At 47.4% G+C, this 280,811-nt stretch overlaps 11 protein-coding genes and 2 long non-coding RNA genes across 34 annotated transcripts in view; 9 read left to right on the forward strand and 4 right to left on the reverse strand.

The window, feature by feature from the left end:
* The first annotated feature begins 293 nt into the window (after positions 1–293).
* STAT3 (signal transducer and activator of transcription 3) lies at positions 294–75,452 on the forward strand. Of its 6 annotated transcripts, none has more exons than XM_038547288.1 (24): positions 294–513; positions 42,555–42,705; positions 44,127–44,271; positions 45,230–45,328; positions 52,541–52,636; positions 52,838–52,919; positions 53,153–53,247; positions 53,419–53,570; positions 57,080–57,238; positions 57,368–57,460; positions 58,513–58,572; positions 62,147–62,176; positions 62,276–62,369; positions 62,474–62,521; positions 65,569–65,652; positions 66,694–66,792; positions 66,892–67,027; positions 67,828–67,880; positions 68,097–68,191; positions 68,311–68,450; positions 68,951–69,163; positions 72,327–72,369; positions 72,653–72,765; positions 73,424–73,479. In XM_038547288.1, exons 2-24 carry the CDS (start codon positions 42,578–42,580, stop codon positions 73,477–73,479), a joined length of 2,313 nt encoding a protein of 770 aa, XP_038403216.1. In that variant the 5' UTR covers positions 294–513; positions 42,555–42,577. The 6 variants fall into 6 exon arrangements, with proteins under 6 accessions (XP_038403216.1, XP_038403217.1, XP_038403212.1 ...); XM_038547289.1 differs by having other exon boundaries at positions 42,577–42,705; XM_038547284.1 differs by lacking the exon at positions 294–513 and having other exon boundaries at positions 73,424–75,452.
* Positions 75,453–76,762: 1,310 nt separating this feature from the next.
* On the reverse strand, positions 76,763–99,197 carry STAT5A (signal transducer and activator of transcription 5A). 3 transcript variants are annotated; one of them, XM_038547291.1, is made up of 19 exons: positions 99,126–99,197; positions 97,698–97,835; positions 97,203–97,359; positions 95,926–96,015; positions 93,434–93,608; positions 86,804–86,934; positions 86,392–86,543; positions 85,574–85,729; positions 84,991–85,170; positions 83,224–83,311; positions 82,999–83,121; positions 82,540–82,632; positions 81,826–82,032; positions 81,138–81,232; positions 80,912–81,042; positions 80,307–80,462; positions 79,582–79,633; positions 79,163–79,270; positions 76,763–78,183 (listed from the first exon to the last, which is right to left on the reverse strand). In XM_038547291.1, exons 2-19 carry the CDS (start codon positions 97,823–97,825, stop codon positions 78,021–78,023), a joined length of 2,385 nt encoding a protein of 794 aa, XP_038403219.1. In that variant the 5' UTR covers positions 97,826–97,835; positions 99,126–99,197; the 3' UTR covers positions 76,763–78,020. The 3 variants fall into 3 exon arrangements, with proteins under 3 accessions (XP_038403219.1, XP_038403218.1, XP_038403220.1); XM_038547290.1 differs by lacking the exon at positions 99,126–99,197 and adding an exon at positions 98,672–98,773; XM_038547292.1 differs by lacking the exons at positions 97,203–97,359; positions 97,698–97,835; positions 99,126–99,197 and adding an exon at positions 93,935–94,084.
* Positions 99,198–100,143: 946 nt separating this feature from the next.
* LOC119873266 lies at positions 100,144–101,172 on the reverse strand. Its single transcript, XR_005364375.1, has 3 exons — positions 100,968–101,172; positions 100,538–100,604; positions 100,144–100,389 (listed from the first exon to the last, which is right to left on the reverse strand). It is a non-coding gene; the product is annotated as an uncharacterized LOC119873266 (long non-coding RNA).
* A 7,684-nt stretch (positions 101,173–108,856) lies between these two features.
* STAT5B (signal transducer and activator of transcription 5B) lies at positions 108,857–179,087 on the forward strand. Of its 5 annotated transcripts, none has more exons than XM_038547294.1 (19): positions 108,857–109,020; positions 152,346–152,483; positions 156,000–156,156; positions 157,811–157,900; positions 159,226–159,400; positions 161,217–161,347; positions 161,608–161,759; positions 162,208–162,363; positions 162,786–162,965; positions 163,337–163,424; positions 163,500–163,622; positions 164,792–164,884; positions 168,726–168,932; positions 170,005–170,099; positions 170,202–170,332; positions 171,275–171,445; positions 175,352–175,403; positions 175,714–175,821; positions 176,552–179,087. In XM_038547294.1, the coding sequence occupies exons 2-19, from the start codon at positions 152,356–152,358 to the stop codon at positions 176,676–176,678; spliced, it is 2,364 nt and encodes a 787-aa protein (XP_038403222.1). In that variant the 5' UTR covers positions 108,857–109,020; positions 152,346–152,355; the 3' UTR covers positions 176,679–179,087. The 5 variants fall into 5 exon arrangements, with proteins under 5 accessions (XP_038403222.1, XP_038403223.1, XP_038403221.1 ...); XM_038547293.1 differs by lacking the exon at positions 108,857–109,020 and adding an exon at positions 109,327–109,577; XM_038547295.1 differs by lacking the exons at positions 108,857–109,020; positions 176,552–179,087 and adding an exon at positions 109,326–109,577 and having other exon boundaries at positions 171,275–171,453.
* A 6,016-nt stretch (positions 179,088–185,103) lies between these two features.
* Positions 185,104–189,629, forward strand: GHDC (GH3 domain containing). The gene is given in 10 exon segments (XM_038547298.1): positions 185,104–185,492; positions 185,689–185,978; positions 186,460–186,581; positions 186,728–187,214; positions 187,601–187,701; positions 187,703–187,794; positions 187,883–187,954; positions 188,032–188,165; positions 188,535–188,620; positions 188,898–189,629. Coding segments are annotated over 10 exon segments (1,875 nt in total). The 5' UTR covers positions 185,104–185,220; the 3' UTR covers positions 189,117–189,629.
* A 1,773-nt stretch (positions 189,630–191,402) lies between these two features.
* Positions 191,403–192,652, forward strand: HCRT (hypocretin neuropeptide precursor). The gene is given in 2 exon segments (NM_001033994.1): positions 191,403–191,425; positions 192,229–192,652. Coding segments are annotated over 2 exon segments (393 nt in total). The 5' UTR covers positions 191,403–191,404; the 3' UTR covers positions 192,601–192,652.
* Positions 192,653–195,133: 2,481 nt separating this feature from the next.
* Positions 195,134–213,215, forward strand: KCNH4 (potassium voltage-gated channel subfamily H member 4). Of its 2 annotated transcripts, XM_038547299.1 has the most exons (17): positions 195,377–195,534; positions 197,392–197,625; positions 197,949–198,095; positions 198,220–198,347; positions 199,340–199,583; positions 199,937–200,094; positions 202,957–203,164; positions 204,240–204,434; positions 204,821–205,020; positions 206,894–207,143; positions 207,736–207,980; positions 208,618–208,656; positions 208,848–209,200; positions 209,486–209,592; positions 210,201–210,274; positions 211,520–212,228; positions 212,985–213,215. In XM_038547299.1, exons 1-16 carry the CDS (start codon positions 195,459–195,461, stop codon positions 211,913–211,915), a joined length of 3,054 nt encoding a protein of 1,017 aa, XP_038403227.1. In that variant the 5' UTR covers positions 195,377–195,458; the 3' UTR covers positions 211,916–212,228; positions 212,985–213,215. The 2 variants fall into 2 exon arrangements, with proteins under 2 accessions (XP_038403228.1, XP_038403227.1); XM_038547300.1 differs by lacking the exons at positions 207,736–207,980; positions 209,486–209,592; positions 210,201–210,274; positions 211,520–212,228; positions 212,985–213,215 and having other exon boundaries at positions 195,134–195,534; positions 208,848–209,048.
* Positions 213,216–215,105: 1,890 nt separating this feature from the next.
* On the forward strand, positions 215,106–236,636 carry RAB5C (RAB5C, member RAS oncogene family). The gene is given in 6 exon segments (NM_001003261.2): positions 215,106–215,118; positions 232,530–232,784; positions 234,336–234,487; positions 234,690–234,812; positions 235,729–235,822; positions 236,512–236,636. Coding segments are annotated over 5 exon segments (651 nt in total). The 5' UTR covers positions 215,106–215,118; positions 232,530–232,618; the 3' UTR covers positions 236,628–236,636.
* LOC119873267 lies at positions 229,432–234,487 on the reverse strand. The gene is made up of 3 exons (XR_005364376.1): positions 234,178–234,487; positions 233,322–233,436; positions 229,432–230,269 (listed from the first exon to the last, which is right to left on the reverse strand). It is a non-coding gene; the product is annotated as an uncharacterized LOC119873267 (long non-coding RNA).
* A 1,597-nt stretch (positions 236,637–238,233) lies between the features above and the next one.
* On the reverse strand, positions 238,234–238,802 carry HSPB9 (heat shock protein family B (small) member 9). The gene has a single exon (XM_038547301.1). The coding sequence runs from the start codon at positions 238,746–238,748 to the stop codon at positions 238,287–238,289; it is 462 nt and encodes a 153-aa protein (XP_038403229.1). The 5' UTR covers positions 238,749–238,802; the 3' UTR covers positions 238,234–238,286.
* Positions 238,803–238,945: 143 nt separating this feature from the next.
* Positions 238,946–247,572, forward strand: KAT2A (lysine acetyltransferase 2A). 3 transcript variants are annotated; one of them, XM_038547302.1, is made up of 18 exons: positions 238,954–240,200; positions 240,340–240,463; positions 240,800–240,945; positions 241,057–241,146; positions 241,429–241,610; positions 241,732–241,923; positions 242,770–242,876; positions 243,062–243,172; positions 243,261–243,400; positions 243,490–243,698; positions 243,894–244,020; positions 245,125–245,235; positions 245,683–245,826; positions 246,110–246,224; positions 246,316–246,352; positions 246,432–246,495; positions 246,630–246,714; positions 246,864–247,572. In XM_038547302.1, exons 1-18 carry the CDS (start codon positions 239,664–239,666, stop codon positions 247,055–247,057), a joined length of 2,715 nt encoding a protein of 904 aa, XP_038403230.1. In that variant the 5' UTR covers positions 238,954–239,663; the 3' UTR covers positions 247,058–247,572. The 3 variants fall into 3 exon arrangements, with proteins under 3 accessions (XP_038403232.1, XP_038403230.1, XP_038403231.1); XM_038547303.1 differs by having other exon boundaries at positions 238,955–240,200; positions 243,264–243,400; XM_038547304.1 differs by lacking the exons at positions 246,316–246,352; positions 246,432–246,495; positions 246,630–246,714; positions 246,864–247,572 and having other exon boundaries at positions 238,946–240,200; positions 246,000–246,142.
* A 434-nt stretch (positions 247,573–248,006) lies between these two features.
* On the forward strand, positions 248,007–256,427 carry DHX58 (DExH-box helicase 58). Of its 3 annotated transcripts, none has more exons than XM_038547306.1 (13): positions 248,007–248,159; positions 248,250–248,484; positions 248,709–248,910; positions 249,270–249,460; positions 250,194–250,310; positions 250,913–251,039; positions 251,195–251,386; positions 252,238–252,491; positions 253,004–253,153; positions 253,239–253,400; positions 254,045–254,235; positions 255,293–255,389; positions 255,690–256,427. In XM_038547306.1, exons 2-13 carry the CDS (start codon positions 248,317–248,319, stop codon positions 256,215–256,217), a joined length of 2,379 nt encoding a protein of 792 aa, XP_038403234.1. In that variant the 5' UTR covers positions 248,007–248,159; positions 248,250–248,316; the 3' UTR covers positions 256,218–256,427. The 3 variants fall into 3 exon arrangements, with proteins under 3 accessions (XP_038403234.1, XP_038403235.1, XP_038403233.1); XM_038547307.1 differs by having other exon boundaries at positions 248,010–248,159; positions 248,316–248,484; XM_038547305.1 differs by having other exon boundaries at positions 248,032–248,484.
* Positions 256,428–258,141: 1,714 nt separating this feature from the next.
* Positions 258,142–280,811, forward strand: part of LOC490972 (transmembrane protein C17orf113) — a 53,291-nt gene continuing 30,621 nt past the window's right edge. For 5 of the 6 annotated variants that reach the window (XM_038547313.1, XM_038547317.1, XM_038547315.1 and 2 more), the window contains exon 1: positions 276,141–276,271. In XM_038547313.1, the coding sequence (XP_038403241.1) occupies positions 276,238–276,271 (34 nt within the window). In that variant the 5' untranslated portion in view covers positions 276,141–276,237. Of the gene's footprint in view, positions 258,199–276,140; positions 276,272–280,811 lie in introns of those variants that run through there. The other variant, XM_038547319.1, reaches the window with a different exon arrangement.

Here is a 280,811-nt window from a genome sequence, read left to right on the forward strand (position 1 = left end):
CTCCCCCCGGGCTTCTGTGCCCAAGGCCGCCGCTCCTCTCCTGCTGTGGCGGAGGGAGGGGCACTAAGCGCTCGGAACAGCCAGCACTGGGGCGTTCCCAGCCCAATATTGGCCCCGCCCTTTCCCCCAGAGGCTCTCCTCATTGGCCGGTGGGTGGGGCCTCGGGTGTACAGTATATGCATCAGTGCCCTGGGTGGCCGGGAAACCTGGCCGTCTCATGAATTATGCAGAAGCGGCGTGTCCCTGCCAGGCTGGGGCTGGGCGGGGATTGGCTGGAGGGGCTGTAATTCAGCGGTTTCCGGAGCTGCCGCGGCGTAGACAGGGAGGGGGGAGTCTGGGGTTCCGACGTCGCCGCGGAGCGAGCGAGCCCGAACCGGATCCTTGACGAGCTCCCCTGCTCCGCGCTCTCTCTCCGCTTCTGCCCGGAGAGGCCCCGCGGCCTGAGGGAGCCCCGCGGCCCGCACCCCGGCGCAAGTGCAGCCCCGGCCTGTCGGGCCTGAGCCCGAGAAACAGGTGAAGGGGGTGAAGGGTGGGGCCGCCCCCCCCACCGGCCCCCAGGCCCGGGGACCCCGGGTGGGGGGTGCCAGAGGGTCCAGGAGCTTCTGCCTTGTGTGGGGGAGTTGTGGATGGAAACTTGAGTGGGGCAGGGGGGAGGAATACGTGGAGATGGGAGCGTCAATCAGGAGACAAGTCCCGGGATGACAGGAGCGGGCCTCTGAAGGGACAGGGGGCGCTGGAAGGAAGTTTCGTTCTTTGGAGAAAGGGCAGACTCCGAGGGAGAGGGAAAATGGGGTTAAGGAGGAGGACTATGGGGCGAGGACACTCTAGGGTGGGGGTGGCAGGAGTGAGGGACAGCCCCCCGACTTCCTGCTCCCTGAGGCTCTGGGGACGTTCCGGCCTCAGGAGCAACTGTCACGCCGGCGGAGATCACGGGGGATCAAGGGGTGGGGGTTTGGGAAAGAGCTTTCTCTGCGCTCCCCGGCGGCTGCCGGCTGAGCCAATTCCTCGGCCTTGCTCTGTGCCCTCTCCTTTAGGAGCCAGCCTGCCCCTCCAGAAGTAGGAATAGGTGTCTTCCCCCTACAGCCCCACAGGCTGGTTGGTTGTGGGTCGGATTATTGCATAAGAATCAAGTTTCCTGTAGGGAAATTGACAGTCTTGTACTCTTTAAATTCCTTCCCGGCTTTTTTTTTTTCTCCCTAGATTAAAAACCCTGCTTCCCTCCTCCCCTTCTGAAAACAAAGCAAAATACCAAAATACCCCCCCCCCCCCAAGCCAGTTCTAGGGAGAAATAAGCCTCTTTCTTCCTTGACATTGTTCTTTTATAGACACCTGGTAAACTTGGCCAGAAGATAAATAATTGAGTCCTTGCGTTTACTGGATTGTGGTGTTGCTTAATTGCATAGGACAGAATGAACCAATCGCGAGTGGGAGTTTTCTGTCTTGGAGCCAAGATCTTGGGTAAACGCAGAGGGAAACAAAGACAGGCTGGCCTTGGCAAAGCCATGTGTGCAAACTTTACCTGTGATTGGGGGGTGTGGTTGGGCTTAAGTTAGCAAAATTCAAACCCTCATCCAAGTTGCTTTTTTCTTATTTAGTGCATATCTTTCTCTGTTACATCAGGTGAGTGTGTGGTATGGACACACTTTTTTTTTAAGTTAAAAATGTACATAATGTGTCTCTGCTGGTTTTTATCGGGTGTGGATCTACAGGCTATGTTCTGTGTATGGGTTGTAACTTTTTGGCTGCTGTGCTGATAATGCTCTGGTTGGAATAAATCAGAACTATAAATCATCTCAATCTTTTTTTTTTTCATCTCAATCTTTTATATGTGAATTTAGACTGTGTTATGACTTGATTCAGCCAAATTTCTGTTTTATATTAAATATGTCTGTGTTCCTTGAGCCAACACATTTATTTCCTTGTTATATGTGCCAGACTGGAGTACTAGCAGAATTTTTGCTCAGACATTTATTTGCATAGTGAGATGGGGAAATCTGGAAAACCAAAAAAAAATAAAAATAAAAAAAAGTATATATTGGGAGGTTGATCTTGAAGTCTATATATTTGTTAGTGAATCTTCCACGGAAAACGACTAGCAAATTCACGATTTTTAAAATTTCTGTATATAGTACTTTTGGGAAGGATAACTATTTAGAAATATCCACAGCTATGACTTGCGGTACAAAGGGTAGGTAGTTCACATGACATTAACCCCATTTTATAGATAGGGGAACTGAGGCCCAAGGAACAAAGCACTTGCCCAAGGCAGTGGAGTGCCATAGTGTTAGAACTTGTACCTTTGGTGTAGTTTGTTATTTTGACCTAACTATATTAAGTATTAGGTATTGGTTTACAGTGAGTGAGTGTAGACCCTGCTGGGAAAAGCGTCACTGAAATTCTAACATATATCTGGACAGTGAAATATCACCAACAGGCTGCTAAGACTCCTACAGAGAGAGCCAATAAACAGATGCAAAAAGAAGTAGAAATAGGGTTTGCCTAGGTTATTTTTCCATCTTCTGTGTCTAACGTGGGAAGTCACAAACTTTTTAGTCCGCATGACTTTTCATCAGAATTTAGCTATTTGCTAATGGAGGGAGATAAAAATGCCCTTTAATCCAGAGTGCCTTGTGGCTTCACCAGTGATCATTTGTGTCTCAAGAAAGTTGCTTTCTCCTGCTTGCCTCTACTTGTCTTGACTTTCAGATGTGAGTTGGGGCAGAGGTAGTGACCATCGCAGATGCTGAGGCCAGCACCTTTCTACCTTACAGTTTCCTCAGAGATGGTGTACAGGTCAACAAATATTTACTTTTTGCAACGTTGTGAAAGTTGCCATGAAGAATCAGAGGCTTTGTTCACAGCACTTGCAGACCACTAAGGGGACTTGATAAATGCTTTATCCCTATAGTGCAACATGTCCTCAAAGAGATGGTGAGTCGTTAAGGCTGTGCTCTCCAACAAAGAAGCTATTATATATTAAAATATGGATAGCACAGCTATAGAACATTTCCGCTATCCTGAAAGTTCTATTGGATAGTGCTGCACTAAGTGCTACCGGTCTTCAGAGGAAGGAGAGGTTATGAGACCTGGAATGGTCTAGGAAGTCTTCTTGCCAAAGGTGAGATTTGATCTGAGTCCCAAATAATAGTTGGAATTTGATAGGTGTAAAGAGCTTGGGGTGAGGAGGTATGATGGTACAGTAGGAACAAAATCCTGGTAGATTAGGAAGGTGAGTAGGGGAGGAATGTTTGCTTGTTAGAGGCCTCATTGAATGCCAGATCACAGAATTCCAGATTCTGTCCTTTTAAAGATTTTTGAGGTCAAGTATTAGTGTTTAATTATGGAGTGCCTATTAGTGTAGGGCATGTTCCTGGCATTGGTTAATTTGTACAAAGTAGATCAGTGCACATGGCCTCTGCCCTAGGGGAGTTGTCTTTGGGGCTGAGCTTATAAATTGGGCCAGACCCAAAGAGAGGTGTTCTGACTTATTACCAGATTTGTGTGTTTAAGTGCAGAAATGCCTTTTAGGATTTTTAATTGGCTGTAAATAGCCACTTACATTTTATGTCTTCCATATTTGAACAGTTGTACTATAACTTTTGGGTCATTCATAAAACCACCAAAAGAGCAATTGAGGGACATCCCCAAATCTTGAAGGAGTCCTGGTGTTCTGGAGCAGCCTTGGTGAGATCCAGCAGGATGACACTGAATGGCTGTTTCAGTCTTTGTTGGCTATAGTGAAAAAAATTAATATCACCATTACACATTTGTTACTAGGAACCTTGGCTTACTATGGTGCACTTTAGTCAAGATGGCCAGATGGTACTTTGGTGGTCAGTTGTTAGAAATGTCTCTAGTTTTAAAAGGAATAGTGTGTGGAAGAATGAATTTCTGTTCTGCTTAGTTCTCACTTGTCATGTTAAGATTATTGTAACTCTTAAGTCAGATAAGGCAAACATTTCATTTTGTTTTGCTTTAATTTATTTATTTATTATCAGCAAACATTTTATGCTGAGAGCTGATTACTGTGCTAGGCAGTATCCAAGGATAATGAAATATGGTTCCTATTTTCACAGAACTAGAGGTGTTATGCGGACCAAGGTATGTGTTGCTTTACACAGGGCAGAGGAGGTGACAGGATAAATGGTTTGAATCTCTCTCTCTCTCTCTCTCTTTTTTTTTTTAAAGATTTTATTTATTTATTCATGAGAGACACAGAGAGAGAGAGAGAGAGAGAGGCAGAGACAAAGGCAGAAGGAGAAGCAGGCTCCATGCAGGAAGCCTGATGTGGGGCTCAATCCTGGGACTCCAGGATCATGCCCTGAGCCAAAGGCAGATGCTCAACTGCTGAGCCACTCAGGCATCCCAGTGGTTTAAATCTCATGCTCTGGAGTCAGACAGGTCTGGGATCAGATCCTGAATCTGCTACTTCCTCTTCAGAACCTGAATCTCAGTTTCTTATCTGTAAAAGTAGAGGATAACAGTGCCTATCTCTGAGGCCCATTAAAGATTCAATGAGATAAAAGAGGTAAAATGCTTAGCATAATGCATGGCACACAGGAAGAACTCAGTAAATCTAAGTTCTTATTAAATGCCCCAGGAAAAGAGATTAATTGTCTTCAGGAGTGAGAAAAAGGCTTTATTACAGAGGGCCTTTATTACTTCGAACACCTATGAACAGCATTTTGTAGGATGAATAGGAATTCTGACAAAGTTGAGTGGTGAACAGTTGCTTACAGGGCCAAGAAACATGAATGTGCAGAGGCTTAAAACAGCAGAGTGTGTCCAGGGAGCTACAAGTAGAAGTTTTTTTTTAAAGATTTTATTCATTTATTCATGAGAGACACACAGAGAGAGACAGAGACATAGGCAGAGGGAGAACTAGGTTCCCCACAGGGAGCCCAATGTGGGACTTGCTCCCAGGACCCCGGGATCACGCCCTGAGCTGAAGGCAGATGCTCAACCACTGAGGTGTCCCTAGAAGTGGAAGTTCTTAATTTAGGAGGACTGAACTGAGGGGAGAGGAAGCTGCTGAGCCATGGCTCTTACCTCTTCTCTTAATTATTCTTTTCACATATCATTAAAAGTAAGTTGTTTTGTCCTACTTACAAAAGAAATATTTGCTGTTACAAAAAATTTAAATTTGTAGAACATAAACTATGTGTATTTTATGTATATCTTGTTAATAGTTTGGTATGTATTTCTCCAGATTTTTTTGTACCCTTTTCTATTTACCAATTTATCTGGGACATATTTATTGCAAATTTCTTTTTAATAGCCTAATAAAAGAACAAGAAGAAAAGCAAATCTGCCCCCCTAGAATACAGTAAGTTTTGGATTATCTAGCTTTTCTTTCTGCTACCCTCATCTATAAGAATAATGACTCTTCTAATCAGTGAACTTTTGCCTGACCTGATTTTTTTTTTTTTTAACTACATTGGAAAAGGAACCTATTTTGAGCATTTATAAGGTAACATTGTAGCGTCGAAACTCTTAGGCTGTGTATTGGAGGGTTTCATGATCCAACATTGCTATAGGAGGTGAAAGATCAGGCTATGAGGTCAGACTCCTTGGACTTTAATCCCAAATCCAAGGACCCCTGGGTGGCTCAGTGGTTGAGTGCCTCCCTTCAGCCCAGGGTGTGATCCTGGAGTCCCAGGATCGAGTCCCACATCAGGCTCCCTGCATGGAGCCTACTTCTCCCTCTGCCTGTGTCTCTGCCTCTCTCATGAATAAATAAAATTAAAATAAAAATTAAAATAAAATAAAAAAAAACAAATCCAGTGCCTCTTAGACTTTGGGTCAGTTGCTTTAACTTCTCTGGGCTTCAGTTTCTCTAGCCATAAAACATAGATACCAGGTTTCATTGTAGGGAAGTTGTGAGGATTAAGCAAAACAATGTGTGTATATATATATGTGTATATGTTTGTTTCTTTATAGTATAGTAGGCTCTATGCCCAATATGGGGCTTGAACTCACAAACTGTAGATCAAGGGTCGCATGCTCTACTGGCTGAGCCAGTCAGGTGTCCCGCAAGATAATATATTTAAAGTACTTTACACAGTGCCTGGCAGATAGCTAAAATTTGAGTGCTAATAATTAATATCATTAAAATATCTACCTACAAAGGCAAGTTATGATTCATGGTAGCCATTAATGAACCAAAGGAAAGAAGGAGTAATTGGGAGATTCTAACTAATAGGAAAAAAAACTAAATGAATAGGGACCAGGGGGATTTACATTGTGGTGGAGGAGATGGAGGCTGTCACGTAAAAGGAATAGGCAAATCGTAAATTCCTGTCTACATGAAGGTCCCTGTGATAGGTCTCTTTGCATCTTCCAAAGCCTATGATTGTGGGCTATTTAAGTAATATTTAACACATTTTTAAAAAGATTTTATTTATTCATGAGACACACACACACACACACACAGAGAGAGAGAGAGAGAGAGAGAGGCAGAGACACAGGCAGAGGGAGAAGCAGGCTCAGTGCAGGGAGCCTGATGTGGGACTCGATCCCTGGACTCCAGCATCATGCCCTGGGCATGAAGGCAGACTCTAAACCACTGAGCCACCCAGGGATCCCTATTTCACACATTAAAAATGTATTACACTTAGGAATTTGAACAGTCCCTTAGAGGTCTTCATAACACTAAAACTGGAGGTGATGTTGAAGGTTTGAGGGGTAGAGGAGTCAGACACGGAAGGTGGGGGTGTGGCATATCCCAAGTAGAATGAATGACCTATCTGAGGCTAGGAGGTGGTTTGTCCCTTCACATCTGTGTGTGTGTGTGTGTGTGTGTGTGTGTGTGTGTGTATTTAAGTGCATCTGTTTTCACCAGAGGAGTAGAGCTTTATTTTCTTATCCTGTAACTTTCCTTTGCAAACGCATCTGTATTCAAAATAGCCTTGCGGTTAAGAAGAACCACTCAGCTTCTCCCTGAAACGGGTTTTCTCACACTGACTCTTCAGTTTGGGATCCGAGAAGCCAGGAAAGAAAGGCCCCCCAGTTGCATCTAGTCCGTATGTGGGGCAGGAGGAAGCCAGCAGAGCTTGAAAGAGAAAGTAAACCTTCTGGTAAATAAATGGCTTCCTTATTGTGGAGGAGGAGCACAAATTATTAGGGGGATGTTTGGGTAGTTTTTGTAAAAGCCATTTCTGAAAACTGATTTAGATTAGCGAAGGTGAGCTCAATTGAGGAAAACCCTGCCCAGTCTGGTGTTAACCACCTGTTTTCCCGCTTTGTTGATTGATTTTATTAGTTTTCGGTATCCTGACCACTCATTCTGGTTTTGAGAAATGGCAATTTGAGTCTGAATTTGAGCACCTGCTTAAGTGAAAGCTTCCTAAAATGCATATTTTTCACATCTTTTCTAATGTTAATTTTGTTTTGTAGTTTAGCAGACACTTTTTCTGGCAGAGTGAAAAACATTAGACTTTCCTTCTTTGTCCTCCCCTACTCTCCCCACTAGGGTAATCCTCAAAACCCCAAAGACCTATGTTAGCTGTGTAATTACCTCTCTAATAAACCAAACAGTGCAATATCGCATCGAGTTAGCATTAAAATAGTCAGCCTTTGAATTCTTTTCTACTTGTGGTTTAGACATGATAAATATTTAATCTCAGACTGATTTTGTCTGGCAAATCAGTTTGGAATTTGGGTTCCTTCTTAATCAATATGTTTAGGGAAAGCAAATTTATTGAAATGTTAACCAAAATAAAACATAATTAGGATGGTACCTGTCTTATGCATTGGGCCAAGTGGAATAATTGAAGCATTCTGGAGCCAAATAGCTAGCTAGCTAGCTAGCTTGCTTGCTTTCTTTCTTTCTTTCTTTCTTTCTTTCTTTTTTTCTTATTATTTTTAAAAGATTATTTATTTGAGAGAGAGAGAGAGAGAGAGAGGAGGAGCAGTAGAGGGAGAGGGACAAGCAGACTCAAGAGCCCTAGGTGGGTGGGGCTCCATCTCAGGACCCTGAGATTATGACCTGAGCCGAAACCGGCACCACACGGGTACCCTCCCCCTCTTTTATTTTTTTTTTTAACATGTATTCGCATTCTATTTAATTTGGAAACTCCTGGGTGTTTTTTTGTTTTTGGTCTTTTTTAAGAGAAGGAGAGAGAGAGAGAATCCCAAGCAGGCCCCTCACCCAGCACCGACCTCACAACCCTGAGATCATGACCCGAGCTGAAATCAAGAGTCAGACGCTCAACTGACTAAGCCACCCAGACGCCCCACAAATCTCAATATTTATTCTTAATTCTATGTGTTATTGTCCCTTTGCACTGAAGCGTGTAAATAAGAGTGGATTGTAAGGGAGCCAAAGCACGTGGGGACACTTTAAGGTCCACATAATTGTCTTGGAGAATATTGGGTTCATGGAACTGTCTGAAATTCCTGTTTCTCAGTGTACCGCTGTGGTGCCAAATGTTGATAGTGGACAAGGTTGTGCCTGTTGGGGGGGTAGAGGGATGGGGTGGTGTGTTTATGGGAACTCTGTACTTTCTGCTCAGTTGTGCTTTGAACCTAAAACTGCGGTAAAAAGTAAAGCCTATTAGTTAAAATCCTATTTCTGCAGAAAAATCCAAGGTGTCCTGTGTGATTCCATAGGCTTCTGCCTCAGTTTACCCTAAGCTTTCCAGTGAGAGTACCGTTCTTATATACCCAGTGAGAATATCTCCTGAGGAAGGGAGAATGAAGCTGGAGGTGGGAGTTAGAGACCCACACCATACAGCCTGGATTAAACTACTTCCCCTTTCCTGAGGAAAGATGAATGCTAGCTGGTCTCAACCACAGATTTGCTGCAAGAGTATATCAGTTTTGTTTTTCAGTTCCAGACTCCAGTTTTCTTTATGGTAAAAGCAATATTTTAGAAAAAAAAAAAAAAAAAGAAAGAAAGAAAGAAAAAGTTTAATCAGTACCAAAAGGTTTGTAGTAAATGGAGAGTTTTCTTTTCACCTTATTCTCTGAACTTTTCCCAGGGACAGCTAGTTATCCATTTCTTATTTTTTTTCAAAGTGATTTCATTTGTATACATGCAAATATACTATTTCTTTTTCCCTTCCCTAAAAATGTAGTACATTATACACATATCAAAAGGTATCTTACTTTTTGTCACTTTGTTTATCTTAGTAAACACTCCACGTGAATATGTTTATGTCTGTCTCATGTTTGTTTGTTTTTAAGATTTTATTTTTAAGTAATCTCTACATTCAATGTGGAGCTTGAACTCATTACCCGAGATCAAGAGTCGCACACTCTTCTGAGCCAGCCAGGCACACCTGTCTCGTGTTTTTAAGATGTACATAGTATTCTGGACTATGGATGCTATAATTTATTTTGATTTTTTTTTTTTTTTTAGATTTTTTTTTTAAGTACAGTCTACCCCTCCCCCATGTGGGACTCAAACTCATGATCCCAAGATCAAGAGTCACATGCTTTACTGGCTAAGTGAGCCAGGTGCCCCCCCCCTTTTTTAAAGATTATATGTATTTATTCATGAGAGACACACACACACACAGAGGTAGAGACACAGGCAGAGAGAGAAGCAGGCTCCATGCACGGAGCCCGATGTGGGACTCAATCCCAGGACTCCAGATCACGCCCTGGACCAAAGATAGGCCCTTAACCACTGAGCCACCCAGGGATCCCCCTCTTTTAAAAAAAATTAATAATTTATTTAATCTAATGATAGCCATAGACCATAGAATCTAAGACAGAAAACAATGTTGTGGTAAATATTCTCATATTTGTCTTTAGGCACATATGAATAAATCTGTACATCTATACTTTAAATGTTGTAACCATCAAATGCATACTGTTTAGAAATGTAGCTTTTCAGTTAACAGAGAACACATTCTTCTGAAACTTTAATTTTGGGGAGAAGTCTAGCTATGTCATTAAATGAAACTCCAATCTGTCACTTGGGCAGATAGGAATATTGCCTTTACTTCCTTACCTTTACCCTGTGCCTGCCCCCATTCAATTTTTTTGAAAGCTTGCTGTTCATATTACCTATGATGTTAGGGCCCAGTTTCCATTAATTTCAACTGTTCCAGTCCTAAAACAACATGCCATTTTGTGTCCTTGAGCAAGTGGGGCAGAAGCTGTGTTTTGATTTTTGTATTGTTCCCTTGGATGGGCTGCTCATTGATGCTTCAGTTTAAATTTATAGAAGCAGTTCTCAAGAGTATTGCCAACAGACCCCTCAGGGCCCTGAGACCTTTCACAGGGTGTCTTTGATATCAAAATTACTTCCATAATGTTATTTGTATCTTTTACTTAGTTGTCATTTACACTTAATGCTAGTTATTGTATGTAGTGTACTCACAGAAGGAAAAAATGACTTTACTTAAGAATGTCCATGACACAACAGTAAACAATATTAATTTCATTTCCCTTTCAACTCTGGAGGATGTGCCTTTTTTGATATCCTGTGATGAAATGGGAGGTAGGCATAAAGCACTTCTGCTGCACACAGAAGTATGATGGTTGTCTCAGGGAAGAGATCTTGTGGGAACATTTCAGTTACAATTTCAAACTAGCTGCCTTTTTTTTTTTTTTTTTTTAATGAAACACCATCTTTACTCTGAAAGAATGACAGACCAACTGGTATGCTGGTAGACATTTTCTCACAAATGAAAGAAGGGAAGCCATCTCTTCAAGGAAAACAACTGGCAATCTTTGTTGCCAATGATAAAATTTAAGCTTTTGAGGGAAAATAAATTTTGAGTTTGACAGTTTTTCCATATTAAACTTTTTAAATGATAAAACAAATGTTTTTTTTAATAGTTTATAATGAAATGTGTTGGTATTTGAAAGGTCTGTGTGTCTCTGAAGTAGTGTTTTCCAAATGATTAATGTACAACATTACTAAATCATGTTTGGGAAAACATTCTACTCAAAATGCAGGATAGGGGCACCTGAATAGCTCAGTCTGTTGAGTGTTTGCCTTCTACGCAGGTTGTGATCCCACAGTTCTGGGATAGAGCCCTGGGAGCCCTGTGTCAGGCTCCCTGCTTGACAGGAAGCCTGCTTCTCCCACTCGCTCTGCCCTTCTCCCTCTCCCTCTGCCATTCCCATCACTTCTACTCTCTGACTCTGTCAAATGGATTTAAAAAAAAAAAAACAAAATCCAAAACCCCAAAAGCAGAATAGACTAATGGATCTCAGTGCAGCTGAGTATGAAAAGTTAGTTGAGATCCAACAGCATGCAATCTACATTGCATCTAATCTTTAAGAAACTACCACTTGTTGAATTTTGGTGTGATGTTAAGGAATATCCAAAATTATCTGTAAAGGCTATTAAGATAACCTTCATTTTCCAATTGGTGTTAGATCAAGTTTTCTTCATTCACTTCTATCAAAGCTATATACTGCAACAGATTGAATGCAAAAGCAAATATGAGAATCCAGCTGTCTTCTATTAAGCTGGATATTAGAGAAATTTCCAAAACTTTTACAGTGTCACTCTCCACTAATTTTTTTGGTTTTGGAAAATAGTTATTTTTCCACAGAAATGTTATTTATGTTAATATATAACTGGTTTAGGGGTAGCCCCGGTGGCACAGCGGTTTAGCACCGCCTGCAGCCCAGGGCGTGATCCTGGAGACCCTGGATCAAGTCCCACATCAGGCTCTCTGCGTGGAGCCTGCTTCTCCCTCTGCCTGTGTCTCTGCCTCTCTCTCTGTGTGTCTCTATGAATAAATAAATAAAGTTTAAAAAAATATATATAACTGGTTTATTATTTTTAATGAATATTTTTTAAATTTCTATTTTAAATTCTAATATAATAAATATTAGTAGATATAACCTTCATAAACAAAAGTTCTTTAAGGTCCTTATTTTTAAAGATATAAAGGAGTCCTGAGACCAAAAAGTTTAAGAACTACTAGTCTAAAGATTTTAATACAAGAACCCCCAGGATAAAAAAAAAAAAAAAAAGAACCCCCAGGATACTTGTTTAAAACAAAAAGAAGATTCTATGGTTTTGACCCAGAGAGTCTGATTTTAGTAGATCTAGGGTCATTTTAACAAGCAATCAGGTATTCTCAAACAGATGATCCTTGGCTTGAGATATGCTGCTTTAAAGAACCATAAGCTATGAAGTCTTTTTTTCTTTTTTTCTTTTTTTAAAGATATTTATTTATTCATGAGAGACACAGAGAGAAAGAGAGAGAGAGAGTGAGAGAGAGAGGCAGAGACACAGGCAGAGGGAGAAGCAGGCTCCATGCAAGGAGCCCGATGCGGGAGTCGAACCTGGGAATCCGGGATCACACCCTGAGCCAAAGGCAGGCGCTCAAACACTGAGCCACTCAGGCATCCCAATATAAAGTCTTTTTTCGGATTAACAAAGTCATGTCTACAGGGTTCATAAATCGTTGTTGTTCTGGAGATAAAGGTAAATGGTAGGCATATAGTTTACTAAGGAAAAATGCTTTGGAGATCCTTCCTTCCTATTTATTTATCTTTTTAAAGATTTTAAGTAATCTCTACACCCAATGTGGGGTTTGAACTCACAACCCCAAGATCAAGAGTTGTATGCTCAGGTGCCTGGCATACAAGAGCAATATGCTCTTAATCTCAGGGCCCCTAGATATTTCTTTTTATTCTGTTTATTCTTCTTAGCATTTATGGACCTTAATATTAATCAGATGTGGATTATGACTATCAAAAGAATCATGATTTTACCAGATTAATATTCAGCCTTGTTTTATTGACAGATAATAAACGAACATATTAAGACAGTTTTTGACTGCTTTGATTAATTTCAGAGATATCTATTTCAGACATGACATGTCTTTTTAAAATATTACTTATTGAAGATTTTAACTTATTTAATTATTTTAGAGAGTGAGCACAAGCAAGGGGAAGGGCAGAGGGGGAGGGAGAGAGACAAGCAGACTCCAGAGCCCCACATGGGATAGGGCTCAGTCTCACGCCCCTGAGATCATGACCCGAGGCAAAATCAAGAGTTGAACACTTAACTTACTGAGCCACCCTTTCAAACTTGTCTTTATAATAAAGTTAGCTTTCATTTATTACATGTAACATAAGTAAAATTCTTATCTTCCTTTCTTTAAAAAAAATATTTTATTTATTTATTCATGAGAGATACAGAAGAGAGGCAGAGGGAGAAACAGGCTCCCCACAGGGAATCCAATGTGGGACTCGATCCTGGGACTCTGGGATCACGCCCTGAGCTGAAGGCAGATGCTAAACCACTGAGCCACCCAAGCATCCTTCCTTTCTTCTTATAATTGCTTATATAACCAATTCAAAGAGGAATTTACTTGTCAGAAATCACACAGTATAGGTAAGACTTAAAAAGATAATTTTTAAAAAAGATTTTATTTATTCATGAGAGATACAGAGAGAGAGAGGCAGGGACCTAGGCAGAGGGAGAAGCAGGCTCCATGTAGGGAACCCAATGTGGGACTTGATCCTGGGACCCCAGGATCACGCCATGAGCCGAAGGCAGACACTTAACTGCTGAGCCACCCAGGTGTCCCTGGAAAGGTAAATTGATTCTACTAGCCTGGGAATTTGAAGACTCCAAGTTTGTGTTCTGGCCATACCATTATCATTGTGATCACGTAACATTTCTGTCCTTATCTGTAAAATGGGAACAACAACCTATTGATAGAATTGTTACATACAGTATCTCAGCCCCCTCAGGGTTCTCTTTGGCTGAGTGATTAACTGGAAAACCCAATGTGAGTTCATGCTTCAGGCCGAAGCATGATGTGAGTCTAAGAATTTATTCTTTTTCTAAATCATGTCCACTACCTCACATTGTTGGATTATAATTTCATGAGTAGTTGTGCCTTTTCATAAGTTCTTTTATTTTTTTAAAGATTTATTTATTTATTTATTTATTTAGACAGAGAGAGAGAGAGAGAGAGAGAGAAGCAGAGACACAGGCAGAGGGAGAAGCAGGCTCCGTGCTGAGAGCCTGACTGGGACTCGATCCCGGGACTCCAGGATTGCACCCTGGGCCAAAGGCAGGCGCTAAACCACTGAGCCACCCAGGGATCCCCAAGTTCTTTTATTTTTTTAAAGATTTTATTTATTTATTCATGACAGAGAGAGAGAGAGAGGCAGAGACACAGGTATAGGGAGAAGCAGGCTCCATGCAGGGAGCCTGATGTGGGACTCTATCCCGAGTCTCCAGGATTACACCCCGGCTCAAGGCAGCGCTAAACCACTGGGCCACTGGGGCTGCCCAATAAATTCTTATTTGGACGCTAATGGATAAGATCAGCTCTTTTCTGAGTGCTTATATTACAAAACTATGATGTACATGAGGTGACTTATTTTTCCAAGTATTCATTTTGAGAAGACTTAATAGAAAAGCTTTTTTTTTTTTTTTAAGATTTTATGTATTTATTCATGAGAGACGCACACAGAGAGAGGCAGAGACACGGGCAGAGGGTGAAGCAGGCTCCATGCAGGGAGGTCGACGCGGGACTTGATCCCGGGTCCCCAGGATCAGGCCCTGGGTGGAAGGCAGCCCCAAACCACTTAGCCACCCGTGCTGCCCTAGAAAAGTTTTTTTTTTTTTTTAATTTTTATTTATTTATGATAGTCACAGAGACAGAGAGAGAGAGGCAGAGACACAGGCAGAGGGAGAAGCAGGCTCCATGCACCGGGAGCCCGACGTGGGATTCGATCCCGAGTCTCCAGGATCGCGCCCTGGGCCAAAGGCAGGCGCCAAACCGCTGCGCCACCCAGGGAACCCGAAAAGGTTTTTTTTAAATGGGGAGATAGCCTAAATAAAATTTAAGCTTTGTAGGTCAGATTTATCTTTAAAAATCCTTTTCATAAAGTTCAACTCATATATCTTAAAAATTAATGGATTATATACATTATATATACATTTTTTTTTTTTTAAAGAGAGAGAGCATGTACACAGGGGTGGAGGGGAGGAGCAGAAGGAGGGAGAGAGAGAATCTTAAGCAGACGCCATGCCCAGTGCAGAGGCCAACTCAGGGCTCAATCTCATGACCCTGAGATCATGACCTAAGCTGAAATCAAGAGATGCATATTAACTGACTGAACCACTCAGGCACCCCTATAGACTATATATATATTTTTAGAGCCATTTTAGGTTCATAGGAAAATTGAGCAGAAAGTATAGAGTTCCCATATACCCTCTCCTGTCTCTCCTCACAGTTTCTCCGATTATTAACATCTTGCTTTGGAATAATACATTTGTTACTATTGATAAGCCAGTATATATATTTTAAATCTCTACACCAGATGTGGGGCTCAAACTCATGACCCTGAGATCAAGAGTCACATGTTCCACTGACTGAGCCAGCCAGGTGTGCCATGAGCCAATATTAATACATTATTATTAACTAAAGCCCCCAGTTAATACTATAGTTCACCTTGTTGTATATTCTATGGATTTTGACAAATGTATGAGGACATATATCCACCATAAAATAGCAAAGAGCCTGATGCAACTCTAGGATCATGACCTGAGCCAAAGGCAGAAGCTTAACAGCTTGACTGACTGAGCCACCCAGGTGTCCCTCCCCCTAAATTTAATTTTCAGATTCTCCTGGGTCTAGATGGGGCTGGCCTGAGGACTATAGTCCAGAGTATGGATTTTTTTTTTAAAGATTTTATTTATTTATTTATGAGAGAGAGAGAGAAAAGGCTCCATGCAGGGAGCCCAACGCAGGACTCCTGGTCTCCAGGATCACACCCCGGGCTGAAGGCGGTGCTAAACCACTGGGCCACTGGGGCGGCCCCAGAGTATGGATTTAAATACTGATCTTTATTTTTAGAGTGATCTCTCTACCCTTACATATAATGTGCTAGATAGAGTGTTGATTCTTCTCTAAGACCTGAAAATTTCTGGGGATCCCTGGGTGGCTCAGTGGTTTAGCGCCTGCCTTTGGCCCAGGGTGTGATCCAGGAGTCCCAGGATCAAGTCCCACATCAGGCTCCCTGCATGGGGCCTGCTTCTCCCTCTGCCTGTGTCTCTGTGTCTCTCATGAATAAATAAATAAAATCCTAACATTTCTGACCCTAGGTAGATTGGGATAGTGGAGAAATACTGGAGGTTTCTAAATCTTTTTCAGGAGAAGAATCACTATTTTTGGAGGTCATTTTTTCTAGGGCCCTTTTTAATTGCCTTTTTTTTTTTTTTTTTGGTATATATCAGATTAAGGGATGAAAGTAAAAAGATACTATTCCAGGGGGTCTTTTCTTCTAAGGAGAAAAGTAACAAGAGCGGTTTGAGTGCTTTTGTGATCTCCTTGGTGGATTTGTCTTGGGGTTCAGAAACATTAACCCAATTTAAGTGGTATTGGATTCAGTTGAACGCCTTTTTTTCTTAAAAAACCCTCTTGGCTTCTGTGGCAACATATTCAGCCTGACTGGTCTTTCCTAGTTTCCTTTCCTGATTCATCCTCTACCTGAACACTAATGTTTGAAGGCCCTTAGGCTTCTAGGGCTTTCTTTTCCTTCCTTTTTCTAGATTCTATCCTCATTACCTGGCTTTAAACATCATTTCCATTCTGGTGATTATCAAGGGTGTGCCTCCAGCCCAGGCTTCTCCAGGCTCCCAATTCCTGTGTCCTGCTGCTTACTTGACATTTATTCTTGGGCAACTTTGTAGTTGTTTCCTGTTTGTCTTATCTAAAATGTAACTCTTAAACTTTCTCACCACAGGCTTGTGCCATTCCCCCCACCCAGTTTTCCCCATCTAAGTAAATGGCATCATCGTCTAACCAAACATCTGGAATAGCCCTCATTCACCTCTGCTTTTCTTCAAATCATCTTCACATACTTTTAGTGCTACCTCTAAAGTGTTCTTAAATTCCTGTTCCTGTCTCATTCTCACTTCTGTTCTAGCTCTGTGGTAGACTAGATACACTGAAAACCCTCTTCTGGAAAACACCAAGAAATGTTGTATAAACTGAGCTTTTAAGAAAGTTGGGGAAATCTTCAGAGCCAAAATCAAATGGCACCTCACCCAAAAGAAAGAGAAGACACCCACTTAGAATGCTGAGAGTGTGGCATTTACCTATCTTTTTGCCAAGGATTTTTAAAAAATAATTTATTTATTAGAGAGAGGGCACGTAAGCCAGGAAAGGAGAAGGAAAGGGAGAGGGAATCTCAAGCAGGTTCCACAGAGTATAGATCAACGCAGAGCTCGACCTCACCACCCCAAGATCATGATTTGATCAAGACTTGGATGCTCGGGATCCCTGGGTGGCGCAGTGGTTTAGCGCCTGCCTTTGGCCCAGGGCGCGATCCTGGAGACCCGGGATCGAATCCCACGTCAGGCTCCCGGTGCATGGAGCCTGCTTCTCCCTCTGCCTGTGTCTCTGCCTCTCTCTCTCTCTCTGTGTGACTATCATAAATAAATAAAAATTAAAAAAAAAAAAAAAAAAGACTTGGATGCTCAACTGGCTGAGCTACCCAACTGCCCCTTTACTAAAGGTCTTAAGTTTAAAGGACACTCTAGGCAGGAGTCCAGGCCTTTGGTCTTGGTGAGGAGTTGGAGCCGCCAATTCTCCTAAAGAATTCCTAGGTATAGGCCTGCCCATTTTAACATTTGAATTTGAATTTGCACTATCTTTTTGGTCCTGGAAACTACAAGCTGAGATTTTAACATCAAAAGGTCTGTTTTCCTTTATTTTTTAAAAATTATATTTAAATTCAGTTAATTAACATATCATGTATTATTGGTTTCAGAGGTAGAGGTCAGTGACTCATTAGTCATATAATACCCAGTGCTCATTATATCACATGCCCTCCTTAATGCCCATCACCCAGTTACCCCATATCCCCACGCCCCTCCCCTCCAGCGACCTCCAGTTTGTTTCCTGTGATTAAGAGTCTCTTATGATTTGTCTCCCTCTCTGATTTTGCCTTATTTTTTTCCCCTCTGTTTTCTTTTAGAAGCCAGGACAAATAGTTACTTCCTCCAAGATGACTTCCCTAACTATCTAAAGTTTGCCATCCTGATCTCAGTCACATACTATCCTGTCATCTTTACTGTTCTTATCATAAGCGGTAATTACTTCCTTATTTACTTGTCTGTTTTCCTCCCTGTCTCAAGGAGCCAGAGACCTGTCCTGTTCACCACTCCATAGCTTGCCCTTGGTTCCTGATGGAGTTTTTTTCTTTGCCCTTTTTTTTTTTTAAAGATTTTATTTATTTATTCATGAGAGACACGGGGGAGGGGGGGTGCAGAAACATAGGCAGAGGGAGACGCAGGCTCCATGCAGGGAGCCCGATATGGGACCCGATCCCAGGACTCCAGGATCATGCCCTGGGTCAAAGGCAGGCACCAAACCGCTGAGCCACCCAGGGAGCCCACTTTGCCTTTTTTTTTTTTTTTAAGATTTTATTTATTTATTTGAGAGAGAGAGAGAGCATGAGCAGGGGGAGGGGCAGAGGGAGGGGCAGACTAGCTACCAAGTAGGGAGCCTGTTGTGGGACCCCAGGATTGTGACCTGAGCCCAAGGCAGAAGTTTCACCGACTGAGCGACCCAGGCACCTCATATGTTTTTCTTTTCTGGATGAACAGATGGATGAGTGAGTCAAGTAAGGAGGTTCCTTCTGAGACAAGATAAAATGATGTGACCTAAATTTTCTATTGGTATTAGCCATTTCACTTAGAAAACACAATTAGGGATCCCTGGGTGGCGCAGCGGTTTAGCGCCTGCCTTTGGCCCAGGGTGCGATCCTGGAGATCCGGGATCGAATCCCACATCAGGCTCCCGGTGCATGGAGCCTGCTTCTCCCTCTGCCTGTGTCTCTGCCTCTCTCTCTCTCACTGTGTGCCTATCATGAATAAATAAAAATTAAAAAAAAAAAAAGAAAAAAAAAAAGAAAACACAATTATAGGGATCCCTGGGTAGTGCAGCGGTTTGGCGCCTGCCTTTGGCCCAGGGCGCGATCCTGGAGACCCGGGATCGAATCCCACGTCGGGCTCCCGGTGCATGGAGCCTGCTTCTCCCTCTGCCTGTGCCTCTGCCTCTCTCTCTCTCTCTGTGTGACTATCATAAATAAATAAAATTAAAAAAAAAAAAAAAAAGAAAACACAATTATAATTTTTATCCAAATAATGCATATAAACAATTTAGAAATTTAAGAATACTGAAAAACTTATATTGAAAACAACAGTCCTCTGTCTCACCCCTCCTTACTTCGAAGCATTGCTTCCCAGACTGCTACTTTTTGGCCACTGAGTTTTTTCTCTGGTCTTGACTTCCATGCTTCTCAGTAATATGTGCACACTGCTATTTTTGACCTCTTAGGATTGTAGAGACCATATAACTTCATGTTATCATTGGTGAGGATGTATTTCTTTCACCACCAGTTCCTTCCCATCCTTCACAATAGAGTAGTCATAAGTTTTAAGCCACTTTAGCTAAATACCAATCATGTATTTTATTTCAACAAAAGATTGTTCACTGGTAAGCCAAGAAGGGTACTATGGTTATGTTTCCTTTTATATACAAATACTTGTTTTTTTCCTGGAGTTAATACTTTTATTTTTAAAAACTTGTTTAGTTTTCTTATACCTATTGCCAACTTCCCCCAAGTATCCAGCAGGTTTCTCAAATGCCTGGCAGTTTCCTTCCAATGCTTAAAACACATTGGCAATCTAATGTTTATCTTCTCGACAGTCATCCCTACCCCCACTCCCTGTCCTGCTGCAGTCAAGGTCTCCTGTGTTGAATTTCCTCTTTCCCCCGATCTCATGTCTTCCTCTTTCTGGCTTTACTACATATGTTGAAGCACATATATCAGTAACATGTTATCAAGAAAAGGTGCATGGAAACTCAATTTTTTTGAATAGCTGAGTATCCGAATTATCTTTATTCTTTCTTCACACTTGAATGATCATTTGGGCATCGAATCATTTTTCATCATTTTGAAGGCATTTTGGCTCAATTATTGGCTTTAAATCCTTCAGTATTTGTATTGAAAGTCCAATGCTGGGACACCTAGGTGGCTCAGTGGGTTAAGTGTCCAACTCTTGATTTTGGCTCAGGTCATGCATGATCTCAGGGTCATGAGATGGAGCCCCGCATCGAGCTCCATGCTCAGTGTGGAGTCTGCTAGGGATTCTCTTCTTCTTCCCCTGCCTTCCACCTCACCCCCGATAAATAAGTAAATAAAATCTTTAAAAAAAAATCCAATGCCTTTCTGATTTCTGATCCTCTCCAAGAGACCTAATTCTTTTCTCTGGAAGCTTGTATAACTGTTAAAATTTCACAGGATGTGCCTTAGGATGAGTCAGTTTTCATTTATTGGATTGGGTAGATGGACCCCTTTCAGTCTGGAAAAGGAAGTTCTTATTCTTTGATAATTCCCACCTACTCTTTTTCCTTTCTCTTTTTCTGGAAATCTTCTTGGTCAGAAATTGGATCTTCTGGACATCAGAGTCTGCTTTCCTCTCTGCTTCTATTTTCCATCCTTTTTGTTCTGGAGTATATCCTAAAAGGCTTCCTTGACTCTTTTTTTTTTTTTAATTTTTATTTATTATTTATGATAGTCACACAGAGAGAGAGAGAGAGAGAGAGAGGCAGAGACACAGGCAGAGGGAGAAGCAGGCTCCATGCACCGGGAGCCCGACGTGGGATTCGATCCTGGGTCTCCAGGATCGCGCCCTGGGCCAAAGGCAGGCGCCAAACCGCTGCGCCACCCAGGGATCCCCTCCTTGACTCTTTTTTTAAAATATTTTATCTATTTATTCATAGAGACACAGAGAGAGAGAGAGAGAGAGAGAGAGAGAGAGAGAGAGGCAGAGGGAGAAGCAGGCTCCATGCAGGGAGCCTGACATGGGACTTGATCCCTGGTCTCCAGGATCACACCCCAGGCTGTAGGCAGCTCTAAACCGCTGCGCCACAAGGGCTGCCCTCTACTTAACTTTAAATTCTGGCTGCCATTTTCAATTTCAAGAGCGCTTTTTTACTTGTCATCTTCATCTTCATCTTCGTTTTTGTCCTAATCCTGTCTAATGCACGTAACTTGTTTCTCCGAGGATACTATTTATAGTTTTATGATATTTTTCTTTTCTTTTGTTTTGTTTTTTTAAGTAGGCTCCATGCCCAGCTTGGAGCCCAATCCTGGGCTTAAACTCATGACCCTGAGATCAAGACCTGAGCTGAGATCAAAAGTCAGTCTCTTGGGACTCTTGGGTGGTGTCTGCCTTTGGCTCAGGTTGTAATCCTGGGATGGGTCCTAGGACCGAGTTCTGCATCAGGCTCCCTGTAGGGAGCCTGCTTCTCCCTCTGCCTATGTCTCTGCCTCTCTGTATGTGTCTTTCATGAATAAATAAATACAATCTTAAAAAAAAAAAAGTCGATTTCTTAACTGACTGAGCCAATCAGACGCCCCTAGTATTGTGAATTTTTTTTTTTTTTTTTTTTAGTTTTTTGAAATTTTTATATGCTCCTAGTATTCTCTGATTCCAGGGTTCCTTTTCTAGTCTTTAGTCTCTCTAGTCTAGTCTCTCTTCCCTTCTCTCTCCCCTTCTCTCCCTGTCTCCCCCTCTCTCCCTTTCTCTCCCCTTCTCTCTCCCTGTCTCCACCTCTCTCCCTTTTCTCTCTCCTTCTCTCTCCCTCTCTCTCTCCCCTTCTCTTTCCCCTTCTCTTTCCCCTTCTCTCTCCCTTACTCTTCCCTTCCCTCTCCCCCTTTTTTCCCCTCTATGTTGGAGGTTTTCTTCCAAAGTGTAGTAATCCTTAGGAGCACCTGGCTGGCTTAGTTAGTAGAGCATGTGAGTCTTGATATGGGGGTTGTGAATTCAAGCCCCACATTGAGCTTAGAGCTTGCTTTAAAAAAAGAAAAGTGTAGTAGTTCTTATTTCTCAGTTCAAGTTGGTCTTTTGTGCTTGTTGGGCTTCACTGTGGGGTGTCTGGGGAAAGCCCTGGCTCCTGGGATTCTAGCATCTGATGTATGTAGCTTCTTTTTCTTCTTCTTCTTCTTTTTTTTTTTTTTTTTAAGATTTTATTTATTCATTCATAAGAGACACACAGAGACCTCAGGATCATGCCCCACCCCACCCCCCAAGCCAAAGGCAGCTGCCCAGGCATCCCTGTATGTAGCTTCTTATCTAATCTTTGTTGTTTTAGTTCACTGACTCTTGCTCTCAGCTGTGTTTGGTGTCCCCAAGTCTGTACTTGGCTTTCTCTAGACAATAGGTACTTTGTCTCCTACTAGGTTCAGAAAGAGATAGTTATCTGGGAAATCTCAATCATACAGATTTTTCAACAAGTTCTCTTATTTTCAGCCAAACCTTTCATCCCTGACCTCAACCATTCGTATTCCCTCCAACTTTGAGCTTTTTTGGGGGGGTGAGGGGTGGGGTGGGTGGGGCGGTCATCCAGCATTGTTCTGGCTGGAAATTCCTTCTGCAGGCACTTCCTATTCAGTTTTCTCAGCTGCGCTAGGTCAGTTACCATGTCTCCACTTGCTAGATTCCAGAATTCTATTGACATCTTTTGTCCATTGTCATCTCGTTTCCCATTCTTTGTCATCTGCTTTACTATCACTTTAGTAAGTTTTTTGTGTCATGGTTAACCAGGAGATCTATGTCGTGTTGTCTTGAGCTCTTCTTTGTTTGCATATGCTATTCCCTGTGTTGGGGCTGGCTACTCCTTCCTCTGTAGCATTACTACCAGTCTTGGAGAGCTGCTATACCTTGTAAAGGATCTGCCTTCTCATGTCACACCATCTATTTACATATAGTTATCTCATGACATGTCTGCTTTTCTTTCAAAACTGTATCTTCTTGGACAGGGACCTGACTGCACAACTCCCAGGAGCACCATTTGCCTAGTTATTTTGGAGTTGTGTTCTGGGTGGGGGTGCCCCTCTGAAGTTGTGAATTCCTCCTACTCTGGCAGGGACTGTGAGTTCTCTGGTTCAGGGTCCCTCACAGCTTGGTAAAACACCTGGTAAAGAGGCACTTAGGTGGTTAGTGAACCAATGTCACCCCTACATGTAACCTTCTAAATATCACAGGTGAACCAGAAAAGCTGTGAGATGAGGATGTTATAGATACCAGGGTGACCCTAGGTAATAATATTATGTTGTATATTTGAAAGTTGCTAAAAGAGAAGATCTCAAAAGTTCTCAAAACACACAACACATTTGTGAGTCTGTGAGGTAATAGACATTAGCTCAGCTTGTGATCATTTAATGATATATACATATATCAAACCATTATGTTGTATACCTAAAAATAATACAGTATTATATGTCAATTATATTCCAGTAACACTGAGAAATGAGGAAAGAAAACTTGAGAAATGATGTATTTGGTTCTTGTGCATTTTTATCTAGCTAGGTCGTAATTATGTGACCTCCTCTTTTTTTAGTCCCAACAACAAAATACTTCTTTGAGAGAATAACAACTATGACCCTGTTTTTCTGCCTGGAAATATTATTTTCTCTCTGCAGTTACATGTCTTTTCCCCCTCTAACCACATTTTTCCAGTTACAAAGTTTATGGCTCTATGTACGCCTTGCCTCTTAAGTCATAGTGTGGTGGAAAGAGCCATAAACTAAGTCAAGAGGCTGCCTGGTTGGATATTATTCCTGATGCTCAAGTCAGTGGTCTTTTTCCACATCTGTGAAGTGAGGAGGTTGGAAGGGTGCCTTGGTGGCTCAGTCAGTGGAGAGTCTGCCTTCAGCTTAGGCCCTGATCCCAGGGTCCTGGGATGGAGCCCCGTGTCAGGCATTTTATATATTTTAAGAAATCTTAAGCAACAACGATCACAAACATGTTTTTTGTTATTGAGTGAGAGCCCAAGTCTTGAGAGTAAAGCATTGAAAAGCAAGCAATTGATTTACTGTGTTAAGTTTATTATTGGCAGCCTTGGTGGCACAGCGGTTTAGTGCCGCCTGCAGCCCAGGGTGTGATCCTGAGACCCAGGATCAAGTCCCACGTCAGGCTCCCTGCATGGAGCCTGCTTCTCCCTCTGCCTGTGTCTCTGCCTCTCTCTGTGTGTCTCTCATGAATAAATAAATAATAAAACCTTAAAAAAAAAAAAAAAGAAGAAGCTTATTATTGACTCTAGGTTGGATCTTAGACTTTTTACTTTGGGAGTATCTCAAAATAAACTTACTCATCCAAGTGGTTTTGTTTTTTGAAATGCCTCATTTCAGTGTCTTCTGTCAGTATTAAGTTAGGGTATAATTTCTTAGATTCCCAAATACTACCAACGTCATGAAATATGTTTTTTTAGATGATGACTGGGTAATAAAGTCTCACTATTGCAAATTAAGGAGAAATGACTATATCAGTTTAGCTTTATATCTAATTTTTTAAGGTTTTGTTTTAAAATTTATTTCCTTAAGTCATTTCTCTTTCTCTCTCTCTTTCTCTCTCTCTCTCTTTTAAAGGGTTTATTTATTTACTCATGAGAGACAGAGAGAGAGAGAGAGGCAGAGACACAGGCAGAGGGAGAAGCAGGCTCCATGCAGGGAGCCTGATGTGGGACTCGATCCCAGATCTCCAGGATCACACCCTGGACTGAGGGCGGCGCTAAACTGCTGAGCCACCCGGGCTGCCCTCTCTCTCTTTTTTTAAAAAAAGATTTTATTTATTCATGAGAGACACACAGAGAGAAGTAGAGACATAGGCAGAGGGAGAAGCAGGCTCCATGCAGGGAGCCCAATCTGGGACTGGATCCCTGGACTGAGATCACACCCTGATTCAAAGGCAGACACTCAACTGCTGAGCCAGCCAGGTGTCCCTATTTCCTTAAGTAATCTCTAAGACCTACGTGGGTCTCGAATTCACAATCCTTTTTTTTCCCCCAAAGATTTATTTATTCATGAGAGACACAGAGACAGAGAGAGGCAGAGACACAGGCAGAGGGAGAAGCAGGCTCCATGCAGGGAGCCCAATGTGGGAGTCGATCCTGGGACTCCAGGATCACACCCTGGGCCAAAGGCAGGCACTAAACCGCTAAGCCACCCAGGGATCCCTCGAACTCACAATCCTGAGATTGAGTCACATGCTCCAAATGAGCCTACTAGGAGCCCCTAGCTTTATATTAAAATTTTTTTTTCTTGGGTTGCCTGAGTGGTTCAGTAGTTGAGTGTCTGCTTCGGCTCAGGTCATGATCCAGGAGGTATGGGATAGAGTCCAGCATCAGGCTTCCAGCATGGAGCCTGCTTCTCCCTCTGCTTGTGTCTCTGCCTCTCTCTCTCTCTGTCTCTCATGAATAAATAAATAAAATCTTTTTAGAAAAAAAAAACATATTTTTTTCTTTTGAAGCTTATATATTTTTAAAGATTTTATTTAATTATTTGCAAGAGACAGAGACCGTAGATTGGGGGGAGGGGCAGAGAGAGGGAGAAGCAGACTCCTTGCTGAACAGAAAGCCCTATACTGTTCAATCCAGGGACTCCAGGATCATGAGCTGAGCCAAAGGCAGATGCTTAACTGACTGAGCCACCCAGGTGCCCCAAGGCTTACATTTTTTATTTATTCATTTATTTTTAAAGATTCTATTTATCCATTCATAAGAGACAGAGAGAGAGAGAGGCACAGACACAGGCAGAGGGAGAAGCAGGCTCCATGCAGGGAGCCTGACATGCCACCTGATCCCTGTCTCCAGGATCACTCTGGGCCAAAGGTGGCGCTAAACTGCTGAACCACCGGGGCTGCCCATACATTTAAATAGAAATTCTTCTATTGGGAAATTTTATTTATTTGCTCATCACTTAGAGTAAATCTGCATGAATTATTGCAACTATTAGCAGATGCTGAAGGAAGACCAGTATGCCCTTCTGTGGAGTTAATTAGCTTTTTAAGATATTTCAGGCTTCTTTGCTAAAAAGAATGTTACAGATTTTTTACTATTTTAAAATTTTTATTATTATTATTTTTAATAATTGCTCCATGAGCATTTTTTAAAAAGATTTTATTTATTTGAGAGAGAGAGCATGAGCAGGAGAGTATGGGGTAACAGGCAAAGGAAGAAGGAGTAGTAGACTCCCTACTGAGCAGCTGAGCAGGGAGCCCTCTACCAGGGCTTCCTCCTAGGATCCTGGGATCATGTCCTGAGCCAAAGACAGACGCTTAACCGACTATGCCACCCAGGCTCCCCTTTTATTTTATTTATTTATTTTTTTAAGATTTTAATTTATTTATTCATGAGACACACACACACACACACAGAGGCAGAGACAGAGGCAGAGGGAGAAGCAGGCTCCATGCAGGGAGCCCGACATGGCACTCGATCCCAGGTCTCCAGGATCACGCCCTGGACTGAAGGCACCGCTAAACTGCCCAGCCACCAGAGCTGCCCTCCCCTTTTATTTTTATAAAAGATTTATTTATTTATTTGAGGGACAATGCCAGTGGGGTTGGGGAGGGACAGAGGGAGAGGTAGAGAATCTCAAGCAGACCCCGTGCTGAGCACGGAGCCCTTGTGGGGCTTGATCCCACAACCCTACATCATGACCTGAGCTGAAACTGAGAGCCAGGTACTAACTCACTGAGCCACCAGGAGTCCGTGTTACAGATAGGTTTTTTTTAAAAAAACCTTTATTTTCATTCATTTAGTCAACAAATATTTGAGCATCCTCTAGGCACTGGGGAAATAGCAGTGAATATAAGAAGGTCTTTGCTCTTCTGCAGCATACACCTGTAGCAGGTGGTGGTGAAAGGAGTTAAAAAAGAAATACATGGTGTATTGAAGGGTACTGAGTACTGTTAAATATTCAGCAGGGATAGATGTGCTGTCTTCTATGGAGTGATGTGAAGGGATGTTTGTGTGGAGGTCTGAAAAAAGTCAGAGTGTGAGCCATGCGATAGTCTAGGGAAGAGCTTTCTGGGGAGGCATGGTGTGTTCCAGAAGCAAAAAAGGGGACCAGCATGAGCAAAGGGGAAAGCAGGGGGAAAGGAGGTCAGAGAGGCCTCCAGAAGCAAAATGGGTTATCTGGGAGGCTAAAGTAGGAGTTTGCACTTTTTCCTGATTGGGTTTCGAACAAAAGAATGGAATGATGGGACTTCTGTTTTGAAAGGATCTGTAATGTGGAGATTAGACTGTGGAGGGACAAGAGTGAGGGCACCAAGACCAGTTAGGAACTTAGCACATTGATGGCAGCAGGGTAGAGGTGGGCTAGGTAAGAGGTGGCAATGGCTCAGGTTAAGATTGTAGCAGCAGCGGAGATGGTGAGAGGTGCTCTCATTCTAGATACATTTTGAAGGTAGAGCCAACAGGATTTGTTAATGGATTGGATGTTGGAGGGAAGAGGTGGAGAAGAGAGATTGGAGCCAAGGCTTATTTTAAAAATTTTTAGCCTGAGCCTGTGCAGAAATGGAGTTGCCATTTGCTTAAATGGGGAAGTTGGCCAGGAGAGGTCTTTAATGATGGGGTTGGTGTGGGGTACATAAAATTTGATCTCTTTGTTAGTCATCCAAGTGGAGATGCTGAATAGGCAGTCAGGTAGAAGATTGTGGAGCTCATGAGAGAGGATAAGTCAAGGGATGTAAATTTGGGGATTGTCAGTGTGTAGATGTCATTTTGAAGAAGTAGAATTGGATGACTAACTTAGAAAATGAGTGCGTAGAGGAAAGAAGAGGTTTACTATTCAAACCAGTTTTAACAGTGGCGACTCTTGATCTCAGGGCTGTGAGTTTGAGCCCCCATGCTGTGTGGGGCAGCAGGGTAGAGGTGTGTTATTTATTAAATAAATAAAGCTTAAAAAATAAAATAGTTTTAACAAAGCCTTTTCCTTTAAAACTGCAAATTCTTTTCTCATGGAAGTTAGACTCTCTATAAAGAATGATATTCTATCACTGTTTAGTAAAATAGTGTTTTTCTGCCACCAATGCAATAAGCCCCTTCAAACTGGGCACCCAAGTGGCTCAGTGGGTTAAGCGTCTGCCTTTCAACTCTAGTCATGATCCCAGGGTCCTGGGACCCACCCCCATGTTGGGCTCCCTGGCTCATCGGGGAGCCTGCTTCTCTCTTTCCTCTCTGCTCATGTGCGCTCTCTCTCTAGAAAATAATAAATAAATAAATAAACAAACCCCTCAAATTCAGTGGCACAAAGCTGTGGGCAGATAATCCAGAAAGACACAGCAGGAGTGGCTGCCTTTGCTGCACAGTTTTGGGAAGACTTGAACATCTGGGGCAGCCATCATCTAGAGGCTGCTTCACTCACATATTTGCTGCTGGGCTGGGATGATCTCAGCTGTGACTGCAGACCAAGTGCCTCCATATGGCATCTCCTGCCTTGGGCTTCTCACAGGCTGTTGGCTGAGTTTTGAGAATGAGCCTTTCAGGAAAATCAGGCAGAAGCCTTGGAAGTTGCATGTCGACACTTCTGACTTACTGTTGGTTGGAGTAGGCATGGTCTTAGCCAGATTCAAGGGGAGGAGACAAGGACCCCATGTCTCAACCAGAGGAGGATTAAAGAAATTGGGGTCATGCTCTATGACCACCACAAATGCCCTTTGAGTTTGAGGCTCTGCCCCCAAACCACAGCTACTTTGAAGGAAGGAGTTCCAACACAGGATCCATGGATACTTGTCATCAACCCCAGTTGTGCATTGCTCGAGGGTAAGTGACCAGGATTACCCTAATATCCCTTTTAGGGAGAGTGATCTGAATAAACCTGGGAAAAGGTTCTTCCTTCACTCTAATAAGTGGTGAGCTATATTATGGGTCGGTGATACTTAGATTCAGAAATTTAACTTCCCTTTCCCTGGTTTATTCCAGTTTCCTGTCTTTGAAGAATATTAATAATTCACATAACATTCCAGATCAGTGGCTGCTTTTTTGACTTGTATTTGGGTTTGTCCAAAGATACAATACCTACAGGCTTCTACCAGCAACTTGCCCTCTTTCTCCTTTCAGTTGCCCTCAAACCTGAAGATTTTGACATGATGTTTGCTTGCCCAATCCACAGTTGTTTCTTTTTTCTTTTTTTTTTTTTAATTTTTTTATTTATTTATGATAGTCACAGAGAGAGAGAGAGAGGCAGAGACACAGGCAGAGGGAGAAGCAGGCTCCATGCACCGGGAGCCCGACGTGGGATTCGATCCCGGGTCTCCAGGATTGCGCCCTGGGCCAAAGGCAGGCGCCAAACCGCTGCGCCACCCAGGGATCCCCCACAGTTGTTTCTTAAGGGCTGTATTCCTTCCGTTTTAAAAAGTTGGCAGCCTGGGGTACCTAGGTATCTCAGTCAGTTAAGCATCTTCTTTCCACTCAGGTCATGGTTTCAGGGTCCTGGGATCGAGCCCACGTCAGGCTCCCTGCTCAGCAGGAGAGTCTGCTTCTCACTCTGTCTTTGCACTCTCTCTCTCTCTCTCTCTTAAATAAATAAATAAATAAATAAATAAATAAATAAATAAATAAATAAAATCTTTTTTTTTTTTTTTTTTTTTTTTTTTTTGGGAAATAAAATCTTTAAAAAAAAATTGGCAGCCTGCCTCAGATTCTTTTGAGGGTGAGTCCCTCTGCATTTGTAGCTTGTTGGAAGGATACTTCTCCCCAGAAAAAATTCTAGATAACCGATCATCCAGGGGAGAGCCAATCTTGTCTCCTTGGATGTAGTTGTCATATTTGTGTCCTGCTTTTCAGTACGGTGCCATTAGTAGACGTTTTTGCAATAGGAGGTGGTATTTATGTCTGTGTACAAATGTGAGTGAAGGAAACTAAAGGGAATGTTCATTTGGCATCATCTTACATCCAGTTGGAAGCTCTAACTCAGAATGATACATGAGGGTTGCCAGCTGAGAACTCCTCCCATGGAGAAGGAATCAAAGCAACAGGAGAATTTTTGACAGGACACATGTTTAAGTACTGTGGATATTCAGAGTTAAAGCAGTGACTATACCAGAGATGGGGTTAAGGAAAGCCTTTTTTTTTTTTTTAAGATTTTTTAATTTATTTATTTATGAGAGAGAGAGAGAGAGAGGCTGAGACACAGGCAAAGGGAAAAGCAAGCTCCATGCAGGGAACCAGACGTGGGACTCAATCCCAGGCCTTCAGGATCACACCCTGGACTGAAGGCGGTGCTAAACCACTGAACTACCTGGGCTGCCCAGGGAAAGCCTTTCTAACAGAGACAGTAAAGAGACATAAGGTACCAACAAGAAGAGAAACTCTTTAGGCAAGAACATCTTTGGGGAAGGAACAAAGGCTGGGGTCATTCAAAAGGAGGAAATAAATGGACTTGAAAGTCTTCTTGATGCTGGAGAGAGGAGGGAGTTAATGGAATTGGCTGAGGACTTGGGGAACCTTAGCCAGGGCTAAAGATTTGGGATTGGAAAATGAGAAATTAATGTATGTCTTTATGCTGGGGGAGTGCTGTCTGTGATTTTACTGTTATTGGAAGGTCCCTGAGGGATTATCCTTGAATTTTTCCAACAGCAGAACTGAAAGAGTTGATCAGTTGGTCTGCTCCCCAGAATAATTCTTACCAGATGTGGTGTCCATGCCTGGGACCATCTGGCTGATTCAGTATAGTGGTAATATCCCAGAGGTTTATTCAGTACATGCTTTAGGAATCTCTATTATAAACGTGGCTGTGCTGGATGCTTCAAGGGTGAAGGGGAGAATGCACTAATGAGCGACAGCCAAAGCTCTTTCTGCCCTTGTAGGGCTGGCGTCCAGCAGAGTGGTTGTAAGTGCAGGTTATGGAGTCCTGTTGCTCAGGGATGGGGAGGGATGGTGATAGGAGGACCTCGGGAGGGAGGCCTTGGTGTTTTTGAGCAACTGGAAGAAGAGCATAGTGAGTGCTGGGCGCTCAGCCAGCAGACCAGTGCCAGCCAAGACAAGAAAGGCATGGCTCACCAGGCCATCGGTCACATAAGTTAACACTTACAAACACAGACTGTGTGGCAACTGCGTCTTAAGTTCTTTGTGGACATTAACTCTTTCAGTTGTTATAGTGACTCTCTGAGGTAAGTCCTGTTTTCTGCCCTTTTCCACAGGCAGGGAGACTGAGGCACAAAGAGGCTAACTGGCTGGCACTCACTCCCCTACACGTGTCTAAGTGGTGGTGTCTGGATCCACGCTTGAGGCATAGCACTATTCTGCCTTGATATGACATATTTTGGTTTTCGGCCTGAGAAAAAAGCAAAGTCATCAGAGGTGCTCTAAGTACGGGAGTAGCAAGATCAAGCCTGTGTCCTAGAAAGTCCTCTCTACTCAGAGGATGAAATGGGACTGGTGGGAAAGCAAGCACACTTAAGGAGACCCTTAAAAGCTCTTGTCATGGCCCATGTGTATTTCAGCTTTGAGCTTTCTGGCTGATTTTCTTTTCCCTTTGATTACTTTTCTGGGGATTTGGCAGGGAGGGGAATAGGTGAGTTTGTCAGTTGACATGCAAGCCCCAGACCTTTGTTGTTAAATGTCAATGTACTCCCTCCGCTGCAGCATTTATTCTTGGCTTACAGGAACCTTCATATCTTGAGGGAATGAAGCCTGATCGTAATTTACAGACTAAATAGTCTTTGGAGGCCATCCTGCCCAGGGTCCTCCATTTGGACATCAAACGCAACAGGAGCCTGGGAGGTTGTCTCTTGCTCCTTTCTTTGTCTGCATCCCTTTTACCCTTCAGACAGTCATCAGACCCCATCATAACTCCCTCTTTAATATCTCTGGAAGATGTCCACTTCAGAATAGCTCTGGGGCTGCTACCCAACTTCCAGCCACCGCCAAATCTCACCTTGATTATTGCTGCCTGAGGGATCTTTCTGAAATGTCAATCAAATTGTCACCAGTCTGCTGAAAATTTTTTAGACTTCCTTATTATCCCTGGTTAAGAGTTCATTATTTCTTAGTATGACTTACACAGGAGCCTTCTCCAACTTCATCTCATGCCATAATTTTTACACAGTCATTGTGATGTCCTGCTTCATTGCAACTGCCTGAACTCCATCCCGGAAATTAGTATTCAGACCATCAGGAGTAAGGACCAGCATCCAGCTTCTGAAAGCCCCTTAGGTGATCCTGATGATCCAGAGTTGAACTCTGGTCTCTGCTCTTACTCCAGGATTCTCAATCTGGCCACACAATTTGCATCATCCGAGGAGATTTTTTTTTTATAAAGATTTTATTTATTTGCTCATGAGAGACACAGATTTTAAATTATCGAAACATGGTTCCCTCCCTCAGCAATTCCGATATAATAAATCTGGTTTGATTTCCCAGGCATCTCTACTTCCAAAGAAAAAAAAATTGCTCTTGGAATTCTGATCCGCAGCCAGGAAGGGGAACCTCTGCATGCAGAGGGAATATTCCAGAGGGCAGAATTGGGGGTAGGTGTTACGGGGAAGCGGATTGGTTCTGGGGTGTTTTGCCCTTTCATGTGCAGATCTCCGTGTATTTGAAGAACTGCTCTTCTGTAATTATCTTCCCTTCTCCTAACCACACTTCCTATTTCCCAAGTCTTCTTAGTGAGCAAAATGTTCAAGTTCTGACTCCTCACACCCTGATTATCCCTCCCTGAAGAGTGTCTGTTTTTTAGTGCGCCATTTTTTTAAACTATTCTTTTTTTTTTTAAGATTTTATTTATTTATTCATAGAGACACAGAGAGGCAGAGATACAGGCAGAGGGAGAAGCAGGCTCCGTGCAGGGAGCCCGACATGGGACTCGATCCAGAGTCTCCAGTATCACGCCCTGGGCCGCAGGCGGTGCTAAACCGCTGCGCCACCGGGGCTGCCCTAGTGGGCCATTTAAATTGTGATAAATTAGAGATTCATTCTAGATGTGGGCCAGTTATAGCGGGATGGATAGATTCTTTAATTCAAACACTGTATATGGCTGTTTAAAATGCTATAAGATCAGGGTGCCTGACTGGTTCAGGTGTAGAACATGCGATTCCTGATCTTGGAGTCATGAATTCAAGCCACACGTTGGGCAGAGCGCTTTCTTTAAACAAAACAAAACAAAACCCCATAAGATCACATTGGCTTGATGTCATGATTAACTTCATAGGTTACTCAAAAATCAACGAAAACTCCCTCTCTAGCCTAATGTAACCATTAGGTTCAGAGCAAGAATTCTGAAAACAGACTGCTTGAATTAGGATTCTAGCTCCATGACGTTACTACCTGTATGACCTTGAATGAATCGCTTAAAATTCTGTACTTAGATTCCTCCTCTGTAAAACAGGGATAACAATGAATCTATCTCCTAGGGTTGTTGTGAGGATGAAATGAGTAAATAAAATATGTTAAGTGCGGGCAGCCCTGGTGGCGCAGTGGTTTAGCGCTGCCTGCAGCCCGGGATGTGATCCTGGAGATCCGGGATGAGTCCCACGTCAGGTTCTCTGCATGGAGCCTGCTGCTCCCTCAGCCTGTGTCTCTGCCTCTCTTTCTCTCTGTGTCTCAATAAATAAATAAAATCTTAAAAAAATATATGTGTTAAGTGCTTAAAAATAGTGCCTGGAACATAGTAAGTGCTGTACAAATATTAGTGATAATCATTAGTCATTAGGCCTAATCATAAACCAAGATTCTTACTTTCCATCTTTTTCTTTCATTTGGGTTATCACTTAGTGTTTTCACCATTAGTCTGTTTAGGACCTGGAGCTATCCTTAGGTGCACTGTGTATGGAGATACTTGATTGGGGGGCACCACCCAGCCACCTCCTGTTCTTCTCTTCTCCCCTTATACATACACACTAAATCACAGCTTTACAAATTCCCTTCTTCAGGAGGTAATACAAAGACTCATTAAAATGCATGCATTTTATGTGGCAGGGAAAGCTGACTTCATCATTTAACGCGACTAATCCGATGAATTTATCTGTTTCCCTGGACACTAGGAAATGGAAGTTAGCATAGGAAGTACTGACAAAGGAACAGCAGTGGGAGGAAGAAACAATTCAGTATACTGTGCACCCAGCATCGCCTAGGAGAGATGCTGTATATCCATTATTGTTATTATTATTTTTTTTAACTTAAAACAGTCTTTCAAAAGAGTGGCTCTTCCCCATTTAACTGAAGGAAAAGCCAGTTCCGTAGTTAAGTAATATCCTTAAAAGAAATAGCTGGTAAATGGCAGGCAGAGTTTGGACCCTGGCCCATCCCATGTCAAAGTCACTCCCATGTCCTAGGCCTCACACCACCCTGCTTCGGTGGAGCGTGTCTGGTCAGGGGAGTGGAAGTGTCACAAAATGGGGGGGCTGTGTGACGCACCAGTTTGGTCTGTGTTGTGGTTTTTATCTAGAGCTCAGACCTGTTCTCAGGCAGCTTTAACCATAAGCTGCACACTCTGTGACTGACAAAGCACATCTTCTTGTGTTACTTTCAGTTTAGAAGGAATTATGTTTATATTGTTGCTCCTCACATCTGAAATATTTGTAATCAAATATGGTGCCTATGCCACATGAAGTATGGAGAATACATCATTTTTTCAAAGATTTTATTTATTGGGACACCTGGGTGGCTCAGTTGGTTAAGCTTGGCTCAGGTGATGATCCCAGGGTCCTGGGATCAAGCCCTGCATTGGGCTCCCTGCTCAGCTGGGAGTATGCTTCTCCCTCTTCCTCTAGCTCCCCCTGCTTATGCTTTCTCTCTGTTAAATAAATAAATAAATAAATAAATAGATAAATAAATAAATAAATAAAATATTTAAAATTTTTTAGATTTACGTATAATCTTCCTATTATAAAGGCAAACACCTGCTCTTAAACCTTATAAAAGTACTATTTGGACATGTTTACTATACGGGCATACTTTTTTTTTTTTTTTTAAGAGAAAGTGAGTGTGTATGAGTTGGGGGGGTGGAGGGGTAGAAGGAGAGAGAGAAAATTTTAAACAGGCTCCATGCCCAGCATGGAGCCCGATATGGGGCTTGATCTCATAATCCTGAAATTATGACCTGAGCCAAAAGCAAGAGTCAGCCGCTTAACCAACTGAGCCACTCAGGGTCCCCCAAGCATACTTATTTTGAATTATCTTTTTCTAATTTGAAATTTCAGAGTCTTCATGTGTTAGGTAATTGTGAATGCAATGGTTAAATAGTTAAAACTGTAATAGTTAAATGTGAGCTCCCTGCTATTCATTACACCTTTATCCTACAGTGAAAATTTCATGAAGATTAAGTATCTTTGCCTAGCATTAATTGCCTTTTACTTTATTCATTTTTTTCTCCTCCCTGATTTACTCTATGGAGTTTATAGCTACCTCAGATTATTTAAGAATGTCATATGGAAAAAAAAAAATGTCATATGGTGGGACACTTGGGTGGCTCAGTGGTTGAGCGTTTGCCTTTGGCTCAGGATGTGACCCCAGATTCCTGGGATCGAGTCCCGCATCGGGCTCCTTGCGTGGAGCCTGCTTCTCCTTCCTCTCTGCTTGTGTTTCTGCCTGTCTTCCTGTGTCTTTAAATCTTAAAAAAATAAATAAAATTAAAATAAAAAAAAAAGAATGTCGTATGGTAAGGAAAAATTAAATTAAAGCTTGCAAATCTAAATAATTTTGTGGCCCTCAATGAGATTAGCAGGATTAGATTGAAAACACTGATAGAAATCAAGTAGTTGGGCAGCCCCGGTGGCGCAGCGGTTTGGTGCTGCCTGCAGCCCAGGGCGTGATCCTGGAGACCCTGGATCGAGTCCCACGTCAGGCTCTTTGTATGCCTGCTTCTCCCTCTGCCTGTGTCTCTGCCTCTCTCTCTCTGTGTCTATCATGAATAAATAAATAAAATCTTAAAAAAAAAAAGAAGAAATCAAGTAGTTGTTTTGTGGCCTTTGAACAAAAATATCTTTTCATAGAAAAGTGTTTACTATATATTAAGTTTTAAAAGAGAAAATAAAAAAAATAAAAAAATAAAAAATAAATAAAAGAGAAAATAAAGCTGTAAAATTACTCTGATCCCAGTGTTTAAGATTTATTTTTTTACTTTTAAGTAATTTCTATATCCAGTGTGGGTCTTGAACTCACAACCCTGAGATCAAGAGTTGCATGCTCTCTACTGACTGAACCAGCCAGGCATCCCTAACGTCTTAAAAGAGATAACGTATATGCATACTCTGAGATAGATTAAAAGGAATTACATGAATTTGTCAACTGTGGTTCTGGAAAGTGGTTAGGATATGGGTGATTTTATCTATTGTTTTTTTGTTTTTTGTATTTTTCCAAATTTCTATAGTGAACATTATTACTTTTATTATCTTTAAAAACATCTTAAAGGGGTGCCTGGGTGGCTCAGTCAGTTAAATGTCCAACTATTGCTTTCCACTCAGGTCATGATCTCCTGGGTCTTGGGATTGGTCCATGTCAGGCTCTGAGCTCAATGGGGAGTCTGCTTGATGATTCTCTCTGCCCCTTCCCCTGTTCTCTCTCTCTCACACAAATAAATAAATCTTTAAAAAATATATATATCTTCAGAGTGCCTGGGTGGCTCAGTCAGTTACGCATCTGCTTTCGGCTCAGGTCATGATTCCAAGGTCCTGGGATTGAGCTCTGTGTCAGGCTCTCTGGTCAGTGGGGAGCCTGCTTCTCCTTCTCCCTCTTCCCCTGCCTATGTGCTTTCTCTCTCTGTGTCAAATAAATAAATAAAATCTTTTTAAAAAATCTTCTTAAAAGGACTAATTTCTATAGAAGTTAGTGCAAGAATATTTCTGTTACTTTAAACTTAGGTTGCCTTAGTCACTGGGCCTTTCCTGACAGCAAAGAGGGGCTTAGTATAGGCAACTGATAAAATAATGGCTATGCTCTATTTATAATATAGGTATTTCTAATATAGAGTATGGCTAGTACCCAAAGGAGAATCTTGTGACATACTGCAAGGTGGAACAGAAATTATCTTTAGATCACTTTCTGTTCTGGATTGTTGGATGTCCCCAGGGGCCTCACTTTGGGCCCTCACTCCACTTGTAAATCCACCAGTGCATGGATGTGAAGTAGAAATCTTAATTTAAAACAAAGTGTTATGAAATGATAACGAATCCCTTTTGTAAGGGGTCCTGATTTGTGTTTCTCAACACATCTCTTGGTTTCCTTAGAATGCAGTATATTAATGAGAACTGTGACTTTGAACAAATTTTTGTGTGTGTGTGTGATCTTTACAGTAATAAGTTCCCCATCAGACAATAGCTGTTTGCTTTATGACTTGTTGGTAAGTTATCCCCAAGGGGTTGAGAAATTCCTGTTTTGAAAAGTCCGGAAAGTCTTTGGTGACTTACTGTTTCATTTTTATTTTTCTTTTCTCTAAAGTTGTAGAAAACAGGATCACACTTACATTCCCTTTATATGCTACCATCTGCTGTCTGCTAACCTAAACTTAGCACTCATCTTTGGAGAGAATTAACCCGGACATTGTGCCCTCAGCCAGCCCCTCTGTGGAATGAATTCACTTCTCTCCTGTGCGCACCGAATGGTACTTGGCATTCAAATTGTACAAATCATTTTCTGGGCCCTGTGGTTCAGTGAAAGTGGTTATTAAATTACAGGCTTAGCATTATTCTGCAGATAAGAAATACTTTAGTTAGAACTTAAGTGGAGTTCTTTAGATTAATTTGTAATTTGAAAAAACAGAAATGAGATTGTGAAATAAGTAGGCTCTTGTAAAACTTTTTCCAGTAAAACAGTGGCCACAAGCTAGTTGGCAGTGGTTTTCCTAGACAATTTGGCTAGTGATCTCCTAAAGATATGCAGTTCTAATGAAGAGCATTTGGGCTGATTGCCCTGTGACTGCTGTGAGTTAAATATGGTTTATAACTAAGCTGCCTGTAAGGAAGTCATCACTACTTGACTCTGCTCATGTTCTCCTTGAAAATGCTACCTGCTTTTTGGCTTTAATTTGCAATGATTTTTAAAAAAAATATAGGATAGCTATTACGAGATTACCTGAAGTGATTAGACTAAGAAGTAGAGCATAATGCCAGTCATTTTTGGTGCTTTAATTTTACAGAAAAAAAAAACAAAAACAAAAACTAGGAACTGGTTGCTGGCTTAAGAAATGACATAGTTGGGACGTCCAGGTGGCTTGGTGGTTGAGCATCTGCCTTTGGCTCAGGGCCTGATCCTGGGGTCCTGGAATCAAGTCCCACATCAGGCTCCCCACCGGGAGCTGCCTTCTCCCTCTGCCTGTGTCTCTGCCTCTCTCTGTGTGTCTCTCATGAATAAATAAATAAGATATTTTTAAAAAAGAAAAAAAGAAATGGCATAATTATTGTGCTACTTACTATCCCCATTGTATCATCCCCCCCACTAAAACCAAAACTACAACAACAAAAAAACCCCTGTGAGTTATGGACTAGAAATCAATTAGACGATTTTCAACAATTTGTAACTTTTTAATGGTTTGAAAATGCAGACATTTGTGTGTGATCCCAGTGTTTCATCTCTAATTGAGCAGGTGTAGTGGGATGTTGCTTTATGGTTCTAAATAAAGTAGGACTTCAGGGAGGAGATTGTGATGGCTCTACATTTGTATCCAAGATAAGCAATTAGTCTATTTTTTATTAATTTATAACACTGGACTTTATTATAAAAAGTAGGGGTCTAGGGGCTCCTGGCCAGCTCAGTTGGTAGGGCACGTGACTCTTGATCTTGGGGTTGTGGGTTTGAGCCACACATTGCAGTTACAGAGTATACTTAAAAAAAGTAGGTATCTATTTCTTTAAATCCTTTATTAGGAGAACCATCGCTTTTTGGTTATATCAGAGAGGCAGTGTCCAATAAAAATAGAAAGTAAGGGACACCTGGGTGGTTCAATGGTTGAGCATCTGCCTTCGGCTGCTCACCGGGATCAAGTCCCACATCAGGCTTCCTGCATGGAGCCTGCTTCTCCCTTTGCCTATGTTTCTGTCTCTTTCTCTGTGTATCTCTCATGAGTAAATAAATAAAATCTTAAAAAAAAAAACAAAGCAAGACACATATGTAATGTTTTATTTTCTAGTAGCCACATTAGAAGAAGTAAAAAGAATTGAGTAAGATTAATTTTAATAACATATATGTGTGTATATATATATGTGTATGTGTGTATATATATATGAAGAATATATATATATATATATATATATATATATATATATATGAAGATTGTATTTATTTATTTGACAGAGAGAGAGAGAACACAAGGAGGGGGAGCAGCAGACAGAGGCATAGGGAGAAGTAGGCTTCCTGTTGAGCAGGGAGCCCGATGCAGGGCTCGGTCCCAGGAGCCTGAGATCCCAACCTGAGCAGAAGGCAGACACTTAACCCACTGAGCCACCCAGGTACCCCTGAATAATATATTTAGTTTAACTCAGTATATCTAAGATACCATTTCAACATTGAGATATTTTACATCCTTTGTTGTTGTTTATACGAAATCTTCAAAATCCAGTGTATACTTCACACTTATAGCATGTCTCAGTTTGAACCAGCCACCTTTCGAGTGCTCAGTGATCACATCTGGCTAGTGACTATCATGCTGAATTATGTAGTTGTAGAGTTTTGGCACTTGTATACAGTAGCATCTACATAAAGTGACATGTTATACAGATTTCTATGCAAATCACATCCTGAGAAACATAAGGCAGATCTTCATACTTGTAGCTTTAAGGCAGATTTTACCTTGGCCCTAATGTGCATGTTGTAAGAGAGTTCTAGTGGCCTTTGATTTCTTGTTGAGAGTAATATACACCATGGTTATAATACCTTAGCTACTGCTTTCATTCCAGCCAGTTTAGTATACATGTACCACTGCCCAAGCAGCATCTGTCCTGTGGCGGGTTGGTCATGGGGGTAGTGAGGACAGGGGCAACAGCAAAGGTGTGGTAGCTGAAAATGTTTGGGGGTTGCCTAACAGGAAGGCAGACATTGTTTTGGGTTTTTTTTTTTTAATCTCAAGCGCCACTTCTAATGTTGTTGAAAGATTTACTTTATTTGTGTAAACATTGGTCTGATTGGGGCAAATACCTCATTCTGACAATCTCATTGCTTTGCTTGTTGAACCTTTTCACCAGTGCAATTTAAGCCTGTGAATACCTCAGTTCTGTGCTGTAAATGTAAAGTGCACACTGGATTTAGAGAATTTAGTACCAAAAGAAGAATGAAAAGTACCTCATTAATTTTTGTGCAATTACATGTAGAGGTGCTAACGTTTTAGATATATATATTTTTAATTTAATTTTATTATTATTATTATTTTTAGTAAGCTCTGTGCCCCATTCAGGGTTTGGACTTGTGACTCAAGATCAAGAATTGTGGGATCCCTGGGTGGCGCAGCAGTTTGGCGCCTGCCTTTGGCCCAGGGCGCGATCCTGGAGACCTGGGATCAAATCCCACGTTGGGCTCCCGGTGCATGGAGCCTGCTTCTCCTTCTGCCTATGTCTCTGCCTCTCTCTCTCTCTGTGTGTGACTATCATAAATAAAAAAAAAAAAAAAAAAAAAAAAAAGATCAAGAATTGTATGCTCATGGGACGTCTGGGTGGCTCAGAGTTGAGTGTCTGCCTTTGGTTCAGGATGTGATCCCAGAGTCCCAGGATCGAGTCCCACATCGGGCTCCCTGCATGGAGCCTGTTTCTCACTCTGCCTATGTCTCTGCTCTCTCTGTGTGTGTCTCTCATGAATAAATAAATAAAATATTTAAAAATAAATAATAAATAAATAAATAAAATTAATTTACTTGTTTCTATTTTTTTTTTTAAGATTTTATTTATTTATGAGAGAGAGAGAGAGAGAGAGGCAGAGACATAGGCAGAGGGAGAAGCAGGCTCCATGCAGGGAGCCCTATGTGGGACTCAATCCCGGGACTCCAGGATCACACCCTGGGCCGAAGGCAGATGCCCAACTGCTGAGTCACCCAGGTGTCCCCCCCCCTTTTTTTTTTAATATGACTGCTAGAAAATTTAAGATTCCATACGTAGCTTGCATTATATCTGTTGGATAATGCTGCCTTAGATTGTTCATTATTCAGTGTAAAAGACTACTGGGGGCAGTAGTTGGTGCCTTGGGCAGAGCTGGTGGCTCAGCGGTTTAGCGCTGCCTTCACCCCAGGGTGTGATCCTGGAGTCCTAGGATCGAGTCCCACGTCGGGCTCCCTGCATAGAGCCTGCTTCTCCCTCTGCCCTTGTCTCTGCCTCTCTCTCTCTCTTTCTCTCTCTCTCTCATGAATAAATAAATCTTTTTTTAAAAAATTAAAAACATAAAAGACTACTGGGAAGATACTGCCTGTGCTTTTCTGAATGTGTGCGTGAGAGTTCCACCAATTGATGGCATCTTTGCAGTAGCAGGTGGGGTATTCTGTGTGTGTCCCCAAAGAAGATGGAGGGAGAACTGCAGTGCAGGCCTCTCGAGTTCTGTACAGAAACCTGATCCTGAACCACATAACTACCATTACACTTGCTTCTTTAAAAACAGAAGACCTGCTGGTTTTGTCACCAGTTTGCCCCATACTTTTTAACGAAAAGAGCAGTTATAAGGGTGCTTCTTTGTGCCTTCTCTGAGAAACAAATCCAAGAACTCTAGATAAGTGTACGTGTTTGTGTGCATTCAGCCTTTCATTAAATGTTCGCACAATCCCGGAGAATCATCTTAGTATACTTTGATCTGTAAGTATATTAGTCTTTGGCTATTACTCTAGTTATTTTGGCCACTTCTTAAGACTTCTTAGTCTGTAATGATATTTTTGTGACCTAAGCTATTCAGGAAGAGGGCTAAAGGCGATCAGTGGGGTTGTTTTCTCATACCTGAGCATTTCTCTGGGGTATTTGTGAGCTTGGGGACAACTCGTATGACTGGTATTTAGCCTCTCTTCTTTCTCATCCTCAACTGAGAACTTTTAAAATTTTTATTTATTTATGATAGTCACAGAGAGAGAGAGAGAGAGAGAGAGAGAGAAGCAGAGACACAGGCAGAGGGAGAAGCAGGCTCCATGCACCAGGAGCCAGATGTGGGATTTGATCCCGGGTCTCCAGGATCGTGCCCCGGGCCAAAGGCAGGCGCCAAACTGCTGCGCCACCCAGGGATCCCTTAACTGAGAACTTTTAAAAACAAAATGCTTTTCATTGAATGAGAGAATCCCAGGAAGGTCTTTGCTTATACTTTTAAACCTATATTCTTAGAGTTAGCTCTGTGTCTTTGCCGAACAGCTACATCCGACATATTGGGTTTAGCGTATGTTTGTTGACTATATCTTCCAGTTAACCCTCTTAAAAAGGGGGATAGGGTAGAAAGAAAGGAGCTGACATCTGTTGAGCATCTGTTGCATGGCACATACTGAGCCGAGATATTTAAAAATATTATCTCAACAGCCATGAGAGGTGGGAATGATGATCTCTGTTTTATAGATGAGGAAGTGGAAATCTGGAAGTTAAGGTATTTTTCAACTTCACGTACCTCTGGTAGCTAATGGATTCTGGAACTTGGCAGATGCCATGCTCCCATTGACATCCCAGTGTAGGAGAAACTGTAGTGTGCTTCCAGAGGTAGAGACTATCAATGTGTCTATGTTGCTGTAAACTGGGAGAAACATATAGGATACTGTCCAAAGCATCTTGTATCCCTAATCACAGACCTGATGCCTGTGTTGGGTAGATGGGGTGTTTCTAGATTGTTTACTCACACTAGTGCTTGCAGTGACCATATGAACATTTTGGTTTACAGTTGGGACCCCTGATTTCCACAGGATGGCCCAATGGAATCAGCTACAGCAACTCGACACACGGTACTTAGAGCAGCTTCATCAGCTGTACAGCGACAGCTTCCCAATGGAGCTACGGCAGTTTCTGGCCCCGTGGATTGAGAGTCAAGATTGGTAAGTCCTTCCTGAGAAATTCCCCAAAGTGTCAAGTTTTGATTTGAGTCAGGAAACATAACCTATTCTAGCTTAACTCTGTCCTATTTCATAAAAAAACTGATGGGTACAGGTGATGGGATGAAAGAGATCAGGAGATAAAGAGGTACTCTCAGTCTTGCAAAAGCGTTTTATCCATTAGAAGTGTGTGTGGGCAACTGTCTCTTGGCACCTCGAAGCAGCCTGCCTGGGGTAGCTGTTTTGAAGGCTGATTTGAATCTCATTTCCTTGCCGAGGTCCTCTGTGTGTTCTGACACTCCAGGGATGCACTACAAATATTTTTTGCTTCAGTGAGAGTTCTCTCATGTGTGGAAATTGGGACCATAATTCTGATTACCCTTTAATTAAAGGAATGAGACACAGAGTAAGAGAAATAAACTCATTCATAGAGAAGATAATGGCTCAGAATTCCAACAACTATTTCCTTTTTTTTTTTTTTTTTTTTTTTTTTTTTTTTTTTTGAGAGAGAGAGAGAGCTCCAGGAAAGGGCAGAGGGAGAGAAAGAATCTTATTTTTATATTTATTTATTTATTTATTTATTTATTTATTTATTTATTTGTTTGTTTTAAAGATTTTATTTATTTATTTGTGATAGAGATAGCAGGAGAACAGGGGTAGGGAAGAGGGAGAAGCAGGCTCGTTGCTGAACAGGGAGCCTGATGTGGGGCTCGATCCTAGGCCCTCAGATCATGACCTGAGCTGAAGGCAGATGCTCAACCAATTGAGCCACCCAAGTGCCCCGAGAATCTTAATTTTAAGCAGGCTCCATGCCCAGTGCAGAAGTCACATGGGGCTTCATCTCACAACCCTGAGGTCATGACCTGAGCCAAAACCAAGAGTCAGATGCTTAACAGACTGAGCCACCTAGGTGTCCCTTTTTTTTTTTTTTCATTTTGATATGTTCAGATCCATATATTAATTTTCATTTAATTCAGGCCTATGACCTAGTTTTTTCTAGAATTTGGTGAGGGCCCAGGGAGGTGAGTCAGAGATGATGGAGATGGGCCACCCCAGCCTGGGATTGCTTATTAGTTACTAATAATCTGGCTGTGGAGCTGAGAAAGCAAACTAGCATATCTGTTCACTTTGCTCTTATATCTTATGAGTATATAAGATATTAATCTTATACTAATATCTTTTAAGTATAGACTATGACAGTGGCTTGTAGTATCTGATTATAATTGTTAATAATCATTAAATTCATGACATATCTTGTTGCTGAGCAAGGTGAATCTAAAGTGATGAGTGAGTTAAAGCATCAGGTTTGTCTTGTTTTCTTCGCTCCTTAATGGTGATTTCTGTGCATGCATGTGTGCGCATGTGTGTGCATGCGAGTGTATGTAGGTTTCAGAATCATTCTGTATCCTTCTTTTTTTTCCCAGGGCATATGCAGCCAGCAAAGAATCACATGCTACTTTGGTGTTTCATAATCTCTTGGGTGAGATTGACCAGCAGTACAGCCGTTTCCTACAGGAGTCAAATGTTCTCTATCAGCACAATCTGCGAAGAATCAAGCAGTTCCTTCAGGTGTGATAAGAAACTGACCCTGCAGAGTAGGATGTTAGCTTCTGTCCAGGAAGTATTTCTCTTCTCATTAGCCTGGGTAATGAGATTCTATCTTGTACTTTAAGTCAAAGGAGAAATTATTAGCCCTTTCTCAAACCTCTGTGTACCCTCCCTTGAGCATCATTATCTGAAATCCAATTCTTTTGTCCGTTGACGTCATCGCATAATTGTTAATGGTAATCGTATTACATTAGCATGTTAATAACAAGATCAGAACTAGTGGTTTCATAGGAAGATGACCTAATTTTTTTTTTTTTTTAGTGGGGGGATGTGGGCAGAGAGAATCTTCACCAGGCTCCATGCCCAGCAGAGCCCAGTGCGGGGCTCAATCCCATGATCTTGAGATCATGACCTGACTCAAAGTCAAGAGTCAGATGCCAAACTAACTGAGCCACCCAAACGCCCCAGATGACTTATTTTTCAATGTTAAATGTTTGACCATAATTGGACACCCACGGACAAGGTCTGTCACCTCCATGTAAGACCACGATAGCATATTGTCCAAAGACTCAGACTAATGTACCTTTTGTCACAGTACATCTCATTGTGACGGTCTTTTTTCTGTTTTTCCTTCATCTCCCACCAGTGGCAGCCAGGTTCTGAGGCCCTTGTTTTATTGTTTCATGTAGTAGATGTAATCTTTTGGGTCCACATCTTCTTAGTCTACTGCTACTTTTCGTTTTCTCTCTCTCTCTTTTTTTTTTTAATTTTTTTTAATTTTTATTTATTTATGATAGTCACAGAGAGAGAGAGAGAGAGAGAGGCAGAGACACAGGCAGAGGGAGAAGCAGGCTCCATGCACCAGGAGCCCGATGTGGGATTCGATCCCGGGTCTCCAGGATCGCGCCCTGGGCCAAAGGCAGGCGCCAAACCGCTGCACCACCCAGGGATCCCATCATTTTCTCTCTCTTACTTATAGAGCAGATATCTGGAGAAGCCAATGGAGATTGCCCGAATTGTGGCCCGGTGCTTGTGGGAAGAGTCCCGCCTGCTACAAACTGCAGCCACTGCAGCTCAGGTGAGACATGGGAAGAAACAAAGTACTATTGAAGATGTGCTTTTCTTCTTGTGCACAAAGATGTGCTTGCTCTTACACAGTCATTAGGATGGACACTGACTTCCATGGTAGAAGTGGATGTACTGGGGGTTTTCTTTTAAACAAGGAAAAGAATTTATTTTTTTTCTTGAGTACATAATGTACTCTTCTTTAAAAAAATTAAAACTTGACACAATACAATAGTACAAGGAAGAAAATTTTACAAAAATCTAAGATGTCATTCTCTCTCTTTATTATCTCTTCCCAGGAAATCAACATTAATAGTCTAGTGTATATCCTTTCATGCCTTTCTCCAGCCTCGTATAAACTACAGAAAACACACACACACACACACACACACACACACCATTTATTTATTTATTTATTTATTATTTATTTATTTATTTATTTAAAGATTTGTTTATTTATGATAGACATAGAGAGAGAGAGAGAGGCAGAGACACAGGAGGAGGGAGAAGCAGGCTCCATGCCAGGAACCCGACACGGGACTCGATCCCAGGACTCAAGGACCACGCCCTGGGCCAAAGGCAGGCGCTAAACTGCTGAGCCACCCAGGGATCCCCCACACCCCATATTTAAATGAATTTAATTCTCTGCATCTGGCTTTTTTCATTTAATATTATATCCTATAAATCCTTTAGTGTCAAGTTGTATAAAGTTAAGTCATTTTCTTTATTTGCTGCATAATATTCTGTGGTGTAGATTTGCTGTAATTTATGCAATTTCCCCCTCTTTGATAGACATTTGCTCCATTCTAGTTTTTCTTTTCCATTATAAAAATTACTACAGTGTCTCTCTTTACAACTTTACATATTTGTGCTTTGACTTCTCTATGATAGATTTTCCGGCATGGAATTGCTAGGTCAAAGGGTTTATGTATTTTAATTTTATAAGTCTAGATTCCTTTCCCCAACTGTAACAGTTCACATTTGCCCCAGTGAGGTATGATAATGTACTCTTCTTAGGTGTATAGCCTTGGAGATGGTTTGGGATTAAATCATTCAGGTTCATATGCATTTCTCTTTTGTGGTTAACTTTGAGAGTATGCTCACTAGAGTAGAGATACAGTTAGTTTAGGGAATAGAGATAACATGACACTAACTGGCCCATTGAAGAAACAGTTCCATGCTACTGGTCTTCTCACTTATGTTAATATATGAGCGACATGTCTATCTAGTATATTAATATATTATCTGTCTAGATATATTATCTATCTAGAACATTTAGAATATCTAATATATCTATAATATCTGATCTATTATGTGTGTATGTGTGTACATATCCTTTGTGTTACGTGAGTTTTGACCCTTGCTTTTGAGGTGGTTGTGGTCTGGCATAAAGAGAAAAATCAAACAACTTCATAATGCACAAAACACAAAATTAAAATATACTAAAAAAATAATAAATAGATCAATGACCATAAAAAATATATTGAAAAAAAGACTTTTAAAAAATGTACACTCCCTATCCCACCAAAAAAGCCAATAGGCCCGATGGTTTCAAAGGTTTTGTTTTAATAACTTTTGTGGTATAGATAGTTCTATTATCATTTAAACTCTTTCAAAGTATAAAAAGACAAGAGGTATTTCCAGCTTATTTTATGAGGTTGGAATAATCCTAATATAAAAGCCTAAAAAAGAAGTGTAAGTAAAGAAAATGGTTAGGATTTTGGTATCTTTTTTAGTGTACCAACCATGGCTTATATTTTTGGTATGCAAGGATGGCTCAACATTAGGATCAAGAATTTTATTAATGTAATTCATTAAATTAGTAAGTTAAGGAAGAAAAACCATATTTTTGTTAGATAACAAAACTTAGTGCCCATTCTAGATGAAAATAATTTCTTAACACAGTAAAGAATATTTGTCAGGACCTTCTTAATACAATAAAGAATATTGTCAGAAACCAAATGGAACAGAATGCACAATGGTGAAACACTAAATACTAAAGTATTTTCATTAAAAACAGATACAAGGGGCGCCTGGGTGGTTCATTCGGTTAAGTGTGCAACTCTTGGTTTCTGCTAGGATCATGATCTCATGGGTCGAGAGATTGAGCCCAGTATTGGGCTCCCCACTCCATGGGAAGTCTGCTCGAGAATTCTCTCCCTCTGCCCCTCTTACCCCACTCTCTGTCTCTCTCTCTCTCTCTCAAATAAATTTTTTTTAAGATTTTATTTATTCATGACAGAGAGAGAGAGAGAGAGGCAGACACAGGCAGAGGGAGAAGCAGGCTCCATGCAGGGAACCCAATGCGGGCCTTGATCCCGAGTCTCCAGGATCATGCCCCCGGGCTGAAGGCAGGCACTAAACCGCTGAGCCACCGGGGCTGCCCTCAAATAAATAAATCTTAAAAAAAAAAAAAAAAAAAAAAAACAGTTACAAAATTGAGGATGCCTCCTACAATTGATATTTTTATGAAGGATGCAACTAATACAGTAAAACAGAAAAAGGAATTGGGTTTAAATATTGGAAAGCTAGAGACAAAATTGTCATTATAGATAGGTCTTCCTATAAGATCCAAGAGAAATAAAAAAAATAAAAAGACTATTGACACTAAGAAGAGTTCAGAAAGATGATTGCATTCAAGATAAATAGTTTAAGAATCTTATGTAGTTCTCTTATATAATAGCAACAGTAACCTGTTAGAAAATGTCAGGGAAGAAAAGATCTGATTCATAATAGTAAAAACACTTGTATGCAATATGCATATATTATTGGTATGTATGATAAAATGTCTGGAATGTTTTATACCTGATTCATCACAGTGGTTGGTTATAGGAGACTTTTTTTACTTTCTCTAAGTGGGTTTTATTTTCTTTACTATAATCAGAGACTTTTTTTCTTCCCCACCCCACTTTAAAAAATGTTTTTGATAAAATACACATAACATAAAATTTACCATCTGAGCCTTTTTTTAAAGCTTTTCTTTATTTGAGAGAGAGAGGGAGAGAGAACATGAGTGGGGGAGGGGAAGAGGGAGAGGGAGAAGTGAACAGGAACTTGATGCAGGGCTGGATTCCAGGACCCTGAGATCGTGACTGGAGCTGCAGGCAGATGCTTATCTACCTGAACCACCTAGTCACCCTTATCTGAACCGTTTTTAAGTGTACAGGACAGTAGTGTTAAGTTCACTTACGTTGTTCTACAATTCCTCTCCAGGACTCTTTTCATCTGACAAACCTAAAATCTATACCCATTAACAGTTCTTTGTTCCCCTCTCACTGCAACCTCTGGCCACCACCACTCTACTTTCTATCTCTGTGAATCTGGGACCTCATAGAAGTAGACTCATACACAGTTTGTATTTTTGTGCCTGGCTTCCTTCACTTACCATAATTCCTTACAGTTCATCCTTGTTGTAAATGAGTTGGAATTTCCTTCCTTTCAAAGGCTGAATAATACTCCACAGTATATAGACCACATTTTGTTTATCCATTCATCTGTTGAGGGACACATGGGTGGTGTCCACCTTTTGTAAATAATGCTGCTGTGAACATAAGAGTACTTTTTTTTTTCTCTGACATGACAAAGATGTAGCCAGAACATAGAAGAAAGGACGTGTAAGCCTAACTGAGGGAGTCAGGGCAGGTATCACAGAGAAAGAGAGATTGTGTTTGAGCCAAGACTTAAGGCTGATTACATGTATACCCAGCTGATGAGGAGAGAGCACTCCAGGCAGAGAGAAGATCATGGTCAGACATGGAGACATTAACACATTTATTCTTGGGAGGGTTGTGGAAAAATTCAGCATCTGGTTGGATAAGGAAAGGTCAAGGGCCATATTGTGAACACCTTTAGGTAGTCATGCCCATCGACTGGGCTTTGGAAAAGCGGTTTACCACAAGGGTTTGGGGGCCAGACTGCCTAGGTTTGAGCCTCATAGCTTTGCCACTTGCTGTGTAAACCTCAGGCAGTGGGAATGTTCCTCCATTGGGAATGATTATAGTACCTACTTCCTAGAACTAAATTAATTCATGCCTGTAAAATGGTTAGAACAGTACCTGACACATACATGTGAAGTAAACAGCAACTGCCCTTAGCTGCTGCTGTCACAGTCACTATCACCCACATCATCAATGTCACCAAGACTGTAAGAAATGAAAACCCGCTGAAGAACTTTAAGTAGAGTGTTGATGTGCTCAGATATGGGCAAGGGGGGAACAGATAACACTACTGTTGGAGGCACTGGAAACCAGGAGGTTTCAAAGAGTGCTCACCCATGCATGGGTTTTGGAGTTTTCTGTCATGGAGAACCTTTATATTTTCATCCTGTCCCATAAGATAAAAATATTCGATTTGAGCCAATGTGGGTACAGGCTCTAACTTTGTCATAAGAGGCAGGGGAGAGTAGATGCCCTACGGATGTTCCCAATCTTATAGATACAGTGTTGGCAAACAGTACCGATGGCCCAAATCCAGCCTGTTATGCCTGTTTTTGTAAATGAAGTTTTGGGGAACACAGCCACACCCGTTTAGCGATACGTTGTCTGTGGTTGCTTTTATGCTGCGATGACAGGGCTGAGTATTTACAGCAGAGACCGTATGACCCACAAAGCCAAAAATATTTACCATCTGACCTCTGCAGGAAAAATTTTCGGCCCTTGATCTAGAACTATGAATTGAATATTTGCGGCCTCAGCCTAGGCCTTGCTGTTATTTTCTCTGTTTACATCATCTGGCATATTCTTAAGTATCTTATGAGTAGAGCACCAGAGAGGAAGATGAATAGATGTGATCCCTACTAACCAGGGCTCTCGGTCTAGTTGGGATGATAGATATACAAACAGTCAAAGTGAGAGAAACATAGAGGAAGATGTGAGTAATTTTGCCTACAGAAGTTGAGTAAGGTTTTACAGGAGAGCAAATAGTTGCATTGGGTTTGATTGAAGGTGAATGAGTTTAGGGGTGCTTGGGCAGAAGCACATGCCAAGCTGAGCGGACAGCTCGTGAGGAGGTAGAGTGTGAAAAACATGCTGTGTGTGTGGGAAGACTGAGTAGTTTGGAATAACTGCAACACAGGGAGGGAAGGCTTCACTTGTCATCAGATTGTGTGAAGCATCTGTCTGTGCTGGGTTGAGATGGATATACCAAGCAGCGGGGAGCCAATAGTATTTTATAAGGGTACTAGAGGCAGGCTTCCGTGGGTAGTATTTAACCACCTCTGTTCCCCTTTATGTACAGTGCCAATTTAGAAATAGACCTGGCAGTCAAAAACAGACCAAAGTCTGAGCTGTATTGTTGTTGGCAAAACAAAACTGGAAAACATGATTTGGGCTGGCAACTCTTGGGGATCTCTGATGCCTGCCCCTGTATTAGATCTTGGTGTGCAGAGATTGGGTTTGCAAAGCATCACATCCCCAGCCATCCATATTGGAGCTTCAAAGACCAGAGACTAATACTTACTGAACACAGAGCGCTAGGTCTCTAGAACTGCTTCTAGAAACCAGGCGCTCACTTCTGCCCCAAGTGTACCCTAGGAAGGCAGAGGTGGAGGAGAAGTACCAGCTAAAGTGCTGGGTTCTTCGAAGATCTATGAGTGCAGAGTCTTTCTCCTAATCTCCCCAATCAGATGAGTCACTCCCCCTCTGAAGAGAATAAATAGGAGAGGAGGTTGCCTTCTCTAAACTTCTCAGGGAAGTTTGTGTTCTGTGGACTTGGTTGGGAACAATTGGAAAGGGGGAGAATGGGTCCCTGTAGAACTGGCATGTTTGGATCTATTTTGGTGACTCCTGGTATCAGTGTAGAAACCAGATTGGAAATGAGGATTAGAGGCAAAAAGGTCAATAGTTGGGGCTGAAGCTGAGCTGGGGCACTAGAGATCTGTTTGTGTGATTACAGAGCACAGAGCCAGGAGGATTTGGTGATTCAGTGTGAAGTCTGTCTCTAAAAAAAGAAAAAAAAAAAAAAAAAAAAAGTCTGTCTCTGAGACAGAATTTCTAGTTTGGAAAACCGGGCCTATGATGTCTTTCCTGGACTCTCAATTCTGTTCCAGTGATTGATACCTCAGTCCTATACCAACATACACTGTCTTGATTACTATAGCTTTTTTTTTTTTTAAGATTTATTTATTTGAGAGAGCATGCACTCAAGCAGGTGGCGGGGCAGAGGGTGAGAGAGAGAATCTCCAGCAGACTCCCCACTGAGCACAGAGCCTGATGTACCTTGATCCCACAACTCTGAAATAAGACTTGAGCCGAAATCAAGAGTTGGCCACCTAACTGACCGAGCCATCCAGGCTCCCCTATGTGGTCTTTTTTGGGGCTCAAGTATCTTATTACTCTTTATTTTTAAGTTTTTATTGATTTATTCATTTTAAGTAATCTTTGTACCCAGCATGGGGCTCGAACTTACAACCCTGAGGTGAAGGCCTGCATGCTCCTCCAACTAAGGCAGCCACGTGCCCAGATATCCTATTATTTTGACAAAGTTTATCATGTTCACATTTCATGTGCTATTTGACCTTTTCAAGGTACCAGCCTCGCCTTCTCCTCTGAGGTATTTTCTCTTAATCTGGCATTTCACCTCTGGGACAGTGGCTTTTTTATTATGCCACAGAAATGTGTTGGACACCACCTACACTAAATAGGCATCCGAGATCTGCAGTCATAATTATTCTGAAAATTTAAAAAGATTTTATTTATTCGGGAGAGAAAGAGAGAGAGAGCGAGTGAGCATGAGTAGGAGGAGTGGCAAAGGCAGCAGGAGAGGGAGAAGCAGGCCTCCCGCTGAGCCGGAAGTCCGATGTGGGGCTTGATCCCAGGATCCCAGGATCATGATCTGAGCCAAATGCAGGCACTTAAACAACTGAACCACCCAGATGTCCCTATTTTTCTGAATGTTTTTTAACATACTTAGCCTAGAATGAAGTTTTTGAAGGTAGGGACCATGTCTTAGTTCAACATGTGGTCTCCTAGTGCAACACAGAGTGGCTTTCTAGAATGACTTAAGGTGAAAAAGGCAAGAGCAGAGGCAAGGTGTCGGGAGAGCCTCTGTGGCATCACCCTGACGTTGCCTGGCACACTACCTCTGTTTCCCTTTACCTCCCAGTGGCAGCCACACCACAGCCAAAGAGGAAGGGCAGTGGGTGGGATGGCGACTGGACAGAGGGAGAGAGTATTTTTCTCCCTTTATTTCCCACATTCTCATGTGTGCTGATTCCCTTCTCTGGCAGCAAGGGGGCCAGGCCAGCCACCCCACAGCCGCCGTGGTGACGGAGAAGCAACAGATGCTGGAGCAGCATCTTCAAGATGTTCGGAAGCGAGTACAGGTGAAGCAAGTCGTGGGCAGGAAGCCTTTCCTTGGGGACATTGCCTGTGGGTCCTGCGTGTGTCTTTTTTGAGGTTTTGGCTCCATTTTAATTCTCAGAAACTTTCTTTTCCCTCTTCCCAGGAAAATCTTTTTCACTTCTGCTTTTTTGCTGTTTTGTTTTCTTTTGCTTTGGTTTGTTTTGTGTCTTTGTTTGAAACAGGATCTAGAACAGAAAATGAAAGTGGTCGAGAATCTCCAGGATGACTTTGATTTCAACTACAAAACCCTCAAGAGTCAAGGAGGCAAGTGAATAATATTGGAGACATTAAAATCCACTGTAGAAACTGAGCCTGTTCCCTGAGTTTCAGGACTTACTGGATCTGGCATCTGTTTAGACATGGTGCTGGGGGTGGAGGTGACACATGGGGGCATGGGGGTTGGGTGGGGTGGGGGGTGGCTACTGGCGCTTCAGGGAGCACCATGGTTAAGGATACAAGTATTCCATCAGGCCAAGGAGGTTTTCCTTCGTCCACAGACATGCAGGATCTGAATGGAAACAACCAGTCGGTGACCAGACAGAAGATGCAGCAGCTGGAGCAGATGCTCACTGCACTGGACCAGATGCGGCGGGTAAGAGCACTGTTACCGTCCCTCCCCCTTTGTGCCGCCCCCCCAAGCTGTATGGCATCTTGTGGCAGAACTTGCCTGGTTTCTAATAAATTCCTTCTCTGGAATTGACTAGAGTGTGGTTAGGGATGGTCTGAGAAAATGTTTTCTGACTTTATTTGGGTTTCCAACCAGAGCATCGTGAGTGAGTTAGCGGGGCTGTTGTCAACTATGGAGTACGTGCAGAAAACTCTCACGGATGAAGAGCTGGCTGATTGGAAGAGGCGGCAACAGATTGCGTGCATTGGAGGCCCCCCCAACATCTGCCTAGATCGCCTAGAAAACTGGTAAAAGATGACAGAGAAGTGCCTCCTTTCTTTCTAGAAAGCTGTGCTATAAAAACATGGTCATAACTGCAGGCTCAGGAGTTGGGTGCCATCTCACAGGTGCAGCTTTCATGTCCTCAAATTAAGTCTGAGAGTTAAAATCTGAAGAGTTTTACTTTATTTGGGCCAAATTTATTTTTTACTTTTATTTTTATTTTTTAAAGATTTTTATTTTATTTATTTGACACAGAGAGAGAGCCAGAGAGTACAAGTACGGGGAACAGCAGAGGGAGAAGGAGAAGCAGATTCCCTGTAGAGCAGGGAGCCTGATGCAGGGCTCGATCTCAGGACTCTGGGATCATGGCCTGAGCCCAAGGCAGCCACTTAACTTACTGAGCCACCCAGCCACCCCATTTGGGCCATTTTAAAATAAAAATTTGCTTATATTGCTATATCTTAACTATGTTTTTATTTAATAATTTCTTTATTAGAGAGAGTGAGAGAGTATGTGGAGGGAGGGGCAGAGGAGGAGAAGGAGGAAGGGAGAGAATCTGAAGGAGATCCCGCACTGAGTGCAGAGCCCCTTGCCAGTGAGATCATGATCTGAGCCAAAACCAAGAGTTGGTCATCCAACCAACTGAGCTACCCAGTTGCCCCTGTTTTATTTAATATTTTATTTTATTTTTATTTATTTATTTATTTTTATTTATGATAGTCACAGAGAGAGAGAGAGAGGCAGAGACATAGGCAGAGGGAGAAGCAGGCTCCATGCACCGGGAGCCCGACGTGGGATTCGATCCCGGGTCTCCAGGATCGCGCCCTGGGCCAAAGGCAGGCGCCAAACCGCTGCGCCACCCAGGGATCCCTTATTTAATATTTTAAATAAAACTTTTGGCTTAGGGATCCCTGGGTGGCTCAGTGGTTTGGCACCTGCCTTTGACCCAGGGCACGATCCTGGAGTCCCGGGATCGAGTCCCACGTCGGGCTCCCGGCATGGAGCCTGCTTCTCCCTCTGGCTGTGTCTCTGCCTCTCTCTCTCTCTGTCTATCATGAATAAATTAAAAAAACAAACAAGCAAACAAAAAAAAAACACTTTTGGCTTAACTATGTAGCACAGACCAAAGTTTGAATTTTAGTTACTCTAATAATCTAAAATGACACATACTGTTTATAAGGGAAACCACTTCATACACAGGAAATTATTAAAGAGAAGAAGAGCCTTTTATTTTTTTTTTATTTTATTTTTTAAAATTTTTATTTATTTATGATAGTCACACAGAGAGAGAGAGAGGCAGAGACACAGGCAGAGGGAGAAGCAGGCTCCATGCACCGGGAGCCCGACGTGGGATTCGATCCCGGGTCTCCAGGATCGCGCCCTGGGCCAAAGGCAGGCGCCAAACCGCTGCGCCACCCAGGGATCCCAAGAAGAGCCTTTTAAAAACCGATCATTGGGGATCCCTGGGTGGCTCAGCAGTTTAGTGCCTGCCTTTGGCCCAGGGTGTGATCCCGGATTCCCGGGTTTGACTCCCACATCGGGCTCCTTGCATGGAGCCTGCTTCTCCTTCTGCCTGTGTCTCTGCCTCTTTCTGTGTGTGTCTGTCATGAATAAATAAATAAAATCTTCTAAAAATAAAAAGTAAATAAAAAAAATAAAAACCAATCATTCAGGGATAACTGGGTGGCAGTTAAAGATCTGCCTTTAGCTCAGGTCATGATTCTAGGATCCTGGGATCGGGTTCTGCTTTTCCCTCTCCCTCTGCCATTCCCCCTGCTTGTGTTCTCTTTCTCTCTCTATCAAATAAATAAATGAAAACTTTAAAAAAATAAAAAATAAATAAAAACCAATTGTTCAGAGATACCTACAGCTAAAATTTCAACGGCCATCCCTCTAGCCATCTGTTATTGAACATATATCCATAAAGATAGTCCTCTCTAGGGGCAACTGAGTGACTTTGTTGGTTAAGCATCCAACTCTTGATTTTGTTTCAGGTCCTGATCCTCAGGGTCGTAAGACTGAGCCCCATGTTGGGCTGTGCCTTCAGTATAGAGTCTGCTTGTCCCTCTTTCTCTGGCCCCCACCCCTACCCCCAACGCACATTCTCTCTCTCTCAAATTAATAAGTTAAATCTTTAAAAAAAGAAAAAAAAAGATGGTCATCTCTACATTGTCACATCAGTGGAATCATTCTTTTTTTTTTTTTTTTTTTTTAGTGGAATCATTCTTTATCTGCTCTTTTGCTTTCATTTATGCAGCAGATCTTTAGTGAGCTGAGCATCCAGATGTGCAAGGCCCAGCAATGTGCATGATGCATGGGCTTGAACTATGAGAAATTTGACATAAAGGGGCACCTAGAGACTTAAAGCATGACATTGGAAATTTAGGACAGCCCTACATGAGAAAGCCTGTTTGTTCATATCCTCACTAACCCTGAATTTTGTTAATTCACTTAAAGCAGTGTTAAGTGTTTTCTGGTCAGGGACCCAGAAAGCTTAAGTTCTGGCAATGGGAGAATGTAAGTGGCAAAAGAGAGTTGGGGAACCCAGAAATCTCAGCAGCTGTCCTGTTCCTCCTCATGCTCCACACACCCCCACATCTCTGCCTTCTCTCTTCAAGGTCTTTTAGTGTTTATTAATCATGCGCTTCAACCTCTTCTGTCATGCAAGGGGACACGAAGACCTGTGCTGCAAAGGGACGTGGCCAGGGTTACACAGATAGTAAGTGACAGAGCTAGCTCAAGCCCATCCTCTTGGGATGTCTAATTGCCTACACTTCCCACATTTTGGTACAAGGATGGGTTAGGATAAAGGCAGTACCACATTTCATATTTCATGTTCTCCATACCTGAGTTTGAATGCTTGTCACTTTCTTTCTTTTTTTTTTAAGATTTTATTTATTTTAAGAGAGAGGGGGAGAGAGAGAGAATATAATCGAGGGGGAAGGGCAGAGGGAGAGGGAGAAGCAGGCTCCCCGCTGAGCAGGAAGCTCCACCCTGGGCTCAATCCCAGGACTCTGAGATCATGACTTGAGCCAAAGACAGATGCTTAACCAACTGAGCCAGCCAGGTACCCTTTCTTGTCACTTTCTGATGATTATTCTATTCCTGCTTCTTAGGGATATAAGTTTTAACACTTCTTCCTCTATGCCAGCTCTTTTTGAAATGTTAAATTTTAAGAAGGAACTGTTAAAACACAAAATCCCTATTTCTTATTTTTATTTATTTATTTATTTACTTACTTACTTACATAAGCGCTGCACCCAACATGGGGCTTGAACTTATAACCCCGAGATCAGACGGCACATGCTTTACCAACTGAGCCAGCCAGGTGCCCCCCATTTTTTATTTGATATTGCTGAATGATACACTCACAAGTGATAAATGTTACGTTATACCACAATAAAAAAAAAATTCCCCCTTTCTTATCCGAAGGGACTACATGGTGGTGTTTATATCTGTGGGCTTCCCTTCCCCTTCTCCAGCTCACCGGTGTGCACTCACTTAGTAACTGGTAGCTTTCTCATTTTATTGGCAGGATAACCTCATTAGCAGAGTCACAACTTCAGACCCGCCAACAAATTAAGAAACTGGAGGAGTTACAACAAAAAGTGTCCTATAAAGGGGATCCCATCGTCCAGCACCGGCCAATGCTAGAGGAGAGGATTGTAGAGCTGTTTAGGAACTTAATGAAAAGGTAACTTCGAATTCCGGTTCCTTTCCCTCATCGCTCCCCACCCCACCACCTCCTTTGCTTTGAGGCGTAGAACGAAAACCAGTTCACTGCAGAGTGTATATGTGGACTGCTGTCCTCTTTGCCTTTCAGTGCCTTTGTGGTTGAGCGGCAGCCTTGCATGCCCATGCATCCTGACCGGCCGTTAGTCATCAAGACTGGCGTCCAGTTCACTACCAAAGTCAGGTGGGCCCCATATTTCCTCTTTTGGTAGATATTTTATTTTTTAAATAAATGTTATTTATTTATTTATTCATGAGAGACACACAGAGAGAGTCAGAGACATAGGCAGAGAGAGAAGCAGGATCCATGCAGGGAGCCTGATGTGGGACTTGATCCTGGGACTTCTGGGATCATGCCCTAGTCTGAAGGCAGACGCTCAACCACTGAGCCACCCAGGTGTCCCTGGTGGATATTTTATTGAGAGATGTTCTTAGGATGAGAGCCGAGTTGATGGCCAGAGTTTTCCTTTCTAGGCCTCACGGGTGGTAGTATAGTGGGTATGGAATTTGCTGGCATAATATCGTATCAATTTGCTTCTTAATTCTCCTGTCAAAAGCTAAGGAATGATTACCTCTTTTTGAGGTTACATGAATATATTCCTACAATTTCAGGCCTATAGTCTTGGGCCATTGTGTCTCCTTCATCCCTGCAACAGAGGCATACTAATGCTGGTTATGTTCTATCCTTGGTGCCTACTTTTCACTACGAATTTTAGGGGAAAGAGTAAGGCATCGAGATATAGAAGCTAAGAGGCCATAGAGCAGGTGGGTGGTGGGCCTGCAGGGTGGGGTGTGACTTTCACACCCAAGTCAGGACAGGTATATTGGGGTTTGGTCTTCTGCAGTGAAATTTCCCTCTTTAGAAACTGGGTGTTAGGTTTCAGGCTTAACAGAAAGCATACCAGCTGCAGAGCGCGTGTTCCTGTAATAATTCTCATGAAACGACTTTCATTATCCTTTTGTAAATCTCATACAACTTTGTCCAAGTTTGTGGTTTTTACGCTTTCTATCAGTAACAATGGGCCTGAAGGGGTGATACTCAGTGTAAGGTCAAAGATGTCACTAGTAGGAAGAGGAATCTGGGATTGTGTTTTATTCACCTTTTAGAAATGAAGGGTTATGAATTCTGTATTCCTTTGAGTAGGAGTTAGTGGTGGAGCCTATTGACTTGTTTTTAAAACTGATATATTTTTTTCTTTACTCAAAAACTTTCCCTCCCACTTTCTTTTGAAATAGATTGCTGGTCAAATTCCCGGAGTTAAATTATCAGCTTAAAATTAAAGTGTGCATTGACAAGTAAGTACTCTGTATGTTAGCTTTTTTTTTTTTCTTTTTTCAAATGAGGGACAGAAATGAGAACTTGGATAATTATCATGTGAACTTAGAGGCTTTATCTCCATTTGGGGATCTTCATTTTTTGAATAGAAGTTTTCAAAAGTCTTGCAGTTCATTGTCATTTGCATGCCTGAACAAAAAACCACAAAGCTGGTGGTACAGATATGAGTTGTGATTGCTATTGTGACCCTGGGTCCTCCTTTTTCTTTAATTTTTTACCTGCAGACTTTTATTATAAAGATGTTGATCCTTCTTGAGAAGGTTAATGTGGCATAAGCAAAATACGTATAGAATTTCTTAACTCTTGACTTGCTCTTCAAGCTGTATCTTAGATGAGAAAAATAGCCAAACATTGTTTCTTTAAAGGATTTATTTATTTATTTATTTAAAATTATGGTAAAAATTTTAACATAAAATTTACCATTTTAATCATTTATAAGTGTATAGTGTTACATATATTCACATTGTTGTGCAACGGATCTCCAGAACTTCATCTTGCAACATGGAAACTTTCCAACCATTAAATAACAAATTCCTGTTTCCCTGTCCTCCCAGCCCCTAGCAACCACCATTCCACTTTCAAAAAAAATTTTTAATGAATAAAGATAAATAGGAATGGTGTAGGAAGATGCCTTGCCAGATACTAAAATGTATCACAAAGTTTCAGTTACTATATGAGTGTGTTACTAGGGCAGGAATAAATTGATTGATCATTAAAACAAAACCTTATGTCCAGAAATAGACTTCAAATTTATAGAAAGAATTAATATACGTTTAAAGTGATATCTCAAATCACTGAGTAAAGGATGGATTATTTAGGAATTAATTATGGGAAAACCTGATACTGAGGGGGAGGTGGAGGATTTGAATGATAAATTAATGTTTTATTTTTTGTTGTCCATCAGATGTATTTATATGTTTAATGATCTTAAAAGCATAGGTGAATGTGTAATATAATGATGGTAAAATCGCAAAATGGTGGGACCACTTTGGAAAAGACTTTGGCAGTTTCCTACGAAGTTAAACATGTACCTACCCTGTGAGCTTACTATTCTATTCCTAGGTATTAACCCAAGAGAAGTGAAAGCATATGTCCACACAAAGGGCTATACACAAATGTCCGTTAATAGGTGAATGAATTTTAAAAATGATAATTGAAAAAATAGGTGAATGAATAAACAGTTTGTGGCATATGTATAAACATACACTAACCATACCACTGGAGCTTCATGATTTGTGGTATATCTATAAATGGAATATCAGGGCAGCCCCAGTGGCACAGTGGTTTAGCGCCGCCTGCAGCCTGGGCCGTGATCCTGGAGACCCGGAATCGAGTCCCACGTCAGGCTCCCTGCATGGAGCCTGCTTCTCCCTCTGCCTATGTCTCTGCCTCTCTCTCTCTCTCTCTCTCTCTCTCTCTCTCTCTGTGTGTGTGTCTCTATGAATAAATAAATAAAATCTTAAAAATAAATAAATAAATAAATAAATAAATAAATAAATAAATAAATAAATAAAATATCATTTACCGATAAAGAGGAATGAGCTACTGACAATTGCAACACATAAGAAATCTCAAAATAATTACACTGAATGAAAGAAGCCAAACCAAGAAAAGTACATACTTTAGTTTCCATTTCTATAGAATTCTAGAAATGCAAATGAATCTATAGTGATTGAAAATAGATCAGTGGTTACCTGGGGACAGGTGGATGGAGTGTGGGATTTGGGAATGGATTACAAATGGACTTGGGGAAACTTTGGTGATGATGGATATGTTCAATATCTTGTTTAGGCTGATGATTTCACAGGTATTTATAACACGTATAGATATGTCAGACCTTATCCAAATACATTTTCAATAGTGCACTTTATTATTCATCATTTATGTATCAAAGCTATAATACAAAAAGTTTTTTTTCTAAAAAGGAAATCTAAGGGTGCCTGGGTGGCTCAGTCAGTTAAGCTTCTACCTTCAGCTTGGATCATGATCCCGGGGTCCTGGGAACAAGCTGCATGTGGGGCCCCTTGCTCAGCAGAGGGTCTGCTTTCCCTCTGCCTGCTTGTGTTCTCTCTCTCTCTCTTCTCTCACTCTCTCTCTCTCTCTCTCTGTTAAATAAATGATTAAAATATTTTTTTAATAAAATAAAAAGGAGATCCAGGTGGAAAATGAGGGGAATTTCCTGGTAAAAGGACTCTTAAGTTTTAAAATGTGATATAGGGAAAGATACCTTCTAAATGGTTTAAAATTTGATCTATTTTATTTATTTATTTGAGAGAATGAGCACTCTTTTGAGAGTGACAGAGAGTACAAGCAGGGGGAGCAGCAGAGGGAGAGGGAGAAGCAAGCTCAATCCCAGCAGGGCTCAATCCCAGGACCCTGGAATCATGACCTGAGCCGAAGGCAGATACTTAACCAACTGAGCCACTCAGGCACCCCAGAATTTGATCAGTTTTAATCTGTAAGCCCACATGAAATGTTTTATTTAATAAATGTGTAGATATATTAGTACATATATAGCAATGGATAAGCACTTTTAAAACTACTAGAATAACAAAAAGAAGAAAGGAAAAAAAAGAAGAAAGGAAAAGACTGAAAAATGTGACTATATAAAAAAATATAGGGACACCTGAGTGGCTTAGCGTTTGCGCATCTACCTTTAGCTCAGAGTGTGATTCCGGAGACCCGGGATTGAGTCCCACATGGGGCTTCCTGCATGGAGCCTGTTTCTCCCTCTGCCCGTGTCTCTGCCTCTCTCTGTGTGTGTCTCTCATGAATAAATAAATAAAATCTTAAAAAAAAAAACAAACCCTATATATTCAAACACATAGAGCTGAAAGATGGTGGATGTAGTGGGAGGACTGTTTCCAGCTAACATGAAATGGGATGATCTGAGTTGTGGGTAATAGTAAACCTTTACAGAAAACCCAGTGTGGCTTCATTAATAAGGAAATTTGCAGCCCAGTGTAACTGGAAATGCAGAGTGAGGGCAAGTTCCTGACGGTGAGATTAGTGACTCACTTATGTCACCCAGGACCCAGAAACTTCCGTCTGCCTTCTCTGCCATCATAAGTATCACCAGCTTTGTAAGGTTTCCTTCTGAGTTGCAGTATGGTTGCTTGTAGTAGTTAAGAATCCATGCTTCCTTGCTCATGTTCAGTTGAAGCTATGGAAAGTAAATCCACCCTGGGTTGTAATTCCTTCCAGTCTGCATGAGACAGGGTAGGTACATCCTCACCCCAGGAGCACTGCACTGTAGACATGCTGTGATCTGATGTGCTTAATGATCAGGATCCCCTGGAAGGATCCTGAACAGGATACTTGAGCAGAACCAAGGGTCTATTGCGAAGGAGGAGTTGACGCCGGGTAGGTATGTAGAGGGTTGTCGTATTTCATATATGAAATGTAGTTGAATTGTTTACAGAAATTCCTGGGAGAACAGTGATTTTTCCAGCAAAGTAAATTATAGTATTCAAAGTAGACTTTTTGAAAAAACACGGAGCCAGTTTTATTAACACCAGTTTATATTCTTAACAGAGACTCTGGGGATGTCGCAGCTCTCAGAGGGTAAGTTCAGCCCAGAGGCTTCCTTTTGATCTATTTAATCTAACTCTGTCCTCTGGCTACTCAGTCACCTGTGTGGTTGGTTTTTCTCCTGTGATTCAGATCTCGGAAATTTAACATTCTGGGCACAAACACAAAAGTGATGAACATGGAAGAGTCCAACAACGGCAGCCTGTCTGCAGAATTCAAACACCTGGTATGAGGCAGAAGCCTGGATCCTGGTCTCCAAGGGCCTCTGGCAGAGGGAGAGGGTGGTAGTGGAGAGCCTCACATGACTCAGGTGCTCTGCTTTTCTTACAGACCCTGAGAGAGCAAAGATGTGGTAATGGGGGCCGAGCCAACTGTGATGTAAGTTTTCTTGGGAATGAAAGCCAACTGGGAGGGTTTTCTTTGATGGAAAGAGAACAGGTGCCTTCTTATTGCCCAGAATTGGAGATACTGACCCATGGTGAAGCTGTAGTCATACAGAAAAATCATCACAGGTCAAAATGACATAGTCAGAAGTCACATCTGCTATGGAGTTCTCCAGCTTAGAGCATTTCCTTGAGTGTCTCAGGAGTTGGCGGGAGTTGGCTCATCTTTAAGGAGTGGAAAGTCCCTGGCTGACTTACCCACACCCATTTAATAGAAAAGAAGCTTTCCACCTTGCCTGGGGCTTTCCAAATTCCCCTTCCAACTTCTGCCAGCAGAGGCTGCTTGGCTCCATTTTTTAGTGACCTGTTTTTCTCACTGAGATGGCATAGAAGGTTGTAATAGATCAGAGTTAAACATCTAAGAAAAAGAAAAAGAATCAAACTGGTCCCCCTATTTCTCTTATTGTCTTCCTCCCTTGGATTCAGGTTATTGGATTCTTAGTGTCAAGAATAAACTTTTAAAAAAAGAAATAGGTAAATGTGACCAGGAACTAGTTTTTAATCTTTTTAAAAGATTGTGACACCCTGTTCTTTTTCTTTTCTTTTTTTTTAATATTTTATTTATTTATTTGAGAGAGAGAGAGAGAGAGAGAGAGAGAGGCAGAGACACAGGCAGAGGGAGAAGCAGGCTCCATGCAGGGAGCCCGACGTGGGACTCGATTCTGGGTTTCCAGGATCACACCCCAGGCTGCAGGCAGCACTAAACCGCTGCACCACCAGGGCTGCCCCCCTGTTCTTTTTCTGATGTTTATGCCCTGGGCCATTTTTCCCTTCTCTAAAATATAGAATACCTTAAAAAAAAAGTGAATTTATAGTACTTGACTATAAAGAGTGATCTATGTGCAACAACATAGAACAATGTATGTGGCATATTTGTTTAGAAAAAGCAAGATGCAGGCACCTGGCTGGCTCAGTGGGTAGAGCATGAAACTCTTGATCTCAGGATTGTGAGTTCAAGCCCCACACTGGGTGTGGAACCCACTTAAAAGAAAAAAAGAAAAAACAAGATGCAAGATAATTTGAGTAGTATATTGGTGTATCTGTTTAAAAAGTATGCTATACTTTTTTTTGTCTATTCATGTGTGCATCACAAAGTTCTCAAGGAACTTTGTATACTGAACAGTGTTTATGTATTTTTGTAATGCTGTTAGTATCCAAGACTATTCTATCTCTGCAATATCTGTATTTTTACACTGCATGTATATTATTTTTATAGTGTAAAAAGTGTTTTAAAAATGAATTGGAATAAAAACGAATTGGAATTGTGTTTCTGAGAATTCACTGGAAGTCTTAGTGAAAATTAGGTTGCTATATTGCTGGTGGGAGTATAAATTGTCACTTCAGAAAACAATTTGGCATTATAACAAATGAACATACCCTATAAACCAGCAATGCCACTCCCAGGGTGTTTTTTTTTTTTTTTAAAGATTTTATTTATTTATTCATGAGAGACAGAGGCAGAGATACAGGCAGAGGGAGAAGCAGGCTCCATGCAGGAAGCCCAATGCAGGACTCAATCCCAGGACTCCAGGATCACGCCCAGGTCCGAAGGCAGGCGCTAAACCACTGAGCCACCCAGGGATCCCTCCCAGGGTTTAACAATAGAGAAATCTTTGCACATATGTACTAGGAGACATGTACGAGATGTCACAGCAGCCTGATGGTAGGTCCTAAATATAAACCATCATCACCACTAGAGTAGCTAAAGGATTTGCGGTAGAGCCATATGGTGAAATGCTATAGCTGTGAAAATGAATTACCAGCATATTCACACAACCATGGACACAAAAAGTGAGGCATGCAGAAGTGAGTCACTAACACATAGTATGTTTCCATATGTAGAAGATTCACAAACATCTAAAACTAAACAATGTATACATTATGTAGCGATATAGATATGGTAAAGCCATAAAGAAAAGCTAGGAAAAAGGGGCTCCTGGGTGGCTCACTTGGTTAAGCATCTGCCTTTGGCTCAGGTCATGATCCCAGGGAACTGGAATCTAGCCCTAGGTCGGGTTCCCCACTCAGTGGGTAGCCTGCTTCTTTCTCCCTCTCCCCCTGCTCATGCTTTTTGTCTCACTTCCTCATTCTCTCTCTCAAATAAAAAAATTTTTTGAAAGGAAGGAAGGAAGGTAGGCAGACAGGCAAAGCAAGCAAGCAAAGCTAAGCTAGGAAATGATAAACCCCAAAGACAAAATAGCAGTTACATCTAAGGGAGGAGGGACAAGGATGGGAAGTGCACCCTGGGAACCTCAGTAGTAATGATCTTTTCCTTAAACTGGATCATGGGTATAGGTGTGCATTGTTTTGTTTTGTTTTGTTTTGTTTAAGATTTATTTATTTATGATAGAGAGAGAGAGAGAGAGGGGCAGAGACACAGGAGGAGGGAGAAGCAGGCTCCATGCCTCGGAGCCCGATGTGGAACTCAATCCCGGGACTCCAGGATCGTGCTCTGGGCCAAAGGCAGGCGCTAAACCGCTGAGCCACCCAGGGATCCCCTGCATTGTTTTGTTATTCTTTGTGCCTTGCCCATCTTATAAATAACCTATTGGGTCTGTACCATTATAATAAAACCTGTAAAAGATGAGGTTGAAGGGATGCCTGAGTGGCTCAGTGGTTGAGCGTCTGCCTTTGGCTCAGGTCATGATCCTGGAGTCCTGGGATGGAGTCCCACATCAGGCTCCCCGCAGGGAGCCTGCTTCTCCTTCTGCCTATGTCTCTGTCTCTCTCGCTCTGTGTCTCTCATGAAAAAATTAATAAAATCTTTAAAAAACAAAAAAGATGAGGTTGAAGATCATAGCACTTAGAGTTGAAGGGCATATGTACTGAGAGTGGTCTCCCTGGCTGCGTGTCCATGGCCTCCTGGTGGATTACCCTTCATGGTATAGTGTGGCTGTGGCATGTCACTCTCCTCAGCTGTGGCTGTTAGTATCCAGGACTGTTCTCTCTGAGGAAGGGGGTGTGTCCTTCTTGTTATTGTAGGCCTCCCTGATTGTCACTGAGGAGCTGCACCTGATCACCTTTGAGACGGAGGTGTATCACCAAGGCCTCAAGATTGACCTTGAGGTGAGTTCTGCTGCAGAGTCGGGACAGGGCTGTCTGCAAGGGTGATTCAGGACAAGAACTTGTAGTTGGGATTTTTTTCTACAGAAGGTAGAGTGATGATGACTCTTTGCTCAGCACTGTGTTTGTTTTCACTTGTTTTTCTCCAAAAACTCCAGAGTATACCAGTAAAGTTTTGCGTGGGTGCTTAGAAGATGCACAGTTGACCATCAAACAACACAGGTGTTAGGGGCATCAACCCCCTGCCCAGTTGAAAATCTGTGTAACTTTTGACTCCCCCCGCCAAACTTAACTACTAGTAGCCTGTTGCTGACTGGAAGCCTTACTGATAACATAGTCTATTAACACACATTTTGTATGTTTTATATATTCCTATGATAATGTAAGCTGGAGAAAAGATAATATTGCTAAGAAAATCATAAGAGAAAATACATTTACAGCACTGTACTCTATCAAATAAACCAAATCATCCACGTGTAAGTGGACTTACGTAGTTCAAAGCCATGTTGTTCAAGGGTCAACTATAAAGTCAGCTTTCAGCAAACTTGATATGAAAATCTGCATTTAAAAATTAGAGTTGACTTTATAAAGTTTGAGCAAAACAGTCTTTAGACTTAAACCAATGTCTTTAGGATACAGGAAACCATGGCATTTGCATTCTGTTTTACCAACTTTCTTGATTTTAAGTTCAAGATATACGCAAAGAAAGCTTTGTCTTTGACTACTGGGAGCTCTCTGTTTAATGGGTAAATGTAGCTTCAGTTCTCAGAGAATGCCTTCCAGGTTTTCTAAATGTGGAATCTGTGGACTGTGAGTCTGACTTTGAGCAAGTCTGATTTTCAAGTTCCTGATTATGTCCTGTGACCCATGTTTGGCATTCTTTCCACTCTTGGTGTTGAGCTGACTCAGCCACACTCCTCCCCAAAAGTTGACAGTAGGTGTGGTTCATGGCACATCCTTTTATTCCCAAACGTGCAGTTATGGCTAAAGAGATGTTCAAAACTGTGAGGGTCCTCCCCAATTCATTCTCCATTTTCTCCACAGACCCACTCCTTGCCAGTTGTGGTGATCTCGAATATCTGTCAGATGCCAAATGCCTGGGCATCAATCCTGTGGTACAACATGCTGACCAGCAACCCCAAGGTAGGTGCCCGTCCTCTGGAAACCATTGTTGTGGTCCCTCGTGTAGGTCATCAGGCGCCGCTGTCTCATCCCAATGAGCAAATATGTCATTTTGAACAGAACGTGAACTTTTTCACCAAGCCCCCGATTGGAACCTGGGATCAAGTGGCTGAGGTGCTGAGCTGGCAGTTCTCCTCCACCACAAAGCGAGGACTGAGCATCGAGCAGTTGACTACGCTGGCAGAGAAACTCTTAGGTTAGCATTTTCCCTCTTTTCCCTGCTGCCCTCCTCAGAGAAGGAATCTGGCCCGTGGGGCTATTCATTCAGGAAAATTTGCTGAGCAAGGCACTGTGCTGGGGTCAGAAAAACATGTGCTCCAGCAGTTTTGGGGGGCGAGTGGAAGGATGCAGAGGCAGCTTGCCTCATGGTCGTCATTTCTGAGGTAAGAGGCAGATTTCTTTTCTCTTGGTGGCTGGACTCCTCACCCCGTTCAGAGCACAGCTTCATCTAACCTTAGGAAGATATTTTTTAAGTGCATGTTAGAAGGTGGAGATGAAAGCTTGACATCCATGTCTGTTTCTTCAATAAACTGGAGAGGCTTGTTTTTTATGTTTTTCTCCTGAAAAAAATTTCATGCACTATTTTACATGCTACCTGGACTATAAGTAGCTTTATCCTGTGCTGTCCCCAAACTTGCCCCTCTAATTCTGTCAGCTTATTACTGTGTGCTGCTGGTCCCCTGTCCACCACACAAGACCAAGAAGAGGTGGTATGTGAGTAGCAGGGAGAGACTTGGTATGTCATCCACCACCTCTGCGAGGCTAAACAACCCCTCAGGTGATCAAATGATGATGGGGTTTTGTGAGGGTGTAGGTGTGTATACGCACGTATGTGCACATACATGCCCTCTACTGTAGGGACCTGCAAACACATGAAAACCGATGGTTGCTCGGCCCATTGTGGGACAGATGTGTGTGAATGTATGTTGTGTTACAATCCTAAGATCTTGATTCAAAGCTGAAAATTACACTGTTTTATTTGTTCTTTTCCTTCAGGACCTGGTGTGAACTACTCAGGGTGTCAGATTACGTGGGCTAAATTTTGCAAAGTAAGCTATTTTATTAAATCCTTATGGATTGGGAGTGGGAGTGAATGCACACCTGTGAGGTTGTCCTGGATGGCACTGGGCTTGAAGACTCATGGTCTGGAGGCCAGTAGGACCTACTTGAGGGGAGATGGGCCTGGGGATTTTGGTGGCATGGTGCCCCTGGGAAGGAAAAGACTGGAAGGGTAGACTTGGCTTTCCCATTATTCTTTTCTTTAGGAAAACATGGCTGGCAAAGGCTTCTCCTTCTGGGTTTGGCTAGACAATATCATTGACCTCGTGAAAAAGTATATCCTGGCTCTTTGGAATGAAGGGTAGGTTGAAACTTTTGTGTCTGGTGGAGTGCACATGTGTAACAAGTCACTTGCTCCCTCAGCAGGCTGGTGGTGGGGACCCTATCAGCTCACATCTGGTTGCTCTTCTTTGGCTCCAGATACATAATGGGTTTTATCAGTAAGGAGCGGGAGCGGGCCATCCTGAGCACAAAGCCCCCAGGCACCTTCCTGCTACGGTTCAGTGAAAGCAGCAAAGAAGGAGGTGTCACCTTCACTTGGGTGGAGAAGGACATCAGCGGTAAGTTTGACTCTCACCCACCCCACCTAGTGGCAGTTGCCTCCCCGCCTTGGTTACTACTAGTTTCAAGCACCTACTGCCCCCTAGTGGGCAGAGATGGCTTCACACTCCCCTGTCATGGGCTTGTAAAATACTTCAGTGACTTCTTTTCTCCAAATTCTTTCAACTGGAGGATTGTTTGCAAGTTTTGTTTTGTTTGCTCCAGGGTCTAATATTTGCCTAGCAGTTTAAATCTCATTCTTCATCTCCTTGCTTACCTACCCTGTTAATATATCTCACACGAGTAGTTTTCAGGTATATTGCCTACGACCCAACTGGGTAGTCTCTCCAGAAGCCAACTGAACATTTCCATAGTGCCAGGTTATTGAACAGGATATTCAGGGCTCCGGAGCTAGGTTGGCATAAGTCTTTCCCTTTCGAGGAAAAATAAATCAGGTTGTTTTCTCTGAGATTACCTGGCCATAGGTTCCCTTATCTTCCCTTACAATATCCCATGACAGGTAAGACCCAGATCCAGTCGGTGGAACCATATACCAAGCAACAGCTGAACAACATGTCGTTTGCTGAAATCATCATGGGCTATAAGATCATGGATGCTACCAACATCCTGGTGTCTCCACTGGTCTATCTCTACCCCGACATTCCTAAGGAAGAGGCATTTGGAAAGTACTGTCGACCAGAGAGCCAGGAACATCCTGAAGCCGACCCAGGTAGTTGTTGATTTTCCGAGGCTGGCATTTAATTCTGGGAAAAGTGGGAAATTGCAGGATCCCAGGCGTACAAACAGGTAAATGCCCAAAGAGTCTGGTGATCTTTATTCCTCTTTGTGGGAAAGAACTTTGTAATGAGTGCTTTTTTGGGGTGGCTGATGGGGTTGGAGAGAGGAGAGGAGTCAGAGTCACTTGTCTCTGCCCCACAGGGAACCTGCCAGACTAAAGGGAGAAATAAGCACATACACACCCAAACATCTAAATTGCCACCAAGAAAGAGTGAGAGTGAGGACAGGACTCTTTAGTAACAGGATGTCCAGCCAGCACCACACTTCTTACACGGTAGCTGCTGGAAGGTTTGCGACCAGACTTGAGTCTAGTGTATTTCCTTTTCCCCATCACTGAACAATGTGAGCAGTGTCGAGTGGGATGGAGAAAAGCTTTCTGGAGGAAATGAGTGTTAGCAGCACTGAAACGTGGTTTACGGTTTATAAGCAGAGGCAGTGGGGGAGTGGTGATTGAAGGGGAACCTATAACCGGTGGGAGGGCGCAGGATGGGATGCAGAGTGATTGAAATAAGTGGTTGTGTAATGTGCAAGAGCACAGGTGTTTCTGTAAGTCTGTAGACATTGTTCCACAGTAAGTTTGTAAGGGTTAGTGTTGTCATCAGTGCGGAGGGGGGGCTCTGCTAGTCTGTCCCATCCGAATTTGCTTCTTTGGCTCCCTGGGTTCTTCTCCATCCATATCCTGATGGGGAATCTATGATTTGCCATTCTTTGTTTTTATTTCACTTCCCTTAATAAGAGAGCCTTCTGGGGGCTCCTTAAAGTCATCCTTTGAGGGTAGCTTCCCTACCCCAGTTGCTTTTGGAAAAACTGTTTTTATGTAAGGACCTCAAGCACGCACACACCCACCTTTTCCTAGGAATCCCCTCTGAGGAATTTCTTGGGATGGGGGAAGACTGGGACTTGGAAGAGGGAATTTGAGTTACTTGATAATTGGCTTCCCTCATTTCTCTGCTCTAGTGCTGGGTTTTGTTCATACTATAGGAGAGCTAACTCTCACTTCCTGTCTGCTACTTATCTTGCTTTGCAGCCGTGCTTCAGTTGGGAGATCTGTTTATCAGCCTCGACACACTACTCTTTGTTCCTTTTGCAGAGGACATTTAGGTCCAAGTGCTGGTCCTTTGGCTCATTTTGCTTTCATGATCCAAGTTCCCAATCTGAGGCCATGCCCTCCATTATCATCAGCCATCCTGCGTGACCGGGAGGCAAGGTCCTTTCCTGCCTATAGTCACCGGTGTTTTCTCAGGGGCAAGACTCCAGGCATGAGAAAGGAACCAATTACTTGAGTGCTCTGCCCACCTCCTGGGGAGGCGAGTGTAGGCAGTGGGCACTGGAGGGCTTGGTGTGGTGGGAGCATGACGAGGGGATGGGCCCAGTGCTACGGGAGTGCCTGCATTAAAGTGGGAGTCCTCTGGGAGATGGGTCTGTGCCCATCATTTCCTCTTGATTTCCATTATGAAAATATTTTTGTCCCCAGGGACAGATCATCTTCCCAGGTCTCTTCTTTCCTCCTTACTTCTCCACCAGACCCCTCAATGGCTTGAAGGAGAAAGTCCTCTCTTAGAAACAAAAGCCCCCTTACCTTACAAAATGGATGAAGTATATTGACAACCTTGTACGCAGCCATAGCTCCGCTTCGAGTCTGGGCTCTCCTCTGTTTCTGGTCTTGCTGAATCTCAGGCCGAGGCTCATTTTCTCTGCTATCTGATCACTGAGGAACTAAATCCTTTTCTGTCAGGGATGTCAGCTCCCCTCAGGTCTATGCCACAGTGGATTTATGACACCAGAACCCTGCCTGGGTAGTGTCTTTGGATTCTGCACCATGTGAATCTATTTCTTGGCCCCAGATAACCTTGGAAGGCAGTCTAGTGACCCCCTGACAATGGCTTTTCTCAGATTGTCAGCATACTTTCTGCCTCCTTAGTCTCTCTATAAACCACAAGCTTTACAGTTGTGCTGCTCTTGGCCCACCCCACACCTACCCCACCCCTGGCTCACACCTCCTAAGTGATTTGCTCACCTGAATCCCTCAGATTTCATGCCAGTGTCTCCAAGCTCCTTGACCTCTTGGTGTAAAGATTTAGCACCTAAATTCATTTATTCCAGTCCTCACATTTCTAACTACGGAATAAGAATTATAAATGACCGGGGCGCCTGGGTGGCTCTTGTCAGTTAAGCGTCTGCCTTTGGCTCACGTCATCATCCCAGGGTCCTGGGATCGAGCCTCGCATTGGGCTCTGCTCAGTGAGGAGTCTGCTTCTCCCTCTCCCTCTGCCTATTTGTGCACACATGCATATGCACTCTCTCTGTCAAATAAAATGTTTAAAAGATAAATTATAAATGACAGAGATGGGCACCTCCCTCTTCCCCTCCCTTTTAGAGGAGAAAGTGCTTTGCCCTGGGTGTCTTAGCTGTGGGAGACATAATGAGGCCCCCTGTCTTCAGCCCAGAGTGGATGGTACTGCCACACCAGGCAGGCTCCCTTAAGAGAGAGGCTGCTTTTTGTGTGATTTCACTATCCAAATGGGGAGTTACTAATATAGCTCATCTGAAAAGTAGTAGAGGCAGATGGATGCCCATTAGGAATGAAAGGTGTGACTCTGGGCCTTTCCGAACAGCACGAGCAATTTCCCCATTCTCTTCAAGACTTGGCGACTTTGGCATCTGAGCAGGACTGTGGTATCAGAGCCCAGACAGGATAGGCTCCAATCCCACCTGCAGAGACGTTATCTAAAAGACTCAGCCAGGCCAGAACACAGTCCTCAGATCACATGCAGGCAGGTCAGTGCTCACATCATCTAGGGAAAGAATGAACGCAAGGTTCTAGGCTCAGGTGGGACCAGGGTGTGCTGAAAAGTCTCTGCACGTCAGGAAGGCTTTATGGAAAAAGTTCACCTGCCAAGCTGCAAGCTCCTCGCTGGAACCCCAAGTCATACAGGGTGGTGGGCGGGCAGCCCTGAGGGGAGATGGGGTTCAAAACAACCTCTGCTCCAGGATGAGGTGAGATGCATGTCAGCCAGCGCCGTGAGGCAGCCAGCTTCCTCCTGCCCTCTACCCACAGTGGGGTCGCAATTAGTAAGTCCCACTTCTCTTCTTCCCAGGTGCTGCCCCATACCTGAAGACCAAGTTTATCTGTGTGACACCGTAAGTGGCTTCCCTTCTCAATTTGGCCTTCATTTCTGGTGTCCTCAGTTATCCTGGGAGTAGGACACTGGGTGAGAGCTACCCTGTGAAGGGCCCGAATGCCCTGGGCTCTGTGTAGTACTCAAAGTGATCTTGCGTGTTTAAAAAGCTTGAGCTTTTATTTTTCTGTTGGAGACCAGAGTTTGATGGCTTGTGTGTGTGTGTTTTGTTCTTTTTTTTTTTTTCTCCATTGTGTCTTGTCAACCCGGCCCTTTCCCCTCCTGCTGCTCCCCATTTCCTACAGAACGACGTGCAGCAATACCATTGACCTGCCGATGTCCCCCCGCACTTTAGATTCATTGATGCAGTTTGGAAATAATGGTGAAGGTGCTGAGCCCTCAGCAGGAGGGCAGTTCGGTGAGTGTTTGGTGACAGACTTGGGCCTTAGGAGGGAAGTCTGTCCCCTTTGTGTGGCCAGCCAGCCCAGAGCTGGCCCCCCATGCACTGGTAGAAAGAGGCTGTACAGCAACACTTTCCCTTAGAAACCAAATGCGCACCATGCCTGTGAGTGCAAATTTCCTAGTAGCAACATGGGAAATAGCAATAAGAAACAGTGAGGTTAACGTCAATAATATCTTTTCTGTAACCCAATAAATCCCCAATACTAGCATCTTAACACATAAGAAAAAGTTAATGAGGTTTTTTGAGGGGGTACTAAATCTTTGAAACCTGCTGGGTGTTTTACAGCAACGACCCATCTCGATTGGCACTAGCCACATTTTGATGTTCAGTAGCCACCTGTGGCTCCAGGCTGCCGCATTGAACAGGACAGCTTTAGATCTTCTTTACACATGGACAGTGAGGAACAAGTTAAGGGATGAAGGGGACTGAGCCCTTCCAGAAGATAAGACCCTGTAGGGAGGAGAGTCCATCTGGATTATCGGGCCCCGTCTTGGCCATAAGCGGCAAGGACACTGGATGGTTGTGGTGGCAGTGGTGGCCAAGCCTCAGGAGTGTGCCCCACCAGCTGTTGGGCTCAGGCATCTGAACGAGCTCTCCCGGTCTGTCCCCCCAGAGACCCTCACGTTCGACATGGAGTTGACCTCGGAGTGCGCTACCTCCCCGATGTGAGGAGCGGCGGGCTGAGGCTGCAGAGATTGGACGGAGGCACCTACCTGTGTTCCATCACCCCTTACACAGCCAACCCCCAGATCGTCTGAAACTCCTCTAACTTTGTGCTTCCAGATTTTTTTTTTCAAATCTCCTTCTTCTGCTATCTTTGAGCAATCTGGGCACTTTTAAAAAATAGAGAAATGAATGAATGTGGGTGATACGCTTTTACCTAAATGCAAATAAGAATGTGTTCTCAGAGACTGTGATCAGGGGATGTGGAAGAGGTGGCAAGAGGGAGAAAAAGGAAATGTTCTGGTCTTTTCTTGCTCCCCCGCCCTCCTTTCTCGGCAGCTTTGTGTTGTTAGACAAGTGCCTCCTGGTGCTCGCGCATCCCTCTGCCTGTCTCTGTAAGCTAATGCCTCTAGCTACATTACTCCTGGCATTGCACTTTTAACCTTGCTAACATCCAAATAGAAGATAGGACTTTCACAGCCCCTATAGGTTTCTTTTTAAATTAAAAAAAAAATTAAAGGGCAAAAAACACTGTATCAGCATAGCCTTTTCTGTATTTAAGACAAGTCAGTAGCCTTCTTGGTGCTTTAGGCATTCAGCTTTCTTCAGGCTGATAATTTATAGAAATCCTGAAATGGGCTTCAGATCCACCCCTTAAAAGACATCTGAAGCTGTGGCTTGGCCTTTGGTTTTGAAATAGGAAGGTTGAAGGACAACCTGAACCTAGACCTTTTTTTAATAAACAAAGTTTTGTTTTGTTTTGTTTTCCCCTTTACTGTGTTGGCCTATCAGTTGGTAAGGCTGGGCAGAGGACCCCACCCCATCTCCCTGGACTTCCGCTCCTGTTCCAGAGCCTGGGTCTTGCCTCTGGGTGCCTTATAAAGGATGGAGTGATCCTTCCTTCCTCCCTGTCCACCTGACCCCCCCACTCCTCGTGTAGGGCTCCTTCCAGTGTCTAAAGGTCCCTTGTCCTGTTTGCTTTGGGAATCCTGGAATGAGAAGGTGAGAGTTACAGGTTGACCACCACAGACTGTGGGGCCCCAGCCAAGGGTCTAATTGAGCTCAGGGAATACGGTTCTTATCCCGGTTTCTTGGTGATTTCCCGAGGCACCTCTAATCACTTCTTCACTTGGTTAACCCAGGGGCAAAGGCTGACTGATAAACTCGAGGTCTATCCCTTGTGTGAGGGAGTGTGTACCCTGGCCTCCCCCCAGTGCTGGTGACTGTCTCCTCCCCACTGGGGCCTCCCAGATGAGGCACAGCAACTCCCGTTTACTGTGCATTTCAGAACACTGAGCGGTCTCCAATATTCAGGCCTCCTCTGACCCAGAGGCCTGACTAGATTGTGTGGTCCGGGACCACCTTATCTGGGTTGGTCAGAGTTTCTGTGTTGTTTGTTTTGCCCATACTCACCAGGTTCAGAACTAAAGGGAATGAGGACCTTCTCTCCAAGACAAACAGGGGTTGCACTTGGCCATCCCTGTCCTTCAGCCTAGAAACGGTAGGTAGTACAGAGCTCTCCCTTCTCCAGCAACTCTTCACAATAAGCTTAACTCAGAAACTGAGAGAAGATTTAGATTAGAGGGACCTGGGGCAAGGATCCCGGCTTCTCTGGAGCAGATATTATAAAGTTCATGGCTTTGAGGTAGCATGTGTATCTGGTTTAAACTCTGAGTGTAGCAAAAGTTCTGAGAGGCTTCGAGACTTGTTCTGACCCCTTCCCTCCAAGCATCGAGCCCTCCAGGACCTGCCCACCTTCTCTCCACCGTCTCCCCCTGCCCACCCCCAGCCCAGCTGAAGGGTTCCCATAGATGGCTCCACCTACCTGCACAGTGGTTTGTGTGCTGCTGTCCTGGTCACCGCATCAAATTCCAATGTATACTTCATAGTGTAAAAATTTATATTATTGTGGGGTTTTGTTTTTGTATATTGCTGTATCTACTTTAACTTCCAGAAATAAAAGTTATATAGGAACCGTCTGCGGGTGTGGCAGCTCTGTGTCTGGCTGCTGGAGATGCTCCCCCTCACTCCACCCCCTTCAGCTCTGAGCTCTGAGGGGGCCTTACCCCCAGGCCGAGCCTGGGTCCTGACAGGAGTTGAGTGCCCCTGGCTGCTGGTCACTGTAGCCCACCTCTGGGGCCCCAGCTCCTCCCCCGCCTCACGTTGGCCCGCGGCCTCCAGGGCAGGGGGGGGGGGGAGGGGGGGAGGGGGGCAATCCGCAGCCGCCTCCCCCCCCCCCCCCCCCCCCCCCCGGGCTTGCAGACCTCTGCAAGCCGCACCAGCCTGGCTGGGGTCAGATAAGCGCTACCTCAGGGGGCTCGGGGTGAAGATACTCCCACCCCACCCCACAGCCTCCCCTCCCACAGCCGCTCCATTATCGCTTTCTCTTCAGTTCCCTCGGCGGGGATGAACGGAAACGCTCCACCGGCTGCGGGGCCGGGCCGAGGGCGGCGATAATCCGCAGACGTCGACGCGCCCACTCGGCCGGCTCCCCGCCCCCGCCCCCGCCCCCGCCCGGGAGCCGAGCGCCGAGCAGACCGCGCCGCCCGCCGAGATGCGGGGGGAGATTAGCGGCCGCCCCGCCCCGCCCCGCCCGGGGCCCCTGCGCCTCCCGCGGCGGCCTGCGCACCCCTCCTCCCCGCTTTGAGCTCCGAGGAAACCTCGCGAGTAGGTCCTGGCTCCCCAGTCCGGGCCCCGCCTCCCCTCCCCGCCCAGGGCCCCAGTGACAGCCCCTGGGCCGCCAGCAGGCCGGAGCCAGGGGGTCCCAATGGGAGACCGTCCTGCCCGCCCAGCTTCCCTGCGGGTCACCGGCCCGCCGGCCCTTCGAACGGGCTGGTGGCAGCGGGATGGTGCCACCTGCTGGCGTCCGGGGAGAGGCCTCGGGAGGAGGGACTGGTGGGGAGGCGCTGCCGCCCCGGCCCGGCCCCGGCCCTCCGCCAAGGGCGGGCTGCACGATCGCTTGGAGCGGCGACTGATGCGGAGAGGCCGGGACCCCCGGACCCCGTTCTTCCCGCTCCCGGCCCCTACCCCGGAATTCCCGCCCCACCTTTCCCCAAGGCCTCAAGCGCTACTCGTTCCGTCGTCTGAGCAGCGCACTGACAGCGACCCGGGGCTGGACAGCATCCTCAACACACGGAAAAGGGAGCAGAGTTGTAGCTTTAGAAACAATTACAGCATCAGGCACACAGGAGGGAAGGGCAATGCAGCCCCAGTGCCAGGGATCCCCATTCCCAAGGAGCAGGCGGGGCAGGGGCGGGGGCTGCCCAACCAGGAGCCGCACCACCAAACATATGAAAAAAAAAATACTTTATTCAAAAACACTGTTTACACAAATGTGTGGCCTATGTACAAAGTACACAAGAATCCCTCTCCTTGTCCCCACCTTCCTTCAGGGATGTTTAGACCTGAGACTCCCCACCTTCTGCCAACAGCGGCCCCCCACTGCATGTCTCATAGCCTCAGAAGGAGGGGCGCATGAGGCTGGGAGCCAGGCTTTCTCAGACCTCAGCGTTATGCAATGGTGATGAGGCCTGTTCCAGGTGTACCCCCCAGCAGAGTGGACAGAGACAGGCTTTTACCCCTCGCTCCAGATTGCACAGGCCTGCGGCAAGCAGCTATAATTGATGCTGTCTCTTACTGCAGGGTTTTTTCTTCCAGGAGGGGAGGGAATCAACACTGAAGTCCCGGGCCCTCTGTTCACCCACCATGTCCTAGACCTGTTCCTGGCCGTGTCCTACCTCTCCTGGGAGCAAGGTTGCAGAGCGTCAGGGAAAGGTGGCTGAGGCCGGATGGAGGGAAGGGGAGAGAGTTGGAAAGAGAACAGGACTGGGCAACAGCACCACAGATGTGAAGCCCAAGTACCCTGGTGGAGGCCAGGAGGCCAAGAAACTACATGCTTACAGCAGCCCTGACAGACCCGACTCCAGTGACCCATTTCTGCTGTATTAGGGCCACGGCCTGGATAAGCACTTGGTTCACAAAAGTCACAAGTCCATAGTCATTAAACTATAAAATATTACTCAAAATTGAACCCCTGGCCTCCCTCCCGAAGGGAAGAATCAATAGACCAACACACGTTGAGAGCAGATGCACATACATAAATGCACATGTACAAGCTTTGGGAGTCAAAGCTTCTAACTCAGGAGTACGACTTAAGCTTAGAGACATGACCTGCCTCCGGGGCCCTTCTTGAATAATTTCATTCAAACAAGTGCTAGGCAGTAAAGGCCCCTGCAGGAATAGGTTTGCCTGCATTGCGTGCCTGCAATAGCAGCAAAAGCGGCCCCTTCTACAACAGATACAGGCCCCAAGTGCTCTTGGGATGCCCTGATCTGAAAAGCAAGAGGGTGGCTGCTGTCCCAGGAGGACAAAGGCAAGACAGGCACATCTTGTGTGTCCGCACGCACACACATGCACACACACACGTACGTGTGGACATGTGCTGCCAGCAGAGGCACCAATATATGCACAGCAACACTAAAATCACAATTAACATGACCCCTTCACACTGAGTGTTGTTTCCAAAGAGAAGCCTGGGATTCAAGCATTCATGAGAGGGAGCCTCGGGCCGCAGTGAAAAGACCAGCAGGTGGGGAGAGGCGGGGGTCCAGACTGTCCATTGGGCGGCGTAAGAGTTCCTCCACATGCCGGGCTACGTCCATGGTCTCGTCCAGGTCAAATTCTCCATCCTGGTCAAGGACGGAGTCAGGGCTGGGAGGGAGAGGGTGAGGGAGGTCAGAGGGAGCTGGTGTGCCTCCGGCCCCCTCCGCACTCAGACTACAGTCTCATGGGAACACGACTGGCTCTGCCTGGACGCCTCCCTAACCCCAAATTGAAAACGTCAGTTGTTGGCTCATTGGGAGATACTCAAGTTCTAGTCTCAACTCTCACTGCCTTCTTCAGTGGATTCAGAGAGTTCCTCTCCCTGCCCCTGTCTCTGTCATCCTCTGCAAAACGGGGCGGTTGGGCCAGTGAGTTTGGCCCACTGCAATGCTATTCCGCTCTATCCTGGGCTCCTTCTGAACACCTACATCAGGTGTCATGTCACCTTAGCCACCTGTTAGGTAGGTATTTACTCCACTTTACAGAGGGGAAAACTGAGGCTCAATTTGGAAACTTGCGCAGGGCCACCTGGCTGGCAAATTGATTCAGGACTGGTCTTTGTGACTTGTAACCCATGGTCATCCCACTGTAGCTTGTGCCTCCCAGGCACCCAGACACATCCAGCTGGGGCCACCCATGGCTCAGAAGAGAATTATTTCTCTGCCCTGGAAACTCCAGAGGAAAGCAATTGATACCTTGTTTCCACCCAACTCTTAAGAACAACAGCTTCACCTGAGCTAAATGCTTTTACCTGTACTCTCTCAGTCCTGCCCCCAATCCCATGTGGTAGGTATTCTTGCCTTTATTTTACAGATGAGGAAACTGAGCATCTGGGAGGCTCAATAATTTTCCCAAGGCCACATAGCTAGTCAGCCTCAGAGCAAGGAGCCTGCTATGTGTAGCCCATGCTCTACACTTTTTACTGACTGATCCCCCTCCCTGCACCTGGGTACATGCTAGAGCCCAGCCTGGGTGGTCTTAGACCTACAGGAGCTCTGGGTCCCTTTGCCCACCAGCCCTCTGGGGGCCCAGCCTGAGGCCAGGTGCCCAGGTCCTCCCCGAGAAGCCCCGTGAGAACACAACCTACTTTTGTGGGTACATGTTATAATGAGCCTGGGGGCACACGGCCGGGGAGGGGGCCTGGTCCATGTAGGTGGCGCTGGCCCCAGCAGAATCTGTAGATGCGCTCACAAACCTGCAGGAGAAACGAGGCAGAGCCTCAGCGGCCTCACGGCAGCAGCTGACCTGGGGAGGGCCCAGGGGGTATGGAAGGACAAAGTGCCCACTGTGCCTGGGACTCCAGATGTGGGCCTGGGGCCCTGGGTACTGGTCCCACTGATACTAAGCCCAGTTCCCTCTCCAGGGGGAAACTGAGCCAGGTTTCAGGGGGAAGGGAGGGCTGGGCCACGCAGGGCCTGTGAGCGGGAGGGGCAGTGGTGAGGGGTGAGGGGTGCTGAGGGGAAGAGAGAGGCAGTGGGAGGCCAGAGCTGGACCCTGGGTACTTACTCAGGGACCACCTGCTTGATCTGTGGCTTCACGTATCCGTCTACTGCTTTAGCTGCCAAGAGGGGGGACAGTGATGAGAACCAGTCTCTGGGAGCTCAAGCCCACCGCATGCAGCCTGCCTCCTATTCCCATCCCCCAGGGCCTTGGCAGGGATGAGATTTCCCAGACTATTCCTATAAACACCTGCTGATGGCCTCGGCCTCAGGGCCACCCAGACCCCATTGCTCACTCGCTCCTCGCCCCACCTCTGCCAAGGAAGTAAAATCAATGCCAAGCAGCAAACCCAACAACGGATTGGGGACAAGTTGAAGATGAAAAACTTGTCCATTTTGCTTCCTACACTCAACTGGCAGGGTGGGGGGGAGCGGGGACAGGTTTGAGGGTGGGAGTCCTGAGAGCAGCCCATTAAGATAGGAGTAACAGGTGATCTGCCAGTATGATTATCCTGCCTCCTTTGCCAGCACTGGTGTCTCTTCTTCCCAGAGTGCAGAAGGGAGAATCCACCCAGCTTTTTGGTTTGCAGAGAAGACAACTGGGTCAGAGGCTTTGATTTCCCTCTCGGTTGTAAGTTCTGAAACCCCCTCCATGAGTTCTGCACCAAGCCATGGACCCAGTCCACAGGGGAGATGGACCCTGGGCTCCTCCTGGGGAGTCCCCGCTGCCTGGCCCCAAGAGCTTTGTCTACAGGCTGAGGAAGGGCCCAGGACCATCAGGGTGAGACACACCGAACACAGGAGTGTAATACTTGGAGAAGACCTCATCCTTGGGCCGGTCGGGAAATACGTAGATGAGATAGTTCAGGTCCCCCAGCCGGTCCGCCAGAGACCGGATAGAGAAGTCGCGTGTGGTGAACGGCTTCAGGTTCCACAGGTTGCGGTCAGCTGTGAAAGGGAAAGGCTCATTCCCACCACCCACTACCCTCAGGGGCAGGGGCATGGGGTTTGAGATCAGGCTTGTAGAGACATTTGGGGTTTTACTAGCCTGCTCTGACAGCCCACCCCTTGTCTTGTGCTCCTCTGGCATAGGGGTGAGTAAGTGACCATGGGACCATTCTACCCAGCGAAACAAGCAAGGAGATGCCAGGAAGGCTAGGTCAGGGCAGAGAAAGGAGAAGAACCCAGAACTGCTGAAGAACTTCCCCAGCAGCTCTGGAGGCTACGGGGCCAGTGATTTTAGGTTCTCCACAATGGAAGATGGTAGAAAGGAAATTCAGGTCAAGTCTTTCCCCTGGTGAAACCTTTTAAGGATGCAGATGTCATGGAGAATGGGGAGCAAGGACATGGGAGCCCAGGTTCCTGGGGCCAGAGTGTGGGCAACATAGAGCACTCACGAGAGTCAAACTTCCAGGCAATGGTGATGCCCCCAATTTCGGAGTCGCTAAAGCGCAATAAAAAGGTCCCATCGGGCTTGTTGATGAGCAGGTCATGGGCCTGTTGCTTATTCACAAAACCTAGGATGGCCCTGGGTGCATGAAGCATAGAGTGTCACTACTGGGCCAGCGTCTCCTGCTCCCTGAGCCCATGGCCTCCCAAACCCTGGGCCTCTCCATTCCTCACCCGTCATTCCAATGGGGCTTGTGATGCTTCTTCAGCACTTCCATGACCCCATCGAACCACTGCCAGAAGGTATAGTTCCAGCCGGGCAAGTTCTCCTGAGAGCCCCCAGGAAACCCTCAGTCAGTCAGGGTTTGTGGCCCGGTCATCACAGGTGGCCCAGGAAACAGTCAGTGCCCTCTTGTACTCACACATACTCTCAATTCCTCACCTGACCTGCCCCCCACTCAGCAGTCCCTAAACGGACACAACCCCAGCCCGTAGCCTAGCGATGGGACAGTAAACCCGACTCTCCTCTCAGACACAGAGGTTGGGGGTAGGAAGTGCCCAGAATTCTCTGAGCTGGACGAGACCTCCAAAGTCATTTCTACTATAAGGTACAGGGGGGGAAACTGAGGCACAGAGCCGTGAAGGGCCTGGCCATAGTTAACAGATCTAGGACAGGGATCCTGACTCCCAGCCCCAGGGTCCTTCCACTGTCCTGCTCTGGCTCTTAGAGCTTAGTGCAGTTTCTCATTGCCCCTTCCTCCATTCCCTGGGGTATTAGCTCCTGTCTCTCCTGGCTATAGGAGAGGGCAACTCAGGATGGAGGGTGGGGCACTGACTGAGGCCAGTAACCTGTCTGTGAGGTGGGGAGAGACTGGCAGGGCATGGGTGGTCCCAGGCAGGCAGCTGGAGGCAGTTCCCTCACCCTGTTGAACTGGGACCAGGACACCGACATGCCGTTATAGTCTTCAAGGTGGCTGCTGCTGCTGTTGAACAGTTTCTGCGCCAGGAACACGAGGTTCTCCTTGGTCAGGCCCCGGTTACTCTGCACTTCGGCCTTGAATTTCATGTTGAGCGCCTCACACAGCTGTGGCCACAGCACTTTGTCAGGCACGGCGAATGGCACCCTGCCCTGAGAGGGAAAGAAGAAATATTTATACACACACACACACACACACACACACACACATACACACACTCAGATACACAGATACCACTCGAGACAGGACTAAGAAAGATCCAGAAAAGGAGACACAAACACGAGAGAAAGAAAGGCAGGGTGGCAGGGGCAGAGGGGTGGGCATACGGTGATAAGAGACCCAGACTAGGAGTCTGGGATAGAGATCAAGGACTCAAACCACAAGCTGAAGTGAGATCAGAGACCAGAGCCCAAAGTCTAAGCTCACAGATTTAGGAAATCCCAGTCCCGAGACCCAGACCCCAGATGGTGCCTGAGGACGTGCCATGGGTGGCGCACTCACACAAGCTGCTCCTTACCTTACCTCAGCTCTGATGTGGCCGTGGGGCTGGTGGGGGATCACCCAGCAGGGGCCCAAGGGGTTGGGGCCTACCCAGGGAGACTCCTAGGACCCAGGGGGGCTGGGGTGGGGGCTGAGCTGGGACTCCCACGAGGACTCACCGGCTCGGCAAAGGCATTGTCCCACAGCACGGTGGCCGTAGCATTGTGGTCCTGGCTGCCGTGAACGATGACAACCACCGGAAGGGACAGAGTCTACAGGAGTTAAAGGAATGAGTATAGAAGGCACACAAGCACCCACCTTGCCCTCACGTAGCCCTCATTCCTCACCCAAGATCCCACCCACAAGCCCTCTCAATCAAACCAAGGCAAAATCAAACAAACACAACACAGCAGGCTTCTTCTTGGCCCATTACCTAAGCTCTGTGGCTGGTACCAGATTATAACTTAGCAAGCAGGCACCAGCAGACTGAAAGCAGGTTTTCTGATAGCCTCATGGGCTAAATGGTCCGTGACCGGGTGAGGATTCAGAACTCTGGCTTTCCCAAACCAGTCAGGTGGCCTCGGCTAAATCTTCACCTTTCTAGGTGACCTGTGGGGGCTGGTAGAGCCCGGCCTCACCTTCACCTGGAACACAAGCTCGTTGCTGCCAACGCTGAACTGAGACTCAAACAGGACTGTGAACTTCTCCTCTGTCACAGACTCTGCGCCCCTCCGGTCAGCACGCTTGATCCTCTTTAGGGACTGCAGGGTAGGGCATGGGGGCGGCGGATGAGGAGAGAGCGCTGGTTACAGCTACTTGGCCCTGGGCAGACATTCCCTCCAGGGGTCAGGCCTTGGCCTCACCATGTTTCTGAAGTGCGCACTCAGAGTGCAGGTGGCTTGGTGATACTCCATCACACAGCAGTTGTTCAGGATCTCTCCACTGCACTCACTGAGAGGAGAGGAGAGCCCTGTCATGTGGGCCCCAGCCAGGAGCAGGGCTCTGTGCTTGCCCTGGGCCGGAGGTTCACGCCGGGGAAGCCCTCCAGCAGCCCAGGCCTCGTCCCCCAAGAGCATTTTATCTCCAGGTGCCAGGGTGGCTGTCAGTTAAGTGGCTGACTCTTGATGTCGGCTCAGGTCATGGTCTCAGGATTCAGGGGATCAAGCCCAATGTTGGGCTCCGCATTCAGCATGGAGTCTGCTTGTCCCTCTCCCTCTGCTCCTCCTTCTGCCCCTCTCCCCGCTCTTTCTCTCTCAAAAAAAAGAAAGAAGAAAGAAGAAAGAAAGAAAGAAAGAAAGAAAGAAAGAAAGAAAGAAAGAAAGAACGAACGAACGAAAGAAGAGAAGAAAGAAAGAAGAAAGAAAGAAGAGAAGAGAAGAGAAGAGAAGAGAAAGGAAGGAAGGGTGTTTCTCTCCATGTCTTGGGCTTACTTTCTCATTAACCTGAGAGTAAAGCAAAGTCTTCAACGGTGGGCTCTGGGTCTCTGTCATTAGGTTAAAAATTCCTTCAACATTGAGATTGATGTGGGGACCTTCAGGGCCCTCTGGCAGCTTCTAATGCACTTAACAATAAAAACCATGACCACAGCCAACAAGGACCCCATGGTCAAACCCTGCCCCAGTTCCCTGGCCTTAGTGGGTTCTTCTCCCCTCACATAGGACAAGGGGAGCCATGCTGACTTGTCTATTTGCTGAACATGCAGACTTGGTGCTACCTCAGGACTTTGGCACCTGTTCTTCCTATTGCCCCAAACATTCTTGACTTTCTTGTTTAGGTCTCAATTCAAATATCTCCTCAAAGAGGCCTTCTCCAGCCACTCACATGGTGAGGTAACATCTATCCAGATGCTGTGGCATCACTCTGTTTTCATTTTCTTTCTAGAGTTCATCACTTTTTGACACTGCTGTATTATTACAAGCATATAATTGTCTCCCTCCTGAGCCAACATGTAAGCTCTAAGAGAATGAGAACCTCTTTGCCTTCCTGTCCCCAGACCCCATGGTAGGCACTCGATACACAGGACCAAGTCTCCCACTTCACTCATTTATGCCCTCATCCATTCATTCACTGCATCCTTTGTGGGCAGCCTGCCCTGATCCCTGGATCCCACTCGGGGTTCTCTAGCCACATAAGCCTTCTCTCCACTCTCCTTTTGGTCAAGGCCCATGTTCTCTCTGTCTGAAAGTCGTCTCTCTCTTCTCCCTCCACATGGTCTCACTAGCCACTCCCATTCACCTGCATCCCAACACTGCCATCCTGCCCCCTGCCCCAAGACCTCCTTCTGCAGGGCCCTACATCTCCCCTGTCACACACAATACTCTTCTCATGACTGCCACCTGCTCTGCTGGGTTAGGCAAAGACGGGACCAAGTACTGTGCGGATCATCGCTGTGTCCCAGTGATTAGCACGGGTGCTTGAACAACCCAACAGTGCAATCCATGCAGACCAACTATGTGCCAAAGGAACAAAATATATACCAGGACAGACAGAATGAGCTAGAGAGACACTGGACTATTGCTGCAGAAAGGGAGGCTGAGCTGCTCCATCACACAGGACCCTGGCTACAGAATAGACATGAGCTTCCAGGCCAGAACGGAGGGAGGGGAAGGCAGGGACTGAGGCACACGTACTTGCGAGCGTTCTCATTCTTGAGCAGTGACTTGGCCTGCTGCTCACTGATGATGGTGGCCTTCACCTGGGGGGGGTTCATGTGCACGTTCAGCTTCCCGCCCACCAGCAGGCGCACTGTCGCTGCAAACTTGGTCTGGGTCTTCAGGACCTGAGGGGGCTGCTTCTCAATAATGAATGTGCTGCAAGGACACAAGGGACCAGACCAGACATGATGCTGGCTCAGGAGAGGGGCCCTGGTCCCCCTTGTGGGGAGGCTACTGGGGTTTGGCAGGTAAAGGAAGAGCACGTGGCATAGCTCCTGTTCCCAGAGAGGCCACTGAGAAGTCAGAGGAGACGGTGGGCCAGGGGAGGGGGACAGTGAAATGACTCAGCAGCTGGCACAGGCTGGCGGGGGCTGGGAGGAGTCCACATAGCGCCCACAACAGAAACCAAGCAGCCATTGCAACTGAGGACAGAGGGCTTTGGGACCCGGGCAAGAGACAAGGACTCAGACAGGAGCTGCCCCCCAACCCCAGGGGACAAAGCACCTGCCTCCCCCAAGGCAACCACCCGGGGCTGGGCGTGGCCAGAGGCAGCAATCACCTGGTCACCAGGGCTGAGATGATGTCTGTGATGGTGGCATTGACCTCGGCCAGCATCTCCTCCACTGGGCCGGGGATGGGCAGCTGCTGGCAGAGGTGCTCAGCTCTGCGGATCTGCTGCCGGTTCTGCCAGATGATCTCGGCCAACTTCTCACACCTGCACAGGGGCCCCAGGCCACCGGGAGGGCAATAGAGTCACCCCATCGCCCGGGCTCCAGGCCCCAAGTCCCAGCTCCAGCCTCACCAGGGAAGGCTCTGTACCTAAGCTCCCGCCCCTGTTCACAGAGCAGAGCAGAGCAGAGTGCCCTGCCTCTCAGGAACACACAGAACCATCTGGGAGCAGCAACTCCAAACTGAGTCCACTCAGCCTGAGTGTTGCTCCGCACACCCAGCCCTGCCCTCCTGCCCCCTCCCTAGTACAGTGACTCCCTTCCTGGGCAGGTGGCACAAGATGGGGGCCCCAAAGTCGCTATCAGAAACCAGAACCCGGGATCCCTGGGTGGCGCAGCGGTTTGGCGCCTGCCTTTGGCCCAGGGCGCGATCCTGGAGACCCGGGATCGAATCCCACATCAGGTTCCTGGTGCATGGAGCCTGCTTCTCCCTCTGCCTGTGTCTCTGCCTCTCTCTCTCTCTCTGTGACTATCATAAATAATAAAATAAAAATTAAAAAAAAAAAAATTTAAAAAAGAAACCAGAACCCCTAGTGAACGAAGCCTTGCCACGGGGTGGAGCGAGCTGGCTGCTCAAGGAAACGCAGGAGGCAGAATGAGCAGCTGGTAGCACCATTCCTGCCCCGGGCCACCCCCCAGCCACCATTACCAGGACTGTAGCACGTCCAGGCTGCCCTCGGGGGGCCCTCCGTTCCCTGCCAGCTGCTGCCGCCGCTTCCACTGGATCAGTTCATCGTCCAGGATGATGGTCTGCTGCTTCCGCAGCAGCTGCAGGGTCTTCTGGTGCTTCTCGGCCAGCTCCTGAAGGGAGGTGGGGACAGCAGGCCCTCCTGGGCTCCCAGACAACAACCCTGCAGGCCTCACTCGGGAGGCACAGGCCTTCCCCTCTCCCAGACCTGCTCTGCCTCAAGTGCCCCCCACAGGAAAGAAGGATCTGGCCTCCAGCTCTCTCGGGTCCTGCTCTCTTCCTGGCCTTAGCCCTCCCTCGGGTTTCGCGGGTAGCTCAGGATGCGGACTGCAAAGCTTGGGAGGAGAGGAGAGAGGACGCAGATCCCACTTACCACGCGGTACTGCTGCAGCGTCTGGGCCTCACGCTGCAGCCAGGCCTCCAGGGACACTTGCTTCTGCTGGAGGGCCGTCTCCCGGCTCAGGCGCTCCTGGGGATTCAGCTGCGCCAGCTGGGAAAACTGAGCTACAGGAGGGGACAGGACACCCATCACCATCATCTCCCAGCTTCCTGTAGGAAGCCCCGTGCAACACACGCACCTGTTCTGGAGAAAACACCCTCGAGGGTCTGCCTGACATCTGACCAATGGAACCTGGGCTCCTAGCGGCCAGGGGGGCCAGACCTGAGCAGGCTCTGGTCCCTGGCCTCTCCACTCTGATCTCCCCTTTAGGGAGTGTGCAGCCAGAAGGAAGCCTGAGGGCACAGCGAGGAGGATCCCGCCTTGAGGCCTCCCCTCCCACCTCAGTCTACACAGCTGCCTGCCACACAGGGGTCCAGCATGGAAGCCTCGCTGCCTGGTTCGCCCTGTGCCCTCACCGTTTACTACTAACTGGGTGAACTGGGGCAAATCATTTCACTCTTCGGGGCCTCTGTCCGTCCATGTGCAAAATGGGAGAATCTCGACCCCTGCCTCAGTGGGTCGCTGAGGATTACAGAAGTGATGATGCACAAAAGGCTCAAGGAACCGCCCTGCACAACATGGATGATGTAGGTGTTAGTCCTGGCTGGTTATAGTGGCTTACAGAGCAGGTTTTTTTTTTTTTTTAAGATTTTATTTATTTATTCACAAGAGACAGAGAGAGAGAGAGGCAGAGACACAGGCAGAGGGAGAAACAGGACACAGAGAGAGAGAGAGAGAGAGAGAGAGAGAGAGAGGCAGACACAGGCAGAGGAAGAAGCAGGCTCCATGCAGGGAGCCTGACGTGGGACTTGATCCCGGGTCTCCAGGATCATGCCCTGGACTGAAGACGGTGCTAAACCGCTGAGCCACCTGGGCTGCCTACAGAGCAGTTTTAAAGGGTGACAGAGCCCAGTGGCGGCTCGGTCCTACCCATGTCATAGGGCAGAGCCTCCTCAGGGAAGCTCCAGCCTTGCTGGCCTGGATCCCACCCCTGGAGCACAGCAGCCTTTCCTAGGGAAGAGGTGTTTCTCTAGGGGCTGGGAGGAGCCTAACATGTTTGTTTGTCCAGGTTCGGTTACTGTGAGCTCAGCTGACCAACCAGAAGGAGATGGAGAGGCATGGAGAGGGACAGAGAGGGACAGAGAGAAGGCAAGAGAGAACGTCCAGGGCCCACTGGCCACACAGAAGCAGCAAGATTCTCTCAGGAGAGGGAGGCAGCTTCTCTCCAAACTAGTGTTGGGACTCACCCATGGCAGCAGCAATAGGGAGTCAGGGAAGCCTCCTTACCCTTTTACCAAAAATGTATTATGAAATACTTAAGACCCAGGGAAGGAAGAAGGAATGATGCAAGGAATACCTGTGTATCAATAACCCAGCTTAAGAAACCATACATTTCCACAGTGAAATCACACCTACACATCCTTCCCTGCTTGCAAACCCATCCCTGCCTCTAAAGGTAACCCCTATCCTAAATGCTGGGATTATGATGCCCTGCCAATCACCTTTCTGGTATCCCATAGGAATATCCTACTGGGACATAGGAATATCCCAGTGTCCTCACTTGGGCTGAGTCAAGGAGATGTGAGCATCGGCAAATCATTGGTTAAGTTCACAGCAGGCCTCGGAGGGCCATGTCACACTGACCTAGGCCCTGTCTCATGGACACACAAACTGAGACAGATTAAAGCAAATCTAGACAGCCCAGAGAAGCCCAGAACGAAAACACAACTGGGAATACGGTTCTGATCCCACTACCCGGGACTGAGAGAGAATACTGTTCAGGTGTGTTACGCAGCAGAGTAGTCCTGAGGCCGCCTCAGAAATCCTGCCACCCAGAGGGAGGTCATGGTGATCCTCACACCTGGGCCCAACCTCCCTAAGCCAATGACCCACTTAGGTCTCTCCTGACACTTTGCAGAAGCTTCTGGGAGGGAGGTCAGAAGATGTGAGGCAATTGTCTTCTCTGCTGAGGTAGCTGAGCCTTCCCTCACACAAACAGATCAACAGTCTGTGTTCCTGATGAGTGAACTTGATAAATGAGACAACTGACATTGCATGATGGGTACAAACCCAAAGCAGAATCTAATCCAAACCCATAAGGAGGAAACAAAAAACCCAGGAATAGGATCGGAAGTACTATGAACCATCAAAGGCTTGGGGTAGAACTGATAGTCTGGGGGTACCTGGATGACTCAGTTAAGCATCTGACTTCTGCTCAGGTCATGATCCCAGGGTCCTGGGATTAAGACTTGCATTGGGTTCCCTGCTCAGTGGGGAGCCTGCTTCTCCTTCTTGCTTTGCCCCTCCCCTCACTCGTTCTCTCTCTCTCAAATAAATAAAATCTTAAAAAAAAAAAAAAAAAAAAAAGAACTGAGCCTGAATTCTCCTATTCCCAAATCTAGGAAGAAGGCTGTTCTTTCTCTGGGGTCAGTCTGAGATGGATTCACAGGAAGGCATGCTAGAATCATCTCACCAATATTTACTCAACACCTACTATGATTCTGGCAATGTGTTGAGAAATTCAGAGTACAGGAAATACTGACACAGCAGGGTGAGGAGAGCTCAAATAGTTAAAACAGCATAGGGGCGCCTGGGTGGTTCATCAGTTAAGCATTGGACTCTTGATTTCTGCTCAGATCATGAGATCAGGGTCTTGAGATCAAGCCCTGTGTGGGGCTCTGCGCTCAGGGGGGAGTCCGTTTCTCTCCTCCCTCTCCCTTTGCCCCTCTCCCTGCATGGTCCTTTTTTCTCTCTCAAATAAATAAATCTTAAAAAAAGATAAAATAAAACAGCATAACAGCATTCCAAAAATATTTAAATAGTTTTTAAAAATGAAGGAACAGAGGCAAATAAAATTTAGGGAGAACACAAAATAAACATTAAAATATAGATCTCAATACAACTGTATTAAATAGTACATTAAATATTAGTGGAGTAAACACCTCAATTAAAAGCAGAGATTGTCAGAATACATATAAAAGCAAGATTCAACTATATGGTATCTACATTTTTTTATAAAGATTTTATTTATTTATTCATGGGAGACACAGGAAGAGAGGCAGAGACACAGGCAGAGGGAGGAGAAGCAGGTTCCATGCAAGGAGACCAATGTGGTACTCGATCCTGGGAATCCAGGATCACACCCTGAGCCAAAGGCAGACCCTCAACCACTGAGCCACCCAGGTGTTCCTATCTTATCCTTTTTTTTTTTTTTTTTTTTTTTTTTACGATTTTATCTATTTATTTGAGAGAGAGAGGAGAGCTTGAGCAGAGTGTGTGTTGGGGGCGGGGGGGGGGGTGGTGGGAGGGCAGAAGGAGAAGCAGATTCCTCACTAAGCAGGGAGCCCAATGCAGGGCTGGATCCCAGGACCCTGGGAACATGACCTGAGCCAGAGGCACTTAACTGACTGAGCCACCCAAGCACCCCAGTATCTACATATTAAATTTTAAAAAACAGGGATCCCTGGATGGCTCAGCGGTTTAGTGCCTGCCTTCGGCCCAGGGCATGGTACTGGAGTTCTGGGATTGAGTCCAGTGTTGGGCTCCCTGCATGGAGCCTGCTTCTCTCTCTCTGCCTGTGCTTCTGTCAATCTCTCTCTGTGTCTCTCATGAATAAATAAATAAAATCTTTAAAAAAAAATTTTTTTTTTAGGGGCAGCCAGGGTGGCTCAGCAGTTTAGTGCCTGCCTTCGGCCCAGGGTCTGATCCTGGAGACCCGGGATCGAGTCCCACATCAGGCTCCCTGCATGGAGCCTGCTTCTCCCTCTGCCTGTGTCTCTGCCTCTCTCTGTGTGTGGCTCTCATGAATAAATAAATAAAATCTTTAAAAAAAATTTTTTTTAAAACACGTATCAAGATAGGCTGTAGCTGTACAGAATAAGAAGGCTGGAGTGGAGGCAGCCCGGGTGGCTCAGCGGTTTAGCGCCGCCTTCAGCCCAGGGCCTGATCCTGGAATCCCAGGATGGAGTCCCATGTCAGGCTCCCTGCATGGAGCCTGCTTCTCCCTTTGCCTGTGTCTCTGCCTCTCTCTCTCTCTCTCTCTCTCTGTCTCTCGGTGTCTCTCATGAATACATAAATAAAATCTTTATTTTATTTTATTTTTTTTAAAGTTGCTTGCATTTTATTTATTTTTTATTTTTTATTTATGATAGTCACAGAGAGAGAGAGAGAGAGAGAGAGAGGCAGAGACACAGGCAGAGGGAGAAGCAGGCTCCATGCACCGGGAGCCCGATGTGGGATTCGATCCCGGGTCTCCAGGATCGCGCCCCGGGCCAAAGGCAGGCGCCAAACCGCTGCACCACCCAGGGATCCCTAAATAAAATCTTTAAAAAAAAAAAAAAAAAGGAAGGCTGGAGTGGACTTCAAGATAAGAAGTATTACCAGATATCAAGAAAGGCATTTCAAAGTTATCAACATAGCAATCAATCAGAAAGACATAATAAGTATAAACTTATATGCATCTAATAACAAAGCTTCAAAATACACAAAGAATATTTACAGAAATAATTGGAGAAGCATACAATTCCACAATATAATAGTTTTTGATCCTTTTTCAGCATCTGATAGAACAATTAGGCGCCCCCCTCCTCCAAAAAAAATCAATAAAGACATTGACCATGGTGGTTCTTAAAGTGTGGACCAGGGATTCCTGGAGGCTTTCCAAGAACTTTACTGAGAATCTACAAAGCCAAAACTGTTTTCATAAGGTCTGAAGACCTTGTCTTTTTCTCTTTTGATCTCTTATAGGAACACAGTGACATTTTCTAAAGGCTACAAGATATGTGCTCTACAACAAATTGAAAGCAAGACCAAGCTATCTCCTACTAAACCTCACATTAAAGAGATGTGTAAAAATCTAAAAGCAATTCCACTCGCTAAATTTTGTTTTGGAAAACACAGATTTTTTTTTGGTTTGGGGGATTTTTGGGGGTACAACTTTTTAATGTTAACATTATGCATTATGTTACATATGTTAATATTAATTAACTTAAAATTGCTACTTTTAAATGAAATAACTTTGAAATACACATTCTTTCAAAGTCCCAAAGATACATTCACCGAGATAGGACATACACTGGGCCATAAAACATGTCTCAATAAATTTATTTTTATTTATTTATTTATTTATTTTTAATAAATTTAAAAGAACTGAGATCAGGGTGCCTGAGTGTCTCCGTTGGTTAAGCATCTGCTTTCAGCTCAGGTCATGATCCCAGGGTCCTGGGATCAAGCCCCCTATCTAGCTCCCTGGGGAGAAGCACCTCCTCTCCTTCTGCCCCTCCACCTACTTCTGTTCTTTCTCAACTAAATAAATAAAACCTTAAAAAATAATTAACATAAAAGAATTGAGATCATACAGCGTATGTTCTCTGACAATAGTGGGATTCAATAATAAAATGCAACTAAAAAAAAAAAAGACCAAAAGGAAACGCAAGTGAAATCAATAATATGACATCTAGGGAAAAAAAACCCCAAATATTTGGGAATTAAACAATATACTTCTAAATAATATGTAGGCAAAATGATTATTCAGAAAAGAAAATATTTCAAAATCATGAAATTCAGCTAAAGCATTGCTAAGAGAGAAATTTAAGCTCTAAACATATGTATCAGAAAATAAAGGCTAAAGTCAATGACCTGTGGTTTTACCTTAAGAAGCCAAAGAAAGAAGAGCAAAAGAACAGGCAACTTGACACTTCTTAGTCTCACTAGGATGGGGCCTGTGTGGAGTTGGGAGAAGATGGACCATGTCTCAAGACTCCTCAAATTATACTGAGAGTTAATTTGTTCTGAGTTAAATTTTCTTTCCCCACACACTTATCATGACAGTCACTGGAAAACTATAGACCTAGGAGTTTCCACTGTCACCTCCTCTTTCCAGTTCCATATCCTATCAGGGAGGCTCAAGAAGGGGCATTTCTGGAGTTCTACCTTGCCCCAGCCTGGTTCAACAGGAGACTCCCAATCTAAGTCCTTCCTCTGATTGGGGAACACCTTGTCCATATTCATTCATTCATTGAGCTACTCACTGAATACCTACAATTAGGAGAGAATATTGTTTAGTAGAGTACAGGGATTTTATGACATATCTCTAGTTGAGATCTGGTTCCACAACTAATAAACAATCCAGGCCAAATTACCTCCTCTCCTGGAACCTCAGTCCTACCATCTATAAAATAGGGATGATACAAACTATCTACTTCCTGGGGCTGTTGTAAAGTTTGGATTGAAAAAAATGCATGCAGGGACACCTGGGTGGCTCAGTTGGTTGAGCATCTGCCTTCAGCTCTGGTCATGATCTCAGGGTCCTGGGATGGAGCCCCTCATCAGGCTCCCTGCTCAGTGGGGAGTCTGCTTCTCCCTCTCCCTTTGCACCCCCCCCGCCCTCCCCCACCCATCCTCTCTCTCTCAAATAAATAAATTAAATCTTAAAAAAACAAAAAAGAAAGAAAAAGGAAAATGCATGCAAAGCCTGAAGTCTGGCCCATCGCAGAGGCTCAATCACAGGGAACCATTACTTTACTCCAAAGCTCCGAGTGAGGCTCTGTGGAAGCAGACACTCACCCTGGATCCTCAGGCTCTCCTGATACTGGATGATGAAGTACTCTTGAGTCTGCTGCAGCTTCTTCAGTTCATTCTCTGTGTCCTGTGTGACCAGTCTCAACTCCTCAAATGTCTGGTTGATCTGGAGGTGTTTCTGGGACATGGCGTCAACCAGGATGCCAGCTGGAGAATTACCCTGGGGACATATTAGAGGGAAAGTATAGGCCACAGTGAGCTGGGCAGTAAGGATGGAAGGCAACCTCAGGCTTTGGGGAACACTACGATCACAGACCCCAAACTTCAAATCTAGAGTAAAAAGGGTAATTTGAGTCAGAAGGATAGTCATTTACCAGAATTGGTGTGGAGTTGGAAAGAAGGAGGGAACACAGGTGACCTGGCAGATTATGGCAACTTCATAAAGCACTACAGAATCTTCTATTATTATAGTTCTGGCGTCCACCAGAATCACCCAAACAGGGTCTCTCTTTGGAGAGACTTGAACTCAACACATCCAGGAGTTACCTGGGTTTTCCTGTGAATGATGATGACCCCTCATTCCACATCCATTCACTGATCCAATGTCTTGGATCGTGAGAGTTGCTGGGGACCCAGTGGAGAACAAGGCTGGGTGAACACACATCATCTGTGTCCTCACACAAGATCTTCTTGTAACTGAGGGAATTTACAGGGGAGGCATCGATAAAGCCTTGGATCTGGCCATTTAAGTGACCTGGTCTGATCTATTCCTTCCACATCTGGCTGAGAGGAGACCAAATCTTCAGGGCCTTTCCAGTAAACTGTTCTCAGAATAAAATCCAAACTCCTTCTATAGCCTCCGCTGCCCTAGCCAGTAGCTTCTGCTTACCGCCGCCCCCCCCCCCCCCCCCCGCCCCACTGCTGCCCAAGCACATCAGGTACTTTCCGTTCTTTGAATACACAAACATGTTCCTGCCTCAGGGCCTTTGCACTTGTTCCATCACTCTGGAACATTCTGGCACCAAATCTTCCTAAGGCTGGCATTTCAACTGGCACCTTTTCAGAGTGACTTTCTCTGATGCGTCAATTTCAAATAGTACCACCCTTATCTGAAAGTGTCTTGTTCTTTTTTCTTTCTTTCTTGTCTGCCTCCCTGCACTAGGATATACGCTCCCTGAGTGCTAGAACCTTGTCTGTCTTGTTCACCACAAAATCCCCAAGGGGTAGGTCATCAGAGGTTTTCAAGAACAGCTTGATGTGGTTGGGAGAAGGAATGATGTCCCCTGTGAGCATGACAACCCCTATGCTATAGACATGTATTTCTTAATTGGAGCTAAATTCATTCATATGTTTACAGAGAGTTCTGCGGTGACAACAAGTCAAGGGATATAAAAGTTTCCTAGAAGACTCTTTATGACCTGGCTTTTGCCTCTCTCTGGCTTTACCTATTGGGGTTTCCCAGTTGGCTCCCTTCCCCCCAGTACCACTGGCTACCTGCAAGTCTTCAAATGTGCTAAGACGGTTCCTACCTTCCTACCCACACATACACTCTTGTTACTTTTGCTCATCATTCCTTCCCCCTCACCCCTATAGTTTAGACACCCCTGTCTTCATGACATCCCCCTGCCAGGCTATCCCAGTCTGAGCTGGGTGCTCTTTTCATATATGCCCCCTTAGTACCCAGCTCAGCCCTAGAGAATTTATCACTGCTTGAATTCCTTTTAGGTGAGGACCAGGCCTTTATCTGTCTCCCCAGTCCTAGCCCACAGGACCTCCATAATTGTTTACTGGATGAACTGTAAGATTCCTGACATCAGCATCCACAGCAATAAATAAATAAGCTCCAGGCACTATTCTGTGGTCTGTACCCATGTGATGCCATGTTATGAAATTCATCTTGCTCTACTCTGGATAATATAATGTTCGTCCCATTGTTCAAGCAGATGTGCAATGCTTCCAAGATTACAGAGCTTGGGGGATGAGGTTCTAAGCCTCACCTCTCTGAGCTTGCCAGGGTTCTCTTCTGACACAGATCTCAGCTCCACCTCTCCTCACAGACACCACCAGAGAACATTCCTTATTTCACCTCAGTACCATTTATTAAACGACAAATCATTTCCCTAGTGGTTTGTGATGCCATGTCCAGTGTGGGTTGAATTTCCAGGCATGTGTGCATGTGTATATGTGTGTGTGTTTAGGGCCTCCTTTTCTGTTTCATTGGTCTGTTTGTCTATCCCTGGCCCACACAGTATCTCATTCATCCCTGATACCAACTCCATAAAGTAGATGCTGGTACTATCTCCATTTACAATTGAAAAAACAGGCTAAGCGAAGTTAAGTAACTTACTCAAGTTACACAGCAAGTAAGTGCTTGAGCTAGGGCCTGAAGCCAAGGACTGTACATGCATGTACTGTTCCTTCTCACACTTGCCCATGTCCCTTATCTCTCCAGTGCTCTCTTGCCAGCATTTATAAAACACAGTTGTGTCTGGAGAAAAAGACCTCAGCTCCTGTCCCCACACCTGTGGGACACTCACATTGTTGGCTTCTCGCACCAGCCTCTGTTCATTGTATAGAATATGTCGGATGCAGCGGACCAGCTCCATGGGGCAGCCATCATATGTGTTCTGAAAGAATCCAACAGCAGTTCTGATTAGCCACCCGCCACTCCCACCATGCCGGTCGTGGTGCCATGTGCCCTCCACCTACCCCCCACCTCAACTTTTTTCTCCTCCAGCCTCTGGCTCAGCCTTCCCTGAGAAATCTCAAGAACTGTCACCGACACCACTATCTCTCCTTGACTCGATTTCCACTCCCAAAGCTTTATATTTGGTTTGCAGTGCATTAGAAACTCAGTTCACGAAGTTTACAAAATACTTCCAATCTGCCATCTCCTTTGGCTTTCAGAGCATGGATCCTATGATGCATGCAGAAACTATTATCCCTATTTTGCAGATGAGAAAACTGATGCTCAGAAAGGTTAAGTACTTGTCCAGAGGCAAACAAATGAGCAGATGACTCAAGACTTGGGACATCCAATGCCAAGGTCAAGGTACTTTCTACCATGGCCCTGGCCCTGGGTTCCTATTTTGCCTTCCTCTTCCTCCCAGCTTTCTCCTGTTTCCCTCCTCTTCTGGGATGGACTTTGTATTGCTCTGGAACCCTGCTGCTTGTATTTAAGAAGGGTTCTCTAAAAAATATAAGTAAGTTCCAATAAATGCTTGGCTGTGATTACCACCCACACCCCTTTCCTGCTTCCACAAAAACTTCCTCTCCCCCCTAGACTCTTCCGGATACCTCCCCAACCTTCCCGGTTAAGAAGTCACATCCTAACAACTACGTCCTTCATTCAAGGCTCCTTTATCCAGCTCTCGCCTTCAGGGCAGTTCTGCCCCTCTTCCACCTGACTTCAGCTGTTCTGGCACCTTTAAAAGCGTCTTAGGAGAGATGTCTGGTTGCCTCATTGCCTCATCCCCTCTTTTCTAGGACTTTCAGGTCTTCCTTTCCCTAGCAAAGTACTCTTGACTCAGTCTATCCCCATCCCCTTTGCTTCATCAGTTTAGAATGCCACTTCACCCATCTCTCTTCTGTCCGGTACAAACACACACCTCCTCTTGCTCTGTAGCATGGTAAAGGTATCGACAGGTCTGATTTAGAAAGAGGGGGTGGGGGAAATTGAACAGCAGAAGTCATGGAGCAGCTCAGGGTCACACAGTGAGTCAGTGACCAGGCCAGGAAAAAACCCAGGGGTTCTGATGCTGTAAAGAGAATGCAGACACTGCTTTCCTGCTGATGACCTAGTGTTCACACCCACCTGCAGCTGCGAGGCATAGTGCCCCAGCTTGATCTTCAATAAGAACCCATCTTCCCCGACTTGGTGCTCTGCCTTCTTCTGCAGCTCCTGCACCAGGCCCTCCAGGAGCTGGGTGGCCTGTGCTCGGTCCTGGGGATTGTCCAGGTCAATGGCATCCCTTGGGGCAGGGGAGGGGAGAGAAGCCTACTGTGATGTCTCCTTGGGCAAGAAGGTCAGGAACCGAGAGGGACTTGGAAATCCCAGGCTCTGGTGAAGGGCACTCCAGAGCTCACAAGACTTGTTCCCTGGCAACTCCACAGGCCCTGGAGTCTAGAAACACCCCCTCTCTCCTCCCAGGGTCCCATTTCCCTGTTCCCCTTTCCCAGGGACGCCACCCCTTCCACACAGACGGGCAGAAAGGACCAGAATCACACGAAACCACAAAGAGGAGAGTTAAAGGTCAAGGGGCCTGGCTGGTAGGCCCCGCAGCGGACAGCTCAGGGCAGGGGGACTTACCACGGCTGGCTCTCGATCCACTGCGCTAAGTAGTGCCGAACCTCGATGGGGAAGTGCTGCCCATACAGCACCTGCATCTGGCGCAGGGCATCTCCCTGCAGCTGCTGGGCTTGGATCCAGCCCGCCATGTCTGTTCACCTAGGGTGGGCAGGGGGCTGCAGAGGCGTCTCTCCGCCACAGGGGTGAGGGCTGGGCCTGCCTCCTCCCTGCCGAGCCCACCCATCCCTGGACCGCAGTCAGGCCTGGCCCCTCCCCTCCCACAGACACAGACACGCTTTCCTGTGCGGGAAGAAAGATGGTGAGGAGGGGAAGGCCGCCCTGCCCTCCAACAAGGAACCCGCTGAGGCTTGGGGAGGGGCTCTCGAAAGTCAGGTGCCCTCCCCCTCTTCCTCTCCCCTCGCCCCACCGGGGCTTCCCCGGGGGTGGGGGGGAACAGCTAGAAAACTGAAAGAGAAACTTGACGCCGAGGCCCACGGGCCCTCTGGGGAGGGCTGCAAGAACCCCCACTACCCTGCCTCGAGCCCCCCGAGTCCCAGTTTCTGGGGTGGGGGGCGGGGTGTTATTCTAGCTGAAAGTTTGGGCGACGGCACCGACGGCTCCCGCTAAAAGCTCGCTCGGTCCCCGCCGGCACGTGGCTGGGGTGGTTGGAGGAGGCTGGACGGGGGAGGCAGACGCTGCCTCTTCCACGGCGCCCCCCGGCCGTGCCCCGCGGTCTCCCACGGTCCAGCCCGACAGCGCCCCCTGCTCCCCGTGCGCGGGGACGGCGCCCACCCTCGGCCCCCTCCCTCCGTCCGCGTCCAGCGTCCAGCGCCCGGCACCCTCGCCGCACCGAGGCTCCCTCTCCGGTCCCGGACACCCGTCCCCGCGCCCGGGCCGGCCGTCGGGCTCCGGGCCCCGGGGCGCGGGGGCCGCGGCGGGAGTCGAGCGCCCCGGCTCCGCGCGCGCCGCTCGGGCAGCGCTGCCGGGCCACCCACCTGGTGGCGCCGAGCGGTCGGGCGGCGGGGCCGGCTGTGCGCCCCGCGGCTCTCGCTCGCGGCCCGGGCTCCCGGCAGCGGCGGCGGCGGCGGCGGCTGTTACTACAGGAAGGAGCAGAGAGCAGCGATTTCCTCCTCGAAGGTCAGCTGCCTCCGATAGACCATACACAGCGCGCGAGCTCTCGCCAACACCCCTCCCTGCCTCCGCCCTCGGTCGCTGGCTCCCCTGCGAGTGCGCAGCGGCGGCCGCGGCCCGGGCCCCCGGCGGCGAGGATGGGCGGCGCCGCGCCCGGGGGCTGCCCCGACGGCGGGGTCCCCCGGGAGTCCCAGGCGGCCCTCGCCCGTGGGCCCCGGACCTGCGGGCAGCAGGCTCTGGAGTGGCCGGGGATGGGGGTGGGAGAGCCGGGAAGCCCCGGCTTCTGGAAATCCCAAACCAGGGCCTCAGTTTTCTCACCTGTAAAAAGGGAGGTGGGAAGGGTTGGACTAGCTAGAGATTCCTTCCAGCTCTGCATTTGTCATCTTTTGAGTCTCTAGGTTAAAAAAGTAAATGTAAATGTGTGTATGTGTGTGTGTTTCTGTGGGTTGGGGACAGGGCTTTTGTGACCTCAGAGGCAAAGCCGTAGGGAGGGGAAAGACTGGGGATTCCAGAGAACGCAGTTCACCCCAGGGCTCCACCTCCCCTCCTTCCATTGCTCCCACCACCCTGAGCTCGCCCCTGCAGTGGAAACAGGAAAGAACTTGGCAGTCTTATGTTTCAAACCCCTCCCCAAAATTGTGCAAAGAAGAAATGGAAGCCCAGAGAGGGGAAGGAGCTTGCCCAGGGTCACAGAACGGGCATATGGCCTGGTGTGCAGACTATGATCCATAAATGAGCCTGCCCCTCTGCTCACCCAGTCCAGTCACATCTGAGGCTGGTCCTACCTTCAGAAAGGTCCAGGAGGGCTGTCTTGAATCCTCACAAACTCACAACTGCTGGTAGGCCTTGCCAGAGTAGGACACGCCCTCCCTGAACCTTGCCTGGATCACAGTCCCCCCTCCCTGAGAGCCCCCTACGGGGCCTGCAGAGTTGGGCAAGGCTCGGCTGGAAGCCTTCCATCCCCTTTGCCCAGCTTCCCTCTCCCCTGGGCCTCCCCTCTGCCTGGCAGCTGGCATTGGCAGCACCAAGGGAGAGCCTAGCTGGGCCAAGACCATGTGTCCTGGAGGGAATCGTTCTTGTCTACCTCCCTCCTCCTCTATGCTTTCTTGGATCTGCCTTTTCTCTCCATTCCCTACCCCCTCACAACACTCCTCAACCTTCTTGCTCCTCCCTACCTCCCCCACTTTCATTCTTTTTTTTTTTTTAAGGTTTTATTGATTCATGAGAGACACACAAAGAGAGGCAGAGACATAGGCAGAGGAAGAAGCAGGCTCCCTGAGGGGAGCCCGATGTGGGACTCGATCCCAGGACCCCAGGATAATGACTGGAGCCAAAGGCAGATGCTCAACCACTAAGCCACCCAAGCATTTTTTTTTTAATTTATTTTTAAATTTCAGAGAAAAAGCCAAGTTTCAGGCTCCTTAAGCTGGGATATATAAGTCTGACACACATGCTTCCACGTATGGCTACAGTATCTTAGTCTCATGGAGGAGGAAGCATGCAGCCTCTCCCTTGCTTCTTCCCTTACTCTAGGTGATTCATTTGGCAGAGGAGGACCAGACACATAGCACTAGGAGGTCACCTGGAATAAGAGTCAAGTGTCAGAGGTGGGAAAACCTGTAAAGATGGTTTCAAATGGGGAAACAGAGGCTGGAGAGAGGAAGTGATTTGGCCAGTGTCATACCACCTGTCAGTGGCAGATGCAAACCCATTGCCCATGAGCCTCTCACCTCCAGCAGATGGGTAAGCCAGTTGTTGGGAGGAGAGTCCTTGGATTCTGAGTCCTCTGAGTCGTATCTGGAAGGCAGAGAACCATTCTTGCCATGGACCCTCTTCTGGGCATTTGAAGAAGGTGATATGGGGGCACCAAGTCCAGAGTGGGAGCCCTGCCTGCCCCCTTCCAGGTAGCCGCCTCTCTAGCCTACTCCCCAGGGCCTGTAGGGGCCTGCTGCTCCAGCTGGCAGCTGCACCCACCAAACATCTGGCTAGATTGGGCTGGGCTTGGCTAGAAGGTAGATAGTCCTGGGTCCTAAAAAGCTAGGACTGAAGTGCCAGTGAACATAACTGGAGGGGTTGGCCTATAAATGGATGTGCCCCAGGACCTTCAGGGAACTCACATGCTATGCCCTCACCTTGTGTCCAGTGGCTGCCACTGCTCACCTGGCTAGATCTGACTCTCTCCTCTTTGGCCTCTGTCTGTGAGGCCCTGAATCTCAGTGTCCTTCATGGCCTGTTGCCTCCTCTTGCTTTTTGATTTTCCTCTTCTTTTAGCTTCTTTCTCTTTAGGGCTCTGTCTGGTTCTCTGGTCCTGTCTGGGTTTCTCTCCATTTCCTTGTGCCTCTGTCCTCCCTTTGCGATGCAATGGGGTGGAGGAGGAGCTTTGGAGCTTTCCCAGGATGGGCAAAGGCCACCCAAGGGAGTGGCAGAGGGAAGGGTGTCAAAGTTGGGTTGGGGGCAGAGGTGATTGTGGTCTTGGCTCTGGATAACACAACTACCCGGAAATGTCAAATTTGGGGTTTCTTTTTGTTTTCAGTCCCCTGCTTTGGTCTCTGCTATTTCCCACCACAAAGCACTCTGGTGGTTTTAGGGGCCCAGACTATAGAGGAGAAAACTGAGGCCTATGGGATAGGGTTCAGGAAGATCAGAAATTGCTTAGGGTCCCAGGCTGGCCTCTGTTAATTGCCCCTCATTTCCAATTCCAAGACACACCATTACATGGAGAGTGAGAAAGGATTTTAAAAAATCATATGGGGGGCAACCTCGGTGGCCCAGCGGTTTAGCGCTGCCTTCAGCCCGGGGCATGGTCCTGAAGACACGGGATCAAGTCCCACGTCAGGCTCCCTGCATGGAGCCTGCTTCTCCCTCTGCTTGTGTCTCTGCCTGTGTGTGTGTGTGTGTGTGTGTGTGTCTCATGAATAAATAAATAAAATCTTAAAAAAATCATATGAGACTACATCCCCCAAAAGAAGACAGACCATAAAATATTATTAGGAGCAGTAATAATCCCTAGCCTAGTTTGCAGTTAGCATATGACATACATAGCCTGACTGAATCATGGCACATTGGTATACAAACGTCATCCTAGGGAATCCCTGGGTGGCGCAGCGGTTTGGCGCCTGCCTTTGGCCCAGGGCGTGATCCTGGAGACCCAGGATCGAATCCCATGTCGGGCTCCCGGTGCATGGGGCCTGCTTCTCCCTCTGCCTGTGTCTCTGCCTCTCTCTCTCTCTGTGACTATCATAAATAAATAAAAAAAAAAAAATTAAAAAAAAAAAAAAAAACAAACGTCATCCTACCCTTTAACTCAACTGATCCTTGTGACAACCTTGAAGGTAGGCAGAGCCCCCTTCATCCACTTTGGTTACTCCAGGAAGGAGAGCTGTCCACAGGTGTCTGGCCAGTTAGTATACAGCTGGATCCAGTTAGTATATACTAGGATCCCAGTAGCCCAGCCCATGTGCAGGTCTCCGTAGAGCCTTCCTGACATCCCCCAACCCCAGCACACACCCACAGAGGGAAGACGTCTCCTCTGGCTGGGCTAGCCCATAACTGTTCTGTTGCACAGCACATGGCACATCCATCTCCACACCACTCCGTGCCCCTGCTCTGTTGACCTGTGCGTTCTATGAAGGTGGGTTTGAATTTACAGAGGAAGGGAAGAATCATCCCAAGTCCCATTTCCAGCCTGCCCTTGGAAACCAGGTTAGCCTAGAAGGCTGTGCTCATGCCCCTTCCCTGGAAAGAACAGATTGAGGTCACCTTGACCTAACCGTCCCTGGCGGGTGGGAAGGGCTGGCAGAGGGAGGTGGTATAGAGATGTCTTTGTTTCCTCTGCTCCAAGTCCCTTCTTCAAGGAGAGTTCGTTTGGGAGCCAGAGGGCAGAGGGGAGGCGGGGTGGGGGTGAAGAGCCTTCCCAAGAAAGCTGGAGGCATTCCAGGAAGTATCTCTGCTGGCAGAGAGAGAATTGAAGCCCTTGGGCTTATCCATTCTGCTTTCCCCCACCTTGCCTCTGCTGGATTGTCGACCTCCTCTCTAAACTCTTGGAAGGGGAGCCATAGGCCCACATTCAGCCTATCCTGCACCCCCAGGATCACTGTCCCTTTCTCTCCCCAGATTCCCTCCCTATCCTGGTACCTACCTGTAGGAACACTGCCCCATTCTAGTCCCTGAAGAATGTCCTTCATTCTTCTTAGGGGAAGCAGGACTTACGGAAGGGGTGTGTGTGCAGTCAGTAATTCTGCGTGAATTGGGGGGAGGGGAGGAAGCTGCTGGGTCCTGGGTGAAGCCTGTCTGCCCTTCCTGCCTCTGTCCCTTGTCCTCCACCACTCTTCAGGGAAGTCAGTTTACAGTGAAGTTACCAAGAGAACACAAGGCCATCCTGCCTGAGGCACAGTGACTATCTCCTGTTTCTGGGAATAGGGGCGGGAGGGGTTCAGGACCCATGGCGGGGAGGGAACACCTGCCTCTCTTCCTTTGTCCAGCTGCCCTATCCACCTGCCCAGGGAGAGCCACCTATGGGATGAGGAGGTGAGAGGGAAAATGTCTGTGCTCAGCACACATTTCCCGCCAGTTAGGAGAACAGGGAGGAGCTCATCTTTGCTCTTCCTTTTCAGGGCAGGGGTTAGATCCTGCTGCCTGCGGGGTGGAGAGAGGACAGGTGGCCCCCAAGTGGGACTGCCAACTGTCCTAAGCAGCCCTGCCTCGAGTCTGGCTCTCATCCTCTCCCACGAAGACTACCAGGTCCCTCTACTCACTCATTTCTTCTCCTTCCAGACCAACAAGAAATCTTTTGTGCCTCAGCCAGCCAAGTACCCTACCTCAAGCCTTCAGTGGGGTGTGTGGGAGAAGACCGTGCCTCTCCTTGCTTGCCACCCCCACGGCTTGGCCATTCTCTTTTGTTACGACTAGAGGGGGTTCCTTTCTCCCTGTCTGTTTTTCATTGTTCCCTGGGTCATTATGTTACAAACCCAACCACAACTTTGCTGCCGTTCCCCTGCTCCCAGCCTCCGAAGGTGGCTCCCCAGCACAGAGCAAGTGGTAGATATAAAGCCAAAATGAAGATGAGGCCAATGCTCCGTTCCCTCCCCACTGGCTACTGGCCTGCTCTTCATTGGCTACTGGGATCCACCGACTCCTGGGCCTTCCCTTTACTCTTTCTTAAGCCATGCAGTCTCCCCAGTGCCCTGGCCTCTCTCACTCCAAGCTTTTGCCCCCTTCATTCCACCTCCCTGCAATACCATTCCTCCCTTGGCCACCTGGTAACATCCTGCTCATCTTTCATGGGGTCAGTGTGATGTAGAGAAAAATACAAAGGCTTTGGAGTCCTAAGGAACCTGGTACAAAGCCTGGCTCTGCTGTGTGACTTTGGGCAGCTGAGTTTGCCTTTCTGGGCTGAGCTACCTCCTTCGTAAAAGGAAAACAATGAGACCCATCTCCTAGGATTGCTCTGAAGATTCAGTCACAGTGACTAGCATATGATAGATGTTCAGGGACCCTGGCCAGTAGAGGTAGGCATTTTCTCCTGGGCCTCCTGTAGCTCTCAATCCTATACTGAGGCCACTATTTCTGGCTCTTCACTAGTTGCTGAAAGGCTATGTTCCACTGCTTGGTTCATGATAGAGGCTTCATAGGTATTTGTTGGCCTTTTTTTTTTTGGCTTAATGAAGGTCCCTCAAAAAGGAGAGGGATTCCCCATGCTCCAACACTTCAGGGGGTCCCTTGCACTGATACAGACCTCTGTTTCCCTTTCACACATCCTGACCCACAGCATCCAGAAGGCTCTCTCTGCCACCCTGGCCTTTGCCTGCTCTAGTGCTACTGACTTGCTTTCCTGCCATGCAGCAGCAGCAGCAGCAGCAGCAGCCTCATCTTTGCCTGAAGCTGGGCTGACTTTTGAATTCTTAATCCAATTCTCCAAGCCAGGAAGATACTGCCTGAGGTGACACTCTGCTCCTTCCTCTGTGTCAATTTTGTCCTCCCTGGATACCACCACATTGCCCTAGGGCTCTGAGTGGAGAGGGCACTGTGACACTGTCCCAGGAGGCAGGTGGCTTTCCAGAGAGCCATTCCTTTAGTTCTGGCTGGAAGGGAGCCCAAGTAAGTGAGGCACACAAGAGCAAGACAGAGAGTGTGTGAGAATCGCCGTGTGAGTCCTGCAAGGACCTGCACATCCATCCTTCACATCCCATCTCCCCACCCTCACCTCACTGCCACGCCACCTACTCCCAGCCCAGCAAGCTGCCTGGGGTTGGGCTGAGGGAAAGAAAGAGTAAATACACATTTATTAAGTGCCTTCTGTAAGCCAGGCATGATGCTTGGCTACTTTCACAAATATTGTCTCTCCATTTTTTCTTTTTAAAAAAAGTTTATTTATGTTTTATTTTTAAAAAAGATTTTATTTATTTATTCATGAAAAACACAGAGAGAAAGAGGCAGAGACACAGACAGAGGGAGAAACAGGCTCCCTGTGGGGAGTCGATGCAGGACTTGATTCCAGGACCCTGAGATCACCCAGGTGCCCCTAATGTTTTATTATTAATAATAAATATGTAATCTCTACACCCAACATGGGGCTCGAACTTGTGACCCCAAGGTCAAGGGGTCACATGCTCTTCCGACTGAGCCAGCCAGGTGTCCTTTCCTAATGTTTTAATAGGTAGTACAGCACATGGCAAAAACTCAGAAGATTCCAGGGTGCCTGGGTGGCTCAGTTGGTTAAGCGGCTGCCTTTGGTTCAGGTCATGATCCCAGGGTCCTGGGATTGAGCTGCGCATCAGGCTCCCTGCTCAGCGAGAGGCCCCACCCAAGCATGCTTGCATGCTTTCTCTCAAATCAATAATTAAAATCTAAAAAAAAAAAAACAAAAAAAAAAAACCTCATAAGATTCAAAATGGTGAAGAATTAATTTTCCACCTTTCCTGTCCCCCAGATCCCTTTTTCAGAAGCAACCACAATTACTCAGGTCTTGTGTGCATCCCGGAAAGATTCTATGTATTTATAAGCCTATACTTTACTTCCCATGACTCACACATAAGGGGAAACTGAGGCCCTGAGAGAATTGAAGTAAGGTAACACAGCTGGTAAGTTGGCAGAATTGGGATTTGGAACCAGATCTAATTAGAAAAACTCAGCTCTTTTCACCACCCACGCTCTGGCATTGACAAAGCCTCTCCTGAACCACCGGCTGTGACAAATCTCCATTCTAAGGCCCTAGAGATCTGGAGATCTGCCTTGCTGTCTGCTGAGTGTCCAATGCCTGTATTGACTTAATAAGGAGGAATCACTCCCCTATGAAAGAAGATAATTTCCTGCCAGGGTCCTTCCTTGGCTTCTGTCCCCAAGAATAGCCTGATTCCCAGGGTTCAGAGCATTCTGGAGAGGGAAGCCACATGAGCATAAGTTTCTGACTAGAGGGGATTGTGGTTGTGGTTTCAATGATGTTTCCAGAAAATGGTCTCATGTTCTCCCTGTGGCTGGGCAGGGCTGAGGGAGTTGTGAAGCAGGGAGCTGTTCTCTCTTCTCCATGGCAGCCACATGTGTGTTCTTGAGAGCAGGGGAAAGAGGCTGGAGTCAGTCCCTGGGTGAGAGTAGGTTGTATGTATGCACAACGGCTGCCCACCAGAATTCCAGGCTCTCCTCAAGCCTTTTTCTCTCCTGGGTCAGGATAGGGTCAGCTAAGAGATGACCAACTCTCTCTCCAGTGGGTGTCAGTGCGTCTGTAGGTATGTGTCTGGGAAATTTCTATGTGGGCTCTCTGTAGGGCTTTCTGGATCGTAGCTTCCCGTTCAGTTTCTTTCTCGGATTCCTTCTGTGTTATGTCCCAGTTCTGTGTGCCCTCCATCTAGGGAACTACATCCCTGAGGCCCAAGAGAAGAGGGTCTCACCTTATCTGAATTGACAAGTAGGGAGAGGTAGGTGTTAGACCTTCCTTCCTGTCTTAGGTTGACAACATTCTTGTTTTGCTGAGGTAGTCACCCAGAACATTCCGTCTTTCGTGTCTGTGCACACAGCCAGCCAGATCTAGCTTGATTCATAGTGGTCAGTCAGACATGTGCTGTGAGACACAAGAATAAAGGTGTACCTACCCCACCCTCATGTGCTGTGAGACACAAGAATAAAGGTGTACCTACCCCACCCTCCAGGACATTCTAACTAGCACCCTGTAGCCGTCACTTAGCAGCAGCCAAGGCAGCTGGACAGAATTCTAGACCTCACTAGTCCTAGGAAGAGGGGTGCAAATCTTTGCTGTTAATAGCTCTATAGTGCCTAAGTCTTTCAAAGCCCTATACATGTATTATCTCACTTAATTCCACAACAATGCTACAAGGTAGGTCCTATGACCATCACCACATGACAATGAGGAAATCTAGGCCAAAAACTTGCTCAAGCAGTTGACAGCAAGTCTGGTTTTAGATTCCTTGCTCTTAATTACTACACAGTCCTCCTGATTTCCATTTCTATTCTTAGAGTATAGGGTTTGTTCCTCAAATATTTATTGGGTGTCTGCTCTGGGCTGGGCATGGGATGGACTTAAATGGGATATTGTGTGCTGTCAGGGGTAGAGAGATACATAAACAAGACATTGTCCTTCAACACAAGAGGTGCCACGATCAAGGCATGAACATCATGTGATGGGAGACAGGGAGAGGGAAGTTCTCACTGCCTAGACAGAGGGCAGACATCTAGAGGGCAGGACCACATTCCAGGCAAAGGGAACAGCATGTGTGCAGATGGGAAAACTTACAAGGAGAAATATGGTATACTCAAGTGCCAAAACATCTTGCACAGGGACCATCAGAGGGGTGCCAGAGAGCTCAGAGCTGGTGTTTCCGTCCAGCTTCCTGCTCCAGCCTGTCCTGCTCTAACCTCCAGGTGCCCCGCACCTACTCTGGGCAAAGCACTGTGCCAGGTGTTGGCCCAAAGTGTGGGATAGAAGCAGTTGCCTAGGTGGGGGTGGGGGGGAGGGAGGACTTTGTGATCAGCTACAGACACAAAGATCTTTGTGGTTGGTGCCATTCTGGAGGTAAAGGGAAGGCTGCTGGGAAGAGCTGCCAAAGGAGGTTTATGGGAGAAGTTGGGGCCTTGCAGATCTCGATCATCTCTTGACATGAAGATTTTTCAGACTGTGAGGAAGGAAAGCTCGGTGTCTCTGTGTAAGGTCCTCCTTCTGCCCCTGCAGCTAGGTTTCTGGAGATCTGACACGTCTTGCTTTGGTGCTGGCCCTTGGAGGGTTGCCAGGGAAACGGCTGGCCAGCTCCAGAGATATAGCCAGAAGAGAGGAGAGTGGGTGACTCAGGCTCACAGGACACCACACCCCCTCCCCATTACACGGAAGAGGCTCTCAGAGACCCCTTTCCTCTGGATCTTACAGAGGCGATCGTGTTTATTCTTCCCTTTCTTGGTAGAGCAGTCCTTCCCTCCCCGCAGCTCTGACTGGTGGGAGCTAGCAAGAGTCCCCAGGGAGGGAAATGGTGTCAGACGCCCCCCCCCCCCATTCACTCTGGAACAGTGGACGCATCCAGTTGGCCTGGGCGAGTGTAAACTCCTGCTGTGCCCATTCAGGCTTTCCGCCCGGGGGGTAAGCAGGCAGCCCTGGCTGAAACGCCCTCCAGGGAGCAAACCCGGGATAATTATTGATGGGGCAGCGGTGGACTTCTGACCTGGGCCTGGGAGGGACAGGCCCCGGAACGCGGGCCTCGGCCCGGGGGAAGGGCGGGTGGCGGGCCGCGGAGGGGGGCCAGTCGACGCGACCCCAAGAGTCGGCGGCGGGCGCTGCTCGCGGTGGTCGAGCGACCCAAACAAAGCAGCATGTGCTGGCGGCCCAGTGGGACCCGGCTCGGGGCCCGGGAGGGGCGCCTCTCGCAGCGGCGACAAGGGGCCGCGCGCGGCGCCCGCCCCTCCCCCACGCCGGCGCGCCGGGGGGTTCCGGGTCCCTCCCCGGCGGCCGCGGCCCGGGTGCGAGGGGCCACGGGGCTCACGAGCGCGCGCCGGGCGGAACCAGGAAGCGGCGCGCGCTGGCGCGGGGCGCGCTCGGGCCGCGGTGCGCGAGCGGCGCGCGCGCCCCCGCGGGCCCCGGCGTGAGGAGACACGGCGGCCGGAGCCGTCACCCCGGGCGGGGACCCTGCGCAGGCGGCTACGCGCGGCGGCCCGGCCGAGGGAAGCAGCGAGCGGGCGGGCGGCGGCGGCGGCGGCTGGCGCCCGGAGGGCCGACGAGGTAGGAGCTGCTGGGCGAGCGCTGGGCTCGGGGCCGGGGAGCGAGGCCGGGGAGCCTGCACGGGCGGGGCCCCGCGCCCTGGCCGCCCAGACGCCCGCAGGGCCGCGCCGCCGCCGCCATCGCTCCCCGGGCCGCGGGGGCTGCGCGCCGGGGTCGGGGGCGCGGGGGGCGCCGGGGCACGCGAGGGGCGTCGTGCCGAGGCGGGGGCGGGCGGAGGGGGTCGAGCGGGGGGGCGGTGCGGGCGCGCGTGCCGGGGTGGGCGTGTGAAGGGCCCGGCGCCGACCCCTGCCGGCGGAGGGGGCTGCTGGCGTCCACCCCGCGCCTCCCGGTTGCGGTGCCAGGCAGCCCCTGGCGGCTCCTTGCCTTGCCTCCTGTTTCAGAAGGGGGATCTGCGACTCCCGGGGTGGGATGAGCCCGGGGGTGCCCGGTGGGGTGAGGAGGTGTTAGGCAAGCCTCAAGGAACAGTGCCTTATAAGGAGTCAAGACAACAAATACGAACGTTTCGATCCGGCTCTGGGGTCCGGGATCCCACATCAGGACCCGCCAGGCCCCGGCTGGTGAGTGTGGCAGCGGGATGCGGCATGCTTTGTGTTTTTTTTTTTCTTTCTTTCTTCTTTCTTTCTTTCTTCTTCTTTCTTTCTTTCTTTCTTCTTTTTCATTTTCTTTCTTTCTTTCTTATCTTTCTTTCTTTCTTTTCTTCTTCTTTTTTTTTTCTTTTTTTTTTTTGCTAGCCAGGGATAGTAAAAAAAAAAAAAAAAAAAAAAAAAAAAAAAAAAGCCCTGGTGTCGGGGGTAGATATGGAGAGTCGGAAGGCAAGTCGTGGTGTCACAAAAGCTGGTCTGAGGCTAAAGGAATCTGGCACGATGGTCAGGCTGATCAAAGAAGAGAAAAGAACTTGTGTGGAGCAAGAGGCGTTTGCAAACACTTGTAGCTAGCAGTGATGGAAAAGGCAAAGAAGAAAAACAAGTGCCAGCTTTTAGGAAGATGGGATTAATGAAAACCACAAGAATGTGAAAGGCAGAAACAGAAGGGATCCTTCCCAGTTCTTGTTCTTGTCCCTCGTGAGCCTGTCAGACCTTTGTATCAGATAAATAGTACTAAAAGTGGGTCATAGAATGTTGGAGCTGGAAAGGACCCTGGGATTATGCTACATTCTCTTATTGTACAAATGAGGAAATTGAGGTCCCAGGTAGATGGAGTAAGTGGCCTGCTCTGTTGTCGCAGCTGTTCAGTCCTTCTGGGGCTGAAATGTCGGGTTGAGGACTCTCAGGTCAGTGCTCTGCCCAAAGCACTGTGCAGTAGATATTTACCTAAATACAGTTCCATTAATTGTCGCTGGAATGTCCTCGGGGAATGCCCCTTGGAAGGGCTAGTGTGTCACCAAATTATTAAACAGGTTTATGTCTTTTTTTTTTTTCCCAGTCTTCAAATGGTGTTTATCATCTACTGGTATCTTAGGTTTCCAAAGTGTTTGGATAGCCGCCTGGGCCATAATAAGCTTTCAGCTGTTGCGTATATTATCTCAGATAATTTTGTTATTGTTCAATGGAGATAGCATAACTTTGCTTTTTTTCTCAACTTTCTTGTTATTTGTTTGTTTATATTTATCAGCTAGTAGGAGAGGATGTGTTTTATTTCATGTGCCTTTCATGTTTTTCTAATTTTATTTTGTAACACTGAACATTGGATCAGTTCTGATAATTTCAGATAGTGGAATCCTATTGATTGATTGACTTTTTATCGAGGCTTTGAGTTTTTTGTTTTGGTACCAATTTCCATCTCATGGCAGATTATAGTTGTTAGAATTGATAGTGTAACGGGGAGAAGGGGCTTCTGATTTTAAGAAAAATTTACCATTTGGCAGTTTATGATGTCATGTTTAAGTAAAACACTACACCTTTGGTCAGGTAAGTGTCATCTCGTAGATTACTTGTTTTCCAGAGCCTTTCAGAAGATGAAAATTTCAAGTGCCTGGTTGAGACACAGGGAAGGATTGGAGAGAGCTTTCTTCAAAAAAGCAAAACCTCAGAAAAAAAAAGTTGATTTCTATCACTAGCAGTTTGGTTATTGCATAACTTGGAGCTGAACTACATAAAATCTTTGCTGTATACCCAACTCCATAAATTATCCAGCCTTCTCTCTTGTCCTGGCTTTTTCAGCATTCATGTTTTTGCCAACAGGATATTTTGGATTGTGTTAAGAAATTTAAGGTGGATATATTTCTTCCATGGGTACTTCGTGATATATATGATAGAAAGGGGGGAAAAAGTGCTATCATTGTTTGGAGTGTTACAACATAAATATTTTGGTCAGCACTTCCTATTGTGCCCCAACTTCTCATTTCATCTTCATTTTCTGGCTCTCAATTGATTTTTTTTAAGTGTTATTTACATATGCAGAAACCACATCAAGACTAGTAAAGGGTGCCATTTATTTATTTATTTATTTTTTTTTAAGGGTGCCATTTATTGCTCTTCTGGTACTGATGTCAAGTTTTTCAAGTTATATTAGTGTTAGTATTCAAACTATTTGATTTGTGTTAGGTTTATATTTATGAATGTGCTTGTGGTGGTTCATTTGACTTGTTTTTGTGTAGGTAGGTGATCGAGGTAATCTTATAAAGGGAAGATGTTATAAATAGGTAAATAACATGCAAGATTAGATTGCAAGTTGAAGGTAGAATCAAAGGAAACTTAACTATTCTAGTGCCCTGTAAACATATATGAATCTCAAAAGTGTTCACAGATTTCTGGATATTCTAACTACCAGTGAGACATTTTTGCCTCTCTTGTTAGAGTATAGATTGCCACATTATTCTTACAAAAGGAAGCAAAAACAAAAACCTTCCAGTTTTTATTAATTTGTCTTGAGTATTTGAGTATCTTTTAAAAAGATATCTGACAATTCCAGGTTACTGAGTTCTTCAGAAAAATAATATCCCTTTACTGCACAATAAAGTGTCAGAATACTTTGACTCCGGAACTTAATAAAAATAATGTTGAAAAGTTAGCGCTAAAGTACCAGTGTCCCCAATTTTGTGTAGTGGTTAAAGGAAAAAAATTTTTCTTTAAATCTTAGCTTTGTTAATAGAAGTGTTCTAAAATCGGAAGTATTTTTTCCCCTGCAATGTTGGAAACACAAGTTTTAGGCTTATTTCTGGGAATAAGAAAGTCAAATTTCACAATCTAGTTTCCATTGATCAGACTGTTTTTTTTTTTTTTTGTACATTTAAATCGTGAGCATCACAGTGATAAAAAACTTTTTTGAAATTGTACTCATTTTTAATTATCCTTATTTTAAGTAGAATATTGACATTGGATCTTTTCTTGTTAATGATGATAATCCCTTGTTACTGAAAAACTTAAGTCAGTTTGGAGATTTTACAATATAAATCTATGCTCTTTTTACTAATCAAAGAGAGGAGTAATTTACAGGTGTTAGATTTCTAGTTGGTTGAATGAGACCCTCACTTTTGATGGTTTCAGGGTTTTAGATGACGTTTATTACTTTTGTTAGTTTTGGACACACCCATGACTTCCTTGGAAGGTATCTTTGAGGTTTGGTTTCCTTTTTTTTTTAATGGTAATATTGGGGTGGGGGTGCTTCCTGTTTGTATTTTCAAAATTAGGTCCACATGTTAACTTTCTGATACTGTCACATTTTAATTTTAAACATATAAAGACAAGAATCAGATGACATGTCGTTTATCTTTGTCCATTGTACTGCTTGCTTCCTGACAGCCTTACTGAGCTCAGCCTGAATACCCAGTTAGGAAGGCAGGGCATTCCTGATTCTTTTCCCAACTGTCTTCAAGGTATAGCAGCCTCAGAAGGACTCTTACAACAAAGGTGCAGTTAACAGAAAAAAGGGGCTATTGGTATCTGTCTTCTTCCAGGTACCTAGATAATGTATAGCACTAAGAGTTGAAATGTGTTCTGTGGAGCCTTGAACATCAGAATTTTAAAGAAGGGTTGCCTGGGGCTTATGTTTATATGGTCTAGAACCCCATGTATTAGAGTGATTATAGCAGGGTGTTTTTTTTTTTTTTTTTTTTTTAAGTTGTGAGAGACACAGAGAGAGGCAGAGACCTAGGCAGAGGGAGAAGGCAGGTTCCTTGCAGGGAGCCCAATGCAGAACTCGATCCCCACACCCCAAGGATCAGGCCCTAAGCCAAAGGCAGACACTCAACTGCTTAGCCATCCAGGCATCCCTGACTATAGCAGTTTTTCTGACCTCACTTAAGTCCTACAGAATGTCATGGAGAATTTAAATAAGAACTAGAACAAATTTAGGGTATGGTAGTAGAACTTAGGAGAAATCATCCTCAGCTATAAAACTCTTCTTTGACCCTCCTGGGTAATTTTTGTGTGGTATGTCACCTTTAACATAAATATTGGAATATGGGTTATATGGAGCCTTGAAGAGAAGTATATCCTTGAAAGGAATACATACAGTATTGTTTCAGGGATTAAAGCTAAGTGGCCTTTTCCTGGCTCTTAACTAACTATATTCTAAGGACTATAATGATGAGATAGACTCCAAATTAAATTGGCATTCAAATATATTTGCAGCTCAGGGGCATTTTATGTCTCCTAAATTTTCTTTTGTATCACATTAGTAAAGTCAATTACCATGTTGCACAGTTATGCATAATGCACTTTGCAGTTGAGCTTAATACAGATTATCTTGACCTCCCAGTCTCCCCTCCTCAATATTCAATAAAGGAGAAGTTATAATTTGTCTCGTACTGGATATTTTCTTTCTTGGATTTATTCATAATAATTACATCCATTATCTATGTATCATAATACTATTAAGATGAAAAACCATATATTGATTGATAAGAACATTTATGTTTTGGAAGCTGGCTTGCAAAATCTACTCCAACATTCACTCTCCATTTATTACTCCATTGCTTTTGGCACTCTTTTTTTAAAAAAAAATGTTTTCCAGATTTATTTTTATTATGTGAAGTATCTCTACATTCAGTGTACTGCTAGTTTTCTGAGGTGCTTGTGCTGACTCATTTTTTTAATTATACTAAGATATAGAGTATGATTTGAGAGCGGCAGTGAGATTCTCAGAAAATATGAAAACTTTCCTTTCTGACTAGTTAGAGAAAGGTTGGGGAAGACAAGGGGAAATACATCAATGAACCAATCAATTATTGTTATTTGTTGGGATTAATTTGATGACTAATATTTTCAATGCCCATCAGGCTAAGTAAAGGGAATTTGGCTTTACTCTGTAATGATAATAGGACAAACCCAAGTATTTTCTAATACTGCTTGTTTTCCCCTGGTTGGGTTTTTTTGTTGTTGTTGTTGTTGTTGTTGCATATGGGAAATCAAGCCAAAGTTACCAGTAACAGCCACATTCATTATTTGTATTAAAAACAACTATTTACCACTCTGGGCTATAGCTCTACCTATCAGGGGCTCATCTGGGAAGATGTTAATAGTTATCTGTATAATTATTCCATCTTTCAAAAAGTGATCAGAAAATTGGTTTAAAAATATTTCAAATTGGGATGCCTGGGTGGCTGCCTTTGACTCAGGGTGTGATCCTAGGGTCCCAGGATCAAGTCTCGCATCAAGCTCCCTGCATGGAGCCTGCCTCTCCCTCTGCCTATGTCTCTACCTCTCTCTCTCTCTGTGTCTCTCATGAATAAATGAATAAAATCTTTTAAAAAAAACTACTTCAAATTATGTCCAAAACCTAAAAGTGGAAAGATAACAAAAATAATACCTAACACTGCCCACTTAAAAGTGTGCCAAGCAATGTTATAAGCTCTTGCCATATTTTAACTTATAATCCTCAAAGGAGAGAGTATCATTTTCAGATGAAAGATGAAGAAATGGCCACAGAGAAGTTAACTTGTCCAAAGTCATATTGCTAGTAATAATGGCAAGACTGGATCTAGACCCAGGACAAGCTGACTCTGTAGGCTGTGTTCCTAACCACTGCACTGCAAACAAGAGCAGGCAACTGCAACTTTGCAATAACATTTGGTGTCTTTAAGGCTTATATTTCTTTATTTGTGCTCCCAAATGGACTTTTGTTTATTTTTAATAGAAAAAAATGTATTTAGAAATTTTTAGTTTATGAATGTGATAAGTATTTTTCCAACTAAAGTATATAATCATGGTAGAAATTATGTTAAAACAGAGAATGTCTTAATTCTGACTATAGATTGTCCTTTGTTGTTCTGCCACTAGCATTATCAGATATATCATAGAAGATCTATAAACTATCTCCTTGGCCTCTTCTTTACAAACAAAAGGATCATTTGCACCAAGTTAACATGTAACATATTTGTTTATTGAAAATGCAAATACCCAGTTCATTTTATTTACAACTTTATTTTGAAGGGATTTGCGACCCTATTCTTGCTGTATTGAAGCTTTTTAGAGTTACTAATTGTGATTTCTAAGAATTTTAATTTGGGATTTAATTTTTAAGGCAACTGAAGCAATTATTGTGTGTTTAGAGCTATGCAAACGCCAGAAACTAGAAACTAGTCTCAGAAATTTATTCCTTTTTATATGCAGTGGTCTCAGTGTTTTTCCTTGGAGGTAGATTGTTGTGAAGTTAAATCTTGGAGACAGAATTCACTACCCTAAAGTGTAGTAGTTTGAATTTGAGAGGTCAAGTCAGAGAGGAGAGAAACTCGAATTCCCTGAGCAGAGGGTATAAACTTGTTCAAATAAACAGAGGATGTTGTCTTCCAGGATTGTCAAACTGTCACCTTTGACCAGGGTTGAATTTTCTTTGAATGTTGACAGAAGTTACAATGTCAGTGGAAAAAGCTTAATGTGAAGTATCTATAACTCAGAATTTCCTTATGTTTGTGTCAGTGAGATCCTACAATTAAAGCTGTTTTTTTTTCTTCTGTGTCTGATGAGTTTTAAAAAGCCTTCAGTGGGGTTTTCCATCCTTGAGGTAAGAGTAAATTAGAAAGTTTGTAAGAAATTATTTTGTGTTGTCTAAAATTCAGAGCCTATAATCTGTGGCAGATTGTTATGTTTTTATAAAGAATGAGACTTAATTCAACCTGCAGAAAATGTGTTAAATAAGCGACGTTCACAAATGCCATTGTAGTTTTTGGTTTTTTTTCCATTGTAGTATTTGTAAATAGAAACTTTTGAGCCCTTAATCTGTTAAAGTACTAAAAATTACATTTATCAGCTTTATTTAATTTTTTTTATTTCTTTTTTTTTTAAAGATTTTTTATTTATTCATGATAGACATAGGGAGAGAGAGGCAGAGACAGAGGCAGAGGCAGAGGAGAGAAGCAGGCTCCATGCAGGAGCCCAACATGGGACTCGATCCCAGGTCTCCAGGATCACACCCTGGGCCAAAGGCAGGCGCTAAACTGCTGAGCCACCCAAGAATCCCCAATCAGCTTTATTTTTTTTCTCAGAATTTATTTACTTATTCATGAGAGACACAGAGAAAGGCAGAGACAAAGGGAGAGGGAGAAGCAGGCTCCCTGCAAGGAGCCTGATGCGGGACTGGATCCCAAGAGCTGAAGGCAGATGCTCAACCACTGAGCCACTCAGGTGCCCCGAATTTATCAACTTTATAATGCAGCATTCTACAAGATTAAGATAGTCATTTGTAATTTGACTAGGTAAAGCATTCTCTCAGAAATAATTTTAATTTTATGTTTTCATTTTGCTTCATGTTTCTAAAATATTTTGGTAATCTTTTATGCTTGAGAAAAATAGCAAACTAGAGATCCATAGAAATACATAGCTCTTTACAAAATGAAACAGTCCACCCTGTGGGTTTATGTTTTATAATTTGTGATCTGTTTCTGATAGAAAGTGAGGGAGAATTACAGTGAGAACTGGACATTATAGAGCCTTACTCAAAAGATATGGAAAGCCTAATAGGTACAGATGCAATGCACATACTCCTCTTTGTGTTGTTACTGTTTCAATTATGTAATGATATAAGGAAACTCTGAACCTATCCTGAGCATATTTTAAAGATAAGTTTATCTTGAAATGAGTTTTAATATCAAATAAAAATACTGAATTCATTGTGATGCATATAGATTTATCTTCCTCCTTAACTGCTGAAGGTATCAAAACAAAATAGAAAATATTTGACTTCCTGAATGCCATGGCTACAATTAATATGCTGAATTGTGATGAAGCAGGATTCCTTGATTTTGCAATACCAGAGCATAGCACATAATTTTAGAAGAATGGATCCTTAAGTAAGTTATTACCTTAAGCACACATTTTAAATTATGTCCTAGAAATATGACATTGTCAAAATTTATGGTTTTGAATTTCTATTACCCAAATGTGAGAAATTCTAGTTTGAGAGAACTTTGTAATACATTCCAGTTCTGTTGGTAAATTTGAACAAGGCAAACATAAAAACTAGCCAGTGGCTTTTATGGAATAACTCATAAAAGAAAAAATATATATGTAAGTGCATAAATATTAACAAGTTCCTTATGTCAAAAAAAATGCCAGAAGCCAAAGATAAATGACAAAAATAAGAAAAACATTGCAAACATAGATGGCAAAAGGTTGTGGGTTAATGTTATTGTTGTATTTATTTATTTATTTATTTTTAAAAGATTTTATTTATTTATTCATGAGAGACACAGAGAGAGAGGCAGAGACACAGGCAGAGAGGGAGAAGCAGGCTCCATGAGGGGAGCCCAGGTGGCCCAGTGGTTTAGCGCCGCCTTCAGCCCAGGGCCTGATCCTGGAGGTCCGGGATCGAGTCCTGCATCGGACTCCCTGCATGGAGCCTGCTTCTCCCTCTGCCTGTGTCTCTGCCCTTCATGTGGGACTCGGTCCCGGGTCTCCAGGATCAGGCCCTGGGCTGAAGGCTGCGCTAAACCACTGGGCCACCCGGGCTGCCCTGTTGTTGTTTTTAATAAAGTTTGTTTGTTTGTTTGTTTGTTTAATGAGAGAGAGAGAGAGAGTGCGTGCGCCAGCCAAGCAAGGGGAGGAGCAGAGGGAGAGGGACAGGCAGATTCCTGCTGAGCACAGAGCTGGATTCGGGGCTTGATCCCATGACCCATGACCCCGAGATCACAACCTGAGCTGAAACCAAGAGTTGGATGCACAACTGGCTGAGCCACCCAGGTGCCCCAGGTTATGGGTTAATATTAATATATAACGAATATATATCAAAGTTAAAAAGATGGTCTCCCAAAGGGAAAATGAACAAAAGAAGAGTTACAAATGCTCAGCAATCATATAAATTTATGTTCAGTTGCACTAGAAATCAAATGCAATAAAACAATTACATGATTTTTCCACCGAACAGATTTACAAAACTAAAAATATTGAAAAAATAAAAACAGTGTTGCTTAGGAATGTGGGGAAACTGACACCTTCATATTCATTGGTCAGCTGTAAATTGGTACTTTTTTTGAAAGGCAGTTTGATGTATGTATTGAAAGAATTAGAAATGGGCATTCCTTTTGACCTAACAGTTCTATTTAGAGGACATCTGAAATATATTAAAAGATTTATATATAAGGATGTTCCTCATAGTGTTTGTTTGTTTGTTTATTTATTTATTATTTTTTTAAATTTTTATTTTTTAAATTTTTTATTTATGATAGGCACACAGTGAGAGAGAGAGAGGCAGAGACACAGGCAGAGGGAGAAGCAGGCTCCATGCACCGGGAGCCCGACGTGGGATTCGATCCCGGGTCTCCAGGATCGCGCCCTGGGCCAAAGGCAGGCGCTAAACCGCTGCGCCACCCAGGGATCCCTGTTTATTTATTTATTTATTTATTAAATATTTTATTTATTTATTCATGACAGACGCACAGAGAGAGAGAGAGAGAGGCAGAGACACAGGCAGAGGGAGAAGCAGGCTCCAGGCAGGGAGCCTGATGTGGGACTCGATCCCAGGTCTCCAGGATCACACCCTGGGCCAAAGGCAGGCACTAAACTGCTGAGCCACCCGGGGATCCCCATAGTGTTATTTAAAATAGCAACAAGGGATCCCTGGGTGGCGCAGCGGTTTAGCGCCTGCCTTTGGCCCAGGGTGTGATCCTGGAGACCCGGGATCGAATCCCACGTCAGGCTCCCGGTGCATGGAGCCTGCTTCTCCCTCTGCCTGTGTCTCTGCCTCTCTCTCTCTCTCATTGTGTGCCTATCATAAATTAAAAAAATAAATAAATAAATAAAAATAAATAAATAGCAACAAATTGGAAAAAACTTCAGTATTCAGCATTAGAGGATAAATGAACTAAATTGAATATTTTATATAATGGAATACTATTCAGCCATTTCAACATGTTATAAAACAATATTTAATGATGTAGGTAAAGTTTACAATATATTACTAAATGAAGAGGCAAATTGCAAAGCACAACTGTGCTTGGAAAAGTATAAACATTGAAAAACATATTCTGCGTTATAGGATTCTGGGTGTGTGCATGCATGCGTGGTTTCTAAGTGTCTTCCCATTACAAGTAATAATAAACGGAATACTTTGTGTTCAAGAAAGAAGTTATTTTTAATGAATGGAAAAAGAAAATATGAGATATATATGTGTAACAATATTATTTAGCCATAAAATAAGGGAATCTTGCCATTTATAACAACATGGATGAATCTAGAGAGCATTATGCTAAGTGAAATAAGTCAGAGACACAAATGTATGATCTCACTGATATGTGGAATAATAAAAGTAAAAAACCAAACTCATAAAAAAAAAAAAAGATTGGTGGTTGCCAAAAACAGGGGTAGAGGACTGTGTGAAGGTGGCCAAAGGGTACAAACTTCCAGTTACCAGATGAGTAAGTTCTGAGTATGTAATGTACAGCATGTGACTATAGTTAACTGTATTGTGTATTTTAAAGTTGCTAAGAGAGTAGATCTTAAAAGTTCTCCCCCCACACACAATTGTAGCTATGTGAGGTAATGGATGTCTTTTTTTTTTTAAGATTTTATTTATTTATTTATTCATGAGAGAGACACACAGAGAGGCAGAGACACAGGCAGAGGGAGAAGCAGGCTCTATGCAGGGAGCCCGATGTGTGGGACTTGATCCCGGGACTCCAGAATCATGCCCTGGGCTGAAGGCGAAGGCAGGCGCTAAACCGCTGAGCCACCCAGGGATCCCCAGTAATAGATGTCTTAACTAACCTTATTTTGGTAAATGTTTTACTATAGATATATGTGTGTATGTATATGTATACACACACACATACATACATATATCAAATTACTACATTGTATACCTTAAACTTACACAATAATTTATGTCAGGTATGTTTAAATAAAGCTGAGGGGAAAAGTTAAAACGACTTTTGTGTGTTGATTTGGAATGAGAAACTTATTTTTATTTTCAGTTAGTATTTCCTTTTTAGGAGCAGAAAGTGAGTAGTTTGTGATGTTTATGTTAAATATTTCCCATAGTATATTTATTTGGTGTGCTTTATGACATCTTTTTTTTTTCATATGACATCTTTTGTTAAAGAACCATATTAAAACTATTCTAATTTTATATTTAATGTTTTCAGAATCAACATAATTTGAACTTGAGGACTGAGTTATTAACTATATTTGGTGGAATGGTCCATATTTTTATATATAAGCTGATGGTGAATTACATTGTTTTTTTTGTTTTGTTTTGTTTTGTTTTTTTTAAATTTTTATTTATTTATGATAGTCACAGAGAGAGAGAGAGAGAGAGAGAGAGGCAGAGACACAGGCAGAAGGAGAAGCAGGCTCCATGCACCGGGAGCCCGATGTGGGATTCGATCCCGGGTCTCCAGGATCGCGCCCTGGGCCAAAGGCAGGCGCTAAACCGTTGCGCCACCCAGGGATCCCCTGAATTACATTGTTTTTATAATTGTAATGAAGAGATTATATTGCTTTATTTGTGTATGTGCTCTGTTAAGCTACCATTCTTTTTTTTTTTTTTTTTTTTAAGATTTATTTATTTATTCATGAGAGACACAGAGAGAGAGGCAGAGACATAGGCACAGGGAGAAGCAGGCTCCTTGCAGGGAGCCCGATTTGGGACTCCATCCCGGATCCCAGGTTATCACGCCCTGAGCTGAAGGCAGATGCTCAACCGCTGAGCCACCCAGACGTCCCATTACCATTCCTTTCATATTGAAGATGTGTTTTTGTTTGTTTGTTTGTTTGTTTGTTTCAACTTTTGGGAAAAAAAGTTAGGTCTAGTTTATTTTAACATGTGGTAACCCTGTGAACATCGTATTATTTCAATATATTTTGTGTATTTGCTTTTGTACTGCTTTCTCTTTCATGATGATACCTACAAAGATTGCTAGGTTTATGGGTTTTTTTTCCTTGTAATCCCATTAGTCATGCTTAATGACTTCTCTAAATGTTTATTATGTTATTCATTTGGGACTATCTGGTAAAGGAAACCTCTAGTGAAATATTTTCTCTTGGGTGTATGTCATTTCTAATACAAGAGACTTGTATTCTGCCTTAATTAAATTCACATTAAATAGTTTCCTTGTAATTAGATTTAGTGTTTAAGAAGTGTTAAGTGTTAAGTTTAAAGGAGAAAAATGAAGATAAATTACAAGTTGATGTTTCAGAAGAATTTTGGTGCACAAGTATTTAGGTCTTAGTACTTTTGCAGCAAATAAAATTACAGTCTTAAAATATATATATTTGAACCCAGCAGAAGACTTACTTATTTTATTTTTAAAATTCTAAAGATTTTATTAGAGAGAGAGTAAGCATACAAACTGGGGGACGGGCAGAGGGAGGGGGACATGGATACACTCTGCTGAGCAGGGAACCCAACTCTGGCCTTGATCTTAGGACCCTGAGATCATGACCTGAGTGGAAGTCAATCGCTTAACCAACTGAGCCACCTAGGTACCATAAGATTTTTTTTTTTTTGAAGTAATCTCTACATCCAATGTGGGGCTTAAACTCACCACCCCAAGTTCAAGGATTGCATGCTCTTCTGACTGGGCCAGCTAGGTGCCCCAGGCCTACTTATTTTATGTAAAATTCAGCTCGTTAAAAATCTTCCTTAACCTGGATTATGCCATATAATTTATTATAATGGAATTTGCTGTAACAGAATTTTTTTTTAAAGATTTATTTATTTATTCATTCAGAGAGAGCGAGAGAGAGGCAGAGACACAGGCAGAGGGAGAAGCAGGCCCCATGCAGGAAGCCCGATGTGGGACTCGATCCCGGGTCTCCAGGATCACACCCCAGGCTGCAGGCGGCACTAAACCGCTGAGCCACCAGGGCTGCCCTGTAACAGAATTTTAAGTCAGTTTTGAGAATACTAAAACATAAGAGAAATCATATAGTACTTTTTAGTGCTTTGTAAACCTAAATCCATAAAATAGTTAAATGTATAAAGATAAATATTTTCATGTATTGAAGTTAAAACCATAAACATATACTGCCCAGGATACCTTCATAAATAAATCCTGTTGATTTTCTGGTTCTTTTTTGCTTATTATTTCTTTTCTTTTCTTTCTTTTCTTTTCTTTTCTTTTCTTTCTTTCTTTTTTTTTTTTTTTTGCTTATTATTTCTTAAACTTCTCTGCCTCCTAAAAATGTGATCAGTCTCATTTAATCCAAATTGTTTTCCTTTGGCTTCAGTGTATTGATCATTGCTGATTTTCTCTCTCATCTGTTTTATCACTATGATATTATTATGACCAGTTAGAATAATCCCCTTCTATTTTTTTCTGCAATTTTTATGTTTTTATTTGAGGAGAGGGAGTATAGGCAGGGGGAGGGACAGAGGGGCAAGCAGACTCTCCACTGAGCAAGGAGCCTGTTGTAGGGCTCCATCACATCCCTGAGATCATGACCTGAGCTGAGGTCAAATGCTCAACTTACTGAACCACCCAGGTGCCCCTCCTCTTTCTTCTTTTATGTATCTGAATCATACTTACCAAACCATGAGATACTTAAAAAATCATATAAATTTGGGGCCTCAAATTTAACATCATAACTTTTATAATATGGCATCAGCAAACTATAGAATATATTTTTAAATTAACATATAAAATGATTGGGCACCTGGGTGGCTCAACTGGTTAAGTGTCTGCTTTAGGATCAGGTCATGATCCCAGGGTCCTAGGATCAAGTCCTGTGTCAGGCTCCCTGCTCTGCAGGGAGTCTGCTTCTCCTTCTGCCCTTCCTCCTACTCATTCCCTCTCTCTGTTTCTCTCTCATGTATGCACTCTTTCAAATAAGATCTTTTAAAAAAGGAATAAAATGATTTATTGCTTTCTTAATTTAGAACTAATTATTTGATTGTGTTCTAGTCTTTTTTTTTTTTAAGTTTTTTATTTTTTGTTTTTAATTTGAGAGAAAGAATGAGAGCATGAGTGGGTGGGATAGGGAGAAGCAGATTCCCTGCTGAGCAGGGAGCCTGCCCTGGGGCTCCATCCCCAGACCCAGGGATCATGACCTGAGCCAAAGGACGCTTAACCTACAGAGCCACCCAAATGCCTCGATTGTCTTCTATCTAGTCTTTTGTCTGATTTTTGAGAACTTGGTTATTTCTCACAAAGATGAGTCTTCCCCAAGTCTGTAAATCTTAAGGTTATCTCTTTAAAGGAGCTCAAATATATGTAACATTCAAAAGATAAAAAAAATATTTCTTTCAAAAGTTATTATAATTTTGTTTGAAACTCTTTAATCTGCTTTTTGTTTCTTAGCTGCCAGGGGGCTTTGTGTGTGTGTGTGTGTGTGTGTGTGTGTGTATGTACTTAAAAATACTTCCAAAGTGAGTAAAGAAATTTATTTCAAAATTTTCCAGTAATTGGGCTATCGGTTAAGGTAAGACTTAATAAATATTTGTTGACTGGTGAATAAATGGGCTGTATAATCACAATACTTTTTAAGGCAAAATTAGATAACAACTTGCCCCATTAAACTGTATTTGCTAGTGGTTCTTAACTGGAAATGAGGGGACCTTTTGAGACTCTAATGAAACCATTGACTCTTCCCAGTAAAATACACATACACATAAAATTTTGCATATGTTTCAAGAAGTCCATGGACTTGGGTGGCTCAGTGGTTGAGTGTCTGCCTTTGGCTTAGGGCATGATCCCTGGGTGCTGGGATCAAGTCTCACATCAGGCTCCCTGTAGGGAGTCTGCTTCTCCCTTTGCCTATGTCTCTGCCTCTCTCTCTCTGTGTCTCTCATGAATAAATAAATAAAATCTTAAAAAAAAAAAAGTCCATATACTCAGGCTACAAACCCCTAATATAAACATCCAGCCTTCATTAATACAGGTAGTGGAGGTGGGGGCATATGGAGAAGAGATAATAATCCAAATTTACACAATGTGTACTTATTTTAAAACCTCTAGCCTGATTTTCTTACCTGGGGGCTCAGGAAGGACTTATTTACCCCCAGAAACTCAATAAATATCAATCTACTTCAATATTCAAAAGGTCTATTTCATTGCATAGCCCTAGCATAATTTAATCTACTAACATCTATTAATGGATATTTAAGTTGTTTCCAGTTTTACTTTTTTATAACGAATTCTGTGGTGTAGATTCTTAAGTTGAGTGGGTGTTTTTGCATTTACTGGACCATCCTTTTATTTTTTTAATTTATTTTAAATTTATTTTTAAAGATTTTATTTATTTATTGATGAGAGACACAGAGAGAGGCAGAGAGAGAAGCAGGCTCCATACAGGAAGCCCAATGTGGGACTCAGTCCCAGGACTCCAGGATCACTCCCTGGGCGGAAGGGAGGTGCTCAACCACTGAGCCACCCAGGCATCCCTGGACCATTCTTTAATGTAAGTTCTAGAAGTTAGAGTTGCTGAGCAATTTGTATAAATAGTTCACCCTCCAGAGAGACCATTCAAAAGCCACCCTTGGTAGTTAACATGCCTACTAAGAACTAGTGTATGATGAGGATGGCCATTTCCCCATATCTTCCATGACTAAGTATTGATAACCTTTATATCTTTGCTAGTCTCCATATTTTTATTTCTTTGATTTCTAGCAAGGTTAGACAGTGCTTCACATGTTTAATGGCCATTTTGTTTCTTCTTTGTCATTTGCCCTTTTATATAATTTAGCTAATTTTTTATATAGCTGTTTGAGTTTTCCCAAAGATCTTTCTGTCTTATGTATTTCCTCTCAGGAAGTTACTTGCCTTTCAACTTTGTGTAGTATTTTTTTGCAGTACAAAATGTTAAATTTTTATGTTGTCTAATTTAATAGTCTTTCTTCTCTGATCTGGGTATTAAGACATGCTTAGAAAAACCATCTCTACCCAAAAATTATAAAATTTTCATTCGTATTTTCTTTTTTTTTTTATTTTTTTTTATTTTAAATTTTTTTTTTTTTTTTTTTTTTTTTATTTATGATAGGCACACAGTGAGAGAGAGAGAGGCAGAGACACAGGCAGAGGGAGAAGCAGGCTCCATGCACCGGGAGCCCGATGTGGGATTCGATCCCGGGTCTCCAGGATCGCGCCCTGGGCCAAAGGCAGGCGCCAAACCGCTGCGCCACCCAGGGATCCCCTCATTCGTATTTTCTTTTAGACTATTTTGTGGTTCTATTTTTTGCATTAAGTTTCTCCATTCATCTGGAATCTATTTCTGTATAAGAAGTGAAGTGGCAATGTAGCATTGTTTTCCTGAGAACAATACTATTTATTGATCACTCACTATATGCCAAGCATTGAGCTAAATATTTCACATGTATTAACAATTTTAGGGCAGCCCCAGTAGCGCAGCGGTTTAGCGCCGCCTTCAGCCCAGGGCGTGATCCTGGAGTCTCAGGATCGAGTCCTACGTCGGGTTCCCTGCCTGGAGCCTGCTTCTTCCTCTGCCTGTGTCTCTGCCTCTCTCTCTCTCTCTCTTTCTCTCTCTGTGTCTCTCATGAATAAATAAATAAAATCTTAAAAAAAATTTTTAACCTAAACCAATTCCAAATGGTGAGCTAGTTATTAAAAGAAAAAAAAAAAAAACCACCATTCCCCACCATCTCAGCTCCCTCTTTGTATACTGATAAAGTACATGGTTAACATATATTTTAAGTCCTCATAGCTGTTTAGATCCACTGCTTCTTTGTTAAGTTCCAGAGATCAGTGTGTCTCTGAATATATCCCATTATTTTAATTATTGGACATTTTATTTGGTTCATTACAGTTTTTTCAGAGAGTAAGTCGGAGAGGTGAGAATTTTTCTGGATTGCCTCTGAAATAGGCATTAGGATAGATTTTTTTATCTGATTCAAAATGAATTTCATTCTTTGAGCAGATGGTAGATAATCACCAGTAGTTCCATTAAAGATACACTAGATTTAGTCTTAAACATGTGTTCCTATAGAAATAGTAACAGAGTAGTAATTTTTAAAAATAATACTCTGTCCACTTTCAACTCCCAATAGTGTAATTTCATTATGACATTTCAGTAAGTTATAGTAAAGCTTTATTTTTTTAATTTAATTTAAAAGCTTAGTATTGCTTTCAAAATGTTCTTCTAACCAAAACATTGAAGGAAAGTTATACATGTTACAGATAAAACATGTATGAACTAGAAAAATGTACACAAGAGTTATATAGGAATATGTAAAATATTTGTTATGGATAAGCACAGTTGAGTACAAATACAAATGCAGTTTTCTAGTAGCTACCTTTATTTTTTTAATACATTGAACTTTATTGAAATGAAGAACCTTTGTTCATCAAAACCACCAAAGAGTAAAAATACAAGCTACTGAGAAGATATTTGCAACATTTATCACTAGTAGCTACCTTTGAAAAAGCAAAGAGAAACTAGTGAAATCAATTTTAATAATATATTTTCTTTAACCCAATGTATTAAAAATATTGTAAAAGGTGAAAGATTTATGCGATCTGAAGAGAAACCAAAGTATATGTATTCAAAATATTGTCATTTCAACATGTACTCAATATAAAAACTACTAATGAGATATATTTTACCTTCTTTTTTTGCCAAATCTTTGAAATCTGGTGTTTTATATTTATATACCATATCTCAATTTGGATGCAAAATTTTCATCAGATATGTGTGAACTGAATAAAAAATACATATACAAAGTGTGTTCAGATTTCATAAGATTTTCAGTTGATGAAGTGGATTCACATAGCCAGGTTGTTCCAAACATACTTGAAAATTTTCCAATAACTAAATCAAGTATCAATTTTTAAATTTACATTTAAGTTTATTAAAATAAAATAACAAACTCAGTTCCTCAGTCATACTAGCCACATTTTAAGTACAATAGCACATGTGACTAGCGGCTATCATATTAGGCAGTGCAGTTACAGGCCTTCTAAAGAAATAAAATATAGGCTGGTCTCCTACTTTTAACATCTAGCTTACAAATGACTCAAGTACAAATAGGGTCTTGCTCTCTGGGAATTGAAGCCATTGCTCTGTAAGGTAGCAGAAGCTACTCTTACCTAAAGATGATGATGATACCCCTAAAACTTCCCACCAGACCCTCCACCATCACAAAATACACATAAACATATACAGATGCACTTACTTAAAAAAACAAAAAACAAAAAAAAAAACTGCTGCACTGAATGCCTGGGTGGCACAGTCACTTAAGTATACAACTCTTGGTTTCAGGTCAGGTCATGATCTCAGGACTGTGGGATCAAGCTCCACATTGGGCTCTAAACTCAGCGGGGAGTCTGCTTGGGATGCTCCCTCTCCTCCTGCCCTTCCCTCCTGAGTGTGTGTTCTCTCTCTCTCTCTCTCTCCAGCAAATAAATAAAACAAAACAAAAACAAAACTGATGCACTGAAGTATGGTTGAAGCATTATCTACCTCCTGGAAGCCCTTCTCTTTTCTTGGGAATAGGAGAAGACCAGTCTGTGCTGTGTGGCTGCTGGGATGGAGAACAGACAGGGGTAGAAGGATTATTATTTTTTTTACTAATGGTATCCCTGACTAGAAATCCTAACATCTTTTCCTTCAGAAACAAAATTATAGAGGGTAACTAGTTTTTACAAGATTGTAGATCAACTGAGGTTTTGGGGTTTACCTAGGTATTTTCATCTCTTTATAACTTTGTTCCCAAGGGAGAATGTTCCATGTTCCAAACAACATATGTACAAATGCATTTTGAAATATGATTACAGTTGTAAAGTGACCAGGAAGAGGATATGGGAAAGATGTTGGGAGTTGCTTGTCATTTTTATTATAGGAAGATACAGGGGCTTGAGTACTGAACTTTGATGCATCAGACCAAATTGTCTCTTGTTGCCCATATGACCTTATTTATAGCTGTGGAACTAAAACCTAAAATGGCCCATTCAGTTCTAGGTATAACTCGCCTATCAAATCACTTTTAGGATCCCTAGGTGGCGCAGCGGTTTGGCGCCTGCCTTCGGCCTAGGGCGCGATCCTGGAGACCCGGGATCGAATCCCACATCGGGCTCCCAGTGCATGGAGCCTGCTTCTCCCTCTGCCTGTGTCTCTGCCTCTCTCTCTCTCTCTCTCTGTGACTATCATAAATAAATAAAAATTAAAAAAAAAATCACTTTTAGGTAGAGTTTTTTGTTTTGTTTTCCTTCTCTCTCTCTCTCTCTCTCTCTCTCTCTCTCTCTCTCTCTCTCTGTGTGTGTGTGTGTGTGTGTATGTGTTTAAAATTGAATTTGCCTAGAAAATATCTTTTGGTCTTAGCTACTATTCATTTTTATGATATACATAAAGTTGATACTTAGAATTTGAAACCTTCTGGTTACAGTTGAATTCTTTTCCTTTCAAAAGAGATTACTGGGCAGCTCGGGTGGCTCAGCGGTTTAGTGCCTGCCTTTGGCCCAGGGCGTGATCCTGGGGTCCTGGGATCAAGTCCCACATTGGGCTCCCTGCAAGGAGCCTGCTTCTCCCTCTGTCTGTATCTCTGCCTCTCTCTCTCATGAATAAATAAATAAAATCTTTAAAAACAACAACAACCGAAAACAAAAGAGATATTCCTCCCCCCCAATGTTAGTTTAGTCTTTGAAGATACCTAAGGAGGAGAGTAATTTTTAGTTCTCTGTAGATGAGGTGAGGATAACTCCAACTGTGTGAAAGACTGAACAAATAGAGCTTCAGAAAACCAACTTGGTAGAGAGATTTTGGAACCTAGATAATGCCTAAGCTCCATTTTTTTTTTTTTTGCCATTCTTAAGACCTTTCTACTTAGTTTATCTTATCTATTTATCATTTTTTAAAAGATTTTATTTATTTATTCATAGAGTCAGAGAGAGAGAGAGGCAGAGACACAAGCAGGCATCATACAGAGAGCCCAATGCGGGACTCGATCCAGGGTCTCCAGGATCACACCCTGGGCTGTAGGCGGCGCTAAACCACTGCACTACCAGGGCTGCCCTATTTATCATTTTTTAAGTAGGTGTTCCACACTGGGTATGGGGTCCAAACTCATGACCCTGAGACCGAGACCTGAGCTGATATCAAGAGTCAGGTGCTTAACCGACTGAGCCACCCAGGCACCCCTCTACTTAGTTGGAGATCTAGATCTTTGATTCTAGAAGGAATCCTTGAAGAAATGGATAGAACTTCTGTGTTGCTTTGAATATTGGCTGACCTCTAAGCCATATTAGTTGGCTTCTTAATGTTTAATACAATATACTTTGTAGCTCTTACTGCTAGGTAGGCCTTAGGAACTCCTTTATTTTAGTTTGGTCCCCAAAATAGGTTAATTATATTAATTATACAGACACGCAACATCCCAATATAGTTTATTGAATATAAATTATTCCTCAATAAAATTGAGGATTATTTTCATTAAAAAACTTCCTGGGGTGCCTGAGTGGCTCAGTTGGCTAAGTATCTGCCTTTGGCTCAGGTCATGATCACAGGGTCCTAGGATTGAACCCCACTCTGGCTTCCTGCTCAGTGGGGAGTCTGCTGTTCTCTCTCCCTCTGCCCCTCACCATGTACTCTTTCAAAAAAAAAAAAAAATCCTGTTTTCCCAATATAATATGATAACCTATTTTAGATTATTTAAAATATCTTAAAAATGAAAATTAAAAAAAAAAAAAAAATAATAAATGAAAATTTAAGAGCATGCATAACAGTTGTTATGCTTTTAGGGAGTCTGTTTTGTTTTAAAATTCATTATATTCATTATTGTATTAAACAAAAAAAAAAGGTTGTGTTGATTTGAGAAGCAGGTGGCGCATTTTCAAGTATTACAAAATATTTATGTTATACCTAAGTTTTCACTGTGATGGTTACTTTAGTCTACTTGTTATTTTAGTAGACTTTGATCTGTATTTTATTCTGTAGGAAAAAGAAGAAATGGAGTGTTTGCTAGCCACCTACCACCTTGTGCTGCTATGCATTGATAGGTAGAAACTTGAGTCCCATTGAATTTTTAACTCTGCCCTATATTTTTAATACCTTGTAGAGATTGAATCTGCAAATCATCTTTGAAAGAGAAATGATTTGATGTGATTGTATCAAGCAGGAAAGCTATCCATATATAACTGTGTATCTTGGAAAAAAGCTAGACTAATACCACAGTGAAATGATCTTAACTGTGGAATCCTTGATTAGACCCGATTTGTTTTGCATGTACTATATAGCTCCTTAGAGATGACCAGCTTTCAACGAGGATAAACAGATGTCCTAGTTTTATCAGAAATTGCTTTTACATTACCAGGCCTTTCACAAAAGCAGTCTTCACATTTTCTGGTTGATTTTGTTGAGGTGCTTTTAAAACTTTTTTTCCAAATACTGTTTTGAATACACAGATTTTGTTCTTGTAAGATCCTGTCTCAGGTGGTATCCTTTGACCCCAACAGAAAAAAAGAAGAAAATTAAAGGCAGAAATTAGAAAGTATAACATAGTCTGTATCTGAATTTTAAAGTATTTAATACTAGGATCTAAGTTCCATAAAAGGCATGTCTGTTTTGTTCACTGCTATATCCTTAGTACCTAAAATAGAACATGGCATCTAACAGATGCTCAATAAGTATTTATACAATAAATACTGTTTCTGTGAGAGGGTTGATCCACTTTTGTTTGTGGTAGGCAGATACTCGTCTTCGGTAATAAGCATTGGCTTGTGTTGAAGATACCTTAACTCCATTTATTCCCCTTTAATCTCAATATAGAGGACATATCCAGAGATTGCTTCAGCCATCAGAAAGTGTTGCCTTTTCTATGGGAAAAAAAACGAGAGGGGAAAGCCAATTCCCTTTGTTACTTTTGCATTTAAAGTTAAAGATGGAAGAAATATGAGTTAACTAGGTAAGAACTAATAAATTTACCAGTTTAACCAGTTCATTCCATTAAGTATATTTACATTGTAGAACGGCTATCACCATTCATCTCCAGAATGTTTTCATTATCCCAGACTGAAACTATGCATTAAACAATAACTTCCCATTCCTCTCTCTCCCAGTCCCTGGCAACCACCATTCTACTTTCTCTCTAGAAGTTTGACTATTCTAGGTGCCTCATATAAGTAGAATCCTATAACATTTGTCTCTTTGTCTATGGTTCTTTTTTCTTTTCTTTCCTCAAATTTTTTTAGTTTTTGCTTTGTACCTAGACCTAGCCAGTGATGCACACAAAATAAATATCCAAAAACAAGTTAATTCAACAGCTTGTTGCATACCACTAGGGGGTTATTAAAGCTTTGAAATAGGATTCCTAGTCTTTATGTCTGTAAGCTTATCTCCTCCAGGTCTTGTTGATAAAGCTGCACTCACAGTAATAGCAGAGATTAGTCTTTCTCCATGTTTAATAAAACAAATTGTTCTTCTTTTAGCCTGATGATGAACTGGAAAATTACTGGTACACTGTTGGAATTGTTTATACAGATACTAAGGTAAACTCTACATAAGGGGACAGCAACTACAAAAGAGATTTTGATTGTAGCTTCAGTAAGAAATTATGCACCTGGGTAGCTCAGTCAGTTAGGCATCTATCTGCCTTTGGCTCAGATCATGATCCTGGAGTCCAGGATCAAGCCCCATGGAGGCTCCTTGCTCAGTGGAGAGTCTGCTTTTCCTCCTTCTCCCTCTGCTCCAATCTCCACTCATGCTCTCTCTCTCTCAAATAAAATCTTTAAAAAAAGAAATTTTGTTCATAACTCGTTTCTTTTCTGTTTTCTATTCTCATTATATCTTCCTTGTTCCTTCCCTCCCTTTCCTTTCCTTCTTTCTCCAATCTGTCCCTTCCTCCCTCCCTTCCTTCCTTTTTGTTCTCATTTTTCCAAGTAGTTGCTACAGAGACCAGCAGACCCTGTGGCCCAAATATAAATAAAATAGTTGTGACTCTCCATCAGTTTATCTGGAAGGATAGGGAGAAAGAGAGAGAACTGAACTGAAGGAGGAAATATCCCTAATTTTTTTTTTTTTTAAGGGTGGAAGTAACTTGTTCGGAGAAAGAAAAGAAATACACTGTGAGATCTGATGCGTAAAGAAAGAGAGGGAGAACCTTGGAGAATGATTTGAAAAACAACCCATGCAATTTAGATTTCAAGTAGAATCTTAATCTGTGGACTACTTTAGAGCCTCTTAAACAGAACATTAAACATATGGCCATAAAGGTAGAAACTTGAGGTTTTTTTTTTTTTTTTACCACTGTATCTCTTGCTCACTGACCCTGGGCAGATGATTTCTGTTATCCTTGACTCCATCTTCTCAACCTGTAAAATGGAGTGTCACCAGTTAGGTTCAGAACCAGAGGAGTTTGGGCCAAAGCCATAAGAATATGAAAGGCATTTATTTATTTTTTTAAGATTTTATTTTTATGTAATCTCTACACCCAAGGTGGGGCTTGAACTCACAGCCCTGAGACCAAGAGTCGCATCCTCTACTGACTGAGCCAGCCAGGTGCCCCTGAAAAGTATTTTTTAAATTCAATTTTTTTGATGTTTACTAATGCAGGTGTTAGTGTGCGAGAGACAGAAGTATTGACAATGAGAAATTACCCAAAACCAAAATTGGTTTCTATTAGAAAGGTAGAAATAGTTGTCATGGAATTCAATAACCTCAGTATTCTGAGATTTCTATAACTTTCAGGAAGTTAGGAGAATATTCCAGTCCTTCTTGTTTAAATATGAATGGATGTGTATTGCTATTATTGCCCTGCCCCACTTCTTACAAATTTAGATTGCCAGTATTTATAAAGTTTACTGGTCACAAATAGAGTCTTGCATCTCCCATTCCTTGTCATAGGGCCCTCTTGCAGTTCAATATGCTTTTATTGGCACTTACTTTGGTTTTCTTTACAGCGGCAGCTGCTAATTAGTGACAGCTTTTGAGCAAGCAGCTTGTCATTTTTGGCAGGGGTAGGGGACATCCATAGCAATTCAAGACTATATTTCACTTACTAAATTTGCTTTTGCTTCATGGAAATACATCTCAAAAAAAGTCTGTAGTCAAAGGTGGTTGTGTTTACTAAAATACCTCCCCGAGTTGGCATTCAGTCCGACAGTTGAAGAACCCTCAGGAGATTAAAAAATAGGTTCTGTGTCTACCAGACCAATGCCCATTCATTTGTCCTGAGTCATCCTTCTAACGTTAATCTACATTCTGGTTGTAGAACCTCATCATCTTGTTTTGGCACAATAATAAATCTTACTGGATTGTATTTGGTAGTATGCATGGTAACCAGAGGAGTGAACTGTTGATAAATGTTGTGCTTTCCATTTATACTCAGCTTCTTTCTTGAGACATAATTAAAGGAAAGAAACAGTTTAGTTTTCATAAAGAAGAAGCTTTCTTTGGAATTTCAGCTTATATTAGCACCATCGTATTTCATGTAATTCTCCTCTTTGAAATTGCTGCAATAAGATGTTAGCTCTATTTTACAAACTTGTCACGATGTTTGTGGAATGGTACATTGCAATTATATTTATCTTGATTAGTACCAATGATGAGTCAAAACCTCCGTCACAGTTTCTATAAAGTGTGATTCAGTCCCATTATTCCTGTAATAAGGATTCAAGTTAATGACTTCCATAGTGTCAAAAATAACATCTTGAAGAAAATAACTGACCTACCATTCATTTCCACTAATTTAGCTTCTTTTTGTAACATGAAGGTCTACCAAAATTATATTTAATTTAACACCCAATTATTGATTATCTCTCATGTACCAAGTACTGTGTTGAGGAAATCAAAATGAATGAGAAAGGGTTCCTGCCCTGGGATAACTTCTAGTCTAGTAGTTAAGCAACAGATGACCCAAAATAGCATTGGTTCTTATGCCCAGAGTGTAGGGTAAATTCTAATTCTAGAGAGGTAAAGCATTCTACCTTTTAAAAATGGGATGTTCAAGGGGCTCCTGGGTAGCACAGTCAGTTGAGTGTCCAACTCTTAGTTTTGGCTCAGGTCGTAATCTCAGGGGTCATGAGATCAAGTCCTACATCAGGCTCTGCGCTCAACGCAGAGGTTGCTTGAGATTCTCTCTCCCTTTCCCTCTGCTCCCTCCCTCCCCACTCTCTCTCTAAAATAAATAAATAAATCTTGAAACAAATGGGATGATCAAAATAATAAAAGGCATAAGATACAAGTATTGTGTTGATTCTTTTTTTAGCTAGAGATGGTAAAGATTGTATGAGGGACCTTTCAAGATTGTATGGAATTGCTGGGTATCCTTGTCCTAAATTTTCCCTTGACATGTTGCACAACACTACTATTATTATTTTTTAAAGATTTTTATTTTTATTTATTCATGAGACACACAGACAGGCAGAGACAGGCAGAGGGAGAAGCAGGGTCCATGCAGGGAGCCCGATGTGGAACTCGATCCTGGAACTCCAGGATCATACTCTGAGCCAAAGGCAGACGCTCAACTGTTGAGCCACCCAGGCATCCCACACGATACTATTTTTTAAAAAATATTTTATTTATTTATTCATTAGAGACACAGAAAGAGAGGCAGAGACATAGGCACAGAGAGGAGAAGCAGGGTCCATGCAAGGAGCCCGTTGTGGGACTCGATTCTGGGAATCGAGGATTAGGCCCTGAGCCAAAAGCAGATGCTCAACTGCTGAGCCACGCAGGCGTCCCTCGCACAATACTATTAAATTCAGAAGTTGTCTTCCACATTAGAGTAGCTACTTCTTAGTGGCATGGCTTAGTGAACCCACATGATCTCCTAATATTCAATTAATATTTATCCTGCACTGTGCACAGTAACCTAGTTATTTCTATATTTGTCATATTAGCATGTATCAGTGATCGCAGGAATTTACCATTTACACATTGTCTAAATATGTGTATCAGTTTTAGGCAAGTTGATGTTTAATTATTGATGTAAGGTGAAAAGTTATTGAGATAACTGACTTTAGTAGCTTTTAAGATCCTATCTTTACCCCCTGGAATATTTCACTAGTTGTTGTCTCATTTGTATTAATGATATTGCCCTTTTAATGAAAAATGTTTTTTGTCAGCAGAAAAGCCTGAGTTTAGAATGATCTCTGGTAAATATTGGTGATGAATAGTAATGTATCTAAGGGAAACCCAATAAGGAATTCAGGGACAAATATAACAAATGTAACCACTTTGCTGCTTATAGGAAATGTCACAGTGCTAATTCTGACCACAGGTGGTCAGGATCTAGGTTTTGGCCTCATTGAAAAGTTACCCACCTCCAGAACAGTTCTCGTTATTCTCCTCCCACTCCTTTTTACAATCTAAAGCATTAGGTGATTTCTGATTGATTTAGAGGAGTGAAGGCGAGCCACCAAAGACCTACTATGGCTGGCTTCATTTGATTGTGTTTTAAGGTTGGTCATCTCGATGTTCTCTCACCTTTAGGAAAGGGGAGTCCCACTTAAAGCATTTTGGGATTGTCAAATAATTTTTCATACCTATTGTGATTTGTACTTTGTGTTAATTCACTTTGTACCTTTTATCATAAAGCAGTCTTGAGTCACAGATATCAAGTCAGGAATTAGATGAGGGTTCTTTGAGAGCATGAGCCTTGGAGGTGGGCAGCCTTCGTGGTAATCCCAGCTCCTTCACTTACTTGCTGCAGGACATCAGGCAAATTCTCTAACTCTTAGGCCTGTATCGTCATCTATAGAAGAGGGATAATAATCATACTGCCTCATAGATTTGTCATGAGGATTAAATGAGGAAGCTACGTGCATACAACAGTACATAATGGGGATCCCTGGGTGGCACAGCGGTTTGGCGCCTGCCTTTGGCCCAGGGCGCGATCCTGGAGATCCGGGATCGAATCCCACGTCAGGCTCCCGGTACATGGAGCCTGCTTCTCCCTCTGCCTGTGGCTCTGCCTCTCTCTCTCTCTCTCTCTCTGTGACTATCATAAAAAAAAAAAAAAAAAAAACAGTATATAATGTAATAAGAGCTCCTTGAATGTTTACCATTACTATTATTCCTATTACTCCTACTATGGCTTGTACCCTCTTTTTCTCCTTTCCCATGCAAATTCTTTCTTATTATTAAAGACTTGATGATTAAGTATAGGAAAGGCTTGGCAATTTAATAGTTTATTTTGTTTCCAACGCAAACAGTTTCTAGTGTGGGTAGCAGCAATTAATTTAGCATATATAACAAACAAATAAGTTTTTCCTTAAACCCCAAACTGTCTTCGTTTTAAGCAAGGTATTCTCAAGAGTGGGTTACATACTCTCCATCATCAAAGCGTAGAATCTTTAGAACAAGAGCTTGTCTCAGAAGAAGCCTCCTGTCTCCATTGCCACCACAACCTGAAACTAACGAGGTAGAAACCACATAGAGCCCTATGACATGCTGTAGGAGCCCTTCTTAAGGACCCATCACTTTTAAGTTCTATGTAGATAACTACACCAGGAATCCATCTGAGAAAACTTTAAAAAGTCTTCCTTCTTTTTCTTCCTTCTCCTTTACTTTTATACTCAAAAAGATCTAATTTTGTTGCCTCTAGGAAGATTGAATGTATGGATGCTTGCTTAATTTAAAGAAGTCTACGTGCGAATACAGTGTTGTTTCTTTGGGGGTCGGAAATCTTTGTTATTATAACTATTCAGCATCACTACCTAAAGAAGATTAAAAATCATATTCTCTGTCCTCTGCTCCTTCTTGTTATTAATCATAGAGTCTTTTCCACATCTGATCTAAGAAACTGTGTAATCATTGTATGTACGCCTGCCTATGTGTGCTACTGATTGTCAGCATTGAACCTAGCCAGTGTCTTAGCATGTTGGACTTTAGTTTGAGAAGAGGAAAGCTAAAGATTTATTTTTATATCAATCAGCTGGAGACCTTATATGTTGTCACATTTATTGTAGCCAAAATACCGTTTTATTTTTAGATGGAGAACTCTGGAACACTAGTATAAAATCTGGGATGGTTCCAATTCTTTTCTTTTCCTCATATTTAAGTACACGTTAAATCTGGTAGTTCTTAACAGTTCAATTGCCATTTAAAAAGTGTAGCTCCATGTGATCTTATTGTTTTTATTTAGTCAAGTGAGACACTTTACATTGCCTCGGTTCTGGGTCTCACACTTGCTTTGTTTTTCTCTGGAGCTTTACTGGAAACCAAATGCTCTTGCGTACTAGCTGCAGAAGCGGGAGGGGAAGTTGGCAAGAATTAACTGCTTTCTGTTTGGTCTGTCTGAAGCAGCTGACCTTTTGGAAGGAAATCGCTGTGCTTTGCTTCTTCCTGTAACAGTGCAGCCTGTGAAAGAACATATACAACCGTTATCCTGGCTGATGTCTTACGGCGTAAGCTGTTAGTTAAGAGGCAGGAGTCTTTCACTGCCTCTGTTGTGTGGTATAGGAACAAGCATTCAGGTTCACAGTGTTAAGTTGTGTAGAGATATCCTAGTTGGTATGTAGTAAGGGAACATTGTTTCCGGAAAAAGTAGTTTGTTTAGCAAAAATGTTTGCATTGTATTGCAGAGTTTAGCAAAAGTATTTCATTGTATTGTGGTAAACATGGACAATTACTTTGTGCACAATTTTAATTCATCTTAATGTTGAACATAGTACCTCTTACACTAGACAGTCTTTTTTCTGAGAGACCAAACATTTTGATTTTCTAAGAGGTGAATGCTTATTTAAATGTCATTTCATCTCAGAATTAGCTTCTTAATATACCTGCTGCCCATTGTTGGACCATCTTTTCTACAGGACTTGTTTTACTGAAATGCAGTGAGTATTATACCCCCACACATAGACATTATTTTCAGAAAGCTGCAGTTGGGCTTCACAAATGGAGTATCAGCCAGTGAGTAACAAAGGAGCGAGCTGATGGAACAGTTCTCTCTTAAAGAGAGGATTTTAGTCTTCATTATTTTAACCAAAACCATTTAGGTTCATTTTTTAGTTTTTTTTTTTTTTTATAAAGAATCACATTTTTTTATTTTTTTAATTTTTATTTATTTTTATGATAGTCACAGAGAGAGAGAGAGAGAGAGAGAGAGAGAGAGAGGCAGAGACATAGGCAGAGGGAGAAGCAGGCTCCATGCACCGGGAGCCCGACGTGGGATTCGATCCCGGGTCTCCAGGATCGCGCCCCGGGCCAAAGGCAGGCGCTAAACCGCTGCGCCACTCAGGGATCCCTTTAGTTTGTTTTTTGAAATGATTTGTATTCAAGTAAATATAAGCAAAAACAAAGTAGATGATGATTATTGATAAATACGGAGAACATAGCTACATGAAAAGAGGGCAGAATACTGTGTTCTCCATTTATTTGGGGTTCACTGGGTAGGTGTGCTTTTCCAATATATTATTGGTTTCTCTCCTGGTATTTACTATTGATAGTAAAGATTATTGGGTGAGCATTAGTGCTAGTGTTCAGAAAAAATATAGACAGTAACATGGGGAGAATTATCTCACGGTTTCCTTTCCAGGATTTCCCTACAGGATTTCTTTTCTGTTCTTGGAAACTGGTCTGATCTGTTCAACCTTCTTGAGACAGTGAAGAATCCCAGAGGGAGTGTAAACCTTCCTTAGCTTTGGGTATAGATTCTTGGCACAAAATAAGTCGATATCAACATAACAGGAAGACTTTCCCCCAGTTCTGTTGGCCTAGGAGCAAAGTGAGGAACCAATGGCTAAGGTTTTCCGTGATCTGATTTTATAACTATAATCTTCTATGGCCTTGAATTGTTACCTTTAAACTATGAAGGGCCTTTACCTAGGCCGGTTGTATTCAGGTGTGTCATTAGGGATAAAGGAAGTATAGTTTTTGAAAAGCAATTCTTGAGATGCTGTGAGTGGTTTTTTGTGTATTTCATTCTGTTTATAATTGGTAGGTTTGCAGGGACAGTTAGTCATATCAAGGATGAAAAAAGAGCCAAATATGAACCTAAGTATATTATTTCTTGTCGTGAAATATGACTTTCCCAAACATTCTTTTTTTCTGTTTTTCATGTTTCTTTCAGAAATCACAATAAAACCTCCTAAATTAAAACTCCATTATCCCTAAGCTCACCACTCTTTAACTTGGTCCAAGTTCTGGTTCACCTTTTTTTTTTTCTTCTATTGGTATTCTGAACTTTTTGGTATGAACATTTTCAAACATGCCCAAAATAAGAGAATAGTATATAATGAATATCTGTAAATTCATCCCTAAAGTTAAAAAATTACCAGTTTTCTTAATCTTTTTTCTTCCATTCTCCACAAACACTTTTTTGTTTCTTATGGACTTCAAAAAAAAAAAATACTTCAAAGTATATTACTTTTATACTACCTCTAAAGGATTTATTAAACAAAAGGATAAAATGAACAGTTATTGAATGAAAGGCATTTTAAGGAATTTTTTAAAAAGATTTTATTTGGGATCCCTGGGTGGCGCAGCGGTTTAGCGCCTGCCTTTGGCCCAGGGCGCAATCCTGGAGACCCGGGATCGAATCCCACATCGGGCTCCTGGTGAATGGAGCCTCCTTCTCCCTCTGCCTGTGTCTCTGCCTCTCTCTCTCTCTCTCTGTGTGACTATCATAAATAAATAAATAAAAATTAAAAAATAAAAATAAAAGATTTTATTTATTCAGCACACCCAGAGAGCACAAGCGGGGGGAGCAGCAGACAGAAGGGAGAATAAATAGAAGAGACACACACACACAAAAACAAAACAAAACAAAAAAACAAAAGAAGAGACACACAGACAGAGAGAGGTAGAGACATAGGCAGAGAGAGAAATTCCCTGCGGAGATGACGACCTGAGCCAAAGGCAGACTTTCAACCACTGAGCCACTCAGGCATCCCACACCCCAAGGGACATTTATATTCTTTGCTTTGCTTTGCTTTGCTTTGCTTTGCTTTGCTTTGCTTTTTTCTTTCTTCTTTCCTCTTTCCTCTTTCCTTTCAGATTTTATTTATTTATTCATGAGAGACACACAGAGAGAGAGGCAGAGACAGACAGAGGGAGAAGCAAGCTCCATGCAGGGAGCCTGATGTGGCACTCGATCCCGGGACTCCAGGATCACACCCTGGGCCGAAGGCAGGCTCCAAACCACTGAGCCACCTGGGGATCCCTATACATTTATATTTAAATGAAATATAAATAGATGTCAAAATTATAAATTAGTCTTAGCCATTAATAGTCTTGAACTACTATTTAAAAATACATTGTTGCTATATATTTGCAAGTGATAGAATTGTACTTCTTTTTAAAAATGATTCTGGGGCAGCCCCAGTGGCTCAGGGGTTTAGCGCCGCCTTCAGCCCAGGGCGTGACTCTGGAGTCCCGGGATCGAGTCCCGCCTAGGACTCCCTGCATGGAGCCTGCTTCCTGCTTCCCCCTCTGCCTGTGTCTCTGCCTCTCTCTCTCTCTCTCTCTCTCTCTCTGTCTCATGAATAAATAAATAAAATCTTTAAAAAAAATAAATAATAAAAATAAAAAATGATTCTGAATTTTTACTATTTCATGCCCTACTTAAATCAAGACTTAATTAATAAGAAATTTGTAAGAGAAATTGCCATAACCTGGATATTGTTTTGTGGGAAATGTTTGTTTTTATGTCTTTTGCATGTCCCTTTATGGAACCATCCTGTGGGATGAGTAATACCAATTGCTCATGATCATTAAATTTATATTTCAAATTTTATATTTTAAACCAATTTTAGTAAATCAAAAACTATAAAAAAGTGTACCAAAATGCCTTCACCTAAATGGAACAACTGTTTATAGTTCTCTTTGACCTTTCTCTATTGTTTGTCCTTTAGCATACATACAGTGTACACTTTTCATTTAACATTCTTTTCTTTATATTTAAAAAAATAATGTCTACATGGCCTTATATTTCAATATTGCCTTTATATTTCATTCAGATTGCTGCATAGTAGTCCATCACATTAATATGTTATAGTTTAACCATCCTCCTATTTTAGATTTACGTTGTTTCCAGTTTCTTACTATTGTGTATTATATGATCTAACTAATGATTGTCTCTGGGAGTTGACCTAGTGCAAGTGTTCTTCAAAGCAAATTTTGCCAAGTGAAAATAGTGTAACTCTCAAAGGCTAGAGGGAAGCTATGAACTTTAATGAGGAAAATTTGGGAACATATATAGATTTATTAATAAACTACCCTTTTTAAAAACCAAAACAAGAGTAAGGGATTATCTTTTGTACCATCTAAGTGGTACAAAATCTCAGTATATTGCAGTGGCTGAGGAATTTTTATTTCGAAACTGAAGGATTCGAACTATATAAAAGCCACATTCTAAGATGAATTGGGGGGATCCCTGGGTGGCTCAGCGGTTTGGTGCCTGCCTTTGGCCCAGGGCGCCATCCTGGAGTACAGGGATCAAGTCCCACGTCGGGCTCCGGGCATGGAGCCTGCTTCTCCCTCCTGCTGTGTCTCTGCCTCTCTCTCTCTATGTCTATCATGAAAAAATAAATAAATAAATCTTTAAAATAAAATAAATAAGATGAATTGGTCTTGATTAACAGTACAGAATGGGTCCAGATATAAACCTTCATTAGAAATGAGGCTGGGCAGCCCGGTGGCTCAGCGGTTTAGCACGGCCTTTGGCCCAGGGCCTGATCCTGGAGAACCAGGATCAAGTCCCACGTCAGGCTCCCTGCATGGAGCCTGCTTCTCCCTCTGCCTGTGTCTCTGCCTCTCTCTCTCTTTCTTTGTGTTTCTCATGAATAAATAAATAAAATATTTTAAAAAAAAGAAATTCTGAGACTAACAAAGGCTACATGGCAGTGTCAGATCATTTCTTACTTTTCCATAATGCAGATAATCGTTATTTGTGGGCTCCAGAAACTGTTTTTAGTTATCTGGAAAATAGTATTGATGTGGCTTCTTCCCAAATGGGTTGTTCAAGTTGCTTAATGGATTTTGACACAGAGATGATGATAATGCACGTGTGTATTAAAGCTGCGGGCCACCATGGCATGAGGGAGCCCAGTTTCTATAACGGTGTCCTACCAGCTTCAGCACAAAGTCTGAGAAATACAGATTTTTATGTCCCGCCAGGGACAGTTTCAAGATGAGAGTCAAAACTCTACTCTCACTGATTTTTTTTCTTTTTTTGCAGTTTTCAGCCTTGTTTTTGATTTTGAAAAACTGAAAGGACAGATCAATGAACACTCATGTATACCTTGTCTACATTGACCAATAATTAATAGTTCTCTTTGCTTTGTCACTCTCCCTACTACCACCTCCCCCTTTCTCTTTCCTGTGAAAGTAAATTGCAGCCATCATGACTCTTTTTTCAAACATTTGAGTATGTATCTACTAAGAACAAATCTTTATAACCTCAATGCCATTATCAGTCTCAAGATATTTAACATTGACACAATGATATCCAGTATATAAACTATATTTAAATTTAATTTGAATTTAAAATTTTTTTTGTAATTGTTGCAGTAATGTCCTCTTTTTTTTCTTTTAAAGATTTTGTTTATATATTTGACAGCACAAGCAGGGAGAGCAGTAGGCAGGGGAATGGCAGGCAGAGGGAGAGGGAGAAGCAGGCTCCCATGGAGCAAGGAGACCAGTGCAGGCTCCATTCCAGGACCATGGGATCGTGAGTTGAGCTGAAGGCAGATGCTTAACCAGCTGAGCCACCCACATGCCCCCCAGTAATATCCTTTAGAGATGTAGTTTGTTTTATTATTTTAAAAATTATGCTCTAGGTCATAATTGTGTCTCTTTAGCCTCCTTTAATCTAGAATAGTTCCACATTTTTCTGTCTTTCCTAAGAATGTTATAATTTGGATTTGTCTGATTGTTCCATGAGTAGAGGTGAAACATTTAGTTTGTATATTCTTTTCAGTAGATCACATTTGGAGACATGCAACAGTTCCTGCTTATCCACAGTTTTGCTTTCTGTGATTTCACTTACACATGGTCCTTCTGACCTCTCATCAGAAGGTTAATAGTAGCCTAATGTTAAATCACAGTGCCTGCATCATTCACATTAGCTTATCTCATCATGTAGGCATTACCATCACAGGATGGATGAATGCAGTACAATAGATATTTAGAGAGCAAAAGAGACCACTTTCATGTAACTTCTATTATGTACATTGTTAAAATTGTTCACTTTAATTTTTAGCTATTTTTAATCTTTTACGGTGCCTAATTTATAAATTAAACTTTATCATAGGTATTTATGTATAGGAAAAACATACTATATATAGGGTTTCGTACTATCTGTGGTTTCAGGTACCCACTGGGGGGTCTTGGAACATATGCCTAGCAGATAAGGGGGGACTACTATAATGTCAGTTTGTTCCATGGTTGGAAGATACTTGATTATTTGGTTCATCAGCTTTTCCACTGAAAATGTATCTTTTCCCCTTTATGAATAGTAAGTAATATGTGAGTTAATACTTTGCGACTGTGTGAATATCCTGTTCTCCAGCAAGTACCACCTAATTAATGGTTTTAACGGTTTTAGTACCATCTGAGTTTATTCTCTTTATTTCTGAGATTGCGTTTTTGGCTAAAATATCTTATATGTAGGTGAGAGTTTTAATTTTAAGTATGTGATAATCCACTAAGACTTAACCTATATATTTAGCATATAGCTCCCCTTCCCCCTTCCTTCCCTCTCTCTACCTTCCCTCCACTTCTCCTTCTCCTGCCCCCCACCCCACCCCAACTTCCCTCTCTTCCCAAAGTAGTATGTAATGATTTGGCTGTGACATGAAGATTTATGACTGATTGTCTTCCCAGAATATGATCTCTATGTTGCCTGGGCAAATTTTTCCTTGTTTCTATGTGAGCCAAATACTTTCATTCATTCTTTTTTTTTTAATATTTTTTTTAATTTTTATTTATTTATGATAGTCACAGAGAGAGAAAGAGAGGCAGAGACACAGGCAGAGAGAAGCAGGCTCCATGCACCAGGAGCCCGACGTGGGAATCGATCCCGGGTCTCCAGGATCGCGCCCTGGGCCAAAGGCAGGCGCCAAACCGCTGCGCCACCCAGGGATCCCCACTTTCATTCTTTCTATTCTCTTTCCATCTGTTTAATAATCTGATTTTGTTAGCAGTTGCCTTTCTGATTACTTATAAAGTAGTGTTTAGAAATTTTTTTTTAAAGAGCAGATGGCTCTGGTATTGACCTACTTCTAGATGAGATAGTAGGTCAATACAAGTAAAAACTTGAACCTTGTTACTTGATGTTAGGTCAGTTTTAATCTGAACAAAGTCTTTTAATCCATTATTATTGCTATTTAATATTTTTCCATCCTTTCAAGTTTCTACTACTAGTTTTCCACCAGCACTGAGTATTGTGTAATAATGTTTATATTGACAGTAAGGCAGTAAACCCAACCAAGGAACTTGCTCTTTATAGTCTCTTCAAAGTCTGTAATCACTAAATGGTGCTGATATGGTTAACAGTTTCAAATCCTGGTTCCTTGCCTTAGACTTTTCAGATCAGAAGCAATGTTTGTGTATCTTCTGCATCATTTGCCAAGTAGCCCAAGCCTTTGCCCAAATCAGAGAGCCTTGCCATATTAAATATGTCATCTTATTCTAATTTCTTACTTTTTCTCCTTTTTAAATTATGAAATACAACAAACATAGAACAATGCAAAAAATAATATGAAAAACCACCACCAGTCCCCAGGACAGAGGCCACCTGATACAGTTGAGGACTGCCCAGATCCACTGCCCCTCAGTGGTATGAGACCTGGAGCAAATTTTTCACTCCATAAAGAAACCCATACTTATTAAGAGTCATTCCCAATTACTATAGCCCTTGTTAACCACCAGCCTACTTTATTTCTATGGGTTTACCTATTCTGGACATTTCATATGATGGAATTTACAGTATGTAGCTTTTTGTGTCTGGCTTCTTTCATTTAGCATGTCTCAGTATTTCTTTCCGTTTTATGTCTGAATAATATTCCATTTTATCCATTTTATTTTTCCACTTATATCCATATTATCCATCCATTCATTGATGGACATTTGGATTATTTTTACTTTTTCACTGTCATGAATAATGCTGCTTTGAATACTTGTGTACACGTTTTTGTGGACATAATGCTTTCAGTTCCCTTAGGCATACACCTAGGAGCAGAACTATGGGGTCATACAGTAACTCTGTATTTAACCTTTTGGAGAACTTACAGATTACTTTCCAAAGTTATACCATTTTATAATCCTGTTTAATTTGCTGAGCCTCAATTTTCTCATCTGTAAATTAGGGGTAATAGTAGTGCCTAGTATGTTTGGGTTTTTTTTTTCTTTTTTTTTTAAGATTTAATTTATTTATTCATGAGAGACACACAGAGAGAGAGAGGCAGAAACACAGGCAGAAGGAGAAGCAAGGCTCCCTGCAGGGAGCCCGATGTGGGACTCGATCCCAGGACGCAGGGATCACGCCCTGGGCCAAAGGCAGATGCTCAACCGCTGAGCCACCCAGGCGTCCCAATGCCTAGTATGTTTGTGAAGATTAAATGAATAGATTCATAAAAGTGCTTGCAGTTATAAATAATATAGTAGATATTCAGTAAATGATAGTAAATGATATATCTAGATGATGGATAATAACATTAATATGTTATTTTAATTCATTTTTTAATCATTTCTGAAATTTAGTTTTGTTTATTGGATAAATCAAAATATTTGTTGCTAATAAGTCATACTTTAATTATGTGTCCTTGGAAGGAATAGGAAAAGGTACAGCTCCCTGCTGGCTTGGTCTTCTCTGTCAGAAGGGCACATTGGAATGGACCTTTGTTTTTTTCTTTTAAAGTTTAGTATACTTAGACAGTCTTGCTCTTGTTACACCACCCTTCACAGTTCTTGGCTCTCTTATTTGGAGGTGTGAGAACAGCCCCCCCAGTGCTTTCCCACCACCTTTCATCCATTCTCATCTATAGAAGTCCTTCTGCCAGTAAATTTGCCTAAGAAATGGGAATTCCATCTTTTAAAAGGAAGATAATTGAAGGGTAGCAAGAGCTTTTTATGGAGGGTTGACTTTGGAAAGGGTTACTGAAGTGAGTTAAAATTGGAGATGAGGAGAAGGAAGTCAACTTTGTAAATTTAAGGTTGTAAAAATCAGAATAATTTTGGATGCTTATGATGGCCCAGGCACTGTTTTAGCATTTACACACATTAACGTATTTTTTTTAAAGATTTATTTATGATAGACATAGAGAGAGAGAGAGAGAGAGAGAGAGAGGCAGAGACACAGGAGGAGGGAGAAGCAGGCTCCATGCCGGGAGCCCGATGTGGGACTCGATCCCGAGACTCCAGGATCGCGCCCTGGGCCAAAGGCAGGTGCCAAACCTCTGAGCCACCCAGGGATCCCCACATTAACGTATTTTTTACAACTTCCCAAAAGGTTGTGCTCTTAGTACCATTTTACAGATAGGGAAAGTGAGGCACAGAGAAGTATAAGAAGTTAAATCTTACAGAACTTTATGTAGGTGAGTTCACCATTATCTCCAAAACTCTAACCTCATTTTAGAGACTTTGTTCCTGAGATATGATGGGATGGGGTGGTGGTTGTGGAATGGAGAGTACAAGTTACAAAATGCTTTAAATTATGCACACGAGGGGCATCTGGATGGATCAGTTGGTTAAGTGTAGATTTGGCTCAGGTCAATGATCCTGGGGTCCTGGGATCAAGCCCTGCATTGGGCTCACTGCTCAGCAGGGAGCCTGCTCATACTCTGTCGGTAGCTCTCTGTCAAATAAATAAAATCTTTAAAAAAGTGACGCCAAGGTGGCTAAGCGGTTGAGCGCCTGCCTTCAGCCAAAGGAGTGATCCTAGAGTACTGGGATTGAGTCCCACATCGGGCTCCCTGCTTGGAGCCTGCTTCCTCTCTCTGCCTGTGTCTCTGCCTCTCTCTCTGTGTCTCTCATGAATAAATAAATAAAATATTTTTTAAAAATCTTAAATTATGTACACAAGTCCAGTGAGACAAGTCACTACACACATTTTAAAACCCCCCCTCCTATGCCAAGCTACAATTCATTTACTCAGCACATATGTATTGAGAGCTTTCTATTGTCATGTACTCTGTATCCCCACCCCCACCCCCAGTTAGATATGCCATGGCTTTGGCCAGTGTTCTAGAAGTCTTAAAAGAGAGTGATGTTTTTACTTTTTTTCTATAAGATTTTATTTATTTATTTGAGAAAGAAAGAGCTCTGCAGGGCTCCATCCCAGCACCCTGAAATCATGACCTGAGCAGAAGTCAGACTTTTAACTGACTGTGCCACCCAGGCACCCTGAGAATGATGTTTTTCTGGAGAAAGGTTTATATTTTACTTTTAAAAGGGAAAGCATCTAATAAAAAGGTATTCATTGTCTAGACATGATTATTCCTAAATCCCACCCACTCATATCATTTATTTGTTAGCAGACATTCATTTTTATAGTTTTGAATAAGCCTGTAGAATCATGAGCTTATACTTTGAAACTTTTTTTAAGGAAGTACCCGAAGGTCTGCTTTATTTGAGACTCCTAGGATATATCCAGATATATAAGTTCGATTTCAGTACCTGAGGCTTTCAGAAAGCACAACATTCTGCATCAAGGCTGGTTTAGAGAAGCCCCTGTAATAACATACCAAAGATACAAACCACTTCCTTGTCAGAACATCACGCGTTGAAGATGGAACTGCCTGTAAATAAGCAAAAGAAAGTATGTATTAAGCACAGAAGTGCAGTTACTGCATATGTGGAGTAGTATTTCAACGGCGGGATGAATACTGGTGAGAAAGGACAAGGATTCAGCTTATGCCAGGTATAGGCATAGCTTAATGATGAGTGTGAAGAATTTGGGCACATATGAGGAGAAGCACTACTTAGGTTCTAGCTTCTATTGATGTAATGTGGGGTGGGGTTTTTTTCTCCAAATTGTATATTTTAAATTGTTATATGATAATTTCAGTAACTCATCTTATGTTCCATGTGTATATAATTATTAGCTAAAAAGTAAAATGAAAAGGATTCTGTGCTATTTATTGTACTTTTATTTTACATTTTTATTATTATTTTTTTATTTTTATTTTTTTTAAATTTATGATAGTCACACACAGAGAGAGAGAAAGAGAGAGGCAGAGACACAGGCAGAGGGAGAAGCAGGCTCCATGCACCGGGAGCCCGACGTGGGACTCGATCCCAGGTCTCCAGGATCGCGCCCTGGGCCAAAGGCAGGCGCCGAACCGCTGCGCCACCCAGGGATCCCTATTTTACATTTTTAACTAGTACTTGGCAACATCTACTTTTCTAGCTCTGTCAAAGCATTTTTATGTAGTGAAGTTAAAATTATTTTTATTTTTCAAAATAAGGTGGTTACCACCTTATATTTATCAGCTATTCTTCAAATGGCATTTTAGAAAATAACTATTATAACATGTTCATATTTAGAACCATAAAAGCTATTCTGACAAACTCTAAGTGCTCAGCATTCTACTCTGTTTTTTGTTTGTTTGTTTGTTTGCTTAAAGATTTATTTATTTATTTGAAAGAGAGTGAGCGAGCAAGAGCACACAAAGGGAGAGAAAGGCAGAGGTTCCCGCTGAGCAGGGAGCCCAATGTGGAGCTCAATCCCAGGACCCTTGAGATCATGACCCAAGCCGAAGGCAGATGCTTAACCAACTGAGCCACCGAGGCACCCCACATTCTGCTCTTTGATAAAAACTAAAGACTAATATAAAAACTTAAGATAGTATGTCCTTTTTTTTTTTTTTTTTTTTAAGATTTATTTATTTGGGAGGGTGGAGTAACCTGAGCTGGAGGAGGGTCAGAAGGAGAGGGAGAAAGAATCCCAAGCAAACTTTGCACTGAGCATGGAGCCTGATGTGGGGCTCAGTCCCACAACCCATGAGATCGTGACCTGAGCCAAAACTAAGAGTCAGATGCTTAATCAACTGAGCCACCCAGGCACTCCATAGTGTGGCATTTATATAGTATCCCCACATATATGGCATAGTACCATGGTACTTCTTTCTTAAAGCGATAATAGGCACCTGTAATATGCTAAACCATCAGGATATATGAAATATTTACTAAATATGTATTTATTCACTAGCAAATATGTCTTGATTACTTATTTGCCATGGCAAGCCACTGTACTAGGCATTAGGGACACAGTAGTAAATAAACATGCTCCCTTCACTCACTGTTCTTAGAGTTCAGTGGGGAAGATAAACAAAAATAAATTAACAAAAACTAGAAGGGAAAATTACAAATTGCAGCATTATTAAGGAACAAGTAGAATATTGTTAATACAGATTCATCCACGTTGTAAAATCTGTTCCATTTTCTTGCATTAGTATTTCATACTGATGATCATTGTTCCATAATAACTTTGAAAAGAGGTGATGGATTTGACCAAATTGTGTGTATACGTTTATTTATTCAACAACAACAAAAAATTGACAGAATGCTATGTGCCAGGCACTGTTCTAGGCCTAAGAGAAAGTATGAACAAAACAAAGTTACTGTGTTCATGGTGATTTTACCCCAATGAGAAGTCAGTAAACAAATATGTTATAAATGTCAGGAAGTGATAAATGATGTGAAGAAAAGTCAAGTAGACCAAGAGGTTACAGTGTGACCGGAATACTGTGCTCTTTGCAAGGACTGAGGGGTCTCTGAGGAGATAAACAATTTTCCTTCTTTTGTCTCTTGGGTCAGTTCAGTTAATGAATGCAGGATTCAAGACAATTTTTGTGTTTGTTGGTATTGTTCATATAATCATTAAAACAGCTATGGTGAGGTCCTACTTCTTTCCAGTTCCTTACTACTAAAAGATGAATACCTGAATTATGTTTTTCGTTCCTTCATTGTTCTTCCATATACTTAACTGTATAAGGATCTCCACCCTCCCATCCATCCCTTTTCATTTTATCCAAAAAACATGTGTTGGTATCTGTCCCAATTTTCCAAAATCTTGGGTTACAATTCATTTAATTAAACATTATATTGTAAAAAAAATATATTGTACAATTAAATTCTTCCAGATGTTAGATTATAATATTGATTGCCTCTGGAAAGAGCTCTTTTATTCCAAACCTTTCTCCTAGTAAACTCTCAGCCATTGACATTTGATGTCTTAGATGATCTTACAACGATCCCAGCCTTAATGCCCAAAAGCCCTAAATAAAATTGTACACTGCTCAAGTGTTCTATAGCATTGCACAAGTCTAAAATAGGTAACTGGCACCCACCCCACATCTCATTGTTGGCTAACTGACTTGTCCCATAAATAGCTCAGTGTTACACGATCAGACAACTACAACTGACAGAAGGGATTTTTGTTTCCTAATACACATGTGTAGTTTCTGGTACTCAACAAAATCAGGATCTGATTCACTGGACCCTAATTGTAACACAGTTAAGAGAATGGTGCAAATCAATAGCCAAATCATTTTGGGTGGGTTTCAGGTTAGCCTGCCTTCCACCAAATTCTACATTATGGATCATAGTATTACAGCAAGATTCAGTTTTACTACCTCTGTGTACATAAAGTAATGTTGCTGCCACAATTGGATTGATTGCAGAGAATTTCTGCCAAGTGAATTAAAAATTCTCAGGTTAATCTAAGAAGACATTATGGTAGTTTTTCTACCAAGTTTTCTACCAAAACTTTTTCTAGAATCAAGAGTGTATTTTAAAAACCTACCTACTATTGGAATATAATGGTTCTTGTTTCTAACTCTTAGCTGGGATGTATTGTTTTTATGTAAGAGAGATTTTTTTTTAAGATTTTATTTATTTATTCATGAGAGACACACAGAGAGAGGCAGAGACACAGGCAGAAGGAGAAGCAGGCTCCCTGCAGGGAGCCCGACGTGGGACTTGATCCCGGGTCGCCAGGATCAGGCCCTGGGCTGAAGGCGGCACTAAACCGCTGAGCCACCTGGGCTCCCTTAAATACGGTAATTTAACAGAAGATTGCTTCATAAATTTCTTAGCAGTAACTCAGAAGGTGAAAAATATAGATAAATCTATATACCCTTTGTGTGTAAAGCATTGCTGCGTAGGTAACTGGTAATAGTACATAGGTTCAATTCATGTTTCAGATATTTTCATTTATCTTCTACTGGGTCTTTTTCAAAATGGCGGTACGTTTATTGCATTTCTTAAAAGGCAAAAGACCAAATCTAAAACAAATGATTTTTTAAAAATTCCAATGCTAATTATCTTACTGTTGAAATGCTGCTTATTTTTACTTCAAGTTTGGAACAAAAATAAAGAATATGTGTGTGATATCAAAGCTATAGGCAGTTCTTCCCCTAACTGGCTTTGTACTTTTACTTGTAGAATTTCAGTATGTTTTACAGTCAGAGCTTTATGAAGCTATATATCAAGTTATATACCTTTCCATGGCTATACTGAATGTGTACATTTTGAAACTTTTTTTTTTAAGATTTTATTTATTTGGGACGCCTGGGTGGCTCAGTGGTTGAGCATCTGCCTTCAGCTCAGGGAATGATCCCAGGGTCCTGGGATCAAGTCCTACACCAGGCTACCCACTGGGAGCCTGCTTTTCCCTCTGCCTCTGTCTCTGCCTCTCTGTATGTGTCTTTCATGAATATATAAATAAAATCCTTTAAAAAAAGATTTTATTTATTTGACAGAGAGAGAGAGATGGGCATGCAAGCCATCACATAAGCTGGGGGAGGGGCAATGTGAAAGGCAGGTGGGGAGAGAGAAACAGACTCCTGGCTGAGCAGTTCTGCCAATGCAGGGCTCCATCTCAGGTGCACGAGATCATGACCTGAGCTGAAAGCAGGTGCTTAACCGACTGAGCCACCCAAACGCGCCCATTTTGAAACAGTTTAAAGCTAAAATTCAATTAAAGAATACTGATCTTTATATTCTACCAACCAGGGCTTAAAAACATTTATCTCTAGGTTTTTATACTGTGAATATTTATTCTAATGTATTTAAAGGGGGAAGAAGGAAAAAACCCACCCAAACCACTGATTGTTTGTTTAATAGATTGTAAACCATGGCTGTGTGGATACAAGCCCAGCAGCTCCAAGGCGATGCCCTTCATCAGATGCAAGCATTATATGGTCAGCATTTCCCCATTGAGGTGCGACATTATTTATCCCAGTGGATTGAAAGCCAAGCTTGGTAAGTGAACACAGTTTTTTCTATCATATTTAGTGAAGCACAAGTATATTAAAGTTTGATTGGAAAGATAACATGATGGAGACTTTAAAAGTTGTACATTTTTGGGCAGCCTGGGTGGCTCAGCAGTTTAGCACTGCCTTCAGCCTAGGGCATAATCCTGGAGACCTGGGATTGAGTTCCGGCTTCCAGCATGGAGCCTGTTTCTCCCTCTGCCTAAGTCTCTGCCCCTCTCTCTCTCTCTTTATTTCTCTCTCTCTCATAAATAAAATCTTTTAAAAAAAGTTGTACATTTTTTTAAATGATGTGACCCATGAAAATGTATTTAGCCCTAGCTTAGATTTTAGGGGGCTGGAATAACTCTCGGAATTTTTAAAATAGGATTTTTTTCCTATTTTATTTTTTTTCTATTTTATTTTATTTTTTAAAAGATTTTATTTATTTATGAGAGAGAGAGAGAGAGAGAGAGAGAGAATGGCACAGGCACAGGCAGAGGGAGAAGCAGGCTCCATGCAGGGAACCTGATGTGGGACTCCATCCCAGGACTCCAGGACCATGCCCTGGGCTGAAGGCAGGCGCTAAACCGCTGACCCACCCAGGGATCCCCTCCTATTTTATTTTAATAGTAAATTCTGGCTAAAAGCATTAGAGCATTGCTGCTAATAAACAACAGTTAACAAATATGTTTTGAGTGCCTATAAGGTGTAGAATTCATATGAACAGAGTAAAGCGCTTGTCCACAAAGAATGTAGTGCTTAATGGGGCAGCTAAGGTATGCATATGCTTATCATTTAATAAAATGTATTATTAACAAAGTTAACAATGGAGACATTGGTGTTTTTAAATTTATATATAAGGTAAAGACCAAAAGACAATACACAAAAACATTAACAGTAATTACGTTCTTGGTGACAGATTTAACAAGCATGTTTTTACTTTTCTTATTTCCCAAATTAGTGTTTATATACTCAGAAAATTGTTTTTAAATTCTTTCAGAGTTCGTATAATGCAGTAGATTGACAACAGCTTTTATTTTTTTTCTTTAAAGATTTTATTTATTCATGAGAGTCACAGAGAGAGAGAGGCAGAGAGAGAAGCAGGCTCCATGCAGGGAACTTGACGTGGGACTCGATCCCAGGTCTCCAGGATCACGCCCTGAGCCGAACGTGGCGCTAAACTGCTGAGCCACCTGGGCTGCCCTGACAATAGCTTTTAAATGGATGTTACTGCATACCAGGCAGCAGGCCATCACTGCTCTGTTCAGGGCCTGGGAGCATGTTGAATGCCTGTCCATCTGATCTGACAGACTCATCAGCTGCTTCAGGCCTCTGTGAGGGTGGTGGGGTGGCAAGGCTGATTGAGTGACTGGGGGCGGCCTCCACCCCAGCAGAGCCCAGGAGAAGTGGCCACTCTGTGACTGTCTGAGGAGGGCTGTGTACCTTATCAGTAATGCTGACTTGCAATAATTGCAGTTGTATGTTAGTAGCAGACTTCTGGTCAGAAGGTAGAGAGCACCAAAGGAAGGCAATTTTCTGGGCAATTTAAAAAATCTCAGCCTCGTGTAATGAAGTGAGAAAAAACCAAGCTAAACATAAGCACATCAGGTGTACTTTGCGTAGCACTTCTCTATTTCTTTTTCATTTTCTTTTCCGTTTAAATAATTTGGAGTTCAGAAAAACATTAGAAGTTTCTGGTGATTTAAAATTTCATTTAGTAGATTTCCCTGTGTAGTTTCTTACCGAACAAATGTTAAAAGACTTGTGTTGATATCAAGGAAAGCCTGAATTTTATTTAGTTTTGGTTTTCTTAAGAACATAAAGATTTTTTTTAAAGATTTTATTTTTTTGTGAGAAACACAAGAGAGAGAGGCACAGGCACAGGCAGAGAGAGAAGCAGGCTCCCTGCAGGGAGCACCATTTGGGACTTGATCCCAAGACTCTGGGATCACGTCCTGAGCCCAAGGCAGATGCTCAACCGCTCTGCCACCCAGGAGTCCCAGGAACATAAAGATTTTAATTTTTTAAAATGTCCAGTTCTTCATGTTTAAGCTAAAGCTAAGAAAAGCTTTTTTTTTTTTCTTTTAGAGTAGAGAATTAAGTTTTCAAATACCAGAGCCAGTACTTGATTTCCTGAGTTTTGCACGGAGACTGGAACTTCTCAAGAGTGGGTTCCTCAGATGAGGAGCATTATTGCCAGTCAAAACAGAGATGCAGGGCTGCCCTTCATTCCTCCCAGGCTTTTGTTTAACACATACTTTATTTAGTAGAGAGAGGCTACATATTTAAAATTTGCCTTTCTCTGCTCCATTCTCAGCAGATATGGGCATATTATTTGCTGAACTACATTATCAGTGTTTCGGCATACCTGTTTGTACCTTTGTTTGAAATTAGTTGCTAACTGACTTCAGGGATGGAGAGGTATAGCCTTTTAGCTACCGCTAGATCTCTTGTTTGGCTTCAGACCCGGTCAGCAGTAAGTGAATGTTATTTCAGTCTGACAGCTGTTTGGTTTCTGCAGTAAAGCAACTTAATACTACTCAATAGCAATTGTTGCCTAAAGTGTTTGAAAACAGAAAAAGAGTTGGAGAGGGGAATGGGGGAAGGAATAAAGAAGAGAAGAAAGGGAAGGAGAGAGGGAAACCATTCAATCTTTGTGACCAGTTCAATGGCTCTGAATTAATACAAAGTCCATAGAGTGGTTTCTCTGTGTCACTAGAAGAGTTAGCATTGCCCACAGGTCCCAGATCTGCAACCATTGACTTGTGTAAATACTTTTAGGCACCTTCTGTCTTAATATCTCATTTCCAGGTTCCTTAGAAATAGCAGTAAGTGTTGTTCCACCTGTTTTTAAGAAATATTCTGTGAGGGCAGTCCCAGTGGCTTAGCAGTCTAGCGCCGCCTTCAGCCCATGATCCTGGAGATTCAGGATCAAGTCCCACGTCAGGCTCCCTGCATGGAGCCTGCTTCTCCCTCTGCCTGTGTCTCTGCCTCTCTCTCCTTCTGTGTCTCTCACGAATTAATAAATAAAATCTTTAAAAAAAAATATTCTGTGAAATTAGCAACACAGAGAATTAGTCAAGGCTAGAAAAAGCATGTAGAGCATTTTTGACCTCGTGCCTCTTTACCCCCTTGAGGGGTAACTATAAATAGGAAGTTATCAGTGCCCTTATTTCCTTCAGAGTACACGAAGCACTTTCCTTTTCCCTTCATTTCTAGAAGAGATAGCATATGCACCAGAGCAAGTCAGTAGGAGGAAGGAGAATGGGTAGTACATTGTAAAAAAAGAGAGAAAGAGAAAGAAAAAAGGGAGAAAGAAAAGATACAGCTAAGCTAATTAGAGGATTAGTGATAGATTAACATAGGCATCTAGTTGATTTGAAGTGGACCGTTTCCTAAAACTTGCAGTGAGTGTTATGAAGAAATCACTTCAGCTCAAGAAAAGGTGTGATGCATTGAGGCTGCATTTATACAGGCTCGTGTGCATGTATGTATACATATGTATGTAATTTTTTTCCCCTAGGGACTCAATAGATCTTGATAATCCACAGGAGAACATTAAAGCCACCCAGCTCCTAGAGGGTCTGGTGCAGGAGCTGCAGAAGAAGGCAGAGCACCAAGTCGGGGAAGATGGGTTCTTATTGAAGATCAAGCTGGGGCACTATGCCTCGCAGCTCCAGGTGGGTGTTAAAACTGGTCACACTAACTCTCTCCCCTAGGAGGGACTCTTCCTTCATTTAGTACTTCCCATAGAGATTTTCTTTCTCCAACCCAGTGTTGACTTACATGTTAGGTGTATAAAGTTCTTACTATATAACTTTGTCATTGTACCCTTTTCTTTTTTAAAAATTTAAAAAGATTTTTATTTATTTATTTGACAGAGCACAAGCAGGGGGAGGGGCAGACAGAGGCAGAGGGAGAAGCAGGGTCCCTGCTGAGCAGGGAGCCTGACATGGGTCTCCATCCCAGAACTCTGGGATCAAGACCTGAGCCGAAGGCAGATGCTTAACTGACTGAGCCACTCAGGCACCCCTATTTTTAAACTTTTTATTTGAAAATTATTTCAAATTTATAGAAAGTTGTAGGATTGATACAAAGAACACCTACCTATGCCCAGATCTACCCATTGTTAACATTTGCTGTATCATATTCTGTTTCTACACACATAACATTTTTTGTCACTTGAGAGTAACTTGTGTATATCATGTCCCTTTGCCCCTAAGTATTTCAATGTGCATTTTCTTTTTCTTTTTCTTTTTTTTAAGATTTTATTTATTTGAAAGAGAGAGAGTGAGTGAAAGAGAGAGAACATAAGCTAGGGGGAGACACAGAGGGAGAGAAAGAAGCAGGCTTCCCAATGAGCAGGGAGCCTGATGTGGGGCTCAGTCCCGGGATCCTGGGATCATGACCTGAGCCCAAGGCAAATAAATGTCTAACTGACTGAGCCACCCAGGTGCCCCCAATGTGCATTTTCTATACATAGTTATAGCACAGTTATCAACTTCAAGTACATGTGACACTAATAAAACATTCTTAGGTGATCTTATATTTCCATTTTGTCAACTGACTTAATAATTGCCCTTTAGGGCATTTTTTCCCTCCAGCTCAGGACCACATATTGCATCTGGTTGTCATGTCTGTTTAATCTGGAACTGTTTCAGCCTTTGTCTTTCATTACATTGACTTAAAAAAAAAAAAAAAAAGATTTTATTTTTAAGTAAGCGCTACACCCAGTGTGGGGCTTGAACTCACAACCCCGACATCAAGAGTTACAAGCTCCACCAACTGAGTCAGCCAGGTGCCCCTTCATTGACATTTTAAAATAATTCAGCTCATCTATTTTTAAAGATAAAGTGGACCTCCTTTTAGGTTTGTGTGATGTTGCTACCTTAATTAGATTCAGGTTACACGTTCCTGATCAAAATTCTGAGTAAGAGATGTGTGTCCTTCTCAGGATATCACATCTGGAGACATACACCATCCGTGTTTCCTGCATCAGTGGTAGTAATTTTGATTACTCAGTCGAGATGGTGTCCACTTTCTCCTCTGATGTCTTTTTTTAAGTTATGTATACTTTTTCCAAGAATGATGCCCTAGTACTTTAGGCAAATTAAGAGGCAAGAAATAAAATAATCTTACTTTCTCATTGTAATTGGGTTTCCTATGATGTACTTTTCTTGTCTCTCATTTTTTGGAGGAGCAGCATTGCTTATGATTATGCCACATGTTTCCAGAAGTCTCCTCCATCATAAAATCTTAACCCTGCTCTGAGGTAGGTTTAGGCCCCATTACATGTTATGGACCAAAGTGATGTCTGCTATTGGATTCTTGCAGAACACATATGACCGCTGCCCCATGGAGCTGGTCCGCTGCATCCGACATATTCTGTACAATGAACAGAGGCTGGTGCGAGAAGCCAACAATGTGAGTGTCCCATGGGTGTGGGGACAGGAACTGGGAAATCTTTCCTTGCCCACCTCTCTATGGATCCAGATTTTTAAAGATAATCCAGTGTGTATCTGTTGATGTCTCTATAAACAGAGCACTGTCCCAAGAGGCACAAAAGAAATAGAGGACTGGTCTCTAATCTTTTTTTTTTCTTAAAGATTTTATTTATTTGAGAGAGAGAGAGGGAGGAAGAGAGGCAAGAGAGGGAAAAGCAGACTCCCCACAGAGCAAGGAGCCCAATGCAGTGCTCAGTCCCAGGACCCTGGGATCATGGCTTGAGCCAAAGGCAGACATTTAACCAACTAAGCTGTGTAGGCACCCTCTCTGATCTTAATTGTTCCATAACCTTGATGAGATTATCACCACAAAACAGTATGAATAGTGTAAAATAATTTAACCCCCAACAAATGGTTTTGGAGTAAAGGCATGTTCATATTTCTTTTTTTTTTAAAGATTTATTAATTTATTCATGAGAGACACACAGAGAGAGGCAGAGACATAGGCAGAGGGAGAAGCAGGTTCCATGCAGGAAGCCTGATGTGGGACTCGATCCCAGATCCTAGGATCACACCCTGAGCCAAAGGCAGATGCTCAACCACTGAGCCACCCAGGTGTCCCATATGCTCATATTTCTTAATCATACTTAAGAAAGGTTTCTGCTGAGCCCCCTCTCAGCTAAGTGTTGAGAGAATGGCTGAGACCAGGTCACTTAAATGGCTAGATCCATAAAAGCCTTGCTGATGCCTCCCCTGTAACTTCATTTTGTGGTCTCCCTGATGCTGTCTATGAGAGGTTCAGCTTCTTCCTTCAGTTACAAGAAGATCTTGAGTGGGATACAGATGATGTGTGTTCACACAACCTTGTTCTTCACTTGGGTCCCCAGCATCTCACATAGTCCAAGACATTGGATCAGTGAATGGATGTGGAATGAGGGGTCATCATCATTTGTAGGAAAACCCAGGTAACTCCTGGATGCGTTGAGTTCTAGTCTCTCTGGAACAAATTCGGTGGTATAGGTTTGGGTGACTCTGGTGGAGGCCGGACAGCTACAGAAATTTCCACTATGGTTTATGAAGTTGTCACAATTGGCCAAGTCACCTGTTTTCCCTCCTTTCTTCCTTCCTCAGCAGCAGTTCTCACAAATGATGTGTGCAGTTCCTTTGACTCAAAATTTCACTTTTGGGGATTCAGCCAGATTATAGGTGCTAGCCTCAGCTTTTCCTTTAGATTAAGACCTGAGGTTTCTTCTATCCTCACTGCCCAGCTCACTGTGGTCTGCACTCCCCTCAATCTGTCTCCAGGGCACTTCTCCAGTTGGAAGTCTTGCTGATACCATGTCCCAGAAACACCTCCAGATCAACCAGACATTTGAGGAGTTGAGACTGGTCACACAGGACACAGAGAATGAACTGAAGAAGCTGCAGCAGACTCAAGAGTACTTCATCATCCAGTATCAGGAGAGCCTGAGGATCCAGGGTGAGGCCCGTGCAGCCTGGACAGTGTGTGTCATGAGGGCTAGAAGGAAATTCAGGTCAGGTTGGAAGAGAACCAGATTTCCATTCAGAGACACTTCCCTTTCTCTGGAGTGGCCGGAACCATTTGCACTAAGGTTGGAGCAGGGAGGAGGCTTAGGAAAGGGAGAGGACACAGGCTTGCCATAGGGGAGTGTGGGTCTCACTCAGTCACACTCGGAGCTCCTGATCTACTGGAGAAAGCATTTCCTCCTATGGGAAGAAGTTCCAAGTCTAGTAAAAAACATTTGTATATTATTGGTGTTTCATAAATGCTGCTTCACTAAAATGTTAAATTCTCTGATTAGGGAAGTGTAAGGGCTAAGAGCTGTGTTTGTAATGACATTCAGTGCTGTTTTGTGCAGTGATTCAAAAAGGCTGTCCAGGCGCAGTGCATAATACATGCACCTTTCTTAGCTCTTATAAAGAAAGCTCCCCGTCCTGTGTAAATCCTTTAGGTGCTTGGGTACTGAAAACTTCAGTCTCGAGGTTGTAGAGCCCCACCAGTGCCCCCTGTTGACCTTGTAAGAATTTGACAGGATGACTTTAATTTATTTCCCTCTCCCTGCAAACATGCCCAGCTGAGAATCAGCAGGGCATCATAATCCCAGCATTTAGGATAGGGGTTACCTTTAGAGGCAAGGATGGGTTTGCAAGCAGGGAAGGATGTGTAGATGTGATTTCACCGTGGAAATGTATGGTTTCTTAAGCTGGGTTATTGATACACAGGTATTCCTTGCATCATTCCTTCTTCCTTCCCTGGGTCTTAAGTATTTCGTAATAGATTTTTGGTAAAAGGGTAAGGAGGCTTCCCTGACTCCCTATTGCTGCTGCCATGGGTGAGTCCCAACACTAGTTTGGAGAGAAGCTGCCTCCCTCTCCTGAGAGAATCTTGCTGCTTCTCTGTGGCCAGTGGGCCCTGGACATTCTCTCTCGCCTTCTCTCTGTCCTCTCTGTCCCTCTCCGTGCCTCCATCTCCTTCTGGTTGTTCAGCTGAGTTCACATTAACCCAACCTGGACAAACAAACAAACATGTTAGGCCCCTCCCAGCCCCTAGAGAAACACCTCTTCCCTAGGAAAGGCTGCTGTGCTCCAGGGGTGGGACCCAGGCCAGCAGGGCTGGGGCTTCCCTGAGGAGGCTCTGCCCTGTGACATGGGTGGGACCGAGCCGCCACTGGGCTCTGTCACCCTTTAAACCTGCTCTGTAAGCCACTATAACCAGCCAGGACTAACTCACCTACATCATCCATGTTATGCTGGGTGGTCCCAGCATAGCATATGAGCATATGAGCCTTTTGTGCATCATCACTTCTGTAATCCTCAGCGACCCACTGAGGCAGGGGCCGAGATTCTCCCATTTTGCACATGGACAGACAGAGGCCCCGAAGAGTGAAATGATTTGCCCCAGTTCACCCAGTTAGTAGTAAATGGTGAGGGCACAGGGCGAACCAGGCAGCGAGGCTCCATGCTGGACCCCTGTGTGGCAGGCAGCTGTGTAGACTGAGGTGGGAGGGGAGGCCTCAAGGCGGGATCCTCCTCGCTGTGCCCTCAGGCTTCCTTCTGGCTGCACACTCCCTAAAGGGGAGATCAGAGTGGAGAGGCCAGGGACCAGAGCCTGCTCAGGTCTGGCCCCCCTGGCCGCTAGGAGCCCAGGTTCCATTGGTCAGATGTCAGGCAGACCCTCGAGGGTGTTTTCCTCCAGAACAGGTGCGTGTGTTGCACGGGGCTTCCTACAGGAAGCTGGGAGATGATGGTGATGGGTGTCCTGTCCCCTCCTGTAGCTCAGTTTTCCCAGCTGGCGCAGCTGAATCCCCAGGAGCGCCTGAGCCGGGAGACGGCCCTCCAGCAGAAGCAAGTGTCCCTGGAGGCCTGGCTGCAGCGTGAGGCCCAGACGCTGCAGCAGTACCGCGTGGTAAGTGGGATCTGCGTCCTCTCTCCTCTCCTCCCAAGCTTTGCAGTCCGCATCCTGAGCTATCCGCGAAACCCGAGGGAGGGCTAAGGCCAGGAAGAGAGCAGGACCCGAGAGAGCTGGAGGCCAGATCCTTCTTTCCTGTGGGGGGCACTTGAGGCAGAGCAGGTCTGGGAGAGGGGAAGGCCTGTGCCTCCCGAGTGAGGCCTGCAGGGTTGTTGTCTGGGAGCCCAGGAGGGCCTGCTGTCCCTACCTCCCTTCAGGAGCTGGCCGAGAAGCACCAGAAGACCCTGCAGCTGCTGCGGAAGCAGCAGACCATCATCCTGGACGATGAACTGATCCAGTGGAAGCGGCGGCAGCAGCTGGCAGGGAACGGAGGGCCCCCCGAGGGCAGCCTGGACGTGCTACAGTCCTGGTAATGGGGGATGGCCCGGGGCAGGAATGGTGCTACCAACTACTCATTCTGCCTCCTGCGTTTCCTTGAGCAGCCAGCTCGCTCCACCCCGTGGCAAGGCTTCGTTCACTAGGGGTTCTGGTTTCTGATAGCGACTTTGGGGCCCCCATCTTGTGCCACCTGCCCAGGAAGGGAGTCACTGTGCTAGGGAGGGGGCAGGAGGGCAGGGCTGGGTGTGCGGAGCAACACTCAGGCTGAGTGGACTCAGTTTGGAGTTGCTGCTCCCAGATGGTTCTGTGTGTTCCTGAGAGGCAGGGCACTCTGCTCTGCTCTGCTCTGCTCTGTGAACAGGGGCGGGAGCTTAGGTACAGAGCCTTCCCTGGTGAGGCTGGAGCTGGGACTTGGGGCCTGGAGCCCGGGCGATGGGGTGACTCTATTGCCCTCCCGGTGGCCTGGGGCCCCCGTGCAGGTGTGAGAAGTTGGCCGAGATCATCTGGCAGAACCGGCAGCAGATCCGCAGAGCTGAGCACCTCTGCCAGCAGCTGCCCATCCCCGGCCCAGTGGAGGAGATGCTGGCCGAGGTCAATGCCACCATCACAGACATCATCTCAGCCCTGGTGACCAGGTGATTGCTGCCTCTGGCCACGCCCAGCCCCGGGTGGTTGCCTTGGGGGAGGCAGGTGCTTTGTCCCCTGGGGTTGGGGGGCAGCTCCTGTCTGAGTCCTTGTCTCTTGCCCGGGTCCCAAAGCCCTCTGTCCTCAGTTACAATGGCTGCTTGGTGTTGACCTTGCTGGGTTTCTGTTGTGGGCGCTACGTGGACTCCCCCCACCCCACGCCAGCCTGTGCCAGCTGCTGAGTCATTTCGCTGCCCCCTTTCCCCCCGGCCCACCATTTCCTCTGACTTCTCAGTGGCCTCTCTGGAAACAGGAGCTATGCCACATGCTCTTCCTTTACCTGCTAAACCCCAGTAGCCTCCCCACAAGGGGGACCTAGGCCCCATCTCCTGAGCCAGCATCATGTCTGGTCTGGTCTCTTGTGTCCTTGCAGCACATTCATTATTGAGAAGCAGCCCCCTCAGGTCCTGAAGACCCAGACCAAGTTTGCAGCGACAGTGCGCCTGCTGGTGGGCGGGAAGCTGAACGTGCACATGAACCCCCCCCAGGTGAAGGCCACCATCATCAGTGAGCAGCAGGCCAAGTCGCTGCTCAAAAACGAGAACACTCGCAAGTACGTGCACCCTCCCCTCATGTCTGCCTCTTTCCTCCAGTCCTTACAACAGAAACAAAGTGCTCCCGCCTCCTGGCCAGAACTCTGGATACTGCCATTCATAGTACGAGCTCCTCCTCTAGCTCTCAGAGAAAGAATTTAAGGCCTTTCTTCTGTTGCAGAAACACATGATTTTCATTCCTTTAGTAGGAATACATCCAAGAAAAATTTCTTTTATGTTAACATGTTATTTCTTAGTATTTTATGCTGCTAACATTTCCTCTAAATGACATCAATTTTTACAACTTTCTTTATTGGGTCCCCCCCAAATATTTTCTACCCTATATTTACTGAGACACTGTGTGGGTTTAGAGTCGAGTCTCTCTCTGCAGTGACTACAGTGGAGAGATCCTGAACAACTGCTGTGTGATGGAGTATCATCAAGCCACGGGCACTCTGAGCGCGCACTTCAGAAACATGGTGAGGATGGGATAAGAAAAAGAACAAGTTTTCCCTAGGGGTTGGAGGGCTTTAACCTTTTTGTCTCCTTTGCAGTCCCTGAAACGAATTAAGAGGTCTGATCGTCGTGGAGCAGAGTCAGTAACAGAAGAAAAATTTACAATCCTGTTTGAATCACAGTTCAGTGTTGGTGGAAATGAGCTGGTTTTTCAAGTCAAGGTAAATTAAAGCCTTCCTTCCTGTGAGTTGATGTGTGTGTATGTATTTTGTATCACAAAATAATTTTTTCGATCACATAGCATCTTAACTGTCAGTGAGCAGAAAGTGGGAAATCCGCATCCTTGAAATTGCATCTCCTAGATTCCCTTGAGATCTATAATAATAGGGATGCCTAGGTGGCTCAGTGGTTGAGCATCTGCCTTCAGCTTGGGTTGTGATCCTGGGGTCCTGGAATCGAGTCCCACATCAGGCTCCCTGCCTGCTTCTCCCTCTGCCTGTGTCTGCCTCTCTTTCTGTGTCTCTCAAGAATACATAAATAAAGTCTTTAAAAAAAAAAAAAAAGATCTACAATAACAAGCAATAGCAAATTGAAATAGCTGGAGATACAGGTAGGAATGAATCAAGAGAAACATCACTCTGGATGAATTTGAGTAACAGTTATAGTAAGTTTTATTTTTTTATTTTTTTTTAAATACAATGTTTATTTTTAATTTTTATTTATTTATGATAGTCACACAGAGAGAGAGAGAGAGAGGCAGAGACACAGGCAGAGGGAGGAGCAGGCTCCATGCACCGGGAGCCCGATGTGGGATTCGATCCCAGGTCTCCAGGATCGCGCCCTGGGCCAAAGACAGGCGCTAAACCGCTGCGCCACCCAGGGATCCCCTATAGTAAGTTTTAGACACTTGTTACTAGCTCTTTTTCCCTAAAAATGTCTCACATACTCATTTTCTTTTCTCCTGTTCTCCATTTGAGAAATTTCCTGCACCCTTCAGAAAAATCTAAGTAACATCTCTTTTAAAGATCTAAAATTGGGCAGCCCTGGTGGCTCAGCGGTTTAGTGCCACCTTAGCCCAGGGCATGATCCTAGAGACCCAGGATCGAGTCCTGCATCGGACTCCCTGCATGGAGCCTGCTTCTCCCTCTGCCTGTGTCTCTGCCCCTCTCTCTCTCTCTGTCTGTCATGAATAAATAAATAAAATCTTAAAAAAATAAAAAATAAAATAAAATTTCTAATTCGCCTGTGATTCCTTGAGCTATTCAGTTTCTGTATTCAAGGGTGACATTTACCGAAACTTGAGGAGAGAATGAATGTGTCATGATGAAAAGAAGAGCAAGAGAGGAAAGTGTCGCTCTTGACACTCAGCCCTTCTGTTTTGTCTTTCTAGACCCTGTCCCTCCCGGTTGTGGTGATCGTCCATGGCAGCCAGGATAATAATGCAACAGCCACCGTTCTCTGGGACAATGCTTTTGCAGAGCCTGTGAGTGAATTCCCTGGGCCTGCGGGTGTCAAGATCTTGATGCTGGTGTCATTAATCTCTTTTGTGTGTTCTCCCCCAGAAAAGCATAGAAAAAAGTGCAGTTTTCTGTGGTAGAAGACAGAGTGGAGAGTATGTGAAGAATGGAAAGAGTGTGGCCTTAGAGTCATGCCAAGGCTTAAACTCACAACCCACCGTTTGCTCACATTGTGACCACAGGGAATTCACTTTCCCTCTTTGAGCCTAAAGTTTCCCTTAAGTTTCTGCACCACAGGGATAATAGTGCTCCATAGCACTGTTAGGAAAAAGAAATTAAGTAACATGCAGGGGCACCTGGTTGGCTCACTCAGTAGAGCGTGCAAGTCTTGATCTCATCATCGTAAGCTCAAGTCCCATGTTGGGCATAGAGTTTACTTAAAAAAATAATAAATGAAATTAGGTAACATACAAAATCCGAAATGCTTGTCACATAGTCAATATTTAGTGAATGTTCTTTTGAATCCTTGTGTGAGACCATGAATGGAATTTGGGACTCCCAAGTTCCTTCTAGATGGTAGACCTCTCAGGACGCTACTTATAGTTTAGCAGTTACTTCTTGACATCTTCTGGACAATAAACGAGGGTGCCATTTAATGTCTTTTCCAAATCTTAGGTTCTTGATTCATGCCAAGTCTCTCATGAAGAATGAAATACTGTCTAAGGGAATAAACATGATTTTGTGGATTTATTCATCAAATACTATCAGAATATCACTATTATGCACTTGAGCGTTTTCAAAACATTTTCAGGAAGAGTTCTAAAAAAAAAAAAAATGGAAGAGTTCAGGGGTTACACATTTCCAGGAGCAAGTAGTCCATTAAAGCATGATAAAAGGTTACGATTGGTATTCAGGATATAAAAGTATGTCCTTCTCTAACATGACTCTAACGTGAAGAGTCTCACTGAATTCTCTCAACAGTCCTCTTTACAGAACAATATTTTTGCTGCAAAGGTGAGATTTTTAGCAGAAATTCTACGATAGCCACTCTATAGAATCCCGAGTTTGAGGCTTCTCTTAAAACTATCTGCCTGCAGCATGTCCTGATAAGCCTTCTGGATAGAATTGCTGCCTTTCCTCTCATTCCCTTCCCTGTCTGTCCACTGAGCTCATTCCTCATGTAACTTTGGCAGCTCTTGCAACATGGTCTTGCTAAATAAATTGCCTAAATTTAGGCAATGCCTGAATAAATAAGCATTTTTAACATTTTAAGTTGTGTTAATGACAAGTGTACATTTTATGCTCTTTTAAAATAAATACATGCTTATGGGAATATATTCTACAGATATATTCCATCTGTGTCAAATGTATAACTGCATTGCAGAATTTTTTGTAATAGCTAAAGGTCACTAGGCTGATACACAGATGTCCATCTATGGGGGCCTGGCTAACTATAGTACTGTTCTTCCATTCTGTGACGTATTTAGCAGCCACAAAAGAACATGTGTTTATGTGCTGATATAAGGTCTTGTAGGTATAGTATTCAGTGAAAAAAGGGAGATGTAGAACATGTAGATTTTATGCTACCGTTTATATATATGTGTGTGTGTGTGTACTTTTTTTTTTTTTTTTTTTGGTATTTACTTATTTAGAGAGAGCTGTGCGAGCAGGGGTAGGGGCAGAAGAAGGAGTAAAAAAGAGAGATTCTCAAGCAGACTCTCCACTGAGCATAGAGTTTGATGCAGGGCTTGATCTCACCACTCTGAGATCATGACTTAAGCTGAAATCAAGAGTTGGGCACCTAACCAAGAGAGCCACCCAGGCACACCCCCATTTATATTTTTAAAAAGGAAAAGTTACACATATTTCCTGGCATGCATAGAATATCTTTAGAGGCATACACACTAAACCAGATTACATACTGTTGGGACATATGGGGCTGCTGGGACACAAGGTTAAGAAAGTGACTTCACCAGGATGCCTGGGTGGCTCAGTGGTTGAGTGTCTGCCTTTCATTCATGTTGTGATCCTGGGGTCCTGGGATCAAGTCCCACATCCGGCTCCCCACAGGGAACCTGCTTCTCCCTTTGCCTATGTCTCTGCCTTTCTCTCTCTGTGTGTCTCAGTCTCTCATGAATAAATAAAATAGAAAAGAAAGAAGAAAGAAAGAAAGAAAGAAAGAAAGAAAGAAAGAAAGAAAGAAAGAAAGAAAGAAAGAAAGAAAGAAAGAAAGAGAGAGAAAGAAAGAAAAAGAAAGAAAGAAAGAAAGAAAGAAAGAAAGAAAGAAAGAAAGAAAGAAAGAAAGAAAAAGAAAAAGGAAGGAAGGGAAGGGAAGGAAGGAAGGAAGGAAGGAAGGAAAAGAAAAGAAAAAAAAAAAGAAAAGAAAGAGAAAAAGAAAAAGACTTCACCGTACACCCTTCCAAGCCTTTTACATTTTATATCACATATATTGCATTACTGGGTATTTACTCAAAAGATACAAATGTAGTGATCCAAAGGGACCTCTGCACCCCAGCATTTATAGCAGCAATGTCCACAATAACCAAACTAGGGAAAGAGCTGAGATGTCCATTAACAGATGAATGGATAAAAAAGATGTAGTATATATATAATGGACTACTACTCAGCCATCAAAAAGAAAGAGAAATCTTGCCATTTATAACAACGTGGATGGAACTAGAGGGTATTATGCAAAGTGAAATAGGTCAACCAGAAAGACAATTATTATATGCTCTCACTCATATGTGGAATTTAAGAAACAAAATGGAGGCCTGGGCAGCCCCAGTGGCTTAGCGGTTTAGCACCGCCTTCAGCCCGGGGCGTGATCCTGGAGACCTGGGATCGAATCCCATGTCAGGCTCCCTCATGGACCCTGCTTCTCCCTCTGTCTTTGTCTCTCTCTCTATCTCTCTCTCTCTCTCTGTGTCTCTCTGTCTCTCATGAATAAATTAATAAGATCTTTAAAAAGAAAAACAAAATGGAGATCATAGGGGAAGAGAGGAAAAGGTAAAACAAGATGAAATCAGAGAGGGAGACAAACCATAAGAGACTCTTAATCATAGGAAATAAACTGAGAGTCGCTGGAGGGGAGGTGGGGAGGGGGACATAGTAACTGGGTGTTGGACATTAAGGAGGGCACATGATGTAATGAGCACTGGGTATTACATAAGACTAATGAGTCATTGACCTCTACCTCTGAAACCTGTAATACATTATGTTAATTGAATTTAAATAAAAGTTTTTAAAATAATAAATTTTATATCATGTGAAGCAATTGCCTTGTCCAAAAAAAATTATAATAATGAAAAAATGAAGTATTGTGACTGAATGGAACGAAAAGCAGTTTATTAAAAATTCAAATTGTAACCTGTTTCTCGATAACAAGTGGTCCATAGTTTCCATTCTTCCACATGAAATTTTTTCATGTTGAGCTGGAATTCAAGGATCACACTTGTGCACACACATGCATGAGTGCACACACAATTCTCTCTGCCTGCACCTAGAAAACTTAGTCTTTCAGATTTCTGCTCTCCTGAGCTTACAGTGTAAGAGGCAGACCTTGGTCACATTTTGTTTTTGTGGCTCTTAGAATTAGGATGAGACTGTGCATTCAGCAGCTCTTTTACAGAACACCATAGATAGCTTGAGGGTACCTTTTAAACTATATGTGAGGAAGGGAAAATGGAAACTTCTGAATTTCACAGAACCACATATGTCAAAAAAAAAAAAAAAGCTAGAACTTATCCTCAGGCTTTAGCAAGACAAATGTTTGTAACTGCATTGAGCCATCAATGTTTTTGTTTTGTGGGTTGAGTGAATAAATCACACACTGTTTTCTCATAAGATTCTGGCCTCTCTCCCTCTCAGGGCAGGGTGCCATTCGCCGTGCCTGACAAAGTGCTGTGGCCACAGCTGTGTGAGGCGCTCAACATGAAATTCAAGGCCGAAGTGCAGAGTAACCGGGGCCTGACCAAGGAGAACCTCGTGTTCCTGGCACAGAAACTGTTCAACAGCAGCAGCAGCCACCTTGAAGACTATAACAGCATGTCGGTGTCCTGGTCCCAGTTCAACAGGGTGAGGGACCCACCGCCAGCTGCCATTAGATCAGTCCCTCCAAACTAGATGCCTTCTGGAGTCTTCCTGCCCTGGCCACTTGTTCTTCATGACTCTAATGAAATGTGCCCAAAGCAATAGAAAGTTCCTGAATAGATGGATAAGCACATACTTTTTTTTATGTAGAAAATTAGATCTTTGAATAAGTAAGCTGGGTTGTATGTGAGGTTAGTGCTTTTTTTTTTTTTTCCTTTATAAAGGAAACAGAGCAAAGCAAATGACATATCTCACAAGAAGTAAAGCTTTTGTGATCCGAAGTCTATATATAGTTCTTTCCCATTGACTCTCTGATGCTCCCTGCTGTGTAATCCTGTAAAGCCAGGTTAACCATGGGACCCTCAGCCCACAAAAGGAAATACTGATGGTGGAAACTTCTCCTCTGGCATTGAGTAATTGAGATGTGACCTGTCGCATCTTTGACTTCAAAGCCAACTTTTGTTTCTTTGCTTACAACCCCATCCCCAGGTGTTTTTTTTTTTTTTTTTTTTTTTTTTTTTTTTTTTTTTATCCCCAGGTGTTTTAAAAGCCCTCATTCAAAAACAGCAAAGAGGGGATTCCTGGGTGGCTCAGTGGTTGAGCATCTGCCTTCAGCTCAGGGCCTGATCCCAGAGTCCTAGGATTGAGTCCCACATTGGGTTCCCTACATGGAGTCTGCTTTTCCTCCCTCTTCCTACGTCTCTGCCTTTCTCTCTGTGTCTCTTGTGAATAAATAAATAAAATCTTAAAAAAAAAAAAAAAAACAGCAAAGAAAGAGCGCAGATCTGAGTGAAAGTGTTTGTAGCAGAGGGCCACTGGGTGTTGGTAATCGCTTTGCTGTATTTTCTCCCTCTTTTCTTTTCCTCTGTATTCGTGGTGGTTTGTTTTTGTTTTACTGTAGGACCATTTGGTAAAATTCAGGCAGGCACGTATAATTGTATGATTCTGACAGTGTGGATGTTTGTTTTCCATTTAATTTTTTTCAATTTAAGTACATGCAGGCAATATTCAAGGTGTTACTTGGCCTTCTTGTGTTCACTGTCGTATCTCCAATCAGGAGAATTTACCAGGACGAAATTACACGTTCTGGCAGTGGTTCGATGGTGTGATGGAAGTGTTAAAAAAGCATCTCAAGCCTCATTGGAATGATGGGTGAGAATCGGCATTTCCTAAGTCAACAATAGAGTATGAAGCTCTTCTTTCTGCTGCTAAAACATCACATCTGCTTCTCCTCCTTTGGCCTTTGTGATCTAGGGCTATTTTGGGTTTCGTGAACAAGCAACAGGCCCATGACCTACTCATTAACAAGCCTGATGGGACTTTCCTGCTGAGATTCAGCGACTCTGAAATTGGCGGCATCACCATTGCTTGGAAGTTTGATTCTCGTGAGTTGTTCCCTTTTTAAACCTACCATGGCTCTAGTTAGCTGCTTTTTTTGTGAAATTACTTCAACAAATGACTTATTGAGCACTAATTATGGGGTCAGTTCTGATGAAGGGCACACAAATGGATCACCATGAATGAGGCAGCTGGATTGTGAGCTTATTTCAGTAAATTACTTGGATAAGTTAGAGTCCTTAGAGTGGAAGTAATAGGCTATTTTAATTATTCCTTTATTCTAATCAACATAAAGGCATGGCCTTTATGGGTGATTATTTCCACCCAAGAACAGTTCTTTCCTCTGATCCTCACAATAAGATAACAGTAGCTCATTAGTTTTTTTGCAGCTTAAAAATATTAAGTTTTTCACAGCTTCATGCATTATCTGGCTATGGACATGCTTTCTGTCTCTCTCATATACTTCTGTACAGAGATCAAGGATTGGGGTCAATCAGAACTATTTCTTCTACAGAGGAACTAAAAGCCATTTGAACTTGAAGCTACCTGATATCATTGGATCTCTAAGGAAGTGCTGTATGCATTACCTGCTTATCTCCCCATGGCTTTTATAAATCACTTGACCTACAACCTGTGGTTATTGGTTTTATTTTTGTTTTAAGATTTATTCACTTACATTAGAGAGAGAAAAAAAAAATAGGAGGGGGAGAGGGAGAGAGAACCCCAAGAAGACTCCCCACTGACCTTGGAGCCCATCACTGAGGCTCACTACCACAACCCTGAGCTTATAACCAGAGCTGAAATCAAGAGTCAGAAAATTGACTGAGCCACCCAGGTACCCTACCACTTGTGGTTATTTTTAAATGGAGCTCTTTATGGGGACAGTAATAACTCATAACACAGAGCTTTGGTTTGTAGCATATTTGGGTTTTAAGATTTCCTGTTCAGAAATCATGCTTAGAATATGATTATTCTGTTTATTGTTCTAGAGGAAAGAATGTTTTGGAACCTGATGCCTTTTACCACCAGAGACTTCTCCATCCGGTCCCTAGCTGACCGCTTGGGAGACCTGAATTATCTTATCTATGTGTTTCCTGATCGGCCAAAAGACGAAGTGTACTCCAAATATTACACACCAGTCCCATGCGAGCCTGCCACTGGTAACAATGTTCGCATTCTGATTTGATTTTGTTGTGATTTTAGTTTTCTTTTAGTTTTTTTTTTTTGCGTGTGTGTGTGTGTGTGTGTGTGTGTGTGTCTGCCTGTCTTGCATGAAAACCTACATAATAAGTATTTAGTTATTGGTATTCAAGCATTATTCAGGGCAATCGTAAATCCTGGACTATATTTTTCAGTCATATAGGTAATATTTGTTGCTAAGCTTATTTTTTTAACGATTTTATTTATTTATTTATTCATGAAAATACACAGAGAGGAGAGAGAGAGAGAGAGAGGCAGAGACACAGGCAGAGGGAGAAGCAGGCTCCATGCAGGGAGCCCGACGCGCGGGACTCGATCCCAGGTCTCCAGGATCATGCCCTGGGCTGAAGGCGGCGCCAAACTGCTAAGCCACCTGGGCTGCCCTGTTGCTAAGCTTAAATCAAACAAAATTAGAAAGATAAAAATTGTTTTTCAAAACAGAGATGGTTTCATTGTTTTCTAAGCATAAAGGTATTCTGTGTTAATTGTAAAATTTCCAGAAAAGTATGGCAAAGAAAACAGATACCACATAACATCTCTCACCTAGAGATTAACCACTGTAAAAAATTCAGTGAATATTGTTCCCATCAATGTAGACGTGTATTCTGCATTACATCAGTCACCAGATGCCTGTTAGGTACTTCCTGTGTAGAGATGACAATCTAGTAGAGGAAGGAGGGCAACAAACAAATACATTTATTTAGTGATGGATGCTATGAAGACAAGAAAGCTTGGTAAAGGGTTAGATGTGGGACAGGGAGAAGGATGGGGGGTGACATTTCACTAGACAAGTGGTGGTCAGGCAAGGTCTCCCCGAGGAGGTGCTGTCAGCACAGAGCTGAATGAAGTGAGGAAGCTAGCCACACAAAGATCTTGACAAAAAAACTTCTCAGTTGAAAGAAGTGCAAAAACCCTGATGTGGGAGTGAGGTTGGTGTGTTTGAAAAACTCCATGAGGACCCAGGAGATAGAGCTAATGAGCCAGAAAGAAGAGTGTAGGAGGTGAGGCCAGAGCAATAGAGGGGCCAGACTGTGTCAGGCTTGGAGTCCAGTAAATGTTTTGGGTCACACCATATATCATCTTTTGTGATCTGATTTTTTTTCTCCCACTTAAAAATATACCATAGGCAGAGTTAGCAGGTCTGTAAATATAATCGTACAACATTGCTTTAATGATTGCATAGGATTCACTATATAGTGATTCAATGTCAGTTATTTTGAAAGATTTACAATTTAAGTTATTGACAGTTTTCTGTCATGAATTAATATCGAGATAACCTAGGGTACCTGACTGGCTCATTCATTAGAGCATATGACTCTTGATCTCAAGATCAAGAGTTCAAGCCCCATGTTGGGGGTAGAGCTTACTTAAAAAATATATAAATAAATAAATATACTGAGATAAAATGGTGCATACATCTTGGTCAACTATTTCCCTAGGATAGACTCCTAAAGTAGAATTCATGTCGAAGAGTATATATACTTTTTTTTTAGATTTTATTATTTGAGAGAAAGAGAGCATAAGTTGGGGGGCAGAGGGAGAAGGAGAAGCAGGTACCCCCCTGATCAGGGAGCCCCACATGGGCTCAATCCCACAACACTGAGACTATGACCTGAGCTGAAATCAAGAGTTGGATACTTAACTGACTGAGCCACCCAGGCGCCCCTAGATTTATGTGGTAATTTGGATTAAACTTATCATGGTTTCTTGTTAGCACAGCTAATCTAGATTTTTAAATCCTATTTTTTTACAGCATTTCTTTGGTTTTTATCTTTTTCTGCCAATCCATAAAATTCTTTTTTTTTTTCATAAAATTCTTTATAAACTATGAAACACAAAAAGCATGCAGTATTATAAAAAAGTAGTTCCTCACATTTGAAGCCTTAGAAGAAGCTGGTTAGGATAAGAAGCAACTTGTAAACCATGTAGCATTTCACTGTCTTGGACTTGGTTACCAATATAGGTTGTAAATCCTCCCTCTGAACATCATTGTAGGGTCTATCAATCAAGCACTTTTAACATTTCGTAGTTCCCGGCAGCCAAGGTGGCTCAGCGGTTTAGCGCTGCCTTCAGCCCAGGCGTGATCCTGGAGACCCGGGATTTAGTCCCATGTGGGGCTCCCTGCATGGGGCCTGCTTCTGCTTCTGCTGGTGTCTCTACCTCTCTCTGTGTGTCTCGTGAATAAATAAATAAGATCTTTAAAAAAAAAATTTCCTAATTGCCAAAGGGTATGGAATACATAATTAGATGTTAACTTCCCTGAAATCATTGCCTTCCACATTCACCACAGGGATACAAGCCTACTTGTGATGGGAAAGAGCACTACAATTTAATGGTCATCTAAAAGTAGAGTTTCTGTTGGACAGAAGAATTATTTTAAAAAAAAAACATATTTTATTCATTCATGAGAGACACAGAGAGAGAGAGGCAGAGACACAGGCAGAGGGAGAAGCAGGCTCCACGCAGGGAGCCCAATGTGGGACTCGATCCCGGGTCTCAAGGATCACACCCTGGGCCGAAGGCAGGAGCTAAACCGCTGAGCCACCCAGGCGTCCCTGGACAGAAGAATTAGAGGGAAGTTTATACTCTCTGATGCACACACAGAAAAGCCCTAATAAAACTTATTATGGTATAATGTAATTAATTTTGTGAGTATAAAATTAAAGCACTTGTATTTATAAGCATTTTCCTTCTTTTTAAGATTTATTTTTTTATTTTTTTATTTTTTTTAATTTTTATTTTATTTTTTATTTTTTTATTTTTTTTATTTATTTATGATAGTCACAGAGAGAGAGAGAGGCAGAGACACAGGCAGAGGGAGAAGCAGGCTCCATGCACCAGGAGCCCGATGTGGGATTTGATCCCGGGTCTCCAGGATCGCGCCCTGGGCCAAAGGCAGGTGCCAAATCGCTGCGCCCACCCAGGGATCCCAAGATTTATTTATTATTTGAGAGAGAGCGAAAGAGAGAAAGCACAAGCAGGGGGAGCAGCAAAGGGAAACGGAGAAGCAGGCTCCCCATCAAGCAGGGAGCCCGATCCCAGCACCCCAGGATCATGACCCAAACCTAAGGCAGATGCCCAGCTGAGTGAGCCACCCAGCTGCCCCTTAAAGCACTTATATTAGAGTTAGTTACTTGAAGATTGAACATTGAATCAAATTCTCAGGATTTTACAGGGTTTTTTTTTTTCCTGTTATTCAAAATAGAAAATAAAGTTCTCAATCATTAAAAAAAAAAAACTCTTTATCCTCTTGACCATACTCACATAGCCAAGCAACAGTGATTCCAGAGACCATCCAGTCAAATTCATTCCTTTCTTTGTTTTCTTGGTGCAACAAGTGTTTGTACCCCTCCCACTTGAAGGTCTCCAGTGATCAGGAAATCAGTTCTTCCCGAGACAGCCCGTTTATTTTGTGGGCAGTTCTAATTATGACAGCATTCTTCTTTCTGTGGTTGAAATTTTGTCCTCTTCTTATCTCCTTCTAATTTTATTCCCTGGGATACAAAGCAAATCCTGTCACTCTGCTGCATCTGTAACTTTAAGCTTTTGAGATATTTTTTTGTTTTTATACTTAATGTACAATTAATGTTCGGTTTAGATTTGTACTAAAGTATATATTTTCTGTGGCTTGAAGAATTTATTAACACACTCAAGCCAACTCGGAAGGTAACTTAACTTGCAGTTTTAGTATTGAGGCTTCCCCTAGACCAGGTCCAACTAACATTAAAATATTAAGTGCTTGTATCAGATCCTAAGATAGAATTAGGTGGTTGTGTCCTATCCTGAAAACTGTGATTTTTAAGAGAGATTGCATTTTTATTTCACTGAGAACTTCGGTTCTCATCACTGTTCCCCCTTCTTGGCAGCTAAAGCAGTAGACGGATACGTGAAGCCACAGATCAAGCAGGTGGTCCCTGAGTAAGTACCCAGGGTCCAGCTCTGGCCTCCCACTGCCTCTCTCTTCCCCTCAGCCCCCTCACCCCTCACCCCTGCCCCTCCCGTTCACAGGCCCTGCGTGGCCCAGCCCTCCCTTCCCCCTGAAACCTGGCTCAGTTTCCCCCTGGAGAGGGAACTGGGCTTAGTATCAGTGGGACCAGTACCCAGGGCCCCAGGCCCACATCTGGAGTCCCAGGCACAGTGGGCAATTTGTCCTTCCACACCCCCTGAGCCCTCCCCAGGTCAGCTGCTGCCGTGAGGCCGCTGAGGCTCTGCCTCGTTTCTCCTGCAGGTTTGTGAGCGCATCTACAGATTCTGCTGGGGCCAGCGCCACCTACATGGACCAGGCCCCCTCCCCGGCCGTGTGCCCCCAGGCTCATTATAACATGTACCCACAGAAGTAGGTTGTGTTCTCACAGGGCTTCTCGGGGAGGACCTGGGCACCTGGCCTCAGGCTGGGCCCCCAGAGGGCTGGTGGGCAAAGGGACCCAGAGCTCCTGTAGGTCTAAGACCACCCAGGCTGGGCTCTGGCATATATCCAGGTAGGAGAAAGATTCAACCAGAAGATATTGAGAGTTTAGAGTGGATTTGGGCAAATGTCATCTCCCCTTTCCCAAAGTGGAGATTTTTCTTGCTCTGTATAAGGACCAGATGGGCTTTAGATATGTGGACAGCCAGGATAAGGGGGAGCTGGGGTGGGTATGCTAGTTTGAGTCTCTATCCAGATAGCAAGAGGATTCTTTTTTTTTTTTTTTTTTTAAGATTTTATCTATTCATTCATGAGAGACACAGAGAGAGAGAGAGAGAGAGGCAGAGACACAGGCAGAGAGAGAAGCAGGCTCCATGCAGGGAACCCAATGTGGGACTTGATCCTGGGACCCCCAGGATCACAAGCCCTGGACCAAAGGCAGGCGCTAAACCACTGAGCCACCCAGGGATCCTCTAGCAAGAGAAGATTCTACTCTCCACTGTTTAAATCATGAGTATCTTTTCCCATGAAGCCTAGGCCAAGGGTGTAGGCAGCCTTGGGCCGTTCACTTGGTAGGGTTTGGGGCTTCGCTTGGTCTCTGCTGCTTATCATTAGGTCTGACAGCCTTTCCCTTCCCTTCATTTTTTCTTTTTCTTCCAAGCCCTGACCCCGTCCTTGACAATGATGGGGAGTTTGATCTGGATGACACGATGGATGTGGCACGGCGTGTGGAGGAGCTCTTAGGCCGACCTATGGACAGTCAGTGGATCCCTCACGCACAGTCGTGACCCCGCATCTCCACCTGCAGCTTTTCCGTCCTCGCCAGAGGAGTTACTCTTGTGGATGTTTTAATTCCATGAATCGCGTCTCTTTGGAAACAATACTCATAATGTGAAGTGTTAATACTAGTTGTGACTTTAGTGTTTCTGTGCATGGTGGCACCAGTGAAGGGAGTGTGTGTGAATGTGTGAGTGTATGTGTGCGTGCGTGCGTGAGTTTGCACGTTGGGCTGTTTCTCCCCCTTGCTGTGCAGAGTGTAGTTGCAGCATCGGGGCCACAAACAGAGGCTGTGGTTGTTTTAACCTTGTGCAAAAAGGCAATAGTTCTGTGAATCCTGGAACTTAGCCATGTGTCTGTTGGAGTAAGAGGACAAAGGGAGGAGAAAGCACCTCTTCTCCAGTGAGATTTGTCACTGTGTCTGCCAAGCAATTGATATATAACCATGATTGTCTCTGCTTTCCTTTGAAATGTAGAAACTGCCTTTTGAAAAAGAAAGCCTCCCTCCATCTTTCCCTGTCCCCCACCCCTGTTTTCCTGAGTAGGGATGGGCAAAGGGGAAACACACCATGATTGTTGGGACAAGGGAAGTCATGGGTTGTCTGATGGGTAGTGGCTTTTTAAATAATGCTTATAGCCCATCTACATGTTCTCTCCCTTGCCCTCCTTCCTTCCCCTCTGTGAAATTGCCACTCAGTCCTGTGTTTGTATACACGCACAGACACATTTGATGAACCAGGGGAAAGAGGGTCACATAATCGCAGCTTACAGTGTTGATGTCCTTTGTGTCGTGGCCAGAGTGGAAGGAAAGTCGGCTTGCTACCCAGAGCAGCTGCCCCCCGCCATCCCCGGTCTGCCCGTCCTTCCACCCAAGTGCGGCTACCCCAAGGCTTATTGATAATGGCTGTTTGCACATGGTGGTGTTACGTTTCTAAATTGGGATTTCTTGTTTTCCTCTTCCCACCCTCATCTGACATCACAGTTCTTTTGACCTGTGGCGGGTTCTGTGGCATTCGTGCCCAGGTCACCTCGTTTCCCTTCACTGTTCACATGGGCTGTCTTGGGGAGGGGGTGGTAGGAATGCAGCCTGAACCTGGGGCCGGCGTGTTCCGCGCTCTGTTGCCCACTTGGTACGGGCTGCTGGGTGTCACGCGTTGGTAATTTGGGAAATGCAGTCAGTGGATTTCCTAGGAAGTTTGGTAAGCTGCAAAAACAAAACAGCTTCAGTACAACATTGTCCACAGTTTCTTCCGTAGTTTTACATCAAATGGAAGGAATGGGCTATGGCAGTCAGGTGGGAAGAGGGGAAAGCAGATGTAGCTTTTGGGGTAGGCCTACAAGGTCACTCACCCCTGGCCCCCCTCTCCAAAAGAAGGAATGGCCCTAAAAACCTTATTTTTATACATGTGAGTAAATAAACATATTTTTTTTACAAAAATGACTTCTGAATTTATCAGTGTTTTGATGTTAAAGGAAAATATTCCTCTGTAGTAAATTATTTATTGGAAGATGACTTTTTAAAAGCTGCTGTTTGTCCTGGCTTGGTTTCATACACTGATTTATTTTTCTATGCCAGGCAGTAGAAGCTCTCTGCCTCTGAGGAGCAGGCCGACCCCTCCATGACACCAGCATTGACACAGGATGCGGCTAAGCCCTTTACACACCCCTCAAGATTTGATTAAAATTCCAACCGTGAGGCTGAGACTGTTGGGGAAAAGGGGAAAGGAAGCCTGACTGCTCTGGGACCCAGTCTTAAAGAGCCCTTACCTGCCTGTCACTCAGGCTTCACCGACACTCACCTCTGAGGCCCGGAGTTCAGCAGCCCTGCCGCCCGGCCGTATGGGGCAGGGACTGACTCGCTTCCAGACTGGTAGCACACCCAGCCCCAGGGAGTGCTGTTGGCACTAGGGGTGCTGGGACTGGCAAGTGTGGCTGCCCAGAGCACAAGGGTTCCGTGCTGGTACAGTTGCTGAGCTGTCCTCAGCTTTCCTTAGGCTGTGCCTATAGATGGGAGAGATCTTTGACCGAAAGGTGTGCTCGCTATCTGCATTGTATTTTCTCTTTTCTCCCTGCTCCTGCAAACCACAAAAGAGGCAGTGACAAGTCTTGACCACCTCTGCCTCTCACTTGCTCACACACACACACACACACACACACACACGTCATCAAAACATTTCAATGTGTGGTATGTGCAGGGTTTTGTAGGGGGTTGGGGAGACTAAAAGTGAATATAACTTAAAGTGGAAGTATACTTTTTATAATTTTTCTTTTTAAAACTTTGTGAAATTATTTCAGATACATATTTATTTAGTGTTGAGGCAGATTAGTCTATAGCCACCAAAAAAGTATTGTGTATAATTTGGGGCAGTCACAAAATTGTGTATTTTATGTTACAATAAAGGCTTCCTCTGAAGGGACAATATTGAATTCTGTTTTTATTTTTTTCCTATCAGGAGGTCAGAGAAAGTAGCTTTGATAGGGACATATTTGAAATCATCAGTGGAACTGTGAAAAGCAGAACTAGTTGGGAACTGGCCTCAGAGAGTGTCTTCAGCTTTGAAGGCAGAGGGGGCATTTCTGACCTTCCTATTCATAAGATGGTTTAAAAATCAGAATGATAGTCTGTATCTCCTAGCCACCTGATAAACACTCTTCCTGTTAGAAAGCTCATCCTTAAACTTCACATTTGAAGTGCCCACCCTATGCTGGGTATGGTGTGTGGGAGGAGAAATCGTCCTGTCCTCAAGAGGATTATAGTTGGGGAAAGCCAGCAATACAACCAATCATGATAGGATATTGGCTCCTGCTGCAAAAAAGTTATCCTGAGGCCAACACTAAATACTAGAGAATAGGGAGGAAGGGCACCAATTAGTTTGAGCTGACTCCTAAAGAACAAAGAGTTGAGAAAGGAGAGGTATTCCTCCAGAGAGACCAGTGCAGGCAGAGGCTGGAGATGACGGAGGGTGTGATATGGCTGGATAAAGTGATTTGTGGTTCTAAACCCAGGCATGCATCAGAATCTTTTGGGAGACTGGTTTAGAGCACAGATCGGGCCAGCCCGGGTGGCTCAGTGGTTTAGCGCCTGCCTTCAGCCCAGGGCTTCGAGTCCCATGTTGGGCTCCCTACATGGAGCCTGCTTCTCCCTCTGCCTGTGTCTCTGCCCCTCTCTCTCTCTCTCTCTCTCTGTCTCATGAATAAATAAAATCTTCAAAAGAAAAAAGAAAAATATATAGCAATCAGCTAACAATAAGTGTAACTTAGCTGGGTGTGGTCAGGGAAAGAGATCTGTGAAAATAACTGTCATGTGAGGGCAACTGTGGGCATACTCAAGTCTGTACCCCCTTATTGAGCAATATCTAGCTTCACGCCATATGAGGGTGGGTGGTGGGAAGTAGAAAGACTCCCTAATATGATCCAGCCACTCACTAAACATGTAAATAATAATAACAAACCCTGGAAAATTCACAAATATACAGTAAACAGTATACTCCTAAATAGCCAAGTGAAAAAGAAGAATAAATTTAAGTAGTCACACTTCACAATAAGTAAGTCAAAACACTACAAAGCAACAGTAATCAACATAGTGTAATACTGGCATGAGGATAGACATATGGATCAGTGGAATAGAAATCAGAGTGCAGAAGGAAACCCATGTGTCTATGGTCAACTGATTTTTTTTTTTAATTTTAAATATTTATTTATGATAGCCACAGAGAGAGAGAGAGAGGCGCAGAGACACAGGCAGAGGGAGAAGCAGGCTCCATGCACCGGGAGCCCAATGTGGGATTCGATCCCGGGTCTCCAGGATCGCGCCCTGGGCCAAAGGCAGGCCCCAAACTGCTGCGCCACCCAGGGATCCCCCTGATTTTTTTTTTGAACTGATTTTAACAAGGGTGCCAAGACCATGCAATGGGGAAAGAATAGTCTTTTAAACAAGTGGTACTGAGACAACTGGATAGCCACATGCCAAAAAGTAAATTTGGAACTTTACATCACATACAAAAATTAACTCAAAATGGATCAAAGAAAAAAAAAAAAAAAATGGATCAAAGACCTAAATGTAAGAGCTAAAACTATAAAACTCTTAGAGGAAACCATAGAAAGCTTCATGACATTGGATTTGGCAATGATTTCTTGGCCATGACACCATGAGCAACATAAGGTAAGTTGGACCTCATAAAAATAAAAACTTTTGTGCATCAAAAGACAGCAGAGTGAATAGGCAACCCACAGATGGGGAGAAAATATGTGAAAATCATATGTCAGATAAGGAATTAATATCCAGAACATGAACTCTACAGCAACAATAATTTTTAAACAGGATGTGAACAGATATTTCTCTAAAGATACACAGGTAGACAATAAGTACACAAGAGAGGCTCAATCATTAGAAATCATTAGAAATGTATATCACAACCACAATGAGATACCATTTCTTACTCATTAGATTGGCCATTATCAAAGCAAAACAACAACAACAACAAAAAATAACTGGTAGGGTACGTGGAGAAATTGGAACCCATATGCATTGCAAGTAGGCATGTAAACTAGTGCAGCGACTACTACCATGGAGAAGATAGCGTGGAGATTCCTCAAAAAGTTAAACAATTCCCATGTGATCCAGCACTTCCACTTCTGGGTATATACTCAAAAGAATTGAAAGCAGGGATCCAAAGAGATATTTGTACACCCATGTTCATTAGCAACATTATTCACAATAGCCAAAAGATGAAAACAACAGAAATGTCCATCAGTGGATGAATGGATAAACTAACTGTGGTCTAGACAATGGATAGACCACAAATACAATGGAATATCATTCAGTTTTTAAAAAGAAGGAAACTCTGACACATGCTACAACATAAGCAAATCTTGACATTATGCTGAATGAATTAGGCAGACACTAAAGGACAAATATTGTACAGTTGCCTTTATACCAGCTACCAGGAATAGATTCATAAAGACAAGATAGAATCATGGTCATCGGAGAATGCGGGGAGGAAGAATGAAGAGTTACTATTTAATGAGTAGAGTTTCAATTTAGGAAGCTGAAAAAGTTCTGGAGATGGATGGTGGTGATGGTTGCACACAATGTGAATGCCACTGAAGTGGATACCTGATATGGTTAAAATGGTAAATCTTATGCATCTTTTATCACCATAAAAAATAAAAACCTAAATGTAAGAGCTAGGATTATAAAACAATTAGAAGAAAGCATAGTATTCTTCATGACTTCAGATTTTGACAATGGACCCCTAGATATGACACCAAAAGCACAAGCAACAAAAGAAAAAGTAGATAATTGGACTCCCTCAAAATTAAAAAAAAAAAAAAAAAAAAAAAAAAAAAGGGCAGCCCCGGTGGCGCAGCGATTTGGCGCCGCCTGCAGCCCGGGGTGTGATCCTGGAGACCCGGGATCGAGTCCCACGTCCTGGCTCCCTGCATGGAGCCTGCTTCTCCCTCTGCCTATCTCTCTCTCTCTCTCTCTCTCTGTGTGTCTCTCATGAATAAATAAATAAAATCTTTAAAAAAATGAAAAGACAACTCACAGAATGGAAGAAAATATTTACAAATCATCTATCTGACAGGGGACTTGAATGTACAATATGTATAAAGAACCCTTACAACTTAATAATAAAAAGACAAATAGCCCAATAAGAAAAGGGTAAAGGATCTTAAAAGACATTTCGTCATAGAAGTCAACAAATGGCTAATTGATACACGAAAAGATATGTGATCATTGGTCATCTGGGACCATGCAAATTAAAATGGACTCTGGGGAAAAAAATAAAAATAAAAATAAAAATAAAAAGGACTCTGGGGCACCTGGCTGGTTCGGTTGGTAGAGCATGTGACTCTTGATCTCAGGATCTGAGTTCAAGTGCCACTTTGAGTGTGGAATGTACTTAAAACACACACACACACACACAAACTCAAGTCACTTCACACCCCACTAGGTTGGCTATAATCAAAAAGTCAGATAATAATAAGTGTCAACAAGGACCTAGAGAAATTGGAACCCTCATATACTCCTGGTGGGGTATAAAATAGTGCACCAGCTATGGAAACCAGTTTAGCAGTTCCTTCATCAGTTAAAGAGTTACTATAGGACCCAGCTATTCTACATTGGAATGTGATAAATCACTTGCATTCATTACATTTTTATGCAAAAAAAAAAAAACAATAATATATGTCCACAGAAGGACTTGCATGCAAATGTCTATAACAGCATTATACATAGTAGCCAAAGAACAGAGATGACCCAAATGCACATCACCTGATGAATGGGTAAATAAACGTGATGTGGCATATCCATACAATGAAATAAATATTATTTGGCAATAAAAAGGAATGAACTACAGCTACACAGTAATACATGGAAGAACCTTGAAAACATTCTAAGTGAAAGAAGCCAGATACAAAAGACCATGTGTTACATGATTCCATTTATATGAAATATCCTGAATCGGCAAATCTATTTTTAGAGAAAGTAGATTTGTGGTTGTTTTTGCTGGGGATCAGAAGGTGGGAAGGGACTGGGGTGATAGCTAAAGGGTATGGAGTTACTTTCAAGGTGATGAAAATGTCATGAAATTGCTGATGTTACACAGACCTGTGAACATAGTAGAAACCATTGAATTGTATGCTTTAAGTGGGTGACTTGTATGGTATGTAAATTGTACCTAATAAAACTATTAGTTTTTTAAGATTATTTATTTGTTTGAGAGAGAGAGAGCAGAGCAAGAGTGAGAGAGCACGAGTGGGGGGTGCACAGTGAGAAAAGCAGGCTCTCCACCAAGCAGGGAGCCCAGTGAGGGGCTAGGATCCTCAGGCCCTGGGATCATGACCCTCAGGCTCTGGGATCATGACCCGAGCTGCGCCAAAGCCAGACACTTAACCCTCTGAGCCACCCAGGCGGCCCGCTCTCACTCCTTTTAATTTCTTGTTTAGATCTTACACTTGATTTTTTTTTTAATTATAGCTTTCAGGGCGCCTGCTTCTCCCTCTCCCTCTGCTGCTCCCCCTGCTTGTGCTGTCTCTCTCTCTCCTTCTCTCTCTCTAATGAATGAATAAAATCTTTTAAAAAAAATCAATAAAAATGAGGTGCCTAGATGGCTCAGTGGTTGAGCGTCTGCCTTTGGCTCAGGTCATGATTCCAGGGTCCTGGGATCGAGTCCCACAGCGGGCTCCCTGCAGGGAGCCTGCTTCTCCCTCTGCCTATGTCTCTGTCTCTCTCTGTGTTCTCTCATGAATAAATAAATAAATAAAACCTTTAAAAAATAAAATAATATAAAAATAAAAGGGGGTGAGATCAAGGTGGGGTACCCCGACAGCGAGAGCAGAAATGTGCAAGGGAGCTCAGCTGTGAAAAGGAGGGAGACCCCTGTAAGACGGATGAAGGGTTGACGGGAGGGGTTTCAGTGTTTGAGAGCCTGGGTCCAGAGTACAGGAGGAAGGATGGCTTAACCACAGACAGCAGAAGAACCTCATTCTAGAGCAGAGGTTCTCAAACTTCACAGTGGGAGGGTAGGAGCCTAACTGAGGTGGGCACCTTGCTCCAAGCTGCAAAAAGACCTCATGTCATAAAGATGAGAGAAGTTTGTTTTTCCTGGGCATAAAGCCTACTAGCTAACACCGATGGTGACCCCAGTTAACAGGTAAAGTTGGGATGAGCTACGGGTGACAAATGGTGCCACCAAGTCCTCTTCTTTGAGGGCTAGTTATCGCTTGTCTGGATGACATGCGGGTGACGGGTTCTGGCAGCTTGGCTAAGTGAGGGAGGGAAATTCTCTTCTCCCTGTGCAATCTCTCAGTCATTGCCTGTGATGAGCATCCCATTCTGGTTTATGCTTATTCAATAATAAAAGGGCTTCCTGGGACGCCTGGGTGGCTCAGTGGTTGAGCATCTGCCTTCAGCCCAGGGCGTGATCCTGGAGTCCCCGGGTCGAGTCCCACATCGGGCTCCCTGCATGGAGCCTGCTTCTCCCTCTGCCTCTCTCTCTCTCTCTCTCTCTCTCTCTCTCTCTCTCTCGTGAATAAATAAATAAATAAAATCTTTAAAAATAATAATAATGATAAAAGGGCTTCCTTTCTCTACTACCTTTGTCAGGGAAAGCTAGTGGATCTTCGGGGAGAGGGTTTCTGGACTGGGAGACAATTTTGTTTTTTAAACAGTTCTCAAGCTTGAACCTGCTCTTCCGGGGTGCTGCGCCCTTCTCCCAACTCAGGCTGCTTCGTGGAGCTCTTTTTCCTTTTCCACACTCAGCCTTCTCCTCCTTCACCTGCAGAGTTTGAAGGCCACACTGCTTTGGCGGGAGTCCTCCTCCCGCAGGCGGGCCGGGGCGGCTCCGCGCACGTGCGGCCTCAGGCGACTGTCCCTTTAAGAGCCCCTCCCCCGGCCAGCTCCGCCCTCAGCCCGCGGCCGGATTTCCCCGTCGGGGCCCCACCCTTTAAAGCCCTGGCTCCATCTTTCTGGCTGGCTGTGAGCGCAAACCGGAGGGCCCGGGGCCCTGGGAGCTGGGAGTGGGCACAAGAGGGCTGTGACAGGTGCATATGGGCCATGGAACCACCGCCCGGGCCGCAGGAGGGACCCGGAGCCGGGACAGGGTGGATCCTGGGATGAAGCAGAGCCCCTCGGGTGGGCAGGACTTGTCATTGGTTGAGCAGCTGCTGGCTGCCAGGCACCGCGTCAAACCATTTCTGTATCTTCTGCGGAGCTATTATTATTCCCATTTTACAGACAGGGCAGCGGAGCCCAGAGCAGCAGGCTGCCTTGCCCAGGGCCCTGCAGCTAACCAAGTGGCAGAGCCAGGGTCCGAACTCAGGTCAGTGTGACTCCGAAGCCTTGATGTCCCCTCCTCTGCATCACCTGCCTGATGGGTCCTGACTTCTTCTCAGCCTTCCTTTTTCTTTGGTTTCTTGTGTGGTAGAGTGCGGTGAAGGTTGGGTTGGGTTATGGGGAGAAAGGGGTTACCCTCTCCTCCCCCCAGTACCAGAGTTTGGGTCCCTTCCTCCTCCCAGGAGCTGCTTGGAGATGCTGCTGCTACTGCTGCTGCTCCTCCTCCTCCTCCTCCTGGGGCTGCTGCTACCACTGGCCTCGCTCCGGCAGCGGCAGCTCCAGGGTGCCAGGCCGTCCTGGCTTGCCGGCCTCCAGCACCGTGTGGCAGGAGCGGCCCTGCACTGGGCAGCCGCCTGGCAGCAGCGCAGACTGGAGCAGAGCACCCTGCATGTGGGCCAGAGCCAGCAGCACGCCCTGAGGTGGTGTCTGCAGGGAGCCCAGAGGCCCCCCTGTCCCCTCACGGGGGCCACAGGTGTGTTTCCAAAGGTCTAAGGAGGTGGCCCAAACAGAAGTGCCACCAGACAGTCAGATTCTGGAACCTGAGGACTTCCCTTCTCCCCTTCTACTGCCAGCACAGAGGGGCCTGATCCAAACACCCTACCCAGGCTCAGGATTATTCAAAATGAATTCTCCATTCCTGTGCCCCAGTAGCCTTGTCCCGGGCCTCTGCTGGGCTCCTTCCTCAAGGGTCTTTTTTTTTCTTTAAGATTTTATGTATTTATTCATGAGAGATACACAGAGAAAAGCAGAGACATAGGCAGAGGGAGACATAGGCAGAGGCTTCCCGGGGAGCCTGATGTGGGACTTGATCCCAGAACCCCAGAATCATGACCTGAGCCAAAGGCAGGCGCTCAACCATTGAGCCACCCAGGTGCCCCAGGTCTTATCATTCTTACCTGAAACTCAGGAAACTGTGGCTTCAGGAGGAGTTTATGATGTCTTTGGGGCTACAGATACAAGCGCCTTCCGGAACCGTCTCCCTCTGACCAAGGCCAGCCAGGCCCAGGAGGAAGAAAGTCGGGGTCAGGAGCTGCCCCCTACCTCAACCCAGTACTACGGGGAGGTCTCCCTGCAGGTAAACTGAGAAGGCTGGAGCATAGCTGCACCAGAGGCCCCATCAGGCCAAACCTTCCCCCATCAGGGTAGACAAAGAACCCCTAACCTGGGGACTTGGGGACTGGCTCGGGCCCAGGGCCAACACCCTTTCTTGTCTCCTTCCAGGCCACCTTGCTGGGTCTGGCAGCCCTAAACAAGGCCTACCCAGAAGTGCTGGCTCCAGGGGGCACTGCCCGGGTGACCCCTACATCCCCCTGGCCTCACCCTCTCCCTTGGCCTTGGCATGCCCTGGGCCAGGTTAGCACCCCTGGAGCCAAGCACCCCGGGACCCTGCTGCAAGAGGCACTGAGGTCCCCAGGGCTGCGGGCCCTGGAAGCTGGGACGGCAGTTGAACTCCTGGACGTCTTTTTGGGCCTGGAGGCCGATGGTGAAGAGCTGGCTGAGGCAGTGGCTGCCGGGAACCCAGGGCGGGCGGCTGAGCTGCGGGAGGCCCTAGAGCAGGGGCCCCGAGGACTGGCCCTCCGGCTCTGGCCAAAGCTACAGGTGGTGGTGACGCTGGATGCAGGAGGCCAGGCCGAGGCTGTGGCTGCCCTGGGGGCCTTGTGGTGTCAAGGGCTGGCCTTCTTCTCACCTGCTTATGCCACCACTGGAGGTGAGCAGGACTCAGGGCTAGTGAGTTGGGGGCATGGGGCAGACGCCACACAGCGAGCTGCCAAGTAGTGAGCCCTACCTAATCACTTCATTTAATCCCCCCAACACCAGCAGCTCCATTTTACACATGCACAGACTGAGGCTCGTAGAGGTTAAGAGACTTGCACACATTCACGCAGCAACAGCATTTACCCCCAGGTCTGCTCCCCCCGGAACCACTGCCTCTTCCCAACCAGGGCCCTTGAGGCAGCACCCTGAGCCTGCGGGAGCCAGGAAGGAGAGGTGGAAGGGCAGCCATGGGATCAGTTGCTCAGAGACTTGGGGCCTGGGGTCCCTAGCAAAAAAGCAATGGCACCACCAGCTAAAGGGCTGCTTGCTCCCCCCCAGCGGTGGTGGGCCTGAGCCTGTGGCCAGAGCAACCTCGAGGGCTCTACCTTCTGCCCCCTGGAGCTCCTTTTATTGAGCTGCTCCCAGTTACGGAAGGAAGCCCAGGAAGAGGCTGCCTCTACTGTCCTGCTGGCCGAAGCCCAGAAGGGTGAGGAGTACGAGCTGGTGCTGACCAACCACACCAGCCTCACCAGGTGATCACCTGGCTTACCTCTAGGGCCACCTCAGGCCCTCCGGGACCCTACCAAGGGCCTAAGCTCACCAGCACTCCTGCCCTGTCAGGTGCCGCCTGGGTGATGTGGTACAGGTGGTGGGTGCCCACAATCAGTGTCCAGTCGTCAGGTTCGTCCGCAGGTAGGTGACTCCCTGGGGGAGCTGAGGGGCTGTCCTAGGGCCCCAGGTTCCTCTGCCTCCCCCTTCCTCCTCCCTAGGCTGGGCCAGGGCCTGAATGTGCGAGGAGAAGACATTCAAGAGGATACATTCTCAGAGGCCCTGGGCAGGGCGGTAGGGCAGTGGCCAGGGGCCAAACTGTTAGACCACAGCTGTGTGGAGAGCAGCATTCTGGGTAAGCTTCTCCATCAGCTCCTGCTCCCCATTCCTGAGTTGGTTGCCCACCCCACCCCCCGCCCATACCAAATCCATCCTGAAGGAAGAACTCTACGAAAGAGGTAAGACCCAGCCTCCTTTGCTGCTCCTAGTAAAGCCCTTCCCCACATCTAACTCCCATCCCTCCTGCTGCAGCCCCACCCCTTCCCTTTCCTGGCCTGTTTCATACTTACAATTAGGCTTTGGGTTCCTCTCCATTTACCACCCCCCCCCCTTGCCAAGAAATTCCTTTCCTCCCATGAACCTCAGGGTGAGGGAGAACAGGTAGGGGCACAGGACTCAGTGTTGGAAACCAAGAGCATGTGTGTGCATGGGGGTTTGTCTCCAGATTCCTCCGAAGGCTCTGCTCCCCACTATGAGGTGTTTGTGGCGCTAAGGGGGCTCAGGAACCTGTCAGAAGAAAATCGAGACAAGGTAAACAAGACAGGGATGGGATGTGACTGCCTGTCCTCTTCACTCTGCACGCCCCCTCCTGTCCCCGTGCCATGGGCCCAGTGCTGCGATGGGGGGGAGAGTAGGGGGAGGAGAACCTCCCTGGGGCTCTGGGAAGGGAGAGAGGTCCACAGACACAGGAGACACAGGTGAACATATGAAACGCCTCCCACACGTCTCCTGGCATCCTCAGGCGCCCACCATCCACAGGTCACACAGCCACACACCAGCCTCCTCACTCCGGCCATTCTGTTTCCAGCTTGACCACTGCCTTCAGGAAGTCTCTCCTCGCTACAAGTCCCTGCGGTTCCGGGGCAGCGTGGGCCCTGCCAGAGTTCACCTGCTGGGGCAGGGGGCCTTCAGAGAACTCCGGGCCACCCTTGCAGCCTGCCCCTCGTCCCCCTTCCCTCCCGAGATGCCCCGGGTCCTCAGGCAGAGGCATCTAGCCCAGTGTCTGCAGAGGAGGGTGGTGTCCTGAGCTGAGGCCTACCTGCTGCCCCATCCCCCTCAAAGGCCACCTGGCTCTTTCCTCTGTGGCCTTTCTGGATGGGAACCCTTGGCCAGGGTCGTGGACTCTGTCACCTGACAGTGGCCCATCAGAGCTGCCAGGCCTTAGGGAGGCTTGGCCTAGTCAGCTGCTGCCTGCAGAGCCCTGCTTGGAGCCCCAGGCCCCCTCTGGAGGACACTGCTGGAGTTTCCCCGCCACGCTGATGCTCCCGCGTCTCCAGCCAGTGCACTGTGCAAGCTCCAACTGTTGGCAGTTACTGCTCCCAGGAGCCACCCTCGGCCTATAAGAAACAGGACTTAGAGAAAAAGACCTTGGCGTCATTGTCCCTCAGGGCGACAGCTCTGAAGTGTATTCTGTGCCAGTTGTCCACAGTGATAACCTTCTCAATAACACAGTTCTTACTGGTTTTCCTGCCATCCCTCCTATCCCCACCCCCTTCTGTGGTTTCTAGGATTACCTCCCAAATAAACCTCTTGCACCAGATTCTTGACTCCGGATCTGCTTAGGGAGGAACTGTAAGAGGCCTGTTTGCTCTGCTCCTGCTGGCGGCTGGTTCCCCCCACCTTCAGCTCTGGACACCAGGGACTTTCCCCCCACTCTCCACTCCAGGTCACCCCCAGTGTGTGTGCACCTTCTTTCTATCCCAAGCTGGTCCTAAATGTGGAGGGATTGCTCCCCAACTTCCCTTGCCCTGGCTTAGCACAGGTCCCTGTCTGGCCCAACACCCACAAACCACTTTCCTGTGTAGGAACTGTACTACACATCATGAAGTATCACAACAGGAAGCAATCTCAGAGACCATCTGAGTTAACTATCCATCTTACCAGTGGGGAAACTGAGGCTTCATGAGGTTGTCAGCCTCACCCAAGGCCTTGAAGCTCCTCCTGAGTAACATGGCACCAGTTCCCCTTCAGTTGCTAAGTCTCCAATCCTGCCTCTGAATTACTTCTGAATTCCATGGCCACATCCAGGCCACCCAGCCCCCCATCAGCCCCAGGACTCCTTCCTGCTAGAACCCTCCCCTGGCTCCCCAGTGCCCACAGGACTGAGGCCAATCAGCTTAGCCTGTAAGACCCTTTGACCCACCCTGGTCCTCACTTCCTTGTCCAGCCACCTCTCCCCTATGAGGGGAGCCACAACTATGATGCCCACACCCTACTATCCCACATGAACTAAGCACTGTCACCTCCAGGTCTTTGCTCAAGTTGTGCCTTCTGTGGAATGCACCCCTCCCCCAGCCTTACCTGATAGAAATCCACCTTGCATGCAAGGCCTTTCTGGGGTCCTTTCTCCTACTGAGCTATCATCATGCTGGGCTGTCTTCTCACCTGGATTCTGGAGTCTGGGAAAACCGGAAGATCCAGTGCACACTGTGCCCCCAGCACCCATTGCAGGGCCTGGCAGAGAGCAGGTGCTCCACAGACGTGCCCTGTATAAAAGAGACTCTGGCTTGGAGATGGCACGGTCCTTCCCCCAAAGGGGCTCACTCTTTGCTGATGGTGGGATGGGACTCCATCCCCCCTCTCCAGGCAGCCTGACTAGGAAGGAAACTGCACAGGTTGGAGGACCTGCTTTCCTCTCCCTGCCCACGTTCAATTTCCAGGATTTTCCACCGTGGAGGTTGGTGGGAGGGGCAGAGAGAAGGAGAGAACTGGGGAAAGGGAGAGGCAACTAAGAAGCCTGTTCCAAGAAGGAAGAAGGCCAAGGAACCCGACAGACCCCAGGTACGGCAACAGAGGCAGAGGGCACAGACCTGCTGCCTGGCTGCCCTCCCCCCACCACACACCCCATGTGAAGTGTGGGGCTCATAGCTGCCTTCTCTTCTGCCCTAATTAGCAGCTGCCCCCCCCACCATTGTCCCAGGCCAGCGCCCCAGCCAAGGCCTCCTTTGTGCTCCCAGATTCCTGGGTGCAAGGTGGCCTCATTAGTGCCGGGAGACCGCCCCATCTCCAGGGAGCAGGCAGACAGACAAGGGGGGTACCAGGGGCACAGTGATGGCACTCCCGCTTCTGAGAGCCTTGGCGGCCATTCTTTGGGCCCAACCTGGAGACGGTCCCCCTGCAGGAGGCTAATCTTAGATTTGCCTTTGTCTGGCCCCAGAGAGGACGCAAGTACCCGCCTGTCCCCCACCACCTCAGAGCACTATAAACCCCAGGCCCTTGATCGGGGGTCACAGTCAACGGCCTCAAAGTTCCTGGCTATTCCGACCACTGCAGACAACACCCTTCCTGGCTACCCCACTCTGAGCTCCAGACGCCATGAACCCTCCCTCTACAAAGGTAAAGCCCCAGGGATAGAAGGGGTGACTCATCCTACCAGCCAGGCAATGGAAATGCTTGCTCAAGGGGCTGGAAAGAAAGCTGAGGTGTCTCTGCCCTTGGTCTTTTCCCATGTGGGATCCGAGGCAGGAGACTGATGGGGTGAAGCCTCCGCGGAGAGCCTGGGGTAGCACTAGATCCATGGCCTTCTCCTGAGAGCTCATGCATCAGGCGCGGTGCTTGCACCTGGTCTTTTGTGTCTTCCTCCTGCGGCCTGCGCTATAGGGATTAATACCCCTTTACAAGGGAGGAAGTTGTGGCCCCTAAGAGGTTTGGAAACAGGCCCGAAGCCACAGAGTGCAGTTTCCCCGGCAAGGGAGCAGGCAAACAAGACAATTTGGAACCTGCTAGCCCTTGACGTGCACGTGTTTGTCCGAGGAGAGTCTATACAGGGCCTCTGTTTCCCTGAGTGAACAAACTTCTGGTGCAAACACGCACCCGGTTTTCAGGCGCTTTAATGGGGGCACAAGGGACTAAGGGTCCCCAGAAAAGAGGGATTCACTGCCCAGGGGATCTCAAAACGCCTCCTGGAGGAGATGCTGTGCTGGGGCTTGAGAGATGAGCAGGTAAAGGAGCCAGAGAGGAGGCCTCCAGCAGAGGCAGCAGCGCGCAGAGGCAGCAGCGCGCAGAGGGCGGGGACCTAGCGGACTGAGAGGTGGGAGCGCAGGCGGCGGGGGCGGAGCCAGGTGGGCGGGGCCCGGGCCGGGGGTCTGCAGCGGGGCGCGGCCGGAGGACCCCTAGCGTCTGGCCCGGTGTCTCCCTAGGTCCCCTGGGCCGCCGTGACTCTGCTGCTGCTCCTCTTGTTGCCGCCCGCGCTGCTGTCGCCCGGGGCGGCCGCGCAGCCCTTGCCCGACTGCTGCCGCCAGAAGACGTGCTCCTGCCGCCTCTACGAGCTGCTGCACGGCGCGGGCAACCACGCGGCCGGCATCCTCACGCTGGGCAAGCGGCGGCCCGGACCCCCGGGCCTCCAGGGCCGGCTGCAGCGCCTCCTGCAGGCCAGCGGCAACCATGCGGCCGGCATCCTGACCATGGGCCGCCGCGCAGGCGCAGAGCCAGCGCCGCGCCCCTGTCCCGGGCGCAGATGTCCCGTGGTGGCCGTCCCCTCTGCAGCGCCTGGAGGGCGGTCGGGAGTCTGAGCTGACGCTCGCGCCGCGTCCTGGCCCTGCCTTCTCCTCGCTGCCCGCCGGATGTCAGCCCCCGACAAAAGGTCAATAAAGACGAGTCTCTTGGTGTGGCTGGTCTCTGTTCTGCGTGGTCGCATTCCGTCCTGCAGGGGGCGGGAGAGTCGAACTATAAAGAGCTCGCGGCCTGAAAGCCTGGCTCTGGGGCACCTCCGCCCTGGCGTCTTCCAACTGGAAACACAGAGCAAGGAACTGTGTGAGGCCCCGTGGTACGGAGACAACCGCACAGGCGCATGGTCGGAGGGAAGAATGGGGGACAGACGTATCTCGCAATGCTCTAGTAACCATTCTGTATCTCGGCCTTTACAGACAGACAGGGAAGGGAAGGGAGGGAGAGCCAGGAAGGTTGCACGGAGGAGCGGAGTCTGGCTGGGAAGGGATAGGAGCTGAGCTTGCTGAAAAGGCCAAGAATATAAGGTTCAACAGGAGCTGCACGGTGGTTGACGTTTGTGGGGAGCGGTGAGGCGCTGGAAGGGAAGGAGACAGGATCCTGCAGCCTAGATTGTGAAAGCCCTCACAAATCATCAGGCTTTACCTTTCATTCTGTAGGTACGTGGAGTCAGGAGAAATTCTTAACCAGAGACGGGACAAGGTTTTCCTGCGTCTTTAGCCAAATGCACCCCTTACCCCCAAATATACGTTGGAGTCCTAATTCCCAGTACTTGGTACAGTGATCTTATGTAGAAATAGGGTCATTGTAGATGTAATTGAGATGAAGTCATTCTGGAGGAGAGTGGACCTCTAATCTGGTATGAGGGGTGTCTTTACAAAAAGGGGGAATTTGAATGCTCAGAAACGTACACAGGGAGAAACCACGTGAACATGAAGACAGAGGTGGGGTGATGCAACTATAAACCAAGGAACACCAAAGATTGCAACATACAGAAGCTAGAAGAGAGACATGGAACAGATTCTCCTTCACAGGGATCCCTGGGTGGCTCCGCCGTTTAGTGCCTGCCTTCTGCCCAGGGCGTGATCATGGAGTCCCTGGATGGAGTCCCACATCAGGCTCCCTGCATGGAGCCTGCTTCTCCCTCTGCCTGTGTCTCTGCCTCTCTCTCCCTCTCTCTCTCATGAATAAATAAATAAAATCTTAAAAAAAAGAAAAAAAGATTCTCCTTCATAGCCTTCAGAAGGAACCATTCCTACCTTCTCTTGATCTTGGACTTCTAGCCCCCAGAACTGAGACAATAAATTTCTGTTGTTTAAACCAGTTCGTGGTCCTTTGTTATACTAGCCCTAGGAAACTCATATAACACCCAAAAGTAGAGACCCAGAAGGATGTGGCACTTTTAAGCAATCTAACAGCCCAGATAACGCCCAGTTCAGACTCTGGGGGTGAAGGTGAGGAGCTATTGGCCTGAGATGAGCACCAGCCTCTCTTCCCATTCTCACGGCTTTGTTCTGGGAAGCTGCCACGCTAAGCCCCACATTCAGCTGCTCCTGTAATTTTCTGTGTTTGTAGTGAAAAAGTCCCATGTCTGGTTTCACCTCCTGTCCTTCTTGTTGCTGCCCTGGTTTCCTCCTTGGGAGATAGAGATCAAAGACCACCAGTAAATACATCTTTGAGATTTGCAAACTGACTCTGCCCACCTTGAAGTTTTCTGGGCAGCTCGGATGGCTCAGCGGTTGAGCACCGCCTTTGGCCCAGGGCGTGAACCTGGAGACTCGGGATCGAGTCCTGCGTCAGGCTCCCTGCATGGAGCCTGCTTCTCCCTCTGCCTGTGTCTCTGCCTCTCTCTCTCTGTGTCTCTCATGAATAAATAGATAAAATCTTAAAAAAATAAAAAAAGGAATTATCTTTCTTGTCCCAGCCTCTCTTCCCACTTGAATGGCAGCAGAGAAAAAGAGGGTTCAATCAAGACTGTAGGAAGAGAGAGACAATTGCTCTCCAACACACTTAGGGTGTCCCCCAAACATGCATGATGCTATTAGGTTCTCACCACCCCATGAGTTGAAAATTATTAGCTCCATTTTACAGATAAGGAAAAAGAGGCTTGAAGAGGCTAAGTCACACATTCAGTGAGTAGCAGCAGAGTCGGGATTCTACCCCATGGACTCCAGAGCTCTTTTCATCCATCTGGCTGCACTCAGAGGCCGACCTCGCCTCTAGGAGAACTACTCAAAGCGAGGCACGAGTGAGGGTTAAGCCATTCTAGAAATTGAAATCCAGCCTTCCTATTGATCCTCCACCGGCAAAACTAGTCTCTTTAACCGATGCTGTCACACGCTCCAGCGCAGGACACCGGGGTGCTGCGAAATATCCTAACTCCAGCAGGCGGCACTGTGAACCAAACACCATTCCCAGCGTGGGAGGCGCGCGGGGAAACCCGCGGGGCGGAGCCACAAGGAGTCGCCGGGGGAAGCACGCGTGGGGGCGTGGCCACCCGGGAAGAGGGCGTGTCTGTCACCCAAGCCCCGCCCTGCCTCTTGGGTCTCTGCTCCAGGTGGGCGTGTCCCGAATTCTCTCTGGGAGAGACACGCGTGGGCCGCTCCCCCCTGGGAGGAGAGCCGCGGAGAAGGGTGAGGGTGTCGCTGGCGGCCCCTCCCCGTGCGGGCCACGTGGCGGGTGCGGGCCGAGCCCGGGGGAAAGAACTTGGCCCGCGGGGAGGTGGGGGGACCGAGGCGGCGCCAAGCTGAGCAGAGAGCTGCGGGGTTCAGAGCAGAGAGGCAGCGGCGGCGGCAGCGCCGAGAGGAGGGGAGGAGGCAGGCGGGCGCATGGGGCGCCCCGGCCCCGCCGGTAGCGCGCCCCCTCCTGCCCCGCCGCGCTGAACGCCCCCCAGCGCCGAGCCTCGAACCCCAGCCCTGAGGCCATGCCGGTCATGAAGGGGTTGCTGGCCCCGCAAAACACCTTTCTGGACACCATCGCCACCCGCTTCGACGGCACGCGTGAGTGGGGCGAGGCTGGGGCTGGGTGTTCGAGCGGGGGCCAGGTCCGCTTGGGCGCTGGCGCGGGTCCGCTAGACGTGGGGAGACCCGAGGCGGGGAGAGTGGAGTTGACGGTCTAGGAACTCCCGAAGCCGCGGGAAAGGAACAGGACTGGAGTGCACTGTGAAGGGAGGCGGGGAAAGGGCCAAGAGTGCGGGGGGCCAGGGTTGGGGGTGTGACTGGAGTCAGAAAAGGTTCTTGGTGCCGCAAAACGGAGGAGAGGCCTTGGCAGCCGCCTGCTCCCAGGCAGAGCTCTGCTGGGGGCGTGTGTGTGGGTATCCGAGACGCAGAGGTGGGACGAAGTGGTCAGGCGCTCTGGAGTCTACTTCCAGAAGGCTCCAGGATCTCCTTCCCCCAGAAGAAAAAAAAAAGAAAAAAGAAAGAAAGAGAAAAGATCAGATTTCAGCAGCACCTAGCTTGGATTAAGGTCATGCGCCCCCAAATCTTGGCTCTCCTCTGTCTGAGGGAGGTGAGGCAGGCGGAGGAGGGGTGGTCCGTGTGACGGAGGGAACTCTGCTCGCCCACCCCCAGTTTGGATTCCAGGTTCAGCACCTTGGACAGCCACATTCCCTCCTTCCCTGCCTATTCTCCCGCCTTTCCCTTTTCCTACTTTGGAGCAGAGACATCTCCCCCTGGCCCCTTTGGGTACCCTGGGCCGTATCTGGAAGGTGGGGGGAGCGACACCCGCGGGCGGAAACCAAGCCGCCGGGGCCCTAGCCGCCTCCCCACTCTCCCCCAACAGACACCTCCCTTGTTTCCATAGCTCCCATCACCGGGGCAACGGGCCCTGGGATGGAAGAAGGAGGCTGCTGCCCAGGGCCCAGAGCCTCCCAGGCACCTTCAGTCCCCATCTGCCTGTCTACCCCCCAGACACTCACCCCTCTTAGCACCTGGCACTGGTTGTGTCTCAGGCCCCTTCCCTCATCTGAGACTCTGCCCCCGGATGGCCCACAGAACCCTCCTGTGGCCTCCACCCACTGGAGCCAGATGGAGCCAGCTCAGGTTCTGCTCCTGGTGTTGCTGGATTTAAAAAAACAGCCCAGTGCTCTCAGAGTTTGAGCACTGGGACAGACCCTCTGAAATTACCTAAAGAGATGCTAAAAAGAAGACCTTCCTTGGAAGGCAGAGAATGAGGACACTAACTCATCACTGTCTCCCTCCCCCAACCAAGGAGATTTATGAGTTTGGATCATCTCTGTCTTTTGGTTTCCTATCAATAAAATGGGTGTGATATCACCGAAATCTCTGCCCTGGCTACTCTCTAATAGGATGACAGGATAGCAGCTCTGCATGCATTTTGAAAGCTGTGGGAATGTAGGGGAATCCTTTTACCTTCTCAGTGTAGTGCTTAGTATGTATCAGGATTTGTTCTCCCCAGGCAACTCATGTAACTTTCACAACAACCATGTGAGGAAGATATATTACCCCCCACTTTTGCAGATAAGAAAGCTGAAGCACAAGAGTTCATTAGCTTGCCCAAGGTTACCCATCAGAAAATGGCACAGGTGTCTCACTGGAGCCCATGTCCTTACTATATAGCTGCTCTGTAATAGTTCACCAGCTTGAAGGCAGGAGGAAAGATCATCTTCAACAGTGATCCCCATCTCAATTCCAGGCCACACTTAAGTCCCTGTCCTTTTGCTCTAGCTCTTCTTACTCTCATTTCAGAATATCCAGAAGGGGATCCAGGAATCACATGGAAGCCTAGGAAGTTTCTGGCTCTGTGACCTCTGACCACAGCTTGGGGGAGGTACTGCCCACCTTGAAGCTAGGCTCTTCTCCTGGCCTTGACCTAACCTTGACTTTTTCTTCCCACAGACAGCAACTTCCTGCTGGCCAATGCACAGGGCCCACGGGGCTTTCCCATTGTCTACTGCTCTGACGGATTCTGCGAGCTCACGGGCTACGGCCGCACAGAGGTCATGCAGAAGACCTGCAGCTGCCGTTTCCTCTACGGTCCAGAGACCAGTGAGCCAGCCCTGCAGAGGCTGCACAAGGCCCTGGAAGGCCATCAGGAGCACCGGGCTGAAATCTGCTTCTACCGAAAGGATGGTAGGGGGTCTGGCCCGCCCTGCAGCCCTGCCCAGATCCTGGACCTTACCCAGAGTCCACTTGGCATGGTGGAAGCCTGGGTACTGGTCCCCACACCACCACAAGCTGACTATATGACACTGAGTGCATCCCTGATTCTCTCTAGGCCTTGGTTCTCCCATCCAGAAGGGAAGGAGTCAGTTGACATAATCTCTGGGGTTCTTTCCATCTCTAAACCTTTGCCAAGCCCTTTGACCATGCCCAGGAACCTGGGGTGATGAAGGGGAAAGAGGTGCCTTGCAAAGGGCTGCTCACCCTCCCCTTCCATCCCTCCACATCTACAGGCTCGGCCTTTTGGTGCCTCTTGGACATGATGCCCATCAAGAATGAGATGGGAGAAGTCGTGCTTTTCCTCTTTTCCTTCAAGGACATCACTCAGAGTGGAGGCCCAGGACTTGGGTCCCCAGGAGGCCATGGGGACAGTAATCATGGTAACTGCAGGTGTTGGGAGGAGGCATGAATGGTCAGAGGTCCTTGCAAGGTCATACAAGACTTTTTCCTACCCAGCCTCCTAGGATGTGCCCCCACTTACCTCTGCACGCTTCTTTCCAACAGAAAACTCCCTTGGTAGGAGGGGAGCCAGCTCGAGACTTCGATCTGCCCGGAGGCAGAGCCGTACTGTCTTACACCGGCTGACTGGCCACTTTGGCCGCCGGCGCCAGGGAGGCATGAAAACCAATAATGTGAGTCCTATCTCTACCCCAATATCTCCCAGCTGTGATTCTAAGGCGCCCTTGCTAATATCTCCCTCCAGTGGCTTATTCCTCCGACCATCCATTTCTCATGTACGACTCTCTGCTGTGTCCCATGTGTCCTCACATTTTCCAACCCCATCTCCCTTTCTTCCCTATGATTGACATCATTCTACTCTGATGATGTCATAAGGGCAGGGATCTAGCAGCAACTATATCACTTACATCTGAATGATAAGGTTACCTCATAGGAGTGAAATCATAAGCTGTGGTTCTAGGGAGAAGGCTTCCATTGGGGTTTTGGTTCTAGCCCCAGGACCCTGATAAAGCCACAGGATTGATTCTCCAACCCTCTGTGTAGTTTGTGGGGGCTACAGGGAATGGGGTGCACTGTGCCAGTGTCCCCTCATCTCTGGGATATCCCCATCCCCTACAGGGATCCCAGACTCCAAGCGAAACTTGAAGAAGTTAGCGACCCCTCAAGCTAAGGCATGTGCCTGATTTGTCATAATCTCCTTCTCAAGCAGGGTTAAGGTCAAGCCTTATAAATACCCCACACAGGGGTCCATGGGTGGTTCAGTGGATTAGGTGTCTGCCTTTGCCTCAGGTCATGATCCCAGGGTGCTGGGATTGAGCCCCACATTGGGTTCCCTGCTCAGTGGAGAGTCTGCTTCTCCCTCTCCCTCTGCTCCTCCCCACTGCTCATGCTCATTCTCTCTCAAATAAATAAATAAAATCTTTAAAAATAAATAAATACCCCCACACAAAATATGATTTCTCAAAAGGGGACCTGAGCAGTAAGTTGGCAGAGGAAGGTAGTGTCAGGCGCCAGCCCCTGAACCCCTCTCCTGCACCTTCTATCTCCTCACGTGGTCATGCCTGCAGTGCCCACTCCCCTCCTCCCCATCCTGTGCCTCTCCCTTCTTGAAGCCTTGCCTCCCCTTTCCCTTAAATGTCCCCAACCGCCACCCCTCTCCCCCTAGAACGTGTTTGAGCCAAAGCCATCAGTGCCCGAGTACAAGGTGGCCTCCGTGGGGGGGTCCCGCTGCCTCCTCCTCCACTACAGCGTCCCCAAGGCCGTGTGGGACGGCCTCATCCTCCTTGCCACCTTCTACGTTGCGGTCACCGTCCCCTACAATGTCTGCTTCTTGGGCGATGATGATACCCCCATCACTTCGCGACACACCCTTGTCAGCGACATCGCCGTGGAGATGCTCTTCATCCTGGGTCAGACCCTCTGCCCCACATATCCTGGTGGGTGGGCTGGGGGGGACCCATGCATCCAAGCTTCGCTCCATCCTAGGCTTACAGGCCCCAGGCATTCAGAGCCCAATCATTTCTAAAGGGTCTTTGAGTCCTAATGGTCCATGCACCCTGACCCCTGACCCCTGACCCCTTCAGCCTTCAGCCTTTAGACCACTCCTCCCTAAAGAGTGGCCAGAAGCCTAGTCTGTCTTCCCCATTTCTGCCTCCAACTCCATTCTGGGTCTTAGGCTTGTTCTCAGCTTACTTAGTTTGTTGGCCCTATAACCTGAATTTCTGGGCCAAAGCCCCCTATTAACAGCCTCTTGCATTCCCAGATATCATCCTGAACTTCCGCACCACCTATGTGTCCCAGTCCGGCCAGGTGGTCTCTGCTCCTCGTTCCATTGGCCTTCACTACCTGGCCACCTGGTTCTTTGTTGACCTTATTGCTGCTCTACCTTTTGACCTGCTTTATGTCTTCAACATCACCGTGGTGAGTGACCCCCATCCCACCCTGCAGCCCAGTCTCCCAAATTTAGCACAGCATCTCCCACTAAGAGACCAACCCCAACCCAGACTCAGCCCTTCCCATCCATCCATCTGCAAGTAGTTGTCAGGCACCTGCTGTGGGCAGAGCCCTGAGCTAGCTGCTCAGAAGGAGCTGGGAGGGTCTGTGCTCTGGGGAGCTCAGCTCACAATCACTGAGGGAAGCTGAGACAAATGAAAAGCTAACTAGGGCTACCAAGGCGGCGTTGGTCTGATGCCAAATGAGTGGTACTTTTCACATTTTTATTTAACAAACAACCGATGAGCATTTAGCTGTCTGCAAAGCACTGTGTGGAGCATGGTCACTGTGGAGAAAAGGGACAAGGATTCAGCCTCCAGGCAGCTAAGCTGGTGAGGGGGCAGGACTGTTGGAGGGGACAGCAGGAACGGAAGAGGTGAATGGAGAGGAAGATGGGGCCCAGGTATTGTTGGGGGCTGGGCATGGAGCTAGCCTGCCTTGGAGTTCCAGGCAGGAAAGTGGGCATGTGTGAAAATGATCTGAAATCTAGCCAGCACCTGGGAGGCCAAGGCACCCCAGCTGGGAAAAAGGCCCCGAAGGGTCTGGGAAGGATTTCTGCAGGGAGAGAGAGCAGAGCTAGACCCTAGACAGAGATTTGGCTGGCAGGAGATGGGGAGAGAGCATCTGGGGGGAGCATAGTAAGCCAAGACAAGGAGGCAGAGGCTGTGGGGTGGACTTGGAGGCAGAGAGCCAGGACCTGGGTCCTCCCAGCTCTCTGGAGAATGCCTGGAGGTGCCCTGAGTGGTCAGCTCTGCACCCAGCCAGCCGATAGTAGGTGTTCTCAAGTCCAGGGTGAGGAAGTCCCACCTTGTGTCCCCAGACTCCCTTGGCTGTTGGGTGGGGAGGTGGAGAGCAGTTTCCCTGTGCGCTCCTCTCTCTGCCACACTCAGCTATAGCAGGAAACCACCTACACGCAGCCGGATTTAACTAGCCGCCAACGGGCTGTGGGCCTCTTCTCCTGGCTGTGTACACGTGTGTGCACGCTCCCACACACGTGCATGTGTGTATGTCTGCCCTGAGGCTCCGGCCACTCTGAGCAGAGCTACCTATCCCTCCCTGTGAGTGCACTCTCCCAACCCATGCCCACCGGGCTGGTGTCAGTGGGCAGACAACTGTCCCTGGAGAGAGGAAGAGCTGCAGAGAGGCCCCTGTTCCTCCTCACAGGCAGTCCCCCTCCTCTGGTACCTTCAGGAGCACCTTCCATTTACTAAGTGTGTTCATGCACATCATCCCATAGGAGTCTCACAGTAACCTCTTGGGTAGATTCTCTTTTTCAGAGGTAGATGCAAAGGCTCAGAGAGGTGACGCAGCTAACAGTGGCAGGCAGGAGATTGGAACCAGGTCTCCAGACTCCTTGTCTATTCCTCTTTCTACCATACTACCCTGCTTCCCCGGAATCCAAGCTCCCCCCCCCCAACCCCGAGTGGGTGATGTGGCGTGAGGAGAGATAAGGAGCAGTGCTGGGCCAGAAGGAGGCAGAGCAAGGATAGAGGATGAGTGGGCACTGGCAGAGCTGTGGACTTAAAGGATCCAGGCCTGGGGACATTCTGGTCTAAGGAGAAGGAGAGGAGGGCACCAAGTGAGTGGGGCACAGGAGCAGGTGACTAGAGGCAAGCCCTGAAGGATTCAAGTTTGGAGGCAGAAGTTCTGGGAGGTGGGGGCAGATGTTAAGCCCTGGAGATGGTCCATGTGGGGAAAGCAGGGCCACCTCCTTTCCAGCTCCTTCACCTAAAATTAGAGAAAAGGACAGGAGGTGGCTCAGGAGCTGTGTAGGGCCAAGGCTATGGGGGATGCTGCTGGAGGGCCTTTGTGCTAAGTTCACCAGGCGCTGCCCCAGGGCCCCCAGCCCTGGCTTCCAAGCTATACCCTCCCTTAGAGTACCTGCTCCTCATCTCTAAAATTTGAAGGACCAATTGAAGCATTAATGATCACAGTGAAAACAGTCATGGTGGTAATATTAGCTAACACTTACAGGATGCTTACTAGGTGCCACTAGCTCCATCAACCTCCAACCAGCCCCCGCAAGGGCTAAGACCTCAAAGCCGAGGCTCCCTCTGTTCCTGGTCTCTTTCCCTCAACATTCCAGCATGCTGCTGTCATCAGCAGCTGACCCACCATGGGAACAGTTCCCAGGCCTCTTGCCTGTTCCCACTCTACCTTGCTCTCTGTGTCTTGAGGGATGGTCCCCTCATAGATGCTGTAATCACTGACACCAGCTCCTGTCCACAGCTGATTGTGCCTAGGACCGTGGGGGCTTCAAGCAGGGGCTAGAGATCATTCTGTATGTTCCCCTACCTCTGACCAGGACTTGCTTTTTCACCAGCCCACAGTGCTAGAGGCAGAACAGCACAAAATGGACTTAGGTAGCAACTCAAATGGAAGTCCCAGTTCCATTATTTCCTTGGGTGTGTGACCTTGAGCAAATCACTAGCTTCACTGAGCTTTAGTTTACTCATCTGCAAACTGGGAACAATGATGATAATTTGAACTGAAGGCATGAGTTTTTCATGAGGATGATAAGTGCTTCACCCAGTGCCTGACATATATAGCGAGTGCTTATATAAGTAAGCCAGGACGCATATAGTAAGTGTTAGCCTTTATTGGTTTTAGTATTATTCTCTCCCGGCTGCATTCCCTCGTCATTTTCTCAGGACAGCAGGACCATTTTTCCTGCTGCAGCTTCCCCTGTCTCTAGGGCATCTGGTGACAAGGCGCTGGGAGGGGCCTTGGGGGTTCCGAGGCGAGGCGGTGTGCCTGCTGACAGCCTCTCCCCCGCCACACTCCCTGCAGACTTCACTGGTGCACCTGCTGAAGACGGTGCGGCTGCTGCGGCTGCTGCGGCTGCTGCAGAAGCTGGAGCGGTACTCCCAGTGCAGCGCTGTGGTGCTCACGCTGCTTATGTCCGTCTTTGCACTCCTCGCCCACTGGATGGCCTGCATCTGGTACGTCATCGGGCGCCGGGAGATGGAGGCCAATGACCCGCTGCTTTGGGACATCGGTGAGCCACCGACCCCAGGCTTTCACTGACACCCATCCACCTGCCCTGTCCACACAGGCCCCCAAGCCCATGCCTCCCCTGGCACCACCCCCACCACCCCCACATTCTTCCCTCCATCCCACAGATGTGCATTGAGCTCCTTCCCCGTCAGGTGTGGGAGTACTGAGTGAAGATGAGGGTTCTGCCTTAGGTTGGCTGACCTCACAGCCTAGCAGGGGAGCAAGAACAGTGACAGGCAATCAGAACAGTACAGAAAACATTCTGATGGTGGGGAGGGTGTTTGGGGCAAAGGGAGCAGGACTCCTGCCTGGACCCTTTCCATGACCCTGCATTGCCCTCAAAACAAAGTCTGCACTCTGTCCACACCCTGCATAGCCCTGCAGCCTTCTCTCTTCCCACCTGGCTTCCCCTTCTCCCCTGCGCCCTGTGCTGCAGCCACATTGGCCTCCTGCCAGCGCCCAGGATGTACTGCTTTCTCACAATGGCCTTGAACATGTTTTCCTCTTGGGAATCCTCTCCCTTTTTGTCTTCCCTCCCCTTCTTCCCTTACGTGGCTTTTCTATTCCTTGCAATATCCACTAAAGTGCTCTGTCCTAAGGGAGTCCTTCAGGAACCATACCCCATTGCCCCTCAACTGGGTGGGCCCTCCCTAACCTATTATGGCTCCTGGGACACCCTATACTTCCCTTTTAGTAGCTCACTGACTACCTGCAAGGTATTTCATGTGTCTTTCCCCTCTAGACTTGTAGGTTCCACCAGGGTGGGGAGAATGTCTGGCTGGGTCAAGTGCCACCACGCTGTACAGAGGGGGTTGCTCAATAAACTACAAGAGAGTCAGAACCCGCCTCCCCCAAGAGTCAGCAGCTTAGCAGTTTAGCCTTGGTTTGCTGCAACTGTAACCAGTTCAGAGTGGGGAGTCCCAGGCCCAGGCTGCTCCTCACATTTCCTGTGCCTGCGGGTGCAAACCTCCCCTCGCCTCTGTAAATACTTGCCCAAGGTCAGGCGCGGCAGCTCGGGGGAAAGCCAGCTCCCAGCCACCCCGGGCAGCTGCTCCTTGCCTCCCTCCACCCCCCAGGCTGGTTGCACGAACTGGGCAAGCGGCTGGAGGAGCCCTACGTCAATGGCTCGGCGGGCGGCCCGTCGCGGCGCAGCGCCTACATCGCTGCCCTCTACTTCACGCTGAGCAGCCTCACCAGCGTGGGCTTCGGCAACGTGTGCGCCAACACCGACGCGGAGAAGATCTTCTCCATCTGCACCATGCTCATAGGCGGTGAGGCCGGGCCTGCCAAGCCCCGGGGTGGCCCTGCTAAGCCCCGCGTGCAGATGGGGAAACGGGCTCAGAGAAGGCAAGATGTCCACCCACGTCCAGCCAGCCGTGCATTCATTCATAGCCGTTTCCTCGGCATCTACTACCTGCTGGCCCTGGGGGCATGCCACAAGAAAGGGCGTAGCCTCTCACGGAGGGGATGAGACACCCAAGCTCATGATCTAGTGGGGGGCGGGCAGGAGAGGAGCACCAGACCTGGCCCCTTCCTGCTGCCACCCCAGCCCACTGGCCCTCCTGGCCCTCCCTCCCCGGGACCCCGAGCCGCGGAGGGCAGGGAGGAGGCAGGGAGGGGGCCGACCCTCACGGGCTGCCCGCTGCCGCCGCTGCAGCGCTCATGCACGCCGTGGTGTTCGGGAACGTGACGGCCATCATCCAGCGCATGTACTCGCGCCGCTCGCTCTACCACAGCCGCATGAAGGACCTCAAGGACTTCATCCGGGTGCACCGCCTGCCGCGGCCGCTCAAGCAGCGCATGCTCGAGTCCTTCCAGACCACGTGGGCCGTCAACAGCGGCATCGACGCCAACGAGGTAGTGCGCTAGTGCGCGGGGCTCCCCGGGCCCGCCGCAGGGAAGGGGCGGCCGCCCACCCGGGTCTGGAGTGGAGGCAGCCGGGGGCCCAGGAGGCAAGGTGTGGCTCACGGGGGACGCGCACCCACCCAGATCCACATCCCATTCCCTTTGCGCTAGGACACGGGAGCTGAAAGGGAGCTCAGGCCTCAGCTAATGCCAACCTCCCCGCAGCTGGTATTCTCCTGATCACTGGCTTTGGGCCAACCTCTGTGCTGGACACAGGGAGCTCAGAGACGATGACATTCAGCCCTTGTCCTCAGGGAGACACCAGTGGGGTGAGGCAGGTGGACAGGTAAACCATTAGGCAGTGAATAGGACTCTCCTTCAGGGCACCGTGGTGCAATGAGGGGACATTGTGTCTGGGCCTAGAGGAGTTAGGGAGGTGGCACAGAAGAGGGAGCGTTGTGAAGGGCAAGAAGGAAATCAGCCTGCGACCAGAGGCCATTCCAGGCAGAATGAGCAATAGGAACACTGGTCAGGAAACGTTGACGCAAAAGAACGCGGTGAGTTCAGGGAACTGAAAGTCCTTCAGTGAGCCTTCAGGAACGGGTGTGTGAGTGCGGTGAAGGGAGGAGTGAGACAGTGCAGGAGACAGGGTCTGGGAGGTGGGCCAGCCCAGCTCATGGATGATCTCGAATTTAGATTTTATCCTGCAAAATTTAGGCTGGTGAGTGGTCTGGAGATGTTTCTGAGAGCAGGAGCCATGGGACCTGGTGATTAGCTGGTTGCAGGGGAGGAACTCAGAAAAAGTCCCAGGTTCCTGGTTTGGGCAAAGGGGTGTGATGGAGGCATCGCAGGAGGAAGGTTGGACTTCAGGATGAAAACGAAAGTCCATGGGCAGCCCGGGTGGCTCAGCGGTTTAGCGCCGCCTTCCGCCCAGGGCGTGATCCTGGAGACCCGGGATCGGGGTCCCACATCGGGCTCCCTGCATGGAGGCTGCTTCTCCCTCTGTCTGTGTCTCTGCCTCTCTCTCTCTCTCTGTGTCTCTCATGAATATATGAATAAAATCTTAAAAAAAAGGAAAAGAAAGAAAGAAAGAAAGAAAGAAAGAAAGAAAGAAAGAAAGAAAGAAAGAAAGAAAGAAAGAAAGAAAGAAAGAAAGAGAAAGTCAGTCCAGGATTAGGCCATGTTGAAGGTGTGGTGCTTGTGGGAGATCCAGGTGGAGGCTGCTCCATAGGTAGATGAAAATACAGGTCTAGACCCATATGCAGGGCTCCAGGCTCCTCAGGAGTGGGGAATTCACAGAGTTGGTTGCCATGATGCAGGAAGAATGTAGCAAGTTAGAAGAGGAGCCTGGGGAAGAAATGAGGACAAAAGGAAGAGGTCAGCAAGTCAGATTGGCCTAGAGGCTCCGTACCATGAGGATGGATCTGTGAACATTAAGTTTGGTTCCTTGAAGGTCATTGGTAATGTTCAAGTCTAGTGTAACTCTGCATCTTTACAGATGAAGATACTGAGGTCCAGAGAGAGCAAATGGATTGTCCAAGGGGCTGATTTTAGTTTCCTGATGCCTGGTTGAACGGCTGACCCACCAGGGCTGGTCCTTGTGTGGGATTGAGTAACTAGGACAACATGTGTGACCTCTGCATGTAGTCACGGGTGGTAGCCAGAGAGGAAGACTTATCTCTGCTCCAGAACTTGGGTTGGGAGGTCCACACACACAAGCAAAATTGAGGTTTGACATGCACAGTTCTTCCTGATGGTCAGAAATGGGTAACTTCAAAGCAAAAGGCCAGTTGGAGCTCTCCCCTTGGAGACAGCTCAGCACATTTGTAGAACTCAAGTAGCAGCTGTAGGGGGATGGCCAGAATGACCTATGCCCCTTATGCAGTTACTGCGTGACTTCCCAGACGAGCTGAGAGCTGACATCGCTATGCACCTGAACCGGGAGATCCTGCAGCTGCCGCTGTTCGGAGCGGCGAGCAGGGGCTGCCTGCGGGCCCTCTCCCTGCACATCAAGACCTCGTTCTGCGCTCCAGGCGAGTACCTGTTGCGCCGTGGGGACGCACTGCAGGCACATTACTACGTCTGCTCCGGCTCGCTTGAAGTGCTTCGAGACAACATGGTGCTGGCCATCCTGGGTGAGGATCCCACCACCATCTACTACCTACCCCAGAACCTTGCCCCAGAGGCCTTGGGTGTGGCCAGGAATCAAGGGACTGAGAAACCCCTGGTGGATATGTGGAATTCCTGCTGAGGAGTCCTCTTTCCTGGTCCCTTCACCCTACTATCATCCTCTTTCGTCCATACCCTTGGACTCTGCCCTAATCCCATTGGCCATCAACCCATCAACCCTTCCCCTGCCAATGACTCTCTCCCAACTCAATTGGTCCTTTTCCCACTGTATTGTCTTCCAATTCCACTGGCCCTTCCCATTGACCCTCAACTTCACTGACCTTTACCCTTTAACTGACCCGTCTGGCCATTCTTTACTGATCATCCAATTCCATTGATTATACTGAAATCCCCCATTGACTATCTTCCAACTTCATCCATCATTCTCCACTGACTTTTTCCCAACTCTGTTGATTATTTCCACCAATCCTATTGATTGATCCATCTTCAACCACCCTTCAAACACACCTACCATCCATCAAATCCATTGACCACCTCCTGCTGATATCCTCTTGGTCCCTCCTGCCCCACCTGACTGTCCCCATCCCTTGCCCACAGGGAAGGGGGACCTGATTGGGGCAGATATCCCTGAGCCGGGGCAGGAGCCTGGGTCAGGGGCAGGCCCAAGCTGCGTGCTGAAGACCAGCGCTGACGTGAAGGCACTGACCTACTGTGGCCTGCAGCAGCTGAGCAGCCGAGGGCTGGCTGAGGTCCTGAGGCTCTATCCTGAGTACGGGGCTGCCTTCCGGGCTGGCCTGCCCCGGGACCTCACCTTCAACCTGCGCCAGGGCTCTGACACCAATGTATGTAGACCCCCTATGGCCTGTCTCTCCTCCGAGGTCCCCTCCTTCAGAGCAGACCTCCCCCAGCCCAAGAGAGGGCCCCATGCATCTCCTTCCACCCTGAGAAAATTGTTTCTCAAGCCCAGGCACCCCCTTCCATTGTCCCTTCCATGCTTGCTTCGCATCTTCCACTCCCACCTGACCCTTCTCCATTGGCCATCACCCAACCCCATGGACCATCTCTCACCACTTCTACTTCCAACTCCTCTGACCCATCATCTCTTATTGGCCACTTCTCAGACTCACTCCAGACTCCTCAGAGGGCCCTCACTTTGGAAACAGTCTCCTTCATGTGCTCCTCTTCTGTCAAGTCCCTCTCTAAACTGGGCATCATCCCCTGGGTTTCCTCTTCTGCACTCACCAAATATTTCCTGAGCCCATTTTGGCTTAGGCTCTGGGCCCTTGTCTTTCGCTACTTTTCAGATTTACTTTGCTACTCAGACGTCTCTGAGTTGGAGTTGGAGGTATCTCTGACTCAACGCCACAGAAAAACCCCACATTCTCAAAGCCCACAGCACTGATGGGTAGGACTAGGAAGTGCTGCAGCAGGGGAGGGAGGAGGTGTGAGTCAGCTTGAACCCCTGTGTGTCCCCCGCAGGGCCTCGGCCGCTTTTCCCGGTCTCCTCGCCTCTCCCAGGTAACACTGCCTTCCTGGGGAGGGTTGAGGTTGCATGGGGGAGAGTCTGGGAGCTGGGGGGTAACTTTCCTTGGCTCCTTTGCTGTGGGGAGAAGGGAGGGAGTGAGGAGCAGCATCTGCCAGTGAAGGCTATTGCTTAATGAAGAGGCCTATTGTTCACTGTCCTGACATCAGCTGCCCTCTGCCCACAGCCCCGCTCGGAAAGCCTTGGCTCCTCCTCAGACAAGACCCTGCCATCCATCACGGAGGCTGAGACTGGGGTGGAGTCTGGGGGTGGTTCTAGGCCCCGCCGGCCCCTCCTGCTGCCCAACCTCAGCCCAGCACGACCCCGGGGCTCCCTGGTCAGCCTCTTGGGCGAGGAGCTGCCCCCATTCTCAGTCCTTGTCTCATCCCCTTCCCTGTCCCCATCCCCTTCCCCTGCCTTGGCTGGCCGGGGCCACAGCCCCTCGCCTCATGGCCCCCCCAGGGGCTCTGCTGCCTGGAAGCTCCCCCAGCTTCTCATTCCCCCACTGGGAACCTTTGGACCTCCGGACCTCAGTCCCCGGTGAGACGCCAGCCTCCCCTGCCTTCCCCATACCCCTGCTGGCTTCCAGAACCTTCTCTGGGCTCTGTCCCCAGCATTCCAACCAGTGCTCATCCAGTGCTCATCCTGTCTCTGCCCCATCTGCCCCTTTGCCTTTCCTGATCCACCACACTTGCAACCCCACCCCTCTTTGAACGCTACTCCTCCCCAGCTCCCTGGCACTGCTGCCCCCAGTCACCCTCTGCCTGCTCTGCTCTGGCCCTTGCCCTCTCCCCGTGGGACTGATGATCACTGCCCCCATCCCAGGATAGTGGATGGCATTGAGGACTCGGGCAACACAGCAGAGGCCCCTACATTCCGGTTCAGCAGGAGGCCTGAGCACCCTAGGCCCTGCTCACAGGCCCCTCCTTCAGGTAAGAGCCAGCCACAGACTTCACCTCCTGGTCACCCAATTCATATCCACCATACATCTATCCCTTCATCCATCCATTCCACACATAGTAAGGGCTGACCACATGCTGGGCTCTGTGCTGGGCGTACACAGATAAACCAGACCTGGCCTACACCCTTAGTGAGCTCCCAGTGTAGTGTGGGACACAACTGTGTCCTCAGATAAATGATTCTAGAACAGGGTGTTGAGTACCATGACTGAGACAAGGACAAGACTCTAAGGTAGAAGAGGGCACCCATAACTCTCCTTCTTAGAGGAGGGGACACTTCTGGTGGGACTTAAAGTTTCGGTGGGAGTTTGAGGGGTGGCACAAGGCAGTTGTTGGAAGGCATGAAGGCAGGAGAGAAGAGCATATTGTGTTTAGGTGCTGAAGAGAAGCTTCTCTGTAAAGAGCTTGGGTGGGGGAGGGGGGAGGGGCTGGGGAGGTCAGCCAGCCTGAGGAGTCTGGGTTTCCCATGGTCCTGAGCCCAGAGCTCCCTCTCCCCTTGTTCTGTGCCTGCCCAGCCCAGGCTGTAGACTCCTGCTTCCCCGCACTCACCCTACCTCCCTTCCCCTCTGTTCTGTCTGCAGGGACCAGGTCCAGCCAGGAACTGGCCACTGAGGCTGAGGAGATGAAGGAGAAGGTCTGCAGGCTGAACCAGGAGGTAGGTTGGTGCTGGCTCTCCCCTCCCACCTTGGAAAATACTATCTTGGGAGATGTGCCTCTTAGAAGAGATGAGCCTCATAGAAGAGCCTTTCCGTGTTCAGAGCCAGAGTCCTGAGTTCACACTAGCTGGGTGACCTTGGGCAAGTTCCACAAAGACCCTGAATGTCCATTTCTTCATCTAAAAATAGGGAAAATAGGTTTTTGCCAGAGTTATTGAAGATAAGAGCACCTGCATGCCCGCCCTGCCCAGTCCGTGGCACACTGTAAGTACTCAGTGCTTCCACTGAGTGCTTCCACTCCTTCCCAGCTGCTTCAGGTCGTCCTGCCTGTAAAGAGAGCCTCTCTTCCCTCCACCACCTTGGGGTTCTCTCCTTTAGGGACCTGACCTACCAAGTCCTTTTACTCGCTCCAGCCCTGGGAAGCGGCTGCTCAGCAAATGTAGGAGGCAGAGGACAGGGAGGCAGAGAGGCTTTCAGCCCTGGGAGAGCTGGATCCTAATGTTTGAACCCTGGTCAGGAGGAGCCCAGATCTTGTATGGCAAGGCGCTGTGTTTGCCTCCTCCCCAGGGATGTCTGAGCCATCACCAGGGCACAGCCAGGCCCAACCCTTTGGGAGTGGGTCTTCCCTGGGTTCTGATAAACATCGGCTGCATCCCAGGAGGGCAGCCCCTGGGCTGGGCGCCCCTGGGGCTGGGGGCGGGTCCTGGCCCTGGTTGAGCCAGATGAAGGGCTAGTCCTGCTTCCGTCATAGTCCTAGGCTGGTGGTTCCCACACTTGGGCGTCCATTAAGATGCAGACTCCTAAGCCTCACCCAGTTTGGAATGTCTGGGGTGGGGCCCAGGAATCTGCATCTTGACAAGTTTTACAGTTGATTCTGTACTCCCTGAAATTTGCAAAACACTGAATAGACACACTTGAGCTTGTGTCCTGGGATCACCTGAGACTAACGCTGTGTCTGTTACCTTGAGCTTTGTGGCCACTTTGAGAAGTCGGGGTGGAGGAGGTGGTTTGCAATAGCTGCTGTCCCAAATCCTTTTCATAGAGAGGCTGAATGTTTACATCTTGACAAAGATAACCCCTGCCCTGCCTTTTTCTCAAGGTGGCCGTGAACAGCAGTGGCTGGGAAGGAGTTTTGTAAACTGAAGGAGGGCGTGTGGTAGCAGGGAAGGAGGGGGGCTGTAACTTGCACTTAGGAGAGTGGTGTGGTTGTGGCACCTGGGAAAAATTTGTTATGTTTTCAACAGATCTCCCGTCTCAACCAGGAAGTGTCTCAACTGAGCCGGGAGCTTCGACATATCATGGGCCTGCTACAGGCCAGGCTGGGTCCCCCAGGCCACCCAGGAGCCTCGGCTCGGCCCCCAGACCCTCCTGGTCCCCAGCCAAGGGCTCCGTGCATCTCTCCCTGTCTATCTGGACCACTGCCTAGCCTCCAGGATACTACTCTCGCTGAGGTCCACTGCCCGGCCAGTGTGGGGACAGCAGAGATGGGGGCCACCCCCTCCAACCTGAGACCCTCCATGCTGTCCCCCTACCCCTCAGAGCCTGAGTCTCTGGGACCCTCCCCAGTGCCAGAGGCCTCACCTCCGACCCCACGCCTCATGCGGCAGAGCTTTCGGTCCAGGCCAGACACGTTCCACTGACCCTGGCCCTGGGCCCAGGCCTGTCTGGGGTGGGCACTGCTGTCTGCCCTCCAGGAAGGGGCTGGGCCCCTTGGCCTCCTGCCTTGGGTCAGCGGCCACCAGCTGGTCTGGTTGGCTCGGCATTCTCTGGACTTTTTTTTACAAAGCCTGGTCACTTCTGACCCTGTTCCCTTCTCTAAACCCTCCCCTGTCCTTCCCCTCTGTGAGGGGAGCCACCTGAGGCTGTGGAACCCAACAGGCATAAGACGGAATGCAGTGCGGATTAGGCCCGGCAGATGACATGTCCTGCTTTCTCCCCAGGACCTGGAGGCAGGTAGATATGGGGGAGCATTGGGGGCTGGGGGAGGGTCCCAGATCCAGCACAAGAAGTGAAGGCTGAGACAAGAGCAGGGAGGATCTTGGTGTCTAAGGCAAGAGGGACAGATTGCAGATCCCACTACAAGAGATAGCTTCATGGTATTGTGAGGCCTTCTGTCCTAGCCGCCCTGAGCCCTGCTGGAGACCATGGAAGCAATGTCACCTTGAGAGGGATAGGTTTGAGATGGCTGGCATCTGAGCAACACAAGACTCCTTAGACCTCCCACCACCAGCCCAGGCTGGAAAGGTTCACTTCATTCCTCAGCCTACACAGGAAACCCCTAGATATGTATTCTTCAGTTCTCACAGCTTTTTCTTTTTCTTTTCTTTTCTTTTTTTTTTTCAAAATATGAATGATTGCCAGCACTAAAAATCAGGAGAGTTCACATAAATATCCAGATATTCCAGCTTCTCTAAAAAAATTTGAGGAGCTCTAGCAATCCTGGGCCATATTCCATGTGGCAATAATCAACTGGTATTGAGTGGCTACTGTCCTCTTGAGAGGTGGCCTCTTGAGACCATCTCCTGACACCTAGCTAGCTTTCCTCATTTGAATTTTTTGTCTGGTCTCTATAGGTATTTGGGTTTGTGGTTCCTGCCTTAGAGTGTCCTCCTAGGTTTCTCTGCTCCAGCGGGTGCTTTTTCTCCAGCAATGTCTATTTCTACCCCTGGGCCTGGGCCTGTCAACATCTCTGTTTCTGTCTTTCTGCAGGCTGTCATTGAAGATGGTCTCTTCTGCGGCCAGCAACATGAAACAGTCCCCACAGCACTCTCTATCCCTCCCCCCTGCACCAGACCTCAGCCAAGCCTGTTCTTCCCACATCCAACATGGTCTCACTCAGGGCCCTGACTTCTCATAAACCCACCCTGGTCTCCAACTCTCCTTTACTACCCAACACCCAGGGCTCACTTTTGGATAGGAAATAAACGCTTTATTTTTGTAGTTGTTGGCTCTGGATGTTTCTGGGGGTTGATCTGAGAGCCCCAGGGCTTTGGAGGAGTCTACAGGGCAGTCACTCCCCACCACACCCCAGGGCCCTGTTGCTGTCTCTAGGAAGAAGGGCAAAGGCGCCAAGCAATCCACTTGGCACCGCATTCACGCCACCAGAGGCTCCAGGGATGAGGTAGAAACATTAATGAGTCACTGTGGGCCTGTTGTACCCCCTCCTCCTCCCATGCATCACAGCCACAGATTCAGATACAGTACGTGAGAGGGGCAGAGTCCTGGCTCAGGCCCACCTCCAGCCCTGGAAAGGTACCCCATGGGACTCCCCACTGATCCTGTATAACTGATCTGTACCTGTTGCAGGCTAGGTACAGCAGGGGTTGGGGAAAAAGCTTGTCACTAGCCAAGAACCTGTTAGGAATTCTACTCTGCCCTGTCTCCTTTGCTCTCCCAAGCCTCTCTTCCCTCTTAGCTTTCATTTCTCAGATGATCACTGAAGGGGTGCAGGGGTAGGGAGATGGGAGTTATGAATATTGTTAGAAAGAAGCACCCTGGTGACCAGATGGAACTAGGTGTGGGCAGTTTTATGGCAGGCTGTCCCAAACAGGTTGATTCTCCAGCTCAGGCTCCAAAATATGATTGGTGTTCACCCATGTCACAGGAGCAACGCCTACAGCTCTCTCTGGCCTGAGCTTTGATTGCATACAGGTTTTGAGTACTGTTCCAGGGAGTGGGACACAAAGGCAGAGGAGATACCGGTCTGTGTTGGGGGATGGGGGTGGGCGGAGACAAGAAGTGGTCCTAATCCACATTGAGGAAAGAAAAAAAAAAAGAAAGAAAGAAAAAAAGAAAGAAAGAAAAGAAAGAAAGAAAGAAAGAAGAAAGAAGAAAGAAAGAAAGAAAGAAAGAAAGAAAGAAAGAAGAAAGAAAGAAAGAAAGAAAGAAAGAAAGAAAGAAAGAAAGAAAGAAAGAAAGAAAGAAAGAAAGAAAGAAAGAAAGAAAGAAAGAAAGAAAGAAAGTCCTGATCCATACGGAGGTCACGGTGGGGGAGGCAAACAGAAGTCGTTCTAATCTGTGTTTATGGATGGAGAGAGAGTCAAAGCAGAAGTGGTCCGGCTCTGTTTCTGGCAACAGAGACATGAGCTGATTCTGGCTGGAGGTGTGGGAGGCAGAGGTAGAGGTGATCCTGGAGTCTTGGTGTCCGGCCAAAGGAGGAGGGTCCTGGTTTATGACTGACAAGTGGCAGGAGCTCTCCACACCTCGAGAACCCTTCCTATTAGCACTTCCATCACCTTCCCCATCGCAGAATGTCCCCAATAGTCGAGCTCCCGGAGCTGACTTGGCCTGAGAAAGTGCAGACAGGGGCTTCTCGGGTTTAGCCAGTGTTCAGGACTGCGGCCTCCTGTGCATTCATTCACACCATGTTTTTCCTTAACCAATTCTGCACACACAGCCTTCTGCCCTCTTCCAGCGCCCCACCACCCGCCTCCCCTCGGGGCTCCTGGAACCCAGGGTGACGCTGTTGGCAGCCCTGGCTTTAAGAAGTTCCCGGCCGAGCTCCGCCTCGCCGGCAGCCGGCTCCACCCTAAGCCTAAGTCCCAGGCGGCCACCGGCTCCTCCCAGCGCTGAGAACTACAAGTCCCGCCGTCCCTCGCGCGCGCTCTCCCGCCTCTCCCTTGCCCCCCAAAGGCGTCGCCGGTGAGTCGGCCAAGAGTGCCTCCCATTGGTCTCTCCACCTTGTCAGTCATCTGGTATTGAGGGGCGGGTCTGAGGTGGAGATCCGGATCCGGAGCGGCTGAAAGGCGGAAGTGGAGGCCGGAGCCTGGGACACCGCCGGGGGGAGAGGAGCGGAGCCTGTCCGAGCCCCGGCCCCAAGTAACGCCGCCGCCCCGGAGACGCCGTGAGTGTGCCTGTCCCGGGGCCTAGTGTCTCGCTCGCGTTGAGGCCGTTCGGGGCAACACTTCCTCCCGCCCAACCCCGGCTTAGGGGGATACTGACCCCTCCCCCGACCCGTAGCCCCCTCTTCAGGGGCTCCCCAGGCGTCGGGCCAAAGGGGGGGCCCTCCTTTCCTTCCCTTACCTGCCCTTTATGAGCCTTGGGAAGCCGCCAGGGTTCTCCTCTGGCCTGTCCAGTCCAGTTGTGGGAGGCAGAGACCACAGATTCTGCTCTCTCTGCTCCCAGAACTGGAGGAATCTTTGCTAGGTGTGAAGGAGTCGGTCTTCCTTCTCTATAGAGGCGGCGAGGAGTGCTGTCTGTCGCCGTTTTCCTCGCACCCCCCCCCCCCAACCGTCCCACAAAAACAGTTGTCTCCTCCAGCCCTAGAGAAATTTTATCTCGATTTCCTGGGGCGGGGTGGGGGCGGAGGGGTCCTGGGTGAGAGCCTTCCACACACACAGACTCCCACAACTCCTCACTTCCTCTCTTTCCTCAAGCCCAGGGAGCCAGCCAGGATCCCAGCAGGATTTAAAGTCTAGGCCACTTTTTAGGAATGAGCTGTTGCCTCCTTATCTTGCCCCCTCCACCCCAACTCTGTCCTCTGGTTATGTTGTTCTCTAGTTGTGCTCTCTGAGTGTATCTATCTCTCTTCCTGCCTCTGAAAAATTTAGCTGAGGTTTGCTTAATCCTAGCTACAGATCACAGATCATGGTGGATCTGCCCATTCATTATCTTCTCTCTCCCCTCCTCTCCCCCTCCCCCTTGCTCCAGGCTCAGCCCTGTCCTCCCAGAGCACGTGAGTGGTTTCCAAGCTGCTTCAGAGGGACTGCTCCTCCTGGGACTGCTGTCTGCTGGTCTTTAGGGAATAGGGGAAAGACCAGAAATAAGGACTGTGGAAGTGAAGGGTCCTGGCCTATCTCATTCCCACTCTCAGACACACATACCCCTCTCCTTGATCAACAGGTCTCTGCCACTTCTAGTCCCAGGGCCTCTCTCCAGTCCCTTCCGGGAGGCTTGAACAGATTATAGATTACAGAGAAGTGAATTGAGACCACAGTGGCACCTCTGGGTTCTTAATGTGTTAATTTTTGTAGCCCAAGGAATTCTCATGTATGCTGGAAAGTGCTGACATCCGCCCCGCCCGCGCCCCCTGCCCCCCCTCCAGCCTTTCCAAGAGGCAGCCTGTGCTGACATCTGATCCTTGTCTGTTGCTTGGGACTTAGGTGTGTGAAATGGCTGTTGTCTCAGACCAGGTTCGCAGGTTTTGTTATGTGGCCAAAGTACAGGCCAGAGACTATACCTTAATGAGAGTAGCCTGACTCTTTGAGGCCATGACTGACCCTTGCTATCTACAGCCAAGGGAGGGAGGAGAGGCCATGCAGCCTTTGGGAATTTCAGTAGCTCTTCAGTGTTTCGGGCCATCTTTACTGTCCTTACAGGTGCTAAACATTTTTTGTCTTGGGATCTTTTTGACTTCTTGTGGACAGTCACCAGGGTCCAACTCCTACAAACTTTTGAGCTAGACCTGGGTTGTACTCATTTCATTTTTTATTGGACAACAAGAAAGCCTACCTTATTAGGATCAGTGGTTGGATCACAAGCTCTCTATCTGTGTGGTCTTCTTTGGAAAGTCGTTGGAGACTTCTGCGGCCAGCTTAGTTTCTCTAATCTGGTCAGCCTGTGCCTCTGAGGGACAGACCAGAGAAGCCTCTCTGCTCACTGGCCACTGGTCTCTGACCAGACTTACCTCCTCGGTAGTGGGCTGTGGTTTCTGGAACTCTTTGGGAGTCCCAGGATGAGGCTGCCAGCCTTCTGAGGGGACCGTCTTTGTCTGGACATGCTCTCCCAGCTAGGATTCTAAAACAGGTTTTTTGAAGGAGAAGCTCTTGTTTTCAGAGAGACATGGAAGGCATCATTGCCCCGGTAGTTAGGTAGTTAGGCTGCCACTTCTGGCATCCAGAGATTGTAGAGTCCAAGCAGAGCTCTGATGTTACTTGGCAGAAAGAGGGAGGGCTCTGTGTGAGACAGAAGCCTCTCCTCTCTTGCCTCTTCCAACTAGTTGGCCTTTTCCTGCCTTCATACAACAGAGAGGTGGTAACAACTGATTTTTAGAAATCACTTTAAAGTTGCAGTTTTTTTCTTTTAAAGATTGTATTTATTCATGAGAGGCGGGGCAGGGTGGGGGAGGCAGAGACAGGGAGAAGCAGGCTCCCCTCAGAGCAGAGAGCCTGGTGTGGGACTCTATGCCAGGACCCCGGGATCACGACCTGAGCCAAGGCAGAGGCTGAACCTGACTGACCCACCTGGGCAGCCAAAGTTGCAGTTTTTTCACACATGTTTCTCACAGGAAACAATATTATATTTTCACACCTGTTCCTCACAAGAGTCCTGGGAGATAGTGGGATTTGTATCTCCGTTTTAGAGATGAGGCTGAAGGAATTTAAGTAGCTAGCCTTAGATCATCCAGTTAGAAAGTGGTGGAGTTGAGGTTTGGGATTTGGGATTTGATGTGCCTCATCTTCCCTAAGAGTGGTCCCTTCTTGGGTCTGTTTAAGGAATGAGCATGCAAAGTGAGCAAGCAGAGGCCCCAGTGCAGAGACCCTTAAGCATCCCTCATCCTTGATGCCCCTCTGCTTCCATTTACTTCCCCACCCCCACTCTGTCCTGCCATCATCCTGGATCCCCATCTCCTCTGCCTCTGGGGACCATGGCAGTTAGGAGTCCCAGCTCAGTACTCTTCAGGGCCTGACAATTGGCTGACATCTGTACCATTAATTTCTGGGAACCTGAAAGCCATGATGGGTAGAAAATGAAAGTAAAAGTGACTGGACTCAGGGGTCTCTCTGGGCAGGGTTATGGGTAATGGGAGCCAGCAGAGGCGGCTTCTGCTTCACCCTCTTCATTCCCCCTTGGGGCTGCCTGCTGCTTGCAGGTGGGAAGACTGTGGCTCTCCACCAGGAGCTCCTTTCACTAGAATTTACATGGAAACAGCGAGGTCATACATTTAAATTAAACCCCACAACACAGGTACTTTTTAGAGAGAGCTTTCTTGCTCTGACCTTGCCCAGTAAACAGGTGGTATGGTTTAGAGTCAGCCAGAGCCCAGTTGTCATCTGGACTCTCCCACTTAGCAGTTGCAGGGCCTTGGACTTGTTACTTGACCTTGTTGAGCCTCTGTTTCTTCCAGTAAAATGGGGAAAGAAAGTATTTTGCAGAATTGGAAACAGAGGGTAAAGGAGCTAGTCCAGGCCCTAGCATGGGCTAGATAGACACAAATAGTAATTTTGTGGATTGGTGGGGTTGTGAAGGTGCATTATAATTCATCCCTAGGATTCTGATTCAGCATTTGTACCAGGTGTTGCTGTGACACTTGGTGCGCTTTGCTTGATGATTTCACATGTTGTCTCAGCTCATAGATATCGATCAGAGTTGCTGTGGGTTGTATTCCCATTTTACAGAAGAGAATGCTAAGACCTTGACTGCTTCTCCCACTGGGGTTCTCGGACCCTGCTGGGGTCATGTGTGGTGGATACTCAGAGCCACAGACTAAGAGAGGCCTTTGAGTCTCCTAGGCACTTCCGTCTTCATTTTAAACATTTTTGTATTAAAATGGTTCTGGATCTATTACAGATTAGAATGCAAAGTTTGCAGAATCTAAGCTAAGACAAGAAACTCAAAGACAATATTTTGGTTGTGGCAGGCTGCTTTGTGTTTTGCATTCCCCCACCCTGACTTTAGTCAGGGGGACTTTTGTTGGGGCTATTTGAAAGGCAGTGCTTCAGGTAGGATTTATAAACTGGGATGGCACCAAGGTCAGGTGCTTTTGGGAGCCATGGCAGAGGAGAATTGAAATACTTGTTTTTTGTTTTTGTTTCTGTTTGTTTTTTTTTTTTTTTTTTGAATTGGAATATTTCTTAAGTTCTCTGTGAATAGCTTGGTATTTTGAGAGAGTAGTTTTCAAATTAAAGATCCCTGTCTCCTGTATATACGAACAATAATACAAGTAAAAAGTGCAACTTTTTGAGCTTTGCTTACAAGTACCTGTGTGCCAGATAGTCTCCTCAGCCCTTCACATGTACTGATTCCCTAAGCCTCAGGACAACCCCAGGAGACTGTGTTTAAACCCGGTACTGTGTTTAATCCCCCTGTTACAATGGGGGAACTCGTGGGGGAACTCTGGCAGTCAGGGTCAGAATCCAGTCTGTGCTCAAATCCCCATGCAGCACAGAGCCTCTTGTCCCACATCTGAGCTCTGTGTTCTTCCCTTCACCTGGAGGGCTCTTCTCCCCTTCACCAGCCTGGGGTTTCACCTGTCTAGAAGCTGCATCTCCAGATTTTGCTGTCAAAGTGCAGTTGGAACATCACTTCTTCTGTGAAGCCTTCCCTTCCCCCCAAGTTGGCCAAGGGCTTCTCTCCTCCCTGCAGTTGCCTCTCCACACCCCTTGTCTAGTGCATGAGTCCTGTAGGGGTGTAGATCATGTCCTGTTTGGTCCATGCATGGTCTCCAGCATGGAAGGGAGGACTGGTTGTTAAAGGAAAGGGCAGACATTCATAGGTGGCCTTGAAGCATAGGGCTGTCCACATCTTTGAACACAAATTTTCTGAGCTCAGTGTAGATCTGGTGAACCCGAGAGTCACATCCATCTGATCCCAAAGCCCAGGCCATATCATTAGCCCATCCTCCAGCAAGTTGCTCATAAACAGGAGACTAAGCAAGTGAATGGGATGAATGTTACAGTGCAGATGACACAGAGGTGGGGACAGGTCACAAACTAAATTTTCAGAGGGTAGCGATCTCCCAATCTCCAGTCTTTCCAGTGAAGAGTTTTGTAGGGAGGGCACCTGGGTGGCCCAGTTGGTTAAGAGTCTGCCTTTAGCTTGGGTTGGGATTTGGGATTGAGCCCCATGGAGAACGAGCTCCCTGCTTAGTGGGGAGTCTGTTTCTCCCTCTCCCTTTGCCCCGCCCCCATACTTGTGCGCATGCTGTCTCTGAAATAAAATCTTTTTTTTAAAAAAAGCGTTTCGGGGATCCCTGGGTGGCACAGTGGTTTAGCGCCTGCCTTTGGCCCAAGGCGCGATCCTGGAGACCCGGGATCAAATCCCACGTCGGGCTCCCAGTGCATGGAGCCTGCTTCTCCCTCTGCCTATGTCTCTGCCTCTCTCTCTCTCTTTCTGTGTGACTATCATAAATAAATAAAAATTAAAAGGGGGGGGGGTTTCGTAGGGAAAGGTGGGCATGGTTTTGGCCATCCACAGTTCTTTTGGCCACGTTCTACAGCAGGTGTATCTGGTAGCTGGGATTCTGTGGCTTCTCGTGGTCAGGCAGCACTGATGCCAGGCCAGGACTTAGGGAGGATCATTGGGAGTGACTTTAACTCTGATCCAGGAGTGCTGCTTTGCACATCTGCATAGGCTCTTTCTTAAAAGAAGGAAGTCTTTTCTTTTTTTAATATTTATTTATTCACTGAAGACACACACACACAGAGGCAGAGACACAGGCAGAAGGAGAAGCAGGCTCCCCGCTAGGAGCCCAATGTAGGACTCGATCCCAGATTCCAGGATCAGGACCTCAGCCCAAGGCAGACACTCAACCGCTGAGCCATCCAAGCATCCCCAAAAGAAGGAAGTCTTAAGAAAGTGGCTCCAGTAGCTGTGTGGACCAGTAGTGGCGAGAGCAGCCTTGCCCGTGTAACCTACTGGCATGGCCTTTAAACTCCCAGGCCCCGTGCCATGTGGAATGTAACTCCTCAGAACTATTGGTATGGCTCCTGCCACCTTTCTTCGCCACACGCCCCTCCGCACAGCTCCATGTAGAGTTAACTTGTCTTGGGAACATGAGTTTATGGTCACTGGAGTCGTTGGATCTCATTTTGTCACAAGATAAACCACTGCCTTTTTTTTTTTTTAAATAAACTTTTATTTCAGAATAGTTTTAGAACAAGGGCAAAGCTAGTACAGTTTTCTTGCCTGCCCACTGTCCACCATTATTGTACATTTGTCAACATGAACGCACCAATTTGGATACATAATTATTCATTAAAAGTCCATACCTTATTCAGATTTCCTTACCTTTTTCTGTTCCAAGATCCCATCCAGATACCACATGGCATTTAGTTGTCATAGGTCCTAAGGCTCTTCTTGGCTAAGACGGTTTCTTAGACTTTATTTTTATTGTTGTTGTTTTTTAATTTTAATTTTTAAATTTTTCTTTTAAAGATTTTATTCATGAGGGACACAGAGAGAGGCAGAGACATAGGCAGAGGGAGAAGCAGGCTTCCCACAGGGAGCCCCACATGGGTCTCTGTGATCACGCCCTGAGCCAAAGTCAGGCACTCAACCGCGGAGCCACCCAGGTGCCCCAGACTTTCTTTGTTTTTGATGAGCTTGACCATTTTGGGAATACTGGTTGGGTATTTTTTGGTGTGTTTTTCAGTCGGGATTTATCTCATGTTTTTTCACAGTGACACTGGGGTTATGAGTTTTGGGAAGGCACTTCACCTGTGTGAAGTGCCACTCTCATTACATATCAAGGGCACATACAGTTCACGTGACTTACCCTGTTGATGTCAGTCTCAGTCACCTGGCTGAGATGACATTGTTGATCAGGTTTCTCCCCTATGAAGTTCCTCTCCCCTCCCCTTTCCATGCCTCCTCTTTGGAAGGAAGTCATTCAATTCAGTGCAGCACACTTTTGAGGAGTGGGGGAGTCAGCATCCCACTGAGGGGAGCATGTCTACATGAATTATTTGGAATTCTTGAACAGGAGAGATCTATGTTGTCCCTCATTTCCTTTTTCTTCATTTATTTATGACAGCAGGAGCTTATGAATAATTTCTTTTCTGCTTGAGTTTATCATCTAGTACTACTTTGTTTTATTGTTCAGATTGTTCCAGGTCTGCTCACTGGGAGCTCAGTTGGCTCCTGTTGGCCCACCTCTATTTCATTTTTGCGAACATTTCCTAACTTATTGGCACTGCAGGTGCTCCAGGTCCACCTTGCCTATCTCCTGCCCTGGTCCTAGAACTGGTTGTCTCTCCAAGACCACTGCTTTCTTAGCAACCATTTTCCCTAAGTATATTGATACGGAGCTGTGTGGATGGGTTCTGGTTGTGCCTCCTCCTGCTGGTTAGTTGCCAAAGACACCAGAGTTAGACAAGGTGGAGATACCCCTAGGAAATGTGTGTGTGTGTGGGGGGTGGGGGGGCTGGCAGGTGATCTCCAGTAGCAGGGGCATTGCTTCTCGACTCACCCATTCATACTTCTCATAACCCTGCCTGATTCTTGGCCTGATCCACAAATGGTCAGATGTGATGTTTACTCTGGAGTTGACTATCCAATTGGGGATGGGATACATAATCATTCCCCTACTTCAGCTGCTAAGTTTTCCAGCCAAACCTTCCAGGACTCTGGGTCTCATAAGAGAGTCCATGTGTTCCAGGCCAGTGTTCTTTTACTGCTATTCAAAAACAGATCTCCCCTACAGGAGGGTTTGTGGCTCTAGGCAGGCCCAGGGCAGGCTGTCACTTGGAGCTGTGATCCTGAATCATTGAATAGTTTAAATCCTTCTGTTGTACTGTCAGCCCTATGAAGACTTGTAACTTGAACCCTTCTGGAAACACTAACTTGGGATCTTAACTGGAGTTGGTTTACAAGCCTCTAGTCTTCTATTCATAGCTGCATGTGTGTCCCCTTCAGGTGGCTCTGTCAGAGCATCCCAGGTGTGGGGGAGGGTGTGGGTGGCCTTCGTCACCCTGGCTGCTCTCCTAGTCATCACATTGCTCTCTGAGCTGCTCAGAGGTTGTGGTGATTAATGATGCCAATTTCCAAACCTCTAGCATTTCCAGCCTGTTTCTTTAAAAGGAACTCTGGTTTCTTTGTCAGCTGTCCTGGTCCTGTCCCCTCCCCCTCTCCACAACTGAACTACTTCTTCTCTTTTCCTGAAAGAGGCTTTGAAATGGAAGGAAGGGCTTTTGGGCCTTCAGATGCTTTCTCCTGTGGGGCTTTTTCTTTTTTTTAAGGGGTTATGGTTTACCTGGTTGAGGGTTCAACTCTGCTGATTCTTCTGGATAGTGGTGGTCTTCCCTCCATTCTTGTGGCTTTGGAAGCCAGTCTCCAGAGAACACAGGGTTATGGTTATTGACTGGACACAGGACATCAAGGGTGAGCTGGTCCTTTTTCTAGGACATTGTTGAAAGTCGTTGTCTTAGTCTATTCTAGCTGCCATACCAAAATGCCATAGGCTGGATGGCCTATAAATGGGAGATTTATTTCTTACAGTTCTTGAGGCTGGAAGTTCAAGATCACAGGGGCAGCCAGCATGGTCAGGTTCTAGTGAAAGCCCTCTTCCAGGCTGACTTCTTATTGGGTCCTCACATGGCAGGAGGGGAAAGGGAGCTCTCTGGAGCCTCTTTTTTTTTTTTTATTTTTTTTTATTTATTTATGATAGGCACACAATGAGAGAGAGAGAGAGGCAGAGACACAAGCAGGCTCCATGCACTGGGAGCCCGACGTGGGATTCGATCCCAGATCTCCAGGATCGCGCCCTGGGCCAAAGGCAGGCGCCAAAACGCTGCACCACCCAGGGAGCCTCTTTTAAAAGGGCCCTAATCCCAGTCATGAGTGCGCTGCCGCCGCTGCCCTCGTGGCCTGATCACCTCCCCAAAGACCCCCACCTTCAGATACCATCACGTTGGGATTAGGATTTCAGCATACGAATTGAGTGTGGGGAGGGACACAGACATTCAGGCTATAGCAGTTGTCCTGTTAAGCTTTCTCTCCAGATGAGGAGCATTGAAGAATGGGGCCCAGGGAGACCATAAGCAGAAGGAATGTATGAATAGTGGAGGAACATATACTGATTGAGGAGTGACGTCTTTGTAGGGACTTCCAGGGGCAGGGGCTTCCCTGCTGCAGCAGCATTTACTGAGTGCTCCCTTGGAGCTAGGCCCTCTGCTGAGTCTTACACATTGTGCTTTGGTCTCCAGGCTCCTGAGAGCAGCCCTGGTCCCTCAGATCTCATAGGGGGAACTTTGACCTTGTTTCTTGTTCATTGGGCAGCCTCTGACCACGGTGTATGTGGTGTCTGAGCAAGAGGAATTCGGTTTGCTGGTGTCTGATACCTGATTCTCTTTTCCCTGTTTACCTCTCAAACACAACCTCTGCCCTCTTCTCTCTGTTTAGGAGCTAAGGGTAGTGAATTAAATTGGCTTTCTTTGTTTTTTTTTTTTTTTTTTTTTTTGTGTGTGTGTGTGTGTTGTTTTGTTTTGTTTTAAAGACAGGAAGGGTTAGTGAGGGGTGTCAGTTGCACTTGTTGGTGTGAGTAGCTGGATGAACAGGTGTTGCTGATGACCCTGACATTCAGCAGAGGTTCTTGGCATCTTTCTGGGACTGGGCAGCAGCCGAAGTGACAGCTGTCCCCGCTAGTGCTCTTGGCCCCTGCAGAGCCAGAGGGGAAGATGGGCCCTGCATTGCTGAGATGCCAGTTAGAACTGTCCTAAGTTAATAGTATAGTAACTACAGGAACCGGAACCAACACAGGGTAGTTGTGAGGCTTGAGGGTCAGCAGGGACCCCATGTCTGTCCTCACCAGCTTTCATGTTACCTGTGCTCCATCCTGGGGCCACAGCAGGTGTGGGCGGTGCTAGGACGGAATCTGGGCCTCAGCTGGCTCTCTGGCAGGGACAGGTGAAGAGCTGGGTGGTGGGGTGTGAGCCATCACTCCACCTCAGTCTTATCCCCACCATGCCGTGTAGTTAGTTGTATGTGGATTTGTGTTGCAGAAGGTTCTAGACTTCACATCCTTCTCACCGAGCTCTTACTTGAGGCTTCTTACAGAGCTGCCCTGGTTGGGGCCAGGGAATCTGCAGCAGCCTTGCTGACTGGGGTGTGCTGAGTCAGAGACTGGGCCCTCTGAGGGAGAGTAGTCCCTTAGGAACGTCACTCTGAGTGCCTAGGGCCCCCGGTACCTCTTTAGAATCAGGAGGCATAACGAGCCTTGTCTGGCTGCAGCCGCGGGCAGGCGGTCCCATCTGTTGGCCTTCCTCGCGAACCTGCTGCCCGTGACTCCCGGGGCTCTTCAGTGGATAGTACGGGCAGCCCACACTGACCAAGCTGTGTCAGCAGATACGTGATGTACCCCCCTTCTCACCAGCAGTCTTCCTCCCCGTGGGCGCAAGGACTGGAGGTTTCCATCCTCCGCCTGAAAGTTAGCGCTGAGTTGGCTTCTGTCAGCCTCTCGGGGGCCGTCTGTTGTGGAGAGCCGAGAAGGCAGTGAAGCTCAGGGAAGACTCTCGGGGTGTGCTTGCTGGGGCAGGGCTCCTGGAGGCTGAGAGTCTGGCCCTCAGAGGTCTCTTCTTCCTAGGTCGGCTTGGCCTCTTTCTGCCCAGGGGAAAGGGCTCTAGAGCCCCAGCTTCTGCCTGGTCATGTGCGTTTAGGGTTTAAGTGTCCTGGAGCCCCTGCACACTGTGAGTGTGAGCCCCCTTCTGGGAGTGTGGGTGCTTTGGTGGTGTCAGCTGCCAGGGCCTCCCAGGGCCCCTGCTGTAGTGGGGAAGCCCAGGCAGTCAGCCCCAGAGGAGTGTTCTCATTGAAAGGGGAGTAAGACGAAAGGGAGTTGGATGGGCCAGGGCAGATTCAGGGGTCTGTTGCAGTGGGAGGGGAGCCAGCTAACTCAGAGCCCCCCTCTGGGCTGATTTACCTCCCTCTTCCCCAGAAAGGGAGTCCTCTTCCTGTGGAAACACAGCATCTCCTTCCATTCCTGCTGCCAGCTCTCCTAATCCCAAAGCCCCTACTTATCAGTGGGATGAGGGGCCTCACATACCCCATCAGCATTCTCCCCAGATCTCAGCCAGGCTTTTAAGCTTCTGGCTTCTAGGGCCAAGATTCCTCTGTTATACTCCAGGTGGGACACAGGTCCTCTGTGTTGCAGTCCCACAGTCCTGGTTACACAAGAAGACGCCCCTCTCTTTGATTCCATCCCCCAGTCTGTACCCCTAAGCCCTTTGTCCTCGGCACAGACTCTCTGGACAGGTTGGAGAGTGCAGAGCACCACTGTTGTAACCTTTCTCCTCACTAAAAAGACATAAATGTCACCTCTTTCTGTTATAAAGCTTGAAACAACTTTAACATTCTTCAGCCCACAGTTAAGTACAAATATATTTTTAGTAAGTGTGTGGCAGTTCTATTTGTATTGAATCCTATTTGCTTGAGCCTATTAGATGGGTACCTTTGTTCTGTCTCGGCCCTATTTATTTTTTTACTTATTTATGTAAACGCACCCAACGTGGGGCTCAAACTCATGACCTTGAGGTCAGGAGTCCAGTCCGAAGGCCTTTGACTGAGCCAGCTGGGGGCCTCTCTCTTGGCCCTCTTCTAATTCAGGCATCATCTTTTTGATTATCTCTATTGTCCTGAATTATACTGTTAAACTGTTATATTACAGAGGAGACAGAAGGTATCATATATAGGAGAGTTGGATTGGTTTCATGTTGTTTGTAAGCTTTAATTTCTCAGTGTTGTATGTAAAATTCTATACCAGGAACATTCCTTACCTCTTTATTGACATGCAACTCATATGTTGTAAGACCTACACATCTCATTTTGGACTGCTTGATGGATTTCTACATTTGTGTATATATATGTGTCTACCTCCCACATCAGGGTGATAGGATTTTTCCACAAGCCGTATGCTCTGCAACCCTACATAGAAGGTGGCAGCCCCTCTTATTTTTATTGGCTGTAATAACACTGTCAATATTCTTGGGTTTTTTATCAGTGATGGAGGAGCTCTGCTAGAATTGTGAGTCCTGGGCTTGGGCTCTGCCACCACCTGGCTGTGACTCTGGGCAGGCCACTCACCTCACCTTCATCTCCTCTGTATTTGGAAAGAAGAGGATTAGGTCTTCAAGGACTTTGTGCTTTGATAACCAGTGAGTCAAAATTAGTTAGGCCTTCAGTGGTATAATAAACCTGTCATTTGTCGGAGCCTTACCTTCAGCCTCGTATTGTGTTGTACACACTATGTATTGTTTTATTTAACCTTTACAACAACCCCATGCGATCAGTATTAAACAATGCCGTTTTATAGATAAGAAACTGAAGCTGACAGCAGTCGCTTGTCTGACTTGGCCAAGGTCACTCAGCTAATAAATGGTGGAGCCAGGCTTTTCTCAAAACTCAGTTCAGTCTCCCAAGTCCTAACCTGCCAGTCATGCTGGGGAAGGGTGAGTGGGTATCTCATGTGGGTCATGGCTTGTGTTGCTTCAGATTTTTCTTCCCTCTGGGTGTACAACCAGCCAGAGGCCTGGCTAGTGCTGCTGTGAGTCTGCCCTCTGGGCCTGTACGCTGGTGGTGGTGATTTTCCCTTTGGGAAAAGTTGTATTATTGAGCCTATGGGTAAATCATCTTCCCAGCTGATGCGAGCTTTTTAATGTCTTCCATCTTCACCTTTGAACCTAATTACCTCTCCTGCTGTGCCCCACTGTTTGATTCTCTTTAAGCTAACAAATCGCTTCTGCTCTCATCTTTTCCTGCCCAGCTCTTGTGGTGTTAAATATTCAGGAATGCTTCATCTAGAGTAGAGTATAGGTGAAGAGTCACTGGCCAAAAGCACCTTGAGGGGGCCCTAGGTGGGATGGGGTCACTTGGTTCCTCCTCCCCTCCAAGGGCTAACTTTGAGTGAGCCCTTCTCTCTCTGGTCAACAGAATCTGATTGGTTTCCCTAATCAGCTCACTATCCAGACTGTGCCAGGACTGTCAGCTAGAGGAAGTCTCTGAAGCAAACAGGAAGCACGAGAGACACCCATCAGCTGGAATTGCTCACCCTTTTACCAGGAAGGACAAAAAGTATGAAGTGGGTGACTTCATGGTTAGAGAAGAGACATTTCTAGGGGGGTTAGGGTGAGGAACAAAAGTCCAGCAGCTTCTGGTGTCTTGAAGTCTTCAGTTGTTGAGTGAAGCCAGGAATCAGCCCCCACTCCAAATCTGATCCACCTATATTGTCCATGGGGCTAATCTGTGGGTGCCTTACTGTCTCTTGCATTCCTTCATCAGTTGTAGCTCTTATATTTGAATCTGCTGCCTAGAATCACGGGGAGGGGGTGGGGAACTTAACATTTTTTGGACTCCACTTTTAGAGATTTTAATTCAGTTGGCCAGGGTTATTTTTCTAAATGCCCTGGGTGATTCTGATTTAAAAAAAAAAAAAAAAGTTTGGTACCCACTTACCCATAATGTCCAGAGCAGAGAAAAACCAAAGTAAGGAAGAGCAGTGTTTTACTGTTTCTCTCTCTCTCTTGCCCTCGGCCCCAAGGCGTATGCCCAGGGCGTATATGTTTCGGAGCTTGGGTCCCTTTGCCCTTTCATGAGCATTGTTGGGGAAAGTGTAAGGCGCCCCCGCCCCCAGTCCTTGACAATCTCTCCCATTTCCTGTGAAGATAATGAGACTGGGGAGAGTGCTTGTCCTCCATGGCCTCTGAACAAACTAAGGTCGAGGTTTGGAGAATGAGGGGAGCAGGTCATGTCAAAGAGAGTCTTGTCATGAGTCTAAAGTTCTGCCTGTTTTAGCAGCTTCATGAAAATATCCAGGAGGAAATCCATCCTACTTGTGTGTTTTTCCTGGTGTTAGAGAAGCTGATTTAAAAAAATAAAATCTTTGGCCCATCCATCTTATAAGAAACTCTGACTACAACTTTGGTTCTTAAAGAGAATTTGGTTTTTGTCTGAAAGAAGACTTTTGCTGTGGTACTTTTGGTTACAATTCTATCACCTGACTATACCCATGGATAATTCTTTCCGCTGTTCCAGAGGATTCCCTTCCCCAGCTGGCAGACCAGCTCAGTGCATGAATTCACCTTTGCTACCTGCTGGAGTGCATCCTCAGTTTCCCAATCTTGGGAGGGGAGGGCAGAAAGCTTCCTGGGGCTCTGCATGTGGCCTTCGCCTATCTTAAAGCACCCTCTTGTCTTCATGTGCCCTTTGGGGCAAAATCAGGTTCAACATCTTTGTTCATGTGATCCCCAGGTGGGACTAGGAAAACCACAAGGTAATGCAGGCCATAAAAAGTGCCACGTGTGTCTGCTCAGGTATCTCTGGAAGGCAGGACCAACATCCAGGCAGAACATGTCACCAGCCAGTGTGTGCCAGGCAAAGCACCTACAACACTCTTAAAAAAAAAAATACAGGAGTGCCTGGGTGGCTTGGTCGGTTAGGCGTCCGACTGTTGATTTTGGCTTGGACCATGATCTCAGGGTCATGGGATTGAGCCCCACATCAGGCTCCCCACTCAGTGGGGAGTCTGCTTCTCTCCCTCTGCCCCTCCCCCTGCTTGCTGTCTCTTACTCTTTCTCTCTAAAATAATCTTTTTAAAAAATGTTTTTAAAAAATACAGATACCAGGCCCTCCTCCAGATCTTCATCAGAACCTCTAGGGGCTGGCTGCACAGGTGATTTTAATGTGCAGACAAGATCAGGAACCACTGGATAAGAGCTGTCTTTCCTTCTGGCTTGTTAAAAATACCAGGTTCTGTCTGGGAAGGTTTGGAAACCCACTGATTCGTTAGGGACAAGACTTAGATGTTATCTCTGTGTTTCTTGATTCTTGGGTGCTGGTTACTGCCCACTCCGGTAGCCCTTAGCCCCATTTGCTTTGGTTTTGTTGGAATCAGGGACATCACCTTCTCTCCGTACTCCTTCATACCTCCTTCTGCAGTGTCCCAGCCACACTCTGGCCCAGCCAAGATGATGTGTCACATGGATTTGTGGTAATAACCAACTTGTAATTCCACTGTGGTTTCCTCTGCTGCTGTGGCCCTGCCTGGCCCTGGGAGGCTCCTCCCATTGTTGGAAGTACTCAGGGCCTGCAAGATCCCTGTGACTGTCAGCTAGAGCCACACCTTGCAGGCCAGCAAAGCTGCTGCCACAAAAGCAGGGTCTCATTCACCAGCCACCAGAAACAAAACACAGGGTGAGCATTGTCTCCAGCATTCTTCCCAAGGCAGGGAGATGGGCAGGAGAAGAGCAGGGGGATAAAGGAGCACACAGGCAGCCTGCGTCCTGCTCTGTCTTCTATATGTTGGATGGCCTTGAGCAGGACATGTAACACCTGAGTGTCAAGCTACTTATCTGAAAAAAATGGGAGATTGTTTTAAAGCTTAAGGGAGATAATCGTTGTGCAATCATTCAGTAAATGCTGGCTGTCTCTGGAAATGACTTCCTTGGTGAGCACTCTGAATTCCCAGTATGTAAGTAGGCCTTGTGAAGAAGGCTCTCAAGCCAGAAGCACTTGGGGCGCCTGGATGGCTCAGTCAGTTAAAGGGGCTGGCTCTTGGTTTTGGCTCAGGTAGTGATCTCAGGGTCCTGGGATCAAACCCTGAATTAGGCTTCTCGCTCAGTGGGGAGTCTGCTTGTGAATTTTCTTTCTGTCCCCTGCGCCTCCCCCCATGTGTGTGGGCATATGCTTGCTTGCCCTCACTCTCTCAAATAAATAAATAAATCTTAAAAAGAAAATAAAAAGAAGAAGCCAAAAACACAGACTCTGCTTCAAAGGGCCATAGGGTCTTGTAAACATCAGTGACTGGGGTGAAAAGAGAAAGCCGTAAAATATGGTAGAACTAGCATTATTTGTCCCTCATCAAAATCCCTCCTGTATATAGTGCCTTCCTATATTCTTGGGGAAGAGGTGGCTCCCATTTCAAACCTCTTTTCCTTTGGCGCAGTCCAGAAAGGAAACTGTTGTTCCTGGCTAGTGAATCATTCTTCCTGAAGCTCACTTTTTAAATGAGTTGCCAGGAGGACGGGGATGTGAAAAAGGATTTCAGATTGAACAAAGCAAGCCCTTTGCTGTCAGCTTCTTGCGTGAGCATAGCCCATCGCTTCCCACAGATCTATCCTTCTCTTCATTCACGCCCCCGTCCTCTGACTGTGGGGTAATGCACTCCCCTTGCTCAGGGGGCAGGTCAAGGCTAGACTCAGGATCTGTTCTGAAGACCCCTCCTGTGTTGACTCCATTATGCTGAGGGCAGTTGAATCAGAACTTTTTCTTTCCAGCTTAGGTTCAGATGCTGTACAGATGCTCAGGACCAAATACCTACTCACAGTGGTTGTCTGTAAAACATTGTGTATACGTTTTGGTATTTTTTAATATGTATGTCTTCTAGAGGCTTCTGGAGATAGGGCTCCTCATCCTTCTTTGCGCCTCCAAAGCTATCACTAACAGTGACTAAGCTGTCGGTGCTGGAACACCAGCTGTTGGGGGTGCAGGTCTCCATGTCCCTTGTTTGTCTCTGCCCTCCCATACCTCCCCTGCTCTTTCTCTGCGTCACCCTCCGCCTCTGCCAGTAGAGAATGGAACTGAGGTCTCTGTTTTAAAAGAGAAATTTGGCAGCCGTTCTGCCTGCCAATGGAGCTCTCTGGCTTTGGCGTGTGTTTGCTTTTGTGTGTGTTTTGTGTTTTAATGTGCGTGAGACTTCTGGCCCATCACAAATGAGAGAGCTGGGGGAAGAGGTTCAGGATGGAGGATCGAAATGAGGCTTTGATCACAGTGTACAGTCCAGCCTCAGACTGAGAAAGTTGGTCAGTCTTTCTAGAGATGGCTGAAAAAAATAGCTATTTTGGGAACAACTCGTGCTGGCCAGGCCCTGGTCCCCAAGTGCCCACGAGGTTGGCCAAGCACCATGTCTGATGAGCTTTCTATCGGGACTCTCCATGCCCTGGTCAGCCTCACCACTTGCTCTGGCTTTGCACAGAGGAGGGTTTGTGATCTTAGCTACCGGACCACAGGGTCACTGTTCACCTAGACCGTAGCATCTTCCCAGGTGATTTTTTTTTTTGGTATCCTAAGGAACCTGTTAACTGTCACCAGGCTGCCAGATGCCCGTTGTTCTTGTGTGTGTGTGTGTGTGTGTGTGTGTGTTTAAAGATTTATTTTTATTTATTTATGATAGACATAGAGAGAGGCAGAGACACAGGCAGAGGGAGAAGCAGGCTCCCTGCCGGGAGCCCAACATGGGACTCGATCCCGGGACTCCAGGATCGTGCCCTGGGCCAAAGGCAAGCGCGAAACCACTGAGCCACCCAGGGATCCCCCCTGTGTGTGTTTAATGTGTATGCACATGGACATAATTGGGATTGGGAAGTATGTTTGCTCAGAACCAGAACCTAGAGTTGGAAGAGCACTTTTCACTGCTCAGATGACTGTAGAGCATATGGGTGTGTAGTACATCCTAGCTAGGGCTCTTTTAACTTCTGGGGTCAAGGGTGGGGGTCAGGAGTTGGCAGGAGGGGAGGTAGGTCCTCAGGGAGGGCAGAGGGAGAAACCTGTGATTTAAGAAGACTTCGCCATCTAGTAGTCGGGACTGACCAGTACTGGTGATCTCTCTTACAGTTGGAGGCCCCCCCTCCTCACTAAGTGCCTCTTCACACAGCGCCGGCCCCCGCCGCACGCTCACTGGTACCACTACAGCAGGACGGGCCATGGCGGGTCGGGGAGGTGCAGCGCGACCCAATGGACCAGCTGCTGGGAACAAGATCTGTCAATTCAAGCTGGTCCTGCTCGGGGAATCTGCAGTGGGCAAATCTAGCCTCGTCCTTCGCTTCGTCAAGGGACAGTTCCATGAGTACCAGGAGAGCACAATTGGAGGTGAGTGGGCACAAGGGAGTGGGGTGGCCTCAAGAATGCCAAAGAAATGCCTTGATTTTGAGGAGAAGGAAGCCGCCTGCCCAGGGAAGCTAAACATGCCTGGGGCGGCAGCACCTCTTCCTCACTTGGGCCCTGGATCTGAATCCAATAGCTAGTCTCCCTGCCAGAGCCCCAGCAGTCATCCGTTAATACTTAGCTCCTTGTCAAAAACTGGCTTCCTTTCCTAATTATGCCACTGGATTCTTAAGTGGCTTTGGCTACGACTTTTCCATTGACCTGGCCTCTGGGAAGGGAGAGGCTGGGTCTGAATCTCTGAGAGTCCTCACTGTGCCAGGCAGTGTGTCTACCCCTGGCCTCTCCTACTTTCCAGAATAGGGAAATGGCATGGTGAGTGGGCCAGCGTTTCTGAAGTCGACCTTTACCCTCGAGGTCAGAGCCTGTCATTGATTTTCTAGTGGTCAGCATTTAGCACGTAAGGGTCTGAACTCAGTCCCCTGCCTCAGTTGTCAGGACAAACTTTGAGGGGCCAGGGCCAACCTTGGGCTTGAGTCATCCTTTCTCTCCCCTCTTGGTAAGAGGTTTCCAGGCAGCTGGAAGCTAAATGGGTCGTGTCAGCAGTCTTCTGCTGCCTCCTCAGCACTCAAGTCAGGAGCTGGAGAGAGGGAAGTGAGGCAGTCCCCAGGCCCCTCATGGAGGTGGGGGGAGGGCAGACGGGGAGAGCTGGCTTCCACACAGGGCTCTCTGGAATCCTCTGTTGGGTCCCAGGGCTAGGGGGCTCCCACCTGCCTCCCAAAGGGGACTCCTCCCCCAAACCATATGCACAAGCACCACATGGTCCTTTGTCTCCTCGGGCCAAAGATAGGGTCACTGTTCCCTGAAGGTCGAACCACAGGGTAGCTAATCAGGAATGGGTCAAGGTCAGAGCTAGAGGTGGTAGCTAGCTGGCATGCCTAGAGGTGGCAGGGGCAGCTGGGAAGCCAGCCACCCAGCCTCCGCCTGGCAGTGGAACAGCGTGTACTTTCAGGCGTCCCCAGTGTAGCTAAGTGTGTGACAGTGTCCTCAGGAAACCGAAGGCCAGTAACACCCCTGGGCTGGAGCAAACTGAGGGACTGTGGAAGTTTCCAGCTGGACTGTTCTCTGTGAGGGGAGGGAGGAGGAGGAGGAAGAGGAAGAAGAGGAGGAATGGGTGGGCCCACCCTTCTGTGCTTGGAGTCTGTTTTCCCCTGGGTTCTGCCTCTCCTGCCCCTTGCCGCATTCCTCCTCAGAGGGTGCTCCTGAAGTGGTTCAAGTGCAGGCAGATTTCCCTTCTGCCCTTGCCAAGCACGAGTCTGTAAAGCCTGTGCAGCCCCCTTGCCCCGTTGACACATGACAGAAAAATATAAACTCCACTGACCCCGCTTGGGCCTGCTTCGGCTGCTGGGCTGGGGGCTTTTCTGGGCCCATCTCAGCAGAGGGCCTCTAAGTGCCAGGGCCCAGATACAGTACTGGAGATATGTGGGGGCAGCTTCTTGAGTTCCTTCCTGCCATATAACATCACCTTTCCTCTTGCAGCGGCCTTCCTCACACAGACGGTCTGTTTGGACGACACAACAGTCAAATTTGAGATCTGGGACACAGCTGGACAGGAGCGGTATCACAGCCTGGCCCCCATGTACTATCGGGGGGCCCAGGCTGCCATCGTGGTCTATGACATCACCAACACAGTAAAGATTTCCCCTTACTTCTTGACACTTTGTTCCTGGAATGGGTGTGGGCAGATTTCCTCTGTTTGGGGGTGTCTCACCAGACTCTTCAGGGCCGTGACATCTTAAACACCTTGGCTCTGCCAGTTTGGGCTTTTCTAGTGAGCGGCACTGGGCAGGATGCCTCCTCTGTCTGTTTGACATTCTGGCCTTGTCCCCCCAGGATACATTTGCACGGGCCAAGAACTGGGTGAAGGAGCTACAGAGGCAGGCCAGCCCCAACATCGTCATTGCACTCGCGGGGAACAAGGCAGACCTGGCCAGCAAGAGAGCCGTGGAATTCCAGGTGCGGGGGGGAAGAGGGGTGTGGGGTGAGGTGTTGCAGAGGGGAATGCGCAGGACTTGGCAGGGAGGAGTAAGCCAGCTCCACTTGCAGCTCAGCCTAGGCTGCTCAGGGGCTTTGCAAAGGGCCAAGCCTGGAGGCAGCAGGAGAGCTGTTATCTGCTATCCTCTTGTGACTTGAGCATAGCCCTTGAAGCAGTTGTCTCCCTCTCCTTGCTCTTTTTCATTGGTTGATGGCATGTGTATAAAACGCTTGCTGAAACCTCATTTTTTTGTGTTAACTGACTTTTTTTAATGAAACCTACTGAGAAAGAATTACTTTTATCCACTCAATATATGCACGAGTAATCATAGTACAAGAAGGTATATAGGATGAGATGTGAATCTCTAACCCAGAAACACAATCTCCCTTTCCCCAAGTTCATTAGTTTCTTGTTTTTTTTCTAGAAATATGCATATGTGTACAAATCCCTTTCCCATAAACCAGAGTGTGCATTTCTTACCAGGCCCTAACTGATTGGACTTCAAGGTTGTTTGCAGTAGCACTGCAGTCATCTACATACTTTTTGTGTTCTTTCCCAATGTGCAAGTGCATTTGTAGGATAACTCTCTAGAAGTATTTCCTAGCTTAGTGATTTTGAAGAGCAAGAAAGGCAGAATGGACCTGGGGAAGCCTGAGTGAAACATGTGCCAGTGTTTGTGAGTTGAAAGGTGCTGTGAAGTGGAGGCCTTGGGGTTATGGTGCAGGTGTCTGGGTGGGGGGCAGCCAGAGCAGAAGAGCCCTGGGCCTGAAAACCCCTGCATTGTCTCTGTTGTGTATAAAGGAACTGTGATGAGGGAAGATTTTAATCCTGGGCCCTGGCCCCTGCCAACTGTCATCATTTCCCTCCTACTCACTTTCTCACCTCCATCCAAATCAGGAAGCACAAGCCTATGCAGACGACAACAGTTTGCTGTTCATGGAGACATCCGCAAAGACTGCAATGAACGTGAATGAAATTTTCATGGCAATAGGTGAGTTGCTTGCGTCCCCTCCCTGACCAGGTCCTATCACTTGTCTGCTGTCTAGAGTATGTAGTAGGTCTGTAGGGTCCCTTCATCTGACTCTCAGATGGAGATAAGTCACCCCAGAAGTTTCCAAAGCCTGGGCCAAAGTCTCAACATTTCTTTCTTACCCTTTAGCTTATCACCCACCTAAAACCCTACATGACCTTCCCCGTAACCTACTTCTTAAGATTCTTAGGCTCATCTGGCTCTGTAGTGAGTCATCATGCCCAGGTTCAAATCCTTGTTTTACCACTTAACTCTGGTCCTGGACAGGTTTTTTTTTTTTTTAATTTTTATTTATTTATGATAGTCACAGAGAGAGAAATAGAGAGAGGCAGAGACATAGGCAGAGGGAGAAGCAGGCTCCATGCACAGGGAGCCTGATGTGGGATTTGATCCCGGGTCTCCAGGATCGTGCCCTGGGCCAAAGGCAGGCGCCAAACCGCTGCGCCACCCAGGGATCCCCTGGACAGGTTATTTAACCTCTCTTTCCCTCAGTTTCCTGAAACACTCAGTATGCACCTGGCACATAAAAGTGAAGTCCTCGATGGGTCCTTGTACATTGGGTGGTAAAAAGGCCAACTTCCACTCAAGTAGACTTGGAAGAGTATTGGGGTACCCCCACAAATGCATTTTCCCCCTCCTCTTCCAAACAGCTAAGAAACTTCCCAAGAATGAGCCCCAGAATGCAGCTGGTGCCCCGAGCCGGAACCGAGGGGTGGACCTCCAGGAGAACAGCCCAGCCAGCCGGAGCCAGTGCTGCAGCAACTGAGCCCCCCTTGCCTGCCCACTGCCCCCACCTCCTCCGCCGGCCCACCCGACTGGAATCCACTCTAACCAATCGCACTTAACGACTCGGGCTACCACTTGGGGGTGGGAGGGGCAGGGGAGGGGTCTGCCATGATTTCTCCTAGAATTCTGATCATAGGCCGGAGTGAATTATTCCACCCGCACCTTTCTGTACAAATACTAATTCAATTTTAAGTCTTAAGTCACTTTTTTAATATATATGATCTTCTGCTCTTCCCACTTCCAGCCCTTTCTACTGCTCTCCCACTCTTCCTTCGCTGGTAGTAGCCACGTGCCCTGTTCCCCCACCCCCCACTCTGTATGTGGGGAGGCAGGGGTTGGAGCAGTTACCCTTCTTTCCCTCTTGCTGATGAGCAGACTCAGCAAGAGCATCCATATCCTTACCATATTCGGAGTGGGCTTGGTCCTGGGTGGTGGGGCAGGCCCTAGGAGCGAGGGAAGGGAGAGGCAACTCTTCCCTCAGCTGGCTGTCATCACGCTGCAGCCCCCACTCACCCTCTGACTCACAGCTGGGACAGAAACCACAGCATCACCACAGCATTATTGTGACAGCCACCAACCCATTGCCCACAACCTGCCCCCCTCCCCCACCCCTGGTCACCCTGACCTCTGGCTCTGAGCCCTGTTCTGACCAAATCACGATGATGAGTATTTGGGGGTGGGTGGGTGGGTAAGGGGGGGGGAGTGGGAGGGGATGGAACCAACTTTTTCTGTATTTTGTATTGTATGTTTTCTTCAACATGTAACCAATCAGTATCTTGTCAATATAGTCAGCCGATCGATCGACCTCCTGCTTGTCTTCCTTGTCTTTCTCTGGCAGAGTTTATCAGACCATATCCGCTCTAGCTTACTTGAAGTTAATTTAAAATGAACCACTGCATCTTGTTGAACAATGGCTTCCCTCCCTCCCCCAAAGTGAGGGGTGCTAGTGGTTATGGTAACCAAGAGAAAGAGGCCCTTACTGGTACCAGCTGTAAGGGGGTGGTGGTGGTGAGAGTGACCTAGAGCTGAATCTCCCCAAGTTTGAAATTGAGGGCTTGTATTAGCCTTGCCCCCACCCCCCTCCAGATTATATTGGGGTGATGTGCAGTTTGTATTTGAAAATAGTTGGTCTCTGAAACAACAGAAACCACCTCTTGGGGTTTTTTGGTTAGTCTGTACCTTGTGAAGGACTGGGTCTTCTCATCCTCTTCCCAGGTGATCTCTGGAACCTTTGCCTGGTCTTCAGACCAAGAGACCACCCCACATCAAGTCCAGTCTTTGTATCTATCTGATCTCTGGTCTGCCGGGGCCCTCTGCTGGTTGTGGAGCCTGGTGCCCCCGCTGCCATCCTGGCCCTCTGCTGCTCCCTGCTGGAGCTGCTGCTGTCATTTGCCCAGCACAGGGCTGTTGGTCTACTGAGCCCCGGACCCAGCTCCTCCCGGGGCCACAGAGGCCTGATTCTTGTTGGACCACCACCGTAAAGTGCTTTTCCTGCCTCCCTAAGCCCTCCACTGGCCCTCTCTCTACCTCCATTATGCCTCCACCTTTGATCCCAACCCCAAGAAAAGACCACAGAACACCAAGGCTGCTGCTGCACACTAGAATTGTTGTTTACTGGGTCAGGGTAGGTTGACCTTTCTTAGAGCCATGGCCTCGGAGTCTCGGGGATGGGCCTTTTTGGGCTTCCTGGGAAGGCAGCGCCCTGGCACTGGCCTCCGACGCACAGCTGGCCGGAGGGGGTCATGCTGCAGGTCACGGCAGTGGGATCCAGGTCCGGTGGTAGTTGGATCTGCCGATGCACCCTCTGCGCCACACGGTAGCCAGCCCCATCTGGGCTGCAGCCCTCCAGTTGCCTCTGGCCGGTCACCATCAGACATTGGCCGTCCACTTGCACCACCAGCTCCTCCGGGGCAAAGCCACAGGCATCCACCTTCATCTGGAAGCCATTCTCTGCATGGAAGTTGTTCTGCGCAGTCACCACATCGTCCCTCAGGAGCCGTACGGGCAGTGTGGCCACCTGGTTCTGTTGGGCAAGGGCCACGCTGGGACAGCGGGATGCCACCTGGCTCCCGCTGGGGAGACCGCTACCAACCCGCTGCATCCGACTGAGCAACTGCTGTCCGAGGGCGAGGGCGCGAGGCCCTGGGCGTGGCTCTGGGCGCTCGGTGGCGGCGGCGGCGTGGGGGGGGGGGGGGGCGGGGGTGCGGCTGCGCGCCCTGGGGAGAGGCCCTGGGGCGGCCTGGCTCCTCCGCTCCTCCGCGGCCGCCTGCTACGCCAGTCCGGTCTCCGCAGGCCTGGTGGTCACCGCCCTGGCGCGCCACTGCTGCTCTCATCCTGGCTCCCGGGGCGGTGACCCACCAGCGCAGACCAGCCGACCCTGTAGCGCTCACCAGCGCAGGGCGGAGGCGAGATGGAGCCGGGCTCTTGCCCTTCCCAGAATCAGGCCTGAGGACAAGAAGGGCTGTCCCCTGAACCGAGCCCGGGGGTGTGACCGTGAGGGTCTTCCATCCTGACCGCGCACGGTCTTGTGACACGGGGCTTAGGAGGTGACCGCGACTTCCTGGTTTCCTTCATTCGTCAGACTCTGGGTCTACTGTGGCCGCCTGAGGGCTGGGCTCTGGGACAGAAGGAAGACGCGAACCCTGCCTTCAGGCGCTCACGGCTTTTATGATAATCCTTTATTGCTGAAATATAACATAATAGAAGAAGCGCACCAGAGAGTACCACTGAATTATCCCCCAGAGAGCACCCCCATGTAGCCACCTCCACGGGGCAAGAAATGGAAGTGTTGCTTCTTAATCTCCGCTGTGGCTGCACTTCCGTGTCCGCAGACGTGTGGGACAGGGACAGGGGGTGGAGGGGCGGAAGCCAACACGACCCCGGGCAGCATCTGTGATTCCCCTCAACAGGAGCCTGTTTTCTCAGATGCTCCTCCAAGTCCCCAAGAAAACGGCAATCCTCGCTATCCCATAAGACTTCAAAGAGATTAGAAGTGAGGAGGAGACAATCTAGGGTAATGGCTCAGGCTTCACTTGCTTGTCTGGGGCCAAGAGGCAGGACAGAAAAGTCTGGAAGCCAGAAACGGAGGGAGCGGTCGTGGAAGACTACAACTCCCATCATGCTCCGGCGCAGCGACGCCTGCGCACCGAGCGCCGGTTGCCCATGCGGCCCTAGGGCTAGGAGCGCCGCGCCGCGCTCCGCTGCGGGGGAGGCCATGGCGGAACCTTCCCAGGCCTCGACCCCGGCTCCGGCCACGCAGCCCCGTCCCCTTCAGTCTCCAGCCCCTGCCCCACCTCCGACTCCTGCCCCCAGCCCGGCTTCAGCCCCGACTCCGGCTCCCACTCCGGCACCAGCCCCCGCGCCAGTTGCAGCCCCAGCCGGCAGCACAGGGACTGGGGGTCCCGGGGTAGGAAGTGGGGGGACCGGGAGCGGAGGGGATCCGGCTCGACCTGGCCTGAGCCAGCAGCAGCGCGCCAGCCAGAGGAAGGCGCAAGTCCGGGGGCTGCCGCGCGCCAAGAAGCTTGAGAAGCTAGGGGTCTTCTCGGCTTGCAAGGTGGGGGCGGGGCCTGGGGTGAGAAGGGGCGGGGCTTGGGGCATCCCAGGGCTCCGGTGGGAATGGGGGCAAATCTGTGGCTGGGGATCGGCTCCCCGTGCCCGGTTACAGGGCTATTGACCGAGTTTTCTAACGCCAGGCCAATGAAACCTGCAAGTGTAATGGCTGGAAAAACCCCAAGCCCCCCACTGCACCCCGCATGGACCTGCAGCAGCCAGCTGCCAACCTGAGCGAGCTGTGCCGCAGCTGTGAGCACCCCTTGGGTAAGGCAGGTAGTGCCCTTGGAGCTGGGGCGGGGGCAGGTCCTGGGGCCTGCTTGGACAGGATAATTTAAGTGCCACTGAGTTTTATCTTTGGAACCAAAAATGCCTCCGAAGGAGGGATTGGGTTGGGAACATGTATCCCTCCCAAGGGAAGAGAAAGGAAATTTGCCAGCCCGGAATAGACAGGGTCCACCCAAGGCTGACATAGTAGCAGTCAGTCTCACTACTGGTCATGCTGTTTGGAGCTACCAAGGTTGTAAATTGGTGATGAAGAGTGAGAGAGAGCTCTCGTCATCTATCCTTTCTTTCCAATCCTACCACCTTTCCTTCTTGCAGCTGACCACGTGTCCCACCTGGAGAATGTGTCAGAAGATGAGATTAACCGGCTGCTGGGTATGGTGGTAGACGTGGAGAACCTGTTCATGTCTGTTCACAAAGAGGAGGACACGGACACTAAGCAGGTCTATTTCTACCTCTTCAAGGTGAGCTTCATCCAAGTGAGTGTGAATGAGCAAAGGAGGTGGGGCTGGACTGGGGAGTTTGCAGCTCTGAGCTCCACTGACCTCTACTCCTCCCTCTTCCTCTTCCTCCAGCTCCTGCGGAAATGCATCCTGCAGATGACCCGGCCAGTGGTGGAGGGCTCCCTGGGCAGTCCCCCATTTGAGAAGCCTAATATTGAGCAGGTGGGATGAGGAAGGTAGTAAGAGAATTGGGGGCATCTTGGAGGAGTGAGGAGCCTGTGTTCCCCATCTTCCTCAAGCTGAGAACAAGGGACAGGTTCAGAGAAGGGAGGATGTTCAAGATGGGCATGGGGCTGGGAAGGGGGCACAATTTTTCTTCACAGAGAGCCCGAGTGAGAGGGGAGCTTTAGCCTGCCCTCAGGAAGCACCAGATTTTGTATAAGAAACCCCTGCTGGCCGCTCACGTCTCCTTCCTGGTCTTGTTCCCTACCCACCCCTTCTCAGGGTGTGCTGAACTTTGTGCAGTATAAGTTTAGTCACCTGGCTCCTCGGGAGCGGCAGACGATGTTTGAACTCTCAAAGATGTTCCTGCTCTGCCTTAACTACTGGAAGCTTGAGACTCCTGCCCAATTTCGGCAGCGGTCTCAGGCTGAGGATGTGGCTACTTACAAGGTCAATTATACCAGGTAGGGCTGGCCAAGGCCAGCGGGGGGTGGGGGAGGGGGTAGGGGTGGGGGTGCTTGTGCTCGTAAGCCCAACCTGGGTTTAGTGTCTCCATTCTCCATCCTACCTCCCCTCTGCCCGCAGATGGCTCTGCTACTGCCACGTACCCCAGAGCTGTGACAGCCTCCCCCGCTACGAGACCACTCACATCTTTGGACGAAGCCTTCTCCGCTCCATCTTCACTGTGACCCGGCGGCAGCTGCTAGAGAAGTTCCGGGTGGAGAAGGACAAGCTGGTGCCTGAGAAGAGGACCCTTATCCTCACCCACTTCCCAAAGTAAGGCTCACTCCGGCCTGTCAGGAGTTTGCTCCAGATTCACATCCTCCCTGTTGTCCCCTTTTTTCCAGGAAGGCTTCTTGGAATGGTCCCTCCTCCCCCTCCATGAGCCTTCTGGGATCTGGGTGTCTACCTGGCAGACTTGTCTGGGGCCCAGATGCAACTTGCTGGCATTTGCCTTTGCGTGTGCTAGTCTGGGGATGGCAGGTACATGGCCTGAGTGCTAACATTACCCCTGCCCATGCCCCTGGTAGATGTGACTAATTGTTTCCCATGGGGCCTGGACACAGCCTCAGAATCCTTCCTACCGCAAGGTGCCAAGAAGCCAGAGCTTATGCTTGAGGTGAAACCGATTTCCACTCCTGTTGTAGTCCTTTCCGTAAGATTTTGCTCTGTTGTGCTGCCCTCTCTCCCACTTTAAACTTGGCTCACCACTCCCCAGTTTGAGACGCCTTTGCTGACTAATGCAGGCCTTTCAGGGCCCCTTCTGCTGCGAGGTGGGAATGTGAGGTGGCAGGAGGGGGTGGATTCTGAGCTCCGTTTCACACTGAGGCCCAGGGTGACTTAGTGCCCTGCCCGGCCGCATAGCACAGGATGGCACCAGTCAGACTCTATCCCCATGTGCTGCACACCATGGCAAACTGGGCCTCTGATCCTGTCCTGGATGTCCTGTTCTGCCTTTGACCAGGGGACTGTGTCTCCCCCTAGTCTGAAGCTGTCTCCACTCTCTGGCTCCCAGTTTCCTGAGAACAGGGTCTTTTTGACCTGCCTCCAGTCTGGGTCTGGTCCAGGCTGCTGCCTTGGTTGGAGGACAGAGTTGCGAGACACACTGTACCCTCCCCACAGATTCCTGTCCATGCTGGAGGAGGAGATATATGGGGCAAACTCTCCAATCTGGGAGTCCGGCTTCACCATGCCACCCTCAGAGGGGACCCAGCTGGTGCCCAGGCCGGGTATGTGCTCCAGCAGGATCTGCAGGCTCCTGGCTTGACTTTCTTGGCAGAGCTCAGCCCTCTGCTAGGGAAGAGGCACTGCAGATGGCTGCAGTGGGGATATGCAGAAGGGTGTGTCAGGGAGTCCCTTTTTGGGACCCACCACCATCTCTGACCCCCCCACTCCTAATTTCGCTCACTCCCAGCTACGGTCAGTGCAGCAGTTGTCCCCAGCACCCCCATCTTCAGTCCTACCATGGGTGGAGGCAGCAATAGCTCCTTGAGTCTGGACTCTGGAGGGGCTGACCCCATGCCAGGTGGGTACTGACCCCTGACCTCTGACCCTCATTTACCCCTCCCCTGACTTCTCTTGCTGTCTACCAGAGACTCTGCCAACCTTCCCAGCAGGTGAGAAGAGGAAGCTTCCGGAGAACCTGACCCTGGAGGATGCCAAGCGGCTCCGTGTAATGGGCGACATCCCTATGGAGCTGGTCAACGAGGTCATGCTCACCATCACTGACCCTGCTGCCATGCTGGGGCCCGAGGTGGGCAGCCTGACTAACTGACCAGTGTGGGGAAGGGGGCCTCACCAGCCTCTGAGGCCTCAGCTTCCCACCTCTCCTCTGGTGCCCAGACGAGCCTGCTGTCAGCCAACGCAGCCCGGGACGAGACAGCTCGTCTGGAGGAGCGCCGAGGCATCATTGAGTTCCACGTCATCGGCAACTCGCTGACGCCCAAGGCCAACCGGCGGGTGTTGCTCTGGCTTGTGGGGCTGCAGAATGTCTTCTCCCACCAGCTGCCACGTATGCCTAAGGAGTACATCGCCCGCCTCGTCTTTGACCCGTGCGTCCGCAGAAGAGTCCTGACCCTGGGGCACCACACCTGTCCTCAGCCCCTGCCCCCACCCCACCCAAACCCGTGGGAATACTTGCTTCTCCTCTCCCAGCACTAAATATGGCCCTGGCCTCTAAGGCTGTAGAGACCTGGGGGGCACTTGGAGAACAGGTAGCAGCAGTGACTTGTCCTCTCTCCCCTCAGGAAGCACAAGACTCTGGCCTTAATCAAGGATGGGCGGGTCATCGGTGGGATCTGCTTCCGCATGTTTCCCACTCAGGGCTTCACCGAGATTGTCTTCTGCGCTGTCACCTCAAATGAGCAAGTGAAGGTGAGTACCTGCTCCTGGCCTTACCCCTACCCACCACCCACCACCTGCTTCTGGTTTGGGACTGTCAGAGCCACAGTCCCTAACCCTTCTCTTAGTGCCCAGGCAGTTCCTTCCAGCCCCACAAGGTGGCACTTGTCCTTTGGTAACTGCATTAAGAAAACACTTGTTGACAAATGGAGTCCCAAAGTCGATAACCCTTTTATTTATTTATTTATTTTTGAGAGATTTTATTTACTTCTTTGAAAGAGAGCATGAGCAGGAGGAGAGGCAGAAGGAGAAGCAGACTCCCTGCTAAGCAGGGAGCCCGAGGTGGGACTCAATCCCAGGACCCTGGGATCATGACCTGAGTGGAAGGCAGATGCTTAACTGACTGAACCACCCAGACGCCCCTCAATAATGCTTTTAAATGGACTTGAAGTTCCTTCATCGCCTGAACATTCACATATACGGGAGGGAGGGGGTAATACTTTTTACACTGGTCTTGCATTGGAGGATAGTTGTGGGTTCCATCCTTGATTTGGCACAACAGACCTACTGGTAGGGTCCCCAGTTCTCCTGTTTTATGTAATCCAGATCTGCATGGTGCCCCTTCGGTCTTGACATATGGGGGGAGACACTCTTTCTTCAGGGTTCAGATATTGAAACGAGTAGGGCCCTTGTGATGCCACTTCCCCTTTTGCTCTAACTCTGAGGCCTGGGAGCTAGGAACCAGTGACACCTAGATGGCAACTTCCTGGTTGGGTTTTTAAGTCCTGGCCTTACCGTGGCTGGCTGACTGACCTTGGAGACATTTCTTAAAATAGTTGAGTTTCAGGTGTTTGTGTTTTTTGTTTGTTTGTTTGTTTGTTTTCTGTATAACGGAGATAAAAATATTTATCTCGTGGATTAACTTAAGAGGTGACCTGTAAAGTACCTAGCAAAACGCCTGGCTCAGAGTAAGCGCTGAGCAACGCCAGCATCCTTCACTGCTTCCCCATAAATTCCCCTTCCTCTGCCAGTTGCTTTTCCTCCTCTGGATCCCAGATCCCCAGCTGTCCGTCTCTCCTGTGCAGTCCACTCTCTGCTCTAGGCTGCCCTGCTAAGCCCTGCTCCCCTTCCCCACAGGGCTACGGGACTCATCTGATGAACCACTTGAAGGAGTATCACATCAAACACAACATTCTCTACTTCCTCACCTATGCCGACGAGTACGCCATTGGCTACTTCAAAAAGCAGGTGACCCGCACCTCAGCCCACACTTGCCTGCTGCCCGGGGCTCAGGGTCACTCGGTCTAGCCCACTGGTGTGGCTGGGGTGGGAGCCCCTTGGTGTTTGTTCCCTGTGCCATCTGGCGCCAATGGAGAGGTCTCCCATGCCCATCTGCCTGCCTCCTGCTGCCGCCCCTGTGACAAGTAGGCACCTATAGAGTGGGAGGGCAGGCTGGTAGAGCTGGGAGGCTCTGGAGGATGATTTGGGCGGAGCAGCTGACCTGGAGCCTTTCCAGGGGCAGATTAATTGAGCCCACACAGCACAGAGCATTGTATCAGCTACCACAGAAGGTGATCCAGGAACCGGGGAGAGGGGACACAGCATGCACAGCCCCTCGGGGGGTTCCTGGGAGGAGGATTATCCAAGTTGGAAAAGCCTTGCTGATGGATTGGGTCATAACTGTCCACTCCGTAGGGCTTCTCCAAGGACATCAAGGTGCCCAAGAGCCGCTACCTGGGTTACATTAAGGACTATGAGGGCGCAACATTGATGGAGTGTGAGCTGAATCCCCGGATTCCCTACACGGAGCTGTCCCATATCATCAAAAAGCAGAAGGAGGTGTGTGTGTGTCTGTGTGTGTCTGTGTACACACGCATGCTTGCATGCACACAACCTGGGGGCTTTTCTTGTACACCTTGGGGGTGAGCACACACGTGTGGATGTGTACCACACGTACGCACATGTGTGAGGTGGGCGTGGGCCAGGATCTTGGTTCTTGCTTTGCCTCCCAGGGAAGTTAGGAGATGAGGCGCCTGGACTCAGCAGCAGGGCCTCTGACCCTGGCCCAGCGAGGGTTGCCGCTGGGGCTGGAGTTGGCCCCTCAGACCCTGCCTTCCCTCAGATCATCAAGAAGCTGATTGAGCGCAAACAGGCCCAGATCCGAAAGGTCTACCCCGGGCTCAGCTGCTTCAAGGAGGGTGTGAGGCAGATCCCTGTGGAGAGTGTCCCCGGCATTCGTGAGCAGGGGTCTTGGTGGGGGAGGGGGCCCCTTGCTCAGAATGTGTTCTCAGATTCTTAGGGATGCTCTCCCCACTCCCCGCTTTGCAGGAGAGACAGGCTGGAAGCCACTGGGGAAGGAGAAGGGGTAAGTGTTGTATGGAGGGAGAGGGTGTTGGGGAAGGCAAAAGGACCAAGGGCCTCAGACATGGTGTCTCTCGCCCCAGGAAGGAGCTGAAGGATCCAGACCAGCTCTACACAACCCTCAAAAACTTGCTGGCCCAGATCAAGGTGGGGAGACCAGGTTCCCCTCTGGGGGTACCTGCACCAGCGACTGTGGCCTTACAACCCCTTCTGGGGTGGGTGGTACTCACAGCTGGGCTTGGTCACAGTGGGCCTGACTCCAGCTTGGCTTTCCTCTCCAGTCACACCCCAGTGCCTGGCCCTTCATGGAGCCTGTGAAGAAGTCGGAGGCCCCTGACTACTATGAGGTCATCCGCTTCCCTATTGGTGAGGACACTCCATTTCCACCCCTTCCTTCCACTTCCACCTCCCATACTCCTGCTCCTGCCTTCATCAGGCCCCACAGCACCCCCTCTGGTGGTCACCTTGCTCTCCTCAGCCTCTTAAAACCATGTCCTTGTCTCCTGTTGCCCTAGACCTGAAGACCATGACAGAGCGACTACGCAGCCGCTACTATGTCACCCGCAAGCTCTTTGTGGCTGACCTGCAGCGTGTCATTGCCAACTGCCGCGAGTACAACCCCCCAGACAGCGAGTACTGCCGCTGCGCCAGCGCCCTGGAGAAATTCTTCTACTTCAAGCTCAAGGAGGGTGGGCTCATTGACAAGTAGTCTCTGGCTTTGGACCACAGCCTTGACCTGGAATGTCTCTACATCGGGTTCTGATCCAATCTCGAGGGGGTGCCCCTGGTGCCTGGGTTCATCTCAGCCTGAGACACTCCAGCCCTCGGCCCTGCAGCCCCTTCTGGACACCTGCAGCTCTGTCCCACTTTTCCTTGTATCTGACCTTGGGGGGGGATCTCCTGGGTCTGGGGCTCCGCCTCTCTAAAGTGACTGGTGGCTAGAGGCACAGCCTTCCTGGGGCCGTGGTGGCCTCCAGCCCTGTCCCCATAGAGCCATGGAGTCTTGGAGTCCTGGGCCTGGCCTGTCCCACTATTTCCTCAAGGGTTGGGACTGCCAATTTTAGCTTGAGGGAAGGGGCTTCAGCATTTGAAAGTTCAGCTGGGACTGGGGGGTCATGCCTCACCCTGCACTGTCTGTCCCCCAGGGGTGGGGGCCCTGGGGACCACTCATTTCCTGGCATTAATCCCTCAGAGGGAACAATAAAGTTCTTTTTATTTCTCTGTGTGATTGTTGGCCTTTTTGGTAGGGCCCCCAACCTTAACAGGTTGACCCTGTTTCTGCCCCCACCTCCTACAACACTGGAGCCTATTAAACATCAGATGGGACCATCCTTCTCACCCAGCCTCCCGCACCGCTGGGGTGATGGCACCTGCCCAACTGCAGCACCTGCTTCTCCCTACTCTCAGCTGTTCCTGGTTCAGGTGTCGGGGCTGCAGGGACCCCAGTTTCCACCTGGCAGCCTTGACCTGGGTGGACGTGGTTACAGCTGGCTCAAAAGGAGTGGAGGTGGGGTGGCCCGCCTGGGCAGACTCTGCTCTTGGAGGAGGGGCCAGCAGGACCCAGGAGGAATGAGAGGGTGCTTTCCAGCAGCTTTTCTGGGGGAGGGGGAGTGGGAGGGGTGGGGAAGGGGAAGGGAGATTAAGGAGGAATTCTGCCGGTGCTGGCTCCTCCCTCAGTTTCAGTTTCTGTTTCTCGGCATAGCCCCAGCCCGGTAACACCAGGCACCAGGGCTAAGCTGAGCGGCCACCCTCAGCACCTCAGTGCCTCAGCACCTAGGCAGGTGTTGCAGATAAGAACCCACGGGGCAAAGGTCAGGTGTAGTTTGTGTTGCTCCCACTACTGTCTTGGCCGGATCGGGTTCCTGATAGATCCCTTCAGTCCTCTTCCTCACCCCCCTCAGATGTGTTGGGGAAGTCTCTGAACCAGACTGGGCCGGCCAGGAGTCTGACTCTCTTTCCATTGTCAGAATGGAGCTGCGACCCTACCAGTGGGAGGTGATCATGCCTGCCCTGGAGGGCAAGAATATCATCGTGTGGCTGCCCACTGGAGCTGGGAAAACCCGGGCTGCTGCTTATGTGGCCAAGAGGCATCTAGAGACTGTGGACCAAGCCAAGGTGGTTGTACTGGTCAACAGGGTGAGTAGCCCACACTTCCCTCGGTGGGGTCTCAACTCCTCAGGTGTCTCACAAGACCCTCCAGAACGCCAGGGCTGCTGTGGCCTTCTCTAAAGTTTACTCACCTTTTCCTCCCATTCCTGCGCCCAGCCAAGTCCTGGATGAGGGAGGGGGGTCACGTTGCCTCCTCCCCATCCCCCTTGCCCCAATCCAACTTCCTCTCCCACCTCATTCTCCATCCCCAGGTGCACCTGGTGACCCAGCATTGTGAGGAGTTCAGCCGCATGCTGGGCAAACGCTGGGCCATTATAACCCTGAGTGGGGACATGGGGCCACGAGCTGGCTTTGGCCACCTGGCCAGGAGCCATGACCTGATCATCTGCACAGCTGAGCTGCTACAGATGGCGCTGACCAGCCCGGAGGAGGAGGAGCACGTGGAGCTCAATGGTGAGGGCTGTGAGCCAGGGGAAAGAGTATGCACCTGAGGCACCCTACCTGCCAACCCCAGGACACCTTTCCTAGTAAAGCTGTTGGGACATTTTGTGGGAGTGCGGGGTTCCCCGTTCTCCAGACCCTGGCATACAGCCTACTAGAAGTAGGCCTGGCTACAGGATCTTGGGCAAGTCCCCCCAACCACTACCGCTGAGCCTCAGTTGACTAATCTGTAAAATGGGGGTCAGTCACCCCAGCCCAGGATGCTATCTGGAGCCTGGCTGCAAGCTGTAAAAGGAGGAAGGAGAGAGATGACCTGTGGGGAAGAAGGGCTTTGCAAATGTGGGTCACGGCCTTGCCCCATGTACCCCCAGCCTTCTCCCTGCTCGTGGTGGATGAGTGTCACCACACGCACAAAGACACTGTCTACAACCTCATCCTGAGCCGGTACCTAGAGCATAAACTCCAGAGGACACGGCCGCTGCCCCAGGTGCTGGGTCTCACAGCCTCCCCGGGCACTGGCGGGGCCTCCACGCTCGATGGAGCAATTGACCACATCCTACAGGTCAGCTTGGCCCCTGAGACCCTGCCCCACCAGAGTCCTCCCTGCCCTGCCCCGCCCCGCCCCATGCCCAGCAGCCCTCCCCAGGCCTTCCCAGGCACCGTCTGGGCCCTTTCATCACTTACACTCCAGCTGCCAGTGGCTTCTTATTGCACTTAGGATAAACCCACGCGCTCTACTGTCGCTTACAGAGTTCCATCCTACCCCGCCCTGTCTACCTCTCCAACCTCATTTCCCACACCCTCCCCTCACTCCTACTCTACCAGCTGCCTCTCTGAACCTCGAGCATGTTAGGGCCTTCTCGGGACCTTTGCGCTCACCATTCCTTTTGCCTTGAATGCCCTTCCCCCTGCACTTGACCTGTCTGGCTCCTGCTTGTTATTCAGGGAACAGCTTAAATGTCACCTCCTCAGAGTCTTCCCTGATCACTCCCTTTTGCACTCTTGTCGTGTCATCCAATTTTATTCTCCTCAAAGCTCGTTAACACAGTCTGAAAGCCTCCCATTCTGTTATTCTTGACTGGTTTATCATCTGCCTCCCCAACTCCAAAATAAGACCCTCTGTATCCCTAGTACCTACTGGGGCACAGAGATGGTGAGCAACAAACATTGACTAAATGAATCCCCACTCCTGATGGCCCTGCTCTATGGCAGTTGGGACCTATCCTATCCCAAAGTTCTGCCCACTGTCCTCACGGGACTCCCCCATTCCAGTGAACCCCTCTCTCTTGCCTCAGCTCTGTGCCAACCTGGACACGTGGCACATCATGTCACCGGAGAACCATCGCCCCCAGCTGCAGGAACACAGTGCTCAGCCATGCAAACAGTACAGTCTCTGCCATAGGCGCAGCCAGGTGAGTGGAAGGCCGGGGCGGGGGGGAGAAGGGGGGTGTGTGGGGTCTGGGGGTAAAAGTAGGTCATCTGGGGTTGAATCCTGACTCCACCCCCTAGTAGCTCTGTGACTTTGGGTAACTTGCTTATTTATCTGAGCCTCTGTTTTTCCCTTCTGTGAAATTGGGAAGTTACAGCCCATGCTCACAGCCTGCTGTATGGCTTGGCTCCAATGCCCCCATGGGCATCTGTGGAAACCCACGGCACCCTGTAGAGTGCCTTGCAAACCATAACCCTCAGGCACTTTGTGCAGAAGCTCTTCTGCCGTGTAGACACTGTCTGGTGCCTGCTGTGACAGGTGCACAAGGACTTAGACATTGCTCTGTGCAGGCCAGAGGTCAAGGGTACATAGGAGGTAGAGGCAGAGCAGGAGCCCTATGCAGGAACCTGACCCCAGCCTCCACCTAGGACTCATTCACATCCCAGCAGGCTCCTCTCTGGAGCTCCCACCGATATGGCAGCAGGAACAGAGAAACTTCAGGCAGAGAGCAGCACCCCCACTGGGTGCTCACGGCCCCCCACCCCCGTGTGTATGGGAATCTCTTCATGCCTTCTTTCCATCCAGGACCCATTTGGGGACATGCTGAAGAAGCTCATGGACCGAATCCACAACCGCCTGGAGATGCCCGCGTTAAACCGCGACTTTGGGACACAGACTTATGAGCAGCAGGTGGTGGAGCTGAGCCAGGATGGTGAGAGGGGCAAGGCTTGGGCTGGGACCTGTTTGGTAGGAGCCTTTGGGGGCGGAGCTCAGCCTGGGGCCCGGGAGGAGTCTGGGCAGGTGGAGGCTGGGGGAACGTGGCCGCTCAGACCCTGTGCCCTGCACCAATCGGCCGTCCATCCGCAGCGGCCCAGGCCGGACTCCAGCAGCGCCGGGTATACGCTCTTCACCTGCGGCGCTACAATGATGCGCTGCTCATCCACGACACGGTCCGCGCTGTGGACGCCCTGAAGTCGCTGGGAGATTTCTACGACAGGGAGCGCGCCACGAAGACCCAGGTCCTGCAGGCTGAGCGCTGGCTGCTGGCACTGTTCGATGGTGAGGCTCGTGGGAACTGGACAGGACTGGGCACAGGCACCAACGCAGATTAGAAAGGTGCCAGCGAGGGTCATGGGGCCCTATTTTTCTAACCATGAGTCAAGACCATGGATAGGACAAAGCCATATGCCCTCACTTGTTAAGGTTTGCATAGATACGAAAACTAACTCATGCTATTGACAAAGATGTTTTAAAAGCCATTTAGTTGGGAGACTGTCCCTTCAAAGTCTGGGGTGTGTGGTACCTTTAACCTGGGAAAGTGAGGTGATCAGAGAGTGACATTTATGATTTTATTTTATTATTTTATTTTATAATTATTTTATTTTTTTTATATTTATTTTATTTTATTTTATTGTACAGAGAGATAGTGAGAGAGCCCAAGCAGGGGGAGCAGCAGAGGGAGAGGGAGAAGTAGGCTCCCCACTGAGCAGGGCTCCATCCCAGGCCCCTGGGATCATGACCTGAGCTGAAGGCAGATGCTTAACCAACTGAGCCACCCAGGCTCAGTTGCCCCTAGAGAGTGACATTTAAGGCAAGAGGCCTCAGCAAGGCTGAGGGGTGAGGCAAGGATCTTTCTGAAGAGACCTAAGGCTGAGTTAATCCTGGGTAGCAGAGGTCAGAGGTATGTCTCCAGATTTTGTGCTGTAGGCCCCTGGTGTAAGGCTGGTTGGGTGGGCACAGCATGTCCTTGAACATTCTCCTGGTGCACCTTCAGGGGGAATTAGGAGCAGAGAACCTCTGGCTCCCTCTGCTCCAGCAATCCTGTCCCTGTGAGCTACACCCTCTCCCATGCATGCCCTGCCTGTCTCCAGGCCTGAATCCTGTGCCTCTGTTTTGGGTTTTTCTGGCAGATTACAAGAATGAGCTGGCCCACCTGGCAACACAGACCCCAGAGAACCCAAAACTGGAGATGCTAGAACAGATCCTGCGGGAGCAGTTTGGGCATTCCGACAGCCCCAGGGGCATCATCTTCACCCAGACCCGCCAGAGCACTCACTCCCTCCTACTCTGGCTCCAGCAGCAGCCAGGCCTGCAGACAGTGGACATTAGGGCTGACCTGCTGATTGGGGCTGGAAATAGTAGCCAAAACACCCATATGACCCAGGTGTGGGCTTGGGGAAAGAAGCCGGGACTGGGGGTGTTCCTAGGGGAGAAGGGGTGGGGACAGAGTCTTCACAGAGCTATGGGGGACTGATTTTCCCCAGGCAGAGGACAGAGAACTTAGGGGGAGAGAGGTGGACACTGAGCTTGCCAGTCCTGAAGGTCTTCCCAAGATGGGGGTCCTTGGGGGGCAGAGAGGCTGAAGCTTGGGGGATCTTCAGGGAAAGAGGTGAGTGATGTTTTCAGGACAGAGGATCAGATGTCCAGGGCCCCTTTCTGGAGAAGAATAGGTCCTGAGACCTCCTGAGTAGACGGGTGGAAGTCCATAGGGGATATATGGGGGGTTAGATGGTCACCTGGCAAGATGGGCAAGGTCCTGGGGGTAGCAGTAGCAACTCAGACTCCCTAGGAAAAGGAACAAAAGAGGCCAAACTCATTGAACGGGGTGAGGCTGGGCTGACTGGAGGACAGGTTACCCAATTGGCGTACCATCCTCTTTCTCCTCTCCCACCCCAGAGAGACCAGCAAGAAGTGATCCGAAAGTTCCGGGTTGGCACTCTGAACCTCCTGGTGGCCACAAGTGTGGCAGAAGAGGGGCTGGACATCCCCCAGTGCAATGTGGTGGTACGTTACGGGCTCCTGTCCAACGAGATCTCCATGGTCCAGGTGCGTAAATCCTGTGCCGCCAACAGCCTCAGAGAGCCTGTGGAACCCCGGGCCCACTCAGATCCCTTCCTGTCTCCTTTCTCAGGCAAGGGGCCGGGCCCGGGCTGGTCGGAGCATATACTCATTTGTGGCAACCCAAGGCAGTCGGGAGCTACGACGGGAGCTGATAAACGAGGTGCTGGAGACTTTGATGGAGCGGGCCGTGGCTGCTGTGCAGAAGATGGACCAGGCTGAGTACCAGGCCAAGGTCTGTGGGCAGGGGGTCTGAGGACACTCTGCCTGGAAGTTCTCTGGCTGTACACACACCCCTGCTCCCCCTTTCTCTGGGTGCTAACCTGGCCCACCTGGGAAGGTTTGAATGGAGGGAAGGGTAGGAGCTAAGGGTGAGTCTGTCTAGGAAGACAGTGGCTCCCAAAATGCCTTGGGAACAGGGCTTGTCCAGAGCTTTTAATTCCTCATCACCAAATACTTTGTGTATCTGTGAGGGCTGCCTTAGAGTCCTTCTGACACCTATGCAAAATAAGCCCAGAACCAGGACTTAACCCTTCCCCCTGAGGCCTCACCCAGGACAGTCCCGTTTACTCCTGTTACTCCAGCATAATTATTAGTGATGCCACATGTTAGATTCAAAGAAGCAGCTTTGCACAAAATCCTCCAAAGAAGAGGCAAAGATTCGACAACAAAGTTTACTCTGCTCCCATCATTCCCCTTGCTCCATATTATTTTTCTCCCCATAGTTAAAAGTTCTCCTAAAAGCTCCAGGGAGGGTTGAGCAAAGTCCCTTCTGGGTCTTAATGATCTGAGGTCTTTGGAAGCCCTTTGACCCTGAAGAGCATTCTTGGGGTCAGCCTTGGAGGCCCCAGCTTTGCCCAGTGTCCCCTCTGACTCCAGATCCGAGATCTGCAGCAGGCAGCCCTGGTCAAGAGGGCAGTCCAGGCAGCCCAGCGGGACAACCAGCGGCAGCAGTTCCTGGCCGAGCAGGTGCAGCTCCTCTGTGTCAACTGCATGGTGGCTGTGGGCCACGGGAGTGACCTGCGGAAGGTGGAGGGCGCTCACCACGTCAATGTGAACCCCAACTTCTCGTGAGCCCAGGGGAAGGGGCTGGCAAGATTAGAGGGAGGGAAGGAGGGTTGTGATGAGGGACAGAGAACTCCTTCCATCCAGACAGTGCTCTAAGGGTTTGGGAGCTTAAATAGCATTTTGACAAACATTGAGTCAGTATCTTCAGGAGTCTGGTTAGACAGGTTTTATCACTATCCCATTTTGCAGGTGAGCAAACAGAGGCTCAGAGAGGCGAAATGACTTGTCCAGGCTCCCGCAGCCACTGTGTGGTTGAGCAAGAGCTGGATTTCAGGACACCAGATGCTGAGAGGCCTCAACTGGGCTCCCTGCCCCACCCCCACCCCTCTGGGTCTCACCTACTCTGAAGCCATCCTCTCTTCCTCTGTGCCCTAGAGGGTAACCTTTTCCCATCTTCCCTCCCTCCATCCATTCATTATTTATCAGGGAGCCACTGTGTGCCAGGCCACGATGCCGAGGATCTGCACACAGGTCCTCTCCTTCAAGGAGGCAGCTTTTCAGTTAGGTCTTGCAGGACGGATCAGGCTGGAAGGTGGCCTGAGGTGTCAGCACTGCTCCTGGTTGGCTTGCATGGGAAAGACCATGAAGGAAGAGATTCTGAAGAAGACAGGCTAGCCTTTGGAGAGCCAAAGAGGTCAGGCCCCAAATCTAGCCCTTGTCTCACAGGCAGTGAGTAGTCTTGGGTGGATTCTGAGCCAGGGAATGTCAAGGTCAGATTTACAGTTTTAGAAGATCACCCTGGCAGTTGGCAGAAGGATGGTGTGGGTTGGGAGTGAGGATGGGATGGGATGGAAGGGTGGAGCTGGGAGATCTGCCAGGGGACCATTGGAACCATCCGGATGGGTCGTGCTGAGGCCCGAACATGGGCAGAGGACACGCAGTGAGGCCGCACAGGCAGAGCTCATTGGAGGCAGGATCTCCTGGCTCTGGGAAGTCTCTCTCAGTGCCTCTCAGCAGGCAGAAGAGCCCAAGGCCCAAGTGGAAGCCCAGCAAGCTGGAGCGTGTGAGATCAAGGGTGGCAGGGTCATGAGGACTGTGGCCACCCCCATTCCTCTCCAGGATCTACTACAATGTCTCCCGGGGGCCGGTGGTCATTGACAGAACCTTCAAGGACTGGAGGCCTGGGGGTACCATTCACTGCAGGAACTGTGGGGAGGTAAGTGTTGGGGCCATGGCTCTTAACTCCAGTCTTCAGAAGTCCTCAGTCTGAGAGAGGAGGCCCAGCCTTCTGCCATCAGGGCACCCTCACTGGGATAGGGAAAGCAGCTCTACCTCCAGGAGCCCCCGGTTGGAGGAGAGAGGTCTAACTGCTGTCTTAGAGAGCCCACAGTGTGACTGGGGAGACAGCTCTGAGGTGGGAGACACAAGCCAAGCATTCACGGATCCCCCAACTTGAGGTGAGAAGCCCAGTCTGAGGACAGTGACCCAAACCCAGCCATCTCTGCTCCACTCTTAGGCCTGGGGCCTGCAGATGATCTACAAGTCAGTGAAGCTGCCGGCACTCAAAGTCCGCAGCATGCTTCTAGAGACACCCCGAGGGAGAGTCCAGGCCAAGAAGTGGTCCCGTGTGCCCTTCCCCGTGCCTGACTTCGACTACCTGCAGCACTGTGCCCAGAACCTGGCGGAACCTCTCCCTGGACTGAGCACCTCATCACTGCAGTGCCCACCTCAGGCTGCAGGGGGCGGGACAATCCACAGCAGCCACCACCTTGGGGGGGGGGGGCCAAGTCCCTCCTGCCTGAGTCACCAGTTGGGGCACCATGCTGACCAGCCACAGAGGAAACCAGGGCGTCCAGGCTGGCTCAGACTGTCATGCTGCGGAAGCACCTCTGAGGGCCACAGCTTAGCCCCAGAGCTCCCCTCATACCACAGACATTCAAAGACACTAGATGGAGGTGGGCGGTGGGGGGTATTGGGAGGGAAACTGAGGCAGGATGCTGGCCACACTCTACTAGCAACTACCAAATTTCCCTTGACCCCTTGACATTCCTTCCTTAATAAGGCCACTTCTGTTTTTTGAGGCTCCTCATAAATTGAATATAGTGGAAAATTGGTAGAGAGAAGGTATGGTGGGGCGCCTGGGTGGCTCAGCGGTTGAGTGTGTGCATTGGGATCAGATCATGATCCCGGGGTCCTGGCATTGAGTCCCACATCGGGTTCCTGCAGGGAGCCTGCTTCTCCTTCTACCTATGTATCTGCCTCTCTCTCTGTGTCTCTCATGAATAAATAAAATCTTTAAAAAAATGTGTAGTATTTTTAAAAATCTGTTGAGGTATAAGTGACATGAAATACACTGTACATACCTATAGTGTACAATTTGATAAATTTTAGCCTATCTTCTACAATCAAGATAACAAGCATAGCCATTACTCACAAGTTTCCCTGTTCCCAAGTAACCCCTCCCCTCCTCTTACCCCTCCCCTGACCTGCTTTGTGGTATATTTTTTAAGGTTAAAAGTTTGGGTTTTTTTTAACCACGCCTCTTTATGGCTACCATGTAACCTTATTTGGAGAGAGCATCACAAGTCTAAATTTGAGAGCCACTCAGTGTGAGGTCCCCCAGCCCCCCCGCCATCTCATTAGAGAAGCTCCAACCCCAGCAGTACCCCTTCCAGCTTCCCCTAATTCCCCAGATCACCTCCCTGGGTTGGGAGAGGCTGAGATCCAGGACTTGAGGGATGGTGCTCAGGTAGGCATGGGAGTGGGGGAAGTTGTAAAGGCCTAAATTTTCTGTTCTCATTTTAACAAGAAAGAAGAGAAAGGCAAGATCTAGGTTGATTCTTCAGGGAAAGGGCTATTTCTGTAGTAAGAGGCCCAGCAGGCAGGAGTCACCTTCAAGAGAAAGGGAGGGGGCTAGGGCAGAGATTTGAGAGCAGGATGGCAGTCCTTCACGCCATCTAACCCCCTTCCCTCCTGCTACATCCTTGGTCCTGCCTAAGGGGGTAGACAAAGAAACAAGGTACTCTTGTCCCCAGTACCTCCTTTCTCCTGTCTCTTGTCTGGTTGAGGCTGAAATTCCAGTTCCAGTCTCTGGCCTCCATTGCCCCAGAGAGCACCCCTTTCCCGGGGCCTGTCGTCCTCCTAATCTCCGGTGTCCCTCAGCCTTGGTGCCAGGAGTCACCCTTCTTTCTGCTGTCACATCTCTGCCCCCTGCGGCCGGTCTTTTGCCCATCCACTCCCCATTTCACCTTCAGTTATCTCCCCTGCCAGCAACGTGCCTTTTACAGGTCAATAAAATTAGCGACTGGGGGCAGAGGGAGGGGGGCAGGGGCCCAGGGGTGCTAAGCTCAGTGGCCTTGAATGCGGCTGAACGCACGGAGTCTGGACGCCTGTCATTCCAGGGCTAAATGATGACAGCTGAGGGGCCCCAAGCTGGCATTGGGGGCAGGGGATAGTGTCGCAGGGAGAGATGGGTTGAGGATAAAGACCGGGGCATCTAGTGGTCCCCTCAGTGGTCTGAACCCCTGCATAGCTGACCCCTGGATGGGAGGCCCTGACTTTAGAGGGGGTGACCTATCTCGCACCCACCTTACCAGGCTGGGAGAACTTTCTTGAGCTAGGATGGAAGGGGGAACTCAGGCCAGGAGAGGTTCCCAGGCTTGCTTCTTCTGATGAAGGGTCTTCACGTGGAGCCACGTGGGCTAGGCTGCCCGAAGCAGGGGGCTTCAGGGGGTCCTCGGGACGCAGGCATCCTACCTTTTCAGTTCTCAGTAAGCCAGAGCTCCAGACCCTCCTTGGTGGCCCAGAAGCTCTCCTAGCTTTCTGCACACCTGAACGAACCCGCCCACCCGCCCCGACCGCGACTCGGGGCGGGGCTCGGCCGCGGCTCCCCCTCCCAGGCCCCGCCCCTCCGGGCCCCGCCCCGCCCCTCCCGGGCCCGCCCCCTCCCCGGCCAGCCCGGATCCCTGCGCTCCCGAGCGCAGCGAGAGCAGGTGGCCGCGGCGGGCTCCGTCTCTGCCCTGCAGGTAAGTCAGCGACGCGGGCTGGTCCACGCTGAGGACTCGAGGGCAGGGGCGGGAGATCAAGGCAGCCCCCTCCACCTGTCCTCTTCCCTGGTCTCAAAAGTGGGGGACCCCCAAGGGACAATGAGGACAACCCTTTGGCTCTGCGCACGGACGCTGGGCATCTAAAGGGTGGAACTAAACTCTGGAGAAGTTTAGAGGCTCCTGGCTGGTTATCCCTGATGCCGGGGTGGGCTCTGAGGGGTGAGGAGGGACAGGGCCGGGCATTAGGCACGCAGCTTTCTGGAGGAGAGCAGGGTGAGGGTAGTGACTACAGTGCTCTGGGTAAGGACCCTCCAAGTGCAGCATCCTCTCCCCGCCCTTAGGGAGTGACGGAGTGACTCAATCAGCTTCTGTCCTGTGGGTAAATGAGGTAAGAGTGCTTAGCTGAGCTGGGACCTGTGTTTTCCAGTAAGCCCAGGGCATCCGCATCATTTGTTACACCTGGGTACAGATGTGCATGGGTGAGGGGGATTGAGGGAGCAAGGGATCGTCCAGATGGTCTGGGGAGCCCAGAGAGCCTGGGGACTGCCTAGTTACTTTCTGTGTTCATGTTCCAGAGCCAGGTGGAGAAGGTGATCACCGAAGAGAGCCTTATTGCAGAAACAGGGTGCATTTGTACCCTCTGTATTGGGATTTGGGTTGTAGGAAAGGAGTCCTGCCTCCTAGTACTCAGGGTAGGCTTCCTGGAAGAAGAGGTCCAAGGCTGACAGCTCAGATGTTGTGCTCAGAGCCACAAGGGAGAGTCAGACTTTGGGCATTGGTGCTGGACTGGGGTAGAGCAGAGGATTCCAGACTGTAGATAAAAGGGAGGTCTGGATCCAGCCAGGACCCCACAGACCTTCCAGAGGCCATCACAAGCCCAGGGACAGATAGAGATCCAACACAGGCTTCCTGTGTATGTCTAGTTTCCCCATTCAGTTGTCTCCTCTCACCACCCAAACTCTCATTGTCAGAAAGTTCTTTTTCGTATATGACCTTCATCCCTTCTGCTTCTGTGCTCACTTCTTGCTTCTGGGAGGCAGAGTGCTATAGTGGAAAAAGTGGGGTTGTTGAGGTCAGTTAGACTTGAGTTCTATCACCTGCACCCACCGTGTGACCTTGGACAAGATACTTAACCTCTTTGAGTTTGCTTCTCCACCTGTAAAATGGGGATAATAATAATAGAACCCACCTCATAGGGTGGCTGCAAGGATTATATGAGAATACGAATGGAGCGCACTTAGCAGAGTGTCTGGCGCCTGCTGAGAGCTCAACAAGTATAAGTGTCCCCTCGCGTGTAGGACAGCAAAGCCGATCTGCGGGGGGGGGGGGGGGGGGGGGGGGCTGAGGGGGGGTGGAAGGTTTTTTTTTAACTTGGCCAGAGAGAGCACCACCCTTCACCACCACCACCAGCCCCGGCCCCGTGCTGGTCCTGGATCTCAGCTGGACCTGGCTGGGCTGCCCAGGGCCCCTCTCCTCCTCTTTTCCTCGCCCTATTTTTTTGTCTCCAGGGTGAAGAGGGGGCCCCAATGGGGGAGGGGCCAGTGGCAGCAGGAGCCAGGGGCTTTGCCTCAAGGGAACAGAGTGACTTAGAGACCCAAATGAAAAAAAAAAAAAAAAAAAAAGCCCCGTTGTCATCACCTCCCTGCCCTTCCCCACCTCCAGAAATCCAAAGTTGGTATCAAGCCGCACTAAATTTTTCCAGGAAGGTAAATAATACAAGTGACTGAAAATCCTGTTTGGGGGGTGGGGGTGGCCCAAGCTGCCCTCCAATGGAAAGATAGCTTCAGCTGCTGGCCTGAGCTCTGGAGGCTGCTGGGGAAGGCTGAATCCAGTAAGCACCCTTAAACCTGGGCAGGGGAGGAAGTGCCCGTGTCCACCCTGAGTGACTTCAAGGGCTCCACTCACATCCTCCTCTGGCCCTCCCGCTCCCTGTGGAGTGAGAGGCTCAGGGAATGAGCCTGTACATCTCCTTCAAGATCACATTCCCCAGACCTGTGGCTTGGGGGGGGTCCCTGCCCAGATGGTCACCTGCTTGCTGGTAGCCCATGCAAGCCTCTACCCTGGACCTATCCCCAGTGCAGGCTCTGCCACTGGTGTGTGCACCCCTAAAGCTGAGGGCACCTGATAATGGCTAAGGGGCAGTTGTTTGCAAGGCATGAGGGCGGAACCAGGATGTGAAGCTGGGCACCCACCCACATGCGTGCACCTGAGTCCCTTCTGGGGCAGAAAGGAGCTCTCCCTGCACAGCATCATTCTCCCAAAAAACTCCCGGGAGGCAGAGAGATCTAAATCGGAATGTGGTCTTCCAGGTTGTTATGAGAGTGTCCTTGTCAAGACAGGACAGTAGAACATATTTTAATTAAGAGTTTGTTGGCTCGGTTTCTACCTTTTATTTAGCTATTAAATATTTAGACATGTATATGTGGGCCCCCACTTATTCTCTTGCCCTCAGCCCTACAAGTGTTTGGGGTGAGCCTGGCCGCACCCGTATTGAAACTGCTATTCGGTGAATTCCCTTCCTACCCTCTGTGTCCCCCAGGAAAGTAGCAACCCCCTCCCCCCACAGTAAAACTGGGTTTAGGACACGCCCACCTAGACCAGGAAGGAGCTTCAAGGTGAAATGAAGACTGTCAGCTGTCACTGATGAGCAGTCCCCGCTTGGGCTCGCTAACCTCATTCTCCACCCCAAAATTGGGACAGTTTTTTCAAATGTCCTGTGACGCTTACGAGGGAACAGGGAATGGATGAGAGGAGAGAGTTGCTTTGGCTCCTGAGCACGGGGAGGGTGTGGGCTCTCTCTGGGCCTCAGGAGCTCAGCGGAGCTGCAGCAGCAGAGGGGGAGGGATACAAGACTGGGGGTGCTCAGGGATGCACCCCCCCACCACCCCTCCCGCTGCCCTTCTCAGAGAGAGAGGCACCGCAGCCAGGAAGGGGCTGTGCGTCCCTAACGTGGGTCCTCCCATAAGTCTGGATCTGGGGCTTTGGCTGGAGAGGAGTGTGGGGACCAGCTGGCCGGACAGTGGGAGTCATCCCTGGTGGGCATGAATGGCACACTGGTCTCAACTACCGTTGAGTGCCCTGTGGCACCTGGGCATACCGTCTGTTCAGAGGAGAGAGACGCATGGGCTCTTTGTGGCCATCTCTGACGCTCATTGACTCCGATTGGGCTCTTTGAGGATGAAACCTGCCGCCTTGGCCTCATTGGCGCCGGGAAGTATACTTGATGGAACTGGACACAGCCACACTCACACTCAGACACCCTCGCGCAGCCCGGCACACATGCCCACTACGTGAACTCGCAGATGGCGCTGTGTACAGTTGCACCCCCTACACCCGGCTCCAAGTGCAATCTCTAGGTATGGAGCCCCTACTGGCCCAGGCTGACACGGGCACCTGGGCCACCCGAGGGCTTCCACTGCAGCCACAGTCACACCCTCCCCGATCGGTGACTTTTCATTCACCTTGGGTGACCTGCCAGCTTCAGTGGCCAAGGGTTGGCTGACTTGAGGGTGGCTGGGGGCCAGACGCCTACAGTGCTTCGTGTAGGGGATAGAAGACGGCAGCAGTGCCCTCCCGGGACTCCCTGCAAACCCTATTGCATTGACATTCAGCTCCTCCATCCCCCACCTCCAAGTCTGTCCTGAGTGTCCCTAGGCCCTGAGTCTCTCAGCCTGCCTGTCCCTGTGTCCCCTGCTTGGGCCTTCCCCTGCTCTGATGCCTGTCATTTCCATCCGTCCCTCCTCTCTCCCAGTCTCTGGGGAGAGAAAAGCCATCTCTTTTTTGGTCTTTCTCTCCCTTTCCTTTTCTTTGGAGGAGCATCTCTGTCCCTCTCTAAGTCTCTCTTTTTTTTCTTGAAGATTTTATTTATCTATTCATGAGAGACACACAGAGAGAGGCAGAGACATAAGCAGAGGGAGAAGCAGGCTCCATGCAGGGAGCCCGATGTGGGACTCGATCTCAGGACCCCGGGATCATGACCTGAGCCGAAGGCAGACGCTCAACCACTGAGCCACCCAGGTGCCCCTCTTTCTTTTCCTCTGTGTGTCTCTGCCCTTCAATCTCTGTCTCACACACACACACACACACACACACACACACATGCATGTGTACACACACACACATGCATACGCACATACACTTCCCCACACATACAGTCTCTCTCCTTATTTCTCAGCTCTATGCCTCCTGATTGTGTGGCATCTTATGAGTTTGTCTTCCTGTATTTACCTCTCTCCATCTCTGCCACTAAGTCTGCATGTGTGTCTCTCCGAACTCTCTCATACTCTCGGGAGGTGTCCCCCCGGAACAGAACAGTCAAATGTCTCTGCATGTGTAGAAGGACAGAGCATGGGGTGTGGTGCTGCCCTCACTTCTGGGCCGCTCCCCTCCCAGGCAAAAGAGGGGAGGAGGAATATCAGGTTCTGGAGAGGACAGATGCCAGCCTGCCTCCCCCGGTTCCTCTGCTGAGAACTTCTGAACTTGGGGGATTTGGCTCCAGACTTCTTCTTCTTCAGCCACAAGGCCCAGGGTCATAGCCTGGGAGCAGGGCTGGAGGTCCAGAGCAACAAGGACGAGAGCCCCTTGTCTGTCTGATTCATCTGATTGACCCTGAGCCAAAGAAAGGGTATTGGGGACTTGGAGTCTCCCTCAGAAGAGGCAGTGATCAGAGTGGGCCTGACTTGACACTTTCCCTTTCCTCGAAGCAGCCAAGCGCAGAGCACCCACCCCAGGCCCAAGCTTCCTGCTCCAAACCACCAGCATGCTCCCCGCCCTGTTCCAAACTCTTCCGCCAACTGCCCCCAGGGTGAGAGGCCTGCTCAGCCTTCCTGCCCTCTCCCCAGGCATCCCCACCTCAGCCGGCCTCTCCTCACTGCCCTGGCCTCTAGCACAGGAGCAGCTGTGTTGGCTGTTTATTTGACTAAGGTTTCCTTGGGTGGGGAGAGGCCCAAACCCACAGACACTTCTCCCCAGTTCAGATGCCCTGGCAAGAGGCCAGTCCTGGCCTGGCACGTCCCACCACCCTCACTGCCCTCCCCCAGGTCCCACCTGCCTCTTCTTTGTCCTCCTGACCTCAGTCCATGATTCCCCGGATGGCCTGATGCTAGCCACCCCTCCCACTGGATGGGCAGGATGGGCAGGTGTGAGCCACACTCCTTATCACCCCCATCCCTCACCTTGGGGAGGGGAAACATCTAGGGAAGGTATTAGGAACTGGAACCCTTGGGTTCTTTGGGGGTTCCCAAAGAGGAACATATCCCGTATGGTTTTCGGAGAGTGGGAGAAGTCTGCCCCTTTGCCTAATCCACTCTCATGGCTGAGGCTTGAGTCGTGGCTAGCGTGAGACTTGAACAGAGAAATGATGCTCTAATGGGCTCGGGACCTCCCAGGATCCATTCCAGAACCATCTCCTTGGGAGTCTAAGGTCCATGCCTGGATCGTGGTACCATACTATATACAGAACTGTCTCATCCTGCCCTCTGAGCGCCTGAAGAGGTAAGGAAATCCCCACTGAGGCAGAGTCTGGCCTTGAAACCAGGTCTCCTCACTCCCCACAGATAGGCCTCCTTACCAGCTTGAGCCAAACCTGCCGCTTGAGCAAAAAGAACCCACTTCTCCCTGCATCTCCCCCTCCCACATCCCCTCTGTCTTAACTGGCCTCCAAAAGAGGCTCTGCTCCCCACCCATGTCTCCTGTTGGAAAGGGAGTATAGGGGCAGGTAGCATTCTTGTGACCTCATTCTGAGATCTGCTGTCCTAGTTAGCAGCTTCCTGAGGGGAGAAGGACACGAGAAGCTTTTAGATATGGTTTCAACCATCTGGGTGCTAATTGGGAATGCGACTGTCCCTTGGTTGAGTCTGGGACAGCTATTCCGGGGCTTCAGGATGAGGTGTGGAGGTGGGGAGGCTAGAGGGGAGGTCAGGAAGCTTCCCCATATAGCCTAGCCCACAGCCAAAAGTGGGAGCCAGGCAGTGGTGGGGGCATCCTGGCTGGGAGGCAGCGGGCACAGTTGGCACGAGGACCTGAGCCTCGGGAAGTTGGGCAAGGGGCAGAGGTGAAACACGTCTGACATTGTCTTCTCTCTTCTCTCCTGCTAATGGGGCTCTCTGGAACTTGGAATCATGAGTAAGGGGGGCGGGGGGTGAGCAGAGGTGGAAGACTGTATCTCTGTCCTGTCCCTTTTTTCTCTCAAAGGCCCTTGTGAGCTCCAGCCCATTCCCCGGCCCCACACCCTCGTGACACTGATTTATTCATTCATTCCACAAATATGAATTGAACACCTACTATGTGTTGTACTTGCTAGGCTTGCCCTGGGAATTCAGGAGGGGATAAGAGAGGGTGAAGAAGAAAGAGCTCGGGGAGGCAGGAAGGAAATCTATCTTAAGAAGGGCAGCGAAGGGAGACGCCTGGGTGGCTCAGTGGTTGGGTGTTGCCTTTGGCTCAGGTCACAATCCCAGGGTCTGGGGATCGAGTCCCACATCGGGCTCCCTACAGGGAGCCTGCTTCTCCCTCCGCCTGTGTCTCTGCCTCTCTCTCTGTGTCTCTCATGAATAAATAAATAAAATCTTAAGGGATCCCTGGGTGGCGCAGCGGTTTAGCGCCTGCCTTTGGCCCAGGGTGTGATCCTGGAGACCCAGGATCGAATCCCACGTCGGGCTCCCGGTGCATGGAGCCTGCTTCTCCCTCTGCCTGTGTCTCTGCCTCTCTCTCTCTCTCTCTGTGTGACTATCATAAATAAATAAAATTTTTTAAAAAATAAAAATAAAAAATAAAATCTTAAAAAAAAAAAAAAATAAGGTAGGAGCTAGGAGGAAAGGAGTGCTCCAGGCAGAAAGAACAGGGTATGAGAATGCTCCTGAGGTCAGAGGAACATTGCTGTGCTCCAGGGAGAGAAAGAGCCCAGTGTGGCTGGAGTGTCCTATGCAGGGGAGGGAGTGGTACAAAAACATCAGAGGGGCATAGGATCTTTTGACCTGGACATTTGGACCCCAGGATGTTTTGAATGCAAACATTTTAAACCAAAACATACCAGCACTGAAGATTTTTTTAGAAAGTGGTTTCCTGTTTTAACTCTTTTCATCCAATTTAATTCCTTGATCAGATTTTTCAGTTTTTCCTATATGGTACAGCTAAACACATAGCCATTTTTTTCATTCCATTTTAATCTTACTGGAATTATTTTCATCGACATCAATTCGGTATAGATTTTGCTGTCGCGATTTGATCCATCAATTAAAGGCTCCTGGCCTTTGTCTCAGCCATTGTGTAACTGATTGAGTAAGTGCATCCAATTTTGGAAGATCTAAATTTTCAAAAGCATTTGTGGTCAAGACTGGATTCTTCTGTCCATTTTAGTCAATGAGGAGTTTTTCTGTATCTGGTTCTAGCTGTCAGTTGTTAGCTCTACTGGTAATATTCTTAGGAGAGTTGTTTTTCTTTCTTTTTTTTAAAGATTTTATTTATGAGACGCCTGGGTGGCTCAGTGGTTTAGCGCCTGCTCTCAGCCCAGGGCATGATTCTGGAGTCCCGGGATCGAGTCCCACATCGGGCTCCCTGCATGGAGGCTGCTTCTCCTCTCTGTGCCTCTGTCTCTGCCTCTCTGTGTGTGTCTCTCATGAATAAATAAATAAAATCCTTAAAAAAAAAAAAAAAAGAGGGGAGTCCCTGGGTGGCTCAGTGGTTTAGCGCCTGCCTTTGGCCCAGGGCGTGATCCTGGAGGCCCGGGATCGAGTTCCGCGTCAGGCTCCCGGTGCATGGAGCCTGCTTCTCCCTCTGCCTGTGTCTCTGCCTCTCTCTCTGTGTGTCTTTCATGAATCAATCAATAAATAAAATCTTAAAAAAAAAGAATTAAAAAAATAAAATAAAAAATAAAGATTTTATTTATTTATTTGAGAGACAGAAGAGAGAGAGAGAGAGAGCATGAGCAGGGGGAAAGGCAGAGGGAGAGGGAGAAGCTGATTCCTCACTGAGCAGGGAGCCCAATATGGGGCTGGATATTGAGACTTGATCCCCGGGTCCTGGGTCACGACCTGAGCTGAAGGCAGATGCTTAACTGACTGAGCCACCCAGGTGCTCTCAAGAGTTGCATTTCTTATCTCAGTAAATCTGTGGGAGGAGTCCAGTGGAAGGGCAGATCTGAAGAGCAGAAGGGTTTAAGGGAGACGGCAGAGGCCAGATATTCCAGGCTGGGGATAAGAAGAGGTGAGAGGGAAGGCTTTGGAGGTTTAGGGGAGGAGAGGGATGTGACTGGATTTGCCTTTTTGAAAGGCTCCTTTTGGTGCATGGAGAACAAACTGGGAAGGTGAGAGATGGAGAAGTGGAGGCAGGGAGGCTGGTGAGGAGGCTGTTATGTCAGTCTAGGTGGTAAAGAGGAGCCATAGATTGAAGAAAGATTGGGGAGACAGAAAGGGTGGGTAACCAGAGCAACCTCCATGTCATTCCCCACCCTCTCAGCCCCTGCCTGTCCCTTCCACTAGGGCCCCAGGCACCTTAGAGTCTGGCCACCTTGGAATTTGCACGGGGTGGAGACCAAGGATGGGGTGTTGTCCTTGGGGCTGCCTCCCAGTCTGTCTCCTGGCTGAATGTAGCAGAGGAAGGGTCAGGGATGCCCTGCTGAGATTGGAGTGGGGGGCTGGTAGGGGTAGGGGACGGCCTGCAGATCCACCCAGCCAGAGCACGTGGCTGGAGAGGCCAGGGCAACCGCAGGCTTGGCGGTGAGACAGACCCAGACACAAGGCGCTTGTTTGGCTATGGCTCTGAGCTCAGGGTGTGACCCTGGGCAGGGGTACAAAGGGACCTCTGTCAATGCAGGGCACGGAGCCCACCTGGGCCAGGCCAGGAGCCCGAGAAGTGAGGGAGGTGGGCCTGGGGGGTACTAGAGAGAGAAGCTGGAAGCGCTGTACATGCAAGGTTTGGGTGTTGTCCAAGGCAGTCCCTTCTTCTCCTTGATCCTCAGTTTCCTCACCAGTAAAATGGAATCTTCATCCCTGCCTCCCAGACCTGGTGCATTATCAGGGCCCACTTCGTTGATGGACTAAAGCAACATCTTCATAGAATTGTGTATTTTTTTTTTGAATTGTGTATTTTAAAACATTATTTAAAAAACACACACAAAACAAACAAACACATAGTGATTACCATGTACCTGTTTGCTGAGACCTTAATGACTATTGCCTTATTTAATCCCCCTAATAACCCTCTGAGAGAGGTACTATTTATTCTTTTTTTTTAATTTTTATTTATTTATGATAGTCACACACACACACACACACACACACACACAGAGGCAGAGACACAGGCAGAGGGAGAAGCAGGCTCCATGCACCGGGAGCCTGACGTGGGACTCAATCCCGGGTCTCCAGGATCGCGCCCTGGGCCAAAGGCAGGTGCCGAACCGCTGCGCCACCCAGGGATCCCTATTCTTATTTTACAGATGGGGAAACCAAGGTACAGAGCTGGCCAAGGTCACACACAGTTAGGAAGTGGCAGACGTAGGATTGAACCCAGGCATTATGGCTATACTATGTTGCTTCCTTTTTTCTTTTTTTAAGATTATTTATTTATTCATGAGACACAGAGAGAGAGAGAGAGAGAGAGAGAGAGAGAGAGAAGAGAGGCAGAGACACAGGCAGAGGGAGAATCAGGCTCCACTCAGGGAGCCCGATGTGGAACTCGATCCCGGGTCTCTAGGATCACACCTTGGGCCGAAGGCAGTGCTAAACCGCTGAGCCACCCAGGCTGCCCTACTATGTTGCTTCCAAAGAGAAAGGAGTGGCTACCATGCCAGACACCTGGAGTGGGGGGGCCCTGATTCTTCAACAAGGGTAGGGGTGTATGCTGGCACACTTTTGCCTTGGAGAACCCAACTGTGCAATGTCTCCCCTCCCAGGGCCTGGCCCCTGGGGCAGGGAAGAGTGCAATAGGAGAGAGAGAGAGTCAGACTGTACAAGAGGAGCCCAGGATCAGAGACCTGGGGAAGGGACACAGCATGGATCTCTCAGAGCAGGTCACAACCCTATCACCTTTGGCACAGTTATGAGGGCATCTGTGCCCAGAAGAGGCGGGGGTAGATTTGCTATTCCTTCAACTAGGATGAGGCATACCCTTGTGCCATGTGGTCGGAGAAGCCAGCCCTACCCGAGAGCCCCGGGTCTGGCCGGGCGTGAAGCATGGACAGAATGACACAGGGGCTTCAGCCAAGGGGCTGAGGTTGGCAAGGAAACAGATCCCAAGCCCACAGCAGTGAGGACCTTCGGGCTCCATGACAAGCCTAGGAACATGCTCAGGACCTGATGGGGAGAAAGAAGGCGCTTCCCAGACTGAGGGCAGAGACGGGTCAGTGTGTCCTGAAGCCGCAGGAGGTCCTGTGGGGGCATGGCTGGGGTGAGTAGTGGGGGGCTCTCAGTGCCAAGCTCTGAGCTCAGACTTCATCTTCTAGACACATCTCAAGATCTGCCTAATTTTCAGAATTACCCGGGTACTTTTTAGAAAGGCAGATGCTGGGCCTCACCCCAGCCCCTAAATCTGAGCCCCTAAAGTTGTAGCTCAGCACAGGATGCCAGAGACAAGCCCCCCAGGTGACACTCACATGGATAGGCACTTGGGAAAACTGTAGGGGAAGGGGTTCTCACCTTTGACTGCACACCAGGATCACCTTGGCAGAATTTAAAATCTCCTTTTCCAGGAGACACCCCAGCCCCATCCCACCAGAACCTCTGATCAGGAGGGGCCCTGCGATCAGATGCTTTCAGAGCTGCCCCTGTGATTCCAGTGAGTAGCCAGGGCTGAGGACACTCAGGCAGGCCTGTCCTTCACATCAACCAGGTTTGGGTTGAACTGTCCTCTCCTGAGGGAGGCTGGCCACTCTTCCTCCCTGACCTTGTGTGGTTTACTTAGTGACTGTGACAATTGCCCCCAGATTGCAAGCGCCATAAAAGTCCCCTCAGGACTTTTGTTCATTGCTGGATCTCCTGGGTGAAGAATGGAGAGCCTGACTTACAGCAGGTGTCCAGCAGATGTTTATTCTGTGAGTTTACTGAGCCCCTACTCTGTGGCAGGCACAAAAGGAGGCACCTCCCTACATCGTCTCTTAATTTTCCCAACAACTACATGACATAGATATTATTGGGCCCACTTTACAGATCAGAGAGGTGAAGCCACTCACTTAAGGTCTGATGACTCCAGTGCGTGGTGTGTCCTGAGCTCCACACCACCTCCCAGCTGAGGCCATCGAGCAGCCCTGCCATGGGAAGCAGCCTGGGGGCCAGGGGACATGTTGAGCAGCCCATCCGGGGGCGTTCTTGGAACTTCTTGGCTCGTTTTGAAAGGACTCCTTCATGGCCTGCAAGGGCCGAGTGCTTCCACCCCCCTCCAGCGGATTTGAAAGGAGGACTCCTTGATGTGGTCGGCACTTCTCCCTGGCCAGCAAGGTAGACCATGGCCACCCCACCATCTCCCTCCCTCCAACTCAGGGTGACCCTGGGATCTTAGGGTCATTTTCTCCCTGCCTCCATTCTTCTGGATTCAGCTTCTAATACTGAGGAAGGGGAAGGGCCCCAAGGTCCAGTGGGGTGGGCTGGGGTGGGAGGATTCTGTTGAACAGAGTAACTAAATAAGAACATCAGGAAATGAAGGGTGGGTTGAGAAAATTCAAAGTTCTTAATTTCTGCAGGGTTGATCCTGGCTGGTAGTCAAAGCCTTTCCCAGCCTGCTCTGAATGCAGCCCTTTAAGTAAGAGGGAAGGTAGCCAAGGTCCAGGTGAGGACCCTCAGGCCCACAGGCTTTCCCTTCCCTCCCATGGGCAGTATGGGGAAGTCCTCCCAGCAGGCTGAATGCCTTCTTGATCGCCGCTATTGAAGTTAATATTCTAGGGAGGGGGCCACCCTACTGTGGGCACCCCAGTTCCCACCTCCCTTTCCTCTAGCTCTGGCCTCTCCTATACAACCCAGGCAGCTTTGCGAAGTTGGGTGAGGAGGTTGAAATAATTTCCGTTGCATTGGCAACAAGCACAGGTTGGATATAGCTTTGGACCAGGAAAGAGTGAGGACAGGCTGGCAGCCTTGCAAGGCAAGATGATGGGCAGGAGGGGAGGTGTTTGGTCTGGACATGGGGATGGGCACCCTGGGCGGAAAGGGGAATTGTGGGTGACATTTTGGGGGTCCCACCCAGGCCCATTGGCCTTGTCTCTCTTCTTGCCCCCATTGGTCTCCCATGCACAGCTGTGAGGAAGTTCTTTCTACAGCCCTATCTTTGTCCCTCCTGCTGTAACTAGCAATGCCATCCTTCACACCACCATGGCTCTTTACAGCTTGCAGGGTTTTGTCTGTATATTATCTTAGTTAATCTCCTCAGCTGTCAGCCTTGGGTCAGGGGAGTTACTAATGGTTATCGTTATGGTTATCCCCATTTCACAGACCAGGAAACTAAGGTGTGGAGCAAAGGGGTGCGTTCCTGGGCACAGGGTAGTAAGTGGCAGAGTTGTACCAAGTGCAGGTTTGCCCAATCTCAAGTTCCTTGAGTTCCCCTGAGGCCCTTCAAACTACTCCCCCAGACAACGCTCACCCTTCTTCCCTGACTCCTCCCCCTGCCATCTCACCACAACTCAGATGTAGCCCAGGCCCAGAGAGGTCATCCCCCTGCCTCTAGCCCAATGCAGTGGAGCCTCCAAGTGGCCAGTATCTGGAGATCATCTGGCCACGGTCCAAGAGAAGGTGATGGTGGCGGTTGGGGGAGTCAATGGTGTCAGCTGCTGCTGCTTCTTTTTGAGCAAAGACTTTTAAAGTTTAATGTGATAATCTCGTCCTGATCACTGCAGACTGAGGACCTCATGCTCATCCAAGAATCCATCACCAGTCTCACATGAGGAACAGGGGGGCTCCACTGGGCCCTCCTGCCTCCCCGCCCCCTATCCTCATGTATGCTGAGGTGGACTGAGCCTTTTGGTTTGGTTTTAGTAGAAAGAAGATGGTTCTAGATCGTGGGAGGGATGATTTGGGCCTCCCTACCTCCAGACCTGGACAACTGGATCCCGATCCTTCCCTTCGACATCTGCGTAGTTAGTGTTCTGGGCAGGTAGGAAAGAGCTGCCCATGAGTCTGGGTGGGAGGCCGGTCAGAGGGCATAGAAAGTCAGCCCAGCCAGGGATGCAGGAAGTCATGACAGCCCCCGCTCCATTTTGCTGTCCGGGAAACCGAGGCCTGCTGCCGTTGCCTCCACATCATGCCTGCCCAGAAGTAAACCAATTAACACCGTGTCTGGTTCTGTGTTCCCAGCGCCTGTCTCATTATTTGGGGATTTATGTCTCGGTCACTGTGAAGGACGACTGTCCCGGTTTCCACTGGGGGGAGCCTGGCCAGCCCTGGAGCTCAGCAGGGTAGGAGGTGGTGCCATCCTGCTTGGGGCAGGATGGGGATTTAATTTCAGGGGGATTTGCAACCAGTGGGGAGCCGCCCTGGGCACATGGTGGCTCTGGGCTATTTTAGGAGGCAAAAGGCTGGCCCCGTTGGGGGAGGGATCATGGCAGATTTGTTCAAGTCTTCAGTGATTCTGCTCTTTTGGTGGGAACAGAAAGGAGCTGTGATGGATGGGACAGGCCCACCTGAGGCTGAGGGTTCTCTCACCCTCCTGGAACCCAGGGGCCCGGAATTACTCTGCATTCCCCAAGCCCAGTTGGGGCCATGAGCAGAATAGAAGGCAGATGGCTGGGCAGGGGCCTATGGCTCCTTGCCTGAGTCCCTTTGCTATGGGCTTTGCTTCAGCTGGAACTCTTGTTACCATTAGTATGAGTGATTAGTGTAACCATCTCATAATTTTGGGGGAGAAATTATATTTATTGGGCACTCAGGGAAGGCCCCACAGGGCTGGGAATAGGACTCAGCCTTAAAGCAGGCACAACCAGGCTCCTGTCCTGTGCAGGCCAGTTCCAAGCTGGTACCATGTGCCAGGCAAGTCCCGTCTCTACTCTGAGCCCCAGCGCCCTGTCCCTCAAGCCGGTCCCCTAACACCTCATTAATGATGTTCATATTATTGGCCAAATGCATGTATGTCAGGCACTCTGCAGGGCTGATCTCCTATTACCCTGTGCATTGCTGTTATGTATTCATACCCCATTTTATAGGTAAGGACACTGAAGCTCAGAGAGGGAAAGTAACTTGCCTCAGCCCACACAGCCAGAGTAAGGACCCCGTCCATTTCTGGTGCTCACAATGAGAGTTGGTTCATTCCTCAAATCCAACCACATGTATTGGTGGATTTGTGTGCCAGACACTTCTAGGGCCGGGGGATCCTCACAGATATGGCAGAGGAAGAGGAGCTAACAGGATGAGACTGGACTGTACTGAGAACTGAGTGGTCCAACTAGACTCGGCTTTGCTTGGACTGATGGTCACTTTCCGACCAGGGAAGGCAATAACCCAGGGCCTGAAGCCCTCCTCTGGCGAGTGGTAGGTGGGCAAGAAGCACCAGTACCACCTGGCACTTCCAGCTCCCATTATTATGAAGAGGCTTTCCATGTTTCCTTCTTTCCCATCCCACTGTTACTGGACAAAAGTCCCCAGAGAATATTAAGATAAGGCCTTCAGAGGCACAAGGACCCAGAGCAGAGAGCGTAGGACTTGGAGTCAACTTGGGTGGGTTTCAACTCCACCCCTTTCTAACTGTGTGGCCTCTGGCAGTTGAACTAGATCAGAGCCTCCCTTTCCTTACTTTCAAAGTAAGGAGAGAAATACCGACCTTTCTGGACTCTGGGAGGATAAAGGTGTGGGAAGAATACAGAAGGCCTACAATTAATGACAGTGTTTTGTCTGTGTGCAGGGTTGGAGTTTGGGGGTGTGTTATTCCTAGGTATCTAGGTGAAGCCACGTCTTTGCAGTGGCACTAAGCTGGCACCTGTGGTCTTGTTGAATGATTTCAACAGGCTGGGCAGAACGGGAGCACCAGCAAGCCTAAGCCTAAGGTCTGGTGCTCACAGTGCAAGAAATTGCTCTTGGCGACTAGACGGGGAGGCTGAGTTTGCCAGCATATCACGTGTGAAAATAGCCCTGGGGGGTGGTGGTATGGACCTCCCACCCCCAGTTCTGTACAGAGCTGACTCAAGAGTGCAGAAAAGTTAAGAGATGAATAGAAAACAGGGTTGAGAATGGGGAAAAGTGATTCTCTCCCTTGTTCTGTTCTAAGGACATTGAAAGCCTAAATCAGGGGCTTAGGTTGTGATCCCAGGATCCTGGGATTAAGCCCTGCATCAGGCTCCCTGCTCAGCAAGGAGCCTGCTTCTCCCTCTCCCTCTGCTGCTCCGCCTGCTTGTGCTCTCTCACTCTCTCTATATATATCAAATGAAAAAATAAAATCTAAGAAAGAAAGGAAAGGAAAAAAAGCAAGCAAGCCTAAATCAGTTTAGAGGGATATGACCAGGATAATAATACCACTCCACCCCACCCAGAAACAAATTGTTATTAAGTTGCTTATTTCAGGTGGGTTGGTCACAAGCAAGGGCATGAATAAAGGCCTAGAACTACCTCCTCTTAGTGCAGAGCAGTGGCTGGAGCGGGATTTGGGGAAGACATTTCAATACAATGTGAAAAGTACAGTGTTAGGGACCCATACAAAGTGTCCTAGGAGCACATAGGAGTGGCTTCCTGGGGGATCCCTGGGTGGCGCAGCGGTTTGGCGCCTGCCTTTGGCCCAGGGCGCGATCCTGGAGACCCAGGATCGAATCCCACATCGGGCTCCCGGTGCATGGAGCCTGCTTCTCCCTCTGCCTGTGTCTCTGCCTCTCTCTCTCTCTCTCTCTCTGTGACTATCATAAATAAATAAAAAATTTAAAAAAAAGGAGTGGCTTCCTGGAGGAGGTGACCATCTCAGGGGAAGAAGAATTGAGGGAAATGGGTCTCTTTAGCTGGGAGAAGAGAGCCCTTAGGAAGAAGCTGCCAGGGCAGCCCTGGTGGTGCAGCGGTTTGGCGCCGTCTGCAGCCCAGGGCGTGATCCTGGAGACCCGGGATCGAGTCCCGCATCGGGCTCCCTGCATGGTGCCCTATTCTCCCTCTGCCTGTGTCTCTGCCTCTCTCTCTAGCTGTGTCTCTATGAATAAAAAAAAAAGAAAAGAAAGGAAGAAGCTGCCAGCCCTGTTCAGTGGGCTGTGGAAGGGGGTGTGTGTTTCTTCTAAATGACCCAGGAGTGGATCCAGGACCTGTGCATGAGCATTCTAGGAAAGCAGCTTTCCAGCCCCCCATATCCATGAGATTCCTGTCACTGACAACCACCCAATAATGGAATATTCTGTCTTGTGAGGCAGTGAGCTCCCTATCTTTGGCATATGCAAGCAGAGGCCAGAGGGGACAGGATGACCTCGAAGACCTCTTCCAAATCTGAGCAACTGTGATTCTCCATGGACAGACACAGGATGTGGACTGTGCCGGTCAGAGGTGTGACTGGATCAAGTGAGAGGACGGGTGTGCTGCCGGATGGCGAGGGGCATGTGTACCATGACAGTCAGCCCCACCCTGAGCCTTTTTTATAGTAACCACTTTATTAAGATCTCATTCACACAGCATACAATTCCCCAGCTGAAGTGTGCAGTGTAATACGGATTTGCTTTTAGAGTGGAAATGAACTCATGCATTCATTCAGCAACTGTTTATCGAGCATCTGTTAGCTACGCATCAGGCTTTGGGCTGGTGCTTTAGACACGTAGGAGATAAAGGCTGTGCCCTCACGGGGAGACAGGTAAGTGTCCAAGCAGAAGAAGGACATCTTGGGAGATGTGCCAAAAGGGAAGTAAACCCGAGACTGGAACAAGGAATAGTTGGGCTGTGACAGTGGGGTCTGGGGAGGTGACACTGGAGCTGAGGCCTGAGCCTTGAGGAAACAAGCCTGTGAAGGTCAGGGGAGCGTTCCAGGCAGGGGGAACAGCAGGGGCAAAGGCCTCAAGACAGGAGTGAGTTGGTGGGTGTGAGGTACAGGAAGAAGTTCTGCGAAACTGAGCAGCAGCCAGGTGCCCTGCCCCAGGGGGCGAGGCTTGGCCAGGGCTCCCCTTGGTGGGACTTCCTCTTTCCAGGGCCTGGTAAACACAAGGCCTGCCCTGAGCACCATGGGGGGGTGAGCAGCACTGACACATCTTCTTTGGATATACAAGAGCCATTCTATCCTCTTTCTTTGAGACTCGCCTCCTTACCCCATTACTGCCTCTCCATTAAACAGAAGGACGGCAGAGCGTTCTCAGGAGGTCATACCTGAGGCCCCCCGCCTGCCCCTGCTTGGCTTCATGCTCCTGCACTGTGCCACCACCCTGGGCCAGACGCCATGCACTGATTCCCTGGGAGAAATCAGAAAAGAATCCCAACGGCAGGCATGGGTGAAGTTTTCCCCACTGGCTGTCTCCTCTGACCTGCAGAAAGGGATCCTAGGAGTCTGGAGTCTCCCACTTGATGCTCACTTCCTGCATGACTTCGGGCCACTTACTTAACATCCCCGTCTTTCAGCTTCCTGGTCTGTAAAATGGGGATCAAACCAGTTCAGGGAGAGTGGTTATGAGGATTGATGCCATCTCTCCCGGTACCCAGTAGGTGCTCCCTGAATGTCAGCTTTCTCCTTCTCTCCGAGCTCCCCACCCCACCCAGAAAAGAGGCGATTTAAAGGGGGTGGGGAGATCACAGCAGAGCCCTGGGAGGTGGCCACTTTGGGACTCCCTTTCCCGATCCCTAGGACCCTTCAGACGCCAAGGGGCATTCATGCCTGGCGGGGGAAGGGTAAGGATACTCACCAATGGGCCCAGCCCTTCTGCAAGGAGCACCCCTGGGTCTCCCCTCGTCTTTCCTCCCCGGGAGCCCTGCCGCGCAGCTCCTTCCCGGGGTCTCGCCTGTGCTCGGCTCCCAGCGGCGCGGCTCCTGGCACCTGCTCGGCGCCGGCCGGCCGGGGGCGGGCTCGGGAGACCGGCCGCCGTGCTGGGACTCGCAGGCCGGGACTCACCCGCCGCGCACCTCCAGGAGCCGAGAATCCGGATCGTCCCGGGTGGCCGAGGGCAGCTGGATGCGGCCCCGCTCGGGTCGCGAGCGCCGTTCAGGTAGGCGCCGGCGCTGGCCGCGGCCCGCACTCCCGGCTGCCCATCCCGGACGGAGCCCGCTGGGGCTGAGCGCCCAGGGGGCCGCGGCGCGAGCGGGGCGCGGGGGTGCTGTGGGTGGCTCTGTAGGGCTCAGGGACCCTGCCCCACCGTGTGGGGTGAGGGAGGTGGGCAGCCAAGAACTGCACCGTAGTGAACCGCCGAGGTTGGGAGATGGCAAGAAGGACTTCCAGTTCCCCCTAGGGGAAGGGAGGCTGGAAGCCCCAGGGCAGAGAGGGTGAGACCCCCCACCCTACGGAGGGGACAGTTCTCTGAAGACAAGGAGCTCAGCCAAATCACTCCCTTTCATTTCCTAAGGAAACGAAAGAACCCCCAAATCAATCCATCCTTATCAGCCCCTGGGATAAAGTAGAATGGAAGGAGTAGGGGAGGGGTGATTGCCTATTGTGTTTTTGGGGGTGCCAACAGCACACCTGCCCCCCCCCTCCACTGATATGATTCCTGGTCATTGGAGGCCTTCCTGTCCACCCTTCCCCCTCCAAGCCCAGCTGCCTCATCTTCAGCAAAGGGCATAGGTGGGGCTCTCCTGGCCTGCCTTCTACCCAGAACTCTCAAACAGACTGGGGACTCCCAACCCTCCTCCCCCTGGCTCCTCGGACTCACGCCCCAGCCCCAGCTTGGAAGTGCTGATGGTGGAGGCATCACTGGCAGGGAATGGGGTTTGAGGGAGCCACCGCTCAGCCTGGGGAAAGCTGGGCTGGACAAGCAGGTCACAGATGAGGAGACCAGGGACCAAGATCCTGGGCCCTGGTGGTAAGAGGGGTGGGGGTCTAGGGGATCTCCAGCACAACAGGTCAGGTTTCCCAGGACTTGCCTGGCAACAGAGGCTAGAAATGGGGGTGCCAAGGCTAATACTCTCTTCTTAACCACCTTCCCCCCATCATCATCTTAGAGGCAAGGAGAGTTGCAGATTAGATAGCAAGAAGGACTTCCTTCCTGGGGGTGGCTTGAGGCTCTTTTGAGGGAGTATCACTGCCCAGGAGAGGCAGCCCCTATCTTTGGGGGTGTCAGGATGGCAGGAGGCCCTCTGGGACACCCAGCCACTAGGGGTGAGGACAGAGCAGGCTGGGGGAGGAGAGGTGTTGGGGGATGGTGACCTCATCTCTGGACCATGGCTCTCCCTCACCTCCCATGCCCTCTCTCTCCCTTCCTTAGAGCTGAGTGTTGGCTTTCAGCACCTCTTAGCCAGTTTACTCCACAAATCCCCAGCACCCAGCATCTCCAGGGGAAGGTGTTGGGCATTCTCTGTCACCACTTTGGATGGTTGGATGGGAAGACAGACATGGCTGCCTTGGTTTCCCCCCCCCCCGCCCCACCGCTGGCTCCTGATACCTGGAGTGGAGGAGCTGTTGCCCCATCCCAGGGCCTCCCACCCTGACAAAGCAGGGAGGTATGGGCTGGGGGTTGGCATGGCAGGTCCCAAAGGGCCATCCTACTCCTCTAGGTGGGAGTCTCTGGCTCCTCCAGGGAGTCTTGGGTGTGACCTGGGTGTGACTCCAGCTCTCTGAGCCCACAGGATGGCTGGGGCAGATGCCACCCTGTTAGTGGCCATGCACTGAAGTGGCTAATACCCTCCTCCTCACCCTAGAAAGCTGTCAGCCTTGGGAGTGGGGAGGTGGCAGGAGAGACCAAAATGCTCAGTGGTGGCTCCTCAGGGGCACTGACCCGGGCCCAGGAGGGCTCACACTCTGCTAGGACAAGAACAGACAAGGCCTCTCTTCTTCCAGACACTTCTCTCTGCAGCTGGGTTGGTGGGGAAGGGCAGGATCCCCAACTCCTGTTGGTGATCCTGTGAGTGAGAGGGATGGGGGCTGCCATGGTGTGCACCCCCCCCCCCCTGCATCACGTGATGGGAGAGGACTGGCCCCACTCACCTGCCTCTCTTTTCGACTCTGAGCCTTCATTTCCTCATTTGTAAAGCCTCACAGGGTTGTTGTGAGGGTTAATGGAGATGCTGTTTGGCCAGAGGGCAAGGAGCACTCACCAGGTCTTTCTCCATACCCACCCCGCCTTCCTCTGGTGGCTGGAACAGACAAATACGACCTGGTCTTCCCCTCACCCCCACCTTAGAAGCAGCTGCTCTGTGTTGCAGTGGCAACACAGCCTGCAAAGGACCTGAGAGATTACCCCGGCCCCACCCCCTCTCTTTAAAGAGGGAAAACTGAAGCCCAGAGGCACAGGGACTAGCCTAAAGTTGGCCAGCCAGCTGGGCTCCCTTCTCAGAGGCAGGGCCTAGGACCTGGCTGGGGAAGGTAGGAGGGTAGATGTTGGCAGGCATGGGGGAAAATACCAGAGTGTAATTGGGCTCATTAAGGATTTAGTGAGGGAGCCCTTCATGCCGTGCCAAAGGCTGGGGACAGGCCTAGAACCTTCCTCTCCTGTTAACCCTCTGGCAAAAGCAGCTCTTTCCTGAGGACCCCTTCCCCAGGCTGCAGCTGAAAAAACTCCCTGCTTGGCACTGTGTGGCTTCCAAGGTCCCTTTCCAGCCCTCTTTGGACAGGCGGGCCAAGAACTCCACCCTACTGCCTTGCCGAGGGCCCCATGGAAACCCAAGCTGAAGTCCATTCATCATGGCAAAAGGGGTGGAGGTGGAGCCTGGGTGCTCCCTCCACCCCCCCCCCCCCCCAGTTCCCTATGGATGGACAGACAGACAGGCAGCAGCCCTGGCCTCCATCAGCTCTCCAGCTCTGGTGTGAACCTGTCTTTAAATGAGTGGCTCCCTCCACAATCCAACCCTGCTGCAGCTCTAGCCCTCTCTCAGGGAATGTGGGAGCAGGAGGGCTTTACCCCCTTCCTGTGCAAACCGCAGACAGACACCTGGGTACGTGCATGCTCTTTCCCCTGCTTTCACTTGGTCTTTCCAGAACTCAGCTGAGGTTCTGTTCTTGGGCTTTCTTCACATCCCTCCCTCCCAGCCTCTCTGGCTCCAACCCCTTCTGGCCAGGGTGTGGCCCCTGTTAGGGGCTGGGCATCTCGAGGGTCTTCTCAGGAGTTTCCTAGAATCTGTAGGGTCTTCTCAGGAGTTTCCTAGAATCTGTAACACCCCCACCCCCAACTAGAAGTTCAAAAGAGGGCTTGGCAGGCTTTAAGGAGAGGTAGGATAGGTCAGTGGTTAAGGATTTGGGCTCCAGGGTCAGATTGTCTGGCTACGAAACTTCTCAATGCCTGTTCTCTAATCTATGAGGTGGGATAATAGGTTAATAATAGTGCCCACCTCATGGGGTTGTTATGAAGTTTAAAAGAGATCCTATGTATAAAGCGCCTGGCACATAGTAAGCTCTCAATAAATGGGGTTGTAAATCTAAAGAGGTGGCCTGGGCAGCTGGGTAAAGAAGTAGTCAAGGAAGCTTCTAGAAACAGCTCTTCACTGTGTTTCCATGTACTTTGAAGCAAGTCCACCCCCCTATTCTGGGACTCAATTTCCTTTTCTGTAAAAGAAAATGCAGCAGCCAGGCCCTGTCCAAGTATAGGTCCAGCTAGGGTGAGTCATCCTGCTTCTTTATAGGGACCAGGGCAGGGGGTGCTGGCCTGCTGATGCTAACCGCAGGGGTTAGACAGATGTGTATGCGCCCTCAAAAGTGTCCACTCCTCCACATTTTCTGGCTGGGAATCATGGCTTAGCTGGGTTGGTGTGGCTCCTGAGGGGACAGCTGGGAAGGCTGGGTCAGGCAGGGCAGGTTGCAGCAGGCCAGCAGCCTGGCCAGAGGAACACAATTAGCCCCGGAATCCAGGCAGGCCCTGTGAGCCCAGAGGCTGTATATCACAGAGGTTTAATCAGCCCCCGGCAGATATTTGTCGGCTCTCTTGGGCCATGTCCTCAGCCTGCCTGTCATAAGTTGCACCAAGATTTCAAAATCCCCCTGTCCCCTCCCTGGCCGGGCCGGCCATTCTCCTCCTAGGGGTGGCCAGGAAAATCTCAGGCCCCTGAAGCCTCTTCCCCACTGGCACGTTGGACCCCTCCTAAAACACTTGCACCCCGAACTTTCTCCCTGGTCCTTCCTCCTGCTGCCAGAGTGGGGGACGACTCGTGCAGGCAGGAATGTGACTCTGAGAACCTCCACCTAGAGCTGAGAAAGTGCAGAATGGAGGTGGGGACTCAGCCTAGGAGGGGGTCCCTCACAAGGTGATGGGAGTGACCTCCCAGGGTGCCCTCTGTGAGCAGAACTGTGCCCTGGACCCCAGACACAGTGCCCGGGAGGCTGGCGGAGCTCGGGGTAGGGGTGGCAGCCTGCCTGCCCCGGGAGTGCAGGAGCGGGGTCCTCCTTCCCGGGAAGGGTCCGGAGCTCCAGCCCTTAGCTTCCCGCGAGCTGTTCGCTGCGCCACCTGGAGGCTGTCGCTGGTACTGCATCCTCGCCGGGGCCCCAGGCTCGCGGGCCGCCGCGCTCAGGCACCCAGGAAAGCCCGCGGGTCCGGCCTTCCACGTAGCAGTTTCTTAGTTCCGTCGCACCAGGTGGCCTGCACAACAGAAATGTATTGCCTCACG

The sequence above is a fragment of the Canis lupus genome, chromosome 9 (genome assembly GCF_011100685.1).
Source record: "Canis lupus familiaris isolate Mischka breed German Shepherd chromosome 9, alternate assembly UU_Cfam_GSD_1.0, whole genome shotgun sequence".
NCBI lineage: Eukaryota > Metazoa > Chordata > Mammalia > Carnivora > Canidae > Canis > Canis lupus.

Bases quoted from the DNA above. Each gene is read 5' to 3' on its own strand.
- STAT5A (XM_038547291.1), bottom strand. From the start codon at position 97,825: ATGGCGGGCTGGATCCAAGCCCAGCAGCTGCAGGGAGATGCCCTGCGC. The intron at 83,122-83,223 runs GTGAGGCCAAGG...CCTACCCTGCAG, and splicing joins GTGCGCACTTCAGAAACATG to TCCCTAAAGAGGATCAAGCG. The intron at 82,633-82,998 runs GTGAGGCCGGGC...TAACTCCTGTAG, and splicing joins AGCTTGTGTTCCAGGTGAAG to ACTCTGTCCCTTCCGGTGGT.
- STAT5B (XM_038547294.1), top strand. From the start codon at position 152,356: ATGGCTGTGTGGATACAAGCCCAGCAGCTCCAAGGCGATGCCCTTCAT. The intron at 156,157-157,810 runs GTGGGTGTTAAA...GGATTCTTGCAG, and splicing joins ACTATGCCTCGCAGCTCCAG to AACACATATGACCGCTGCCC. The intron at 162,966-163,336 runs GTACGTGCACCC...CTCTCTCTGCAG, and splicing joins AAAAACGAGAACACTCGCAA to TGACTACAGTGGAGAGATCC.
- STAT3 (XM_038547288.1), top strand. From the start codon at position 42,578: ATGGCCCAATGGAATCAGCTACAGCAACTCGACACACGGTACTTAGAG. The intron at 66,793-66,891 runs GTAGGTGCCCGT...CATTTTGAACAG, and splicing joins TGCTGACCAGCAACCCCAAG to AACGTGAACTTTTTCACCAA. The intron at 68,451-68,950 runs GTAAGTTTGACT...ATCCCATGACAG, and splicing joins GGTGGAGAAGGACATCAGCG to GTAAGACCCAGATCCAGTCG.
- DHX58 (XM_038547306.1), top strand. From the start codon at position 248,317: ATGGAGCTGCGACCCTACCAGTGGGAGGTGATCATGCCTGCCCTGGAG. The intron at 248,485-248,708 runs GTGAGTAGCCCA...CTCCATCCCCAG, and splicing joins TGGTTGTACTGGTCAACAGG to GTGCACCTGGTGACCCAGCA. The intron at 252,492-253,003 runs GTGTGGGCTTGG...CTCCCACCCCAG, and splicing joins AAAACACCCATATGACCCAG to AGAGACCAGCAAGAAGTGAT.
- KAT2A (XM_038547302.1), top strand. From the start codon at position 239,664: ATGGCTCAGGCTTCACTTGCTTGTCTGGGGCCAAGAGGCAGGACAGAA. The intron at 240,946-241,056 runs GTGAGCTTCATC...CTCTTCCTCCAG, and splicing joins TCTATTTCTACCTCTTCAAG to CTCCTGCGGAAATGCATCCT. The intron at 241,924-242,769 runs GTAAGGCTCACT...CCCTCCCCACAG, and splicing joins ATCCTCACCCACTTCCCAAA to ATTCCTGTCCATGCTGGAGG.
- KCNH4 (XM_038547299.1), top strand. From the start codon at position 195,459: ATGCCGGTCATGAAGGGGTTGCTGGCCCCGCAAAACACCTTTCTGGAC. The intron at 198,348-199,339 runs GTGAGTCCTATC...CTCTCCCCCTAG, and splicing joins GAGGCATGAAAACCAATAAT to AACGTGTTTGAGCCAAAGCC. The intron at 200,095-202,956 runs GTGAGTGACCCC...CACTCCCTGCAG, and splicing joins ATGTCTTCAACATCACCGTG to ACTTCACTGGTGCACCTGCT.
- HSPB9 (XM_038547301.1), bottom strand. From the start codon at position 238,748: ATGCAGCGGGTTGGTAGCGGTCTCCCCAGCGGGAGCCAGGTGGCATCC.